Below are 288358 nucleotides of genomic sequence, written 5' to 3' on the forward strand. Positions count from 1 at the left end.
TGCAGTCTCCATTCCTCCAAAACTGCCTTTCTTGCCAGGGCTGTGTTTTCCAAAGTAGGTTCTGTGGAACCCTGTTTCTGGGGTTACAAATAAACATCAGACCTTCAAGAAGGAGGTTCAGTGATAGTAAATGACACATATGTAGCCCCTGTTGCATTCCAGGCATGTTCTAATCACGCAATGATATAAACTCACAGGACCCCTCCAACTAGCATGATCCTTATTTTTCTCAGGGGGATGCCAAGGCATAGAGGGTTAAGTTGCTGTCAAAGCTCACAAGTCTAGTCAGTGATGGAGCTGATAATCACACCCAGGGATCAGGATCAAGAGTCTGAGCTTTCATACTACACATCACTAGCATTATGATGGTCAAACAAGCCAGGAAAATCCTGGGTTTAAAAAACATAAAGTCACACATACCCCTGATAAATATGTTTTCATGAGCTTTTTGGCCATTCAATAATCTTTTGTGAAATACCTGTTTAAATATTTTGCACATTTTACTGGTTGTTTGTCTTTTTATTATTGATTTGTGGAGGATCTTTATATATGATGGAAATCAGTCCTTTGCAGATATTATATGTATTGCAAATATTTTCTCCCAGTTGGTGGCTTGCCTATTCATTTTCTTGATGATCAGAAGTATTTCATTTTGATGAAGCCCAATTTATCAAAGTTTTCTTTTATAGTTAATGCTTGCTGTGTCCTGTTTAAAAATGTTTCCCTGACCCAAGGCCATAAAAATACTTTTCTATGTTTGTGTATTGTTCTACCTTTGACATTTAGTCTTATGATCCATGTTGAGTTACTTTTCCCATATGGTATAGGGTGAGGGTTGAGAGATTTTATTTTCCATGTGTATATCCAGCTGTTTTGGCACCATTTTTTGTAAGGACTTTCTCTGTTGAATTGCTTTGTTGTCTGTGGCAGATCAGTTGATCACATAAGTGTGCATCTATTTCTGGGCTCCCTATTCTCTTCCATCAATGTATGTGTCTATCTTTATACCAATGCTGCTTTGATTACAGTAACTTTTATTATGTATCAAGGAAATGAAAATTAAAATCTTAATGAGGTCCAAACACACCCCCATCAGAATGGCTAAAATTAAAGGACAGACAGCGCCAAATGCTAGCAAGGATGTTGGGTAATCAAAGCTCATATTCGTTGCTGGTAGGAATGTAAAATGGCCCAACCACTCTGAAAAGCTGTTTGCCAGTTTCCTGTGAAACTGAAGTTACACTCACCCCATGACCCTGAAATTCTACTCTGAGATGTAGAAATTAAAATGTAGGTTCACATATAAGCACTCACATGTGAGTGGTCATAGCTGCTTTAGTTGTAATAGCCAAATCTGGAAACACCCTAAATGTCCTTCAACAGGTGAATGAATAAACAAACTCTGGGATGTCCACACAATGGAATTCTACCAAGCAATAAAAAGGAGCAAACTGGGTAAATACAACAACAAGATGAATCACAAAGACATTACACTGAGTGAAAGTAATGGACTCAAAAGTCCACCTACTAAGTAATTCAAATTAGAAGAAGTTCTGGAATGGGCAAGTTAACCTACGATAAAAGAAACTTTATCATCAGTGTTTGTTTCCTGCAAGGAATGACTGGGAAGCGGCACAAAGACCTCTCTGAGATGATGAAATTTCTCTATCGTCATGAAATATGGGTTACATAGGTATAGGCACACCTGTAAAAAATTACCGAGCTCTGCATTTTATCTCAATAAAAAATTAAAATTGAATGAAGGTTACATTTAAATGTAAGGGAAAAAAGTATAAAAGAGGTTTCTTCTTAAATGGCATTTAGGTAAGCTAAAACAACCTGGAAATCTCTAGAAGAGGGCTAGAGGGTTTCATTTTGGTTGTTGAGATGGGTTGAATTGTGTCTCCAGAAACTCACATGTTGAAGTACTAACCCACAGCACCTCAAAATGTGACCTTATCTGGAAATAGGGTCTTTGAAAATGTAATTTGTTAAGATGAGGTCGTCCTGGAGTACAGCAGACCCCAATCCAAGGTGAGCAGTGTTCTTATAAACGGGGGAATTTGGACACAGACTCGCGCACGGGGAGAACACCATGCAAAGAGAGAAGTTATGTCACTACAAGACAAGAAACTACCAGAAGTTTGGAGAGAGGCCTGGATCAGGTCCTTCCCTAGAGCCTTCAGAGGGAGCACAGCCCTGCCAACACTTTGATCTCAGACTTCTGGCCTCCAGGACTGTGAGGCGATAAATTTCTGTTGTTTAAACCACTGTTTGTGGTACTTTGTTACTGCAGCCTGAGCACAGTGTACAGCCGTAGATCCCTCTTTTCCCCCTTGGTGTGTCTTTGGTAACAGACCCTAGATAACGTTCCTTGTTCTAAGAAATAACTCATTCACTTATGTTTTTTTTTTTTCCCCAAAGAGATAAAAGCATCTATTGTGACCAAGGCTGCTGCATTCACATAAATGAAGAATTATAAAAAATGATAAATGACCCCTGACCCACCATACACAAATGATGTTCCAGTGAACTTTCTCCTTTCATCTCCAAAGTCTAGAAGGTGGAATCATTGCTCCCATTTTGCAGATGAGGCAAATAAGGTTCCCGTCAGGCAGCAGTTACCCTGAACCTTTCGCTCCATACCTGGATACCATCCATACCTGGATGTCAGATCATCTCACTTCTAGGTTTCCCCAAGGCCCCTGCCAGCCGCTGGGTTGGGCTTCCTCTGGGTGAGAAGAAGGAAGGATGAAGAACAAGGACCCTGAGCACCTGGCTGGTCTCCCTGTATGTTCCCGGAGCAGGACATGAGTCAGGCACAACCACGTGAGAATTCTACCCTGCTGGTCACTCACTTTCACTGGTAACCCCAGACACACCTCCCTGAGCCCCCATTTCTTTCCCTGCAAATCATCATACCCCCTAAGCCACAGGCTCCAGTGATACCCAGGAGACAAGAGCTCCCCTCAGGGGTTGGGGCAAACTATGGAAGCTGCTCTTTGGTTCTGTCTCCAGAAGTCTCCCCTCCCCTCCGTTGTCCAGTCTCTTCACTGCTTGTCCGGCTGAAGGCACAGAGGTGGCCTGGAGCTGGGTTTGGAAAATGAAAGCCCATTTCATAGTCTTTTCCAAAATGGGTTAAACAGCGTGATCTCTCCTTACCCACTGACGGGAATGGGAAATGCAGAATAATGGGCAATAACTAGTTTCAGCCGATTCTGACGTGCAATATCTCTCCTTTTTAACTGAGATAATAACAGAGAAGTATGCCTTCGTGAGGTTTAGTAAAGAAGGCCCAGATTAATACCCCAGTCAGATGGCTTTTGAAGCAAAGCTTCTATTCAAGTCGCTGCCAAAAAGTCACTTTATCTTCCCTCCGTTGCATCTCAGGCTTTGTCTACCCTTTTATTCTTTTTGTCCTTAATTTTAAATCCTTTTTATTATTATTTTTTCCCATGTAAGCAGCAAGGGGGTTATTTGGTACTCATTCTTTTGGAAGCAATTATCCACAGGAGAGAGGCTCACTTCATTTGGGTTGCATTTTATATCCAGACCGGATAAAAATGCACAAAATTGAATTTGCTTGTGCAGCTCAGACACCAAAAAGTTCTTCCTTGTGAATTTCAACTCAGCTGCCTGTTGACTAAGCCCTCTTTGGAAGACTAGGTGAGTGGTGATCCCTTCTACAACATTCTCTCTGGTAGCCCTAAGATTATCTCCTTGCTGCCTAATCAGGAAAATAAAAAACTTCATTTAATTGCCCATTAATTCAGACCTTTTAGACCCCAAGCTGTCTGTGAATTTGAACAGAGAGTATTCTTGCTTGGTCTAAAAAAGAATGTCTCTTCCCTAAACGGTGGCAAAATCCTCTTAATTCAAAGTCTTTATGTGTTTTTTTTTCTTTTAACAAATGAGTTCCTCATGTCTAGAGAAGGGGTGGGAAAGGGGACATTTGGTACCCAAGCCCTACCAAATCCATTACAAGCATAAAATTGCTGTGTGACATCTCACAGATCTTAAACTGTTACGTGAATATTGCATTCTACTCTGTACACGTCTGCATTTCATTTTAATATACTAATGATGTTTTAAATTAATTACCATAGGTAACCAAAAATATAATAATAATAACTTTCCTATCTGTCTTGTAGTTGTTAAGCAAGGGACAACTGACTTGATATTTATCGATTTTACAAAATATGGCTGACCTACAGAGAATTTACATCAAATGGTGCATCACTGCTGGCATGGAGGCAACTCTTCTTTTCTCTGCTTCTGTCTCAAAATGTTTAGAAACCACAACCATGAGCATATGTGAATAGAGCATCATTGCCTCTTTTTCTGCTTTATGGGCTCTCTCCAGGCACTGGCTAAGGGGTGAATATGCCCTAAAAGTGGCAGGACCCATCCTGCAGGTGACATGGCGATGATGATACTAGCTTCTTGCTGACTGGTTAAGGTGCCTATGTCTGATCCCCCGATCCACCAGCCAAAATAACTACTGCCTCTGGAAGATATTTGTCAATGAACATTTTCACTAAGAAAGCCCCTGATCGTGGGCTTTATTTTCCCATTCCTGCTCTAATTTCATCCCATGTAAATGAGCTCATCTGGGCAGCCTCATCTGCACCCCTTCCCCTCTCTCCCCTGGCCCTGGAATGTCAGCTGCGAGGAAGACCCTTATTCTGCATGTTTTAACATGAAAGGAGATGGATCTTTACTCTATGCTGGTGGCTAAGAACATTCAGACTTAAGATAAAAAAGCTTCTAAATAAATGAACTCCATGAGCTTTATTTACCGTTAGTGGGGACAATTCTTAACTCATTTTACTTGGGTTTTACCTTTTGCGCTGGAGCCTTTGCTTTTTCCCTCCAGGAAGAAAAATAGCCATGCACCCTCAACTTCACGAACCCTTCCCTCACCTTCTGCACTGAAGGTGGCCCACATTGGGGCAGGGAGCAAGCTTTGGGGAGCGCTTTCCATTTTATCTTAAGCCAAAAAGTGGGTACCCGGGTCCTCATGGTTCAATGGAGAGGGTACAGTGCCCACTGCAGGGGCCACCTCTTGGAGTGGTGACTGTGAAGGGGTCTTGGCTGCTGGAGGTGAATGGACCGACTCCCACCCTCTGGACCTCATCATCAGTCTGGGATCTGGCCCCTCTGTCTTTCAAATTGATGGGTCCTGCCTGGGGACCTCCACTCAGTCTCTCCCCTCCTCCAGAAAACCCTCCATCCCCCCGCTGAGTCTAAACGTATCCATCCACTAGGCCAAAAAATGGGGAGGGTCATCCTGACCCTCTCCCACCTTAAATCATCTTAAATTACCTTCCACCAATAGAAGGTGACCCCTGTGAGCCCGGGTTTGTGTCCATCTGCTCTGTGCATGTGCATGCGTGTGTGTGTGTGTGTGTGTGTGTGTGTGTGTGTGTGCATGCACACTCACCCTTGGCCCAAGTCTGGCTCATACCCATCGAATGGACAGAGTGGACAGAGGCACAGGTGTTCAACCACTAAAGAACTTCAACGGCAGTCCTGAACTCATCACTGGGCACTAGTGTTTCCACTTTTACACAAGATGTGCCTTTCTTCTCTGTAAAGCATGTGGCTGAATTTCTAAGCCTTTTCTAAATAAACTCTACTCCTGACCTAAACCCAGGGCCTCCTCTACACATCACTGGGGGGACAACAGGGAATTCCCACTGTGTCCCAATGTTGGTCAGTTGTGCCTATGTATCTCCCCACATCACTCTGCTCCATCTGGGGATGCAGGGTTGGGATGCTGTGCTAGGTCCTGCCTGCTCCTCAGCTAAGGAAGAGGGTGCATTTAATTGTTGGACCCTCTGATAATACACACAGCAGTGTCCTTCCCCCCCCACCCCCGGCAGTCAGCATGCTGACACCAAAGAAGCTAGAAATTAATGACGAATATCCTGGACAAGAAGGCAAGGCAGACCCTCAAAATCTTGTCTGTCGTCACGGGCATTTGAGCTGTGTTTATAATTCCAACCCTCCCCCACTGTTGAAAGAAAATTGCCTTCTCCTCTATCACTACAACCTTCTCATCAAAAACAAGATCATCCCTCGCTGTAAAATATTGCAGGTGAGCAGCTGCTGTCTCCTTAAATCAAGACATTTGTCAGAGAGCTTTGACAGGTCCTTGTCAATAAAGACAAAAAATTCAAAATATGTGTCCATCCTGTGTTAGGGGGGAAAAAGTGACAACATGTGTTTTTCAGTCCACTCAACATTTTGCCCTTGCAGTGAGTTATTTTTTCCTTATTACCTGGAACGTATGTGGTGCCCCAATGTTTAATCTTCTGCTTAAACTTTGATCTAGAACCAAGGTTCCTTTAAGCGATATACCCAAGTCAGAAAGGATCCAGACCGAAAGCATGAAACATTAGATTCTTGGTGTGGTGGGAAAGCTTTGCTATCGGACAGAACTGCTTTCTAAATCCAGCTCCATCATTTACTGGATGGACCACATTGGGTAATTAATCTAAGCCTCAATTTCCTTATCTGTAAAGTGGGAGTAAAAAGAGCACCTACATTATCTGGGTTATTGTGATAATGCCTAACCATCATTATTCATCGTGCCTCCCCTCCACGGTACTTAATAAACTGCTGTTACTTGAGCGAATGCTACGTATTATGAGCTTGGTATATAATATTTCTGTTTTATAATGACTTTACAAGGTTGTTTAATCCCCATTTTACAGATGAGCAAACCGAGGTTCGAGAAATGATGTCACCTCCTGAAGTTTCTGAAGCTAACATGTTCTTTCAGGACTGCTGGCCACCTGCACAACCAGAAATTATATCAGCTACCATGAGCTTCCCAAGGATGCGCCACCAATGGGCCCCAAGGGTCAGAGGTACGGTTTCTTGCAGCCAAGTAGGGACTGGAGGGCTGGGGCCCCCGGCTGATCACCTGATGTGCCGTGAAATTGTTAGCACAACCTTTTTTCTGTGTGTCAAGACATTTTAATGGTTGGAAAGCACGGAGTGTAAGAGCTGAGAAAATCCCAGAAGGTGAAATGGGGCTAAATTATTTAGAGGTTCCAGCTCATTGAGTCATCAGAAGCCTTCCCCTCTTCCCCCCCGCTCACCAGTGGCTTCTCAGAGACTGTCCCCGCATCCCACGTGGGCAGCCGGACTCCCCTCTGCTTTTCAAAGAAGCAAAGGTCCGGGCAGCTGACGCCTGTTTGCCCAGCTATCTGTCCCCTCAGAGATTAGATTACTCATATCTCAACTTGGGAAATGAAAGAGACCAGGCGAAGGAAGAAGGTTATCCAGGTGGAGAAGGTGAAAAAATTTCAATATCACCATCTCGTTCCTTATTCAGGCAAAATGAAAAGTCCTCATTATTAAATCACAAAGCAATTAAAAAATTAAAAATTTCATAAGACCCTACATAAAAGAAATACAAGTATTTAGTGATGGATTAGAAAGTGGAAGTAGGGGGAGAGAAAAAGTAAAAGCCCGCTGGCCTCAGGGGTTTCCCTCTCCGGCGGCGACGAGAGTGGTTTCTGCCCGCACCCTCGTGCCAGCTGCAAGAACTAATAAATTCCGGGCTCCCCTGCCTAGAAGCCGAGGCCGATTAATATCTGCCTACCTTGTTACCTAATTCATTATGGAATAGCAGTTAATTTGATTTGATATTATTTTAATAAAATTCTGTAATATATTAGATTGTTTCAGGCTATCAAAATAATTTTCCAATTATTACAGTTACTCAAGCAAGTCTTTTTTTTCCCCCTTCATGAGCGGCAGTTGGTCTGACTCAGAATATATTAGCTCCTACAGCTTCATCCTGGCCAAGGAGAGCAGGGGAGCCATGCATGGTTACCCAGAAGAGCTCCTGCCAGAAGCAGGTGCCCGCAATTCACAGCAAAATGGCCACAGCCACAGACTGATGGGGAGCTCTGGCCTCATGACTCTCTGACCATGAGGGTGGCCCCTCTTCAACCACTGCTAAGTTTTAAGGAAACACTGAGATAAATTTCTATTCAAAAATAACCCTGGAGATCGGTTGACTGGAGGATTGGCAATAGCTTGGAAGCTGGGTGACCAATAACGCCTGGTAGAGACAGCGTGTGTTGTAAAAGTCCAAATTCAAGTGCTCTTTCTGTTAGCATCTGACCTCCCCGAACCTCCAGCTCACGGTGCAGAGAACAAAGAAGGCTCACCTGACTGGAAGCACGGCGTGAGATTTCAAAGGCGATCACTTTTGCAGAAGTGGTGAATGCCAACATATAACTGGCATCAAGAAATCAGTTCTGCTCTGGGCAATGATGGATGTTAACTAGACTCGTTGTGTTGATCACTTCGAAATATATACAAATATGGAATCAGTGTTTCGTACACCAAAACCAATATAACACATGTCAATTATAGCTCAAAACAATAAATAAAAAGAGATCAATTCCCTCTCTTCCTTGCCAATCCCCTAGGGAGGTGAGGATGGGGGAAGATCAAAACTTAGGAGGCAATTTGGGGGAAAGATGCCGACCTTGGAGCAAGAAAGCTGGTTTGGGTTCTTGAAGGGTGTAGATCCCTGTATGATGGTAGGTGACACCAAGCCGTGGTGTCTGGATCAGAACTGGAGACACCGCACAGAGCAAGCATGGGCCTCTGGTAGGGCGTCCCCAGCATGCTGAGACAGTTGATGAGCTCAGTCTTTCATTTATTCACTTAGCAAACGTTTACAGAGCTCCAAAGGAGTGATGGTACTGCGGGTGGTGAGCACGGCTGGCAGCTCGCAGGGCCCCTGATGCAGACTCTGCAGCCAGCAGCATCGCTGGCACTGAGTAGGCATCCAATAAACATGGTTGGGTGACTTACTCAGTTGGTCAGGGGACACCAGATATTAACCAAATAATCACATAAGCAAAATTACAAGTGAAATAATCCAATGTAATTACAATCTACAAAGGCCAAGCACAGCCGACTGTGAGACCTGAATACGAGGGGACTTGGTTCAGAGAGTATGCAGGGACCCAGAGGATGGGTGGGGATTCGCCAGGAGAAGAGGGAGGGAAGCATGCTCCTGGCAGAGCAGCGGCATAAACAAAGGCCCTGAGGCAGGACTGGCAGAGAGTTTCCAGGGACTGAAAGAGGGCCACCCTAAGGGAATGGAGGGAGGCTGGTGAGTAGAGGCCAGGTCCCCGAGGTACCAGGCCCGTGGACACAGTAAGGTCTGTGGTTTTGCCCCGTGGATGGGAAGCAGTGAGATCACAAGCCTGGGAGCCGCATGCTCAGGTCTGTGTTTTTAAAGCTTGCTCCGTGCGGTGCGGGGAATGGATTGGCCCAGGCAAGAGCAGGTGTGAATGCCCGTGAAGAGGCCGTGACAGGTGCCCCGGGAAGAAGTGACGTCAGCCTGGAGGGGGGCAGATGTCAGGGTCAGACTCTGCAAGTCCCAGAGGTTGCTTGGCAAGGGGTGCTCTGAACAGGCTCCCTCGATCTGAAGCCTAGCTACCTGGTGTTGTGGCCACGCCCGGCCATCCTCCGTTTCACCCTGGAACCCTGGGCGTCCGCAGCCTCAGCCTCTGACCCCGTGGATAACTCTGCATACCAGGCCACCCGCCACCCTGGCCAGGGTTCTCCTACTCAGCTCGCAGCTGGCCAGCCCTGGTCTGAGTCGATGCTGCCCCATCAAGACCCAGACACCACCTTGTCGCTGCTGACTCTGTCCTGCCAGGCCAGGCACGGGAGAAATTCCAACTTCCCTCCCAAGGAGGAGGCCTGACCCCACTGTGTGTGCGCTCAGGGGGTAGAGAGGGGAGAAGTCAGCAAGGGGGCAGGGTTGGGGGCTGAGGAAGACCCAGGCTCAGAGGGAACAACAGAGGTGAGTGGGCTCTGTGCCCCTCGGGATCGTGCCTCTCAGTCCAGATCCGGAAGGGACACGGCCCAGAGTGGAATCACCCATGTAGCACTGTTCACTGGACGGGGGTGAATGGGGAGCCAGAAACATACAGACCGTCCGGAGGGCTGCAAGGGGCAGGGTCCCTGAGACCCCGTGCATATTTCCAGCCACTATCCCCCAGCCTCCGTAAATCTAGCTGGAAACCAAGAAGCCTGGCCTCAGCTGTGCTGCAGATCAGACGGGCGTCATTTGGCCACACCTGGGCCTGATCAGTGACCTGGGGAGGAATGGGGGACTGCAGGGTCAGGGCTGCTCCAGTGCCCAGAGGCCAGGGAGGGGGCGTCTTCCGTTCTCCGAGCAAACACTCTCTGAGCACCTGCTCTGTGAAGTCCCAGTCACCTGTGGGGGACCTGGAATAAACAACACTGGACCTTGGGTCACAGAGGGCTCCCTCGTGGCTTCATGGGAGGCAGTCTGTTGTCCAAAAGGGGGTGGGGCAGCGGGCGGGAGAACGAGCTGCGTTGGGGGATGGCAGCACCCTCAGGAAAACTGCCCGGGGGAGAGGTCTGAGCGGTGGCCACAGTTAGAGGGACTGGCAACACGGCGGCTCCGAGACGCCGCTCCAAATTCAGCTGGGGGATGACGGGGGAGGGGACGGAATGGAGCCACGGGCTGCAGAGGCGGGGACCCCGCAAGGGACAGGAAGTGGAGCGCTCACAGGTGCCTTCTAGAGAGACGAGATGACTGTGAGGGGAATTACAGGGCAGGTGTCAGAGACTGAGACGGAGGCTGATAGCCTTGGGGGCTCACAGGGAAAGCCCGACCCAGGGCCTTAACACGTGGCCAAGCAGAAGCAGTCAGAGGCCAAGTGAGGAGCTCGGGGGACAAGGGGTGAGCGTTGCGGGTGAGCCAGAAGGCTCTGGGATTCTGGATGAAGCAGGGGGTACGGCCCATCCCCACTCGATGGAGACCTAGGGAGGACCGAGGTGGGGATGCCGTGAGGGGGCCTGGAGCCTTCTGTGGCACCTGCGCAGAGGTAACAAGTTAGCTTTCAAATGTGTGTCAGTCTCAAAAAGCAGCTGTGCGATGTCCTGTAACCACTAGGTTTGGAGAACCTCACGTGTGCCTGACACGGTGACCATGCCAAGCAGACTTCCTCCCTTGTGGGCCTGCGGGAACTGGAGGACAGCAGTCTCCAGGTTTCCAATGCACCTCCCATCTTGCAGCCTAGGATCCTGAGGTCCCCAAGCCCCAGGAGGCTTGCCCCATGGTCTTCAGCTGCCCAGCTTCTTCGAGAAACCCTGACAGAGATCATAACAGCTCAGAATGCATGCCCTCACCCTCAGAGACACACACTGGGCTTGATTTCCACGCTGGCGAATCACTTTGTTCTCTTCTCTACTTGGCTGGGATCAGGCGAAGGGGAGAGGACCACGGAGAGCTTCGCTGTTCCTGTTCCAAGTGGATGAGAATAAAGAAAGGCAGTATTTTCAAAGCACCACGATGCTATCAATTCCCTGGAGAAGGAGGCATTTTTGTCTGGGCATTAATATTATTTTCTTTAAATTCCCACTCTGGTGGGCTTCCTGCCTAACAGAAAACTCTGTAGTGAGATAAACAAAGAAGAAAAGTGAGTGCTTCGTGCCAGCTTGTGTCCACTTGAAGTAACATAAAAGGTTGGCTCCGAAGGCCACATCCTCCAGAGGAGAGCCACCTACGGTCAAAGTAAGGTCTTAATCTTCCATAGGCACCTACTGTAGTGGTTGAATGCTGGCCCCTCGGGAGATGTGTCCACAGGAAACTGGGAGTGTGAACTGATTTGGATAAAGGGTCTTTGCCGATGATGTGAAATTGAGGATCTTGAATTCTATGAGACATCCTTGATTATGTGGTGGGACCAATTCAATGACAAGTGTCCTTATGAGAGGAAGGCAGAGGGATCTTCAAGACATTATGAAAAGGGGACAGAGATTGGAATTGTGCTGTCACAAGCCAAGGAACACCTGGAGCCACCAAAGCTGGGAGAAGCCGAGAATGGATGCTCCCCGAGAGCCTTCAGAGGGTCCACAGCCCTGCACCTTGACATTGGACTTCTGGCCTCCAGAACTGCGAGAATAAAGTTCCGTCGTTTTAAGCTTCCCAGTTTGTCGTCATCTGGGTGGCAGTCCTAGGAACGAACCCACCTAGGTTGTAAGAATATATGATTTTAGATCAGAGAGCAGAACAAAGTGAGGGTTTTATTTTATTTTTTTAACATCTTTATTGGAGCATAATTGCTTTACAATGGTGTGTTAGTTTCTGTTGTACAACAAAGTGAATCAGCTCTATGTATACATATATCCCCATATCCCCTCCCTCTTGAGCCTCCCTCCCACCCTCCCTATCCCACCCCTCTAGGTGGTCGCAAAGCACCGAGCTGATCTCCCTGTGCTATGCGGCTGCTTCCCACTAGCTATATATGTTTGGTAGTTTATATATATCAATGCTACTCTTTCACTTCATCCCAGCTTATCCTTCCCCCTTCCCATGTCCTCAAGTCCATTCTCTATGTCTGCATCTTTATTCCTGTCCTGCCCCTAGGTTCTTCAGAACCATTTATTATTTTAGATTCCTATATATATGTGTTAGCATACAGTATTTGTTTTTCTCTTTCTGACTTACTTCACTCTATGACAGACTCTAGGTCCATCCACCTTACTGCAAATAACTCAATTTCATTTCTTTTTAAGGCTGAGTAATATTCCATTGTGTATATGTGCCACATCTTCTTTATCCATTCATCTGTCGATGGACACTTAGGTTGCTTCCACGTCGTGGCTATTGTAAATAGAGGTGCAATGAACATTGAGGCACATGTCTCTTTTTAAATTATGGTTTTCTCAGGGTATATGCCCAGTAGTGGGATTGCTGGATCATATGGTAGTTCTATTTTTATTTAAATCTACGAATGAACAATAAATGCTGCAGAGGGTGTGGAGAAAAGGGAACCCTCTTGCACTGTTGGTGGGAATGTAAATTGATGCAGCCACTATGGAGAACAGTATGGAGGTTTCTTTAAAAAGTTAGGGTTTTAAATAAAACAGTTACTACCTTAAATAGACTCATCCCCAGGAGAAAAGCTCGAGCATTATGTACGATTTATACGTGCAATGCTTTTACTGAACAATATTAAATGAAGCTTATGTTAACAAAAGTCTGAGTCAACCTATGTAACAGGAGAAGCTAGGCCCGGCTTGTAACATCTGGCCTCTACTTAGAACAATACTGTGACAATACCTTTGTCCACTTTTCACCTGTGGAAACTGAGGCTCAGGAAGCTGCAGTGATGCTTCTAAACCCCATCACTCAGGAGCAGCAAATTTGTGGTGGAATCCCAGGCCTTCCGATTCAACAGCTTCTTACCATGTTACAGGAGCTGCACCCCACCAGCATGACTTTTACAGTGGTAGTAAATAGTTTATATTTCTATCCTGAATTTCTAAATGATAGTATGTCTGAGAGAAAGAGGGTCTGATCCAAAGAAATCAATGTATTCAACTAACGTAAACATGCCGCACTCTTGAGAAAATCCAGTTTCCAAGCCCCAACCTTGAAACCCAGAAGCTCTGTTGTCGCCTTTCTGTCTTGTCCATACAAGACCAAAGGTTAGCGCCTCTTTTAAAGATTTCTTTCATGAAGAATCAGCTAAAATGATGGCAGAGCTTCAAAATTGCTCCAAGATGGTTCTGAAGTCTTTGTGTGGACAACTTTTCCATTTGGTGGTAAAACTGGAAAGCTTTATCACTCTTTTATAACTTTCCATATAATTTTTATGAAACCAAACAGCCGGCATCAAAGACTGTGGGCTGAAATCGTGCCTGTGATCATAACCAAGGAGCAGAATCCAGTCCTGAGGATGGGAAGGCTCACATCTGGCACATGGCCTCCCCAGATGACTTGGCCAGAGAACACAGCCCAGGAGCAGGCAGATGCAGGAGGAGCCTCGAATTTAATAACCATGCTCGGGTACCAAACCCAGCCATGAAGATGGAGGTGCTGAAACATGCACCCTGCATCCCCACTCCCCACGTATCCGTGGACCAGGAGGTATCATGAAAGAGAAACAGAACTTGGAGGCAGGTCGACAGTAGGGGTCAGCCAGGAGGTCTACCACCTCGTTGAGCAGCTACAGATGCTGAGGCCCCTGATGGCCCCCAGTGCTCTGTGCAATACTACGTAAAGGATGCAGAAAAGAGTACAGAGTCCGGAGGTGGTCCATGCAAGGTCCAAACTCACCCTTGCCCTCTTATCAGCTGAATGACAGTGGGTAAGACATTTCACCTTTTCAGCTTCAGTGATGACAAACTGCACAAGGCAACTGTACTACCAACGGTATCACCACCAGGCAGGGTTGACTCTAGGGTTAGAGAAAAAGTATGTCAATTACTAGATACCATAAATGGTGGCTGTTATTGTTAGGAACATGGAATAAGGGGAAATATCCATCTGATAGTTGAGATTGTTGGCTTTTGAAGTCAGAGGCACCTGGATTGAGTTCTGGCTCTATCAGTAATTGTTAAGTTGAGAACAATTTATTTTGCTTTTCTGGGACTCTGGTGTCTCAGCTGTGAAGTGGGAGGGTATAGCAGTACCTACCTGTAGTGGGTTGAATGGTGCCTCATCACCGGAAGATAGCCCAACCAGAACCTGTGAATTGATCTTATTTGGAGAAAAGTTCTTTACAGATGCTACCAAGTGAAGGATCTTGAGATACCCTCCTGGCTTATCCAGGGTGACCCCAAATCCAATGACAAGTGTCCTTGTCAGAGAAAAGGTAGAGGGGGTTACACACCACCACAGAGGGGAAGCCCACGTGAAGATGGAGGCATACACCAGAGTGGTGTGTCTACCATTCAAGGAACAAGGATGACCAGCGGCCACCAGAAGTTGGGAGACAGGCATGGACCAGATTCACCCTCAGAGCCTCCAGAAGGAGCCAACACTGCTGCCACATTGATTTTGGACTTCTCTTTCCTGAACTGAGTGAGAATCAATTTCTGTGACTTCAAGCCCCTCAGTGTGTGGTCATTTGCTACAACAGCCTTAGCACAGAGCCTGGCCCACGAGAAGCCCTCCTGGACATCAGCCTGCAGAGTCGACAGAAGGGCAGTATCTTAGCCTTCATGGCGCAAACCAGGAAAATACACACCCACGGGCCTCCCCAGCCACACACAGGTGGTTCCCCAGGGCCTCGGAGGATCTTCCTTGTCTAATACCTCACCATATGTCAAGTGGAGTCAAGAGAACCATCCTGATTTTGTAGCTGTGAAGGCAGTGTGGTGAAGGGCACATAAACAGCAGAGCTGGGACGCAAGCTTATTTCAAATCCTGATCATCAATCAAGTAGGTTTTTTCTTCCTTTTGCTTTGATTTGCTTAGGTTGAAAGAGGTGTGTGTGTGTGTGTGTGTGTGCACGTGCATGTGCGTGTGTGTGTATTTTAAGTATTGTACAGAAATTCTTTGCCCTTTTGACAAGCCCCCTAAGATATCAGTCTCTACCTGGGACACCCTTGTTTTGCAACAAAGCTGGAATTGTCTCACGTTGGTCCCAAGCATCCTGAAACGGCATTCTCAGAATACTCTTGTAAAGTTAGCTGTAATTTACCTTAATGGGTGGAGAAGGGAAAGTTGGTACACATCCTTCTGCAGTTGTTGAAAGAGGAGTCAAGTTCTAAACACACGCCTGCAAACACATGCACGTGTGCACACGCACATACACACCTGGGCACACACAGTCACTCACTGCCCCTGTGAAGTTAGGGATGGGGTCTCTGACACCAATCTTTGAGATGCAAATTTAAAACTGCAAGTGGGCATTGCCAGATGTACTGTATCCTTCAACCAACCTGTCTGAACAACAATGGAAGCTCTTCTAATAGCTGTGAAGGTTCCCAAGGCTGTTCCAGGAAGGACGTAGAGTGTGTCTCAAGGCAGGGGAACATCCACCCACTCGGTATCCCCCTTGCACATGTCTGGCCCATGGCGCTGACCTCTCTGCACCCCTGCCTTTACCTGGGAGGGTACAGGCAGCCTCTTCTGCATCCCCCACCTCTGTAATGACACGGCAGGAGGTGTGAGCACCACGCAGCACCTCCCGGAATGAAAGCAAGACTCAGGAAGCCAGGGGTGCCCATGGGTGAGCACGTGCCTGACCAGGTGGAGCGGGGCTGTCATTACTGTCCCAGTCATCGTGTTTGAGAGGCCAACACTCCGAGAGCCATGTCCCTCCAGGACATCCGGTGCACTCTGCTGTGCACCATGGGGAGTTTTGCCAGCATCTCTGGACACCAGGTTGTTGCTGATCTCCAGGCCCCATGTGCCATTCCTCTTTCTCATGAAAGATGAAGATAAAGACCCTGGACAAGCTTCCTCTGTCCTTCCCACCCCATCCCCACCTGCCTTTCCCACCTCCAGGGAATCTGGGTAGCATCCAGAGATGCCCGCTGCGTGATTTTAGCCCAGACCTCAGGGCCCCCTGCAGACCCCCCTGCCCCGGTGGGGCGTCGTGATCCATCGAGCTCTCCGTCTCCGCACAGGAAAATTTCACTTCCCTCACCCTCTTCCAGAAAGTTCCTTCCTCCTCCACCTTCTCCTCCCAAACATGCCCTAGAAGGCATGTGGGACCAGTTCACTCTTGCACAATAAACCCCTGCAAAGAAAGCCAGAGCCCTGTCCCCCATGCCTGCCGCCATGAGATCTGGACACCTCTCACCCAGGCCCAGCTGTGCTGCCTCTCCAGCCGGTCAGGGGTGACCCAGCCACCAGCCCCGAGCTCCGAGGGTGGACATCACAGCAACATCCTTGTACGGTGGGTCACACCAGGGGGGTGAGCATGGCAGACACAGGCACTCCCCTGCTCCCTGTGTCCATACCCATCCTCCCCCAACTAGAGCTTCATCCTTTTGGTCTGATTTTTCTTCTCTTGGGAATTTCACTCCCTCCTCCTCTTGGTTGGAGCCCCTTGTTCTGAAGGGTCTTGGGTAGGTTTGGATTTGACACCCAGCTGTGCTATTTTCCAACTGTGTGATCTTCAGAAAGTCAATCTCTCTGTGCCTCAGCTTCGCCCTCAATGAAGTGGGTAGAACACTGTCACCTTGAAGAAGTGCTGAGAAGATGCATAATAGGACAAACGGCGTGGAACGTCTGCCTACAGAAGCACTGATGCTGGCATGCCTGTTGGCTTCTTATCTGGTTGAACTTCACACCAACAGGCTTCTGCCATCTCTGTTTGAGAGACAGACAGCGACTCTGCAAGGGGAAATGAATGGCCCATGATGTGGAGCTGTGCACACATTGGAAAGGGCTTTGGGAATTATTAAGAGTTTACAGCTGTCGGGAGTTTACTGAAGCTCTAAGAGCACGAGCAATGGAAACCCTCTAAGAGCATCTTCAGCACCTGGGTGCTGAGAACGATGGAGAGTAACCCTGGGCACCCACACCCACCTTGGAAGTCCAGCTTGAGAAGGGAGGACACGTGGAGGGGCCTCTGCATTGGGGATCAAGGCCACTGTCACCCTCTGACCCACCGTGGGCCCCTGAACAAGCCATCACCCTCTCAGAGCCTCAGTGTCCCCTTGGGGGGGCCCTCCAGTGGTCCTTCCTGCTGTATCTGTGAGTGAGTGACACATGTGCTCATGGACACGTGTCCTTGAACATTCAACCAGGCATCACGGACATAATGAAGGATGGAGAAAGCCCAGGGTCTGTGGGAGCTCAGAGTGGGGCACTCCCAACCAGAAGGGCTGGGAGGACCTCTCAGAGGAGGCTAAGCCAGGGGCTGAAGAACAGCAAGTTCTCCAGGGAAACATGGAAGCCCAGGGGAGCCCAGGCAGAGCGACAAGGATGGCAAATCATGGCATATTCACTGACCACACCTGTTTCTGTGACTGCTGGCACCTGAAGCTCCCACCTGGATGGCGTCATCTCAGCTGTGTGACCTTGGGTGGCTTATTCAACTTTTCTGTGACTCAGGTTCCCCACCTACAACATGGGGACGATAGTAGTACGTACCTCAGATGGTTGTGTATGACATTCAAACGCAGTAATCCACGCAGAGCACTTAGATCACGACTGGGCAGGCTCGCCAAGTAGTGAGTCAGGTACGCAGCGTCACAAGCTACCAGATGCACCCCCAACCCTGCTCCTCCGGCCTCTCCCAGAATCTCCACAGGATGTCCCCGCTGGAGCAGGCTGGCCCACACGGCACTCGGGGAGGGTGAAAGGATGTCCACCGTCGTCTTTAAAAGCATCCAAGAGTCCCCCACCTGCATTTTGCTCTGGCTATTTTATAAGCTTCTGGTGTCATACCCCTGGCTCTTTCACTCCTGCACTGCCTTAGTCAACTCGGGAGCTGAAACATCAGTCGAGTTACATCAACTCTGATGGATGTAACAAAACACAATCAACTGGGAGCTTAAACGACAGACATTTATTTCTCACAGTTCTGGAGACTGGAAGTCCAAGATCAAGGGGCCAGCAGATCTGGAGTCTGGGGAGATCTCTTCCTGGTTTGTAGACAGCTGCCTGGGTGGTGAGAAAGGGAAAGCTCTCACATCTCTCCTTATTAGGCACTAATCCCATCACCAGGACTCCACCCCATGGCCTCACCTAATCCTAATTACCTCCCAAAGGCCCCACCTCCAAACATCACCACGTTGGGGACTAGGGTTCAACCTAGGACCTCTGCAAGGATGCGAACACCGGCCTCCATAGAGCGTACACGCCTTGTCCGCGTCCTGTCTCCGCCTGGACTCCCTTTGCTTTTTGCTCCTTTACTTTTGCTTGCCTGTTGCTGCCCTCTAAGAGCTTCTTGTTGGGAGAAATTCCAGACACCACCATGTCATCCAGGGGTGGAGGGAACCAGTGAAAGCAGACAGAGGAATCACAGTGAGACTTCACTGGGTTTATGTCTCAGAGATGTTTTTCTCATCCCCAAACAGTGACTGAGGGCTGAGCATGTTCATAGTCCTGTGTGGGTCCCCAGGACACAGAAGTGAGCAAGGTGAATGAGACCCAGGCCTGGCCCTCAGGGAGCTCAGACGTCGTGTGGACACACCCAGGAACCAAGCACGACAGAGCAGGTGAGAGATGGTGGGATGGAAGCTTGGCTGGACCTCCCCCAGATCCAGGCAGCAGGCCCTGCTTTAGGAGCTCACCTGAGCCAGTCCTTGCTGGCAGAGGAAGCTTACCGAGGAGAAGCAGCGTTTCAGTCAACGGCCAGACCCAGCCCACAGATATACTACCTTTGGCTTAGAGTGTTCAAAAATTTTCAGTTCACTTATGGTTACCAAAGGGGAAAGGGGAGGGATAAATTAGAACTTAGGGATTAACAAATACACACTACTATGTATAAAATAGATCAATAACAAGGACCTACCATATAGCACAATATCTTGTAATAGCCTAGAATGGAAAAGAATCTGAAAAAGAATATATATATACACACACACATATATGTATAACTGAATCACTTTGCTATACACCTGAAACTATCCCAACGTTGTAAATCAACTATAGTTAAAAAAAAAAAATGTCAGATGTCATTTGACAAAAATCAGATTTCACATAAGATCTGACAGCACAGGCCCTTCCCAGCTACATGTCCTCAGTCAACTGGAGCTAAACAGTAGCCATCCCGCTTAGACAAGACATGCCTCCTCCAGTCTGGCAGACTCCCCGCCCCACCCACTCCAGTTAGCTTATTCCTCCTAACCGGCTCCTGTAGACATTTGAGTGGTCAGCCTCTGATATCACAGATTTCAGCAGTGTCATTAACCAATTTCTGTTGATTTTATTAACCATGTCACCATGTGACTGTTCTTCAGGGAAATACCCCCAGAAGTCCCAGGATCCACTTTCCTTTGTACAGAAGAAACACGCTGGCCAGAAGGGCATAGGGACTGAGCCTGCTTCCCGTGTTCGCTTTACGTTAAATTGAACTGCACAGCAATTCATCAAAGTAGGTGCTGGTCTCGTGTCACAATAGTCAAAGCACAGTTCGGAGGAGTTGGAAGACTTGCCCAAGGTCATCGCCAGTAGGAGTCAGAGCCTGGATGGGACCCAGGAGTTCTGTCTCCACGTCCGGCAATTTTCCACCACATCACAAGGGCTGCCACCCATGTAGGAAGGAGAGCCTGCAATCCAAGGACATTCCAAACCACAGAGGGTCCAGTGTCACCCAACTGTCCCCAGCAGAGCAGTCAGCTGATGTTCAAATGATTTTCATCTGTTCCACAAATACTTCTCTGAAACTCCAAAAGTTTAAAGTAGTGTATATAGGAAAAACTACTCTTTCACGCACACACACACACTGACTTGTTTGTTAAAATACACTCAAGCATCACCAGCCCCTCCAGCGTGGAGACAGCCCGGCAAGCATCAGCCCGGGGCTGCCAAAGGGACTTTTGTTTCATATTAAGCCAATCTGGTCTAGATCAGAGACAAGGCTGGGATAATGTCTCCAAATGAAAAAGCACAATCTTCGAACAGAATCTCCCAATCAACAGTCATCAAGGGGCCGGGGACTGGGGGTCTGAGGTCATGACATGTGCGGCATCCGATCACAGCAGGGAGAAGAGAAGATATCGGAGGGGAAATGATGATCCTTGGTGATGACCTCAGATTTGGAGAGCATCTCTCCTCTCAGGGACAACCGCAGAATGAGTGAGTCACTCATTCAGCCCTCGGCCTGGTTCAGGGTGTGCGAGATGACAAAGGCCCAGCCCCTTCCTGCAGGAAGTCCTGGTGTGCAGGGAAAAGAAAGGCACAGAAATGAGGGACGGCAAAAAACTCCTCCTCCCAAACGTGTCCTCCCCTTCGTGCCTTTAAACAGCCACCATCAGGAATGCAAATTGGTGCAGCCACTGCAGAAAACAGTATGGAGATTCCTCAAAACCTAAAAATAGAGCTACCGTATGATCCAGCAATCCCACTACCGAGCATTTATCCAGAGAAAAAACCGTAATTTGAAAAGATACATGCACCCCAATATTCACTGCAGCCCTATTCACAATAGCCAGGACATGGAAGCAACCTAAATGTCCATCGACAGAGGAACGGATAAAGAAGATGTGGTCCATATATACAATGGAATATTAGCCATAAAAAGGAATGAAATAATGCCATTTGCAGCAACATGGATGGACCTAGAGATTATCATCCTAAGTGAAGTAAGTCAGACAGAGAAAGACAAATATCGTATAATATCTCTGATATGTGGAATCTAAAAAATTGATACAAATGAACTTATTGACAAAACAGAAATAGACTCACAGACAGAAAACAAACTTATGGTTACCAAAGGGGAAAGGAAGTGGGGAGGGATAAATTCAGAGTTTGGAATTAGCAGATGTTATATATAAAATAGATAAACAACAAGGTCCTACTGTATAGCACAGGAAACTATATTCAATATCTTGTAATAACCTATAATGGAAAAGAATCTGAAAAAATTCATATATATATATATATATATATATATATATATATATATATATGAATCACTTTGCTATACACCAGAAACTAACATCACATTGTAAATCAACTATACTTCAATTTAAAAAATAACTAGGGCTTCCCTGGTGGTGCAGTGGTTGAGAGTCCGCCTGCCGATGCAGGGGACACAGGTTCGTGCCCCGGTCCGGGAGGATCCCGCATGCCGCGGAGCGGCTGGGCCCGTGAGCCATGGCCGCTGAGCCTGCGCATCCGGAGCCTGTGCTCCGCAACAGGAGAGGTCACAACAGTGAGACGCCCGCGTACCACACAAAAATAAATAAATAAATAAATAAATAAATAAATAAATAAATAAATAAATAAATAAAAATAAATAAAATAAAAAAAAATAAATTAACTGCCACCATCCACCCAGCTGGGAAGGTCCAGCCCTGGTGTCACACCTGAATCTTCTGTCTCCAGCACCGTCCACTTCCAAGCCAGAGGGACCCAGCCAACCTCCAGAACAGATTTCTATTCCTGCTGCCCTGCACCTTCTCTACCTCCCAGCCCGCACCTTCGTCAGGGCCACCAGCATCTCTCACCTGGGCTCCCTGCTCCCATCCCCCAAACCAGCCTCCAAGAAACCTATCAGGGTCTGCAGTCAGATTCCCTCCAGCCTCTGACCCTTCAGTGACTTCCCAACACTCATGCAACAACATGGAAACCCCCCTGCACACATGCTCAGCCCCTACCCGCCGCACCCAACTCATGGCTCCCTGCACTCACAAGGCTCAGTCGCCCATACCCCTCGACTGTGCCGGTTCCGGCTCTTCTCACCCATGGCCTCCACCCTTCCCAGTCCCCCAGCCTGGGTGCCTTTCCTGGACTCTCCAATCTGCTTGATGCTTCTGACCTCTCAGACCCTCCATCAGTGGGCTTCTTCTCCTTGAAGAAGCCTCCCTTGCCCACCCTATGTGAAGGAAATATTTATCCTAGCATCTTTTTCATGTCATAATGATCCTTATCACACTTTGGGAGGGGAGTTTATTTATGTGTGTGTGTGTGTGTGTGTTTCTTCCTCACTAGACTAGAAGCTCCTTGAGGGCAGGAACATGGTTTGATTTTACAGTCCAGGGGTGTTTAGAACAGTCATAGTAATAGAATATTGGAACTGAGAGGGAACTCACCCAGTTATTTTGTTCCTTTTTATGGCATGAGCTACACGAATCCCCTTTGCAGCTCCTTAAAAGCAGCTAAACATCATCTGCTTGGTTGCTTCCCATGACAAGGGACTCATGCTCTCTCAAGACAGCTGACCCCATCCTTGAATGACTTTGATTATTAAGAAGGTCTTCCTCATTTGGAGCCAAAATTTATATTCTGCAGTTTCTGCTCCCTGGTACTCAACCTGTCCTTTAGGGCCTTTCAGAATAAGCTGCTTCTCTACCCCCTTCAGTGGCACTCCAGGTGTTTGAAGACAGTGGGCTAGTTCCTCTTGAGTTTTCTCAAAGGGAGTATCTCAGGTCCTCTAACTCCTCCTCATATAACTTCTTTTGGAAATCTTGAACACCCTTGGCCTCATTCCCCTGTACCTGCTTATGTTTCCTTACAACATCTTAACTGGCTAAAGCCAACAGTCCAGTCATGGTCTGAGTAGCATAAAGTAGAATTTTTACCTCCCTCATCCTAAGTACTATATACTGTTATTGCAACCAAACCATAAACTGCTTTGGTGCATGTCTGTAGTTAGGTTTCCAAGAAGTGACCCTGAGGTGAAGATTCATGGGCTAGGGATTTACTACAGGAATCTCCCAGGAGAAACTAGCAAGAGAGTAAGGGAAGGAACCCAGGATGGCTGGGAAGCCCCATGAAGGGTAGCTCCAGACTGACCCTGAAGGGGGTTCCCAACTCTGACACCAGTCTGTCATTGGCTAAGGAAACCCCAGCGTGTTGTAACCTCCCAGGCTGTTCCTATTCTCTTCCTGGGATGTCAAGGTAGCTCTCATAGCCTGAGGGCAGTCCCTAAAGAGAGGCACAGGTGTAGCAGGTCAGAAGCCAAAGCATATGGAAGCAAAGGGAAGGGTGGGTCTGAAGGATGCAAGCAGGGCATCAACAAGGTCCATGCTGGAGCGCCGCCCAGCTTATATCTCCCAATTGTCCATCCACCCCCCTCAGTCTTTTTCTCACTAATTCCCCCTAAGCTCCCCCTTTTCAGTTTGTTCTTGCGCTGTTTTCATTTTAGACACAAGTACATGACCACATGTTTGTCCTTGCATCTTTTAAATTTCAGTGCCTGCTTTAGCAAGTCAATATAATATTGAAACTTGTCTCTGTCATCTGGTATATTCATTATCCTCCCAGCTTTGTCCCATCTGCAAATCTGATTCAGATTCAACTACCTTGTATTGAATGTCTACTATTTGCACAACACTACATGTAGCCTTTCTTTCATATATGTATATCTTTATTTGAGATGTGACCCTCCTGTTCTCTCTCTGAGTCCATGAAGGAACATTGCCCTTTGTGACTCAGAACCTACCTTTGACCACAGCTGATCCAAGGTAAGAGGACTCCACCCAGGACGAGAACACACCACAAAGAAATCATGAGGAATTGTTAAAGGATTTAAAGGTCCATCCCGGGGACTCCCCTGGCAGCCCAGTGGTTAAGGATCTGCACTCTCAATGCATGGGGCACAACCTCAATCCCTGGCTGGGGAACTAAGATCCCACATGCTGCACGGTGCAGCCAAAATTATAATAATAATAATAAAAAACATCTAACATGATCTGTAAGATAAAGATGCTACTCAATCCAATAGGAAGCATAGCATAGGTACTAGAGACCATAAGAAGTGGTGGGACCTTTCTCCAACACAGAATGGCCTTCTGGAAAGCCTGTGATGATGGAATTTCAACAGTGATGCATGGGAGATAGGCAGCCTCTTTGCCATCTCTACAACGTGATTTTTCCATCCATAAAATGAGGATAATACTAATTGTGCCTACTTTATAAGGTCGTCCTGAGGACTAGATGAGACAATTGCTTTGTGAAAGATGCTGTAAAGACCCCGAAATGCTCTGTGCGCAGCAGGCAGTGATAACAATGTAACTGACATTTCCTACTTCTACCTGAGTCACGGGCTCTCTTACTCTATTTTAAATTTCCTTTTCTGAGGCCAGTTTTTTTAAATGTCCCCTTAATAACTGGTTTTGAATTCAAATAAGAGAAAGGAAACAAGTGGATAAATTTAGAACAAAAGAAAAAAAAAAGGATTGTTTAACCCTGGATTACAATCATGAAGTTGTCAAACAAATCCCATGTCATAGACTCTGACAGACCCCACGTTACTTTCTAAGGTCAGTGTCGAAAACAACAACTTTCTAATGAGGTTAAAAACATGTAATAATTCTCCAGGCAATTAAATGAATATCATCTGCTTTATCTCACCCTGAATTTGTCATTTTCAACATTTCTTCTAAAGGTAGAATAACTCTGTTGGATCCGATGATATTTCCCCCAATTGGATGGTATCCCAAAAGTCACAGGGCCCTAGAATCTCAGCGAGGACATAAGATGTCATCTAGTCTGAATCTCATTTCAGGATGGAGCATTTTGGATGCAGAGAGGGGAAGGGGACTGCCCACAGTGGTAGAACCAGGGCTAGAACTTACACATGCGTTGTAGACCTTTTATGAATTGAAAAGGCAGTGACCTGGATAAGCACAGGGTTTAAAGCTACTTCAAGACAATTCAAAAGCTCACTGGGCAAGGTGCTCAGCCCTCTAACAGCCTGTGGCCTTCACTTGTGAATCAGAAGGAAGTTAATGCCAAAGCAACCTTGAAAAAGAAGAACAAAGTTAAAGGGCTCACGCTTCCTGATTTCAAAACTTACTACAGCATTACAGTAATCAAGACAGTGTGGTACTGGCACAGGGATAAACATATATATATGTATATATATCAATGGACTAGAAATGAGAACCCTGAAATAAAGCCTTTCATTTACGGACAATTGGTTCTTTACAATCAAATTGAGAAAAAATAGTCTTTTCCCCGAATAATGCTGGGACAACTGTAAACCACATGCAAAAGAATGAAGTTGGACCCCTTTCCGCACATATATACAAAAATCAACTCCAAAATGGATCAAAAGCTAAATGTAAGGGCTAAAATTATAAAACTTTTAGAAGGAAATGTCAGAATAGATCTTTGTGAGCTTAGGTTAAGCAATGTTTTCTTAGATATGACAACAAAGGCACAAAAACAAAGGCACAAAAGCACAAGCAACAATAGGGAAAAAATAGATAAACTGGACTTCATCTAAATTTAAAACTTTTATGCTTCATAGGATATCATCAAAAATTGGAAAGGCAGCCCACAGAATGAGAAACATTATTTACAAATCACATATTTGATAAGGGATTTTAATCCAGAACATACAACTCACTCTTACAACTCCGTAATAAAAACATACATAACCTAACTTAAAAATGAGCAAAGGATCTAAACAGACATTTCTCCACAGAAAATATGCAAATGACCAATAAGAACATGAAAAAATGCTCAATATTGTTAGTCATCAGTGAATGCAAATCAATACTACAATGCAACACCACTTCACACACACTAGGATGGCTGGAATCAAATGGATGGACAACAACAATTGTTGATGAGGATACAGAGAACTCCCATCATGGGTGGAAACGTAAAACAGAGCAGCCCCTTTGGAAAAGAGTTTGACGCTCTCTCAGAATATTAAACACAGAGTTACTGTAGGACTCAACAATTCTACTCCTAGGTATACACCCAAGAGAAATGAAAACGTACGTTCTCACAAAGCTTGTACATGAATGTTCATAGAAGCATTATTCATTGCCCATATTTCAAAGGTGGAAACACTCAAATGTCCATCACCTGATGAATGGATGAATAAAATGTGGTGTAGCCACAAAAAGAATATTATTTAGCAAAAAAAAAGGATGAAGTTCTGATACATGCTACAACATGGATGAGCCTTGACAACATTATGCTAAATGAAAGAAGCCAGTCACATAAGGCCTCATATTGTATGATTCCACTTTTTTTGCAATGGCAAAAACAGGCAAATCCATACAGACAGAAATAGATTAATAGTTGCCAACAGTTGGCAACAGGAGATGAGGGCTGTTGATAGGGTAGAGTTTCTTTTCGGAGCAGTAAAAATGTTCTAAATTGAGATTGTGACGATGATTGTACAACTTTGTAAATACACTAAAAATCATTGAACTCTACATGTCAGATGAGTGAATTTTATGTATGTGAATTATACCTCAAAAAGTTTTTTAAAAGGAAAGGGATACATTTAAACATTCATTTATTCATGATTCAACATTCATTGAATGACTGCTATGTTCTAGGTTCTGGGATACAATAATGAATCCACCCTATATTCTATTGGACGATAGAGATAAGAAGCAGTAAACAAACGATGTGGGCCAAATCCCAATTATTATCTGTTTCTGTAAATAAAGTTTTATTGAAACACAGCCATGTTCATCCATCTATGTATTGTCTGTGGAGATTTTCCTACCACAGTGGAAAGAAGACCACAACTACCGTCTGTGGGCCAAATCCTGCCCATTGTCTGTTTCTGTAAATAAAGTTTTATTTAAACACATCCATGTTCATCCATCTATGTATTGTCTGTGGAGGTTTTCCTACCACAACGGCAGAGACCATATAGCCCACAAAGCTGAAAATATTTGCAGGCAGGCTTTGTTTTATTGCACTTCACAGATACTGCATTTATTGTAAATTAAAGTTTTGTGGCAACCCTGCATCTAGCAAGTCTGTTGCTGCCATTTTTCCACCAGCATTTGCTCACTTCATGTCTCTGTGTTTTGGTAATTCTTGCCATATTTCAAACTTTTTCATTATTATTATATTTGTTATGGTGATCTGCAATTAGTGATCTTTGATGTTACTATCGTAACTGCAGATGTGGTGGAAATAGCAAGAGAACTAGAATTAGAAGTGGAGCCTGTAGATGTGACTGAATTGCTGCAATCTCTTGATAAAACTTTAATGGATGGATGAGCAAAGAGAGTGGTTTCTTGAGATGGAAACTACTCCTGGTGAAGATGCTGTGAAGATTGTTGAAATGACAACAAAGGATTTAGAATAGTCCATAAACTTAGTTGATAAATCAGAGGCAGAGTTTGAGAGTATTGACTCCAATTTTGAAAGAAGTTCTACTGTGGGTAAAATGCTATCACACAGCATTGCGTGCGGCAGAGAAATTGTTCATGAAAGAAAGAGTCACTCGATGCAGCAAACTTCATCATTGTCTTACTTTAAGAAATTGTCACGGCCACCCCAGTCTTCAGCAAATACCACTCTGATCAGCCAGCGACCATCAACGTGGAGGCCAGACTCGCCGCCAGCAAAAAGATTATGACTCACTGAAGGCTCAGGTGATGGTCACCATTTTTTAGCAATAAAGTATTTTTAATGAAGGTATATACATTGTTTTCTTAGACATAATGCTATTTCCCATGTAACAGACTACAGTATTATGTAAACGTAACTTTTAATGCACTGGGAAACCAAACTACTCTTGTGACTTACTTTATTGCACTATTCACTTTGCTGCGGCCGCCTGGTACCAAACCTGCAGTAACTCCAAGATCTGCCTGAACTATCTGTCCCTCTATAAAAAGTTTGCCAGCCCTTGTAGTAGAGTATCAGGTAAAGATACATGTTACAAGTTCATATAAAACAGGGTAAATGATAAGAAGTGGCTGGAACTGCTATTTTAGGTAGGGGAAGAGAGAGGACTTTCTAAGAAGGTGGCATTGGAGACCCTAAATGAGGGTCTCCTCAAATCATGTGACCCTCTAGGTGAAAAGTGTTCCAGGAAGAGGGAACAGAAAGTGAAACCGTTGGGGGCCAGTATAGCAAGACTGCGTCCGGGGAGCCAAATGAGCTACAGAAGCCAAATGGGGTTGAGTCACAGCTGGGAGCAACCTCCCCCAGACGGACGAGACCATGACACCACCCAAGCCAGGAGATGGTAATGGCTGGGATAATTTCAGAAACTCTTAGGAAAGTAGACACATTTTACTTTGAGATGGGAGAGACTCTGAACCAAAAGAATCCCCAACAGCCATTGATGAGAAGTCTGTTGGATAAAGCTATGCTTTAAAAAAAAAACCCATCGCTATATATGTGTTAGCATACGGTATTTGTTTTCCTCTTTCTGACTTACTTCACACTGTATGACAGACTCTAGGTCCATCCACCTCATTACAAATAAGTCAATTTCGTTTCTTTTTATGGCTGAGTAATAGTCCATTGTATCTAAGGGAAAAAAAAAAGGTCATGAAGAACCTAGGGGTAAGACGGGAATAAAGACACAGACCTACTAGAGAATGGACTTGAGGATATGGGGAGGGGGAAGGGTAAGCTGTAACAAAGTGAGAGAGTGGCATGGACATATATACACTACCAAACGTAAAATAGATAGCTAGTGGGAAGCAGCCACATAGCACAGGGAGATTAGCTCGGTGCTTTGTGAACACCTAGAGCGGTGGGATAGGGAGGGTGGGAGGGAGATGCAAGAGGGAGGAAATATGGGGATATGTATATGTATAGCTGATTCACTTTGTTATAAAGCAGAAACTAACACACCATTGTAAAGCAATTATACTCCAATAAAGATGTTAAAAAAAAAGACAAAATGAAAAAAAAAACCCATCGAGATCAACCCCAGTAGTCAGTCAGGACCATGGAGACTACCAAGGACCATGTAAGGAGTGCTGCAGGGTGAGGCACAGCAATGGCCATAGAGAACCTAAGTTAGAAAAGTAACTTTGTCATTTACTGGCTGTGTGATACAGGAATGGATTTATTTATATATGTTCTTATAATGGGGACTTGTTATCTTATCTCAGGTAAGGCACCTGCCCTTTCTGAGTCCCAACTTCCTCAGATATGAATGATAATATCCACTTCCCAATCTACACAATTGCCCATCTTGAGACCCAACATGAATGACTCCTCCGTCTGTGCTGTGGAAGCTGAAAAGGACTGATCGGCAGGGTAGCTGACAGTTTACACTCTTGAAGGCAACTCCTCTTGAGTCCCACAAGTCTCTGAGGTCAGTTGACAAATAAACGCCCCAAGTAGAGTCATGGGCGCGCTCTCCTGCCTAATCTAGGGTAAGAAAAACACAAATATCACCATTTCACATCTGCATGCCTCGAAAAATAAAATAAATTAATGCTCTGTAGGACACACTGAAAACTCCAATTGCATTTGTTTGCAAGGTCACTTTGGAGACAATGTCCAGAACGTTTCAGAAAAATGTCTGGATCCTTGTGTCATTTCAAGGTATGGCCGTGCACTCTTTTCTATTGATCTAATACAGATTTGGGAGAATGAGAATGTCACCCTGCAGGCATTGCACCCACCTAAACGGACCTGGTGACATTACAGCGCAGGAGATCTGCAGGGTGACGCTTGCATTGGTGAGTGAGCAAAGGGTTTGCCTCTCGCTGGGCAATTGGCATTTTAGAGATGCGCACCCTGCAGTTATTTTAATAGCAATGAAGTTCACTGCTGCTGAGATGAAGAGGTCCAGAAGAAATTGCTCTGTCCTCTCTGCCTTGAAGAACTCTTTGGCGCCAAAGTCTCCAGAGATTAACCCAACCCCCTTCAGCAAATGGCCTCACCACAAAATCCAATCTGACTCCGAGGGCCTCCTTCCTGCTCCAACAGAGAACAGCTGCATTCATCACTGGAAATTCTCCCCAACCTAAAAGATCGTGTCTCCTCCTTCTAACTTGCCTTCCACAAATCCACGATCCACTGGGAATCATGAGATCCAGGACGTAGCCAGCTCATTCTTGTCCCCAGGCCGAAAACATTTTCTAAAGTGAAGGAATTCTTTGCCCAAAGGAAACCTTGAGTAGAATGTATCTGACCTGGGGATATAAGACAGATACAAATAGAGATGCTCTGGATAAATTGGTGGGTGTGGGGTTTCACCCCTGCCCCACAAGTCTATGTTTCTCCCACTTCACTCCAGGGTCTATTGAGCACACACCACCCCCCGCCCCGCCCCTCCCCAGGGATCCAGAAAGCACAATTTGAAAACTACAGTCAAACCTAATTCTTTCATTTTACAGGTGGGAAAACTGAGACCCAGGGAAGGAAAATGTCTTGCTCAAAGGCCATGGCAATATCTGGTCCAGGTCCTAGTTCCATTCGTTGAGGAGTTGGCATATATTTTCTGTAAAGGGACAGATGGTGAATATTTTCAGCTTTGAGGGCACATGGTCTCCACCACCACTGTAGAGCAAAAGAAGTCATCAACAATATATAAACTAGTGGGCATGATTGGGTTCCAATCCAACTCTACAGAGACAAGTGATAATTCCTACACCCATGTTTATAGTGACATTATTCACAGTAGCCAAAGGTGGAAGCAACCCAAGTGTCCCTGGAAGGATGAATGGATAAACAATATGTGGCCTATCCATAAAACTGAATATTATTCCGTCTTAAAAAGAAAGGAAATTCTGATGATAATGGATGAACTTTGAGGACATTATGCTAAGTGAAATAAACCAGACACAAAAGGACAAATACTATAGGATTCCACTTAAAAAGGTACCTAGAGCAGCAAATTCGTAGAGACTGAAAGTAGAATGGTGGTTGCCAGGGGCTGGGGGAGGGGGAATGAGGATTTAGAGTTTAATAGGTACAGAGTTTCAGTCTGGAAAGATGAAAAGTTCTGGAGGTGGATGTGGGGATGGTAGCACAATATAATGTAACTACACCACTGAACAGTACACTTGCAAATGGTTAAGACGGTAAATCTTATGTGTATTTTATCACAATAAAAAAATAACAATTAGAAGAAGTGATGGGCCAGATTTGGCCCATGGACTGTAGTGTACCAATCCCTGTGACAGTTCAGGCTACTTGTCTCTGGACAGAAAGGTGATCAGACAGCAGATAACACAGAGGATCATGGCTGTGCCAGGGGAGTGGGATGGGTAGCCATTGACCTTTAAAGTAGCTACCATCCATTGAATCAAGAGGTCAATTGTGGGTTGAATAAAGTTAGACAGTGTCTAGAACCATCCACTTGCACCCACTCTGGCCACAGTCAGACTAAAGCCAGCAGTTTTCATGGCCTGGCAGAGTAATCAGAAATTAAGCTTCTCATCAGGCTAAGTGAGATTTGCATTTTCCATCCCCAAACCACCACTCAATGGCAGTATGCTTTTGGGCAAGGATCTAGCACTCTGAGCCTCAGTTTCTCCACCTATAAAATGAATTTATTGTACCATATGATCTCTTAGGTTAGATAATAAACCTACTGTGCCAAGTTATGCTAATATTTATGTTATAAAAAAATACATGCAGGGACATCCCTGGTGGTCCCGTGGTAAAGAATCCTCCTTCCAATGCAGGGGACACAGGTTCGATCCCTGGTCAGGGAACTAGGATCCCACATGCCATGGAGCCCACAACTACAGAGCCCACACGTCTTGGAGCCTGTGCACCACAACTAAAGAGAGAAAACCCGCATGCCACAACTAAAGAGAAGCCCGCGCGATGCAGCAAAGAGCCCACGTGACACAACAAAAGATCCCACATGCTGCAACTAAGACCAGATGCAGCCAAAAAAAAAAAGAAAAGAAATAAATAAAATAAATTAATATTTTTAAAAAAAAATGTGCAAAGAAACTACTATATGATAAAAGCTCAATAAGGGTTATCTAATTTCTTTCTGTTTGGGGGCCTTAAATTATCAATAACTAAAGAGTAGAGGACTCCCTGAAGAGAAAAGAAAAACGATAAAAAAAAAAAAAAAGGGCAGGAGAATCTCCAAAGAACTGCCATGGCTGCTGAGATGGAGCCATTTCTAGGAGTATAGAGAAAGATGGTGAACCTTGAATGTCGTGCAAAGATACTGGTTGTTATTATCAGCAAAACACATGAAAATTTCTCCCTGAGAACAAAAAAAAATTTTTCAGCTCAGAAAATGTGGTCAGTCAAAAGAGAGAGAAGTTTAAGTATCTGCCTGCTTCCTTTCTATTATGGACTAAATATTTGTGTTTCCCTAAATTCATATGTTGAAGCCCTAATCCCCAATGTGCTGGTAGTTGGAGGGGGGGTTTTGGGGAGGTAATTAGGATTAGATGAGGTCATGAGGGTAGGGCCTTCATGATAGGATTAGTGGCTTTATAGGAAGAAGAAGAAAGAGATAACTCTCTGTCTTCCATGTGAGGACACAGTAAGAAGGCAACTGTCTATAATACAGGAAGAGTGCCCTCACCAGCACCCAACCATGCTGGCACCCTGATCTAGAATGCTCTGCCTCCAGAAATGGAAGAAAATAAATTTCTGTTGTTTAAGCTACCTGGCCTATGATATTTTCTGTCAGTCTGAGCAGACTAAGGTGCGCTCCCTGCCCAGAGTTTTAAAAAATATATATTTCAATAGCCAATTCCAGGGCCCCTGAAGTTTATTTCAATTCCCCTTCAGCTATAGAGACTTAGAGATAATGGTCAAGCAAACATGGAATTAGGGAGGTTTTAGCATCTCTTCCATGAGCCAGGCTGTCAGAGAGAGGGCAGCTCCTAGGACAGGAGTATCTCAGATTGGGTTGCCCCAGGAGCAGACCCAATAGGAGAGAGAGGTAAGTGAGGCAGGGAAGAAAAGACATTCATGAAAAGGTTGTTATTAAGTCAGTTACCACTGTGGGCAACTAGCACTTAATCCTACTGGGAAACTGTGGGATCCAATGTAGAACATGTACCTCAGAGTTACCCCAGATGCAGTGAGAGAGCTGGGGTATTTATACCCCCATGATGTCAGTCGTTGTGGAAGTGGGTGGGTACCAAGAGCAACACTACAATGAAACAGTGGTGTTGCCTCCTGTTCGTTTTATTTTTATACTTATTTCTTTTGAACACATTGCAATAGGGGAAGATCCTCTCTTCAAACTTACAAAGCCAAAGACTCCAAAGGATAAGACCAAAAAGCAGAGAAATGATAAATAATCAATTAACTAATTATTAATTCATTTCAATGATTACTTTCAGAACCCAACCATTAATCTAAGACTGAGGACTCACCCTGGACTTGTGCTCATCTCCCTGACCCTCCATGTCCAACCCACTCCAGAACTTGGGCATTCAATCTTCTTCTTTTCTTTCCCATTCACTGCCACCTCTCCACCCTCATGGCCCTTAGTCATGTCCTAACCAGTCTCCCTGCCTCTCTTCTTCCCTTTCCCTACCCTGCAACCACCAGAGAGACCTTTAAAAACCAGGCATGTTATCAATTGTTCCCTGGCTTCACACTCTGATGGGGATGCAGGGTGATATCCTATAGCCCTCCCGACTGACCCCAGCCCAGCACTCAGCTCCTCCCCCACCGACCTGCACATGGCCCCCATTCCCAACTCTCACCCCTCCACACCACTGGCTCACTGTATCCCTCTGTCTGGATTTTCTTCCCTCTTCTTCCCTCCTCTCTTCACCCTGGAGGGTACAGCTCAGACATTGTCTCCTCCAGGAAGCCCCTCTGGGTTCCTACAATATCCATGCCATGTCCAGCACTGCTCTTAGGAAATCATATTTTGACAGTTCTGGAGGATTCTGTGCTCCTCCGGATGATCACAGGAATCCAACCTTCTCACGCCTGAATCCCAGCCTCTGGTCCAAGTCTTAACCTCCAGCAGTGGTCCTGTCTCTGTGTCTGCAGAATACTCTCTGTCCCTGTATTCTAGCTTTGTTTTTCCCCTTTCCTTGCTGAGGATGGGGGAAGACCCGTCTCTGACTGCCAGGACAAAAAGTAGAGACGCGTATTTGCTGGTCAGCTCTTTGAGTGCTCTTGTGGTACTTGGAAAGGAAATGATTCTGTCCCTAGCTAAATGTGACACTCAGTTAGCTAAACTTTGCTGCCTCCCAGGGACTTCCAGAGCTGGCCTGAGCAAACCAGACCCAGCTCTGAGCACTTCCTGCCGAGGGCCAGTCTTGCGGGCATGGGGACTGGCTGTGGGAAGGCTCAAGCAGGCTGGTCCACCATACCTGCACACCACAGAGGTGACCACAGGCTGCAGGGCCAATTGTAAACATGCAGGTGGCAGGACGACGGCCACAGCAGAAGCCGTGGGGCCTGCTCTGCGGCTCTGCCTCCCAAACCAGTAAAGTTACATGCACATCCCTGTGTAGACTCAGCCAGAGGGCAGGCCCCCTCTCCCGGCAGCTTGGGGGAAGGGAGTTATAGAGGTACCAAGAACAGGGCCCCATCCTTTCTGCTTTCCTTCCTCCTTCCCTCCCTTTTCCTTCCTTTCTTCCTTCAATAAATATAAATGTTTAGTCAGCCCAGCCCTGGCAGGCCCTGGGGCACACACAGCAAAATATTTTGATCCCATAAATAATTTCTTTTCACTCTACCTTGATAACATGAAGACAGCCACACCCTGTTTTTGGCTCAGGGGATGTACTGGTGAGAAGGACAGATACACTCTTTGCTCTCATGGAGCTTAGAATGTGAGTGACAGGCAGGGTCAGACAGTACTCAAATAATCCCACAAATAGACATGGAGCTACAACTGTGGTATGTGCTGAGAAGGGGAAGGGGATGGGGTTAAGGGACAGAAGGAAAACAATAGCAATAATAACAGCCATAGGTATACATCCCTTACCCTGTGCTGGGTGCTGCGCCAAGAGCTATTAGAATTTCTTCACAACAACCCTAAGAACTAGGCACTCCTATCACCCCCCTTTTAAAACAGAAGCACAGAAAGGATAAGAAAATTTCCTAAGTTCACCCAGCCACGAAGGGGTGGGGCAGGGGTTCATCAAACACAGAAAGTCTCACTGAGGATGGACGTTAGATTAGAGCATGGAAGGGTGAGTGGGAGTTCACTGGTGGAAATCTGGGCCATTCCAGGCAGAGGAGATCCAGGGCATAGGTCCTGGGGCAGGCACCAATGCAGGAGGGAAGTACTCTGAGGATCTAAAAATTGAGTAATGAGCCAATTAAACCAAGTGATTGGGCTCTTTCTCTTGATTCTACACCCCTAGTAACTGTAGGTCTCCACTGGCTCTTCCATCATTGCACTGAGATACCATGGGTCTGTCCCTCTGCCTCTCCTCCAGTGGCCAAGCTCCTTATGTGTTTGTGGGGGAGGGAACAGAAAAGACCCTCTTGTTTCACTTTGGATTTCCAGAGCCTAGCACATGCCTGACAAATAGTAAGTGCGCGAGAAATGTTTGTTGGAGTCGTGCATAGCTGCATGGCTGTCCTCCACGATATGGCGAGCTCTGGTGGATGGAGCAGGTGCAAAGACAGGGTGCATGATATGGCTCCTTCAGCTCCCTGACATCCCCCTCACAGAGCTCACAGTTGAGGAAGGAGAGAGATTTATGAGACTAAATGCTATGTGGTGCCGTGGACTGGGTCCTAGAACACAAAATGTCCTGGAAAAACTAGAACATCCAAATAAAGTCTGTAGTTTAGTTCATGGGAATGCAGTTTTCTTAGTTATGACAAATGCACCACAGAGATGTGAGGTGATAACATTATAGGGAACTGAAACTGGATGAGGCGTTTATAGGATTTTCTGTAAATTCAAAAGTATTCCAAAATAAAAAGTGTATTTCACAAAATTGGGAGACAGCTAGGAAAATTTGAACATTGCGTAGTTGCTACTATTAAGGAATCACTGTTTCTTTTTAGGCCTGTTATTTGTATTAAGGCTTTGCTTCTCATTAAGTTCTTATCTGTTAAAAAGATACACTGAAGAATTTACTGATGCAATTATTTTGCTTCAAAAATCCTGGGTGGGTTAGAGTGGGGTGTAGCAGGAGAGGGCTTATACAAATAACTTAAGATGGGCCATAAGCTAATAATAATTGAAGCAAAAATAGGTACAGGGAGATTTATCTGTATGGGTTTGAAATTGTCTACAATAAAAAAATATTTTTTATGTTAACTCTATTAGATAAGTACCCACCTGGCGATGGGATTGCTGGATCATATGGTAGTAATTCATGAAATCAGAATCTCAAAGAGATACGCACACTCCTATGTTCATGGCAGCATTATTCACAGTAACCAAGATGTGGAAACAACTTTAATGTTCATCGACAGATGTTAATAAAGAAAATGAATAAAGAAGATATGATATATACTCAGCCTTAAAAAAGAAGGAAATCCTGCCACATGTAACAACATGGATGAAACTTGAGGAAATGATGTTAAATGAAATAAGCCAGACACAGGGGGCAAATACTGCAAGATCACACTTATATGAGGTTTCTAAAATGGTCACACTCGTAAAAGCAAAGAATAGAATGGTGGAAGACGGGGTTGGCAGGGGGAGGGAGGGGAAGGGGGAGGAGCTATCAATGGGTATAAAACTGTAGTTATACAAGATGGCTAACTTCTAGAAATCTGCTGTATGACATTGTGCCTGTAGAAAATAATACTTTACTACAGTATTATTACTACACTTAGACATCTGTGAAGAGGGTAGAGGTAATATTAAATATTCTTAATATAATATAATACAATATTAGTATAAAGTAAGCACTAGACCCAGGTTGTATGGGTTCAAAGTCTAACTCATGGCTATGATGTTTAACCTTTCTGAGGCTCAGTTTTTTCATCTGCAGAATGGCCTCATTAAAACACTACCCCATAGAAGAGGGAGGAGCACTCCCAAACTCATTCTGCTAGGCCACCATCACCCTGATAGCAAAACCAGAAAAAGATGTCACAAAGAAAGAAAACTACAGACCAATATCACTGATGAACATAGCTGTAAAAATCCTCAACAAACCACTAGCAAACAGAATCCAACAGCACATTAAAGGATCATACACCATGATCAAGTGGGGTTTATCCCAGGAATGCAAGGATTCTTCAATATACGGAAATCAATCAATGAGATACACCATATTAACAAATTGAAGGATAAAAACCATATGATCATCTCAGTAGATGCAGAAAAATCTTCTGACAAAATCCAACACCAATTTATGAAAAAAACCCTCCAGAAAGTAGGCATAGAGGGAACTTACCTCAACATAATAAAGACGATATATAACAAATCCACAGCCAACATCGTTCTCAATGGTGAAAAACTGAAACTATTTCCACTAAGATCAGGAATAAGACAAGATTACCCCACTCTCGCCACTATTATTCGACATAGTTTTGGAAGTTTTAGCCACAGCAATCAGAGAAAAAACAGAAATAAAAGGAATCCAAATCAGAAAAGAAGAAGTAAAACAGTCACTGTTTGCAGATGACATGATACTATACATAGAGAATCCTAAAGATGCTACTAGGAAACTACTAGAGCTAATCAATGAATTTGGTAAAGTAGCAGGATACAAAATTAATGCACAGAAATCTTTTGCATTCCTATACACTAATGATAAAAACCTGAAAGAAAAATTAAGGAAACACTCCCATTTACCACTGCACCACAAAGAATAAAATACCTAGGAATAAACTTGCCTAAGGAGACAAAAAAACTGTATGCAGAAAACTATAAGACACTGATGAAAGATGATACAAATGGATGGAGAGATATATCATGTTCTTGGATTGGAAGAATCAACATTGTGAAAATGACTATACGGCCCAAAGCAATCTACAGATTCAATGCAACCCTTATCAAAATACCAATGTCATTTTTCACAAAACTAGAACAAAAAATTTCACAATTTGTATGGAAACACAAAAGACCCTGAATAGCCAAAGCAATCTTGAGAAAGAAAAACGGAGCTGGAGGAATCAGGCTCCCTGACTCCAGACTATACTACAAAGCTACAGTAATCAAGACAGTATGGTACTGGCACAAAAACAGAAATACATATCAGTGGAACAGGATAGAAAGGCCAGAGATAAACCCACACACATATGGTCACCTTATCTTTGAAAAAGGAAACAAGAATATACAATGGAGAAAAGACAGCCTCTTCAATAAGTGGTGCTGGGAAAACTGGTCAGCTATATGTAAAAGAATGAAATTAGAACACTCCCTAACACCATACACAAAAATAAACTCAAAATGGATTAAAGACCTAAACGTAAGGCCAGACACTATAAAACTCTTAGAGGAAAACATAGGCAGAACGCTCTATGACATAAATCACAGCAAGATCCTTTTTGACCCACCTCCTAGAGAAATAGAAATAAAAGCAAAAATAAACAAATGGGACCTAAGGAAACTTAATTTTTTTTTTTTTTTTTTTTGCGATACACAGGCTTCTCACTGCCGTGGCCTCTCCCGTTGCAAAGCACAGGCTCCAGACGCGCAGGCTCAGTGGCCATGGCTCACGGGCCTAGCTTCTCTGTGGCATGTGGGATCCTCCCCGACCAGGGCACGAACCTGCATCCCCTGCATTGGCAGGTGGACTCTCAACCACTGTGCCACCAGGGAAGCCCAACTTAAAAGATTTTGCACAGCAAAGGAAACCATAAACAAGATGAAAAGACAACTCTCAGGATGGGAGAAAATGTTTGCAAATGAAGCAACTGACAAAGGATTAATCTTCAAAATTTACAAGCCGCTCATGCAGCTCAATATCACAAAAACAAACAACCCAATCCAAAAATGGGCAGAAGACCTAAATAGACATTTCTCCACAGAAGATATACAGATTGCCAACAAACACATGAAAGAATGCTCAACATCACTAATCATTAGAAAAATGCAAATCAAAACTACAATGAGGTATCACCTCACACCAGTCAGAATGGCCATCATCAAAAAATCTACAAACAATAAATGCTGGAGAGGGTATGGAGGAAAGGGAACCCTCTTGCACTGTTGGTGAGAATGTAATTTGATACAGCCACTATGGAGAACAGTATGGAGGTTCCTTAAAAAACTAAAAATAGAACTACCATATGACCCAGCAATCCCACTACTGGGCATATACCCTGAGAAAACCATAATTCAAAAAAAGACATGTATCACAATGTTCATTGCAGATTGAGCTGCAGTCCATTGCAGCTCTATCTACAATAGCCAGGACATGGAAGCAACCTAAGTGTCCATCGACAGATGAACGGATAAAGAAGATGTGGCACATATATACAATGGAATATTACTCAGCCATAAAAAGAAATGAAATTGAGTTATTTATAGTGAGGTGGATGGACCTAGAGTTTGTCATACAGAGTGAAGTAAGTCAGAAAGAGAAAAACAAATACTGTATGCTAACACATATATGGAATACCAAAAAAAAAAATGGTTATGAAGAACCTAGGGGCAGGGCAGGAATAAAGACACAGACATAGAGAATGGACTTGAGGATATGGGGAGGGGGAAGGATAAGCTGGACAAAGTGAGAGAGAGGCATGGACATATATACACTACCAAATGTAAAATTGATAGCTAGTGGGAAGCCGCCGCATAGCACAGGGAGATCAGCTCTGTGCTTTGTGACCACCTAGAGGGGTGGGGTAGGGAGGGTGGGAGGGATACGCAAGAGGGAGGAGATATGGGAACATATGTATATGTATAGCTGATTCATTTTGTTATAAAGCCGAAACTAACACACGATTGTAAAGCAAATATACTCCAATAAAGATGTTACCAAAAAAATAGCACTTTAAAAAAAAAACACGACCCCATCGGGGCACCATGGGAATTAAGTCAGTGACTACAAGCCGAGCCCTGAGAACATGGTCTGGCAGGTGCCCAGAGCTCCACAAACATCAGCTTTTGTTCCTAAAGTGAGTGTAGGGGTCGTGTTACTGTTATGCCATCGTACTTGTTCAAGAAACTACCTATTCCAAGTCAGTGGAGCGTCCCGGGGAAGGGCTGGCTGAGGGCAGGGAAGAAGCTCTGTAAACCCAGGTCAATTTCCGAGCCGTGAAGACAGGCCTGTGGTGGGAAGTTCTGAGGGAGCTGGCAGGCGAGCAAGTGGGGACTAGACTCCGGGGCCCTCCCAGAACAGAAGAGGAAAGAACAGGACGGAGCAGGTCTGTGTAGGAAAGAAGGGGGCAGAGGACAAACACGGGTGGGCCTTTGTCCCCTGAGAGAACTGAGGGACGGTGAGAGGAAGGCAGAACTGAGGATGCTCTGAGAGGACAAGTCAGCCAGCGGTGGACACAGGGAGGGACAGGGAGATCCAGGCTGAGGAAAGCTCCAGAAGGGCAGAGAGGCCAGCAGGAGGGAGCAGCAGGCTGACCTCTGAAAGGGCCCTTTCAGGGAGAGACACAGGCAGGCAGCTGGCCTCCTTGTCCAGGTGTGCTGAGCAGGGGAGACAGGTGGCAGGGGTGAGACAGGAGCTGGAGGGTGGGCAGGTCCACGGCTGCGGGGGCCTCGGGAAGCCATGTTCACTGCTGCACGAGGTTCATTGCCTGGAGAGCCCACCAGCTCGCAGGAGAGCATTAGGAGAAAGGAAGGAGAGGGCAGGTTCCAGGTCACTTCCTGCATGTACAGCAACTCCCCAGCACCACCTTCCATCCTTCCTGGGCTGGGCCCACCCACTTCCCCCTCCCCCTCTCCTGACTCCATCCCAGGCTCCCTCTAAATCTACTCCCACCACACTTGGACCAGACCCCACAGCTTTAATTACCATCCACAAGCTGATGACCTTGCCATCCCTCTTTCCAGCCGCTCGGCCCAGAAACCCAGGCTCATCCATGCAGCTGCCTTCTCCGCTGGTCCCCGGTTGGCACAGCCAGACACCTTGGTCCCAGCAACTTTCAGCTGCTTCTGTGCAGGCAGGAGTGGGTGTGGCTCTGGGTTCTCCAAAGTTGCAGCTTCATCAGGCAGGTGATGGCCCCAGGGAGGGGACACCAGAGAGAGTGAACTGGGAAGAGTGGAGGTGGGGTCAGAGAGGATTTTTGAAGCTAGATTTTGCCAGTGATGAAGGTGTGGGAAGGCAGTGACCCCCTTTAGAGGAGGTGTGCTGAAGTAGGGAAAGCAAAGAAACTTTGGAGGCAGAGCCATCAACCCTGTGTCCAAAGTATGTCCTGAATCAAGGCGTCATCCTCCCATCTTAACTACCGTGGTCCATGCTGACACAACATCCGACCTCCTACCTTGTCCCCTGCTTTCTCTCCTGCCCCACCTCCCATCATATTCTTTGCACATCAGACAGAGTTACCTTTTCAACTATAAACTAGATCCTATCACTGCCCTGTTAAAAATCCTCCCGGGGCTCCATCATGCATAAAACAAGATCTTAACCTCTTACCCTGGTGACCACACTCCGTATTCTCAAGCCTGCCTTTCTCTTTCCACTCTTATCTCTGGAATGTTGCCTAAACACGCCAAATTCCTCCCACCCCAGAAAGCCCATCCCTATGCATGTGATCTTGCTGCTCTCCCACACAGCAGTGGAGACTGAAATCTGACAGGATTCTGTGACATTTAAGCTAAACAGGAGTGACAGGGGACCTGGGAAAGAGCATGCCAGAGGCAGGGGCTGCAGAGCTACTGGACCTAAGGTGGGAGTGGGAAGGCCCGTGTGAGTACAGGGAACAAGAGGAGAGGATGCTCTGGGTTGATGCTTCAGTCAGCTTTGCTGCGTAACAAATCGGCCTCAAGCTTTGTGGCTTAAAACCACAAAGATCTAGTTTTTCTCCTGCTCCCGTGGGTTGCTTGGGCCATTCCTCTGCTGGTGTCACCTGCTAATGCACCCACAGTCACCTTCTGCTGGAGAATTGGCTTGGCTGGGACTCCACATTGGATCACTCCCATGTCTGGCAGTGGGTTCTGTGTCAGCTGGGGCCTTGTTTCCTTTCATAGGGCTCAACCTCAGCACCAACAAACCTCACCTTCTTTTCACTTTCTTCTGGACCTGAAGTTGGTTCCAGTGGAGGCCTGAAGGAAACATATCATCATGGGGGAATTTCAGGAACATGGGGACAGCTCTCCAAATGCAACCCCTCTGACTATTTGGTCCCTTTTGCTCACATCTATGCCCCCTAGAACACAGAGTTCCACAGATGTGACACCATAGCTAAGCCATGACTGAGTTTTGGCCCCAGAAGTCAGGAGAGCTGAGACCTTCTTCTCCTGGAGCAGGACTGGTGATAGGAGGAGAAGGATCCTGAGGGTACCATAGCTGGCAACCCTCAGGCATCCTGGCCCTGAGTTTCATCCTACTCATGGCAGTTTAGGTGTCCATGAGACTGGCCTGCAGTAAGCTATGTAGAGTAGGGTGGAAGTAGAGAAGGGGTATGGAGTGAAATGCAGAACAGTGCAAAACACTTGGATTTGGCCTGAGTCATGGGACCTGTCTGACCCTCAGGCTTCTCTTCCATAAAATGAGAGAACAAAGCGGGTGGACATGTTTGTACACCTTAAGGTAAGGGTTAAGCAACCTTCATGCTGAGCCTGGGAAGAGAGGATTATCCACGATACTTTGCTAATTGGGAAATCTTAGGTCTACTGATACAGACACTACAGTCAGACCCGTGTAACTCTGCGACATGAAAACTTAAGTCTGAGCCACACAAGTAAGAAAAATCACAACTCTGAGAAACAAGAGTCTGTAGCATCCCATCCTGGGCACTCTGGTGTTTGTGTTTTCAAAGAAAGGGGTGGAAATCTCTCCTTCTGCACCTACTTAGAAAAGCCAGCATGGAAATCTCCTAACAACACCACCCTCTGGAATTTCATTGAGGCATTCAATGGAACACTTCAGTTGCAAGGTAACAATTTCGAGTGCTCTGAGTTGCCACGATTCCTCTTTTATTGATGTCATAAAGTAGGTATTTATGAGATGAGGCTATTAAGATCAATAGAATAAATGGAACACCTAATTCTATCTTTTTCAGAACTGCACAAAGCATTCTCCTGGCACCATCCCAATGAATAAGGCGACCAGGGAGCTGTCACTTAGGCCTAATCCCAAAGCAAAGAGCTCAACCCTATTAATGGTGACTCACTTTTTACATGCTTCTTCGAGTCAAAAATCCTCTTGGCCCTAAGTAGACTTTATTGAAAAAGAAAAAACAAAAAAAATTGAAGAGTACAGATTGGAATCATTGTGTAACTGGATTTACCACATTTATGGCCAGGTCAGCCACACTGGTTTTCATTTCAACAGGAGCAGAAAAAAATAACAGAGAGAGGAAAGAGCCCTCTGCTTTTAAAGTTGTTTAGAGGCATGTAACTGGCTTACCTAATACCCAGTTCAAGGGAAAAAAGGTCCAAAGCAGGGGGAAAAGTTTGATCCTGTAATCCCAGTAGGGGCTAAAAGAAGCCATAATCTCTGCTGAGACCCTAGGCTCCTAGAAGCTAAGGCCAAGACACACCTGGCTAAGGCCCTCTCCTTTTCCCCAGGGAAGGAACAGACGAGTGTATTGCTGATCTGTTTTTGTACCAGAATGAATGCTTCCGGGGGTAATCATCAAATGTCTATATATGGACAAACTCAGCCCATTCTGAGATAACAGCACAGATTCGTATTTACCAAGAATGTTTTCCAGGGAAGAAAGAAATGCAGCAACCTGTGCTTGGCATATTTGTTCAAATTCAAGCCATCAGGTAAATAGGAAACAGAGTGACCAGGCTTCTTGTAGAGGCTTCTGGAACCCAATCTGGTTCTGGTCCATGATCCCACAGAGTGGTGGCACCGGTCAGATGGATCTGGGAAGATCCAGGAACAGGGTCCCCAGCCACCACCAGCATATGCGTTCCACAGCTTTGTCGGGGGCCCCCATGGGGGACTGGTCCCTGTCTCGGTAGCTCTCATGGTCTTTGAGACCATCCTTGGTCAGGCTTACTTTTCCAGCCTGCTCTCCTGCTCTTGTTCTCCACACATCCTACGAGTGGGTCAAACTAATCAGCCCAGGATTTCCTTTCCATTCCTGATATTTCCAGCCTTTGGCCTTGACCATGGGGTCCCCTTCCCCCTTTATGCACGCGCCGGTATCTTGTCCCTGGATTCATCGCACCAATGAAGGGATCAGCACAGAATACAACACCAAGCTCCTGCATGGGTGCTTCCCAGAGCACTGGGGTCATAGTAGGGAGAGGAAATCTCCCCGTGAGCCTCAGGGGTGGGAAAGACCACTCGGATCCCAGTCCCTCCCTGCAAACAAGATGAGGACAGACGCAGATGTAGACAGTGAGGACAGACAGCAGGAAATCATGGGGCACACAGGGATTCAGGACAAGAAGAGGACGTATCCAGCTACCCAACCCTGCTGGTTAAGAGGTATTTCCACATCCGTAACTTCAGCAGCTTTCTCTACCAGCCAGGGAGGCAGAGGATGCCTATTCCCATCCTGCCTTGGAATGTGGAAACCAAGGCTCAATGACCTGTCAACAACCGAGAAGGTGGAAGAGGAAGAATTTTACCCAATTCTTTTGATCCTTGGTCCAGTGCTCTTTTCACCACACTCCAGGGAACACTTAGCTGGACCAGTTCAGGAATCCATCTGCCAGGGTTCAAATCTCAGCTCCACTGTATATGAGTCATGAGACCTGGGGCAAGTGTCTCATTATCTCTCTGTGCCTTGGTTTGCTCACCTGGGGGACAGAAATGGCAATGGCAAAATGCAGATGATAATAATGATCAAAAGGTTTGTCTGAAGGCTCATATGAGATAATGCATCTATTGAACACCCAGTAAATGATAACTTACATTGTTATACTTCATTCTTCAGGTTAAAACCTTTATTGGTAAGAAAATGAGGCTCAGTAGGGTTTGGTGACTTGTCAAGATCACCCAGCAAGAGGCAGAGCCAGGGCAGTGGCCACAGACCTTGGAGAGCGACTGCTCCTATCACATTAGTGATGTAGAAAATGATGTCCTCAGCCCTGCACAGGCAGCCCATGGATGGTGGTCCAGGGTGAGTCCCTGGTCTCTCAATTGCTAACACTTTGCTCTTTCTCACCTCGTCAATGAGCCCTAATTGGGTGGAGAGGGGAGGCCCTCCTGAGTCACCAAATGCCATGGACCAGGCAGAGGACCCCAAGGTGGTAAAGTGCAAGCGTCAGCCTCCCTGACAGCCCCTCTGGTTGGCCCAGCTATGGTGCCTGCTCATTTCCATCAAAGGGGCTTCTTAGCAGCACACCCAGGCCTTCACAATCCTTCTTTCTGCGGAGGTATTAATTTATGATGGCAGAGACCCCTTGTGTCCTAACAGTAGCAGATCTGTCCTGTGCACAAGGCAGAAATGCCATCAGGTCAGATGTCCCGGAAGTGAGGCCTCCTCAGGTGTCAGTAACACATGCTTTATAGAGACGTCAGTGATGTGAGCCCGGCAAGGGCATTTCAAGTGTAAGGAGTCTAAGTGCCCGGAGTGATGGGTCAGTTCTTAATGACACAGGGGGCTCCCATGGTGGGTGCGCTGAGCTCCTGTAGAAGCAGAGGCTACCTCAGAGGACGTGGACATCCAGAGCTGGGAGAGACATGGCTGATCACACCTTTGTGCCTGTTTCTTTTACAGATGGAGACACAGAGTCCAGAAGTGAAGCAACTCACCCCAATCTCAGGGCAAACTAGCACCGAGTTCAGTTGTTCACCCAACTTTTATGGAGCACCTCCTCTGCCAGGTCCCCTTCCTAGACACTGAGGGTGCACAAGTGAATAATAAGACTCAAGCCCTGCCCCAAGGAACTCACCATCCAGTGGAGCAAGGAATGGTCCCCAGGGGATGGGAATCGCTGACCATCAAATACAGAAGGAGGTGGAAGAAGTGAGGGAAGCAGACAATTTGCACCCTCTCAACACTGTATCAGTCAAGACAAGATAGGTTGTGCCACATAACAAACAGCCCCATGGTCCTGCCCTCTCGCTGTGTGCCTCCTATATTAGCAGGGGAGGCTCAGCTTTACACAGTTTCCCAGGCTGACCCAGGTGCCCCCACCTGGTGGCTGCACCTGCTGGGACAAACAACATTTTCACTGTGCAGGGGAAGTGTGCTGGGGGATCCAGAGGAGCATGTAGAACATACTTCACCTGCACTAATTATCCTCACCAATTCACTAACTGCCCAGCAACCAGCTCCTATTGTGACGTTGACCCCACCTAACTACAGAGGGAGCAGGATACTGTAATCCTCCAGTGAGCCCAAAGGAAAGGCAGAAGGATGTGGGTGAGCCCTAGAGCCCCACAGACACGGGTCTATTTCACCCAGTAAACACTCAGGGATACATTCCCTCAGAAAAACTTGCTCCTTCGTCTTTTTTAAAGCATGGCTCTGTTAGCCTTTCATTTTCCCACTTCTGATGGAGATACGAGCACCAGAAATCTTTTTCCCCCTCTTAACTCTTCCGTAAGTGACAGCCAGCATTCAGCCTCAGAGGGGGAATAGAATAGGGATGAGTGAAGATTGGGGTCTAAAGGACACAACTGCTTCTTCTCAGCCTTATCAAAGCCATGATGGAATGAATGCAGCCCCAGTGGTGCCAAACATTTGTGTGTTTTTTTTTTCAAAGTAGACCCCAAAATCTGTTTTTCAGTAAAACCTTCTAATGTTTAAATAGCAATCATTCAACTTTCCTTTATAAGCAGTGCTGGCTACACAGGCATACCTTGGAGATATTACAGGTTCCATTCCAAACCTCCACAATAAAGGAAATACTGCAATAAAGTGAGTCACACAAATTTTTGCGTTCCCCAGTGCATATAAAAATTATGCTTATACTGTACTGTAGTCTATTAAGTGTGCAATAGCATTAAGTCTTAAAAAATGTACATACTTTAGAAATACTTTATCACTAAAAAATGCTGACCATCATCTCAGCCTTCAGTGAGTCATAATCTTATGGCTGGTGGAGGGTTTGAAATATTGGGAGAATTACCAAAATATGACACAGAGATACAAAATGAGCAAACGCTTGTGGGGGAAATGGTGGCGATGATTTGCTCAATGCAGGGTTGCCACAAAACTTCCTCTTGTAAAAACACAATCTCTGCGAAGCACAATAAAGCATGATAAAAGGAGGTTTGCTATACTGTGGACAAAAGAAAAAAAGCTAGGCCACAAGTTCAAGACCTCTGATCCCATCAACGCCTTCCCCTCTTCTCAGAAAAAAAGAGCCAAGCTCCAGGAGAAGCAGGAATGTGCCTGAGGTCAGCAGTAGCTCGGGGGACAGGGATGCATGCGATGGAGGGGCACTGCCTCCATCCTAAGTCCCTGTGCATGTGACCTTTTTCAAGATCCTCCCATGGAAACCAGCCAAAGCAGCTCGGCCTGTGCCAGACCTCTTTCTGCACTCAGTCTCGGTCAGCTTTGGGGATTCAGGGCTCAGCCAACCTTGGGAAAACACCAAGCTGTCAGACTCACAAGTTGACAGAGCTTCCAATAGAGCACAGCTTTTTCACAGCACTGCATCCTGGAGGAAGCTGGCCAGGGTTGCCTTCCCGAGGAGCCTCGCCTTCCCATCCACGGCAGACCCACGGCAAAGACCAGCCCGCAGGTCCCTTGGCTAGCACGTGGTCCCAGCTCTGGGAGCCCCTAGGTGTGCAGTGAGTGTCCCACACGCACTTGAACCCTCCCTTCGTGGGACCCCAATCCCTTTCATGGAAGCATCTTGTGCTGCCTTGGGATTGAGAATAGTGACCCCTTAACAATACAGGTGCTTCGGAGTTAGTCTCCCATTGGGCCCTTGCAGAGTCCCAACAGGTGGGATTATTACCCAAGAGCCCTCGTTTGTCAGAAAGACCCAGATGGAAAAGATCACACAACTGGTTAGCAGCAGAGCTGAGGGTTCAGTTCCGATCTCTGACCTTTAACTCCAATAATCGTTCTGTTGTCCGAACTTCCAAAACAAAGTCATGAACGGAAAACAGAGGTTTGTGTCAGTTGGAAAAGTAAAAGTGTACTGTATCATGACCCGTGTATTCATCCATTCCCTTGAGAAAGAAAACTCCCATGCTGAACACCTGCTTGTAAACCAGTCTACAGAAGAGGAAACAGGCTAAAGGTAAGAGCAGCACTGGCTGGGTGTGGAAGCTGAGATCCGCCTGGACGTCATGCACTTGAAACTTCCAGACCCAGATCAACACTTCAAGTTTGCCGACATCTCGAGCCCAGCCAGGGGAAAGAAGGAATCACCACCAATGACAGCCACTGTGCCTTACTCTGAACCACGTACAAGACCAAGCGTTGATTTTTTTTTTAACAATTTCATTTACATACCATAAAATCCACTCAGTTATCATGTACAACCCAACAATATTTAGTAAATGTTCAGAGTTGCGCAACTGTCACCACCATCCAATTTTAGAACATTTGCATCACCCCGAAAAGATCCCTCAAGCCCATTTGCAATTACTGCTCCCTCCCCCCAGTGCCTGGCAACCACTAATCTACTTTCTCTCTGGATTTGTCGCTTCTAGATGCTTCATGAAAATAGAACCTACCATATGTGGTCTTTTGTGGTTGGTTTTCTTCGTTTAGCTTCATGTTTTTGAAGTCAATGCTTTGTGTAGCATGTATCAGTACTTCATTCCTTTTTATTGCCAAATAGTATTCCATTGGTGGACATAACATGTCTTGCTTATTAGTTTAAGCAGTTGTTTAATCAGCTGATGGACATTTAGGCTGTTCTCACTTTGGAGATATTATAAATAAGGTTGCTATGAATATTCGTGTTCGAGTCTTTGTGTAGACATATGTTTTATTTCTCCTGGATAGATAGCTAGCAGTGCAACTGCTGGATCGTATAATAAATTTATGTTTTCTAAAAAAACCACTAAAGGATTTTCCAAAACGGCTGTACCATTTTATATCTCTACCAGCAATGGACGACGGTCCAAATTTCTCCACCCCTTTCTGGATACTTACTGTTGTCCGTCTTTTTTACTCTAGCCATGTGATTTGCTTTTATGAATTAACTTGGGAAATCTTGATAGATACCCTAGAGACAGGGGCTGGCATTATTATTCCTTGACAGGTGGGAAGAAAAAGTGAAGCAACTTGCCCCGGGTCCCAAGGCTGGGCGTGAGGGAGCAGTGTTAGGGTTTGACAGAGGTCTGCCTCTCACCAGGGCTGATCTGCGCCCACCACTCTCCTATCCTGCCTCCTACGGCACAAGGTGTTACACTGGCTTTTCCATACCATCCATCCATTAACGAGCACGTACTGTAAACCAGCACAGCACAGACGGGGCATCCACGAGCTCACATCACTTCCATAACCTCATGCTTTCACTCGCATAAGCGCCACAACTCATTTTTTTACTGAGAGAACTGAGATTCAGGAGAAGCGACCATCTATCTATCCAGGGGCCAGCAAACATTTTCTGGAAAGGGTCAGAGAGTAAATATTTTAGGCTTTGCAGGCCAGAGAGCCCCTGTCCCAAATACTCAACCCTGCCGTTGTAGTGTGGTATTTTCCACACTACAGAATAATCCAGGTGATAATCCCACCTGTCGGGGTTTGGGGAAGGTCCAATGGGAGACTAGCTCCGAAGCACCTGTGTGTCAGGTAAATTTTATGCACTTACACCAGTAGCTGGCCAGGCATGGCCCACAGGCCGTTGATGGCCAACCCCTGGTCTCATCCACTGTCACGCAGCTAGTAAGGGACCGAGTACAGATCGGAGGCCGGCCAGCCTGTCATTTTGGAGTGTGCGTTCTCTCCCACCTCCTCGCTGCCTGAGGCACGCTTACCCCCATATTGACTTCAGGATACGCTTTCCGCTGGGGCGTGTGACTCCCCGACTCCTTCCTCTCCTTCACTGCTCCGGATTGACTGGGACCATTAAGTCCTATATTTAGCGCATTCCACCACGAGTTAATTCCTCGTGTCCCAGGCTCACACATTACAACAGGAACACAAGCCCTGAGAGTAATTACGAGGCTCCAGTCCCAGCTCCACCTTCCCTAGTGGTGGAACTTCTCACCTCACTGTTCTCATCGGCAGAGGGGGGCGGTAGTGGTCCTGCATCCTAGGTGGGTTGTGAGAACTAAATGAGTTGATACAGGAGCACGACTTTCCAACAGGGCTTAGCACAAAGTAGGCGCTCAATAAATGATAGCTATTTCTAGGTAGCCCCCACCAGCAAGGAAGTGGAATCAGTTTCATATCTGCCCATGATTTAAGGTCTCACTGGAAAGAGCAAAGAATGCACCGCAGTTAAAATTCCTATATAATTATTGCTGGCTGCACAGGGTGGTGCTACCTAGTTTTGCAGAAAGTAGAACAGCCCTGAGGACAAAATTGTAATGTGGTAGCAGTAATAATAGTGATAGTAATAATAAGAGTTCACACTTATTAGGCACTTAGTAAAGCGACATGCTAAGTGCTTTGCAAACATACTGCCATACCAGCTAGCATCTGGATGGCACTTTTGAGCTGGTGTAGCATTTTACCGAGCTGTATCCTGCATGTGTCTGCCATCGACCTGTGAGGGCGACCTCCACGTCTTCTCTAGTTTACAGATGTGGAAACCGAGTGGTCTTCCCCATGTTCCCTCTAGAAAGTGGCCAAGTTGGACTCACTGGGGACGTCGAGGTCCAGAGCCAGCTCCCTTCCCCCACCACCACCTCTCTCTCCACCCTGCCCAGGCCAGGGCTCCATCCCAGTGTTTTCTTTAAGCCTCTGTCCTAGGCTGCAGAGGCAACGTCTACTAGCATCATTCCCATTAACCCTCGGAGCATTTATCTCTCCCAGGAATAGGTCTGCTCTAAAAAACCACGGAGAGCATCAAGGCTTAACCCCAAAGCGTGCTCCCTGACATAGTCCCTCCTGTGTCTGGACCACAGGCAGGATGCCCCCCTGGGTGCTAGAGGACCTTCCCCGAGGCTCCAGCGTCCATCCAGCCTGTGGCTATCAGCTCTGTAGACCTCCACGCAGGGGAAGTGGAATCCAAGTGTGGAACTTTAAAAGGGGGCAAGCTGACCAGCCCCTCCAGGCAACCTCCCCACAGTGCTAGAATGTTCTCACCTGGGTGCACTCTGGGGAAATCCCTCTAAGGATAGGAGACAATTCCTGCCTCTCCGAGGAGCTCCTGCTTCAGTCCGGGAAGACTGTCCTTGTAATGTCCCCTCAACTTGCCGGAACAAGCCTGCTTTCCTCTGTCCCAGGACAGCCTCAGAGCAGTAGTGGCCATCTCCACTGTTTCCACTCTCCAGGCATCTCTGCAGCCTCAGGTCCCCCAGCTGTCTGTACCTGGTGTGTTTCCAGCATCCTTCCAGAGCTGCCTCAGTCTTCACCACACACGACTGTTGCTCTCTGGTTTTGAAGGACACAGACCATCCTTGGCCACTTGCCGTCTCTGAGGGCTGACTTCCTCGCTTGTAAAATGGGATTATGATACTTACACAGTGGTTGTGACACTCAGAGGCCATACATGCAAAGTGGTGTCTAGACCTTGATGTACAGCTTTTCTAGGAGTGGTAGGTAAGGTTGGTTCGACCGCAGAGCCAGGAGCCCTTAGACCGGGCACTGTGGCCAGTGCACTTCTTCCTCATCCTGCACCTCGGAGGCGCATCTCACACACTGGATGATACGGATGTTGATTCAATGAAATTATTACAATTTTTGATTTAAACGTGCAGAAGCAATCTTCATGGCGACTACCATGACCCTCAGAACCGTGTTCAATCCCCAGCTCCACCCTGGTCCCAGCTGTCAGGACTGGGCGGAATTGGGTCCTTTCCCATGGGACAGATGTTGCAAGAGATGGGCAAGGAGGGCAGTGCCTGATGCTCGCAGAGCCTCCTGGGCCTCCACCCAAGCCAAGCGTCACCAGGCACAACCCTCCTTTAGCCCCTGCCACTCGCTCTATCTGGAGGACTATCTCTATCTCTTCCAGCTTCGTGTCCCAGAGCAGCAATTATCACTTTTCTCTGAAGCTCTCCTGGGCTCTCCCAGGCAGCAGGAATGTTGCCGTATTCTGAGATCCCTCCTTAGGGTTTTCCTACCCCTCCCATAGTGTTTGCTGTACTGCATGTGTGTTGGTTCACACGCCTTGCTCTCCACTGGATTATTATAATAATGATTAGCAGCCACCATTAGGTGAGCATTTAAATGTACACCAGGCGCTGTGCTGGGTGATTTATACACACCCTAGCTTGTCCCCCCTAAATCCTTGGAAGCTGGCCCTTCGGTCTGGTCTGCAAAGAAGGAAACACTGGTTGGGAAGTAGGCATAGAGGGGAGAAAATCTGGGCCCCCCAGGGTCAGAAGGACTCCCGGAAGGCTTCTCAGAGGAGGTGTCCCTGCTCTTTGTCTTACTGGCCTGTAACTTTCTCAAAGTTACACACTTAAGTTAGGGCAGAGCTGGGCTTACCTCTGAAGTCCTCAGCTCTACCCATGATCTCAGTCCCCACTCTATCCCCAGCTCCTGGTGTGTCACCTGATACCCAGCGCAAGCTCCGCTGCCTTTGTGAGTGAATGAGGAAAAGGAAGCAAATAAATGAATGAATGAAGCTCTCCACACCTGAATTTATCCCAGCCTGGTGGAGCACAGGTGTGTGCTTCTAGCCCGGAGAGCTGCAGCCCTCTCAGGAGAACCAAGATTATCAGCTGTTGTTTTACGATAACAGGGCCTCCCAGATCCTCATTTATTAGCAGGCCAGATGGCAGCCAGAGCCAGCCATCCCTGGTCCACGGCACCAGAGAAAGTGCCCTGCACCGCCCCCCGGGCAAATGGTCTTACCTCCAATTGCATCATCTCCCCGTCCACTGGGGGCGTCCTTGATCTCATGACCTTGGCAAACAGAGAGACTTGGGCCAACACCAGCCTTTGGACCTTCTCTCCCTCCTTCCCAACGTCCTTCCCTGCATCCTTTCCTTCTGTCCTTCCGTCCTTTGTTTCTTTCTTCCCCTTTCATTCTTGCCTCCCCTCTCCCTTCCTTGGACCCTATCTTCCTCCTTCATTCATTCACTCTCACTTACCCACCAGGCAGTAGCTGTCCTGCTGTGGGCTAGGTCCGGGGGTCCACAGTCAGAACTGGGAACCCACCCCCACCCTCAGGGTACCCAGAACCGGGTGAGCAGGTGACAGCTACCGTGTCACATCGGCCAAGACGGGCTGCAGGAGTTGAAAGCAGGTGTGTGCACTGGGCATAGAATAGGCTTGAAGGGGAGAAAAGCTGGGTGGCCAGGAGACAGAGGGACTTCAGGAAGGCTTCTCAGAGGATGGGTCCCTGCACTTTGTCCTAACAACTTGCATTATGAAGGATTAACCAGGCGAACAAGGCAGAAGCTTGTTTTCACAGCTCCCTGCTCAGAGGTCGTCAGCCTCCTCCCCACGCCCGAATCCCTGTTGGTGCCACCAGAGTTCAGCCTGGCCTCTTTGACTCAGATAGTCAAGGTCAGCACGGACCCACCCCCTGCTATGCCCTCAGTGACCTGTCAGACAGCGTGTCCTGTTGCATCTCGCTTGCTGAAGTCTGTCACGAGGGCCCTTGCTCGTCTTCTTAAGGCCAGACCCCCATGGTGCCCTGCCCAGCACTGTCAAAGTCCCCCACTCCCGCCTCCCTGCTTCCCATCCCCTCACCATCACACTCTTCTCCATGACATACTGAGGCTGCCTGAGTCATCTCCCCAATACACCAGGGGACTCCCAGCATCCCTCCCCCCATGATTTAATGTCTCACTGGAAAGAGCAAAGAATGCCCAACAGTTAAAATTCCTATATAATTATTGCTGGCTGTACAGGGTGGACTCCCCCCCCTTGGCCGATCAGAGCCGCGTCCCCCCGGAGCCTGATGTGAGTTCCTCCCACACATGCCATTTCTGCACCGAGCCTCCAGCCCCCTGCCTCTCCTGAGTGGTCCTGTGGGGCATCACCTCTGCATCTTTCCTGACACCGTCCTCGCTCCCCGAAGGGCACAGTAGCCATGGCAGTAATAGCAGCAGCAGAGAAGCAGCCAGGTGCCAGACACTTCACATGGGTCTACCCATTCCACCCCTAAAATCACCCATCTGGGAAGCCATCACTCGACCTTTGCTACAGGGAAGGAAACTGAGGCTCAGAGAGGTGAAATGGCTCACTCAGAGTCTCCGGTTAGTCAAAGGAAGGTTCAGGGCACAAGTCCAAGGCACAGTCTCCAGAGCCCAAGCTCACCACCATCCTAACACCCCTTCTCAGCCCCTTGGCCCTCTGCCTGACTCTTTCCAAGTTTTGAAGAATTAGTCACCTCCTCCTGGAAACCTTCCCTGACCTCCTAGGCTGGAAGAGATGCTTCTGCTTTGCACAGACAGAAGAATTGACATTCCCAGTAGTCAACTCTCACGAAGACATTTCCTCATCCCTCCGCTGCCCCCCAAAACTGTGCAACCCCTGCACGCACCACGTGCAGCATGTCGTACCTGCAGGAAGTCTCAAGGACTGAGTACAAAGACAGAAGTGCTGAGGGGCCACTTGTGATGAGCAGGAGGCAAGGTGTGAGGCAAGGGACTCATGAGGGTTTCATGGAAGAGCCCTTTGGGCAGGGCTTCCGAGATCTAAAAGGACTTAAACAGGACTCAAAATAAGGGCACTCAGCAGGCAGAGCCGCATGAACAGTGGGAAGACAGGCAGCATGTCCCCAGGGCGTTCGGGGGTGCCGAACGACAGGAGACTGAGTCAGGCAGAGGGGGTTGCGAAGGACCTTGACCATCAAACAACATTCCTTCTTCTCAGCCTGTCTTGGTTCCCTCAATCCTAAACCCAGAGGTCAGAGAACAAAAGCCCAGTTTTATCGGGCTGGCCAAAAAGTTCCCTCGGATTTTCCATAAGCTGTTACAGAAAAACCCAAACAAACTTTTGGGGCAATGCAACATTTGACTGGCACAGTGCTTTAAAAAAATTTTTTTTAATCATTGCCAACATTTAGTCATAGAGAAGTTTTTCTCAAAAAATTAAACTATTTGGCCACATTGGATTCCCTGACTGGTCATAGTCAGCTGGCACTCTGACTGCTCAGCCCCTGTCCCCCTGGGGCCTGGTTTCTTCACTTTGCCACAGTCCCCAGCATTCACAATGGTCACCCCCGCCAAGGGGACCCTCCATCACCAGGCATCGTTGCATTGGCCAGCGTCATTGAGGGTGCCCACCTGGCCCTGAAGGCATTTGGATGAACCCAGTCCCAAACTCCATCTGTGACAGGAAGCCTCTGTCGGCCTCGACTGGGCTTCCTGCAGGCCTTGGAGGGCTTGACCTTGAGTATGGTACATCTCTGTACGTTCATACCTCCTTTCCCCCGAAACATGGCCACACTCACCTTCCCTTGGAGCCAGACAGATCCACACTTGAATCCTAACAGGTGTGGGATCCTAGTAACACCCCAACTCTGACATGATTTTGCTGTGGGCCGAGCTTATAACTCTCTTATCAGATCCGCCTAACAGGGCCACAGTCCTCAGAGATGCTTTGCATTTCAACCCTCGGCCTCTTCTCCTTTTCCCCACCCTACTTTATTTCTTCGTCTCTCCCTCTCTCTCTCCCACCCTCTCTCTCTCTCTCTCTCATATGACTCCCAAACTCAGAAAGGTTTGATTGCATTGAAATTTGGCTCTGGAGCCCTAAGCCTTAAGGCAAACATTTGTCCTAGAATTCGCTGGAAATCACTTGGCTTCTCTTAGCTAGATGATGGCAAAAAGCAAACAGCAGCTCCCTTCCCTGCACCACGCCACCCTCACTCCCACATTGCAGTCTGGCTAACTGGAGGTTCCTGGAATTCCCCGGGGCTACACACCAGAGCGTCTCCACGCAGGAAACTCAGCAAACTCCTGGAAAGCTCCAGAGTCATTGGCCAGGGCTATAGCCAGGCCAGCCTGCTGACAAGGGTGCCCATCTTGTTATTCATCACCTTGGCTGGGCCAGTGCTTGTCTGCAAAGCTTCCTTGAGTTTTGGGTGGATTCTGCCCGCTTTCCCATGACCAGTGTGCATTGGCCAAGCTTGGTTCTAGAGGACCCTGACATGTGACCGAGAAGCTAATTAAAGAGAGAAGTTATCTATTCAGTCACTCACTCGTCGATCCATTCATTTACTTCTTCATTTATTGCAGCTTAAATTACCTCACTCGTTTTCTCCTTTACTCATTCATTCACTTAGACATGCACTAGCTTACAGAGAGATCTACATACAGATGTGGATCTAGATTCCCTTGTTTACTTTTTTATTAATTCATCTGCCATCCACTCATCTGCTCATCTATTTTTCCACTCATTTATCCCTCAATTTCCCCATTTGGTTATATGTTGGCTCACGTTATTAATGTATTTATTAACACATTATTCCATCCACTCATCCATTTATACATTCACTCAATCACTCCATTTATTCATTAACTCACATACATACTCACTCATAATCAGCTCCCTTCCTATTGTACAAGGCTTTATAGGGTAGGTTAAAACTTGGAGTCTGAATAAAATAAGACAATAAAAATAGTAGTCTCAGGAAGACATGGGCCCACACTCTCACTCTCACATCTCTGTCTCAAACAGGCAATGATCCATGAACTGGGGTTCATGGGAGAAGGGGACCTCAGCACAAGAGAGAAAGGAGGGGTGAGGTTCTCTGGGGTACCAGGGCCAGAAGTCCATTCGTGCAGGGCAACCAGATTGCTCCCCCTTGATGGCAGTGTCGGGGAAGGGGCGGGTGATGACCTCCCAAGGCAGAGACGGCTGGGGGAGACAGTCACTCAGAGAGTGAGCGGGCACCGGGGCCAGCAAGGAGAGCGCCCCCCTTAGTCGGCAGCAGCTCAGTTCACACATAAAGAGGCAGGAAGCTGGGTGTCCTGACTTAGGTCGTGGGCTCTGGAGCCACAAGATGCCAGACTCGGTTCTAGAACTGCCTCTCAGGAGCAGTGGGACCTTGGGCGGCTTACCTGACCTGGGTGAGCCTCCCATACACGTGGGGACAGGACCCCTGCAGGGTTATTCCGAGGACTCTGCGGGGTCTGCGAAGGACGGCGTGCAGAGCTGGTGTGTGGAGCCGTGGTACACGTTCCGGCCCCATGGGTCAGGAAAGCCCCTCGAGGGACAGGATGCAGGATGGGGCCGGCCTGCTTCCAGAGCTGAGAACAGGGCTGGTGCATCATGGGTGCTCAGTAAGAACTGATTGAATGAATGAATGAGCTGGAAAGGGCTCTTAGAAGTCAGCCAGTCCAGCCACTTTCAAACTCTGCTACTTTGAAGGTGATACTGGGGCCACCAGAGAAGGTTTGGGGCCACATCTCACTTGATCCAAGCACCTCTACTTTTAACTCTTTACATATTGGGCTTTTCTTTTAAATTTTCATTTGACAAGTGGGTTTCCCTCCCCACCACCAAAAAAAAAAAAAAATCTTGAAAAAGGATGCTTGAACTCTCTTAAAGATTAAAAAACTAAAGCCCAGAGAGAAGAAACAAGTGCCCAAGACAGTCCAGCAAGTTGATGATGGGGCCGGAGGAGACCCCAGAACTCCGTACTCCCCATCCGGGGAACCTGCCCAACATCACACCACCGTGTTTTATCACAGTACTGACCCTCCAGGCTTTCAGGGGCCACCTGCCACCATCCCCACCTCTTCCAGGACTCTAAGATTCCAGATGGAAGTGGCGAGAATGATGAGACAAAGGGTAACTGGGTCAAGCCACGGAGAGTGGGGAGGGCTCCCCAGGTATGCTGTGTCTCCTCAGGTGGAGAATCCAGCTGGAAATTCTGCAGGAGAACAGCCAACACCGTATGGCCAGGGTGTTGGGTTTTGAAACCCTATCCACTTTTTTTAACCTATAATTATGTGGCACACACCTAATTAAAATGGACTATAATTGTTGAAATATTTTATTGAAGTCATTTTTTTTTTCCAAACAACAGGTTTAACAGATGATAAAACTTGTCTTGTGGTTAACTTGGGCTGCCAAGAGCCCCGGGCAGAGGACGGGCTGGGGCTGGCGGACTATGGACAGTCAACCCCGACTGGATGCCAGCATTCTTCGCTAAGCACTCCTTCTGGAGACTTCTCTCGGGCCCCATGCCAAGCGCTCAGAACAGAGACAAATAGCCTGGGTGGGAGTTTTGTGCACAAAGATGACTAGGTTTGCTTAGCTCAGTGGAGAAATCCTTTGAAATTGGGCTCCCAGGGGAGTGAGGGCAGCTACGAGCAGAGCAAACTGTTGATTCCAGAGCACAAGGAAAGGAGTGTGATCCTCACCCCACTCACAAGCAGCAAAACCCTCCTCTAAAACCCCAAATGACCACAACAGAACAGACCTGGGCAGCGCAGGGGCTGCCGGGTCTTCACATTTTTTAGGGAATATGGTGGATGCAGCTCTAACAATGCCTGTGACAGCGGCCACCGTTTACTGTCTTCTAGGTGCTCGGTGTTTTCTATGCTTTATTTCTAATCTTTACTGAGGAAACTGAGTCATAAGGTGGCCAAGATCTTTACCCCAGCTCTAACTCAGAAGCCAATGTTTCTCCACTATTGTTCTGACTCAGACCCTGACTCAAAGTGAGCATCTTCATCATTAAAAAGTCTGAATCAGTCTGGGGGAGGGAAGGGCAAGAAAATACGCTGCAGGATTTGAGGGTTCCTTTCCTTTTGGTGTGTCTGTCTGCCCAGCCCGCCTCACCCTGCTGGCGGCCTGTGGGCCGGATATGCTCTGAGGTAGACCAGAATAAGGGCCGGACTGGGAAACAGGGAGAAATTTATTTTATCTCCTGGCCAAACAACCGGGATGGTCATCGGACCCCGGTTCTGATCTCAGTGAACCAGTGAGCGGAGGTGCTGCTCTTGTCTGGAGATGATCTGTTTTACCTTGTGTTATTGTCCCAAGCCAGCAGTGACGTGGCTGTTGTCACCCCCAGGTTACACGTGATAAAGAAGAGCCAAGAGACGAGCCAGGTCTGATGTGACGCAGTTCAAACAAAGCTCCGAAGTCACGGGAGAAAAGTATATCCTCGGGGTCTCTCTATCGTGTGCGTGTGTGTGAGTGCGGTTTTTAATGTATTCCTTCTTATTACTCTTGTTACCGTTGTCTACTTCCCCTCAATGTCATGCTTCATCTTCATGCAACTCGTTTTTATTGAGCATCTACTATGTAGGAGGCCCTAAGCCAGGTGTGTGGCCTTTCATCCAAGAATTGAGGCCGTGGAAGGAATCGGTGTCACAGATTCAAAGGCCAGCTCAGCCCCAGGCAGCTGCGGGATTTGAGACCATCTCTGCTCCCTGCGTTCAGTTTCCGCCTCCGCAGGCAGGGTTGAAAGCCCAGACCTCAGGGTTGCAGCCTGGAAGCAGGGCCCCTCTGTGTGGGGCCTGGCTCGGGGCCTGGGAGCCCTCCCCCACAAGCCACCCACCCGCCCCTTCCCTCTCTGGGCGGTTCGTGCAGGACTCACGCTGACAGCTGTCCGGGAAGGGGGGTTATTTGTACAAAGCAGCCTGACTGTGTCTAAATCCCTCCCTGGAGCACTGGTTCCAAATTAAAATGTGGCAGATTTGATCCCTGCCAGCCCCCCCCACCCTCCACCCCCAGAGGACTCCCTCCTCTGCCCTCCGCCTGGTCCTGCCCCGGTGTCCTCACCACCCAGAGGAGCATCGCCACCTTACCCTCCCCCATCTCCAACCCCGCCCCCTCCCACGCCTCCTCCTTCTCCCCCCTCGCTCCCACCCCACCTGTTGGATCCATCCTTTTGGTGTAGGGAGGAGTGGGCGGTGCCCTCCAGCCCTCCAGCCCAGGAGGGCAGCAAGGGGACAATCACATAGGGAACTAATTAACTCACCGAGCAAGCCCTCCGCCATCTTGTCTCGTCAACCCTGAGAGATAGATGTATCACGATGCTCATTTAAAGATGAGGAAATTGCAGGTCGAGGAGGTCACTGCTCAAGGTGACACATGGCCCAGCTAGGGATGGGGTGGAATTCACACATGGAGCCTCTTACCTTATTCGCGCTGAGAACGGCTGCCTTTTGAAATGTGTTTCCTTGTCTGTGGACACGCTGCGTACAGGAGCATCGTACCCAAAGGAGCTGCATGGTAGGCACCATTGACCACATTACACGTGGGGGGCCTGATGTCGGGGGTTGGGATAACGGGCCTGAGCCCGTGGCGAGTCACTGGGCTGTGAGATAAGGCTGGACGGCTTTGCAACCGCCCCTCTGTCCTTCCCCATCCCATGTTTGGAGACCAGCTGAGGAGGAAAACCACGTGGCTTTTTCTTTGTCACGATGGGCACTGTAGGGTGTTTAGCAGTGTCCGTGGCCTGCACTCACTAGATGCCGATAGCGAACCCCAATCTCCTGACCGAAGCTGTCTGTAAACATGCCCTGTGGGGGACAAAATCACCACTCCCAGTTGAGAATCACGGCCTTACAGTTTTCTGTTTTCCTTAAAGAAAGGCTGTGCTATTTGTCTCAAAGGCATTTAGAAAATCAGAATAGTGGATGTCCCCAAAGTAAGTAACACAGAGCATGGACAAGAAGCACAGGCCAGATGTGATAGTATTATTATTGTTACTGTTGTTGTTGTAGCTGTCAGTGCCTTTCCTATTGTAGGTGGGGATAAATCACCATGAGCTGGTGATGGAGCCCTGGAGGGCGGACAGTGAAAGCTCATAGATGAGTCCTGTGGCTGACTCACAGGACACTTTGAACACGGCTGTTTGCCTTTGGGAACTCAGTGTTCCCATCTCTATAATGGGAAATCGGAAAGATGTAACCCTCAAGGACCATTTTAAGTCTAGTATTTCCAGATTTCCCAGATTGTATCTCTGATTCTGGGACCAGTGTTATCACACAGCACCAAAGTGCATGGGCTCTGGGCTCTGCCCATCTGGATTCAGACCACAGCCCGAGCACTTACCAGCTGGGTGACCTTAAGCAGGTCCCTGAATCTTACCATGTGTCTGTCCCTTCATCTGTAGAACTCTGAGACCAGATCTGCCTCTTATGGTTGTCACAAGCATGAAATGAGATGATCTATATACTAGAACAGTGCAGGCACTGATAACAGACCCGTAAGAATTCATTATTATCATCAGAAATACTCCAGTTGTATTTAAAAACATATGATTCTTGGGCTTCCCTGGTGGCGCAGTGGTTGAGAGTCCGCCTGCCGATGCAGGGGACACGGGTTCGTGCCCTGGTCCGGGAAGATCCCACATGCCGCGGAGCGGCTGGGCCCGTGAGCCATGGCCGCTGAGCCTGTGCGTCCGGAGCCTGTGCTCCACAACGGGAGAGGCCACAACAGTGAGAGGCCCGCGTACCGCAAAAAAAAAAAAAAAAAATATGATTCTCACTTATGATCTCAAGCCCACTGAATCAGATCTTCCAAGGTGAAACTATGTGATGGTATTTTTTCAAATCGTTCCCAAATGATTCTGAAGTAGTGGGTCCTTGGCCTGGCATAAGTTGTGTAGAATTCTCTGATGTTAGAAAGATTTCGTTAATGTTTCAAGTGTTGCTGTATGAGGGGGCCCTGAGTGGTATGAAGTTAAGAAAGGTACTCTGGCCTCAAGAAACCACCATCTAACCAGGCAAGGCCAACTTATAAGTGAAATACATAGCCCAAGTGGGCCTCTGTGGCCAGGACCACAAAGAAATTTGGAACATGTGCTCAGACATAACAGAGGAGAGAAGGTGATCTTCAGGGTTGCCAAGTAAGGTTGTGCAGGTTGTTGACTGCACTTAAGTGCCCAAGAAAGGTGACTTTTTCTATTCACACAAAAGCACCATGGGGCAAGTGGAAGGCCTGGAGGTCGTTGATCACCCAGGATGCCCTGGAAGCTCTGACTCATCCATCACTACCAGCCCAGCTGCCCCCTTCTCTGGGTAGTTTTCTCTAAAACCCCACAAAAGGAATGGACCACTGTGCCGGGCTCTATTATAGTCTTGTCTTTCCCAGATTTGAATTGCACATTTGGGTCAATACCTCCCCCAAGAGATTATGAGCCCTTTGAGGGCAGGAACCGTGTATTTATTGTATTTTTTTTTAATTTGGTGTCTCTAACATCGAATATGAGGTCTGGTGTAGAGTAGGTGTTGAGCAGATGCTTGTTGGATGAATGAATGATCAGATAAATAAACAAATGAATTCCAACTAAGTAAAAGGGTCTTAGGGACCATCAGTGGAAAGGAACTACGTCACTCATCAAGAGAATGGGGTGCCAGCTGAAGGGAGTTCTTGGAGGAGGTGGAGGAGGAAATGAGCCTTGAAGGATGGACGTGATTTTGCTGGGCAGAGACGTGGTGCAGAGGAAGTGAAGGGAGCGCGCTCCAGCAATCTCACGCACAGAAAATGAGATAAAAAAAAGTGGAAGACACAAGGCATCGTTAATAAAGGGTTCAAAGAAAGCATGGTTTGATGGTTCCCGTAGCAACGCGTTCTTCATTTGGTTTGGAATCACAAAATAAATATTTTCATAGAATCAACAGGAAAATAAGAAGACACATGGTGCTGCACCTGGGGGAAGTCTTTGCACTCTGGGGGACCCTCGTCATTTTGTCCTTGGACCCTCATCATTTTGTCCACAGCTTCTCAGAGTTGAGCAAATGCCAGATTCTTAGGTTCCATGTGCCCAAGAGACAGGGAAGCCCTGGGTGCCAAAGGGACCCGAAAATGCACTGTCAGGTGTGTGACACCGATGATGTTCCTCCCCAACCTGACAGCCCTGGGCTCTGACCACACCTGGCTGTACGACTCTGGACAAGTTGGATTTGTCTCTGAGCCTCAGTTTTCTCATCCATGTATAGTGATATACACATGCCCACCTCTCAGGACTGACAGTCAAATTAAATGAAACACAATGCTGGCTTTGTGGGCACTTAATCCATGTTGGTTCTCTTTTCTCAGAAAGTTCCATTAATGTCCACTTGGCTGAATTAGGGAATCTGTCTCCAAACTTAAGAGATAACCCTGTATCTTTAAACCTGATGGAATTTCCTTTCAACCAGTAATGCCAGCAAGGGGCTCTGTCTTTTGATGATTCCAAAGGCAAAGATTTATGCCCTACAATTTCCATTGCAGTGTTGTTCTATTAGGAAAATATAAACTGTGTCAGCCATGGTGGGATACTGATGTCCACAGAGAAACCCCCATAATGTAGAATATTCTGCATAATGGAAATGTATGAGGAGAGGCAAAGGGTTTTTACTAATACAGGGAAATCATGTTGTAGATTTAACTGGGAAGCTTCAAACACAATTCATAATCAATTTCACCTTTGGGTTATTTTCTTTACTACAAAGATTTTTGCTTTGTTTTGTTTGTTTTGTTTTGTTTTGTTTTGTTGAGAGTATCAAAATAGAACACCTTGGGACAAATTCCTCCATCAAGCCCAAGGTAGACTCAGCTTCCTAGTGCCCTGTGACCACATTGCCAAGATCACGCTGCTGGTAGGAGCCCCAAGGATGACACGTGTTGCCCCTCACTTCATCAGGCTGTGATAGTACACAAGACCCAGGGCTAGTTCCGTGCATCTGGCACCCTGAACAACTTCACACCCAGCCTCATGCTAGGAGCTACAGAGAAGGGCGCCTGACAGGTTTGCAGGAACTCCCACTGCAGTGAGAGAAGAGGGCGTAAAATGGAGAAGCTGCCGTTTCTCACGTGGACCCCATCTCTGTGTCCTGCACCTCCTGTGCCTGTTTCTTAGTCTCGTCCCATGTGCTCACAATAAAGGCAGCTAAAGGGTTAAAAGCACAGATGCTGCAGCCAGGCCGCCTACAGTGAAGCCTCCCTCTGCGGGGGGCGGCTGTGTGAGGCTGGGCAAGTGACACAACCTCTCTGTGCCTTGGTTTCCTCATCGGGAAAAGTCATATGATGACTGTACCCTCCTCATAAGCAGTGTGAGGTTCCTGGGTCGGTAAAGCTCTTAGATCAGGGCATGACCCTCGGCACGTGCTCAGTGAGGGCTTTCTATTAACATTAGTTCAGACGCTACTGAAATAAAGACTATCGGACTTCAAATCACACAATCTTTCCACTCACCCCACTGCCAGATACCCACAAATAACTCGGAAACGAGACCCTTGGAGGGGCTGAAACAGAGGGTCAAAGGGGACAGGAGTTGCCTGGTCCCTGGTTGCAGAGGGGACGGGGAGGAACAGGGGTGCTGGAATTTGGCTGCTGGGGGTTTGAATTATACTTTTACCGCCCACTGATGGTCTACGCCCCCTGCCCAGTGCCTCTGCAGCTCTGCACCTCGGTCGCTCTGCCTGAAGGATGGGGCTAGCTGCCACCCACTCCTGGAGAAGTTCCCATCAGCAACAAGCATACATCCAATAAAGCTCGAGAACCGGGTTATTAACCTAGCACCGAGCTGCCAGGAAGGGTGATGGGGAAGATTATGTAAGACGATATATGTGTGACATCTGCATTGCCCGGTGGGTGCAGGCTGAGTCTCTCACCCTTGAAGGACTCCAGGAGAAACAAGATAAGACAGGTCCCCTGGGGGGCAGGGGGTTTAGAAGGCATTGAGAGAAGACAGGGCTTTGGACAGCCAGAGATGGGGGGCAGGGTCCTTCCAAACAGAAGAAGCAGCTTGGGCAATGAGCCAGTGCCTCAGAGCATCCTCAGATGGGCACAGTACTATCAGAGCTTCCTGGACAGGTCTGGGGTGTAGGAGGTGGTGGGAGAAAAGAAGAGAGAGGGACAGGGAGAGAAAGGAAAGAGGGAAGAAGGGAGGAGAGAGAGGAGGGAGGGAGGACGGGGTATGGGAAGCACTTGAGTCCAGCTCTTTCCCTGAAGCCCCATCTGTGGCCAGCCAGCACAGTGCTGACACCACACACACCCCACACACCCGCAGCGCCTGACCCCACGCAGAAGGCCCTTGTTCCGCAGCCACCCTGCACGACCTCTGGGGAGCGTGATTACAAACTTCGACACTCCCATTTCACCCTTTCAAAGGGCACTCTTCCCACTCGGGCATCTGCTTCCCTCCCCTTGGAGATGTAATGCACCTGCTTGCCACTGAGAGATTTAGTGTCTGCCCCCCCCCACCCCTGAAAAGAAAAATGTAGCTTGAGATTTTAATTCTTATTCATGTCATTTTACAATAGCTTCATTCATTCCTACTGGCTGTATGACTTTTCTTCTTTTTTTAATTTATGGAGTACCTGTGTGACGTATGAACTAGAGAAAGGAAATGTTACTAGAAAGGTCCCAGGGAGCGAGCTGTTTCATGTCTGAGGACTGAAAAGTAAGGGAAAAGGAAAGAGTGATACGTGGGGCAAAGAGAGCTGTGTTCTAGCCAGAACTGGCCTCCGAAGTGCTGTGTGACTTTGGACAAGGAAGTTAACCTCTCTGGGCCATGTGACTCTTTGCCTAAGGGACGGCCACCCACTCTCATCAAATAGCATCTCCATTACAGCAGCCCTCTTGGTTAGGTATGGTCATTGTCATGATTTCTATGGAGAAGCCCCCTTTAGGGGGCCTGAGCCCAGACCCCAGCCCATCTCATGGGGCTCCAGCTGCAAACAGAGTAAGGCTGAGCCCCCCTGCCGCCCCCACCATCCCGTTGTCCAGCTTCAGCTGCCAGGGTCTCTCACGGGCAGAAGCAGAAACGAAGAAATCCAGTAAGCCTGGGGAGACCAACGCCTTGGCCCCATAAAGCCCGTTTCCTAAACAGCTGGCCACAGCTGCCCAGAGCTAAGTCTTGCGGTAAATTGGCCGAGAGCCCTGAAAACTGAGGGGCTAGGGCATGGGGACCCGAGGAGGGGAGAAACAAAAGATGCTCCTGGGAGGCTGAAAAGAGCCTGCTCATTCCACCGCCCACTGGCCGTGACGCCTCGCCCCTCACGCCTCAGTGTCCCCGGCTGTGAAGCCCACAAAGCCCCCTCCCCTGGCATTGTACAGTGACGGGACTGTGGTTGTCAGACAGCCAAGGTCAAGGTCTGGCTTGGGTGGGTCCCCCTCAAAAGTCCCGCGCAGAAAGCCCTTCCCAGCCTCTCCTACTGCATCACCCGCCCCTCCCCACCCACAGCTCACCCCCCACCCCTGGCCCCAGGAACATGCACACCTGTCTGCCTCCTCGTCTCCATCCTCCCGGGACAAAGTACCAAGTGCCTGTGCCTTCACGGGGGCTGTGTCTGACCGAGAGCCAGGCTATTGGCAGCTCAGTCAATGTCCCCTGAGATGGCCGCTCAGGCAGGGGGACGCTTTTCCAGGTTTGCTGCAGGTAGGTTTTATTTTTACGTCACTTACCGAAATTCTCCCAACAGGTTACGGCAGAAGGGCAAGAACGATGTGGCAGGTTTCCATGTGCTCGTAGGCCAAGCCCTGGATGCAGAGAGAACTAACAGCTCTCAAGCATCTTTCCTGCTGATGGCAGAAAACCATCAGTTTCTGATGACTCAGGGTCACCTGAGTTAAACTGTCACCTTTGGAAAAGTCCCCAGTCCGATCAGAGACTTTCCCCTTTCCTTCTCTCCAGGAAAGGTGTGAGGAATCTAGAGGAAGAAGAGCAGATCATTCTGGCTTCAGGGAAGGGTGGGTCTAGCCCACAACCATCCTCAGCACCTACTGGCCTCGGTCAGCTTCTGGCTTTGTTTTTGTTGCCGGGTATCTGAGGGCAGTGGCTGCCTTGGTCCCGGGCTCCCCATTCACAAGGTCCTCCTGTCCTAGGTTCAGGAGGTTCTCCTGAGTCCCGAAGCCCTCTGTCAGCAGCCCCCCGCCCCTCAGGATTGCAGGTCCTACCAGAAGCTTCCTAGACAGATGCCACTGTGCAGGCGTGTGGGATAGTGAAGCAGGGAGACCCCTCGCTCAGCCGCTCTTGGTGCAATCAGCGGGGCCTCGCTCTCACCCCTCACATTCCCCCAGGGCTGCTCTAGCTGCTCCCACCCAAAGCTGATCAGGGAGGGCTGGGGAGATCCTCTGGGTGGGCAACTGCCCAGCTAAAACCCAGGTTTTACAATAGTAAGTGAGAAGGAAGAAAAGTCTGTCTGCCACAGTGGCACCATAAGGGTGACATATTTGCTCCATTATCTAGAAGACAAATGAGACACTGCGTGGGGGACAGTGTATCTAGGCTCACGGTCAGAAATTCCGGGGGAGCCAGGAATCCCCTCAAATCCTGTACTTCTTGCTATGTCACAGGCCATTGCACCCCCTCCCGGTGTCACCAGCGTACCCCAAATCTTCCCTGTGCATCGCGTGGTCCCCCCCTCTACTGACACAATACCCCTATTAACGTCAGTTAGGACAAAGTGACCCCAGATGGAACCACAAATACCCAATGGGCAGAAAATGAGATGGAAAATCCTACCGGTCCTTCTGACAGTTAAAGTAAAATTTTATGTGAGCAATATACTCTTGCTCTGATTACCATGCAGTATAATTTTATTCTGGTTTTTCTGGGCCCACTGAACCCCCTGCTCTTTTAAGTGTTCAAATGCTCTGCTTGCCAAGATAAGTGATTATAATTGACAGGGCATTGTCAATCTATAGCAAAGCTGATTTCATTAAGCATGCCAAGGGCCAGCTCTGGGGGCAGGTAGCTGAGTGGAGAGGGGTTTTGATCTCACTCTCTCCCTCTGGTACAGTCCACACTGGCACCAAAGGCTGGAGGGCAAGAGAACAAAGGGAATGTTGTGTCTCTGAATTCAAATCTTTCCCTTTGAAATGAGGCAGCCAGAATGGCCAATAAAACTGTGGAAATGGATTTCTGGCTGCATTTGATGTTAAGCCTTTAGTGTCAAGCGCCTGGTCTATCGGTTCTGTGTTCATGCCCCATCCTTTCTTTATTCCCTTTGCTCCCCTTGTATCCCCCCTTCTCTGGATGGCCTTGTGGGGAATTTGTCCTTTCATAAATAATTTCTTAAAGTTGCCGGATAGGCAGTTGCATCCCCTTGCTGCTTTGACGCGAAAAGAACAAATTAAGTCTTAAAAGAATGGTGATTTGCTCTGTGTCAGTAATAGAACTGGTCTCATATAGATTGACTAAGACCAGAATTCTCCTGCTTCAGTCTTAAATTCTCTGTTTATTACCGCATCTGTGTACAGAGTTGCCATCCTTTTACACTGAGTCATCATAATCCCATACCATCACTTTCCACCTAGAGAAGACAGTTGGAGAGAGAGTCCAAGGTTTAGAGGCTCCTCCCTAGTCATCTGTAACAGGATATCTGTGACAGGGAGCTGAGCTTTCATCTTGAGTGGTTAGCCTAGTCCTTAATTCAGAGGGAAGGATGCAGCCCATCCGTGGCGCTGTCCCCGCCGTCACCCTGAGCTGTTTTCAGGCTGGGGGAGGTGATGAAAACAGAGCTTTGAGTACCCAGATCATAATCAGTTTCTGGGATCCCAGTGAACCAGAGTGTAGCCTCACCCACCCTACTTACATCCTTCAGTGGGATCAAACTAATCGACCCCTTTTACACAGTGGTTTGTTGTTCCCGGTTAAGAGGAAGGACCCGGTAAAAGGGAAGAGAAGAGCAAATGGGATATGGAATTTGAAAAACTAGTTTCCAATCCTGATGCTGCCTCTTACTGGGTAATCTTGGGTTACTTCTTCTCCTGAGGCTCAGACATCTGGCTGTAAAAATGAGAGCCGTAATTCTTCCCCTGTCCTGAATTCTAAATGAGGCTGGATATAAAAGCATTGTTTAAACTCCAAACAGTCATACAGATGAGAGCTAGCACCATTGCAAGAATATATCCATTAGCATCATTTGATCTTCATGACAGGTTAGAAAGGACCAGAACACCTTGCAGCAGCCATAGAGCCAGCCAGAGTTCCATCCCAGTAATAGAACCAGTCAGGTATGCTGGAAATCATGAAGAACTCTAGCTAAAATGTACACAACATCTTCTTAAATGCTCTAAACAGCTGGTAAGGTAATAGGAAGTTAGGTCAAAATCTAAGTGGGAGTTAGAGAAAGAAGACCTGTAAAGTCACTGTTGTCCTGAGGACATCTGGTATACCTTGATAACGGGATCTTAGTTTTTCAGAGCCTTGGAGGATACAAGGGACATAAAATAAAAACCAGAGCCTATTCAAGGTGGGGAATCCAAGAGAAGACCTTCCTTATGGAAAGTCAGAGTCTCAAAGGGTACAAGGGTGAACTAGACGGAAACACACATACACACGGGACATAGTCCTGCTGCTGAGGAGAGAAGCCTTTAGGTGGTCAACTGGGGACCTTTAACACAGCCACAGCCTCCCTCTCTAGCTTCATCTTCCTTTACTAGCTGCTTAATCATCACCCCTGAGCTGCTGTGACACACTTCCCCATCTCTTCTGGCCATTTCCTACCCCTCCCCTGCTGTACCTCCCACTGGCTGAACATTCTGTGGCTAGAATTTTCACCAGATACCCTTCTCCACACGCATGTCCCTTCTTAGCCATACACCCCAGCTTCACTCCACATCAGTTAAGTCCCTTCTAATAATAATCCTGAAAAAAGTCAACTTTTGCCTGCTTAGGTGTTGGAATTTCTTTCCAAAATAATAATAATAGAAGTTTGATGATAATTGTAAGCACATCTTCTAGAAATAGCTTCTCCTACACTTTTAAGGACCCTAACCATGTCTGGGAGAAGGGAGTGGTCATGGAGAGGGGGTATCATCTGGGGGCACCAACCCCTGGCCCAGCTTCTTTCCCTGCTCTCCTTGGTATGGTGATTATTTTGACCCATTTCACAGGTGTGACCAGCATCAGACCCTCTATGGCCCTTCTTCTTTCATAGAGACCCTCAGATACCAAAAAAAAAAAAAAAAAAAAAGAAAGATGACCTGGTCCAATCCTTGAGTGTTGCCTTGGCCTCACCCAGACCCAGAGGATCAGGACCAGGTCTGAGGCCACACAGCACACCAGCAGATGACCTGTGAGGTCCCAGTCTTCCAACTCGCAGCCAGGCCCCCTGGCCACATCACACCATAGCCAGCGGGAAGGGCTCGCCCCAGCCTTTGTGCTTGTTCCCAGGCAGTAGCTTCTTTGCTGTCGTGGCAACCCTAGAAGGTGGGCAGGGCAGCCTTTATTCTGTCCTTTTACAGAGGAGAACAAAAGACTGGCAGCGAAGTTACCCAGCCAAGGCAGGAGAGGATTGATGAGAGAAGAAACGTGGATATGAGAAAGTGAGCTCAGAGTCTAACGATGGTCTCCCTCAAGTGAACTTAGAGAAATGCAAGTTACAGTAAATTGGACCTTAAATTCACTTTTGACAGTGGAGCTCTGCTTCCCAGACTCAAGTCCACTCAGTGTCTGGGCAAGATGGGTCACAGATTCAATAAAGCATATTGAGTTAGGCTTATAGGAAAGGACCTCCCCTCCCTCAATGGGGAAGCAAAAAGGATGGAGGGGAGGAGGATAGAAGTACTTTATGCTTCAGCCCAGACTAAAAATTGGTCCTGAGATTTTGAAAACATCATTTAGGATTAGAGGGGTCTGTAATTTCAAAGCTTTCAACTGATCTGATTTTTGTTTTTAAGATGTGAGGATTTAAATTCACCCTCAGAGAAAGAGATGTTTTTATTTTGTGAAAAGCAACACCCAATGAATTCCTTCAGATCTGAAACAGAGGCCCACAGCTGATATAACAATATCTGTGAACCACACTATTCTATATTCAATTCAACATGTATTTATTGAGCACCTACTGTGTGCCAGACACCATTCTAGGCTTGGGACTGCAGTAATGAATAAAACAGACAAAAATTCTTGCCCTCATGGAGAAGACAGATGATAAGTACCAGCAAATAGGTTTTATAATATATATTAGGTGTTAAATGCTGTGGAGAAAAACAATGAAGGAGGTCAGGGAGTCCTAGGAGGGGTGTCAATTCAAGTATAGTCATCAGAGAAGGTCTCCTGAGAAGCTATCATTTGAACAAAGACTTAAATAAGATGAGGCAGAAAACCTTCAGGTAAAGAGTAATTCAGGCATGGAGAACGCAAGTGCAAAGCCCTGAGGCAAGTGAGGGAAAGAGGGAACTCGGAGATGAGGTTAAATGGTAGGATCTTGGGAGGATGAAGACGGAGAATAAATGTCACATGTGTCACACTTGATGTTAGTCAAGTCTGAATGACGAAGATACCCAAGACAAGTGGGGATTGACGGGATTGCCCTCAACAAGCAGAGAGTGAGGCCATTCCTGAGAAGGGTGGGGTCTTCCTGGAGAGAGTGAACATTTCCTCTCTCCTTCACTTTGGGAAAAGATCAGTCATAAGAAGAGGAAAGAAGGGCAAGAGATCCAGGCCTACGCTGGAGGGGAGCTGGGCCTTGAGGAGGTAGACAGAGGGCATAGGCTGATTCCTCAGAGGGGCAGAGGAACACCCACCCAGTGGGGTATCTGAGCTGACCCCAGGACAGGGCAGCAAGAGGAAAGGGTCTTGTAGGGAACCTGAGGATGATGCCAGCCTGCAGATGCCCATTCAAGGGTGCCTGCACATTTTTCCCCATGTTATTCTTCCCTTCCATTATCTCTGAACTTCAGGAAATTCAGAAATTTCTGCCTCTGCTTGCCTAGGGGGAATCTGTTTCAGAACTGGGCCACAGGGAGGCTTGCACAGAGCCAGCAGAGAGATGCAGAGCATAGGTCTGGGCCACACTGGCTACAGTGCCCAAAGGCCACTGGCACAGACTTGGGGAGTACGGAAGCCCTTTCCACAAACTTTAGCGGGACTCAGATAAAAGACAGGAGTCCTTTTGCCAGACTGGAGAAGGCAGGTATATTCAAAAAAAAAAAAAAGAAAAGAGCATAAACCTGCAAGGGTTAGGAAAAGAGCATCAGCGGAGAGTCAACGAACTTCTACAAGATGGAAGGAGAGAGACGAGGAGTGAAAAAAAGAATCAAAGTAGAAGAAACCACACTCCAGAACACTCATGGAGGGGCCTTTGGCAGAGGAGAGAGAAGATGGACTTAGGAGCTTCAGACAGGCTCAGGATCAGAAACATCATGTAAGAAAAAGCAGGAGTGAGAAGTGGGGTTGAAAACAGAAGATAAATTGAACTCTTTATTTGCCCATCCACACAGAGAAACAAACAGCCAATATCTACTCCCATTTTTTTTAATGGATAAATTTTCTTTAAAGCAATTAAATGGGAAGAACTAGGAGTGCTGGTATAAGCACCAGTGCCTGAGAGCAAAGACCTCTAGATTTGGGGAATGGGCACCCCCCATTAACATTCAGCCCTCTGACCTGTCACCCCAGACAGAAGCTTGACTGTCAATGAGTTTTGTCCAAATACACTGAGTCCCCGATTGGCTTTCTAGTATCTCATTTGTTTACTTATATGATTAACCAAGGATCACCAGACATTTTAGGAAAATTGAACATAAAAGAGAGAACAAAATTTTTTTTAAAAAATGAAAAACTGACTTTGGAGGAAACAAAGATAATTCAGAGAAAATAAACTTGTCTTCTCAGAGATATGCAAGAACGTATTGCATTCATAAGGAAAGAACAGAATGCTACATAAAAGGAACAATCATATAGCAAAAAAGAGTTCTGGGAAATTAAATATATGATGTCAAAAAAGGAAGAAAATTCAATAAAAATGTTGGAAGGTAACATTGAGGAAATCTTCTAGAGTGCAGAACAAAAAAATCTATGAAATGGAAATACGAGAGCAAAGTAAAGAGGAGAGGCATAGAAGAGCAATTTAAGAGATTTAGCATTGGACCAATAAAAGTTCTAGGAAGACAAGGTGGTTAAAACAAAGGTGAGAAGAAATTTTCCAAAAAATAATAATAATGCAAGAAATTTCCCAGAGGTAAAGGACAAAAAGCTTCAGAATAATCAAGTCCCTTGAGTGATCAGTACAATGAATACTCAAATATTCATAACTATATTATTATGAAATTTTAGGAGCTCCACAGATAAAGAGAAAATCTCCAAATTATCCAGGGGTCATCTTCAGAAGAAAGGGAATAAAACCAATATTATATTTTTCATTAGCACAACTAAATCTAAGAACACAGTGTTGAAATTCCTCCAAAGTTCTAAGAGAAGATAAGTGTCAACTGAGACTTTCATATCTTGCTAAACTATGACTAAAGGGTGAGAATAGAACAAAGTATAAGAGAAGAATAATGACATTATCAGACATATAAATATTTATAGGGAAGTTTATCAAAGTTATGCTCATGAAATGGAAGGGAGTAAAAAAAAAAAAAAGATGAATAGGACATAGTATTCAACCCAGGAAAGTGTCTTGTCAGCAGCTCTATGGAACCTAAAGTAACTGGCCTGGCTTAGAGCAGAAGAATAGAGGGGAGGAAGGAGGGGGTCATCTGTAAAAATGAGGTAGATTCCAGGAATATGAATAGATTCTTGAGAATTTGAAATACCTCAAGGAGGTAATAAATACAAACAAAGCAAGAAAATAAAGGAACCAAAGCTGATAAACACAGACCAAGCAAGAAAATAAAAGAACCTATTAGAAACTTTAAAAAAGAAAATGAACAGTAATCATAGTAATAATCCTAGTACTCTTGGCTATGAGGTGAGTGATATTTATGGTCACAGTAAAGTAAACATGATTTGCTTCATGGATGTTCCACTTCTGGAATCAACCTATAGAGAAAGCTTGGTAGACTGTAATTTACAAAACAAAAAATAAATTTTATCCATCTTAACATTATAAAAGTGAAAGTACATTTGTTAGAAATGAGAAGCAGAAGAAAGGGAAGTGGGAGAGGAGGTCCTAAGAGGGGTTGGAGCATCATACACTCATCTCATAAATTGTGAGTCAAATGTTACTGTAGGTCACTGAAGGAATAAAAACTATGTACGTGCGATTTAAACTAATAAAGAAGCTAAAAGATTGTGTGTGTGTGTGTGTGTGTATATAAAATGAGTAGGGGGACAGAGATGTGGGTGATGGTCCAAATGAACAAATTCTTTTGTTACAGGAGGGCCCTGATATATGATACCTAAACTTGACCAATCAAAAATAACATTACTTTCATGTATATTTTTAATATATATATTTTATATATTACATATATATATGTATGTATAGACACAAGGACAAACAAAAGCAAACAAGCAGAAATAGTTAACAGAATTACAAGTGATTTACTCAGGAGAAAAAGGAACCCCCAGCAACCGGGTAGGACGTGGGGCTTGGTGGGGAGTGAAGGGGGAGAAGAAGTAGAAGCGGGATGGGACTGGCGTCCCTGAGTGGTGGCTGGGGGAGGGGAAGGGAAGGAATCTCACGCCCAAAGGGGGAAATTGGGGGACCAATGAGAGGGCAGAAGATCAAAAGGGAGCGTGGCTGGGTTTCCCTTGAGCACTTGGGCCCCCAGGAGCCTGCTGAGATCCCAGGCCTGATCCTCTGCCCACCGAGGCTCCCTGCAGCTGGGAGGATCCTGAGAGAGTGTGAGGGAGGGAAGGGGGAGCAAAAGTAGCGAAAGTAAAGGCCAGACCTCTGGGACTGGCACCCCTGAGGGGTGGCTGGGGGAGAGGAAGAGTTCCTACACCCAGCAAGACCCACCCATGGTTAGGGGTCCAGCAGGAATGGGGGAGAACCTGGGGGAGACTTGGGAGGACACAGAGGAAGAGAAGGGAAAGCGGCCAGTGCATTCCCTGTCCACTTAGGCACCAGGGAGCCTGTTGGGCTCCTGGCCCTAATCCTCTGGCATCGGAGCCTCCCTCCTGCAATGCAGAGCCCAAGCCCCGCCCCTGCACCCCACCCAGGGCCCCACCTCTACACTCAGAGACCCCCTCTGAGACCCCCTCCAACACAATGGGCCTAAACCCCACCCACACACCCTCACCCAGGACCTTACCTCCAAACTCCAGAACTCCACACTCTGGAGGCAGCCCTTTGGATGTGCTGCCTCTCCACTTCTGCACAGGTCCTAAGCAGAGGCCCTGTCCATGCTTGAACGGCGCCCCGCCTATAACCTTCCCCAAGGCCATTTCTGGGTGCCTGGGTTCTGAGCCTAGGCCCTGCCCCACGTTCAAATGTTCCGCCAGCCCACCTAGGTCACGCCCCACCCGAAACCCTGCCTAAGTTTCACCTCCACCTAAACTCCGCCCATCCCATAGGCAAGGGTTTTGTTTTGTTTTTTCTTTTTTCCTTTTAGATTGGGGTTCTGTTTTACCTTGTTGTTGATTCATTTATACTTTTAATTTTTCTAATAAATCTTTTAATTCTTTATACTTTGTTATTGTTCTGCTCCTTTTGGCTTGTTCCCACCCCTCCCTTTTTTTTTTTCTTTTTTCTGGTGAGGTTTTGTTTTACCTTATTGAAGCTGTTTCAATTATATTTTTATTTTTCCTAATATATTTTTTACCTTTCTAAATTTATTTTGTTTTTTATTCTTTGTTATCGTACGGCTCCTTTTTTCTTTTTTCTTCTTTTTTTGTTTTTGTTTTTTTTTTTTTTTTTTGCCTTGCCACGTGGCTTGCAGGATCTTGGTTCCCAGGCCAGAGGTCAGGCCCAAGCTCCTGTGGTGGGAGCTCCAACTCCAAATAGCTGTACTAACAAAGAACCTCAGACCCAGGGAAAATTAATCAGAGTGAGGCCTCACAGAGGTCCTCATCTCGGCAGCAAGACCCGGCTCTATCCAACCACCTGCAAACTCCAGTGCTGCATGTCTCAGGCCAAACAACCAGTAAGACAGGAAGACAGTCCCATCCATCAAAAAAAAGAAAAAGAAATGAAGCAACAAAAAAATATGTTACAGATGAAGGAGCAAGGTAAAAACCTACAAGTCCAAATAAATGAAGACAAAATAGGCAACCTACATGAAAAAGAATTCAGAATAATGATAGTAGAGATGATACAAAATCTCAGAAACAGAATGGACAAAATACAAGAAACATTTAACAAGGATCTAGAAGAACTAAAGAGCAAACAGTGATGAACAACACAATAACTGAAATTAAAAATACTCTAGAAGGAACCAATAGCAGAATAACTGAGGCAGAAGAACGGATAAGTGACCTGGAAGATAAAATAGTGGAAATAACTACCGCAGAGCAGAATAAAGGAAAAAGAATGCAAAGAATTGAGGTCAGTCTCAGAGACCCCTGAGACAACATTAAACACACCAACATTCGAATTATAGGGGTCCCAGAAGAAGAAGAGAAAAAGAAAAGGTGTAAGAAAATATTTGAAGAGATTATAGTCAAAAACTTTGCTAATGTGGAAGAAGAAAGAGCCAGTCAAGTCCAGGAAGTGCAGAGAGTTCCATACAGGATAAACCCAAAGAGAAACACACCGAGACACATATTAATCCAACTATCAAAAATTAAATACAAAGAAAAAATATTACAAGCAGCAAGGGAAAAGCAACAAATAACATACAAGGGAATCCCCATAAGGTTAATGGCTGGTCTTTCAGCAGAAACTCTGAGAGCCAGAAGGGAGTGGCAGGACATATATAAAATGATAAAAGGGGAAAACCTACAACCAAGATTACTCTACCCAGCAAGGATCTACTTCAGATTCGATGGAGAAATCAAAAGCTTTACAGACAAGAAAAGCTACAAGAATTCAGCACCAGCAAACCATCTTTACAACAAATGCTAAAGGAACTTCCCTAAGCAGGAAACACAAGAGAAGAAAAAGCCACAGAAACAAACCCAAATCAATTAAGAAAATGGTAATAGGAACATACATATCAGTAATCACCTTGAATGTCAATGGATTAAACGCTCCAACCAAAAGACACAGACTGGCTGAATGGATACAAAAACAAGACCCTCATATGTGCTGTCTACAAGAAACCCACTTCAAACCTAGGGACACATACAGACTGAAAGTGAGGGGATGGAAAAAGATACTCCATGCAAATGGAAATCACAAGAAAGCTGGAGTAGTAACACTCATATCAGATAAAATAGACTTTAAAATAAAGACTATTACAAGAGATAAGGAAGGACACTACATAATGATCAAGGGATCAATCCAATAAGAAGATATAACAATTATAAATATTTATGCACCTAACATAGGAGCACCTCAATACATAAGGCAAGTGCTAACAGCCATAAAATGAGAAATCGACAGTAACAGAGTAAGAGTGGGGGACTTTAATACCTCACTTACACCAATAGACAGATCATCCAGACAGAAAATAAATAAGAACACCCAAGCTTTAAACATCACAATAGACCAGATAGACTTAATTGAGATTTTTAGGACATTCCACCCAAAAGTGGAAGAATACACTTTCTTCTCAAGTGCACACAGAACATTCTCCAGAATAGATCACATCTTGGGTCACAAATCAAGCCTTGGAAAATTTAAGAAAATTGAAATTGTATCAAGCAATTTTACAACCACAATGCTATGAGATTGCAAATCAATTACAGGGAAAAAAAGAACAGTAAAAAACACAAACACATGGAGGCTAAACAGTGCATGGCTAAATAATCAAGAGATCACTGAAGAAATCAAAGAGAAAATGAAAAATACCTAGAAACAAAGACAACAAAAACATAGCAATCCAAAACCAATGGGATGCAGCAAAAGCAGTCCTAAGAGGGAATTCCATAGCAATTCACACTCACCTCAAGAAACAATAAAAATCTCACATAAACAATCTAACCTTACACCTAAAGCACCTAGAAAAAGAAGAACAAAGAAAACCCAAAGTTAGTAGAAGGAAAAAAATCATAAAATCAGAGCAGAAATATGAAATAGAAACAAAGAAAACAATAGCAAAGATCAATAAAACTAAAAGCTGGTTCTTTGGGAAGATAAACAAAACTGATAAACCTTTAGCCAAACTCATCAAGAAAAAAAGGGAGAGGACTCAAATCAATAAAATTAGAAATGAAAAAGGACAGATTACAAATGACAACAAAGAAATACAAAATATCATAAGAGACAACTACAAGCAACTATATGCCAATAAAATGGACAACCTGGAAAAAATGGACAAATTCTTGGAAAAGTACAACCTTCCAAGATTGAACCAGGATGAATTAGAAAATATAAACAGACCTGTCACAGGTAATGAAATTGAAACTGTAATTTAAAATCTTCCAACAAACAAAAGTCCAGGACTAGATGGCTTCACATTTACAGAAGAGTTTACAGAAGAGTTTACATCATACATTTACAGAAGAGTTTACACCTATCTTTCTCAAACTCTTCCAAAGAATTGTAGAGGGAGGGACACTCCCATAAACATTCCATGAGTCCACCATCACCCTGATACCAAAACCAGACAAAGATATCACAAAAGAAGAAAATTATAGACCAGTATCACTGATGAACATAGATGCAAAAATCCTCAATAAACTACTAGCAAACAGAATCCAACAACACATTAAAAGGATCATACACCATGATCAAGTGGGATTTATCCCAGGGATGCAAGGATTCTTCAATATACACAAAACAATCAATGTGATACACCATATTAACAAATTGAAGAATAAAAACCAATTGAAAAATAAAAACCAAAAAATCATCTCAATAGATGCAGAAAAAGCTTTTGACAAAATTCAACACCCATTTATGATAAAAACTTTCCAGAAAGTGGGCATAGAGAGAACCTACCTCAAAATAATGAACCTACCTCAAAACATATGACAAAACCACTCTCAATGGTGAAAAACTGAAAGCATTTCCTCTAAGATCAGGAACAAGACAAGGGTGTCCTCTCTCTAGCCACTGTTATTCAACATAGTATTGGAAGTCCTAGCCACAGCAATCAGAGAAGGAAAAGAAATAAAAGGAATACAAATTGGAAAAGAAGAAGTAAAACTGTCACTGTTTGCAGATGACATGATACTATACATAGAAAATCTTAAAGATGCCACCTGAAAACTACAAGAGCTAATCAAAGAATTTGGTAAGGTTGCAGGATACAAAATAACTGCACAGAAATCTCTGGCATTCCTATACACTAACAATGAAAGATCAGAAAGAGAAATTAAGGAAACAATGCCATTTACCATTGCAACAAAAAGAATAACATACCTAGGAATAAACCTACCTAAGGAGGCAAAAGACCTGTGCTCGGAAAACTATAAAACACGGATGAAAGAAATCAGATAACATAAACAGATGGAGAGATATACCATGCTCCTGGATTGGAAGAATCAGTATTCTAAAAATGACTATACTACCCAAAGCAATCTACAGGTTCAATTCAATCCCTATCAAATTACCAATGGCATTTTTCACAGAACTAGAACAAGAAATTTTACAATTTGTATGGAAACACAAAGGACCCTGAGTAACAAAAGTAATCTTAAGAAAGAAAATGGAGCTGGAGGAACCAGGCTCCCTGACTTCAGACTATACTACAAAGCTACAGTAATCCAGATAGTATGGTACTGGCACAAAAACAGAAATATAGATCAATGGCACAGGATAGAAAGCCCAGAGATAAACTCACACACATATGGTCACCTTATCTTTGAAAAAGGAGGCAAGAATATACAATGGAGAAAAGACAGCCTCTTCAATAAGTGGTGCTGGGAAAACTGGACAGTTACATATAAAAGAATGAAATTAGAACACACCCTAACACCATACACAAAAATAAACTCAAAATAGATTAAAGACCTAAATGTAAGGCCAGACACTATAAAACTCTTAGAGGAAAACATAGGCAGAACACTCTATGACATAAATCACAGCAAGATCCTTTTTGACCCACCTCCTAGAGAAATGGAAATAAAAACAAAAATAAACAAATGGGACCTAATGAAACTTAAAAGCTTTTGCACAGCAAATGAAACCATAAACAGGACGAAAAGACAACCCTCAGAATGAGGGTAAATATTTGCAAATGAAGCAACTGACAAAGGATTAATCTCCAAAATATACAAGCAGCTCATACAGCTCAATATCAGAAAAACAAACAACCCAATCCAAAAATGGGCAGAAGACCTAAATAGACATTTCTCCAAAGAAGACATACAGTTGGCCAACAAACACATGAAAAAATGTTCAACATCACTAATCATTAGAGAAATGCAAATCAAAACCACAATGAGGTTATCACCTCACACCAGTCAGAATGGCCATCAGCAAAAAATCTACAAACAATAAATGCTGGAGAGGGTGTGGGGAAAAGGGAACCCTTTTGCACTGTTGGTGAGAATGTAAATTGATACAGCCACTATGGAGAACAGTATGGAGGTTCCTTAAAATCTAAAAATAGAACTATCATATGACCCAGAAATCTCACTACTGGGCATATACCCTGAGAAAACCATAATTCAAAAAGAGTCATGTACCACAATGTTCACTGAAGCACTATTTACAATAGCCAGGACATGGAAGCAACCTAAATGTCCATCAACAGATAAATGGATAAAGAAGATGTGACACATATATACAATGGAATATTACTCAGCCATAAAATGGAACAAAATTCAGTTATTTGTAGTGAGGTGGATGGGCCTAGAATCTGTCATACAGAGTGAAGTAAGTCAGAAAGAGTAAAACAAATACCGTATGCTAACGCATATATATGGAATTTTAAAAGGCGGTACTGATGAACACAGTGGCAGGGCAAGAATAAAGATGCAGACATAGAGAACAGACTTGAAGTCACGGTGCGGGGGGGGGCAGCTGGGATGAAGTGAGAGAGTAGCATTAACATATATACACTACCAAATGTAAAATGAATGGCTAGTGGGAAGCTGCTGCATAACACAGGGAGATCAGCTCGATGCTCTGTGATGACCTAGAGGGGTGGGATAGGGAGTGTGGGAGGGAGGCTCAAGAAGGAGGGGATATGGGGATATATGTATACATATAGCTGATTCACTTTGTTGTACAGTAGAAACTAACACAACATTGTAAAGCATTTATACTCCAAAAAAGATGTGACAAAAAATATATATATCTCTACTGTGTGATTTTTTAAAATACGTATTTAATAAATATTTTCAGATATTTTTTAACTTATTTTGACTTCATGTTTTAATGTGAGATTGGGATGTACCAATTTCATATATGATTCTTGAGATGTTCTGAGTTTGTCGTTGCTGCTGCGGTCAAACACTTTCATCTAGAAATGATTTTAAACTAAAATCTATATGCCTCTGTTTCACTTCATTCACAAATCAAACCCAGAAAGCAAGTTTTAAGCAAGTAAAATCACTAAGGATTCATTCACCTATCATTTATTGGTTTATTGAGCGCCTATAAGAAAAAGGCTGTTTTTAATTCTGCTAAGGCTGCCTAACTCCATTTCTATCCTTAAGGTAACATATGGGATTTTTCCCCAACAGAAGCCCACAAAGGAAAGATGCAGAGTCCAGGTGGCTTTCCACACACCCTCACCCACTCCTGGGTTTTAATCCACTATTTATGGAAAGGACTGAAGTCAGGATGTTGGGAATTTTAGACCCAGATGTTTCATTTTCTCTACTTGTATCACCTAGGCAAGTCATCTCTCTGATCAGGACCTCTTTCAAATATAAAATAACAGGGTTTGGAACAGTTGTAATCTGAAACATCAGACATTGTTACCCTGAGCTAACTGGTTAACCCCAGCAGCACTGCAGTAGGCAGCGGGAGGCAGTCTGACCCTGGAGGCAGAAGAGGCCAATTGGTGTTATTAAAGAGGACTGTTTAGGCACCAAAGCACAGCCTGCAGAATGCACCTGAGGAATCACGTGGCAGCCTGTGAAGCAATCCCATTTGGGGGAAAGATCGAAGGCCTGGGGGTCTAGAGACCCAGGGTTTTGTTCCAGCTCTGCCAAAACGTGGCTAGATGATCTTGAACAAGTCACTACAGCTCTGTGGCCCTAAGTGTCCTCACCTGGAAGATTAAAGCATTCAAGTAGACAATCCCTAAAGTCCCTTCCAGCTCTGACATGCTCATTCCATGATTGCGTGACCACCAAATTAAATTAAAATCAGACCTTTTGCTTCACACCGTGTGTTGGCGAAGACAAGTAACACGCCCATGTGTACATGAAAAAGCCTCTGACGGGCCGCTCAGCTTCTTGTTTTTGTTGGGATTTTTTTTTTATCCTTTCTTGAGCTTATCAGCCCATGATCAAGGGCTCCTTCTCCAATGCAGGTGCTTATCTTCCCGCTGAGGCCAAGGGCGCATCTTAGTAACTTGCAGCGTGTGAGGCAATGCGGGCGTTTCTGCCACTGTTAAGCCACGACCTCTGGCTACAATAAGGCGTTGCCTGATAAACAGACTTGCTACATACCCATCTGCCTGGGAAGGAGAGAAATTTCCTGCCAGCCCCCTCCTGCCAAGGTCTGCACCCAGCCGTGTGCAGGAAGGGTCTGATGTTGGGGCCGTCTAAGATGCTGCCCAATTTGGGGAAAAGATGGATGAGAGAGATGGCTCCGGTATGGTGGGCTTCCTAGGCACCTGGACCCAGGGCCTGAAGGGTCCTTGGAGGAACGCCAGAGGTCAGAATAGAGACCCGTTAGCTGGGAGAGTGGGGGTCTCCTGGAAAACCAAGGCTGGGCTGGGCTTGGTATCGATGTGTCAGGGAGAAATGGCCTCGAGATCTGGCTATTTCTAAAGCCCTGGATGACTCATTCTTTCAAGGAAAATTTCCAAAGATCTGATATTCACTTAGCATGGAGGAAACAGATGAATTAATATATAGGTCCTTCCCATCAAAGAGTTCCCAGTCTGGTTGTGAGAGGAAATGGGTAAATAAAGCAAGTAATTGCAGTACCTTTAACACCTACTGTGCGTAGGCACCATTCTCAGTACCAGAGAAATTTAAGTGAAAGATGTCTGATCTCTCAAAGTTTAAATCACCAACGTCCTTCTGATCAGCTTCCTGGGGTAAGGACCATAGTTTGCAGAGTGCTTCCCACAGACTGGGCTCCATGCTGGGTGCTCTGCACGTTTCATCTGGAGCCATCCGACTGGCCCAATGAGGTAGTGATTACAACTCATACTTCACATATGAGGAAACAAAGGTCAGAGAGGCTGGGAGACTTTACCTGCACCTCTCAAACCGCACGTGCCTGGGGTGAGGTTGGACCCAGGTCTGTGGGTCTCCAAAGCCTGACTTCCTTTTACAATAATGTTCTGCCACAGCTCAGCCTTTCCCAAGTCCAGAAATGTCATCTTTCCCACACTTGCTCTCAGCGCTCCTTCTTTACTCCCTTGCTCAGGGAAGGGCATCACCTTTTCAGTCAGTATAGGGTAGGTTGTGCTGCAGTAACAAACAACTAAATATCCATGACTTAAAGCAAGGATTTATTCCCCACTTACGCTCCATGGCAACATAGGTAGGTGGGTGGTTCGGCCCGTCATCATCACTCGGGTCTCCAGGTTGGTGGAGTTTGCATCTCAAGGTGTGTTTCCCTGATCACCAGTGCAGGAGAAGTGAAGAGCTGGAGGGCATCCCATGAGCTATTAAATACTCTAACCCAGAAGTGACATATGTCAGTTTCACTCACAACTCATTGACCAGAACTAGTCACATGGCCACAATTAACCACAGGAAAGGAGGCTGGATATTGATTAGCAGTAGGGATGTCTGCCAATATCATTGTTCACCCAGGTCCCCAAGGGTGAAACCCTAGTCTTCCTGGATTGCTGAATTTTTTTCTCCCTTAGGCACGAAGTAGGGGAAACAGAGCCGACTGTGTAATCTCACAGACTTACAGAAGCTGTGGGACCTTGTTACTTAACTTCTGTGGATCTCTGATGTCTTATTTGTAAAACAGGGGCAATACTGTAATGCCTTTATCACAGAGTTATGGTGCAAATTTACAAGCTAAAGTATGTAAGATATGCTTGATAACCATTAGGTTTCCCTTCCCACCCACCCCTACCATCATGCTCCCATATAAACCTTCCATCCTCTACTCTCAAGTCTCCATGACTGGCATCTCTCACCAGCGCTACTGCAACATTCACTGGTCCCTCTGCCTTGAACTGCATTCCATCCTCCACCCTGGCTGCCTGGTGATCTTCCTGAGCCCCAAATCTCACTTTGTTGTTTCCCTGCTCTTGATTCTTTTATGGTTCCTTGCAGCATTCATGACATAGTCATACCCCAATCTATCTTTCTAGCCTCTTGATGTCTCCACATACTCTTTATCCTCCATACACATTGGACCATTTCCCATCCCCTGAATCTTCCCTCATCCTTTTTTTTTTTTATTTATTTATTTTTTTTGGCAGTACGTGGACCTCTCACTGTTGTGGCCTCTCCCATTGCAGAGCACAGGCTCCAGACGCGCAGGTTCAGTGGCCATGGCTCACGGGCGCAGCCGCTCCACGGCATGTGGGCTCTTCCCAGACCACGGCACGAACCCGTGTCCCCTGCATCGGCAGGCGGACTCTCAACCACTGCGCCACCAGGGAAGCTCTTCCCTCATCTTTTATACCTGCACATCTTTAACCATGGATGCCTTCTGCTTGGAGTAGCTTTTTACCTACCTCATCTGACAAACTCCTATTCATACTTCAAAACTCAGCTCACATGTCACCACCTAGATGAAGGCTTTCACAGATACACCAACAGAGTTAATTTTCTTTCACCTGCTGTTAGCCTGAAATTGCACCAGCAGCATTCCATTGAGTCAAGCCAAAGTTTCTTCATTCATTTCTCTTTCATAATGGCACAGACAGCAGACCAAGCCCTGACTTTGATTTCAGGGCTTTTTTCAAGCTTGCTTTGTAATCTTAGAAACGTCATCTCCCATTTGCAGCTCTCCCCTCTTGGAGGGATTTGCCATTGTGGGAGCTGCTATAGAAATATCTTAACCTCTTCATGATCACCATCTGCCCTGGGCTTTTTCCATCTGAGGATCCATCTGTTCCCAAGGTAACAGAGACTGGGAATGACCTCACCCTTCAGGAGGGACCCCTCCTTCTCCACTCCTTGGGTGACTTTCCCATTGCAGACCCACTATATCCTGAGATGTTACAGAAAGCACAGCATTCCCATGACAAAAGTTACACACATAAAGAGAGCGACGTAAGAGGGGACAGAGGGGAGTTATTCTGCCCCAAACAAGCCCCATAATGGACACAAGAGTTTTCATCCTTATACCCTTAAGTGTGGGGACAGCCGAGGTTGTGGTAGAACTTCACATTTATCCACACAATTCTCTGGCAAGTTGTCTTCAACAGATAAGACATGTGAGGCACAGAATGGTAACATGACTCACACAGGGTCCTCCTGTAATTTCAAGTCCTGGGCAGAAACAAGCCACAAAGAGTCCTTCTGGTTTCTAGTTCATTGCTCAGAAATTCATGGAAAGGCAAGCCATGCAGCTTGATCGTAATCCATGAGTGTGTGGGCAACTTAAGAAGTGACAGGAGAGTGCAAAGGAGTCTGCTTAGCCACGAGGAAAATGCTCAGTCTCCATCAACAAGAAGAGATCCCCCAAAACCCATCACGACGGGAAATAAAAATGGATCCCTGATGGTCCTGTATAATATGATACAAGGTACTATTTATGTAAATATGTAAAGAAAGGCTTAGTCACAAAAACAATACTACATATTATGTGTGTGTGTGTGTGTGTGTGTGTGTGTGTGTGTAATTTTTGTGGCTTGGAAGGAAGGACATCAAACTTATAATAATGGCTACTTTTGTGGAAAAGGGAATGGACCAGGATGGGAGTAGTGGTCATGGGAGACAGCTGGAGATTTATCTAAACAGTTCTAATAGTTTTTAAAGTGTCCGCTGGCAGACTCTTTCAACTATACTCATAGAAAAGTAACTGAAACAAATATGAAAAAAAGGCAAATGGTTAATTTTGGGTTTTAGGAATGTAAAGTGACTGTAATATTTTTTCAAAAAAAACACTCTCAGAGAATTCTGAGTTCAGATCCCGTCTATGCTGCTAACAAGCTATGAGACTGTCAGCGATCCCCTTACCCGCTGTATGCCTCTGTTTCGTCACTGCCACCTGCGGGGATGGGGTGGCTCCCAGGTCTTAACCCTCTGAGCTCTGCACACAAGTGGGCCAGACCCCTGCCTAATCAGTTGTCTTTTTCCAGCTAGATTGAAATTAAACCATGTTTTAGTTTAATTTTTTGTGACGTTTCATGTGGAGGAGGTATCAATTGTGCACAGGCTAAAGGCAAGAGAAAAAGGAAGGAAAGAGATGGGAGAAGAAACAATCAACTCCAGATCCATGGTGAGAGGCAGCCATGGGGTCCTGCAGACTCCGCCTCTCTTTTACTTTTGTGTGCGTGTCTGCACGTGCACACGCGCGCGCACACACATCACATGGCAGGGCTGTAGAAGTGACAACCACCAGCCTGTTTCTGCGGAATGACCCCCAGAGAGTTCTGAGATGTCTCCACCCAGGAACCAGTTCAGCCCATTGTCAAGGACCTCCCTCTAGAGCCATACATCCCAGGACCTCCAGCTCCTCTCACCCAGGGTGATATGCAGAGAGGATCACATGTCCCATCCACTGGAGTCCACACAGTGTAGGCCGCTCCAATCTACCTATTTCCATGCCACCTCCCAGTGAGGTTGGACTGAAATCCTTCACTTGCATGAAATACTCTGAGACAGCTGTAGTCTGATTGGATCCCAGGGGCCACCAGCCAGGGAGGAAGGAGTGAGGCTGGACTCCTACTCCTGGTAATAATGAAAAGCAGAAATCTGCCCTGTGCGGCTGGTGTTGGGCTTGAGCACACCACGTGCTTTTTCTCACTAGTCCCCCATCAGCCCAATGTCATAGGCAGAAAAACCACAGTTTGGAGTGGTCTGCCCAATATACACCCTGCCAGGCCAGCAACCCGGCCCAAGTTCAAAGCTCTTTGCCCTGGAAGATGTCCCCACACCTCTGCAGTGCAGTAAGTTTGGAAGCCATGTGGGGATGGGCTCCAAGCCCTCTTTGTCGCATTCACACCATTTCCATTTAGAATGTTCTCAACTCTCCGAGGCAATAAGCAGCAACAATTCAGCCGTCAAGATGCTTGTAGGAGGAAGAAAGGCCACGTTGGGGTCATCAGGAGAGCTGTGCAACTTTCTTTGTCTGTAAATTGGCACAAGGAGGCCCACCTGGTGGTGCTCCAGGGAGGATCAGGTGAGACAGCAAGCGAGAAGATGCTCAGTAACTTCCTCCCCCTTTGGGTCAGCCTGGTAACAGTTACAGTGGCCCTGACCCGTTCTCTCCTGGTGGCTGAGCCAGACTGTGTGTTCCAATGAGAAGCAAACTTGATGACCTGCCCCTGGCTGCCTCAGGTCTAGCTGTGCCTGCGGAGTTGCAGGATGTGGTCAGCTCAACAGCGAGGCATGTAGAAAAGAGCTTCCCAGAGGCCTTTGCAGCAAAGCCGCAAGTTGGGGAGATAATTTGTTGCCTTTGCTGTCTTTTCATAAGGCTGCCTCTTAAGGCTACCAAAAGGAAGAAAAAAAAAAAAAGTCATGTTCTTCCAAAATGCAATTCCTTCTCATGAAAGGGTAAGCATGGAAATTATTAGGTCTAAGAGACAATCTCCTTTGCCAACTATGAAATCTCACCAGGACATTGGACGGTCTGCCCAGAGAGAAGAATCTTAACTCCTTTATGAGAGCACCAGGCGATCCTTTCGGTATTAGTAAAACATACCTCACCCAGTCAAGGAGCAAAACTAAAACAGCTTAGAAGAGCTGCTTGGACATCAAACCCATCTTGCAAAATAGGACTTTGATGAGTTCCATGTAAACGAATCCAAAACATGTGATTTAAAGGTCCTCAAAGCAGAGGAGGCTTGGAAATGGGTCGAACTGTCCTTTAAAAAACCACACTTGGGGCCGTACCAAACACAAACGTTTGAAAGATTTGTAACTACGGTCTGGAGGCCCAGCCATTAACTCTGCAGCTCAGAGTGGACTCTGGGTGTCTATAGGAAAAGCTAATGAAATCCACAGATGAAGCCCTCCTGGCGTGACCTACCCACCTGCTCAGGTGTCTGCAAAGGGAAGTGGCACCAACACCACCTCTCACACCACACCTTACTTCCTCTTTCTTGTCATTCCCAAAGCAGTGTGGCTTTGGAGCAAAGGATTCCTAAGTGACAGGGAGGGTAGGCTGCATGCTGTCTTCACTGAGCCTCTGCCGTGTGTCACCAAGGTCATACCTCCTCTCGTCTCCGGTTCTTCCTTCAAGACCAGGACTCATATCATAGCTGGGTAGCCAGAAAGGAGAGGCTGGAGACCAGAGCTTTTGAAAAGTAGCCAAGGTAGGTGGTGGGAATGGGACCAGAGAGGGAGGTGACAGGAGACAGGTACAGAGTCACAGTATCATTCTTGGGGAGGCTCAGGACAGCAAGCAGTACTCCTCTTGGGGAGCATCCTTATATCTGAAGCCTAAGCAGAGAGAGAGATGGAGAAGACAAGAGCCCAGATCTTAATGTATACACAGTCCAGTTCGCTGGGAAATAGACTTCGAGATTCTGAGAGTTGTATTCAGGAGTGCCCTTGGGAGCAACATGTCGGGAGGGGTAGAAAAAGAGTTGAGGAAAGCAAGACTGGACAGAGGGAAAAGTTGAACTGTGGTTCAGTTACAAGGGGAGCAGATGCTGATCCCATAGGAAATTCTAGATCTAAGGTGGACCTCAGAGATGGTCCACTTGCAGGCACAGGTGCTGGGCTTTTGTACCCTGGCATTATCCAGTCATCCATCAGGATGAGGTTGTGTAATCTTGGCCAAGGAAGCTTCTTGAGACTGAGGGCAATGTCCAGAGTGGAATGATATAGCCAACACTCCAAGCATCTGAGAAGGGTATTGCTCCTGCCCTGAACTGGGATCTCGGTCACTCACCACAGCATCTACTGCAGTCCATCCCGTTTGCCACCTGGACCCACTAGTTTCATGCACCAAGTTCACTCTATCTGGGAACAGCTGTTCCAGGATTCTGGTTGGTCTCTTTTTCCTGGGAAAAATGATAAGAGGAAGGTTATGGGACAAACTACAGCTGCTGCTGCTGCCCAGGTATCGTACCCACATCTAATACCCCTCACTCCGTCCTCTGCTATGTGTCCCGTATGCTGTGATTGTTGGCCAGCATCTATCTGGGTCCAGGTGGCTTACCTGAGATGAACCATCTCATTTCACCAGCAGTAAAATCTAACTTAAGGAAGCAAGGAAAGTAGGACTGGACAGAGGGAGATGCTGAATTCTGATGAGTCCCACTCCATCCTAATTAGGGATCTGACCCTGGCATAGCATATCTGCAGGCTTTGAGGATTCAACTTCTTCTAACACTCTGCTGCTCTTGTAATTAAGACCTGGGCACAGCAAAGGAAACCATAAACAAAGTGAAAAGACAGTGCTCTGAATGGGAGAAAATATTTGCAAAAGAAGCAACTGACAAGGGATTAATCTCCAAAATATACAAACAGCTCATGCAGCTCAATATCCAAAAAACAAACCACTCAATCCAAAAATGGGCAGAAGACCTAAATAGACATTTTACCAAAGAAGACAATCAGATGGCCATCAAACACATGAAAAAATGCTCAACATCACTAATTATTAGAGAAATGCAAATCAAAACCACAATGAGGTATCACCTCACACCGGTCAGAATGGGTCTCATCAAAAAAATCTACAAACAATAAATGCTAGAGAAGGTGTGGAGAAAAGGGAACCCTCCTATACTGTTGGTGGGAATGTAAATTGGTACAGCCACTATAGAGAACAGTATGGAGGTTCCTTAAAAAACTAAAAATAGAACTACCATATGACCCAGCAATCCCACTACTGGGCATATATCCAGAGAAAACCATAATCGAAAAAATGCATGCACCCCGATGTTCATTGCAGCACTATTTACAATATCAAGGACACGGAAGCAACCTAAATGTCCAACGACAGATGAATGGATAAAGAAGATGGGGTACATATATACAGTAGAATATTACTCAGCCATAAAATGGGATGAAATACTGCCATCTGCAGAGATGTGGATGGACCTAGAGATTGTCATACAGAATGAAGTCAGTCAGAAAGAGAAAAACAAATATCATATAATATCGCTTGTATGTAGAATCTAGAAAAATGGTACAGATGAACTTATTACCAAAGCAGAAATAGAATCACAGATGTAGAGAACAAACTTATGGTTACCAAGGGGGAAGGGAGGTGGGACGAACTGGGAGATTGGGACTGACATATATACACTACTGTGTATAAAATGGATAACTAATGAGAACCCACGGTATAGCACAGGGAACTCTACTCAATGATCTCTGGTGACCTAAATGGGAAGGAAATCCAAAAAAGAGGGGACATATATGTACGTATAACTGATTGAGTTTGCCGTACAGCAGAAATTAACGCAACAAGTAAAGTACCTATATTCCAGTTTAAATTTAAAAAAAAAAAGACCTGGGCCTGATCCTCAACTTGTCTGCCCTCCAGGACGATGAGTCTCTTTATAGGTTTCCCTCTGGCCATAACACCTAGCCTTTAATTGATGCTCAGTCACCGGACTATAGCCAGTGCCTTGTCTCTCTGTAATGCAGTGGTTGCCCCCAGCAACAAGCATCCAATTCCACAATACTTCTAATTACTATCCCCTCCCTCCTCACCTGAGAAATTGCACCTGCCAGTGCCTCCTCTTCCTTAATATCCCATCCCATTTCACCACCAGCAAAAGGATTGACAATTGCCATGCTGCAGCATGCCAGCGGCAATCCACATAGTACCTACTACCAGGTACTATGAAGATGGGGTCTTCACTGCCAGTCAGCAAGCAGGGGATCCAGCTCCAGAATCCTATTCTAGAGTCCGTGTCCCAGGACCACTTCATTAACACCGGTGAATGGGCTCCCAGGTAACGGACCCTGGAATGAGAGGCACATGCTGCCAGTTTATTGAGAAGGGCTGAGCAGAGGGAGACGTTGAACTGTGATGCAGTCACAGTTAAGTTCTCAGCCAACCCCGTGGGTTATCCCACTCTGAACCCGGGATAACCCATCAGAGATGTCCTGAATTGAGATGAGGGGGCCAGGCCTTTACATCTCCAATCACAGTCACTATATGGGACCTATTGGAGGAGAAAGTCACTCTGGGCTAGGCAGCTTCCTTCAGGCAAGAGCAATTCCCGGAAAGGGATACAGCTCTGAGCCAGCCCAGGACAATAACCCCAGTAACTGGGAAATGAGTTCCTTGGTCCTAAAAGGGTCCACATGACATGAACCACAGTACCCACTACAGTGTCTGTCTTCCCCGGGAGGCAAGAGGAGATTCATCACCACACAGTCAAGTATGAAATTTCAAGCCATGTGAGGTGCTACGATGGGTGTGTGCATCAAGGTACATGGAGCTCCATGCACTCACCAGAACCTCTGAGCTCACCTGGAGGGTTAGGGAGGACTTCCCCATGGAAGAGGATTTGAGCGGATAGAGTCCCCAGGAATGAGTAGGCAAGGGGTCAGTGAACACAGGAGGGGGCAAAGCCATCCAGCAGAAGATGGCCAGGCGTGAGCAAGAGGTGATGTGCGGGCGGAAGGGAGGTACTGATGAATCACAATAAGGCCAGGGTAGCTGGGCCGAGAGCAAGGGGGACCCTAGCCTGAGATAAGCCAAGTCCAGCAATGCCTGGGGAGCCACAGTAGGGACTTTGTTCTTTATCTAAAGAGCTACTGAGGATGCATTGAAGGCTTGGAGAGGAGCGTCAGCCTGAGGACACAGCACACAGGTCCCTCGGGTGGGATTTCCTGCTTGAGTACCAGCCCCTACAGACCCCAATGCTTGGAAATGTGGATCCAGGTGTGGTCAGTGCTGTCTGCTCTAGACATAATATGACCCGGCCTGAAATGGCTCAGGACATGGTTAGGGGAGGGGTCAGTAGGGAAAACTGGTCAGGAAAACAGCCGGGAGTAAGACCCGGCCGGTGTTAAAGGAGCACGTGAAAGATTGGGGAGCGATAACCACGGAGGTCAGGCCTGAGTCCTGGCTACGGTGGGGGCAGCGCCATGGAGGGTGGGCTGCTTTGGGGAAGAAAAGGCCCAGGTGGCTTCCGGGCAAAAGTGGCTGCGGAGAAAGGCACTGGCGGGAAGAGGGTGCTGCATGGAGTGCTCAGTTCCAGGAAGTGGATTCTGTAGAGGAAGGAGATGAAGGCTGGTGGGACCAGGTCCCAACATGCTGTGCACCAGTCTGAGGAACCTGCCCATCGCCAGGGAGAGGTGAGAGCTAGTAGCCTCTGGAGGCCCCATGTGGGATCAAAGATGGCAACTCTGGGCTTCCCTGGTGGCGCAGTGGTTGAGAGTCCACCTGCCGATGCAGGGGACACGGGTTCGTGCCCCGGTCCGGGAAGATCCCACATGCCGCGGAGCGGCTGGGCCCGTGAGCCATGGCCACTGAGCCTGCGCGTCCGGAGCCTGTGCTCCGCAACGGGAGAGGCCACAGCAGTGAGAGGCCCGCGTACCGCAAAAAAAAAAAAAAAAAAAAAGGCAACTCTGCAGGCAGTGTAGCAGAGGCTTGTGGTCGGCAGAATAATAGCCCCCAAAGATGCCCATGTCCTGATCCTCAGAGCCTGAGAATCTGTCACTTTGGATGGCAAAAGGGACTTTGCTGATGTGATTAAGTTAAGGATACTGAGATGGGGAAGTGATCCTGGGTGATTTCAGTCCAATGTCATCACAGAGATCCTCATGATACAGGCAGGAAGGTCAGAATCAGAGATTTGACGACGCAGTGCTGCTGGCTTTGAAGATGGGGAAGATGCCACGCACCAAGAACTGGCAACTTCCAGAAAATGGAAAAGTCAAGGAGGTGGAATGTCCCCTAGAGCCTCCAAAAGGAACCAAGTCCTGCAACACCCTCTTTTGGTCCGATGGGACCCATTTCAGGCCTGTGACTGCTGGCGAGAGATGAGGGGTTGGAGGACATTGGGATGTGGGCAGTGGGGAAGGAGAGGAAGCCAGAGATGTGAGAAGCAGCCATGGGAGCGGGGGGCACCACTGGCCATAGATAGTGAGAGAGGGAACCAGCGTGGCCCACAGGTTTCTGGTGCAATGCTCATGCAGAGGGGAAAGGGAAGAGAGAAAGAAACAGGAACTGGAGGAGAGGGTGATGTCTAAGGTTGGTGACAATTCCTTTGGAATGGGATCCAACTAAGTTCTCCCCCAGATCGCCTTTGAGATGCTCTGAAGGTTGGGTGAGGGAGGAAGAGGAGGACAGTGCCACGTGCTGTGATTCAGTCTCGTGAAGGTACCAGCTATGGAAAGGCTGGGAAGCAAGGAGACCGGGTTTAGGCCTGTGACACCAACCCTCTGCCCAGCGTCCCCTCGGATGGGACACTCCTGCTTGAGCATCTTCAAAGTCAGGGTAACGTGTCCCTCAAACAAGGGTGGGTGGGTTCGGCTCAGCTACTTTCAAAGCTCTTCCTTAGTCTCTGCCAAAGTCAGCTTCCTATTGATGTGTGTCTCGTTTTCCTCTCCCAAGCCCCTCTGATGCCTGTGCCCTCTTTTCTCAGGCAGCCCCACCCCTGGAAAATTGTGGGCAGGATCATGTACTACTCCCGGTGAAACAAGCCCACTGCCCTTCAGGCACTCACTCAATCCTTCCCCTCTTGTACAGGTGACAAGACCTCCCTGACCTCCGACTGATGGCTTTACTGTACCTATCCTCCAGTTTGCTTTTTTTTTTTAACTGCGCCCACTCCCAACTCTGAACTGATCTAACACCTGAGGCATAAGGGAACAAAGCCGAAAAGCCCAGAGCTCCCATCTCCCTCGTTCGAAACTCTGACCCCCTTGTAATGCAGCCTCAAATCCCGTTAGCTTTTTATGAACTGTCATGTCATCCAATGGACCTATATTGAAAAAGATCCCCAAGGCACTTCCCTCATGTGCTTCTACAAAGCTGAGTCGCCCCATCCTGACCTTGCACTTTGGTTATTTGAACCAATGCGTGAGACACAGCATTTATCTAGGTTCCACAGTGTAAAGGGTTTTGTGGTTGTGGTTCTGTCTTCCCCACTGGGTTCAGCCTCCTCCAGAGCAGTGGTTCTATCCTGTGCACATCAGAAACACTAGGACCTGCCATAAAAAGTTACAGCCAATGGGAAAGGGGAGAAAAGAGAGAGAATGAACGAAGAAGAAGGAATGATGGGAAGGGCAGCAAAAGCCAGAAGAGCAGGAGGGTGTTGGAAAGAGCAGAGGAGGGGACTGAGAGAACATGTCACACCTGGAGGAGCTCAGGTAGGCCTGAGGCATGATGGGAGGTAACCCAGGTGGCAGAAATGGCTGAGAGTGGCAGGTGGGCTCAGGATCGCGGGAGCCCAGGGCAGGTCAGGGGAGGCTGTCACTTGGAGGTTCTGGACGGCAGAGCTGAGGCATGGGAGGGGGACAGAGACCAGATATATGGACCGGGGAGGGGGGGCGGCTGGAGAGGCAGACACCATGCGGTTCAAGGCAGTGCCATCTGATCTGTTCAGTCTTGTGGGAAGATGCCCTGGCTGCTCTCTGATGTTGTGGACATTGGGTCGCTAGGCTACAACAATATAAGGCCGGCCCCGTCAGAAAGTGAGGTCATGACTGTAACCAGGATTGTCACAGGGCCTGGAGTGAGGCTGGGCTGGGTCCTCCTGTGGGACCCATACAAGAAACTGTAGGGAGCCCATGAGCTGGGGACACTGAGGCAGTGTGTGACAAAGAGGAGAAGAAGGAAGGGAATTAAATGAGATTATCTAGGAAAAACTCTCAACACAGTGTTCAGCACTTAGTAAATATTCATTTTATGTTGACAGTTATGGTGGTGGTAGTGGTTAAAATGAGGGAGATCAGGAAGAAAAAGAGTGAATTAAGGAAAAGAGAGCAGAAAGGCAATAATCTGGTATCTACTGAGTGTCTACTATATGCTCTCGGCACCTATACTAGCTGCCTTCACCTTTTATATTTCCATGAACCCTACTCAGCAATTTTATGAGATGGGTGGTCTTACCCCATTTTACTGATGGGGAAACCAAGGCTCAAAGGGTGAAGACAGCTACCCATCTGCAAATTGCCAAGGCAGGATTCAAGGTTTGTGTAATTCGAAAGCTCCTGCCTTCCAGTGAGGAGGAGATACAGAAGCGGGTGATGACCAGCTCCAGGGAACCACCTGGCTAGACACAGAAAACCCAGATGTGGGCTTTGAACCCAGGGAGCTCCGAGGGTGCGGTGGGGTGGGAGGAGGTGGTCTGAACAATGACCCCATCAAATGCAGACCATGCCACCCTAGAGGATACACAGCATCCCAGGAGCTCAGAGGAGGCAGGGAGGGAAGACTTCCTGGAGGAGGTGATGTCTGAACTGAGCTGTGTGATGAGCATCCACTTTCCAAGAAGATGGGGGCACATTTGGTTCAAGGCAGCATTTGGAAATGGGCAGCTCTCTGAGGATCTGTCTTTTCCTCTCCCCTGTCCCTAACTCACCCACCTTCCACAGCAGTCCAAATCAATAGTAGTTGCTCCAAATGTACCACTAACATCCTCCCCAGTCTTTGTTCCTCCTTCTCTCCAAGAAATTTTCAGACTCCATCATCCCTACCACAGGACATCCAGTCTCCAGCTAGGAAAAGAGCTCTTTTGGCCAAGCCAGCTACTGGCAATGGGTCTCCAGCAGAGGAGAAAGAAGATTTCTAGGTTTGGGGCAAGGGTATAAATCAATTGGCAGAGTACAATAGGAATAGAATAAATAGTATCTCATCCAAATCAGTTACGTAATATTTAAAAAGCAGCTCTCAGATAGGAAGAGCATTTATCTATTATGAACATTTTCCATTTTTAGTGTAATTGAAGTTTTTCATCCACAGCTCGTGCTAAAAGCACCAACACATTGTGATTGTCCCCACCCGTTCGAATGCAATTAGAGAATTTAATCAAACTCCACTGCAAGTGCAGTGCCAGCCAGGCTATTTTTGAATTTTTCAATCTAGCATCATTTGGGGACTTTTTAATTGTTAGTTGGGTTTATTTATTGAACTCGGGCTTAAAAGAAAAATAAACAGCAAGGAGGCAAGAAGTGGCTGGAAAGGCAAGAAGAATCCAATCTGTGCAATTTAATAAAGTCTGTCCTTGTTAGCTCCAGCGGTGGCGAAATTCCATTGAATTCAAATTTCAACCAGGTCTCTAAACATCACATTATTTACATCTTTCATCTATTATGATATTTCAAATAAGATTGTTATAAAATTGCCCCAACTTTGGGCAACCATAGATCATAAAATAGGAATATTATTGCATTAAAAGAGAGGAGCTGTATCTCATTTAAAACACATAAGCACATAATTTCATAGATTTCATATCTGTAGCTGGATATCTATCTATGAACAATGAAATTGTCCCAAAATTAAAAGCCTTCTGGCTATATATTTGTAAACACAATCAGATCACAATCCAATAATGGGCCCCTTTTGAATTAATGCGCATCACGTGGCCTTCCTATCATTACATTTATAACTTTCCTTTTGAACAGCTCACTGCCTTCTCTTTGTCTCCATAAAAATGCAAGGGTTTGTGTGTAGTTTCTTGTTTCCTTAAGCTAATGGTATATAAAACCATGTTTTTTTAAGGCAAGAAAATTGGATCATGATTGTGAAAAATACGGACAGAAAGAAACTCACCCTTTTATACCTGCATAGATGGAGAGTCGCCATCTAATTTCTCATCACTTCTGACATAAAACACTTTGCATTTTAAAAAGAAACTGTCACCTTGCTCATTTTTATGATTCTGATAATGAGAATGGGACTTATATTGTTAACCAGGAAAGTGCAGTGATTTTATATGCACATTAAAAGGAAAAGACTGTTCCTCTAATTTAGATCATTTAAAACAAAACTTTCCAAGTGGCAACACTTTCGTTGCGATTCATTCATCTATTCAGTGTTCATGGGAAAGCCTTTCCTGAGATACAGCGTTCAAAGTAAGTGAGTAAGGCATCCTCTTCCACAAACAAAGTCACATCCTGAGGGGACTGAAATGTTGTGTAATCTACTGCAGGGTATCTTAGAGAGTCCGGTGGAAGGAGTCCACACTGGGAGTCGGGAGAGCTAGATACCATGGCTACTCTGCTTTGTGTGAGGCTTCCAAATACATAAGGGCCACTCAGCCTCAAGTGACCAAAAGCCAACTCAATAAAGCAAAAAGTGGACTCGTCTTGTGTATCTCCAAAGTCCATGGTGGATTGATTCAGGAACTGCTAGATCCAGGAGCTTCCACAATGCAATGGAAATCTAGTCCAGCCCCACCTCTTGGCTCTCTTTTCCTCTGTGCTGGCTTTATTCTTGGGATCCATGTAGTGGTCCTTAGTAGGTACAGGCTTGCATCATCCTTGCTGCTATTATGCTCACAGAAAATAGAATTCCTTTTTACTGGTCACACCAGTGAAAGCCCCAGTGTTCACTCCCATGGACCACCTGGAGTACCTATCCCTGAACTAATCATGGTGCCCAGAGCAATGGAATGCACTGTGAGCCCTTGTCCAGGTCACCTGCACAATCTTGGATTAGTAGAATGAAATAAGTCCCACCCAAGTGACATGGATGGACAGAGGGGCTATCACATGTCCTTAGGTATATTGGGGTTTCATAAAGTGATAAACCACTGGCTTAGGAAATAAATTCTAAAGTTCAGGTACTAACCTGCTTCTTCCCACACATTCATCTACAAATTAAGATTTTAGTTCAGATTTCTGACTTGAAAGTTAGACTTCTGTCGGAGTCATTTGAACCTCTGTTTCCTAGTCTGTAAAATGGTTATGATACTGCCTCTCCCACAGATTGTTAATGAGATTACATATGTGAAAGTATTTAGCAGAGTGCAAATAAAGAGCATTATATATACTAAACCTTAACTACACATTATTATTATGAGATATTACGGGAAGTGAATCAACAGATGACACCAGTCAGTATCCAAATGAGTCATAACAGATTACCTTAGTCATACCTGCCTCTGTGTCTGACAATTCTCAAGGAAAGAAACATTGGGGTCTATAATATCATCTAATCATAGTTAAATAAATATGTCCTTTATAACCAACTTCAATGCGTATGACCTTGTCCTCGATCCCATTGTATGGCTCCATTTCTTTTAGACTTAACCTGAGTTCTAAAGCAATTCAGATATTCTTGGGGAAAGAATAGGAACAGGAAAGGTCAGTTTACAGCCGTTATTAGAATTTGAGTCCAGAGAATGGGCAGCTCAGATGGGTACCTCTCATTTTAGACTGGGGATGAAAAAAAAAATTAGGTTTGCCTTTTGCCTCCATTGTGATTGCTTCACTTTGTTTAGAATATTGACTTCATTTGTTTAATAAATATAGTACATGATCATTGTGAAAATATGCCAGCAATACAAAAAAGTCCAAAAGAGCCAGTAAAACAATTATCTAAAATTCCACCACTCAGAAACAATGGTAATCGATATTTGGTAAACGTCATTCCAACCATTATTCTATGTTCAAAGATAGATAAAAGGACAGAGAGATGATAAAGTGAAAGAAAAATAAGGGGACAAATAGAGGAACGTGTTATGCACATTAGTTTGAATATTTAAAAGTACTAAACTCTCTTATATTTTAATTGACTGGAAGAAGAAAGAAGCCCAAGTAAAAGGCTTATTTCAGATCCATTTTCTCCACTACATGGGATATGATCTCCTTCCTAAAAGATCCCTCTAAATTAACAAAAGAGATTATAGCACACTTTGAATTGGAGTCATCTTTAAATTACATTTTAATTTTAGACTAGTAACTCCCTGATATGAAGAAGGAAGAAATTAACACCATATACTTCTCCCTCCCTACCTCTCAACATACTTCTGTTCTTACTACTGTCCAGCTTTACAACATTTATGTTTTGTTCAGTGAAAAAAATTTCAGTTGGTCAGTCTTAGTCTTATATTTATTGATACTAACTATGATATTTACCATCTAACCATGATGTCACCATTCCTGCATTATTTACTTTAGTTCATCTTTTTGTCAGAATTTGTTAAAATACAAAAGAAATTAGGATGTTTAATTGGGGAAATAAACTGTGTTTATTTTCCCTGAAAGACTCCTAAGATGGTACAATCTGTGAGTTTGTTCATGCTTGTCAGTATTTCTAAAACCTTTATATCTGAATTTTAAGACAATATAACTTGGCTTAAATCTTTTTTTCTGATTGAAATAAAGAGGTATTTGTTTGGGGTTTGTTAGGACTGGCTTAAATTTCTTGAAGACCACCTTTTATTCCTACCTTTACCACTTGGTAGACATTAGTCTTCTGGCATTCACTATAGTTGTGGAAAATTCTAAGATAATCCTTTTTTTCTCTTTATATCTTAAAATTTGCATTTTCTCCTAGAAGCCAATAGAATTCTATCCTTACTCTTTTTTTTTTTTTTTTTTTTTCATTTTTGGCTGTGCCACGCGGCTTGCAGGATCTTAGTTCACTCACCAGGGACTGAACCTGGGCCCACAGCAGTGAAGGTGCCGAGTCCTAACCACTGGACCACCAGGGAATTCCCTATCCTTACTCTTGAAATTCAGATTTTTCACAGGGGTGTACATTGGTGTTGCTCACTTACTCTATTTCATGTTTTCCTGGGATATCGTGTACCTTCAGATCAGCCCTTTATTTATCTAAGTAAAGTTTTCTTCAGTTATATCATTTAATATTTTTCTGTGCCATTTGTTCTGGTCTCTTCCTAAAGAGAGTCAAATCTGTGCATGTGTCATATTTCTCTTATCTACCTGTCTATTATAAAGATACATCATCTTTTTAATCATTTTCATATCCTTGTACTTTGAAAGTGGGAAGGTATTTTTGGTTGACACAATAACTAGGGCAGGGGTGGGTATAACTGGCATTTGGGGGATGAGGGTTCAGAATCCTAAATGTCCTTCAATGTACAGGAATCTAGCCCTATGGTGAATGTCCTATTCAAAATGCCAACAGGGCTGAACAGCCCAACAGCCATCACGTCTTTGATGATGCTTTCTGTCATGTTAATTCCAATTTTTTTAAGACTTTTTTTATGTGGACCATTTTTTTAAAGTCTTTATTGAATTTGTTACAATATTGCTTTTGTTTTATGTTTTGGTTTTTTGGTCATGAGGCATATGGGATCTTAGCTCCCCAACCAGGGATCGAAACCGCACCCCCTGCACTGGAAGGTGAAGTCCCAACCACTGGACTGCCAGGGACGTCCCTGTCATGTTAATTCTAATTTTTAAAGACTCTAATGGGGCTTTAATTTATGTAACATTTGTCTTTTTCACGTCAGTTTTTTTCTTGAGTTCTGCCAGCTCACTTTACATCCACTTATGTTGTTTTATAATTTCTTCTTGTGCTCTATCTTAAAAGGATTATCTTTTCAATAATATTTTCAATATTATAGAGAAGTATTTGTCTAAACTTTTTGACTATTTTCTTGGGCAATTTATGTTATATATTCCCTTGATGTACCTTTTGATGAACAACTTTTTCCCTCCATGTTTGCAGTTATTTCATTTTTAAGGTATAAGAGGTCACAGCCTAGTTCCTCTGTGTAACTAACCATGTGTTGACTTGGAGCAGAGGGGAAAGGTAATGAACTCTGGACACTGCCTGTTGTCTGGAGCCTCTCTGTTGCTACATGTGGGATGTCTCTATCCTGTTTGATTTTCAGAAGGGAACTTCCCTTTTGGTGCTTCCCTGGTGGCGCAGTGGTTGAGGGTCCACCTGCCGATGCAGGGGACACGGGTTCGTGCCCCGGTCGGGGAAGATCCCACATGCCGCGGAGCGGCTGGGTCTGTGAACCATGGCTTCTGAGCCTGCACGTCCGGAGTCTGTGCTCTGCAATGGGAGAGGCTACAACAGTGAGAGGCCCGCGTACCGCCAAAAAAAAAAAAAGGATTTCCAGTTTCAAAGGGTATCTGTGCATCTCAGATCCGTTTTCCTAGCTGCATAACCTCAATCCTCAGTTTCTCAGGATAAACCTCAGGATATTATTATTATCCTCACAAAAATTCCATGAGGGAGTTATCACTGTCTTCATGTCACAGGTGTGAAAACTGAGACAGCGGTTAAACGGCTTTCCCAAGCTTTCACAGTAAACCAGTGGCAAAACTAACTTTTCAAAACCCAAACCTATGCTCGACCATGTTCCCAAAGCTGGAAAGATAATCTGTAGAGCACTCTTCACCAAACACTTTCAGATTCACTAGAACTTTGAATCAAAATGTACCCATTTTAGAGATGAAAAAAAAAAGCTGAGTCCTGTAAGGCCACATGGCTAGTAAGTCACAGAGCCAGGACCGAAACATGAACCTATAGCAATCCAGTGCACCTGGAAAGATACAAATGGACCCGTTGATTTATGTCCCAATGCAGCTGAATATGGGGACAGAGAGAAAGGAGGCAGGGAGGTGACAGGAAGGCAAATGGATCCTACCCACCTGTGTAAGCACAGATGAGTCATTTCACATCCTTGAGCCCCCACAGAAAGTGGCCATCAGAACCGCATCATCAATGTTAAGTGAACAAAAAACCCTGCAAAACAGAATCTGCTCTCTTCTCTCAGCTCTGTTTTTAAAAATGTCTATCCATCAGTGCGTGCGTCTGTAAGGTCGTCTCTCTTTCTCAGATCTAACTGCTTATCTGTCTAAACATCAGGAGGGCATAAACAAAACATATTTATGTGGCAAGGATACAGGTGATTTTAATTTTCTTGGTGCATTTCTCCATTTTCAAACTTTCCTGTAAAGAAAAAAACGTGTTATTTATATTACCAAGGGAAAACACAAGTCTTACAAAAATATTGATCTTGTCGGGCTGTTGCAGGATGCCTGAGACAATGAGGGAGCGTGATGGAGCCAGGGTTCTGCAACCCCACAGATGTGAGCTCATTTCCCCGTCCCTGGCCTCTGATCGCCGGCACGCTTCCTGCTGTCTCTGGGCCTCCTCTTGCTCGTAAGTTGAATGGGGACAATATCGATTCTTGGGTCGGCAGGAGGGTTTAATGGGGTTACCTATTTAAATGTCTCCCATGGGGTCGGGTACACGGGAGTCACTCCCCCAATGTCAGTTCCTTTGCCTTCGCCGAAAATTCCAGCTGTATCGTCTGCAAGCCTTTGAGACGTACAGGCCAAAACTGCAGCCCAGGAGAACTCCTGAACAACACTGTTTATTTATACAGCGAGAAGATTGAAATCATTATGTTTGACTGGCAGCAGCTACTTATAGGCCTTGTTCCCAGCGAGCTGTTGGGATCAGGGCTCTCCCCAACAGATTTACCAACTCCTGGGCTTGGCCATAAGCTCCATGGATGTCTGTGTGGGCCTCTGCTTCCCAACCACGTGAAAGCGGAATCCCTTCCCTGTTCTATTAAGTGAAAATCATTGCCTACAGTAAACAAAGAAGGAGAGGGAAGGGGCCAGAGAAAACCCTCCCAAAATGATGGGGTGGAGCTTGGCGGCAGGAGCAAAGGCCAGCATCCCTCCACGCAGCTCAACGTGCTGAGTCTAAGAAGGACTAATTATGGATTTCATCACAGGTCCTGGATCTGCCAGAGGCTCATCTCTCTGTGAGTCCTTGGACATCACTCCAAATGCTGATGGAGCACACATTCTGGATAAAGCACCGGGATGTGTATTGTGGGTGTGAACGGACAAGATCTGGATAAAGCCTGGGAAAGGACATGCCAGGTAGGGAAATCAGCAGGGGCAAAGGCGGAGAGGCGGGAACAGTGAGTGGCTCCACTGGATGGAGCATGGGACAAGAAAGAACCAGCACGAGGAGGTTAAATACAATCCACCAGGAATGCTGGCACCTAGGAGATGCCCCATAGATGCTCACTGGCCAGACATGCATATACTTTGGGAAAAATTAGGATGAAAGGGGGTCTCCAGAAAGGAGAATGTTGAAGCTTTATTTTTTTCCTCGAAGCTTCGACCTTCCCCAGTGTGCAGAGCTACAGGAAACCAACCTGGGTCTTCTAGTCCTGGGGGAATGTGGGGTCCATACAAGTCCCTTCTGCCTCCAGGCCAACTGAAGCCATTTTATGAGGGCCCACGTACTCTGCAAATACCTTACGCCAAGTTTTCCAACAGGGCATTGAGTAAAACCCAGACTATTTCTCTGATATATTTTTTTTAAAACTTTCCTTTAAGTTCAACATGAATTTGAATTCAGGGGAAACATGGACCACATGTTTTTAATCTATCAACACTTAAATCATCAAAATGTTGGAGGCTATTGGTTTGGAAGCCAACAGGAACACCAGAGCCTTTTTAAGACTTTCTTCTCCTTTTCTAGCAATCAGGAAGCAGCCTTTTTCCAAGAGGAAACCAAATTTCGACTCCAAAGGGGCTGCTGCGTTCAGTGCCAAACCTGGCATGCTCCAAGGCCAAGCTGGCTCCAGACCTGTTGCAGTGGCCGAGGAGAAGGGGTGTGCAGGCTAAGAGGCCCCCCTCTCCTCGCCCACCCTGTGCCACCAAAGACTCGGAGGAGAAAGGGAGGAAAAGGGAAAGAAAGAACGGCCACGGGCTTGAAGGCCAAGGCCCAGCAAGCGGTGGAACCACAGGCCAACCTAGAGGAAAATGCAGATCCTGGTTCCAGACACGTGCCCTGTGTGGACCACGGGTCGCTTCATCTCTGCTTCCACTTGGGAGAGTGGAAATCGACCCCCACTGCACGGAGCCGTTCCATAAGAGGACAAGAAAATGAAGTAAGATGAAACAAGAGTAGATGCAAATATACATCAGGAAACACACATGCCAGGAACACACCTGACCGGACAGTATTCCATTCGCTTTTCCCACACTCGGGGCCAGACCCTGCCTCTGATCATCCTGGCACCTCCATCCCACCTGCCGCCCTGTCCCATCTCTGCCTCACTGGCTGGAACAACGTCGGCAGGGATACTGCAACTCAGGCCACCAAAGGGTGAATTGGTAAAGGTAGGAAGCCCCCCAGAGCCAGGACCACAGAGAGTCTATTGCGTAGTGAACAGAACTACCTTCTGATCTCAACGAGAGCTCCTCGATAAGAAATGGTCCAACCCTGTCCACCTAAGATTTATTCTGTGGCCCATTTCCTGTCATTTTCCCAGAGCAGGGGTCTGCTTGTGTGTCATGGTGACACAGCCACCCCCTACCATCCCTGGCTTGAGAGAGAGCATCCCAACTCGTGCTCTCACCCATGGAAGCATGTTTGGGAGAATTGTGTTTATATTGGTGTTAGAGCTGAGGTCTACACGAGCAGCCCTCCCAGGCCCCCACCCCCAGTCAACATCCCTGTCCCCAGCACCTACAAAAGTCTGGGAGAACCCATCCCTACTAAGTAATTTGCAGTCTGAAGAAATGGACAGTAGCACAGACCCTGGTGTCAGACAATTTAGGTTTGATTTCTGGCTCCATCACCTCTGAACTATGTGGCCCTGATCAAGTTACTGAACATCTCTGTGCTCCAAAGCCCTCTACTGCAAAATCGGATAATAATAGTCTCCACTTAATAAGACTGCTGTGAAAATTAAATTAGTATACGCAAAGCACCAAGAACAATGTCCAGCATATAGTGACCCTGTGTGTGCTTGCTGGCCTCATTGTTAGTATTATTGGCTCACAGTGACAAAATCTGTAGGCACAAAAAAAGCACACGGCACAGAGGAAGCTCTCAACAAACATTAGTTGTCTTCCTTCCTCTCTGTTGTGTTACTCCTGCCCACCAATAGCAAACTCCGGCCATCTGGGAAGCCTGAGATCATGGGGTTTGAATGCTGGGGGCAGGGGCCGGTGGTGAGGTCAGATGCTCTTGTCCAAGTAGTGCCTTTGGGATATTTTGCCTCTCTTTATTTTTCTTTGTAATTCACCATCAACAGTTGAGTCTCCAATGCTTTGAAATCTCCTAGGAAGACGTTCCCACTTATGTCAGCAGCCCATCTCCCGAGAATTGAAGATGCAGAGAGCAAATGCCCTCAACAGTCTGGACCACCCACGACAGCGCCCTTGACCAAGCATCCCCTCCCATCAGCTAATTGAGGCTTAGAGAGGAGGCCAAAGGATGCTGGGCAGGGTAGGGAAGGAAGACAGGGAAGGAGATGAGGAGATAAAAGGGGAGTTGGTCCAGGAGGAACTGCAAATCTTAATCTTTTCGTTCTGCCGTCCCATCGAGAAAGGAATCATCACTATTTGATTAAAAGTTGTTTTAAGATCGTCAGAGAAAGTTCCATTAAAAACAACAGGTCTGGCAGCTAGAGGAAAGGATGAGCGAGGCCCTGTCTTGGAGACAAGAATTAAGCATCAGAGTCAACCAAAGGTATCTCAAAGGAGCTGAACATTTCCCAGCATTCAAAATCTTAAAACAAAAAAGAAAAAGAAAAGTGTTGCAACGGCCATTGTGTCAGGGAGCCATATGTCACTCTGACAGTTGGGAACAGCTCTGACCAGAGAACAAGACGTGAAGACAGTCTTGGTGGATCCCGTCTTTCCTGTTGTCGTGGTGGGGATGGATGCAAGTGCGGACGGGCCAGCTCATTTGTATGGAGATGAACCATCACCATCGGCCCCCTCCTCTCACCCCCAGCTGCAGGTCTCAATCCCTGGCCCAAGAGCTGACGCCAAGGGAAGGATAACTGGATGTCAGCGGTCAGCCGGAAGTAGAAGATGCAACATCAGCCGAACTTGGGTCCAACCCAACACATTTAAAGAACCCGGGGTCACGGGAGGGAGGAGTGGAGAGGGGGCTGAACCCAAGGCACAGGCACAGACCTCCAGCCTTGGAAGCCACGGACGCCACTGCCGACCAGGAGCTTTGTGTGCTCCCTGCAGAAACGAGGACGGCGACGGAGCCTGTGCTGGTTGTCAGCAGGAATGGTGAGGCTTCCCCAGACCAGGCCCAAAGCAGGCACTGAAACGAATACCTGTTCAGGCTGAATCTGAGCAGTTTCCTCCTCAGCATCCCAAGACCCTGTTTCCCAAAGAGCCTATGGTCTCTGGTGATTTGTAAGAGAGAGAGGGACAGACAAAGAGATACAGAAGGAGATGGAGAAAGGAGAGAGAGCAGAAAGAAAAGGAAAGAAGGGAAAAGGAAGAGAAGAGAAAACAAAACAAAACAGAAAGATAGGAAAAGACTTCCTGTGGTTGGACAAGTTAGAGAACTGGAGAGTTAGACAAAGTTAATGCCACGATGACAGCAGATCTTTTTCAGGTCCTTAAAGTGCTGGCATGCCTTGTAAGTCTCCAAGGAGGTAACGTCTGTCTCACCCCTGCCTCATTGACCTCCTTCCCCACACACCGTCCTTCCAGGCACACACACGATGGATGAGACATGCCATAGAGGGGGCTGCAAGGAACCTGCTCTGGGAGGGGCTGCAGTCAGGCTGGACCACGTTGAGCTGGGTCATCCTGGGCATCTGGGCTGCCTCATTGTGAATGAGGTGCCTAACTTCTCTCTATGCCTCATTTTACTCATCTGAAAAGTTGGAATGATAAGACCCAGGCCCTCAGGTGCCTAGGAGGGAAGAAAATGGGCTCATGGATGCGAAGAGCATGGACTCACCACTAGGAGGGTAACTTACACTGATTACACTCTTGGGCCATCATATGCCCTGGCTGCCCATGGAAGGGTACTGGCTGGTGATTAATAGGACCCTCACCTCATCCTTTCCAGAAAGTCCAAGGCAGGTCTGGACCAACCAGAACCTGGTCTCTCATCTTGTCTGGAAAATGTCACTTTGGCTTTTTGAACCTGGGTTTTCTCATCTGTCAAATGGGTCTACGAGTCCCACCTCCAGGACTGGAGCTGAAAGAGGACAAGAAATGAGACCTGGCTTGTCAGCTTCAGAGAACCAAATGGTCAGGAGGGAAATGGATGCTTTCTGGGGGGGGGGGGGTCCGGGGAACTTTCCAGGCATCTCACATCACACACACCCTCGGGCCAGGCACCTAGAAACCTTCCAAGCAGTCATTCTGAGGTCAGGCCTGGGAGGCAACTCAAGAAAGGAGACAGTCACGGGTGAGAAGATAAATGAGATGGGAAGCTGTTTGTCTCGCAAACAGGAGTGGATGTTCAATCAATCCATCCAGAATCAAGGCCAGGATTTATGACCAAGTCCTCTCTCCCCACCCGGAAAGTCCTTCATATTTTGTAATCTGGCACGTCCTTAAAGGCCTTCAGATGGAACCAGAAACAAGTTCAGTCCTGAGTAGCATGGCCACGGCTTAGATGAAGCAAGACCCACCTTCCTGGGACTATTTCACTCCTGGGACGACACCCTGAGCCCTGCAGGTGACTTGAACAAGGTCCCCAAAGAGCAATGGAAAAAAACAGTGTAAGTTCAAAGTCAGAAAGTGCTGGCTTCAAATCCAAGCCTCACAGCTTCGAATCTAAATGTCGTTTGCTCACCTTTCCAAAAGGCGTCTTCAGGTTGCCGTGCAGTCAGTGTGGGAGCTTGGGTCACTTCCCCACCCTCCACCCCCAGCTGGGAAGCCAGGGGCTCAAAAATGGGTATGAGCCTCCCAGAGAAGCTGCACGGCCCGGTCAAAGGGCTTGGAAAACAACTTAGGCGTTTCCAGGAAAAAAGCGGAGCCCAGCTTGGGGCCATGGAAAGCACGGTCCCCAATGTTGAGTCAGCCTTGAGTCATGAGCTAAAAACATGCTTTTGCCAATTGCAGCTCTAGGCAGCCATAATTAATACAGGGCTGATGAAAACTGCATTTTTCACTCAACAGAGGAGGGTATTTCAGGTAATTAAACATAACCTCATGTATCGGTAACTCGCTTCCACACATGAGCTCTGGCCGCCATGTCCAGGCCCTACCTCCAAAAATAACTTACACCAGCCTTAACCAACAAGATGTGTCTGATTTCAAAACATTACCCTTCCTCCTTAAGTATATTGAGTGTAAAATGCTAAATACATTAAGGCCCTTAATGGGTTTGTCCTAATCCGCCGACACCTCTCTGAGAGCATCTTTGTACCTGGGCCAGGCAGCCGCCTTGTCTTTGAGGATGACTCTTCTCTGAGCTGACCCCAGTGCAAAGCATCCTGTGGGCTGGAATGAAGTGGGGGAGAAGTATTTTGATCCATCATCCGTTCATCATTCATTTACTCACATCACAGCTACTGGGGGCCCACCATGTGCCGGGCTCTGGGCCGAATAAGAAGCTAAGAGCCCGATGTAGAGGAATTTACACTCGATGCGGGTGTTAGAGGCCTAGGTGTGCTGCTTCCTTTACAGACGGGAACCCTAAAGCCCAGACTTGCCCAGATGCACCCAGAAAGTGGATGGCGGAGTGAGGGAGAGCAGCTAGGGGCCCGCCTCCCAGCAAGCTCGGAGGCCTCAGGAATCCCAGCTGTGCCCGCCCCCTCTCCTGTGAGGCAAGGGCCGCCCCTCCAGCCTCCACTGGGCACACAGAGGTCACCAGGTGTGGCTCAGTGGAGGCCAGGCACGCTCCTGCCAGGTGATTACTTGCAGAGAGAGGTCCTGCCCGCCAGGCTCCTGACTAACCACCCATCCCGCCGTCCAGGCCCTGCCCGTCTGCAGGACACTCCCGGGAGAGCTTCCCCTGGTTCCCATGACTAAGGTGGCCCTCCCAGGACAGCGTTATCCTTCATTCCTTGCCGATGTCGCAATGTCCATCCAGATGAGGCAAGAGGGACATTTGGTGTCTACCGACACTTCCAGAGAAGCCCAGGGAAATTGCCCAAAGCCAGAATCCCTAAAGGGCCGACTCCCAGCTCCCCTGGTCCCCACCCGTCTTTCTTCAGCATTGAAACCCCCTTTCCTGTTTTTTTTAAACTCTCACAACCTCTACAGAGAGATGGAAATAAAAATAGCAGTTCACACTGGCTAAGCAAGACACGAGGCCCTTAGCACCAGCATCTGGGGGACGGGGGACAGGGGGTGCTGTCAGCGCAGTTTTGCACATTTTACTCCAAGGATCAAAGACTTTAAGGAATTTCCAAGGTCACCCAAGGAGTGCAGGCAGATCTGGCTCTGAAAACAAAAGGTCTCTCTAATCATGGCAATAATAATACCAGCTAACAGTGGGAGCTGACTCTCTGCTCAGCCCTTGTGGGTGTTGCTCTTTAATCCTCACAGGCCACACAGGAGTGAGGAACTCTGTTCACACCCAGCCCTCCAAAGCTCCAGCACAATCGTCTGCCTGCTGGGCGGTACTACCCGCTGGGTCCCGAGTCCCTGTGTGCCTACGGGCAAGTCGCTTCCCCTCTCTGGGCTTCAAGTTTCCGTCAGTGAAATGGGACATGGATGCCTCCCTCACAGTAAAGGGAACAAGAGAACCTGGTCAGGACAATGTTCTCTTCTCTTTTTGTCTCTGCCTCCAAGCCCACATCTTGCTGAAAACCCACATACTCTCAAAGCTTGGATGAATCCCACCAGTTCTGGAGACCCCAGGAAGAGCAGCCCAGTCGTGACTCTCATGCTAAGGAAGTGATGCTCTCTTGTTAGCAAAGGGAGCCATGAGGGATTTTTGGCCAGTGTACTAACAAAAACTACCTTTAGAAAGATACACTTCACAGTGATTTGAGCAAAAGATTGGACCCAGGAGAGACCTGGAGAGACGAGGAGGAGAGTGCAGGATTCCAGGTAAGAGATGAAAACAGCGCAGAAGCCATGGATGGAAAAGTGACTGTGGACATAAATCCAATAGGACAGGGTATAGGGCCATTATTGGGGGACAAAATTGCCCCCAGCTGAAAACCAGTGTCATCTATAAAGGGACACTTTCAAATTCAAGCCCTCAAGTTTCTCACCTAACACTCATAAGATTTTTAAGAAGTAACAATAACAGTGAGGGCTTTGCACTCAGGCCCCAGGACAAAGCTGCCTCACGGCTCCCCGGCCACGAGGCCGTAGGTAAGTGGCTGCAAATGTTGCCTGCTACAGGGTGCTCGTGTCTGTAGAATGGAAGTGGGGGGGGGAATGGAAGACCCCCAGGGACAGGGCTCCCACCTGCACAGCCAGTCAGGAAGCTACACGGCCTTCCCAGGAGGGTCTGGGCCATTGGGCCGCTACCACTTTCTGGCCCGAGTCCCCGTGATAGAGCTGGCAGGGATGTTACTGCTTACAAAAGAGGGTGGATCCAGGTGAAGCAAGAGCTGGGACCTGCCTGAGGGGCTGAGAGCGGCCCTGAGCCCTGCCTGGCTGACGAGGAGCTCTCACTTTCTAGAAATCTCTGCCTCTCCCGAGACATTTGCATCGCGAGCGTTCACAGGACCCAGGGCCCTCGGTATTTCCTGGTTCTCCTTGTCTGGAGGCAGCCGGCGTGGAGTGACCTTCCAGGCTATTCCGTGAAACTCAGCCAGCTCTGTGAGGCCTCAGGAGGGCAGCCAGCCCAGGCCGCCGCAGCCCTTCTTGGGAAATTGCTTGTCCGAGTCCATCTCGTCCACCACGGGCAGGTATTTATCAGGTGGGTGTTGGCAGGGAGGATCCAGCTGGCTAAAGAGTCAGTCATAGGATTACAACACTGGGAGGTGCTTGAGAAATCATCGTCCACTTTGCTCCAGCCCAGAGAGGGCGAGAGATCAGGAAACACGCGGACAGCTCGTGTCCTGCCTGCTGACAGAGGCCAAGAGAAAGCAGAGCCCAGAGAGGCAGAGCTGGTCTCCTGAGAGCTCAGCCAGTAAGGGGTTGCACTCAGCTCTCCCCGACTTCAAAGCTGGTTCCAGAAGCCGGCACCCCCTTCCAGCTGGCTTTACCAAGGGGCTCGTTTTGGTGCCATCCCCCTGAGCTCACGTGGAACCCTCAGTGAAAGGCTTTTTAGCTAAAAGCCCAACCACGTAATCCCACCTGGCATTTGAACCAACTTCCACTGGGCGACGCACATGGGAAACCGGCCATCGGGTAGCATGGCCAATGGATCCAGTCAAGACGGGAGAACACATTATAGTCGTTAAAAATCATTAGGATGGTTGGGCTCTGAGGTCAGATCGGCAAGATAAACACACTTGGAGGAACTAGTTCTGCCTTTTCTTGCGGCCGCTCTCACTCATCCAGGCCGGGCACCCAGACAGACAGACTCCCTCCCCCAAGAACCTGCCGCAGGACTCTGGGCAGTGCCCCGCTCTGCTGCAGTGCTAAGCAACTTCTTGAAAAGCAATGTCAGGGACTCGGTTACTTTCCCGTGGTCTTTTGCAAATGGGCAGGATAAAAAGACACCCCACCCCCAAAGAAATGTCCTTTGATCAGTCTCCTCCGAGAAGTCCTCGAGCCCACCTGTGCCACCCTTTACACGCAGAGGCAGAAAGAGGGATGCAGTTCTGCACGGGACAAATCACTCTGGGTTGTATCTGCTCGTCCGCTATCCCCACAAGAGACCAGCAGGCACTAAAGGGCAGGGACCACCTCTTAGTACCAAGGCTGCTGCCATTGGCTCCATGCACCAGGCATTTTACATGCGTTAGCTTTAATCCTCACCGACAACCCTACAAGGGAAATATTATTATCCTGATTATCCAAATGAGGAAACTGAGGGCTACAGAGTTAAAATGACTCACTGGAGGTCACGGTTAGTAAATGGCAGGGACCTATCCGACCCGAGTTTGCCCTTTCCCGCAGCCCCAAGCTCCCTCCCTCCTCTTTTCGGCATCCCTGGGAGCAGCACAAGACCTCACACATAGTAGGTGTTGGTCACCTGTTTGCAGAATAAGTGAATGAGTGAGTAATGAATAAAATAAATTTGAAAACTTCAGTTACTTAATTTGCATCTTCCAAGATGAGTACATCAGTGCGGCTGTGAGGAAGAAAACAGACTGTTGATTAAATAGTCTCCTGGATTTTTGAACTCAGTGAAAACAATCTCTAAATAATTTTGTGACTTTTGGCCTCTTCTTAGCACAACAAAAACATTTTAATTAAAGCTTATTCCTAAGCCAACTTTTCTTTCTTAAGAGATGGGGAGCATTTAATGTTCACTGAGCATCTACTATGGATACGTACACCACTGTCAGCACACTCGCTCTTCCCAGCAAATGGGTATTGTTACCAGGTTCCAGAGGAGGAGACAGAGGTTCAGAGTGGTTACATAACTTGCCTGGGGACACACAGCTGGGTGAAGACAGGAAGGTCCAAGACCTGGACCGTGTGAGTCCACACACTGCCTCTAAACACCTTTCAGCCGCAACCAAGCTTCCTCTCTCTCTTAACACGGCGATCTGCAAGACAGCCTCTTTCCAGAGTCATCCTTCATCCAACAGGCCTTCTGATTATGTGCTCCTAGGGAATCAGAGAAGCAGAGACACCCAAAACAAATGAATAAAGAGAAAGAACCCAAAAGTCGAAAAAGAAGCTGCTTGTTTCCAGCACTCATTAACGTTTAGTGTCATTTAAAAAAACAAACAAACAAACAAAAAACAAGGGCTTCCTTGGTGGCGCAGTGGTTGAGAGTCCGCCTGCCGATGCAGGGGACACGGGTTCGTGCCCCGGTCCGGGAAGATCCCACAGGCCACGGAGCGGCTGGGCCCGTGAGCCATGGCCGCTGAGCCTGCGTGTCCGGAGCCTGTGCTCCACAACAGGAGAGGCCACAACAGTGAGAGACCCGCGTACCAAGATTGTCTCTTGTGGTTTGAGTGTTGACTGTGGAATGGCAGGTGTGGGATGGAGAGGAGACCTCAACCTTCTCAGTATTAGGGCCACAATGTCCAGCCTTGTCTCTCCCAGCAAATGAGTCTCCCCAAGGAAATGTTTCCAGTGCCGGGAGGGGCTCCAGTCAGTCAGTTCTGGCAGAAGGGGCTGTGCACAGGGGAGCAACCCTCCCACACGCCCCCATCCAGGGGATCCCTACCCCACTCCTGCCCCCAGCCCGGCAGCCAGCTCGGGGGCCCGTCAGGGGCATCCTTGGCAAGCAGCCATCCCAGCGGCAGCTGGAACCTGGCTACTCTCCACGCGGGCAGTAAGAGTCACGGAGCAGTGGATCCCTCACCCTGGAACCAGGCAGAAAATGCCCTGTGTCTCGTCACCTTCCCACCCTGGCTGCCAGGACCCGGCCCAGTCTTGGAGATGCTGAATAGGCCGTTTGTGGTGAGATCAAAGGGCCACCTGCGGGAAGCGCCCCACTGCCTGGAACAGGCCCAGGCTGCATCCTGCCCCAGCACCCGCCTCCCACCTGCCAGACCCAGGATCCTCCAAACAGCCCACCTTGGCCAGGCATCACTCTGCCCCCGCCTCCTCCTGACGGTTCCCTTTCTAAAGACACCTAATCACCCTCCCCAAGTGCCAGGCTCTCGCAGGCCTCCCTGCCTCACGTGTGCTGTTCTGTTTGCTCCCCTTCCTTGCTTTCTGCAGCCAGAGGGTTCAGGCACCAAGTTAGGCAGAGTTCCTCCTCCGGTTCCTCAGGGGGGTTCAGGGCTCGCAGAGGGCAGAGCAAGCTCCATCATTGCCGCCTGGTTCCCCGCCAGGCTGCCCTGGGTGAGGAGCTCCCCGGGGGTCTTCATTGGCCACAGGGTTGCATGGAGACCTGGAAGTCCCGGCACAGGCCTTGTGCGGTTGCATCAGACTCTAGCGGGCTGAACGGGAAGGCAGAGGACACCTCCACCTCGTTCTCAGAGAGAGAGACTCAGTAAAGAATGGATGAATGCGCGCCGCTCAGAGACGCGTCTGGAAACAAGCTTAGATGGACCATTTAACAGCGAACCCCACGTAGACCCAGCCCTGCTGCAACCCTGTCTTAACCACGTCGTATCTCACTAGGACCACGGCCCACTGGACAGCTTCTGCTCTTGTGCCCCCAGTAGGTCCATGCCAAAACCACTGTCATCTTTCGAAAAGGCCAATCTGATCACGTGACACATCCCTACCAGAAACAAGCGCTTGGCCCTCGCCAGTGCTTTGAAGGCACAGACAGACTCTCCACCCCAGCACACAAGCCTTGAAGCCGGGCTCCCAGGCTCCCACCTTTTGGACATGGAGGCATTTGTCTTTTCCTACCCTTTTACCATTTTCTTCTTCCTCAGTTTACCCCAGGGTCCCCCCAAGATGTCACTGAGCCTCTGGCACAGTGAGAAGGTCATTTTTTCCAGAGTCCCCAGCTCTTACTGGCAATACCCTCACTCGAATGTAAGCTCCGTGGGGCAGGACTTTGTCTTGTCCACTATGCTGGGCACACACACAGCTGTTTAAGGTGCACATGTGCGTGAACGGCCCTCCACCTTGTCGACCGTCTCTGTAGAGGCGACCCTGGGAGATGCGAGATGGCTTTAGCGCTCTTGATCAGCTCCTGGTCTGTCTGGTTCTTTCCCCTGTGATCTCCTGGGGGCAGAGAGCATGATCCCTTCACCTGCCCCGCCCCCAGCCCAGAGCTGTGCTCCCTGGGCTTGTATTTTGAACAAATGAAGGAGTAGCACCTACTGTGTCAGAGGAGCCCACAGGCCCAACATGCCATTCCTGTGCACTGCCCAGAACCCCCAACCGCGGGGGCCAGTCTGAGACCTGGGGACCTGCCGCTCTGCCCCATTTGATTTTCCATTGGTCCTGCCCCAGCCCTCCTGTCCCACCTTTTCTGAAAGCGAAAATCTCAACTGAGTTGAAAGTGAATTGTGGCCAGCTGGGTCGTGAAGGGATGGAGACCCACTCTCCTACTAGGAAGAATGTGTGTTTGCCTTTTGGCAGAGAGGATATTCCGACTGATCATTTTTTGCTCCGCCCCAGCTCTGGACGGAACTCCAGCCCCAGGCCCCACCCTGCAAGACAGAGAAGAATGGTTTTAGGGGTGAGACGTCACCTTTCAAATCCCTTCTCAAAGGCCACCTGCTCCTGGAGGTCCTTCTGGGTCCCCTGGGGAAAACCGCTGAGGGCTCTGGGCTCCCCCAGGGCATCACTTACTCCTGCCCCGTCATGTGTGACCCTGTGCTTGTACAGTCTGATGGCCCTGTACCCACGAGTGTTCCTTCAGGAGGGGATTATGAGCTCTTCCTTTTTATGTCCATCTGTTCCTTTAACCAGCCAGGCTTTTACTCTCTGCCCCGTCCTGGGCTAGGCACCGGGCGCACAGAGTTGAGTTAAACGGGTGCCCTCCAGCGGCTGACGATCTAGTGGGAGTCGGACGATCACCCCTCACCACGCGGCATGATCAGAGCTCTAAGGGTGCCAGCACCGGGCTGTGATGGCAGAGCAAGCCCCTGACCAGCCCAGAAGGACACGCAGGTTGGGAAATAATTCTTAGAGGAAGTTGACATCTGAGTGGGGTTTTCGAGGACGGATAAGAGTCTGTGGAGCCGTAAAGAAGGGAACGTGGTGTTCAGTCTGGCTGACTACAGCAGCCCTGGACAGCCCCATCACGTGAAGGGGCCCACAAAGCATGCTAAGACATTTCTTCTTTTTCTTGTTTACCTTTCCAAGGTACCAAAGAAGGGTTAGGCCAATGTGTGAGACACAGAAGGTGTTGAGAAAGCAGATGTGTGCCGTCCATTCAGTTGGATTTCTCCCTGCTGCCTCCTAACCCCCATGAGATTAGAAGCTGCTGGATGCCAAGGTCCAGACACTTGTGTGTATTTGTGTGCATCCCCAGAGCGATGAACACAGTCGTGACACTCCACAGACACTCACTCAATATTTGCCTTGACCAACAATTGCACGATGCATTGGGTTTGGCCAAGCACCCGTGACACTGGGTAATTTTACCTGCCCCACGCTTGCCAACGTGCTAGGCACTCTGTATGTGCTACTCACCTGATGTCATTTGTCACCAGTAACAACACCACAAGATTGACATGCCACCTCTATTTTGCAGGTGAAGAAACTAAGGGTCAGGGGGCAACTGGCAGGTCTATCTGACTGTGTGACTCTAAACTTCCACATCGGTTCCCATTTCACAGGTTAGACAAACTGAGCTCACCTCCCTTGCCCAGGTGGACAACAGTGAATTCAGAAAAACAGCCCCAAGCGTGACTTGTCTGACTTGGCAGAGCGCCCAGCTCAAGAGCGCTGGGCACTCACACATTTCATCACTTGCGACCCTTTCATGGCGAATCCTCCGGGGACCCAGCAGCTGACCAGCTCCAGCCGTTCGGGCTTGCTGAGGCCAAGCGGGCTCTGTCAGCCTCTGTCTGCCAAGGTCCCGGCCACCAGGGAGGGCCTGGCACCCTCTTGCCCACCCCCTGTGCAGCCCTGACTTGGGGAAGACAACCTCCCAGCAAACTGCCTGAAGCCCAAGAGGTGAGATTAAAGGCATCCAAGTCGGCCCCCACCCCACCTGGATCTACGAGGCCACAGGGCTGAGACTTGCCCTTGTCACAGTCCTGTCACCTATGCCTCAGTTTCCACACCAATGGAAGGGAAAAACCGCACGGACCTTCCTGGACGTTGGGAGGATGAAGGGAAATAGCAACATCGACCAGCCCAGCTGCATCAGAGACTCCTGAGGGCACCTTAAAATGCAGGTTCCAAGGCCGGTCCTGCCATCTGATCCTGGGGCCCAGGGAGCTGTATATCTAATGGACTCTGCAGGTGATTCTGGTGGGAAGCCAGGTGGGGGATGCAGTGAGATCATCTCATCAACAGTGAGACCATCTCACTGTAGGAGACCCCAACACCCCCAACACCCATAGGGCCCGGGAAATGTCGTTAGTCCCTCCAACTCCAGCCAGCCTTAAGCCTCTCTCTGATGGTATCACCCGTCTAGGGACCAGGGCATCACCCCTCCCTCCCCTCCCCTCCCCACTATCCCATCCGTTTTCTCTCCGACAAGAACCTCGGAACCTCTCACTCCATTCCCCTCTCCTCCATCCCTGTAGTGGCCACTGGGACCAAACCCTATTCACTCCTCACTCCTCCCGGCCTCCAGCCTCCCCCAGTCCATCCATCCTGCCATATTCCTCCACCCCATACATGGCCCTGCTCCCATCACCCCTTTCGGTGGACGCTAACATCCTGTAAAATCAAACTCTTTCACCAGCAAGGAATTGAGTCAGACTTCCCAACTCACCTGTCCCTCCTGGGCTACCACCACCCAGGGCTCCCATCAAACCCACACTCCTGTTCTTCTCCCCTGCACCCCCTACTTCCAACCTGCATGCTTTCTCCTCTCCAGCCTCACTCCTCCTCCTGGACCTCTACCCGCTGCCACCAGCTCCACCAGTCCCAGTTCTAGCCCCCCATCAAGGCCATCTCAAAGGTCACACCCTCTACAGAACTGCCCCTGGGTCGCTTACAAGCACTGGGCACCAGCGCCGCCCCGGCCCCCTCACCGGCCACACTCCGTCCCTGTGTTCCCCTTCCTCTCCCCATCCGCCTTCCAGCATCCTCCTCTGGGCCCGGGAAGCTGCTCTGCAAACTAATAGCCCTGGGTCCCCAGCTCCCTCCCTCACCCCCACCTCCCCGGGGCTCCCTCCTTCCCCCCCGCCGCCCACCTCCAGCCCAGGGCACTGGGTACTGCAGTATCTCTTAGAATCTCCCTTCTCCCTGCTCTCCCCTTTGCAGATAGGAGTTCTCCCCAGATGACCCAGTTAGAGGGTGCCATTTCCCGCCAGGGCCTGACCAGTACACATCCTGTACCAAAAACAGCCACGTTCAAATGGCCGCGTCAGTTGGGCCCTCCAAAATCACCTGCTTCCTCGGGTAGATCATGCCATTTCTCCATCCAGCTCCTGGGGCACTGCTATCTCCCTTTCTAAATCCCCAGGATGTCCAGGGGCGAGCTCAGCTTCTGGGGAGTAGGGAAGCTCCCTCGTCTGGAAACAGGAAGGCAGGACTGGCCCTGAGCTGTCGGAACATTGGAGCCCATGCCCTTGAGAGAACAGGGATGTATGAGTTTCCCAATTAATTCTGACTTCTAGAGGATGCTTCTGCAGACCCCTGAGTGGGAGAAAGGATGGGGGGAATGGAAGAGTGGGAAGGAGGAGGTAGAAAGTCCCTGATATTTCACCAGACCCCCATGGGCAAACAGACACCTGAGGGGCTGGATTGCGTGCACCCCACCCACTCAGCATCTCGGGGAGAGAATGGGTGAATAAATGACTTGAAATTCCTACCAACTCAATGCTCACAGGTATATGATCTAATAATAATCAGATTCTAGAAAGACTCCAAGTTCGATTCTACTCTGATCCTTGGAATGGCCCAGAAGAAATTTGACAGGAGCATGTCATAACCACCCAAATCTCCTTCTTGGTTTCCCAGCCACCGTGCACCCTGAAGACTCTTGCTCCAAACTCAAACCCCACGAAGATCAAAAGATCCCTGAATTCAGGCTCCAAAGAGACACAGACGTTATTGCAACATCCTGACCCATCTCGGACATGAATTCCATTAAAGTTCCATGAAAGAGTAAGTACATGTTTGAATTAATACCAATGTTTATTGGGGTTTAACAAACATCCACACCAGTATATATCTCCGAGCTTTATCTACATGTCCCTTATAGAGTTATTAAAACCCCAAAATATAATTTTAATCATCAGCAGGATTGTAATGAACACACAATCATGAGTCCCGTTCAATCGGACTCCTCAGATCCAGGAAGTAATTACTCATTCATGACACTTAATTTGAAGTGTTACCACAGATTTGTATCTCCTGAAGCCACAAGAAGTTAGATCATAGTATTTCTTGTTAGAACTTAGAGAGCAAGTTCGCTTCAGAGGGAGGATGGAGACCGGGTCCAAGAGAGGCGGGAAGAGATAGGAACAGCTGGGAACCAGTTGGGTGGCCTCCAAAGACGGAAGATGAGAGTGGTCCCCGGAGTGAGAACACCTCCCTGCTCCCGCCAGCACATCGGCTTTCTGCAGCGTGGCCTGGCACGGGCCTCCCGTGCCCGGGAGTCCCCAGGGTTGAACCCTTCCAAGGATGGAAAGCTCATTACCACAGAAAGAAAGGTGCCCCGTGTAACCTTGGAAAGTCACTTCTTCTCACCCCACCCCAGCAATCAGAGACTAGCCTCTTAATTTAAATATGCCATCTCCATCCACAGGAACAAGACTATTTTAAATAGGTGTCATTCCGCCAAATCTTTTCTACCTGCACAAAAATCACCCCCTTACTGAGTGCTTAGGGCCAAGGTCCAGTGGGGCACCTTGCCTGCTTCTGGGCAGTGGGTCTCACCTGGGGATGATTTTTAGCCCCCAGCACGTTTGGCTGAGCCAGGACATTTCGGGTTATTACAACTCAAGGTTACCACTGGTACCTACTGGGAAAAAGGCAGCAATACTGACATTCTACAAGCAACATTGTAGAATGTTGTTTGTAGACAGCAATACAACATTGGGACGGCAATACAATATTCTACAAGGCACAGGACAACCCCGTGTCCCCCAACAGACTCATCCAGAATATCAATCGTGTTGAGGTGGATAAAACTTGTTCTAGATCTAGATCTGGCCCCAACTCATTAAAGAATAAAACAGGAATGGCAGATAGTGTTCACGTGTGGTCTAATTTGATCTCTACCTCGTTAGTATCCCCATCCTACAGATGAGGAAACTGAGGCCCCTGATGGTTAAATAACTTGTCTGCAGTCGCACAGAAAGTGGCAGAGCTGAGTTGATCCATGATCCATCTGCCTCCCAAAATCTTCGTAAGACACAACACCTCATCCCAGGGAGCAAGTTGCTGAAGGTATGTCAGAGACCAAGGTCTTCTCTCAGAGGTAGAACTTCCAGACTTGTGTGTACTTCCAATTCATGCAAATCCAAGCATGTTTCACTATACACAGAAAACTCAGGTCACTGTGGGTCAAAAATTCCCTTGAAATTTGCCATGTTGAACCCTCTTGCAATGGAAACTGGTTTTCCCCCTAGTTTTGACCCCCAAACAGGACAAACCCTGTGTTCAGCCAGCTTTCACTGTTTAGAAATTTACACTGAACATCCATGGAAAGGCCATCTCCTGGAAGCTCTCAGGAAGTGGACAAACCTTGTGATTTCCAATAGGTGAATTCCGCTATGAGGCACAAAAAAATTCCATATTCTTTCTCTTTGAGTGTTGATCCAAAATCAGGTGCCTTGGGGAATACATTTGTCTTATATTCAACCCAGTTTTGAAGAGCACCTAGAAAAAAAAATGAACACACTCATTAAGAACTGATTACCATTTTCATTCATTGAAAGATATCCGCCAACAGACCCACAGGGTCACGCAGGAAGGGAAGGGGGCTTTGATGTGCTTAGTTGAGCTCATACGTATTGCAGGAGGGGACGCCGAGACACACGGAGGAAGGATTCACTCCAGGGGCTCTTTGGAGCGTGCCACAACAGACCCCCAACTCCCAGGACAGTGCTTTTTTGCATTCTGGAGCAAGGCTACTCTCATCTGAATACACCTCAATGTATGCTTATCGGAATCTGTTGTGGCCCAAAGCACTAAATATAATGGCCAGTTAGTGTCTCCAGTTGAAGGGAAAGAGGGGAGATGGAGGCAAGTGTTGAGCAGGCCCCTTTTCACAGTAAGTTCAAGGATATCTCATAGAAAAATGATGCTAAAAAGGGCCTCAGAGGGCATCCAGTCAGACTCCCACCCACTTACCCTGCAGGTGGAAAGACTGAGATCAAGAACCGTAAAGCTCCTTGAGCAGATACGTTGTCATGGTCAAATACCAGGTGCCCTCAAAACTAGAACTGACCCCCTTCTAACCACCCTCCTGATTAAGGAAATATTCGTGAAGATAGACACAAAGGAGGCAATAGAGAGAGAAAGGGAAGAACAGAATTGATACACAGAAAACCAGATCAGTGCAGTGGAGTATTGGCTGGAGAAATCCTGCCACCACCCAGGATAAAGGACCAATAGCCAGCATGATGAGCAAACTGATGATATAAGGCAAGAAAACTCTACCATAGTGACACAACATCTACAAAACAGGAAGTCCAGAGAGTCCAGGTCAGACAGGAAGTCAGCACTGACTTAAGGACTAACAGAAAAACAATTTCCTTGAGATGAAGAAAATCTCTCTTTGTGTTGAGGTTTCATGTTTTAAGTACTAGACAAAATTAAGGTGCCTAATGCCTTAGTGATTTTTTTTTCTTAATCTAAAGGATGAAAAGAAAAAATTCCACACTAGGGTAAAAAAATGATTCAGCATCAGACCTTTCCTCCACATTCCCAAATGACAGAACCCAGTGGAGCCTTCTCCATGGAACAGGAGAAACAGTGACCCAATAATCTATCCCTGCCAAGAAGCTGCTCATTGATGAAGCTAAGAAAAGGAATTTTCAAAAGGCAAGGACTTTGAAAGTATATCCTTCACTTGCCCTTGAGGAATTAAACAGTGACCTTCAAAGAAGTTCTCTAGACAAGTAAAAACTCTATCAAAATACACAAAAACCAAAAAGAGTATTGATGTTAAAGATATATAATATACATTTAACCTCGCTAATAAACAAGGAAATGTAAGTTAAAATAAATGAGGCATCATGTTTGCCTATTGATATGTTAATTATTTGTTTGATTTAAGTTCATAGTTGCTTATCTGACATTCCTGAAGTCAGATGTGTCTGTAAACTTAGAAATTTTCAGATTCTAGAAAGGAATGTTAGTGCACATGGGGAACATTGGCAACCATCCCACTAGGGTCTGAATGTTGGTGTCACACGGAGCACCCTAGTCCCCTCCTCCATGTGAGGACACAGTGAGAAGTCTGCATCTGGTAAGATGGCCTTCACCCAACCCTGCTGGCACCCTGATCTCAGACTTCCAGCCTCCAGAACTGTAAAAATAAACATTTGTTGTTTTTAGGTCACCCAGTCTGTGCTATTTGTTATAGCAGCCCAAATGGACTAAAACACCTCCCTCACCCTGAAATATGTGAAGTAGCACCCCCAAATCCAACACTGAGATAGTTCTAAGGCAAAACATGAATATTCACACTACATGAGATAAAATAGAGGCAATAAATATCTCCATGTCAACTGAGGTCAGATTCATCCACCAAATAAATGATGAAACAATTTTCATTTTCAGAAAATTTTGGATCTCAGAATTACAGATAAAGACTTGAAACCTGTAAATAATACCTAGGTTTGATAAGGTAGCTGGAAAAAGATGTTTCTTGCTTCATGAATAGAAGTTTATATTCACAAAACCTTTTCTGGATTTTAATTTGGAATGTTTCAAAGCCTAAAAAATTAAGTAAATGTTCTTTGTTCTAGAAATCTGCTGCTAGATATTGATCCTAAGGAAATCATCAGAAATGGGTAGAAAGTCTCCACTTCAGGAAGTTCAACCTAGAATTGTTCAAGGTGTCCAAAAACAGAGATGGTTAGATAAATCATGGCACATCTTAAAAAGGAAAACTTGATAGGCATTAAAAATGACATGATGCAAGAATGTTCAATTATGTAGAAAGCTGATGACAGAATAATAAGTGAAAAAGAATTACAATTCAATTTATTCTGTATAATGCCATTTTATTAAAAAAAAAGAAAAGAAAGATTGGACTTTCCTGGTGGCACAGTGGTTAAGAATCCTCCTGCCAATGCAGGGGACAGAGGTTCAACCCCTGGTCTGGGAAGATCCCACATGCTGTGGAGCAACTAAACCCGTGTGCCACAACTACTGAGCCCACACACCACAACTACTGAAGCCCGCATGCCTAGAGCCAGCGTTCCGCAGCAAGAGAAACCACCTCAATGAGAAGCCCACACACCGCATTGAAGAGTAGCCCCTGCTCACCGCAACTGGAGAAAACCCATGCAGCAACGAATACCCAAAGCAGCCAAAAAAAAAGAGAGAGAGAGAAATATATGCAGAATGTGAGTACATACACAGAAAAGAAAGACTGGAAAGGTATATAACCAAAGATTGAAGATAGTGATCATCTCTGGGTAGTGTGAGTTTTTTTTTAATGATTGTGTTCTTCTTTTTGCAAATCTCTACCTTCTAAAGTTTCTATAATTAACATGCTAATTTTGATAATATAAAAATAATTATGAAAAATAAATAAAATGCCTTTGTTTGGTACAAAAATGAAGTGATCTGATTAAGAAAATATAGGACTACATTGGCAACATGCCAGACACAGACAAGCTATACAATGTGTGCTCGTACAAGGGAGGGAATTAATATAGTCTGGATGGTAGATTTATTTAATATTAGCATTGGAGGGGAAACTACCAAAGCTCCATTTACAGCTGGGAAACTGAGGCCTAGAAAGGAGGAGGAAGGTGGGACTTGACCTGAGGCAGCCTGAGTCTAGAAACTCCTACAATGACCCATACCTGACTGTGTTTTTTGTGACTTCTCCCCCTAAGTTCTATCTTCGAGAAATTGGCTGAGCTCAAGTGTGAGTACCAGGACTGTTCAAACGGTAAAATTCACCATAAAGAGGAAAAATTGATAAGAAAACATGAGGGTTCATTGTCTAGTTTCCTTTTGCTGCCCAAATTACACATGCAAATATAGACTTTGGAATTTCATCTGAGCTGAGGATATGTTGTCGTCTTTCCCTAGAGGACAAGGAAAAGGTCGCCTTTGAGGAAACCAGACAGGGGCCCCAAAGTCAAGAGGACAGAAATCTCCATCACAGTTTCTGCAAATCTAGTCCCTTCCACATGACATAAAAGGTAGACTTGACTTCAGTGCAACATGGAAACCCAAAACTTTGTCACTGAGGCATAAAAGATATTAATTTTGGTAGCAAAAGATATTTATTCTTCATCACTGGTTCAACAAAGGGCTGTTTTCTCAGGTTAAAAATATATGTTCTCTCTTCCTCAATCATGTGATTCATGCTAGTAATAAATTACCATCCCTCATATACTGTCCTTTGATTACTCATGATCACCCCTGCTTCCAGAATGGAGAATCAACCCCATTAGCTCCTGCCTCAGTGAATGACTGGGCACAGGACAGATTCCTCTATGTTCTTATAAAATATTCCACACAAAAGAAATCATTCTAGGGACTTCCCTGGCAGTCCCGTGGTTAAGACTCCATGCCTCCAATGAAAAGGGTGCAAGTTTGATCCCTGGTTGGGGAACTAAGATCTTACATGCCACCCAGCCAAAAAAAATTTTTTTAATTAATTAATTAATTTAATTTAATTAATAATGATGAGATTCCTTGAAAAAAAGAAAAGAAATCATTCTAAATCTTGCCACTCCCACCACACATCCCCTTATAGCTCTGGGGAGAAGTGGAAGGGGAATTGTTGGCAGATTTGTGGAGACTTTGAGACTGTCCTTCAGTTTGCAGAGGCAAAAACAATGTCTTTCCAGACACACAAAAGTGGAAAGAATTCATCACCAGCAGACCTGCACTAGAAGAACTGTTAGAAGTTCTTTGCACAGAAGGAAAATGATACTAAGTGGAAACCTGGATTTACACAAAAGAATGAAGAGCACCAGAAGTGGTAACTCCATGCGTGACTATAAAGGTGCTTTTCTTGTTATTCAAAACTCTTTGAAAGATAACCAACTATTTGGTTGGCCAAAAAGTTCGTTCAGGTTTTTCCATAAGATGTTACAGAAAAACCCTAATGAACTTTTTGGCCAACCCAATACTTGAAGGAAAGGTAAAAGCAATGTACTGTGGGGTTGGTTTATAGCACATGTAGAAATAAAACATGTGACAATAGCACAAGGTCAAGAGAGAGGAAATAGAAGTGTACTGTTATAAGGTTCTTATACTATACATTAAATTAAAGATGCATATTAAAAACCCTAAAGAAACCACTAAAATAACTCAAGAAAAAAGTAGGCTAACAAACCAATCAATGAGATAAAATAGAATCATAATAAAAATATTCAACACAAAGGAAGGCAGAAGAGGGGGAGAGGTTCACAGAACAGATGAGACAAACAGGAAACCAATAGCAAGATGGTAGATTTAAACCATAGCAATAATAGCTTCAAAATTAATGATCTAAACATGACAATTAAAAGGCAGAGTTTGTCAGATTGGATTAAAAATAAACAAAACAAGACCCAACACTATGCTACCTACAAAAAAACTCACTTTAAATATAAAAACCCTAACACCAAACAAAAGAAAGTGGGTGTGGCTACATTAATATCAGACAAAGTAGATTTCAGAGCAAAGAATAACAAAAAGATAACAAAGGGCATTTCATAGTGAAAAGGGTTAATTCATCAAAAAGACATTCCATTCCTAAATGTTTATACAGTTAGTAACAAAACCTCAAATTATGTGGAGCAAAACTGTTAGAACTGCATGGAAAGAAAGACAGATTCACAAGTTTAGTTGAAGTTTTTAATATCCCCTTTTCCATCATTGACTGAACAAGCAGACAGAAAATCATTAATAGTACTTGAGCACTATCAACCAACTTGACCTAATTGACATTTGTAGAGCACTTCACCCAACAGCAGTGGAATACATATTCTTTTCAAGTGCTCATGAAATAGTCCCCAAAATAGAGCATATTCTGGACCACAAAACAAGTCTCAATAATTCAAGTCATGCAAAGTATGTTCACTGACCACTAAGGAATTAAATTGAACATCAATAACACAAAGATATCTAGAGAATCTACAAGAATTTTGGAACTAAATAACTCATGGGTCAAAGGAGAAATCAGAAGGAAAATTAGAAAGTAGTTTGAACTAAATGAAAACGAAAATAATCAAAATTTATAGAATGTTGCTAATGTATCATGGTAAAATGCATAGCTTTAAATGCTATATTAGAAAAGATGAAAGAAAGGTCTCAAATCAGTGATTGCTTCCATCTTAAAAAGCTAGCTAGGGCTTCCCTGGTGCCGCAGTGGTTGAGAGCCTGCCTGCCTATGCAGGGGACACGGGTTCGTGCCCCGGTCCGGGAAGATCCCACATGCTGCGGAGCGGCTGGGCCCGTGAGCCATGGCCGCTGAGCCTGTGCTCCACAACAGGAGAGGCCACAACAGTGAGAGGCCCACATATCGCAAAAACAAAAACAAAAAAAAGCTAGCTAAAGAAGAATAAGCCCCAAATTAAGCAGACAAAAAGGAAATAAAATAATCAGAAGGGAAATCAAAGAAATAGAAACCAATAAAAATCAATAGAAAAAAATCAATAAAACCAAAACTGGTTCTTTGGCAAGATCAATAAAATTGATGAAACTCTAGCCAGACTAATTAGGGAAAATAGAGAGAAGAACCAAATTGCCAATATCATAAATAAGAGAGGTGACATCACTATAAATTCTACAGATACTAAAAGGATAATCAGGGAACATTATTAAAAATTTTATGCCAAAAACTCAACAATTTAGATGAAATGGACAAACTACCAACACTCACAGCAGGAAAATAAATAACCCAAACAGCACTTTAATTATTAAAGACATTGAAATTTTAGTTAAAAACTTTCACAAAAGAAAAGATCAGGCCAGATGGCTTCACTGGTGAATCCTACTCAAACATTGCAGGAGATAATATCAAACTCTTCCAGAAAATAAAAGGAGGAACATTTCTAAGTGCATTCTATAAAGCCAGCACAACCCTGATATGAAAACAAGATTAAGATACTAAAGAAAACTATAGTGCAATAGCCCACATGAAAAATAAATACAAAAATTATTTTTTTTAATTTTTACAAATGTAAAAGTACACCATGACCAAGTGGGTTTTCTCCTGGCAATACAAGGTTGGTTTAATTTTTGAATATCAATCAATGTAATTCATCATATTAACAGACCAAAAAATGAAAAACCATATGATCATCAAGCAATATATAAAAGCATCTGGCCAAATCAAGCATCCAGTTTTTAGCAAACTAGCAATAAAAGGAAACTTCCTCAGTGTAATAAGGAGCGTCTTCCAAAAACATATGCTAGCATCAGATTTAATGGTGAAAGACTGACTTCTTTCATCCTAAGATCAGGAACAAGTCATAGAACTTCACTCTCACCACTTCTATTCACCACTGTGCTGGAAGTTCTAAGCAGTGCAGAAAGACAAGAAAAAGAAATGAAAGGAATCCAGATGAAAAAGAAGATGTAAAATTATTTTTATTCACAGGCATAATAGTCTACATAGGAAATTCTATGTAATATACAAAAAAAGTGACTAGAACAAATAAGTGAGTATAGCAAGGTTGCTAGATAAAAGAATGATATTTAAAAAAATTATATTTCTATATACTGGCAACAATCAGATTGAAATGAAAAAAATAATTACAGTAGCAATAAAAAATAAGAAACACTGGTGGATACGTCTAATGAAAGATGTACAAGGCCTGAGCACAGAAAACTACAAAATATTACTGAGAAAAATTAAGGTCTAAATGAATGAAGAGATTTATTGTAATCATGAACCAAAAGATTCACTCTTATTAAGATGTCAGTTCTCCTCTAATTGATCTATAGGTTCAATGCAATTCCCAACTAAAATCCCAGCAAGCTTTCTTACAGAAATTGACAAACTGACTCTAAAATTCTTAGGGAAGTGTAAAGGGCCTAGAATGGAAAAAAAAAAAAAACTTTTAAAAAGAAGAATATAATTGGAAGATTAACACTACCTGACTTCAAGATTTTTGAAGCTGCTGTAATAAAGACAGTGTGGTATTGGTGTCAAGATAGGCAAATAAATCATATTCTAGGAGTAAACCCACATAATTGAAATTTATTTTCAACAAAGATGTAAAGGTAATTCAGTGGAGGAAAGGTAGTCTTTTCAATAAGTGGTGCTAGAACAATCAAAGAATCATATGCAAAGAAAAAAGAACTTTAATGCATACACCATATACAAAAATTAACTAAAAACAAATGATAAACCCAAATGTAAAACATTAAACTATAAAACTCTTAGAAGAAAATTTTTGTAATCTTCAATGAGGCAATGATTTCTTAGCTACAACACCAAAAGCACAATTGTTAAAGGAAAAAAAAACATAATTGACCTCAGCAAAATTAAGAACCTGTGCTCTTCAAAAGACATTGATAAGAAACTGAAAAGGCAAGACACAGAATGTGAGAAAATATCTGCAAATGGTATATCTGATAAAGAACCATTACCAGAATATATAAAGAACTTTGAAATCTCAATAATAAAAAACTAATTTTAAAATTGTCAAAATATATAAAGATATATAAAGAACTCTAAAATCTCAATAATAAAAAAACTAATTTTAAAATAGGCAAAAATCTGCATAATTTACCAAAAAAAAAAAGGACGGCAAATAAGTATATGAAAAGATGCTCAACATAATTAGCCATTCGGGAAATGGAAGTTAAAAGCACAATGAACTACCGACATCTTAAGATGTCTAAAATTAAAAAGACTGACCACACCAAGTGTTGGTGAGCAACTGAAACCTGTACATTGCTGGTGGGAATGTAAAGTGGTACAATCACTTTGGAAAACAGTCTGGCAGTTTCTAAAAATCCAGCCATTCTTATGACCCAGCCATTCTACTCCCAGGTATTTACCCAAGAAAAATAGAGAGAGAGAGATATGTTGGTACAGGGTCTCGTACATGATTGTTCATAGCAACTTTATTTGTATTAACACAAAACTGGAAACAATCCAAATGTCCACTAACAGGTGAAGGGATAAATAAATCATGGTACAGCCACACAACAGAATACTACTTGGCAATAAAAAGGAAGGAACTATTTCTACTTGTAACTACATTGATGAATCTCAAAGTAATTACGCTGAGTGAAAGAATCCAGGTGTGGAAGAGTACAAACTGTACGCTTCCATTTAAATAAAACTCTAGAAAACGCAAGCTAATCTCTAGGGACGGAAAGCAGGTTGGTGGTTGCCCAAGGACGGGGCAGGGAGAGGTGCAGTGGGGAGGGGCAGGAGGGAGGGTTTACAGAGGAGCATGGAGAAACGTTTGGAGGTGATGGATATGTTCGCCACCCGGATTGTGGTGACATGGGTGTATATGTATGTCAAAACTTATCAAACTGTACACTCTAAACCTGTGTGGTTTATCATTTGTCAACTAAACCTCAATAAAGCTGTCAAACGTTATGATGGACTGTGCTTCCTGGACCCACAACCCTGGTCCTTTCACCTGAATTACTCACCTGGGTCTTACACTAGTGGGAAATTCCTGATAAATGAATGTCTCCGTGTTTCTGCCAGTTACTCTACATTACAGGTTGAAAAGAGATCTTCATCACAGTCAAGCATCCTGGCAGCCGGCTCTGACATTTCACCTTGAGGTCCTGGACTTATATTCCAACCATCTCCCCAAGCAGCTCTAGGAGTTGCTTCAGAACCTGGGACTCGGACACAGTTGTAGCTCCAGGCTCACATCCAGCATCTGCACTGCAGTGCTCTCTGCTCACAAAGAACAGTGCCCCTCCCTCCAACCAGGGTCAGACTTGCAGCCCTGTCAACAGTTAAGACAGCTGTGTGCAAAGTTCATACAAAAACATAGGCATGCACATTCACACATTTGTCCCAGGGAGAGGCCCTCCAATTCTCTCCCTTCAAGACTTCCTTTGGGCTTTGTTGCAATAACCATATGCTTATTTACTTTTTTTGTTCATGCATAAGACCTAAGGCAATATCTGGTGTATGTTTGGGGTTTTTTTCCAACCTGCAGCAGATTTCAGGTTGGGGTTTTTTTCCAACCTGCAGCAGATTTCAGGTTGGGGAAGGAGAGATAATGAAAGAAAAAAAAAAAATGTTGGCCATCTAGAAAGGTGACAGCATCACTGAGCTAGAAAGGACTTCAAGATGATGATCTGGACCAATTCATTCATTTTACAAGTGAGGAACCCAGAACCCAGGGACTAGACGGGATCTCCCTAAGGTCACCCAGTAAGTTAGTGACCAAGATGGAATATAAATCCCAAATCTTTCAACTCTCCCCTCAGGCTCTCGCCTTTATGCTGCAGTTTGAGAAAGAGACAGAATAACCAGGAAAAGCAAACGGAAAAACCTGAAAAAGGACAGAGAAGTCTGGGAGTATTTAGTGTCAGTGAAAAACAACAGTCCTACATGGAAGGCACCAGAGTGTTCCAGTGCGATATCAGCTGATGTCCCAACGGGAACCAGGAATTCCATAGACAAAGCTAAGTCAAATTGCATTGCCTCTGCCTGAGAGGAAATTACTTCCCATTTAAAGTGGTTAAAACAAAAGGTGGCCAGTGCCTAAATGGCCGAGGCTATCAGCTGAGCACCACTTCCAAAGTGCTTCATCAGAAAACGAGTGTTGGAGCACATACTTCCTACGTGTATGTTTATCTATAAATTAAACACAGGTATTTTTGATTGAGATGAATACAAATAACAGTCCTAGTATTTTCTCCTTGTCTTCAATGACAAGTGCCTCAATGTACACTTTCCCCTCTGAAAACCACCAACATAGAGCATTCCATCAAACTGAACAGAGTCCCCGCCTGGGGTCTGGAGACCTGGAGCCTATTGCAACCTTGTGACACCCCATCTCATCCAATTCTTACCTCCATCGTGCAGACCTGGAAGCTGAAATGCAGAGAGATGAAATCAGACTTGCCGAAGGTCCCACTGTTAAGAACTCTAGGAGGCAAAATTTGGACTTGGACCCAGATCTGACACCAGAGCTGTGTTTGTTTTGGGGGCCACAGGTTCATCCCAGGAGAGCCCTCGAGGCATGTAAGCAGGCAGCACTCAGTGAAAATGGAAGTTGATCTCCAAGGTTCCAAGGTAGAACAACCAGCTCCTAGAATGTCATGGCAAAAACATTAGCGTCTAAACAACAAGATCCTACTGTATAGCACAGGGAACTATGTTCAATATCCTGTGATAAACCGTAATGGAAAAGAATACGAAAAAGAATGTATACCTATGTATAACTGAGTCACTTTGTTCTACAGCAGTAATTAACACAACATTGTAATTCAACTATACTTTAATTAAAAAAAATTTTTTTTAAACATTAGTGTCTACAGCTTAGTTGGGGAGACAGACAGCACTCCAAATAAATAAGCATTTAAAATTTGCCGTATGCTATGGGAGGGAGATGCATGTAATGTGAGAGGAAGGATAGGAGGAACATTTGAATTGAGAAGCCAAGGAGGTAGCGGTGCCTTCTTTGCGTGCTTTGTGGATTTCACAAGGTGATGCCTCGGATGGATGTTGGGGGCAGGGAGGAAGGTTCACGGCACCCCTCCCCCATTGGCATTCTCTAACAGGGTTAAAATTCTCAACTTCCTCCAAATCAAGATGCCAGCTTCACGCAGCAGTCTGTAAAGGGGCTAACAGCCAATTTATGTTATTAGGAATTCTGCTGTGAACTTACCCAATTTGCCACCACTGTATGCATGTTTAATGTTTCCTGTTAGGAATCAGCTGTGTTACTGTTCTGTCCCCGTCATTTCAAGCTCCCCTCTTCCCTGCCTTCTTTTTATGAACGTGGCGCACCGATTAATATTCTGGCAGTTCGTATGATCGTTCTCAATCCATGTGAATAACCACCTCCTATATTATCACTTGTTAGTTTCTGAAGTTTTTAGCCTACATTGGAATGTTCTTTCCAGCAGGGCCCAGGGCTAGGCCTGGAGCTGCTGCTTAGTAAATTAGTAAAATGCATTCTCTCTACCCCTGGAGAGTGCCCATTCCCCAAGCCCAAGCTGTGGCTCCTTCCCCAAGGATGGAGAGAGAGACAGGAGGGAAACAGACACAGAGAGAGACAGAGACAGAGCAAACAGAGGGACCAGAGCCACCAGAGACAGAGACAGAAAGAGAGACAGGGGGAAATAGAGACAGAGAAACAGAAACAGAGAGGAAAGCTCCCCTGCCATTTGAGGCATTCAGAACCCTCTAGATAGCAAATTGTTTTCATAATGCACTTGGAAGAGGTGTGATATCAGAGTTCAGGTAAGGTGCCCCAGCAATGCTTACAAACTGCCTAACAGGGACATAAAGTTTTATTTATGAATCAGCATCGGAAGGAAGAAGGAAGGAAGGAAGGAAGGGAGGGAGGGAGGAAAGGAGAAAGGGAGGCATAGGAAAAAGCCCAGAGGATCCAGGGGGCAGGACTGGTTATAGCTGTATCCCCAGGGCCTGGTGCATTGCTACGGAGCTCCAGAAAGATCTGGAACAGACACCCAGAAGCCACAATCAGGCCAGGATAACAGATGATAAAAAGAGTACCCACCTTTTACTGAGCATCTATTCTATACCAAGTACTTGTGTAGGTACTTCAGATTCATTAACTGCTGACTCCTAGCAAGGGTGCTTTGAAGTAAAGATTGATTACTCCATTTTATATGCAGGAAAGGAAGCTCAGAGTGGTGAAGTGACTTTCCCACACCTCATAGCTAACTAATAACAGAGCCAGGGCTGAAACCCAGTTCCCTCCCCTGCCCTGACTGTCTCGAAGGATTCTTGTGTGGACCAGGTGACTGGAGACGCAGCGTTGGAGGAGGGAGCCAGAGGTGCAGCCTCAGCACTGCACTGACCGAATCAGCAGGATCCTCAGGGCCGGCCCAGCCACAGCTTCAGATCTGCCAGCCAATCAGCGCGGCAGGAAGCTCCTTCTGCAACTCCTCTGCCCTTATCTCCCAGAGGGGCTAATCTGCAAGGCCAAGACCACAGCACCTTATCAGAACATCTTCACCTCCTGGGGACGCAGCCCAGCCAACTCAGAACAGCAATTTCCTCTAGATCTTCCCCCAGAAGCCCCAATCTCAGGCATCACAAATTAAAACAAGAAACCCCAAAATGAAATTTGAGGGGGGCCCTCCCATATAGGGCCTAGCCTAGAGCAAAGGCCACAGGGAAATATATGTAGCAAAAGCCTTTTCCTCTTTCTCCATCTGGTGAGCTCCTGACTACCCCATGAAACCCCAGCTCAAATGCCCTTCCCCCTGGAAGATTTCTCAATGCCTCCCCTACATCCAGGTATAGTGGTCAGTGCTCTGACAATACTTTGTCCACTTGTCTCCCTGAATTGCAGTTGTTTGGTTTTGTATCTCCGCCACCAGACTATAACCTGGTGGGTATAAATATAGGCAATAAAACCAAGCCACTTAGAATGAATAAAAGATTTAATCACAGTTGATTAAGTTACTAGCTCTGTGACCTTGGGCAAGATGGCCTTTCTGAACCAGCTGGCTCATCTGCAAAATGGAGATAACATAGGTCTATCACTGTGGGAATTAAGCAGTTCAAGTGCTAGAAATATAGCAGCCACTTCAGGAACATTAGCGCCACCCCTCCCTCCCCCCACCTCTCACGCCAGCATTATACCTACCACTCTGAGATTCTCACCAATGCTTGTTTAAAGGAATCACTGAATGGGTGGAATTAAATGAAATGCTGAGGTTTTACTCAATACATGAGCCTTAGGAGAGCAAGGAGAGATCTGACTCAAGGAAGGGCCCCCAGCTCCCAGCCAAAGAAATGGGTCCACGCAGCCAGATCCTACCACTCCTGTTTCTTCTTCTTGGATTCACAGAAAGACTACATTTCCCAACATCCCTTACAATTATGTTAGGATCATGTGACTAGGTTCTGGCCAGTGGGATGGGGCTTGACATAATGGGCACCTTTAGAAAATGGAAAATGATCCTCCATTCTCTCTCCCTCTCTCTCTCTCTGGCTGGAGATGAGGGCCTCCAAAATAGTGGAGCTGCATGATAGAAGGAGCCCAGTTTCCTGAGTCAACACTTAAAGGAGAGCCACCAACCCTCAGTGGATGTTAACATGAGCAAAAAATGAACTTCTATTACGATAAGTCACTGAAATGCCAAGGTTTTTGTTATAACAGCTAGTGTTACCTATCTGACTGATACAGAAATAGGAGACAGAAAGGGACTGAAAATCTTTGGAAATTCTAAAGTAGGTGGCATCAGCTTATCAATCAAGAGGTGGAAAGTAAAGAAACAGATATATTCGGATGGAGGGATGGACATCTAGGTTATACAGGGGTAAGTGTTTTCTAAGACTGTTGCCTATGATAATCTGGAGGGTAGAATCTGTGCCTTCTGAATTTATGGCTCTAGGGAAAAAACTTGAAAACAGAGCAATAATCTGTGTATGTCAGATACAGCTGGACACATCTGAGAAGAGATTATAAAGAAAGAGATAAGCTCAGGAAATAACTGACCAGTTGGCAAGCCGAATAGAAAGGGAATAGAAAGCCCAGAAATTTGGGGCCTTCCAAGGTTGGAAAAGCCACTGCTTCTAGTCCCAAATAGAAATGGAATTTTAAAAGTTGGAGGGGCAAAAGCCCAGGAAATGCTCTGAGTTGGATAAAGTGACTTAAAGCAAAGATCAGATTAAGGGTGTGTCCTTTCTTTTCAAGCTAAGGTAAGACTTTGGGTGCGGTTTCCGGTACAGAGAATGGGGCAAGTCAAGCTGATCGGGAGCTTACTAAGTTCTTGAGGGACGTGCATTGCCAGAGAAATCAAAAGTAAATGTTAAAAGGCTTTCACGAGTCCAGACTACAGACAGGTTTTGTTCTAGAAGAAAACAGGAGAAAATCTTTGTGACCTTAAGTTAGGTAAAGTTTTCTTGGATATAGTACCAAAAGTACAATCTTAAAAGAAAAATTTGATAAATCAGACTTAATCGAAAGTAAGACTTAGGCTCTTCAAAAGACACTGGAGCTTCCCCGATGGCGCAGTGGTTGAGAGTCCGCCTGCCGATGCGGGGGACGCAGGTTCGTGCCCCGGTCCGGGAAGATCCCACATGCCGCGGAGCGGCTGGGCCCGTGAGCCATGGCCGCTGAGCTTGCGCGTCCGGAGCCTGTGCTCTGCAACGGGAGAGGTCACGGCAGTGAGAGGCCCGCGTGCCGCAAAGAGGAGAAAAGAAAAAAAAAAAGAGACACTGTTAATAACTCAAAAAACAAGCGAAGGACTGGGAGAAAATGTTTGCAAATCACATATCTAATAAAGAACTTGTATTCATAATATATAAATAACTCTCACAACTCAAAATAAGGAAACAATAACTAAATGGACAAAAGATCTGAAGACTATCCTCAAAGACACATGGATGGCAAACAAACACATGAAAAGATGCTGAATACCACGAGTTACGAGGGAAATGCAAACTATACACCTCTTGGAATGTCTAAAACAAAAAAGAAAACTTACCAAGGGTTGAGAGGAAGGAAAGCAACTGTGCTCCTACATGTTGCAGGCAGGGCTGCAAAATAGCACCTGCGCTTCGGAAAACAGTTCAGCAGTTTCTCATAAAATTAAACGTTGCCATGTGACCCAGTAATTCCATTCCTAGATATTTACCCAAGAGAAACTTAGTTTCACATAAAAACCTATATGTGGATATTTATAGCAGGTTTATTCAGGTTTCCTGCCCCAAACTAGAAACAACCTAAAATTTTTCAATGTGACATCCATTCAATGGAATACTACTTGGCAATCAAAAAAAGAATGAACTCTTGATAAACGAAACAATGTGGATGCGTCTCAAATGCTTTGTGCTAAGTGAGTAAAGTCTGACTCAAAAGCTACACTCTGTTTGATTCCAAACCAGATCAGGTGGGGTGGAAACCGCCAGACACTGGCGTGAGCATGGGACAGAGTAGAGAGGAGTGCAGTCAGACGGAGCTGCGTGCAGACACCACTTCGCTCCAGTAGTGACAGTGTGAATTGACCTCTGGACCCCAGAATGACCTATGCCATAGTACACCATGCCCCACTTCAGAGGATCAGGGATGTGGGGGTCCAGGAACAGGGTCCAGGGATAGATGGGCAACATCTGGATAGTCTGTCGTTCATTCATTGAGAAGAGCCACGATCTGAGGGAGTTTTCTATCACCACAAGCATGAAGGGACTGGAATGACCTCAGTCACCAAGAATCACCCCCAGCAGAGAAACCTGGTTCCCAAAACTGGGACCCAGTTAGAAAACCAGGACCTGGGACAAGGCCAAAACCTAGAGGCTACAAACAGTCCACCATGGCAGGAGTGGGTTAACCCCATTGAGAGGCGATGCTGAGCTAGAAGAGTGGAGAGTTCCTTTGTCCCAGCCCATACCAGCCAGGCAATGCTAGTCCTAGAGGGCAGCATTGGGGTTACACCTTCTGGTAGGAGTGAAGTGGTCCCAGGGAGGGGTGCTCAGGAGATGCAGGAGCCAGGCAGGACTCGCAACTGAAGTTAAGTTTCCTTATAAGAGCTTTATCCCACTTACCAAAGTTCCCTAATTAGTAACAAGGGGTATGTGTGCATTGGTAGGAGTTCTTTGGTAAGCAGGAAACCTAAAGGTTAAAACAAGCCAAAGGAAGTATTGCTTTCAAGAACACCTAGATTACAGACCAAGCTATCAGTGGTCACCTCTAACCGGATAGGAACTAGATTGTAAGCTCCATAAAAATGAGACCCCAGTCTCTCTCTGCAAGTGTTTTGCACACTGCTTGGTTCCCGAGGTGTATAGACAGGTAAGTGGGTAAGTGTTCACTGAAGGCAGAGGTTATGGAAAACACATTTTATCCTTTGAATAATTAAATGGTCCTTTGTGCTCCTGTAGAGTGGTGAGATTTATATGATGTGTCGGTACTGTCTGATACGATTTTCCCCAAACCTTTAAAGGCAGATGTCCATTCTCTGCATTTGGCAGACGTAGAAAGGGAGGCTCAGAGTGAGAAGCGAAAAGAAAGCTGGCATCTATGGGGCAGGGTTCTCACCCTTAGCACCCGCTGACATTCGTGGCCAGAGGATTCTTTGTCCTGAGGGCTGTCGTGTGCTTTGAGGATGTTTAGTAAGCATCCCTGGCGCCTCCCTACTAGATGCCAATGATAACACTCCCACACAAGTTGTTATCAAAAATGTCTTCAGACATTGGCTATGTCTCCTAGGGGGTAACCTCCCTCTCCAGCGAGGATCGCTGCTGTAGGTGGGTTAACTCACATCCCCAAGGCAGGCGTTGGCCCAGAGTCCTTTATCTCAAACCCTCGGGGCCAGATGTGGTTTTGAATCCAGAATATTCTGGATCTTAGAAAGGTAAATACATAATAGCCCAACCGAGTCTGGGGCTGCCCTCCATCATCCCAGACATTACTATTCTATAGCAAAATGAGTGAATATCCAAATTAAGGAGGATAAATAAAGATTACAAAGAGTCTCACATCAGTTCAGGTCAGGCATTACCGTCAAATGAGTCTGCTATAAACCTGCAAAAGAAGAGACTTTGGGGGCTTTTTGGATTTCAGAATTGCAGAATGATTCATGAACAAGGGGCACCACAGAGACGTTAAGTGACATGCCTGAAGTCACATGACTCTTACTATGGACAGGGATGGGTTAAATGACATGCCCAAGGTCACCTGACTGTTACAATGGACCAGGATCTTTGCCAAGAGCCAGTACTCTTTACCATTGTTCCACACCCAACTCCCCTAATGCCTCTTCACCTGCCAGGGCCCCATGCTGGTAGAGGACCTAGATGCAGGTCCTGGCCCTGGTCACATCCCACCTGTTCCCTTGCACTGTCTGCTTTCCTTGGGACCACCCCCTTGATTTCATTAATCATGGTCTTATTTTTTTTTTCTTGGCTTGTCTCAGTTTCTGACCAGGATTTCCACGTGGTCAACCCACGAGATGAAAATCAGTAAGGTTCGAGACCCAAGGATTTAGGAAACAGAGAGAAAAAAAGAGAGGAGGCAGACGCAAGAGGGAGGAGATATGGGGATATATGTTTGTGTATAGCTGACTCGCTTTGTCATACAGCAGAAACTAACACCCCACTGTAAAGCAGTTATACTCCAATAAAGATGTTAAAAAATGTTTAAAAGAGGCCAAGAGGAGGCACCTCCTGCAGCCAGAGTCTCCACTGGAAGACCAGCTTCACAAGCGTCCCACGCAGGTGTGAAGGCGCATCCCACAAGGGCATGTGACACGCCTGCCGTCCTGCCGGTGAGATCCCACTCTAAAGCAGACCTCTCGGGGTCAGGTCTGTTTATTCAAATATTTGTCCCCAAAAACCGAGCTGCAAAAACCATCCACCTCACCCACGGCTGGGGACACGGACCTGCCTCCAGCTCACCAGAATCGAGGCTTCTGCTTTTGCCATGGGGAACAATCAGAGGGTGAGACAGCCCGAGGGGTGCGGGAGTCCATGGTATCTGGCCATCTGGGGGCTCCCACTTTTCTCGGACAGTTGTGGCAAGGGAGATTTTTTTTCCAGAGCGTGGTAGAGCTCCATATGGGCGAGATCAAAGGTGTTGCTGGGTGCCTGGTCCTGCTTTATTTCCAAGCACTGCTGTTAATTAGAAAACAAGATCAGAGGCAGTATTAAAATCCAATTAAATTGATATGAACAGATTGCCAAGGGATGTTCACTAATGTATAATTGAGCACCATGTAAATTTCGGTGGCTGGCTTTTGTTTTTTTCCCCTACACTCTGGAACGAATGATGAAGCTATGAAGTTTCCCTTCATTGTAAAAAACAAACAAGTTAATGCATTGATCTAGGGAGTATTGCCCTGGTGATTGATGAAAATGAGAGAGGAATAGTAAAGTGTGACTTTTTGAAGGGAGGGAGCAAGGATCCTTTGATTCGTTCCCTTTTTCCTCTCTTTTTGGTTCCAGAGTCATTTCTTATGCCGGGTGTCAGGCCTAGCTTTCTGTTGACATTCCATCATTAACGATCCAGAGAAAGTTCCTCTGGGTTTCAAGGATGGATTGGAAACAAATTTGGGAATTTGAAAACAAACATCACAGATGAAAAAAGGATCTACATGCAGGTAGGTTTTGTTTACGTGTTAATTGCTTGTTTGGGCCTTTGTGCATTAAAAAGAGAGATTCTGTCCTGATTTGGGCTCCTGAGCAAAAGCCCCAGGATATGGAATCGGAGAGAGGAAGCCAGGAAGGTGAGGAAAGGCTAGTTTTACCAATAAATGTGAGAAACCTCCCGAAAAGAAGCCATCCGCGTAAACATGCGTCAGGAGTTGACTGTTACTGTTGCAAAATCAAATTGCTCACTGTGGATACGGCAGGTCTGCGAGCATGCTGTCAGCATAAATGTAAAAAAAAAAAAAAATTACCACCAAGGAATCCAAAAAAGACAACGGCGGATGGCAGTGTCTACATATTCATGATATGCTGGTAGCATTGGGGGTTTTGTTTTAACTCCCTATAAAGAAAGGAAAACCTAATCACCTCACTCCCAGAATTGCAAAGGATGAGCTAGGCGGTGAGGAAGACTCAGAGACACCCCAGAAACTGGCCTTGACCTGCGGGTACCCGGGAAGGGGGCAAGAAGTGTAATAAACAAGTAGCATGAGACGCAGGGAGAGATGAGGCAGCTTCTCAGCATCCGTAACCCTGCGGTTCCCTTTCCTTAAGAAGCCCTGGTTTTGCTCAGGGTAACACCTGCCTATCATGCAATGCAAGGCTGGGGACCCCCAGATCCAGGGGAGCTCTTGACAGGTCTAAGCCAGAGGGGCAATTCCACTGGATGTGACCCAGTTGGCTTCTCCCAGGGGCTGCTGGGAAAAATCTCCCTAGGTGATGAGAAGCATGGGTTACTGCTGCCGCCATCTTGCTACCAGCCCAAGGGTGACACCCACACATCCAGCAGGACCCGAGAGTCCCAAAGAGTCAGACCCAACTTGCCCCCCTGGTTTTCCAGCACCTGAAACCCACATACCTTTGGATTTGTTCTTAAGTATGACAGCAAAGCCTCTCATCACATAAGCCGCTATGGACCAAATTTTCTGTTAAATGTTGCCAAAGCCACCCAACTGATCCAGGATGGGACCCCAGAGAGGAGTGTAAATTTCATGCGCCTTGTGAGATGTGGGAAGCTTCCTGAAGGAAATGGCGCTACGCTTCCTTGTCAGTATCTGCCTTGGAAGATGGGGGTGGGTTCGGCCATTTGGTTGTTTCGCTGATTCATTTCAGAGAAAAGCTTCAGCAGAGGATCAGAGGACAGAATAAGGTCATTAGCAACCTCTGCTCCTTTTCACAGAAAGGAAAGGAAAGTGACATTTATTAAGCGGCCCAACTATGTACTTCCCAAATAACAACTCCCTAAAAAGAAAGGGTTAAAGTACACAGAGTCTCTCTTTTAATCCTCCCAAAAAATCTCTGAGATGTCTTTTACTACCCCCATTTTGCAGATGGGAAAACGGAGGCTTAAAAAAGTGAAGTACCTTGCTCTGCTACAATCTCTCCTAGCCCCCTCACATTTCCTTCATAACATTTACCACGTAGATAGACAGCAAATATTTTATACTTGTTCTGCTGATATCTTATCTCCCTAGACTCTGAACTCCAGAAGGAAAGGGGACATATCAGCCCGTTCACCACTGCACCCCTGACTTCATGCCTGGCAGGCATTCTATAAATGCTCTGTAAGCATAGCCAACATCATTTGGTTAATGAGGGGGAAGATGCCATCTGAACCCTATTCTGTCTGTCTCCAGAGACCAAGCCCATGACCACTAGCCCACACTCCTTGCTAATATTCCTGTAATCCCAGCACTAGGTATGCAATCCCACACAAGGTGGGATTCACTGTGTGCAGTGGCACAACCAAGGCGGGTGGTGCCCTCCTAAAGTGTGGAGCAGGGAAAATTGGATGAGGACTGTGGCCACCAGTAGGTAGGATACCTGGGTTCAGGACAGGGCTATGTAACTCATGAGCTGTGTGACCTTAGACAGGTCACTTCTCTTCTCTTCTCTGGGCCTTAGTCCTTTACAAGAAGAAGCATCCCGGAGACACGTACCTCCAAAGAAAATGCAACTTCCCAAAGGAAGACATCCTTCTCACCAGTTGGTGATGCCCAAGAAGTCTTCACAGAGCAGCTCAGCACCACCTCATTGTTTGACGTTCTATGGAGCCCTTATCCTGCAAGGATGTGGTTAAACATCTCTAGGTCTCAGTCCCAAGATATCTGTGGGGTCCAGTGCGAAATGTAAATGCAGAGACATTTATTCAAAAAGGAGGGTAAACGTGCCCTGAGAGGGACTGAAATACAAGCTCTTGCTTTGACGATCTTCTCTCTCCACTAGTCGTGGTGTTTTTGTTTAGTATTTCATGTTTTGTTAAGATAAATTTAAAATTATTAGCATTTGTTTTACCATTCATCTTTATATTGTGCAATTCCAGGTTCAAATGCAAATATAAGAGCATTTACTTCACATGTGAAATAACCAAAATTACGCAACTAGTATTTTACCGTTGGTACATGTGTGTACATTTCATTCTTACCAGAGCGGTGGAAACACTGCAGAAGCTAACTCAACTGTTTCATTTCTCTTCTCCATATGTGCGCGTTCTACCAAAGCACCTTGGGGGCCAGGAGCTTGCATTCCATGCGTGCCTTTGTACTCACTTTGACAACTTCCTGAACTTCCAAGCATGATGGGTCCACCCTCATTGTGTGCTCACGGGGCATCGTGAATGATGTGTATGAATATAGCAGGGAATGGGGACACGCATTTTATAGATACCTCCTCTGCTCATACACAAGCTCCACTGCCTCACTGGATGTCACTTGCAGAGCACAAGTTCAAAGATAAAACTATTTTGAATTTTAAGACAGCCAGACAAGGCCCTTTTGAGTGTAGAGCCTGTGCGACTGCCCAGGTCACATGCCCCTGAAGCTGGCCCTGGGCTTGGTGCTGCTGTCTCCACCATGTTTAATGGCCAAGCCATCCAACCTAAGGCCTAGAACCCCCTAGGGCACCCACAGAGGGTCCAGCGGCCCAGTGCCAAGAAAGCCCCGTGGCTCATGAAACTCTCTACTTCATGCCAAACAACTGGATTTTAAAAATCCATATTTCTCCCAGATGTTTAATCATTTCAAACACTAGGATGAAACTGTTTTGTACTCAGCCTTATTCCAAATGTGTTCTAAATCGATTCACCAAAATACATTTAGTAAGATAAAAATGAAGAATTGACTCAGGCGAAGGGACATTGCTGTTATCAATACGACGTCCTCTATCCCCTACCAGATGGTAAGAGAGTATCTTCAACCATTTTATTTTCAACAGAATACATAGCACTGCATTGAACATATTGGTGCCAAATAATTGCAGAATGACTAAATGAAATGTGCAGAGTCACCATTTTTTCTTAGCTAAACAACACACCTACCAATGGACAGTTCATTTATGAACTAATTAACTGAGCTCACTAGTTAATTAACCAGCCCACTAGAACTTGAGAAAATTTTTAGGTTTTTTTTTTTTTAATCTACAAAGCCTTTTTATCTGCTTATCTCATCAGATATTCCAAACAAGTTTCCAATGGAAGCTATTTTAGCCCCACTTGGCATCAGAAGGCCTGGGAAGGGAAATGACTTGCCCATCATAACATATAGGAGACAGAACAGGTTTCAAACCCAGTTTTTCTGATGCCAGGATTTTCTATGACTTAAGCCTTTGAGATTATGAAGTACTCATCTGGGCCAGAGGAATAAAAAAAGGGAGGAAAATGATCTGGAGAGAAAAAAAAAATGTGAGGCTCCTTATAAAATGCGAATCAAGGGTCCCTCTGGCCAGAGCCCCGCAGAGACCCGATAGATGATTTGAAACCCCCGAAGGGTGTGATGGGTCAGCCTCCATGAGCGTTGCTCCCCTGTCAGGACGGTGCATTTTCCACACACAGAGAGGAAAACACAACCGGAATCAGTCACAGAAGACAGATCATGAGGCTTCCATAGCATCTAATAAATGCAGGTTTCTCCTTTCCATCCATGCAGCCAATCGGGATGGAGAGAGGACATGACCTGGGTTGCTTTTCTGGAATCAGCCCACACCCAGGCCTCCAGACACCAGTTTGAGGTCCTTCACAGCCATCGTCCTATAAGTGGAGTGAAGCCCTGGGCAGCCCGGACAGCAGGGAGAGGCACAGCTGGGCTCCCCCAGACCCTTGCATGCAGGTCACAGGGGCTCAGACTCCATGAGGAGGCCTCTTCCCATTCGTGAGGCCACCGGGTCAGTTCTTGGGCCCAGGCTGGCTCCCTGGAGCCCCTTCTCGCCTTCTGCTGACGGTCACGGGGCAGGACAGGGAGAACCCAGGGGTGCCCTTATCCACGGAGAAATACTTTGAGTTTTAAGAAGTGTTCTCCATGAACTCTTCTGAAATAGAAACCTCACACCTTTACCCTCCCAGGTCTCACCGTGTCTCCCGATGGCAACGTCACAGGAGCAGCACACAGTCAAAACCATGAATGTGGCTGCCCCAGAGCCCCCATGGTGGCCCCCCCAGGCACTGTCCTGGCAGCCCCAGTATCTGCCCTCCTCTCTCACCCAGGGCGTCCATCACTCAGCAAGCACTCATTCATCACCTGCCAAACACTCGGCCACGTCCCAGGGCATGAAGCTGTCTGCAGGAGCTCGCAGCCCAGAGGGGGTAAAGTCGGGAGAGAGAGGCAGCATGGGAGCATGTGGACAGAGGGCCTCCCAGGCCCTGGAGAGCTCAGGGCCCACCCTGTGTCCCACACTCCTCCTCTCCCGGGGAGGCCCAGCTCTTGGTCCAGACTGGGAGGGACACCTGGTAAGAAGCAGAGGGGAACTGTGCTGGACACTGGCCTCAAGCCTGGACAGTTCCAAGGGCTTCCTTCTGAGGCATCTCCATGTCCTTCAGCTCAACCCAGAGAAGGTCAGATGGAGCCCAGACATCTTATATGCAGTGTGTGCTACCTCTCAGCTCCAGGGCGTGGCCAGCTGAGCTCTTCGGAGACAATGGTCTTAGCTCATGCCCGGTTCCGGGGGTTAGGAGAGCCCGCCCTCTGCTAGTCCCTCTACTAGTCCCTCTATGTGGGACTCTCCAGACATCATGCTTCTGGAAAGAGCGACAGACTTTGTCATGGAAGCCCCCCAGAGAGGCTTGAAGTGGGGGCTTGCAATGCTGGCAGGACCCCGTGTGTCAGACCTGGTGCTCACGGGGCCACTTGGGTAACTAACTATACCTGAGTTTCAGTTTTCACAACCGGAAAGTGGGGACACCAGCTAGGATTTTCAGGGCCTGTTTACCACAAAGAGAAGAACTCCCCCCAGTTTGTTCAAACACACAGGGGGTGAAGGGGTGAGGGCATGGGGTGCTGGGAGGAGTCGCAGTGAAGGTACAACTGGGCATTGCAGGGCAGGAAGAAAACAAAGCATGGCTGAAAAATCTTAGGGATTTTGTCCCTCTGTAGCTTGTAGCTTTATTTCTCTCTGCAGGCCCCCTCCACACACACACACGCACACGCACACGCACACGCACACGCACACGCACACATGCTCCTCTTTCTCTGGGGCCTCCTGGTCTCCCATCTCTGCTTTTCCACTCTGTCCTCTCTCTTCTCTTCAGGGACTGGCTGCATCAGCTGGTGCACCGGCCACCAGAGGCTCCTGCCGATGCCTGTCAACCCCTCACAGGCCAAGTCCACACAGCTAGCAATCTCAGCCTCTCTATGTCCCAATTCCAAGAGAAACTTCCAAGAGGAAAACCAAAATGAAACCTGCAATCAGATGAGGCCGTGGCCAGACAAGCAGGGTCATGGGTCCTGAGCAGGTCAGCGCAGGGCCCCAGGTGGGGCACCGGTGAAGTGGGCCTCGCAGGTACTGGACCAGCCCCTGGAAGGACTGACGTGGGCATCACACACGCACAAGTTCGCACGTGGCAGGTCCCCAATCTGCCACCGCAAAACCCCAATGGCACCCACGTTCTGTAACTCGGAGCCTTCAGGGCTGGTTCCAAGGATGTCAGTTCCTTCCACGCTATTCCATGCCTGCCCGTATGCAGGCTCCTCCCTCCCAATCAGTCACCACCTGCCTGGCGCTGTTCTCTGTTTCCAGGCTCGAGTCCTGGCCCCCTCTAGGGAGGGTCTCCTCCTCCTATCTCTCCCAGCTAAACCTCTCCTTTGCACCCCCCAGGGGAGATCTCTGCATAGCGACAGGTGAACCCAATCCAAGGATGCTGAGCGTGCTGGCCCATCACGCTTTACAGAGGTGCTCACCCATTTCTGTCCTTCGGCCCTCCCTCTCTTCCATTTGACACCAAAGGAGCCTGAAGCTGGGTCCCCAAGCCAGTAGGAGGAGGAATGGGAATTTGAACCAAGACCACCTTCCGCCAAACCTAGAGCGTCTCCCGGCACATCCCAATTTCCTCTGAGCCATGACACAGCACGTTTCTACAGCCCTTTACTATGGCCAGAGCTCCTTTCATACCAGCGACCTCACTGGAGCCCCGTGAACTTGTGAATTGCTACACAGGGTTCCCAGCGTACAGAGGAGCAAACGGTGCTCCAGAGAGGCAAACTGACCTGTCTCTTGCCCAAGGTCACACAGCCAGGAAGTGGTAGCACCAGAGCTCAAACCATGGTAGTCTGGCTCCAAAAGCCCTATTTTTTGTCAACACCACACCACCTCCATAGAGACAGAACTACTACATGGTAGCTCATTTTCATGGGCTGGGAAGTCGGTGCACTGTGTTTCCAAGGATCCATTTATTTTTTAATTTTAATTTTATATTGGACTGTAGTTGATTTACAACGTTGTGTTAGTTTCAGGTGTACAGCAGAGTGATTCAGTTATATATATACATGTATCTATTCTTTTCCAAATTCTTTTCCCATTTAGGTTGTTACAGAATATTGAGTAGAGTTCCCTGTGCTACACAGTAGGTCTCCTTGTTGGTTATCTATTTTAAATATAGTACTGTGTATATGTTATTCCCAAACTCCCAATTTATCCCCCCCCTCACCTTTCCCCTTTGGTAACCAGAGTTTGTTTTCCAAGTCTGTGAGTCTGTTTCTATTTTGTAAATAAGTTCATTTGTATCTTTCTTTTTAGATTCCACATATGAGATATCATCTGATTTGTCTTTGACTTCACTTAGTATGATAATCTCTAGGTCCATCCATGTTGCTGCAAATGGCATCATTTCATCATTTTTAATGGCTGAGTAATATTCCATTGTATGTATTTACCACATCTTCTGTATCCATTCGTCTGTCGATGGACACTTAGGTTGCTTCCATGTATTGGCTATTGTGAGCAGCACTGCAGTGAACATTGGGGTGCATGTATCCTTTCGAACCATGGTTTTCTCCAGATACATGCTCAGGAGTGGGATTGCTGGATCATAGGGTAGCTCTATTTTTAGTTTGTTAAGGAACCTCCATACTGTTCTCCATAGTGGCTGCACCAATTTACATTCCCACCAACAATGTAGGAGGGGTCCAAGGATTCATTTAATACCACATCATGCAGGGTTATGAAGCCCCTGGTGGCGTTTGGGATGAGATTATTTGCCATTCTGTGCACGATGCTTTAGAGTTTAAAAAGAACTTTCTCATAAATTCTCAGAACTCACAATTGTTCCCTGGATTTGATTTACAAATGCCCCACTGAAGTGTGGGTGGAAGGTACTCACAGGGTTAGGGGAAAAGGACAGAACATCTGTCTCCACCCCAACCCGGAGGTTCTCCACGCAGAACCACATCCCACTCTCCCAACAAGGCCACGAGGTCCGTGGCCATAGCTCCATCACGTGGATGAAGCGCTGAGCTGGAGAGAGCAGTTTATGCAAAAGACCGAGAGGAGTAAAAGGACACTTGGAGTACCTAGAAGCTTCTCAAGTGCTCTCTCCTGCCACCACCAAAATAGGTCCATCTGCTCCCTTTTTTGGCTTAAAAGAGAGACGTGCCAAGCTTAACGTGTCACTGCTGCTGGGACAAAAATGTCCCCAGCTCTCCAGAAAGACACACGTTACCACATTGAAAAGGCTGTGCTCGTCATCAGGATGGAGGTTGTGCCCCTTTACTCACTCCAGAACTTTTAAAAAAAGGAACAGGATGGGGCCAGGAAGTGCCGGGGAGTAAGACGAAGCAGGGCAGGTGCCCCTCAGCTGGGATAGAAGAAAACAGGTCATTGGCAGCTACACACGCCGAGGAGTTGAGACTTCAGGGAAAAATACAAACCAAAAAGAGGGAAGAGGGTCACAGGGCCCGGCTCAGCTTGAACAACCTGCGAGAATCGCAGACGATTGCTTTATCATCAGGCCCCTCACCACGCCTCCTCCTTTTCTCAGCCTGGCATCCAGCACTGACTGCTGAGCTCAGCTTTCAGAAGTTGCCAATTTGGTGGCATTCGGTTTCATCTTTAAAAATGCAGCATCTTTTGATCTTCAGACCTTTTCATCACTCACTGAAATGAGAGAGCAAAGCAGAAGACAAAGGGACCACCCAGGCAGGGCCAAGGGACAGGGTTTGGGGGTTGGCGATGGGGTGCTGGACATGAGGCTTAACCTTTGAGGACTGGGTCCCCCACAATAGTTCCAGCTAGTGGGAAATCAAAACGAGACAGTGTGGCCGGGCTCCAGCAGGGAAAGCGTGACTCCTCTGGAAAGATGGTGAGAAAGCCCCTGGCTCTTAGAAGAGGTCATTCACCCCAGACGGGCTTCGGGGAGCCAGGGAATCAGCCAAGTGGCAGTAAGCTTTGTCTGGAGGGGGAGGGGCAGCATGGGTGGAAACCACACCTACAATTCCAGAAAACATTGCACTGTCCACTCCAGGGTCTGGACCCCAGGACAAGGCTTCACCAAATGTGTTCCTCAGATGCTGCTGCGCTGATACTCCATGGACAGTCAAAGGAGGTGAACACTGGGTTGAACAAAGGGAAGCATGCTTTTCTGCTGCAGGACTTCTCAGGGCCTTTACTATGTGAATGTCCATCATGACTCTCCAAGGAAGGTGGGGAAGGGCATAGAACATACAGGGTTGCCCGGGCTTACCTTCTCTCCTGGTACCGGTGTTCCACTTTGGGAAACGCCATGGGTGAAGGGTGTGGAGGCCTGGGACCCTAGCGGGATGGCACAGGTGCCTGCATGGGGGTTCCACTTGAGAAAGGCAGCTGCTGCTTCTGTGCAGCTGTGACATCACTTCCCTTGACACCCCAAGGTGGGAGGGTCTGTTTACCTTCAGACCCTCCCACCTCTCCCCCAATGGTGGTAACGCAGACGGAGCGCACATAGTCAGGCCCATACCCCCAGTACCTGATGGGAGCATTCCACCCACCTCCCACCACAAGTACACACCATGGGGGCTTTGCTTCTCTGCCTCGGGGTCTGCCCTGGAGCCACAGAAGACAGTTTTGCCAGGGACAGGTGCAGCCCGGAGCACGGGGTGTAACACCCCCTCCCCTGACGGCGATAATCTTTCACGGGGTCAGGAGTCCAAACTCCCATTATCTGAGGGATGATTCTAAGGCAGGTCCACGTGCTTCCTGACAGAGCCCTCACAGGGGGACGAGCATGGTGACCAGCTCAGCAATGCCCCTTTATGGGCCTTTCCTCTCCCCACCCAACTCACCAGACTCCACTGCTTCCTGGGGTCACCTCCCAAAGAAACTATCTTCACCCGACTTCTTGTTTACTTTCAGGAAAACGCCAACAGTCAGGAAGTGCGTGTTATGTCACAACCTCAAAGCTCCCAGTAAATAGACTGGCCTGAAATGCAACAGCCAGCCCTGGAAGGGAGTGAGCTCTTGGCTGCTAGAAACACAAACAAAGATGCAGGTTTGAGCCCATCAACAGCCTGCTGTTGTTAACGGGAACCCAGCCATGGGTCAGGAGGCTAGAACAAGGACATCAAAATGCCAAGCTACACCTCTGAGTTATGACTGTGCCCTGCCTGAAGACCATGGCATCATGGCTTTTTCCTGCCGAGTATTCATGGTCTGTGTCCAGGGACTACAGCCTGACCATCAGGGCAGGCACAGAGCAAGGTAGAGTTCCCACAGCCAGACTGGACCCGGAGGTGAATGAGGAACTCCCCAAAACAGAAAAGATACACAAATTCCAAGATTATTGAAAACTGTCAGGCTTCCTCATCAATCAAAAAAATGCAAAGTGAGGGGCTTCCCTGGTGGTGCAGTGGCTGAGAGTCCGCCTGCCAGTGCAGGGGAGACGGGTTCGTGCCCCGGTCCAGGAAGATCCCACATGCCACGGAGCGGCTGGGCCCGTGAGCCATGGCCGCTGAGCCTGCGCGTCCAGAGCCTGGGCTCCGCAACAGGGGAGGCCACAACAGTGAGAAGCCCGTGTACCGCAAAAAAAAAAAAAAAAAAGCAAAGTGAAACAACAACGTTCTCTTTTTTCTTATCAACTGAGCAAAATATTTTTAAATTTAATTTTTTATATTTAAAAAAAATTATAGCATTGGCCAGTGAGCAGTGACAGGGAGGTCCCCAAAACTGTTAATGAAAGTATAATTTGGTCCTTCCCCTCCTGAGGTGCATTTAGCACTATCAAGAAGCTGAAAAGTTATGTTCCCACTCTCAAATACTGTATCTGAAGAAACTAATGAAATAGAAAAAGATTTATCTACAAGAATGTTTAATGGGGTGTTATTAATTATAGCAAAACGCTGAAATCACCCAAAGGTCAAACAGTTGTAAATCAGATATAAATACTACCTAGTATATTCAAGCAAAAGGATAGTTTGAAAAAAAGATATAGAAGACTCAGGATTTGGAAATATTTATGATATATAGTTCTTTGGAGGGGACAGAAAATAAACAGCTGTGATAGCATGATCCATTTAAAAACAAAAGGTAAAATATAGTAAGTGTCACTTCACTTAAAAAGCTGTGGTCCAGTCTCAGAACTGTGTCCCATTTAGAGGGACCCAAACTGGAATTTTCCTTTATTATTCACATCTCATCTCCCTCAACATTAAAGAGGGTTCAAGTCCATAGATGATGTTTAGAATCTGATATCTGTCTCTATTTCCCAGCCTCCCCAACCCCAGGATCCTCCCACCCTTCCATCTGACAAAATTCTCTTTCCTGTGCCATCTGGACCCACCTCCATCCTCTTGCATCTGCTCTACACTCAGCCCTGTATGATGTGCTCCCAGCTTGTCACTTCCTTCTCAGATCTCCCGCCTCTTTGAAGCCTGCCCAAGGGCACCAGCTCAGAAGCCTCCCTCCAAGATCTAAGGATGACCTTCCCCATTTGTGTCACCCACTAACCCTGAACATGCAGTGTCTGGTTTCACTGCCTATTCTAGTGTTAGCTTAAGGACAAGCCTCAGTTTGCTCATCTGTAAAGTGGGGACAGCACTATCTGAAAGCCGTGGCAAACATTGCATGTTACCTGGATCACGGTCATTGTTGAACGTGTGTTAGTTCCTTCCCTCATGTCCCTCTTGGTCAGTGTCCACACCTTGAGAGTCAAGAATCAAACTAAACCACTCCCAGAGCAAAAGCAATGAATGAAGTGTCCTCTGGACTGGATGTCCCCACATCACAGCAGAGGGTCCTGGACAATGAGTCACATTCGTAGATGGGCTCAGACCTGGGGCATGTGGTCCACCTTCCCCACACTTGACAGCCTGCCTTCAAATCATGGCCCCACCATCATGCAAGTGAGTTACCTCCTCCCTGAGCCGTCTCCTCATCCACAGCGTACGGATGGGAAGATTACATACCCACCTGAGAAGCCAATAAAACAATGCCTGTAAAAATTTTTAATTGCCTTAAGATGACAAAGACTAACAAAGCCAAATGTTGGCAAGACTGTGAAACCAATGAAACTTTCATACGCTGCTGGTGGGAAATGCAAAATCGCACAACTATTTTGGAAAATAGGTTGGCCCTTTCCTATTAAGATAACTACATATATAAATATATATATAAATAATAACTATATATATATGTAAATAATTTAAATATTCATCAATAAGAGAATGAATGAAGAAACCGGGGAATAACTCATACAAGGGCTGTAGTTCATATGATAGAATCCTGTTCAGCAATACAAACGAATGGATTCCTGAGACAGTGTGGGTGAGTCTCCCAGGCATGTGCTGAATGAAAGAAATGAGATGCAAAAGAGCAAACAGTATGAGTCCATCTATTTGAAACTCTAGGAGAACAACTAATCTATGGTGAAAGAGTACAGATCAGTGGTGACCTCTGGCTTGGGAGGAGTAGGAGGGAGGGGGTAAATCAATAAGGGACCACAGGGGACGTTATAGGGTGTGGCAATGCTCTATATCGTAATTGGAGTATTGTTTGCAGGAACATATACATTTGTCAAAATTCATCAACCTGTACCCTAAAGGCATTGAAGATCTTAAATGCACAGTTTTACCTCAATTTAAAACATAATAGGGGTTCCCTGGTGGCGCAGTGGTTGAGAGTCCGCCTGCCGATGCAGGGGACACGGGTTTGTGCCCCGGTCCGGGAAGATCCCATATGCCGCGGAGCGGCTGGGCCCGTGAGCCATGGCCGCTGAGCCTGCGCGTCCGGAGCCTGTGCTCCGCAATGGGAGAGGCCACAACCGTGAGAGGCCCGCGTACCGCAAAAAAATAAAAAAATAAAAAAAATAACAGACATGGCCCCCGGCTGCCATCTTGAATTGTCCTGTCATGTGAAGCCTCTCTGCACACAGCTCCCGGATGCCATCTTGGACTGCAGTGTCGTTTGGCACACTTCTGCACACGGCCTGCCTGGGCTGAGGTGTTGGTGGCAGCCATTCCACTCAGGAACTCTGGTCAGAAAAGCCGGGTGCGAGGCCCCTGCATGTGGTTCCCTGTGAGCAAGTGAAACCCAACTAAGCACAAAGGGAAAAAAACATCCATCTCAGAACTGTGACAATTTTCAAGGCTATTGCTTTTCTCTGTGGAACACTGCCTTTCAGGCAAAACAAGGAAGAAGCAGGTGATTCTAATGTGCAGTGCAGAAAGAGAGCCACTGCAGGCCAGCTTCTCCAACTCTGAAGGCACTCCAGCCATGTGGCTGACAGGGTCTTAGTGCTAGGGCCGGTATCAGGCCTGAGCCTCTGAGGTGGGAGAGCCAAGTTCAGGACACTGGACCACCAGACACCTCCTTGCCCCACGTAACATCAATCGGCGAGAGCTCTCACAGAGATCTCCATCTCAATGCTAAGACAAAGATGCACACCACTCAATGACCAGCAAGCTCCACTGCTGGACGCCTGATGCCAAACAACTAGCAAGACAGGAACACAACCCCACCCATTAGCAGAGAGGTGGCCTAAAATCATACTAACTTCACAGACACCCCAAAACACACCACTGGATAAGGCCCTGCCCACCTGAAGGACAAGATCCAGACCCACCCACCAGAACACAGGCACCACTCCCCTCCATCAGGAAGCCTACACAAGCCACTGAACCAACCTTACCCACTGGGGGAAGACACCAAAAACAACGGGAACTATGAAACTGCAGCCTGTGAAAAGGAGGCCCCAAACACAGTAAGTTAAGCAAATTGGGAAGACAGAGAAATACGCAGCAGATGAAGGAGCAAGGTGAAACCCACCAGACCAAACAAATGAAGGGGAATAAGCAGTCGACCTGAAAAAGAATTCAGAGTAATGATAGTAAACATGATACAAAATCCTGGAAACAGAATGGAGAAAATACAAGAAACGTTTAACAAGGACCTAGAAGAACTAAAGAGCAAACAAACAATGATGAACAACACAGTAAATGAAATTAAAAATTCTCTAGAAGGAACCAATAGCAGAATAACAGGGACAGAAGAATGGATAAGTGACCTGGAAGATAAAATAGTGGAAACAACTACTGCAGCACAGAATAAAGAAAACAGAATGACAAGAATTGAGGACACTCTCAGAGACCTCTGGGACAACAATAAATGCACCAATATTCAAATTATACATGGTCCCAGAAGAAGAAGGGGAAAAGAAAGGGACTAAGAAAATATTTGAAGAGATTATAGTTGAAAACTTCCCTAACATGGGAAAGGAAATAGTCAATCAAGTCCAGGAAGAACAGAGAGCCCCATACAAGATAAATCCAAGGAGATCCATGCCAAGACACATATTAATCAAACTATCAAGAATTAAATACAAAGAAAAAATTCTAAAAGCAGCAAGGGAAAAGCAACAAATACCATACAAGGGAATCCTCATAAGGTTAACAGCTGATCTTTCAGCAGAAACTCTGCAAGCCAGAAGGGAGTGGCAAGACATATTTAAAGTGATGAAAGGGAAAAACCTACAACCAAGATTACACGACCCAGCAAGGATCTCATTCAGATTTGACCGATAAGTTAAAACCTTTACAGAAAAGCAAAAGCTAAGAGAATTCAGCACCACCAAACCAGCTTTACAACAAATGCTAAAGGAACTTCTCTAGGCAGGAAACACAAGAGAAGGAAAAGATCTGCAAAAACAAACCCAAAACAATTAAGAAAATGGTAATAGGAACATACATATCGATAACTACCTTAAATGTAAATGGATCAAATGCTCCAACCAAAAGACATAAACTGGCTGAATGGATACAAAAACAAGACCCGTATATATATATATGCTGTCTACAAGAGACCCACTTCAGACCTAGGGACGCATACAGACTGAAAGTGAGGGGATGGAAACAGATATTCTATGCAAATGGATATCAGGAGAAAGCTAGAGTACCAATTCTCATATCAGGCAAAATAGACTTTAAAATAAAGACTATTACAAGACACAAAGAAGGACACTACATAATGATCAAGTGATCAATCCAAGAAGAAGATATAACAACTGTAAATATTTATGCACCCGACATAGCAGCACCCCAATACATAAGGCAAATGTTAACAGTCATGAAAGGGGAAATCGATAGTAACACAATAATAGTAGGGGACTTTAACACCCCATTTTCTCCAATGGTCAGATCAACCAAAATTAAAGAAAATAAGGAAACACAAGCTTTAAATGATACATTAAACAAGAGGGACTTGATATTTATAGGACATTTCATCCAAAAGCAACAGAATACACTTTCTTTTCAAGTGCACATGGAACATTCTCCAGGATAAATCATATCTTGGGTCACAAATCAAGCCTTGGTAAACTTAAGAAAATTGAAATTGTATCAGGATCTTTTCTGACCACAACACTATGAGACTAGATATCAATTACAGGAAAAAAACTCTAAAAAATACAAACACATGGAGGCTAAACAATACACTACTAAATAACCAAGAGATCACTGAAGAAATCAAAGAGGAAATCAAGAAATACCTAGAAACAAATGACAATGAAAACACGATGACCCTAAACCTATGGGATGCAGCAAAGGCAGTTCTAAGAGGGAAGTGTATAGCAATACAATCCTACCTCCAGAAACAAGAAAAATCTCAAATAAACAACCTAACCTTATACCTAAAGCAATTAGAGAAAGAAGAAGAACAACAACAAAAAAAACCCAAAGTCACCAGAAGGAAAGAAATCAAAAAAATCAGATCAGAAATGAATGAAAAAGAAATGAAGGAAAAAACAGCAAAGGTCAATAAAACTAAAAGCTGGTTCTTCCAGAAGATAAACAAAATTGATAAACCATGAGCCAGACTCATCAGGAAAAAAAGGGAGAAACTCAAATCCACAAAATTAGAAATGAAAAAGGAGAAGTTACAACTGACCCTGCAAAAATACAAAGAATCATGAGAGATTACTACAAGCAACTATATGCCAATAAAATGGACAACCTGGAAGATATGGACAAATTCTTAGAAAAGCACAACCTTCTGACACTGAACCGGGAAGAAAAAAAGTATAAACAGTCCAATCACAAGCACAGAAATTGAAACTGTGATGAAAATTCTTCCAACAAACAAATGCCCAGGACCAGATGGCTTCACAGGCGAATTTGGTCAAACATTTAGAGGAGAGCTAACACCTATCCTTCTCAAACTCTTCCAAAGTATAGCAGAGGGAGGAACACTCCCAAACTCATTCTACAAGGCCACCATCACCCTGATACCAAAACCAGACAAAGATGTTACCAAAAAAAGAAAACTACAGGAGAAAACTACAGGTCAATATCACTGATGAGCAGAGATGCAAAAATCCTCAACAAAATACCAGCAAACAGAATCCAGCAGCACATTAAAAGCATCATACACCATGATCAAGTTGGGTTTATTCCAGGAATGCAAGCATTCTTCAATATACTCAAATCAATCAACGCGATACACCATATTAACAAACCGAAGGATTAAAACCATATGATAATCACAATAGATGCAGAAAAAGCTTTTGACAAAATTCAACACCCATTTATGATAAAAACTCTACAGAAAGTAGACATAGAGGGAACTTTCCTCAACATAATAAAGGCCATATATGACAAACCCACAGCCAGCATCGTTCTCAATGGTGGAAAACTGAAACCATTTCCACTAAGATCAGGAACAAGGCAAGGTTGTCTACTCTCATCACTCTTTTTCAACATAGTTTTGGAAGTTTTAGGCACAGCAATCAGAGATGAAAAAGAAATAAAAGGAATCCAAATCGGGAAAGAAGAAGTAAAGCTGTCACTGTTTGCAGATGACATGATACTATACGTAGAGAATCCTAAAGATGCTACCAGAAAACTACTAGAGCTAATCAATGAATTTGGTAAAGTTGCAGGATACAAAATTAATGCACAGAAATTTCTTTCATTCTTATATACTAATGATGAAAAATCTGAAAGAGAAATTAAGGAAACACTCCCATTTACCACTGCAACAAAAATAATTAAATATCTAGGAATAAACCTACCTAAGGAGACAAAAGACCTATATGCAGAAAACTACAAGACACTGATGAAAGAAATTAAAGATGATACAAAGAGATGGAGAGATATACCATGTTCTTGGATTGGAAGAATCAACATTGTGAAAATAACTATACTACCCAGAGCAATCTACAGATTCAATGCAATCCCTATCAAACTACCAATGGCATTTTTCACAGAACTAGAGCAAAAAAGTTCACAATTTGTATGGAAACACAAAAGACCCCGAAGAGCAAAAGCAACCTTGAGAAAGAAAAATGGAGCTAGAGGAATCAGGCTCCCTGACTTCAGACTATACTACAAAGCTACAGTAATCAAGACAATATAGTACTGGCACAAAAACAGAAATATAGATCAATAGAACAGGATAGAAAGCCCAGAGATAAACCCACACACATATGGTCACCTTATCTTTGATAAGGAGGAAAGAATATACAATGGAGAAAAGACAGCCTCTTCAATAAGTGGTGCTGGGAAAACTGGACAGCTACATATAAAAGAATGCAATTCGAACACTCCCTAACACCATACACAAAAATAAACTCAAAATGGATTAAAGACCTAAATGTAAGGCCAGACACTATAAAACTCTTAGAGGAAAACATAGGCAGAACACTCTATGACATAAATCACAGCAAGATCCTCTTTGACCCACCTCCTAGAGAAATGGAAATAAAAACAAAAATAAACAAATGGGACCTAATGAAACTTAAAAGCTCTTGCACAGCAAAGGAAACCATAAACAAGACAACCCTCAGAATGGGAGAAAATATTTGCAAATGATTCAATGGACAAAGGATTAATCTCCAAAATATACCACAGCTCATGCAGCTCAATATCAAAAAAACAACCCAATCAAAAATGGGCAGAAGACCTTAATAGACATTTTTCCAAAGAAGATATACAGATTGCCAACAAACACATGAAAGGATGCTCAACATCACTAATCATTAGAGAAATGCAAATCAAAACTACAATGAGGTATCACCTCACACCGGTCAGAATGGCCATCATCAAAAAATCTACAAACAATAAATGCTGGAGAGGGTATGGAGAAAAGGGAACCCTCTTGCACTGTTGGTGGGAATGTAAATTGATACAGCCACTATGGAGAACAGTATGGAGGTTCCTTAAAAAAATAAAAGTAAAACTACCATATGACCCAGCAATCCCACTACTGGGTATATACCCTGAGAAAACCATAATTCAAAAAGAGTCATGTACCACAATGTTCATTGCAGTACTATTTACAATAGCCAGGACATGGAAGCAACCTAAGTGTCCATAGACAGATGAATGGATAAAGATGTGGCACTTATGTACAATGGAATATTACTCAGCCATAAAAAGAAACGAAATTGAGTTATTTGTAGTGAGGTGGATGGACCTAGAGTCTGTCATACAGAGTGAAGTAAGTCAGAGAGAGAAAAAGAAATACTACATGCTAACACATATATATGGAATCAAAAAAAAAATGGTTCTGATGAACCTAGGGGTAGGACGCAGATGTAGAGAATGGACTTGAGGACACGGGGAGGGGGGAGGGTAAGCTGGGACGAATTGAGAGAGTGGCATGGACATATATACACTACCAAATGTAAATTAACTGGTGGGAAGCAGCCGCATAGCACAGGGAGATCAGCTCGGTGCTTTGTGATCACCTAGAGGGGGGGCATAGGGAGGGTGAGAGGGAGACACAAGAGGGCGGAGATATGGGGATATATGTATATGTATAGCTGATTCACTTATTTATATACCAGAAACTAACACAACATTGTAAACAATTTTACTCCAATAAAGAGGTTAAAATAAATAAAATATATGTAACGTTAAAAAAAAAAAAAAAGCTCACGGAGTGATCCTATTGGGTTGAGAAACACTACCTTAGAGTGAAGAGCGATGCAGAGGATGGGGTTGTGGAGGGCTTTATTTCAAGGCACGGACTTCTAAAGCAACGCAGAGCCTGGTTGCCATGCAGGTGGAGAGGGTGCGGCTGGTGGAGGCTGAGGCTGAACGGAGGTGGCGCCAGATTGGGAAGGCTTCAGACAGCGGTCCAGGGAGTTCTGACTTTACCTCCAGGTTTTAGGGGAAAGAGGGCACTGAAGTTCTTGGCGGGGGAAGGCCAGCTGAGTTCTGGAGTTTGGAAGGTCCTCTGGGGGATTCAGGACACAAGACGGATGCCAGATGTCGGGAGTGGGGGTGGGTGGAACCGGGCAGGAATGGGAGGGGCTGACTGTTTGCTTGCCTGAGAGATGCTGGGCACTGGGTCCTGCGGGGCCAGGGAACCAGGAGAAAAGGGAGATGCCCAGGGTTCAGGCCTGAGCATCCAGGAGAGCCGGATGGAACCACCAGGATGCTCTGGGGACAGAATGAATAGGGCATGGATCCTGTTCTCAAGCCCCCAGCCATTGTGTGTATTTCTGGGCACACCCTGAGGCCAAGGTTACCCGGGATTTAACTCGTGGCTGTTTGTAAAATGAGCATAATTTAAGTGCGAGGGATGGGCTCCATCCCGCCCTCCCTCCGAGCTGCATCCAGATAAGGCGGCATTTGAAGCTGTGGCCACTTGATGTATCATTAAATACACCTTCTTGCACTTGGCACATAAACCCTGATAAAGTTTCACCTTTTAACAAAATAAATGACTCAATTAACAAGATGAAAAACAGCAGTGTGGTGGCAGGCGCACTTGGTGGCCGGAAAAAAAAGCCTGGAGAAGAATTATCCCAGCAGGAAGTTAATGCGGGTAGGGCCCGGTGCTCGGTGGGCAACGGCTGACTGCCAGCCTGCCAGCCTGGGGTGGACGGGGCCTGCTGACCGCTGATGCAGCGGGGGGGCGCCCACGTTCTGGGCCAGGGACTGGCGGGGCTGTGGGTTCCGGGGAGCTCCCTGAGCTGAGCCCTGAGCCATGGAATCAGGCAGGGCTTAGTGTGCGAGGGTGAGCCAGTGTGTTTGTGCACACGCATTGGAATCCCGGCTTTGGCCTGTCCCAGCACCAACAAATCATAGTCATCCTTTAATGATGAGACACCCCTAGGCCAGGCTTTGTGCTAAATTTTTATACATTTTATCTCTGAAGGACGGAGGGTGACCTGGGATGTAGGACACTGGGCTCTGGGTTCAAATTTTGTATAGCTTCGGAATAACAACTCGCCTCTCCACCTCCATGTCGTCCTGGGCAGATAGAGAGGGTTGGACAAAGGAAGGCGTCTCACTGGGGAGGCAAGGGCCTGGGGACAGGCCTACAGACCTGGTTGAGAAAATAAAATTGTATATTTATTATCACTAACCTCTAACTGAGCGGAGCCCCTCTGTCTGTCGGGACAGGGACAGTGTGATATCAGCACAGTGTTTGCAGTGCCTGTGACTTGGTTACCAACAGGAATCCCAGATACTTTCCTTTTCCACTGTCATTGTTGCAGAAAATTCAAAATACCATTAACACTCCTTGCTACCCTGAAATTATGGTGGTTATTAGACCCTCTGTTCGGGCTTGTTATTTAATGCATTAATGAGGAAGCATGTGCACTCCTACATCACAAATCTGTTTTTAATATTTGATAATTTTCAAAATAACGGGTTTCCTTTGTCATCACATGTATTTTATTTTATGCAGGCAGGAGAGGATTCTGAGAAAAGGTGCCAGGCGTCAGTCGCCTGTCGGAGGGTCCAAGACATGAAAATGGTTAAGGTCAACAGGGCTAGGGATTTCCAAGGTTCCCTCAAATTCTGATGTCCTGTTATTCCATGGAACTAGAGCAATCATCACGACAATGAAGTAGTTACAGAGTGTTGTGTGCCACGGCCAATGTTACTTTTTTTTAATTGAAGTATAGTTGATTTACAATATCGTGTTAGTTTTCAGGTGTACAGCACAGTGGTTCAGTTATACATACACACACACACACACACATATATATATATAATATATATATATATACTATATATTCTTTTTCAGATTCTTTCCCTTATAGGTTATTACAAAATATTGAGTATAGTTCCCTGTGCTATACAGTAGGTCCTTGTTGGTTATCTATTTTACATGTAGTAGTATGTATCTGTAAATCTGAAACTCCTAATTTATCCATCCACCCATTATGGGTTTTTTAAAATCTTTACTGGAATATAATTGCTTTACACTTTTGTGTTAGTTGCTGCTGTATAACAAACTGAATCAGCTATACGTATACGTATATGCCAATACCCCCTCCTTCTTGCATCTCCCTCCCACCCTCCCTATCTCAGCCCTCTAGGTGGTCACAAAGCACAAAGCTGCTTCCCACTAGCTATCTATTTTACATTTGGTAGTGTATATATGTCCATGCCACTCCCTCACTTCTTCCCAGCTTACCCTTCCCCATCCCCATGTCCTCATGTCCATTCTCTATCCCTGTGTCTTTATTCCTGTCCTGTCTCTAGGTTTATCAGAACGATTTTTTTTTTATTCCATATATATGTGTTAGCATACGGTATTTGTTTTCCTCTTTCTGACTTACTTCACTCTCTATGACAGACTCTAGGTCCATCCACCTCACTACAAATAACTCAGTTTTGTTTCTGGCTGAGTAATATTCCATTGCATATATGTGCCACATCTTTATCCATTCATCTGTCTATGGACACTTAGGTTGCTTCCATGTCCTGGCTATTGTAACTACTGCTGCAATGAACATTGTGGTACATGACTCTTTTTGAATTATGGTTTTCTCAGGGTATGTGCCAAGTAGCAGGATTGCTGGGTCATACGGTAGTTCTACTTTTAGTTTTTTAAGGAACATCCATACTGTTCTCCATAGTGGCTGTATCAATTTACATTCCCACCAACAGTGCAAGAGGGTTCCCTTTTCTCCACACCGTCTCCAGCATTTATTGTTTCTAGATTTTTTGATGATGGCCATTCTGACCGGTGTGAGGTGATACCTCATTGTAGTTTTGATTTGCATTTTTCTAATGATTAGTGATGATGAGCATTCTTTCATGTGTTTGTTGGCAATCTGTATATCTTCTTTGGAGAAATGTCTATTTAGGTCTTCTGCCCATTTTTGGATTGGGTTGTTTGTTTTTGTGATATTGAGCTGCCTGAGCTGTTGTATATTTTGGAGATTAATCCTTTATCTGTTGAATCATTTGCAAATATTTTCTCCCATTCTCAGGGTTGTCTTTTTGTCTTGTTTATGGTTTCATTTCTCTAGGAGGTGGGTCAAAAAGGATCTTGCTGTGATTTATGTCATAGAGTGTTCTGCCTATGTTTTCCTCTAAGAGTTTTATAGTGTCTGGCCTTACATTTAGGTCTTTAATGCATTTTGAGTTTATTTTTGTGTATGGTGTTAGGGAGTGTTCGAATTTCATTCTTTTATATGTAGCTGTCCAGTTTTCCCAGCACCACTTATTGAAGAGGCTGTCTTTTCTCCATTGTATATTCTTTCCTCCTTATCAAAGATAAGGTGACCATATGTGTGTGGGTTTATCTCTGGGCTTTCTATCCTGTTCTATTGATCTATATTTCTGTTTTTGTGCCAGTACCATATTGTCTTGATTACTGTAGCTTTGTAGTATAGTCTGAATTCAGGGAGCCTGATTCTTCCAGCTCCGTTTTTCTTTCTCAAGATTGTTTAGGCTCTTTGGGGTCTTTTGTGTTTGCATACAAACTGTGAAATATTTTTTTCTGATTTTGTGCAAATGCCATTGGTAATTTGATAGGGATTGAATTGAATCTGTAGATTGCTTTGGGTAGTAGAGTCATTTTCACAATATTGATTCTTCCAATCCAAGAACATGGTATATCTCTCCATCTGTTGGCATCATCTTTAATTTCTTTCATCTGTGTCTTCTAGTGTTCCTCAAACAGATCTTTTGTCTCCTTAGGTAGGTTTATTCCTAGGTTGCAATGCTAAATGGGAACATTTCCTTAATTTCTATTTCAGATTTTTCATCATTAGTGTATAGGAATGTAAGAGATTTCTGTGCATTAATTTTGTACCCTGCTACTTTACCAAATTCATTGATTAGCTCTAGTAATTTTCTGGTAGCATCTTTAGGATTCTCTATGTGTAGTATCATGTCAACTGCAAACAGTGACACCTTTACTTCTTCTTTTCTGATTTGGATTCCTTTTATTTCTTTTTCTTCTCTGATTGCTGTGGCTAAAACTTCCAAAACTATGTTGAATAATAGTGGTGAGAGTGGGCAACCTTGCCTTGTTCCTGATCTTAGTGGAAATGGCTTCAGTTTCTCACCATCGAGAATGTTGTTGGCTGTGGGTTTGTCATATATGGCCTTTATCCTGTTGAGTTAAGTGCCCTCTATGCCCAGTTTCTAGAGAGTTTTTATCATAAATGGGTGTTGAATTTTCTTAAAAGCTTTTTCTGCATCGATTGAGATTATCATATGCTTTTTTCCTTCAGTTTGTTAGTATGGTGTATCTCATTTATTGATTTGCATATATTGAAGAACTCTTGCATTTCTGGGATAAACACCACTTGATCATGATGTATGATCCTTTTAATGTGCTGCTAGATTCTGTTTGCTAGTATTCTGTTGAGGATGTTTTCATCTATGTTCATCAGGGATATTGGCCTGTAGTTTTCTTTTTTTGTAACACCTTTGTCTGGTTTTGGTACCAGGGTGATGGTGGCCTCGTAGAATGAGTTTGGGAGTGTTCCTCCCTCTGCTATAATTTGGAAGAGTTTGAGAAGGATAGATGTTAGTTCTTCTCTAAATGTTTGATAGAATTCACCTGTGAAACCATCTGGTCCAGGGCATTTGTTTCTTGGAAGAATTTTAATCACAGTTTCAATTTCACTGCTTGTACTCGTCTGTTTATACTTTCTTTCTTCCTGATTCAGTCTCAGAAGGTTGCACTTTTCTAAGAATTTGTCCATATCTTCCAGGTTGTCCATTTTATTGGCATATAGTTGCTTGTAGTAATCCCTCATGATTCTTTGTATTTCTGCAGGGTCAGTTGTTACTTCTCCTTTTTCATTTCTAGTTTTGTTGGTTTAAGTCTTCTCCCTTTTTTTCCTGATGAGTCTGGCTAGTGGTTTATCAATTTTGTTTATCTTCTCAAAGAACCAGCTTTTAGTTTTGTTGATCTTTGCTGTTGTTTCCTTAATTTCTTTTTCATTTATTTCTGATCTGATTTTTATGATTTCTTTCCTTCTGGTGACTTTGGGAGTTTTCTGTTCTTCTTTCTCTAATTGCTTTAGGTATAAGGTTAGGTTGTTTATTTGAGATTTTTCTTGTTTCTGGAGGTAGGATTGTATTGCTATAAACTTCCCTCTTAGAACTGCCTTTGCTGCATCCCATAGGTTTTGGGTCATTGTGTTTTCATTGTCATTTGTTTCCATGTATTTCTTGATTTCCTCTTTGATTTCTTCAGTGATCTCTTGGTTATTTAGTAGCGTATCATTTAGCCTCCATGTGTTTGTATTTTTTAGAGTATTTTTCCTGTAATTGATATCTAGCCTCATAGCATTGTGGTCAGAAAAGATCCTTGATACGATTTCAATTTTCTTAAATTTACCAAGGCTTGATTTGTGACCCAAGATATGATCTATCCTGGAGAATGTTCCATGCGCACTTGAAAAGAAGGTGTATTCTGTTGCTTTTGGATGGAATGTCCTATAAATATCAATTAAGTCCCTCTTGTTTAATGTATCATTTAAAGCTTGTGTTTTCTTATTTTTTTTCATTTTGGTTGATCTGTCCATTGGTGAAAGTGGGGTGTTACAGTCCCCTACTATTATTGTGTTACTGTTGATTTCCCCTTTCATGGCTGTTAGCATTTTCCTTATGTATTGGGGTTCTCCTATGTTGGATGCATAAATATTTACAGTTGTTATATCTTCTTCTTGGATTGATCCCTTAATCATTAGGTAGTGTCCTTCTGTATCTCTTGTAATAGTCTTTATTTTAAAGGCTATTTTGCCTGATATGAGAATTGGTACTCTAGCTTTCTCCTGATTTCCATTTGCATAGAATATCTTTTTCCATCCCCTCACTTTCAGTCTTATGTGTCCCTAGGTCTGAAGTGGGTCTCTTGTAGACAGCATATATATACGGGTCTTGTTTTTGTATCCATTCAGCCAGTTTATGTCTTTTGGTTGGAGCATTTAATCCATTTACATTTAAGGTAATTATCAATATGTATGTTCCTATTACGATTTTCTTAATTGTTTTGTGGGTTTTTTTTTTTTTTTTTTGGTTTTTTTTGCGGCCCTCTCACTGTTGTGGCCTCTCCCATTGCGGAGCACAGCCTCTGGATGTGCAGGTTCAGCGGCCATGGCTCACGGGCCCAGCCGATCCGCGGCATGTGGGATCTTCCTGGACCGGGGCACGAACCCGTGTCCCCTGCATCGGCAGGCGGAGTCTCAACCACTGTGCCACCAGGGAAGCCCTGGGTTTGTTTCTGCAGGTCTTTTCCTTCTCTTGTGTTTCCTGCCTAGAGAAGTTCCTTTAGCATTTGTTGTAAAGCTGGTTTGGCGGTGCTGAATTCTCTTAGCTTTTGCTTGCCTATAAAGGTCTTAATTTATCAGTTGAATCTGAATGAGATCCTTGCTGGGTAGGTTGGGTTGGTTGTAGGTTTTTCCCTTTCATCACTTTAAATATGTCTTGCCACTCCCTTCTGGCTTGCAGAGTTTCTGCTGAAAGATCAGCTGTTAACTTTATGGGGATTCCCTTGCATGGTACTTGTTGCTTTTTCCTTGTTGCTTTTAGTATTTTTTCTTTGTATTTAATTCTTGATAGTTTGATTAATATGTGTCTTGGCATGGTTCTCCTTGGATTTGTCCTGTATGGGACTCTCTGTTCTTCCTGGGCTTGATTGACTATTTCCTTTCCCATGTTAGGGAATTTTTCAACTATAATCTCTTCAAATATTTTCTCAGTCCCTTTCTTTTTCTCTTCTTTTTCTGGGGCCCCTATAATTCGAATATTGGTGCATTTAATATTGTCCCAGAGGTCTCTGAGACAGTCTTCAATTCTTTTCATTCTTTTTTCTTTATTCTGCTCTGAGATAGTTATTTCCACTATTTTATCTTCCAGTTCACTTATCTGTTCTTCTACCTCAGTATTCTGCTCTTGGTTCCTTCTAGAAAATTTTTAATTTCATTATTGTGTTGTTCATCATTGTTTGTTTGCTCTTTAGTTCTTCTAGGTCCTTGTTAAACGTTTCTTGTATTTTCTCCATTCTATTTCCAAGGTTTTGGATCATCTTTACTCTCATTACTCTGAATTCTTTTTCGGGTAGACTGCCTATTTCCTCTTCATTTGTTTGGTCTGGTGGGTTTTTACCTTGCTCTTTCATCTGCTGCGTATTTCTCTGCCTTCTCATTTTGCTTAACTTACTGTGTTTGGGGCCTCCTTTTCACAAGCTGCAGGTCCGTAGTTCCCATTGCTTTTGGTGTCTGCCCCCAGTGGGTGAGGTTGGTTCAGTGACTTGTGTAGGCTTCCTCATGGAGGGGACTATTGCCTGTGTTCTGTTGGGTGTGGCTGGATCTTGTGTGTCTGGTGGGCAGGACCACGTCCGGTGATGTGTTCTGGGGTGTCTGTGAATGTAGTATGACTTTAGGCAGCCTCTCTGCTAATGGGTGGGGTTGTGTTCCTGTTTGCTAGTTGTTTAGCATGGGGCATCCAGTACTGGAGCTTGCTGTTCATTGAGTAGAATGGAGCTGGGTCTTAACATTGAGATGGGGATCTCTGGAAGAGCTCTCGCTGATTGATATTACATGGGGCCAGGAGGTCTCTGGTGGTCCAGTGTCCTGAACTTGGCTCTCCCACCTCAAATCTCAGGCTGACAGGAAGCCAGAGCACCAAGACCCTGTCAGCCACATGGCTCCGATGAGTGGTTTATTATCAAGGGTATTAAAGCACAGGAACCAACAGCCAGATGAAGAGATTCATAGGGCAAGGTCGAGAACAAAAAAATTTCATTCCTCTTGGAGTTTGGCGCCCAGCACAGTGGCACGTGGAAGTTTTCTGCTTCACCAACCTGGAAGCTCTCTGAAACCCCTCCTTTTGGATTTTAGTGGTGGTTTCACTACACAGGCATGGTTGATTACTCAGTGAGCTTTTCAAAACACTGATGCTTCAATCCCATCCAAGACCAACTGAATCAGAATCTCAGGGCCCAGGGCACAGGTACCCAGCTAATTCCACGTGCAGCCAGACTTGAGAACCACCATTTCAACATCCTCCTCGCCCCTCAAGTACAGGCATGGTTTTCACCTCCTGCAGGAAGCTCTCCTGGCCTCTGCCCCCAAGGCCCTCACCATCCAAGGGTGAATGAGGCCCCTCCTCTGGGTCCCAGGTCTCCCTGTGCAAACTAAACACGAGTGCTAAGGTTAGCACAGGGCTCCCTGTGTGGGATGCTCTTGAGGGCAGCAGTGGCTGGAATCACACAGAGGGTCCTCAGCATGGGTCCACTGGGAGTCTGCATGGTGTGAATACACCTCACGCTCCCACAATGATGTGCTACCAAGGAGAGCTCCCATCAAAGTTGCCAGATTAGGGAGGTCAAGGCGCCTTAGCAAGCCTCCTGGACAGGGGGAGGGGTCAGCGTGAGAGATGGTATGGAGGCTGGAAACATCCAGCAGCAGGGCAATAGGGAAACTTCTTTTAGATTGACAGGAGGTAGTAAGGCATGGTTGAAAGAGCCAGAGTTCCATCCAACCCAGCCATGTCCCAGCTGCGTGACCTGGGGTGACTCACTCAACCTCTCTGAGCCTGTTTCCTCATCTATAAAGCAGGTAACCCTCCAACTCTTGGCGAGGACTTTGCAGCAGGACATATGTGAAGGGTGGGGCACTAGACCTGGTGGGTTGAAACTTTGGAGATGTCAGTGTCCCCTGATCACAGCCTTCTTCTCATCTGTCCTGGTTTTCCCTCTCCTGTGGATGTCTTTACGGTCCTCAGGCCACCAGTCAGCGGCAGGCTGGCAGGCAGGCGCCACACCATGGACTCTGGCCACTTTCCCTTTGCACATTGTGTGTCCAGATGATGGTCCAGGGGAGCGTGATTGGCCGGTTTCCCTTTCGTTCTGCCCTGACCGTTTTCTCTGAAAAACACAGTGGAGCTGCTGGGCCGTAGGTATTTCTGTCAGTCAGGCTGCTGTGTCTATCTGTCAGCAGGTTCTCCCTAATTGCATTCTGACACACATGTATTAAGCACCAGCTGTGGACCAGGGCCCGGGCTCAGAGGCGAGGGGGCCACTGGGGCGTGTGCCTTTTCGTGGTTGAGTGTTGGTGGTACCAGCGTGGGTTGGCATCACCGACCCACTGAGGGCCTGAATAGAACAGAAAGGTGGATGAAGGGAGGATTTGCTCTGTCTCAGCTGAGATGTCCATCTTCTCCTGCCCCCAGACATTGACGTTCCTGGTTCTCTGGCCTTTGGACTGAATCCCACCCCTGGCTGTCCCGGATCCCCGGGTTGCAGGAGGCAGATCAAGGGACTTCTCAGCGTCCACAGCTAAGTGAGCTAATTCTTGTAATAAATCTCCTCTTATGTATACTTATATGGAGAGATAGACAGACAGACATCCTATTGGTTCTGTTTCTCTGGAGGACCCTGACTAGTACACTGAGCATGTGACCCAGGGCAATTCTGTCTCTCTCTCTTTGCCTCCATTTCAACTAAACATGGGATTTTCACCTCACTGGGTTGTTCTGGGGTCCAAGCAGTAATAAGCCACAGTAATAGATATACAGCACTTGAAGTGGGGCCTGGCACACGGTGCAGGGTTACTGTGTCAGAGCGTGTTTACTTCTGACCCCTCCCATTTGCACGGTTCATCCACAGCGTCCAACTCCCAGCAGTTGGCAGCACACAAAATGGGCCTGTTCAGAGAGGGCCGCTGGGTTGTCAGACAAGTTGCTCCATATGCTTAAGATTTCTTTTCCTCCCCTCACAACCCCTGTGCAGTCTCTCTTTAGGGGTCTCCTCCTCCAAGAAGCCTTCCCAGGCTGCTCTGTTGCTGTTCCTGTGGTGTCTGCTGGCTCTTCCGTCCCCTAACCCAGATCGTGGGTTACTTGAGAGCAGAAACCAGCTCATTTCTCTCTCTCTCTCCCCCAAGCCTGGCCCAGAACTTGGGCAAGCAGACCCTCGATACGTATTTGCTAAAGAAAGAGGGAGTGGAGGGACGGACGGAGGGAGGGAGGAAGAGAAGAAGGAACCCATCGGCCTTTGGACCCACAACTTCAGTGCTCCTTAAACATCACACAGCTTAATGGGTGCAGATCCGTCCAAGCCTCCCTTGCAGTTGGCTTGTGTCTCTTGGACACAGGACAGTTTCTCTCTTCCCTCAATCATGGAAGACCCAGAGTCTTCCATTGCCCTTGAGCAGCCCATGAGTAGTCCTCTAGCTGTTCTTTTTCTGGAAACTGTGGAGACCAAAAAAATAAGGATAAAGTGTGGCTTTTTTTGAAAGGCATGATGTCTTTCAATAAGAAGAGAAACCTTGATAATAAAGTCTCCAGACCCCAAGGAGAAGGAGTGACTTAAGGAAAGACCCAAATGGGAAATACAAACTCAACACTCCATTACGGCCAGTGAATTCACCAGATTGTTCAATATTTTGAGTTCAGTATTTGGGTCAACGAGCAATGGGTTTTCCCCTTCCAGGAGTAGTCTATTTAATGCTTAGCTGAGTTCTAGGCATCCTTCCTGGTCATGCTCTAGGGTCATGCTCTGGGGTAAATGCCCTGGTCTAGAGATTTATATCAGCTCCCTCTCTACAGTCTCCATGGTTTTAATCAGAATAAAATGTCCTCATCAGGAGCCCACAAGGTGAATGGCTTCTCTGGGTTTAAAAGCATGAGAAACCTCGATATTATAAATCAACTATACTTCAATTTTAAAAAATTAAAATAAAAAAAAATTTTTTTAACCCTGAGAAACCACAAGGAACAGTCTTAACTCTCAGAAGATGCTGGACCCCCACCTCCACCACTTTGCGTAGCCAAGTTTCCCCAGGAACTGTGGAAGGTTGGATCTCCAAAGAGGAGAAAGGCTTCTGTCTCCTCTGGGGGCTGGGAAGCATGGCTTCATGTGAGTGAGCTGTTCGGATGAGGTCAACAGGCAAAGTCAGCATTGGAAGGAATGCCAAGGCCTGACATTTGTGTAAGGCTTGGCCATGGAGGAACCTCAGGTCCCTTTGGCCAGCACATTGTGAGCCCTGGTGGAAAGGCTGAGCACCGGATGTCCATGGTTGCAGAGCATGAGTTTAGGAGGGCTCCAAGGCTGGATCTGTCCCACAGCATCACAACACCTGAACACAAATGTCTCTGCTCTCAGGAGAGCACCTCTCCTCATCCCCACTTCGGCTTCTGAGTGCCCATAATGTGCAGGGAATCCTCATCCTCCCAACTCCTCACTGTGCAACACTTAACACCTCCACTTCACAGAGGAGGAAACTAAGGTTTCCAAAGAGAATGTGGTGAGTTATCAGTCGCCAGGTGTTAAGTGCTTCCTGCATAGCACAGGAGCAGTGACATACCAGACACGCGATGCTTTCTCTAATCCTCACACTCACTGCCAGGGAGGATTATTAATCCCATCCCATAGATGGGGAAACTGAAGCTCAGGGAAGGGAAAGAATGGTCCCTGTATCACACAGCTGGAAAGTGGCAGAGTCAAAATTCAAAGCCAGGGCACCTAACTCCCTAGAAAGTCCACAAGGCAGGCTATTGCACAGGGACACCCAGCTTGTGTGAAGAGAGGGTAGGGACAACAGGAAGGAGTGAGCATCTTTGCCTCACAGTCTCTGACCACCAGTCACCGCCCTGCTGCCTTCTCAGGCTGAGCGGTTCTCCTTTCCTAGGACTGAGCTTCAGGGTCCAAGCCAGGAGTGCTTGTAAACATCATCTACCACACCACGGTGTTCCCCTTGACCACGTGGAGGTGTGACACTAACCTCACGCTGTGGTGAAGACTGTATGAGTTTCCTGCAGCTGCTGTGACAAATGACCACCAGCCTGATGGCTTAAAACAACAGAAATTTCTTATCTCACAGTCCTGGGGGTCAGAAGTCCAAAATCAAGGTGCCAGCAGGGCCATGCTCCTTCTGAGGGCTCCAGGGGAAAGTTTTTCCTCACCTCTTCCAGCTTCTAGTGGCTCCTGGCATTCCTTGGCTTGTGGCTGCATCACTCCAATCTCTGCCTCTGGGACCATGTTGCCTCCTCCCCTCTGTTTCCCTGTCTTCTCTCTTCTGTCTCTTAGAATAATGCCCATCATTGGATACAGGACCCACCTTAATCCAGGATGACCTCACACTGAGATCCTTTCCTTAATTACATCTACAAAAACCTTTATTCCAAATACTTTCATGTTCTGAGGTTCCAAGTGGACATATCTTTTAAAGAGAGTCACCATTCAACCCATTACAAAGACCTTAATTCCTTTCTACCCATTCCCAGCACTTTTGATACCACCATACTACTCATCTCTACCCCTCCTCACCCTACCCCCCACACCTGGGAGGTGGCATGGTCAGTGGGAAGAGCATGGGTTCTTGGGCCACTCAGACTTGGCTTTGTATCTCAACTCTTCCATGGGCCAGCTATGTGGCCCATACAGGCTACCAGACTTCTCCACACTTTCCTAGCTTCATCTCTTAAATTGAGCAAACCCCACTTACTCCTTTTAGGGGACTTATATGATCTAATGAATGATACCTGGTGGGTTCTCAACAAACAGTGCGCACCCCTCCAGCCTCCCTACATGTGTAAAAATCCAGGAGATCAGAGTCATGTGGGATTCTTTGAGAGGGTCACACAGCTGACCAAGGTCAACAGGAACTGGGATTTCATGAACAGCTGTGGGATCCATCTTCCAAGGACTGTGTTGAATGTCACTAGCTGGTATGAGGACAAAGCTTTATTTACACCAACACGTGAACTTGAGCACATGTTAGAAATCTATGCACTCAGGAGGAAACTGAGATTATGTGACTTGCCCAGCATCACAGCAGGACCTAAAGCCCTGGCTTCAGTAAACACCTGTCCCATTGTTTATCAAGCCACCTGGAATCTGCATGGAAGAGCTCCTTGGCTTTTGACAGCAGTACAAAAAGTCTATCTGCCCACAGCATTCCATCTTCCTAGATCTAGAGGGGCTTCAGAGTGCCCTCCCTCACCTGACACTCCTATTTGTCCTTCAGTGTCAATGAAGTTCCCCTCCACTGGCCCCAATAAGCCCTATTGCTCCTGTTGAGTGTGACCATTTGTGTGCTTGTCTTTCCCAGAACATGGTGGACTCCCTGTGGCTGTGAACCCGTGCCTGATCCATCCCTGCATCCCTGTTGTCTGACTCAGGCATGACACCTAGTAGGACTTTATTGGACCATAAGGCCACACCGACCAAGACTCAAGTTTCTTTGTCATTTGCAACACAATTGATGCTCACAAGGGAAGGAAAACTATAAAAGGGGACATTTGTGGTCAAACTGGTGGGAATCACTGAGCTAGTTGAAGCTCTTCATTTTCCACAGAAGCAACCAGAGGCCCTGATGTGAAGTATCTTGCCCAAGATCTTCAAAGAGCAAGAAATGTGACCCAGAAATATGATTCATAGTCCCCACTCCACTTCCTTGTTTGAGATTTGAGGGAGAAGAGGGAAGGTGGGTACCAAGAAGAGGAGGTGCCTCTTTCTGGGAACATGGCTTCTGTAATTAACTGGGGACCCTGGGCCCAAAACTCTTTCTGGCTTCAAGCCCATCTTTAAAGCTCCCACTAGTGTTAATTAAAAGACCTTTCTCAGCACTCCCCTGACCAGCCTCTGCTGAGAACTGAGTTGCCTGTGCCTCCGTGGACAGAAACAGCACTTTTCACCATACCATCTTTCTGCTGGCTGCTCTCAGCAGAGTGGACTGTACCTTCGTAAGGGTTAGGAGAACTCAAGAGTCGTTGAAGAGGTACCTGGTCTGTGGAAGGGAGGTACCAGCCAGCCCAAGAGGACTGAAATTTGGAAACCGGGCAGGACCTTGTGGGATCCTCCTGGTTACAAAGGCCCTTCTGTGTCCCCTGTTTCTTATATGAAGGAAGAAGACTCCAGGCTCCTAGACCCTCCCTGAGTTCCAAAGGGTACATCTAAATAGTTTCTAATTAGAGAAGTGAGGGAATGCAGAAACAAAGTTGGAGCAGTCAAGAGACAACAGTGCAGCGATTAAAGCAGGGTCCTGGTTCCTCCTCAAGGGATATACCTAACAATACCTTTGAGTTCTTCTGCAGGAAATAAAACCCCAACCCAGGTGGAGGATGGTAACTTCAGGCTGAACACAAGATTCCTGGAGCACTGCCCTGTCACCTCACCACCAACCAGTCAGAAGAAAGTCTGCACATAGTAAAAGATAAGGAAGATTCTGATCTCCTCCTTAATTAACTGTGATTAATTTCCCCTTTCGCCCTTTAAAAACTTTCATGGTTAGCAGAATTTTCCGAGTTGGTTCTTGGACATGAGTCCACCTTCTCCCCAGGTTGCTGGCCTCCTGAATAAAGCAAACTTTTCTTTCCAATCAACACTTGTCTCTTGAACGTTGGCTTTCAAGCGGCAATGAGCTGAACCTGAGTTCGGTAAATTTAAAAGCCAGTAGAAAAAGAGGGAACGGGAAGAGAATGGAAGAAACAGAAAAAGAAAGCAGCAATGGGAAGAAGGGTAACAGAGAACAAGGTGGGCGAGGCAGGTTCTGGGTCATAGGCTTGCATGGGTCATGTTGAAGAGTGTGCTCTTCACTATATAACAGTAAGTCACCAAAGGGTTTAAACAAGAGAGGAGCATATCGGGCTTTTTTTGTCTTTTAAAAGATCAAGAAAATTGCATTAAAAAGAATTTCAGAGTTAGCGGGAAGCGAACTGCCATCACTTCAGATATCTTTTAAAAGTTTGGGCTCCCCAAGTTCGTCCATAGATAATACACTAAAGAGACAGAAGTCAATGAAGGCTATTAAATTCGTGGTTATTTTTTGTTACAGCTAAAGGACAGAGATTAAAATCAGCCAAAGGAAGAAGCGTGTAGCGTTGAGTCCAGAAAGTGAAACTGAACAGGACCCTGTGGGGCTCCGGAGCACAGAAGCCTTTCTGTGTCCCCCATTTCTTGTTTGTAGAAAATAAGCTTCAGCCTCCGTGACCTTCCCTGAGTTCCAAAGGGCAGGTTCAAACAGCTGTTGATCAGGGAAGGGAGGGGATGCAGAAACAAGGGAGGAACAGTCAAGAAACAATAGTGCAGGGTCCTGGCTCTCCCTCAAAGGATACCCGTAACAATATCTTTGAGCTGTTCTACAGAACTGAAACCCCCACCAAATAGAACATGTTAACTACTTGATGAAGCATTCTTAATTCCAGAGAAGGTCACAGTGTGATAACCTTGAGAACCTCAGAAGCTCATCAGGAGACCATGTGAGGACAGATTAAAGGAGCACAGGCCCTGCACACACCCTGATCCTTATCAGCAACTCCACCCTTGAACCTTCGCTATAAAACTCCTCACCAAATCCCCCTGGGTTGGGACACAGTACTTGAGGGCACAAGTTTGCTGTGTCCCCCTTTGCCTGGCAAAGCAATAAAGCTATTCTTTTCTACTTCACCCAAAACTCTGTCTCCAAGATCTGATCTGGCACTGGTGCACAGAGGGCGAGTTTTCAGCATCAGAAGGTTCCAGATGCAGAGCTTCCAGTTGTCCTCTGCCCATGGAGTCAGGGACAATAAACCTTTCCCAGCATCAGTGTGTGACAATATACATGGAGTATTGCCAACAAGTGAAGCTCACCCAAGCCTTGGTATTCATAGCCCTTACCTGGGCTCAATCTGCCCATGTGGCTGATCTGTCCTCAGCCCCACCAGAGGCTGGGCTTGTGACCCAAAGCCTTGGGTCACCTTGTGACCCAAAGCCCCCACGCTAAATCACAATGTTGGTGTAGCCCAAAGTCCCCAGGGAAACAAGGACACCCCTAACAGGGATAACATTACAAAGACCTAGGCAATACCTCCAAGGAGTGGAAGGCAAAGGCCAGACCTCTCTCTGAGCAACATCAAATGCATTCCTACACAAGAATGGACTGGAGAGGGGATGAGGTGGAGATGAGTAGAGCACATAGGAAGTGACTGCATAGTCCAAATGAAAGATGGAGGTGACCAAGTTAGGATGGTGGACGGGATGCTAATGGTGAAGAGGGAGGCATACCCAAGAGAGATCTGACTAGTTTCATTAGAGGTTAAAAAATAAATTCTGAGAGAATTTTTACTCCAACCAAGATGGAGTAACAGGGACTGGATCTTTTGTGCTGCCTAAGACAATCAAAATTTATTTACATATTTATCAAATATATGTATACATCAAAGGTTTCCAAGACCACGAAGGACATCAGGCAATAAAGAACAGGGATCCCAGTGAGAAGAGAAACAAATGAAGTGAGTGTCACAACTGTCCCAGTTTAATGCCTTGAGAGTTTACAGAAAGGGCTGAGGATGTGAAGCTGAGAACAAAAGAGAATAAAGTGGACAGAGTTTGCAGGACAGAATACTGGAGAGAAGAGAGCTGCAGTGAGAGAGAACTCCAGAAATGTGCAGATACCATATACGAAAATTAACTCAAAAAGGATCATGGACCTAAATGTGAAACATAAAATTACAAATATTCTAGAAGAAAACATAGTAATAAGTCTTCACGACCTCATTTTTCTGCCTCTGGGCATTTTCCCAGGCCATTCTGTCTACTTGGAGTACTCTTACCTTCAGCTCTGTGTATCAAGTTGTTACGGGAATAGCTGTTCTTTCAAACGTATAATTTTTCAGGATGCAAATCAAATATTATCTCCCCCACATTCTCTAAACCCTTCCAGGTAGAATTTGTCTATATCCTGTTTTGAAGTTTCCCAATCTTCTCTCGTTTTTCAGCATTTCTCACTGACTGTCTAGAATTAAATATATATTTAACATATATTAATATATACAAATATAAATATATATTACATATATTCATTTTAGAATATGTACATATCCTAAATTTCATATGAGACAAGGAGCTCCTTGAAGACAGAAATCAGGTATAATTTATGTTCTAAATTCTCCCAGGGTCTAGCAAGGTACTTGACATGGAGTAGCCACCACTGACATTTACCAAGACTTTATCATATGCCCAGGGAGTGATGACGGTGACAGTGCGAAGTCAGCCTGCGTGCTCTGCTGCTGGGATTTTAAGAGCTGGAAACACATCTGACAGACAAGCCTGTCCAATGCCTTGATGATCACTGCAAATATCCATCATTTCTTTTTCTTTTCCATTATGGTTTATTGCAGGATATTAAATATAGTTCCCTGTGCTACACAGTAGGATCTTGTTGCATATGTGTATTTGTTAATCCCAAATTCCTAATTTATCCCTCCCTCCCTTTCCCCTGTGGTAACAGTAAGTTTGTTTTCTATTCTATGAGTCTGTTTCTGTTTTGTAAATAAGTTCATTTGCATCATTTTCTGCATTCCACATATAAGTGATATCATATGGTATTTGTCTTTCTATATCTGGCTTACTTCACTGAGTATGATGATCTCTAGGTCCATCCATGTTGCTGCAAATGGCATTATTTCATTCTTTTTTATGGCTGAGTAATATTCCATTGTGTATATGTACCGCATCTTCTTTATCCATTCATCTGTTGATGGACATTTAGGTTGCTTCCATGTCTTGGCTATTGTAAATAGTGCTGCAATGAACACTGGGGTGCATGAACCTTTTCGACTTAGAATTTTCTTCAGCAAATATCCATCATTAAACTCACCATTAGACTGTGAATACTGAGCAGTGTAAATTTGGGCAGTTCAACATCTTTACCCCACATGTCCAGTTCAGGGGGCCAATTCACACATGTAATGGAATCACTTGATCACTCAAGAATTGCACAAGTCACTTTCATAATTGTTTATTCTTTTTTGAATGCCCCTTCTATTTGGTGCCATTAAATCACTGAAACCAGAGCTTGGCCTCAATTCTAGCATCACTGGGGTGGGTGGGGGCGGGGCGGGGTGGGGTTGGGGAGTGTAGGTTTTATTATAAATTACATGGGAGGAGGTAAGAACATGGGCTTGTAGGACCAGGGAGGATTTTTCTGGTATAAGGAGGCTCTCAAGGAAGCTGGATCTCTTCTCAACCAGATCCAGGAATTAGCTGGAAGGAACTGGCATCCGTGACTTTGCCCATTAAATGAATAGAAAAATATGCTGTTTCCTGTGCTAGGTGCCGGGAATGCCACCCTGAACACCACCCAACCGCTCCCTGGAGACGGTTTCAGTGCAACAAATGTGCCACGGTAAGCCCAGAGACTCTGACCACGCAGAGGAACGGCACCTAACTCAGACCTGGGGAAAGAGAGTGGGCTTCCTGGAAGCAAGCAAGGCAGACTCAAGGAAGCCACCAATCTAACCAGAAGCAGGTTGCACATGCAGAGCTTTCCAGGCTAAAGCTCAGATGCAGGAGAGCAGACGGCCACTCGGGGTCCCTGTGAGAAGGGTGGGGTGACTGAAACCAAGGGGTAAGGAGCTAGAGGTGGGGTAGGCTGGAGCAGGAGGCCAGAGCCAGATCCCAAAGGACTGAGGGCTCAGGGTGTGGAGCCCAGCATTTGGGCTTTATCTTAAAAGCAATGGGGGCTCATGAGAAGTTCAAATACACAACAGAGGACATGTGATTGGCTTCTCTAAGTGGGAGGAGCTTAAAGGACCCCAGAGAGACCTGTAGAGCTTGCTTTCACCAGGAGGGAAGGCCATTTTGAATGGGTGGTGTGGGCAGAAGTGCCCAGACAATAGTCAACTCCTCAGAGAAATAAACATTAAATTACAAACTGAGATTAAATGCTAGCAAGCCTAGGCTTCCCAAAGAAGTGACATTTGGGTGGGGACTAAAGAGAGAAGAAAGCCAGGTGACCATTGCTAAACCCTTCCAGGCACAGGGAACAGCATGTGCTAAGGCTCTGAGGCAGGAGGGGCAGCCCTGGCCTCTCCTCGCCTCTCCGCGCTCATCTTACAGGAATCCCACACTCCATCACCCTGAGAGCATCCTGTGCTTTCCCACCTTCCCATCTGTGCTGCTCCTCTTTTTCCTGGGCCCCCTGGGTCTGATCCCAGTGGCACCTCCTCTGTAAAGTCCTCAGCTCACCAGGCACTCCGCCCCTCCACGCTCTGTGTCCCCGTAACACTGTATTCTTCTCCCCTCCCACGTTTTTCATTTCTGAAAGGGTTCAAGCTTTTGGCGTTCCCGCTAAATTACAAGCTCCTTGAGTCTAGAGACGGTAGTTTTGTTTTCATCTGGCGCGTGGCAGGCCCTCAATGAGCACGGATGTTTACATGAAGAGATTAATCCAGGTTTCTCAGCCTTGGTGCTATTGGCAGTTGGAGCAGATACTTCTTTGCTGTGGGGAACGTCCTGTACGTAATAAGATGTTTAGCATCATGCCTTGTTCTACCTATCAGATGTCAATAACATCTCCCCCCAATGCCACGTTGTGACCATCTAAAATGTCTCCAGGCACTGCCCAATGTCCTCTGGGGGTAAAAATGGCTCCCAGTTGAGAACCACTGGATTGGACAAATCCACGCTCTTACTTTTCCAGGCAGGGAAACCAAGGAGCAGAGGCTGTCTGTCCGCCAGGCTTTTTCTCCTTGAAGGACTTCTAGTTGACAAGTAAACAATCAGACGTGAAAGTAAAGCAAGAAGGAAAGGAAATGGGCCTCCAAAATCACACAGACTTTCTTATCTTAAGTCTTCTGCCAACATCAACTATTTAACCACAGAGTTGATTCTCATCTTGTAAACAAGAAGGAAAGCGGTTTGCAAGATAACGCTCTCCCTCCCAGGCACTGAGAAAGGCCTGGCCCCTCTCCAGGCCCTGGGACAGGTGGCAACCCTGAGTGTCCCCATGGGACACGGGGGCAGCCGCGTTCCAGCCTCAGAAACCTCAGCTGGTGCTGCGAGTTACAGGCTGAGGAAGGAGCGAGTGAGGAAACCAGCCCAACGGAAACAAACTGAGGAATGAAGTGGTGGGGCTTCCTCAGCCGAGAATTTTCCCAACGAGAAGAGCCTAGTTTAATAGTTAAGGGTGTAGACACGGGGCCAACTTACATAGATTTGTTTCTGGCTCCCCCGCCTACTGGAAGCTTCACGCTGGCTGCATTATGCAGACTCTCTGAACCCCAGTTTCCTCACCTGTAAAATGGGTGTCATGAGAACACCTCTATGAGTCGGTTGTGTTGAGTCCTTAGCACGATGAGGACCAAGTACAGGGCAAGCACACGTATGTGTCACCCGCTATTACTGGGCACACACACCAGCTCAAGACCTGAAAGATTTTAAATATTTTAAGAATGAGAAGGAGGCAGCACGAGAGGCTGGACTTGGGTGACAGAAGAGGAGACGCCCAGATCTGCCTCGTTACCCACATCTAATTTTGGTTTCCTCGTTGAGGAAAAGGAGATCATGAAACCTCCCCTGCTTGCTTGTCAAAGCCATAATAACAATCAAATTAGAACAATGTAATAATACACTCAAATTGTCCCAAAGTTCTCATAACTAAATATATGGCAAAAATACTCACATGTATTATGTAAACACCCTTGTGAAATATGCAGTTTGTCTTTTGTCTCTGTATATTTTTACTTTATCCTGGAAACTTGCTCTGTGCCCCAGTAGGAACCAAATGGAAAAATAGAACCAATAAAAACAGTAATTCTAGAATTGGTAATTTTAGAACTGAAAAATATATTTTCTGAAATAAAGAGATTTTCATGGATGGACTTAATAAACATGACAGAGGAAACACTAAAGGACACCACAATAAATCAATGAAAATTATTGAAGGTAAAACATGGTGAGAAAAAAATCAATAAACAGGGAATTGTTTGATGATCTCAAAGAGTACAACACATGTAATTGGAATAGGACAAGGAGAGAGAATTGAGGATACAAATATTGAATAAATAATGCTTAATATTTCCCAAACTTGATGAAAAACATATAATTGCAAACATAGGTTGCTCTATGGATATCAGGTAGAAAAAAGGGAAAAAAGCCCAAAATAAGGTGCATCATATTCAAATGGTTGAGAGCCACAGATAAAGAGTAGATATTGAAAGTAACAAGAGAGAATTAATATATTACACAAAAAGAGACAAAATTCCAATTAATGGCTGAGTTCTCATCAGAATCCTTGTAGACAAGAAAAGATGGAAACATCTTTAAAGTGCTGAAAGAAAAAAAAACAAGAAACCTAGCAACACAGGATTCTATATCCATCAAAAACATTCTTCAATAACACAGGTAAAATATAAGAATATTTTCAGGTAAAAGAAAACCAGAGGAATTCATTGCCAACAGATCTGCTCTAAAAGAAATGTTAAAGGGAAATTCTTCAGGCTGAAAGAAAATGATAGCAGAGGAAAGACTATGCCCTCAGAAAAGAAGGAAAAATATCTGAAATATCTGGGTAGATAGAAAATCATTTTTTTTAATTTTTACCATTTTCTTCTTAATTTTTGATAAACATATATGTTTATACATCTATATCATAACTATACCTGTCTATCTGTGATTATATCTATATAAAACACAGTTTTGTAGGTTTATAAGTAGTTAATTTAGTGCAACAACTGTAATAAGATTTTAATGTTTTAGGCAAAGTAGTACATAATATACTATAAAGTATATTACGGTACATAAATAAACTATAGAGATTTCAAAAAAAATTAGAACAATGTTTTCCTAACATTTTGGACTGGGACCCACAATAAGAAATATATTCTACAACAAGATCTAGAACACACACACACAACTGAAACAAATATTTCACAATCCTTACCCTTCTGTGTGTCATGCACTCTGATAAATTCTATTCTATTTGATTTACTTTTTTGCAGCCCACGAGAATGACCTTACGATCCGCTCATGAGTCATGATCTTCCACTAGGAACAAAAAAACACTGGATTTTAGAATAAATGAAAGAGTGGTTGGTAACATTGTACAGTGATATTCAAGTATGAGTTTGCATATTAGCATTATGAATAGTGTTCCCCTTAAACACTGCTGCTCAACAAGGACCCCAAAACTTACTGGTTTGAATCAATACTTCATTATTAACTGTCACAGCTGGGAAGAGTCACTGAGCTCGGCTGGGTGATTCTCTCTTGGCTCAGCTGGAACAGTAGTCATCTGAAACCTCAGCTGGGCTGGGCATCCAAGATGGCGCACTCAGAGGGCTTCAAGTCCGTGCTGGAGGTCAACTGGAGCACCTACACATGCTCCTGCACATGACTTGGACTTCTCACAATACGGCACCTTGGTTCAAAGAGAAAGTACACCGAGAGTAGACATCCCCAAAAGCCAGAAGCAGAAGTGCCAGGCCATGCAGGGCTATGCCTAGAAGTGACCCAGTATCACTTCTGCCCTAGTCTATTGGTCAAAGCAGTCCCAGCATCATCCCAGATTGGGAAGAGTAGCAAGTTTGTGCTGCAGAAGAGCTTGTGGGTTGGGAGAGGCTGCATCCATCTTTGGAAATACAACCTGTTACAATTGCTGATAAGCTTTTCTCAAACCCAGCTCACTGTGTGACAGTGGGTGGATCACTTCACCTGCCCTGGCCTCAGTTTTCTCATCAATAGAATAAGAAAACTGATTTAATGTGTCTAAAAACCTTCCAACTCTAAAATTCTGCATTCAGGAGAAAGTTGGGGACACATCCACACCATCTAACATGGTATGCATTTGGCATAAGCTAAAATCACCCCCTCGGACTCACCTTGATTCTTGTGTTGTATTTGCTAAGCCCTGAAATTTTCCAATTAGTTTTAAAATCAGAAAAGACATCTCTTTTTCCTCCTACAAGCAGAGTCATACTGAGAAGATCCTAGTGGGCCGTCCTTGCTTTTCACTGCTCAGACCCATCGAGACGTGAACAAGATTCTCTGAAGTACCCATTAGGCCAAAATCAAACAGTCACACAATGAGTGTTTGCGGCAAGCAGGGTACTTTATTTTATTACCTGTCCTGCACAAGCCACACAGGAAAGAACCAAAAACTGCTAGGATTTTATGAAGCATCGTTTTGTCAGGCTGAGGGAATGTGGAAAAGAAATGCAGTGGCAACAACTACAAAAAGAACATATCTGCCAGACTTCAAGATCAATTCCAAATATAAACCGAAAGGACTGCTTCTCAGAGGGAATCGTATTTCTCGTCCACCGTTATCAAGAAGCTATAGACAACTAAAGTATTTGAATCTGTTCCCTTTCTGCCCGGATATAACCACTAATCTCTCTTCCTTGCCTTCTTTCTTTTCTGGGGATGCAGCCCACTCACCTGGCACATAAAACACTCGTATTATGACATCCGGGCTTTAGAGATTTACATGAGAATCAGCAAACTTTATTTTAGCCCAACATAGAGAACGTGTGAGGCATGGAGGGAACTTTGGGCTTATTCCTCAGATAAGTCATGTATTTCTTTCCTCAAAGAAAAATCCAATATCCTGAGATCAGATGCATATTGAAGCTTTGGTGGAAAAGAACCAGACGGGGCTGGATTAACATGTTCACGTCAGCCTCTCTCTGCAGAGTGATCCGGGAAGCAGAGGGAGCCTCCGTGGAGGAAGGTCCCAAGCCAGGCGGGGCAGTGCCTCCAACCTGGTCTTTTGCCACCCTCGGGAATGGGGGAGCATCCCTCCTCGTCTGAGCAATTCTAGAAGCACTTTCTGATTTTCCAGCTCATGAGAAATGCCTATGTTCTCTCTCTGTGCTTCAAGATACTATTTAAAAGCAAGCAAAAGACAGCAAGCCTGGACTTTACGCCTATTCTAGACCTTCCTCCCCACCTGCGTTGCCCTCATGCCCAGCTAGTCCATGTGAGCCAGGCAGGTGCTGGCTCTGTGCTCCACACACGGTGTGTCATCTGCCCGAGACACCCTCCCCTGCCCCGTTCCTAGGTAGAAGCACCTGAGCATCATTGGGTCTCCAGAACTTAACCGTTTGGAACCGGCCCCAGGGAGTGGCACCACCCTCCACCGTAGCTTCTTGCAACAGAAACCCAGGAGGCTTTCTTGGTAGCCCCCTCCCTCAACCATATGCTCCTCCCATCCCCAAGTCCTTATCCATTCCGCCTCTGAAGCAGGTCTTAAAACCCCACCACTCTTCTTCCCCAGGGTACCACCACCTCCCATCTGGACCACCTGCCCACCCCAACGTGCTCTTCTGCAGTCTGTTCTGTCTGGGGTGACCAGAGTCACATTCGTCAACGAAATCAGGTCATGTCACGTCCCTGCTTAAACCCTCCAACGGTGCCCACAGTGCTTCCAATGATATCCTACTTCCTGTAAGAGCCCCGCAGGATGGGGCTCACCTCTTCCTTCAAACCCACCCCACCACTCACCCCCTTACTCACTGCTCCAGATGCTGGCCATTCTCCAGATCCGAGAGCACACCAGGCTCTTTCCTGCTTCAGAACCCCACACACCCTCTCCCCCCCGCCGGGGCTCTCGTCCTGCCCCTCCCCACTCGCCAGGACCCCAGGCTCTGCTAGCTCTGCTTCAGCTTTCAGTACAGACGTCACCTCCTCAGCATGCCCACTCCACCTGTCCCCCAGATAAAACTGTGGCTTCCCACTATTCTCCACCCCAATACCTGAGTTCTCCTTGAAAACACTTATCACAGTTTATAACCGTATATTTATTCGTTCCTTTGCTCGCTCCGTGCGTCTGTCCCCACTAGAGGGGAAGTCCCAGGAGGGTGAGGACCCTGTCTGTTTTGTTCACTATGGTACATCCAGACCCGAAGCCAACACCTGGCACAGGGCAGGCCCTTGACCAGTACGGATGCATGACGAAACTCAGGGGCGCTTTCTCACGGAGTTCATCACTGGTAAGAAGTTGTTCTCAAGCTGGGGCCCTCGGTAAGGTAGGTGAACCCCATATCAGCGGAAAGTGCTGAGGTCCAGAGGTCGGCAGCAACACGAGAGATCCCCTCCAAGGTAAAATGAAAAGTATTGTGTCAGGTACTTCCTGCCACAGAGAGACAAGCACAGTGCCTGGCAGGCCTCTGATATTCCAGATCCAGGAATACTGCTCTGGTCCGTAAATCAGACGACGCCAAGCACTGCCAGCTTCATTGGGAACCAGACGGCAGCACAAGGAACACTGCCACTCGGACCCCACGACCCGGAAGATCCTACAGTATTAGAAGTATTGGTGGTGGGAGGGGGGGCTCTGAGGGGCCTCTGCCAAACCCCAGCAAGAGAATCACAATTCAGGAGGCCCCTGGGGGGTCTGCAGCAAGGCCACGCCATCTGCGACAGAGAAGTAGGTGCTTTTTGAAAAAGAAATCCTGCTGTGCCACTGGACCCTGATAGAGGTGGAACACCCGGCCATAGCTTAAGAAGTGACCAGGTGTCCAGGACTGCCCAAAACAAGCTGGGTCTGTCAGACCCACCAAGACATAAGGTTGGGGATGCCCTGGAGCTGTCCATCCTAAAACAGAAGGGGTGTCTCTGGGATGGATTATAAGCAGGACCAGAGGGTACAAGTAAGCTGCACGAGCGGGTGGCCCAGGACCCCCATCATGCAACAGAGCTGTACTTGCCCCCTTCCTCAATGCACACCTGTGGCTGTATGAGACACCCTTCACAAATCCTCCCAAAAGGCAGAGTTTCAAGTAGAGCGCCTGGCCATCGACTGTGTGGAAGGAGAAGTGGTATAGATTAGAATATATACAGACTCGTGGGCAGTGCTGAGTGGCCTGGCTGGGCGGACAAGGATTTGTAAAGAAAAAAACTTAAGATGGGGCACAAGTGGTTTGGGGTGGAGGCAGGTAGATGGATAGATGGGAGTGGTCCAGGTGTGAAGGTCTTTGTGCCACCGGACAGCACCCGTCACCAGCCACCCCCATGTGGAGAAACCCCATTGGGAGAGGTAGAGGCTGCCCACGGGCTCCTCTGGCGTTCCTGCCATGCTCTCTTTCTCAATTGTAATGGTAAATGGATAAGTGCAAGAACCTTAGCCTGAGAGAGTCATGGTGAGTGGGGTCCCAGGCCTTCATGCCACCAGGTGAGCCCTGAGACCAGCAGACGTTCCAGCCGAGGGGAGAGGAATCTGACTGAGGTCAGGGCCGGGGGACCCCCACCATGACCATGGGTTGCACCTGGAGACTGGCTTCAGTTCATCCACTAACCTTGCTCTTCTAAGCCCCCCAAAAAGATGGTGACAAGAATCCTGAAGGAGCTGCTCCCCAGGGGTATAGAAAGGAGGGGACTACAAGGGTAGGCTGGGCTGGACGTGGAGATGCGGCGACCAGATCCCCCTAAACAAAGGCTATGTGGCCTCCAGCTGTCACCCCGTCACGGGGCACCCGCACCCGGCTGCAGAGACCAGCCTCAGTCAAGAGCTCACCCTTCTCAGAGCAGCGCACACATGGGTACAGGAGTGCGAAGGCCCGGCCTGGGCCATATAGATGGCAGGGCCGGCGGGGTGCTGTGAAGCCTGCATCCTGGCTGGACTGCCTCCCCTGCCCTCCCACAGGTATTTATCCCTAATCAGTGCCCTGCCCGTCAACCTCCAGCTCAGTGTCTGCTTCCTGAGAGGACACCCTGCACAGGATGGGAGGTAGGACCCTACCTGAGCAGCTACACTTTGACCCGTTTTAGATATCGGGGTGCTGTCTTACTCCAATAGGGCTGCTATGACAAAACCCCCACAGACTGGGTGGCTTAAACACATTTATTTCTCACAGTTCTGGAGACGGGGACATCCTAGGTCAAGGGGTCAACAGATTCAGCATCTGCTGAGGGCCCACTTCCTGGTTCATAGACGGCTGTCTTCTTGCTGTGTCCTCCAGTGACGGAAGGGGCAGGAGAGTGCTCTGGGGTCTTTTCTATAAAGACACTAATCCCATTTACCTCCCAGAGACCCCACTTCCTAATACCATCACATTGGGCATGAGGGCTTCAATGCATGGATTTGGGGGGACACAAACATCAATCCTATTGCAGTGCTGCGTTAAGCTGCCTTTTTCAAAGGGATCCACGGCTGAAAATTAGAAAGTTATGAAAGCCGTTGCACTGCACAGCACTTCCTCCTAAATGCAGCATTCCCAAAGAGAGCTGAGAAGAAGCAAGAAGAGGATGAAAGACATGGCAAAAACAAGATGGAGAAGAAGAGGAAGACATCTGGGTCCCTCAGCCCAGCACGAGGTCCTGGGTGATGCTCGGATTCCTCTCTGCCCTTCCTCCCACCTTCTCTCTCTCTCTCTCTCTCTCTCTCTCACACACACACACACACACACACACACACACACACTTTCTTTTTCTTTTTTGGCTGCGCCGAGTGGCTTGCGGGTTCTTAGTTCCCCAGCCAGGGATTGAACCTGTGCCCCATGCAGTGGAAGCGTGGACCCCTCACCACTGGACCGCCGGGGAACTCTCACACACACACTTTCAGCATTCCACTCGACTGGAGCCCCTCGAGGGCAGGGACGGTGCCCGTTTCTCTGCGTAGCTCAGGTGGGGCTCAGGCAGGGCACGTGGCATCTGCTCAGTACATGTTTGTTGAGTGATGTGTAAGGGCTCTTAGGAGGTTTGTGCACAAGCATCGTTTAGCTCGTAGGTCCACCTTTATTTCTATCGCTCTAGCTATAGAATAAGTCTTAAAGTCAGGCAAAATGCTTTCTCCTACTTTATTCTTCATTTTCGAAATTACTGTTGACATTCTAGTTCTTTAGCTTTTTCATATACATTTTTGAATAATCTTGCCTATATCTACAAAATTCTTGCTGGAATTTCCATAGGAGTTGTGTTAAACCTCTTTATCAATTCAGGGAGAATTCACCTCTTTACTATGTTGTCTGCCAACATGAACACAGCCTGTCTCTCCATTTATTTAGATCATCTTTGATTGATTCCTTCAGTACTTTGTAGCTTTCAGCATACAATTCTGTACAAGTTTTGATAAATTTACCAAGTATTTTTCTGAGCATTTAGAAATGGTATTGTATTTTTGTGTTTCTATTTCTATGTGTTTATTACTAGTTTATAGAAATGCAGTTGATTTTTGTATGTTTATCTTGTTTCCTATGACTTTGCTGAGCTCACTTACTGGTTCTAGAAGTTTTACTGTAGATTTCCTGAAATTTTCTATGTAAACCATGATGTCATCTGCAGATATGCTTAGTTTGATTATTTCCTTCTCTTTATAGTACATGATCCTAACTTTCCATTTATAATGATAGTGCAATGTTTTTATGCTCACCTCTCTATATAAAGCAGATAGCCAACAAGGATCTGCTGTACAGCACAGGGAACTATGCTCAATATTTTGTAATAACCTGTAAGGGAAAAGAATCTGAAAAAAGAATATATATATATAAATATATTTATAAATATATTTATATATATATAAATTGAATATATATATATATAGCTGAATCACTTTGCTGTACACCTGAAACTAACACGACATTGTAACTCAACTATACTTCAATAAAAACATTTCTAAATAGTGTAATGTTTCCATTTTAAACAAATTTATATAGAACACAGTGAATTGGTTTAAATAAAAATATTAAATAGTCATAGAGGAAGCGCACAGATAGGGCAAAAATTGTGATGTGCGACATGGCTTGAGAAACCCTGTTTTATATCACATAATGCTCACACTAACTCTGCCAGGCAGGTTTACATGAGGAAATTGAGGCTCAGAGAGATGAAGCGAGTCGTCTAAGATCTCACAGAAAGCAAGAGTCAGTGATGGGCTGCACACCCAAGCCTGCCGGACCCCTCAACCCCTGCAGCCCCGTCTCCTCCCTGGCTGTGGAAGGAAAAAAGGGGCGGAGTATCAAGGGTGCACCAGGAGGGCTAGGAGGGAGCAGATAGGAAGGGAAGATGTTATTATTGCCGGTATTAGTTGGGTTTGGGCCTTATATTTATGGCACTAACTCCTAAAAAGCCCAGGAGTTGGCCAGTGAGGCCAGCTGTAGGTAAAGATGCTGAAAGAAGGCTTTCACACGCAGTTGCAGAATCCAGAGGGTCTTCACCAGTGTATCTGCTGCACCAAAGCCCTTCTAGACACTCAACCCCGCTCCTGTCTCCATTGGCCACCCCAGTTAACTCTGACGCCAACAGCCTTATCAGATCTAAGAAAAATCTCTCCCTCCAGCTAGATGATTCATGACATCACTCCCCTCCAGGGAAGCTGGTAAGATGACCTTCCATTTGATGGAGGAGGAGGATTCATTTTTATGGCCTCGCCCCTGCTAATGTGTGTTTAGACAGGGCAGGACAATCAATATTGAAGAGAGGATGCTGATTTGACTCACCGGAGTTGAGGTAAGGACGCTGCCTCCCCATCCATTGTTATAAATCACTTTAAGGGCCTATCGATCTTTCCCTGGACACCAAGGGGCACGAACCCCTGGGGCAGCAGCCTGTCAGGCCCCTTAACCCTTTCTGATGTCCCCGCTGCTGGCAGGAGCCATCAGCTAGTAACCTGCCCTGGGACAGCGGCTGGCTTGAGACTGGGGCTGAGATGCCCCCTTCTGGGCCCAAAGCCTAGCTGAACCAATGCACAAGTGTTGCTTTCAAAGCATGTGGGAAATAAGGAAGTGCCCTTCACCCCTACACACACACATGCACACACACATGCACACACACATGCACATTCACGAATGCACACACACCACACTTACACACACCCTTTCAGACACACATACAGAGACCCGTGTAAACCTGGATACCAAGCTAAAACAAAGGCATGAAGCTTCTAGGCAAGCACTAGGCCTGTAACCATTCCTTAACACCAAAAAAAGGACCATTCAGCGTCTCTCCAAATGTATTCATTTTGATCTGATTCCACCCCTTGGGAAGATGGGAGAAGGAAGTGTAATGGATTTTTCTCTGGGCCACCCCAAATTTCAGGGACAACTTTCACGTGGGTCACCCCTACCTCTGCCCAGAGATGTCACCCGTACACCTCACGGTTCTCAGCCAAAACGCTACCGAGCACAGGTGCACCATGGAGATAGCTCTGGAGGTGTCCCAAGTTGTTATTGAAAATAATAATTTACAAGAGGACTGGGGGATATTTTTATAACTTAGAGCAGAATTCGTCCCTGGAGTAGCATCACTACCAAGTATTTGAATCCCAACCTGCTTTCTTGATTTGGGAATTGCTCACCCCCGTGGCCTGACATATCTCTATCATGACCACCCCCAGTGGTCCTTCATCATTTCAGCGTGAATTGTAGCATCAGTGGGGTTGGGGGCTGCATAGGACCGTGGAGGGATGGGGTCCAACAAGCAAATGGGGTGCAGGTGTGCGTGCTGGAAAGTTTGTGCTGTAGCAAGGGGGCCCCTGTGGAGAGCCTCCATCGTCCTCAGTGAAGGCCGATCTTGGGTGGCCTCTGAGAGGTCTTCTGCTGGCCCTATCATGGCCCAGTGGACACCTCTCAGGGGTCAGGGTCAAGGGTGTTCCAGGGAAGAGGAAGCAGGAGGTGGGTGGTAGGGGGAGCGGTGACATGCTCTGCACTCTCACTAACCTCGAAGATGTCTCCATCTTCATCTTAATCATAACCAGCTCCACCACTTTTATGGAACTAAAACCAAAACTTCCAACACGAATAGAATCAGATGCTGCTACTTCCATAGGAAAGGGAAGGGGGGAGTGAAAGGAGGGAGGTTCTTGCCTGACACCCCCTCCGCTGCTCAGCCCCTTGCCCCTCACTGCTCTTCCTGCTTCATTCTCAGCCCCTCCAGGCCACCCTCTCCAATGTGACAAATGGGATGGCCTTCCCAAGGCACCAAGAGACCACGTCGCCTCCCACTTTAAAAGCTCCGTCTCCACCACTAAGAGGAAAAATTCAGCCCTCTTTCGCTAGCTTTCAAGATCCTTTAAAGTCTGGCCCCAGGGTGGTGGGGGGGGCTTCTCCACCACAGACCCCACGCTTCCCAGGACACCCTTCCCAAATACTGCATCCCACAGGGCCCCCACGGGTGCTCTCCCCACCTCCTCGCATTCCTTCACGTTCCTGCATCATCACCCCCCAATTTAGGTGGAGAAACGGAGGTCCAAAGAGACTGCGATGTTGTCCGAGATCATACACTTGTGAGCTGAAGACCACACCTTTTCTCCCGAGGGAAAGGGGCAGCTGTTTAGGCCGTGATGCATTTTCTCTGCCCTCTTGCAGCCAGGGTGGAGCAGAGACAGCATCGCCCAAGGGTCCCAGGCAGCTCCTGTTCTTCCCCAGCTTCCCCCTCTTCCCACGGGGTGTCCTTTGATGGGTCACCGAACCTCTCTGTGCTCTTAATCTGTAAAGTGGAGCTAAAAACACAGCCTGGGATGACTAGAAAGATTACTCTGGGGGACGAACATCAATTCCAGGACCCCTTGTTAAATGTGTAATGACCACCGAGAGCAGCATCCCGTCAGCCAGATGTCGCCCCTTGGGAGGTGGGAAGAAAGTGTGTAGGGGCTGGATCTGAGCCACCCCAGATTTCAGGGAGAGCTCTGATCTGGAAGCCCCTGGGACATCCTTGAGTCTCCACCCCATAAGATTAGAAAAAGTACGTGCATGCCTGCTGGAAACCAGAAGATCTGTGATCAACGCGTGGGCTGGGGAGATGAGAGTGAAGGACGAGGCTAGGAAAGAGCCGAGAAACACCACTGTGGGCCAGGTTCGCGCAGAGAAGTGCTGATTTGGAGAATCATTTGCTTATAGGAGAATCTACCCATACCTTGCTGTGTGACATGGGTGAGTTCCTGAACCTCTCTGAACCTCAGTTCCTACAGCTATAAAACCAATACATTGAGCTAGCCTCTTAGACCTTTCCAGGCATTAAAAGTCCATGAAATATCCCCTCCGCTTCCCAACACTGTGCCATGAGACACCCTGGGGCACGTCATTGCTCCCATTTGCAAAGCGGGCAAACATTTTCACGTGAGACTCGGTGACGCACATTGCTCCCAAGTTTGCAGAATGACGGAGGGGCTGGGCCAGGAGCAGAACCGGCTCCATCTGCCTCCAGGGCGGGGTCCGGCCACGACCCCAGGAAGCCTTGCCCTCCCTCTGTGCAGGCACTGGCCTGAACCGGCTGGCTGGGCCCCCAAGCCTCCCATGCTGGTGGGATGGCCGCCAGGCACAGCCCGTGTGTCCTCCACGGCAGCGGCCCTCGCCAAGCGGCCCTGCCCAGACCGCACGAGGAGCTGGCCGCAGCCTGCCAGCCTGTTTCTCATTTAGAGCGAACCCCGGCTGCAGCCCAGACATTCCAGAGGGGACATCCAGACGCCAATCCTGCCCAGGGCTTGGGAAACCGGGCTGCAGGCAGCCCCGTGGTCAGAACGCATCACAATGTTTTTCCCTTCCCTGTCGGCATTTTTTAAGTTGCTTAATCCCTCGAGGAGTCTGGTCCACTCTTTGGGGGCGCTGACCTTGGCATTCGAGGCCAATAATGAAAATGACGAGGCAGACCAGGCTAGACTCCTCTTGTGTCCCGTGCTCTCCTGGGTCAGCCCTCCTCTGCATCTGTGCTCAGGCTGGTCTCCACCCCCTGAGACAGGCTTACCTCCAGCTGGGAGTCCAGAATCTTCCTGGGAGAGGAGGCCCTGGAACAATAGAATTGCCATTAATTACATGTCAGCTGCAGGCTGAAGAGACGTCCCCTCACCCCTTCCCGGGATGGTGCAGGTGGAATGGCTCTAGCTGTCCGTGGAAGAGTCTTACCCTTCAAAAAGCCTTGAGTGAGTTAATTATAGATGGCCTCCTAATGACGGCAGTAGCGCTCCTGAATTCCACCAAAGTGACAATTTGCCATCACCGTAGAGACGGCTGCCTGTGCTGCTGGCCAGCCGGACATCTGGGCGAGAGGCCCCTCCTTCTCCTGCTGCGTCCTCCACTCCTGCCCAGCTCCTGGATTATCCCTGCTTGGCTTGTTAGTCAAAATAAATTCTTTCTCCTGTGAGGGCTGCCATGTCAGCCCCAAAGGTAAGGCTTTTTCCTTTTTCCTTTATCTTTTTTTAACTCTGATTTATAAACCCCCTGCTAATGGGACCGGGGGCTTTAAAAAAAAAAAAACAGTTCCCACAGTATAGTGGGTCCTCAAAAACTCATAGGATCCAGTGATTCCACTTCTGGGTATGCACCCAGAGGAACTGAAAGCAGGGACTCACATAGATATTTGTGCACCGTGTTCACAGCAGCGCTCTTCACACTAGCCAAGATGTGGAAGCAATCCAAGCGTCCATTGACAGATGAATGGTCTATTCATACAATGGAATATTATTCAGCCTTAAAAAGGAAGGAAATTCTGAACATGCTGCAGCATGGACGAAACTTGAAGACATCATGCTAAATGAAATAGTCCAGTCACAAGAAAACACATACTGTAGGATTCCACTTATATGAGGTACCCAGAGCAGTCAGATTTGTAGAAACAGAAAGCAGATGGTGGGTACCAGGGGTACCAGGGGGGAGGAGGGGAGGGGACTGACCCCACTTGGGTCCTACATCCCTGTAGCCTGTGGTTGAGGGTGGGTGGGTTCCAGTGCTCTGATTGGCCAGTACTGGGTCCCGTGCCCACCCTCGGAGCTGGGGGTGGGGTCAGCCTCGGTCAAACCCCCTGGCTCAGAGGCAGTTAAGGGGAAGGGCAGCTGGGCTGATGAGAGCACATCCACATCCCTGGGCCAGTTTCGGTGTACTCCCAGCATGCTCTGCAAGGGGGGAAGGGGGTGTGATGAGGGGGGGGCCATGACCCACAGCTCGGCCTCCTATACCGCCTGCCCCTGCATCTCTCCCAGCTGCCTCGCCCACGGGGCAGTCTCAGGGAGGGGGGTTACGTCCTCCTTTATGTACTGAGAGTGTCTCTCCATCCTGCAGAGAGGTACAGAAACGGGTGCTCAAAGGAATCCTTGCCAGCTTCCACTCACTGGTGTCCCCGTATCAGAGTGTGCTAGCTGCTGTAACAGATGACCTCGAACCTCAGTGGATTAACACAGTGAAGGTTTCTTTCTGATTCACATCCATTCCACTGACGGGAAGGGGGCCTGGCCTGGCTGCAAGCAGCTACCTGCATTCCATCCATCAAGTGGGCCCATCACCTCCTCCCCCTGCCCTGGGCCTCAGAGTGTACGCTGGGGTCTGTGGCCTGTGTCTGCCGCCAGTGAACAAAGAGAAGACACGAGACACACCTGCTCAACCCAGAAGAGGCAGTCACGTCTGCTCATCCACCACTAGTGAGAGCCTGGCCCAGAAAGGAGGACTGTCTGTCCTACCTACCCCTCCCCGCTCCTTCTACGCTTGCCCTGCCCCCAGGCCAAAGCCCTTTGTCCTCACAGCTGGACTTGGTCTTTGCCTCTTCCCCACTCGCCTTCCCACCCTCCCCCACTCACTTAGAGTTTCAACGTGGTGGCCTGGAGGGCTTTTGCTCTCCCTAAAGGCCTGGCATGCTTTGACCTCTAGCCCGCAGGACGGCAGGGCTGGTACCTGACCCCCCCACTTTTGGAAAAGTTTGAGGGTGGAAGGTGAGAGGGCTGGGTAAGGACCAGCAGAAGGATGGATGGATGCAAAATAACGCCCACAGCACCTGGGATGCCTGCTGTTACCCTGCTGGCCTCTGTCTCCCCTCCCCTCCCCCACCTCCTCCTTCAGCTTCTCTCTCCAACACCGCCCAGTCAGGACCCTCAAATGGGGACCCAGAAGATACTTACACAACGTGTGGATAAGCCAGCTCATTTTGCAGACAGACAGTAAGTGGGTTACAGGGGTGGGCCCAGACTTGGTGTCCCCTCGCTGCCCCGGGCTGGTCCCCTGGACCACTTCCCAAGCCCTGGTCCGGGAGAAGAGGCACCGACAGGAAAGAACCGGCATTCACGGATCACCTGCTAGGCACCCAAGCCTGTGAAAGTTGTGCTTTGCCTCATTTCACTTAGTTTCCGACTCGACGTGACAGGTAATACAGCAGGTCCCTCTGGAGAAGGGAGACATTGAGGTTCAGAGAGGTGAAGAGGGCAGTCGGCTAGCTGTGAGGAACAGGGGCAGAGCCAGAGGGAGCCCAGAGCTGCTGTCACTCACCCCCGTCCCTGCTGTGGATCCAGGAGCACCGACGCCCCTGGACACCAGCTCCAGAGAGCACGTGAGCGGGGCTCATGCAGAGCAAAACAGGGGAAGGGAGAATGAGAGCCCATCGCACAAAGGCTCAGCCTCCGAGAGAGGAAAAGGAGAGAGAAAAGAGAAGCAACGTGGCTAAAGCAAAGGCGCTGTGAAAGAAAAGCTAAGATCCCTAGTTAAAAACCCATTTCACCGTAAACGTGAATCCATCTACTAGAGGTCAAGCCCCTCAGCTGGAGCTGCCACCTCGTGATTTGCACACCTCCCCTCGTTACTTAAGACAGACTCAGTGGCCTCAGAGCCTCCGTAATAATACCTTTCCCAAAACATCCCAGATGAACATTTCTGTTTGAAACTTAAGGAGAATTCTACGACGGCTGCAACACATTATATAAAAGGCCAATGATCAGAGGCAAGGCCTTGGCTTCTGCTGCCCCCCACCCAGGGCTGAGGCTCTGGTGCCAGGACAAAGCCTGAGGAATGTGGCCACGTGTGGTCCGTGGCAGGAGGAACACACGACCAACGTGGCCTGGACTTGAACTGTGGGATTCTGCTCACCCCCCGAGGCCTCCAGTCCGCCTCCGGGAGCTCCAGCCTCCCCTCTGTGGCCACCCAGGTGGTGTCCAAGGACCCGTCCCCACCAACAGGTGGACACGTGCCCCACTCTGATTCCAGCCCCCAAACTACTTCAATAAGAGCAGAAAGGGCTCCTGCCTTAGGAAGACAGAGCCTGAAAAATAAAGGCTGCACTTTGGCTAAAACTGACCTCCTTTTCCCAGGACTGGGGTGTTCATCACCACAGTTTCTTTCATTTCTCTCAGCGGCTGTGAAGGCAGGTGATGTAACTGAATCCACCGCACCTCCGGGTTTGTTGAGGGCCCCATCATTGCTCACCATGGCCGTCATACTGACCCGCAGGGGGCTTGCTTACCGGCCGTCCCTCCCTCCCATCCAAGTGAGGTCGGGGTGACAGAGAGCCTTCTAAAATCCAGATCTGACCAGGTGACACCCCAGCTACAAACACCACCATACTTGCTCAGCCAGGTTCTTCAGCCAAGAACCTAACAGCCCACAAATGCTGGCCCATCCTGACCTTTACTGACTCTCAGCTCTCCTCCCTGCTCTGGCTGGACTGAGTGACTCATGGCTCCTTCCTTATACCTCAGGGCCTTTTCACATGCTACCTCATGGACAACCTCCCCACCCCACCCCATGCCCGGCCTTCCTCCTTCTCTGCCTAATTCCTGCTCCATCCTTCAGGCAGACTCTCCCCCAGGAAAGCTCTGCTGATCTCCCACCCCTCCCCAGGCTGGCTCTGTGCCCCATGCAACCTCCGTGGTGACCTCTGCATTAGCACTGCCTGGTTCTGAGCCTGTCTCTCCCACCAGCCTGGCAGGTTCTTAGGGCCGGGACTGGACCCAAGTCATCTCTGTGTCGCCAGCACCTGGCACAGGCCTGGCACATAGTAGGTGCCCAAGAAAAACGCATTGCATAAATGAACTGTGCTGAACGAGACACACCAGCCTCCTGAATGGCTGAAGGCTAATGGGGGAGGGATTCGTCAGCTTGGCCAGGCAGGGCTCCATTTCCCAGAATTCACTCCCTGAAGGCTTCCAGGAGGAGGGGCCACAAGACACATCTTCCTGTGACACGTGGAGGGCAGAGGTGACACAGCGGTCTGGGGCAGGGACAGGCACTCTGCAGCCCACGTATGTTGTCTGGCCTCCACGCGGGACAGCGGACGGGCCTGTGCCGGCTCCAGTCCCCGCACGATCCTTCAGCTCTCCACCTCATGGGCCGTGTCTGCTTCGTGATGAAGGGCACCTGTTTCTCCAGGCAGGACACCCTGGAGAACATCCCCAGGATTGGAGGCAGCAAAACGGGCACTGCTGCCCACGCATCCCAGTGCCTTCTGCACGGCTGGGATCCCGTCTTCCTCCCGACCACCCTGCTTCTCACCTCACTGCCCTCTTCCCTTCCCAGCTCCCTGCTGAGCAGCCCAGAAGCTCCAGCATGGGAAGTGAAGCCAACAGATGCACAGGGACTGCTTACGTAGCCCCCATGCTCGTGTGAGCTCAAGTCCCTGCGTCAGGGGCTTTCATACCTATACTCACATAAGTTCCAATCGTTCTGCCTCTCCGCACCAACCCCAACTGATACAGGAGACAGGCCCCCTACCGGCTCAACAATTAGACTCAAACAAACAAACGCTCAGATGCTGGGAAAGCGAAAGCAGCATGGACCAGGGATGCGAGGGAAGGTGACCAAGAGGAGTGGCTCTGAGCTCAGCCTTGAAGGGCCGGAGCATCTGATGGAGGAGGTGAAGGGTGCCCCCAAGCTGAGGAAGGGGACCCAAGTGAGGACCGGTGGCCCTGCCATGCCCCATTGGGAACCAGCCCTCCACCCAAGGGTCTCAGTCCCCATCTCCTGCTCCCAGGCCTGAGGGGTGATGCCATCCCAGACCTGGCGGTTTGGCCTTCACCCAAGCCCGTGGTCCCCATCATCTGAGAATGAAGGTCAATCACAGGATAAAAATGCTTTGAGCCAAACATTAAATTGGAGAGTTAAGGGCTGGCATTTTTGATTGAGAAGACAGCCAGGTCCAGGGTGGTACAGGAGGTGGGGTTTGGCCAAATCTGAGAGCAGAGTGGAGCTCTGCCTTACTTCTAGAAGAGCACAGGGAGATGGCCAGCCCATGGTGTTCCTTCTACTCAGCAGGGCTGTCCAGGGATAGTGATGTGGCCACAGCGGCATGAGGGTCTGTGATGCGACAGACGGTTCTTAGTGGCCTGGGAAGTGGCCCTGGGCCTCCCTGAGGGCCTAAAAGCAGCTGGGAGACCCTTGGAAAGGCAAGGAATTTTCCAAGGACCACAAGGAATCAGGAGGTCTCAGACCTGCCAGTGTAGACAGGTGGACCGTGCACATTCCCCTCCATGAACCCCTTAGGATATACACTCAACCCCAGGGTGAGGGGTCACCCTAAATTAACTGGGTTACATTTCTGTCATTTGGAATTAAGTCCGGTCATGAAACCTTCAAGGAGGTCCCTGGCACACCCCTAGGTAGAGGCCTGAGATTTGCACAGAGACAGACCTCCAAGTTCCTATTTCAAAACGACCCCCATGCATTCACCAGCATTAGAAATACAGCCACCTCCAGGAGGGCCAACAGCTGTGGGGGAAAGATTTTCAGTAGCAGTGGAAAAAGCCAGGGCAGGATTTAAAACTAACCAGCAAAACCAACTGGAAACAGCAGGGGAACTTGCTGTGAATGTTGGTTTCAAACGCACCCCATCCATAATTACTCGTTCAGAAAGTCACGATTCTCCTGCCAAAATCGGACCTCCCTTCACTGATGAAACCCCGTTCACACCACTCCCTCTTTGCTCTGCAAAAATGAATTTCACTCAAAAAAGAAATTAGAAAAATAATTGATGTAATAACCATAACCTTGAAACTACTTCTGCCAGAATTTAAGAGCAGAAGGGAAAGGAGGCCCCAAATAAAGGCATGGCGCTGAAAACTGAAAACGTAAATTACTTCTAAGCACTGACTGCACCCACTTCTCCGCCAACTCTCTGAAGGTGAACAGGAGTGATCCCTGCTCCACAACTCGGGCAGCAGGACCAAACGCTGCTTCAGAAAGCCCAGTCCTCAGACCTCAGCTGCCACAGCTGGAGAGAAAGGACCAGCTGGTCCTGCCTCCCATTTGTATATAGATGGGGAAACTGAGGTGGAAGCTCAAAGCGTCTCTGTACAATTCACCATACTCCCTTTTTGCTGTCTCAGTGATGATGAAGGCCTAAGCCAAAGTGATTCTGCATCAGCCTGAGTTTCTGAGCATCCATGAAAAACAGAGCCTTCCCACTGACCAGTATTAGACAAGTAGCAAGAGCCAACATTAAGTCTTTGTTGTATTTAAGCCACTGCATGGGGGGGCTGTTTGTTACTGCAGCGTAACCTATCTTACTCTGACTGATGCACACTTTTGTGGTGATGACACGGATTCATTGCTCTGGTTTTTCTTAGTAAGGTCCACAATGGCAGGATTCACATTTCATTTTGGCTATCATGACACCCAATGCCTAGCACATAGTTGGGCTCAGAAGACCTTTATTGAAGCAATGTATAAACAAAGACTCAATGGATAACCAACAAGGACGTACTGTATAGTACAGGGAACGATACTCAATATTTTGTAATAACCTATAAGGGAAAACAATCTTGAAAAGAATATATATATAACTGAATCACTTTGCTGTATACCTAAAACAAACACAACATTGTAAATCAACTATACTTCAATTAAAAAAAAAAAAAAAAGGGGCTTCCCTGGTGGCGCAGTGGTTGAGAGTCCGCCTGCCGATGCAGGGGACACGGGTTCGTGCCCCGGACCGGGAAGATCCCACATGCCGCGGAGCGGCTGGGCCCGTGAGCCATGGCCGCTGAGCCTGCGCGTCTGGAGCCTGTGCTCCACAACGGGAGAGGCCACAACAGTGAGAGGCCCGCGTACCGCAAAAAAAAAAAAAAAAAAAAGACTCAGTGGATAATGAGCCGAAAAAAACAAGACGATGTAAACTGACGTTTCCTGAATCAGCGAGAAAAATCCGACACGTGCAGAAAATGACAGCCCATGCTTCAGGGATAGATGAACGTGGCACACAGGCTCTTAATTCTAACCAAAACCCACCTAAGTAATGATTAGCTATTGCCTTCTAAAGGGAAGGCAAAGAGATCCAGACCACTTGGCGAAATCGCCCTAGGTCACAGCTGGCATCTGAGCAGCCAGCCCAACTCCAGAGCCAGGGCTGGTCCCCTGCCTGCCCAGCCACTCACCTTCCAAGGCAGGAATCCCAGGGTGAAGCTCTGGCCCTCGCTGTTCACCTGTCCCTCTCTGTCAGACCTGCACAGGTGAAAGCTCAGAGATGAAGTGAGCAAACACGTGTCAAATGTTAATCTCGTGTCAGCCTTCAGATGCCTTTTTTGAGAATATGGAGCCTGGAGAAGTCAGGGATTCTCTGGCCCAGAAAAAACGCTGAGCTGCCTCCCAGAGGTCCTGCATATTCTCTCGCCGGGGCCTCCATTTCTCCTATCGGTATAGCAGACACACTGGACAAAACAAAGTCAGCCCTAGGACCCATTCCAGCTCTAAAGTTCTCCAGTTCCTGTGCACATACCTCTGACTGATGCAGGAAAGTCAAACCCTTTTAAGAAAATCACTAAAGCCCTAAAATTACGTGGAAGCCTTTTGAGATCCCTGAAAGAAAGGCATTTGCTAAATCCCCTCTATTATTTCCAAAGGATATTTTCTATTATTATTATTTACCAAAGGAATTTCTGGACAGAGTTTAAGTGCCCCAGAGCCTACAAAATAATCATCTCTTCGCAACATAACAAAAGGATCTGAATATTCCTGGCTGATGACTTTTTCTTTGAAACATGTTCTCCACTGAACAAAGGATTTTCTTTCTTTTTTTTTCCAATTTGTCCAAGTTCAACTGAAACACACACACACGTACATAAAACCTCGTTATGATTACCAAGCTAGGAAATTTTTCACATCAGCAAGAACACGTTCCTAAGAGTGGTGATTCTCATTTCAAACATGGTCAGGGTCACCCACAATCCTGGGGACTGTTTATCAGGAACAAGACAAAAATGGTATCTGTTTACTTAGAACTGTGAGCCAGACTTTGTGCCAAGACCTTACACGCACTAGTTCATTTAACCCCCTGCATAACCCAGTGAAATGATGTTTAGTCTATGCTGGCCTGAGATCACGAAGCTGGTAGGAGCTGGAATTGGGATTTGACCTCGGGTCTACACAGACTCTCAAGTCCTCGCTTTTAAGCATCACACCATGTCCTCTCCCAGGCACTATTTCATTTAACCCTCATCCTCCAGCCCACAAGGCAAGTTTCGGAGCCCCGCTGTACAAACAGGAAAACTGAGGACGAGCTGGATCAAGTCATTGGCGGAAGGACACACAGAGCGAGCGTCGGCTGGTGAAGCCCGAGGTTCTAACTGGTCCACCAAACCGGAAAGCGTTTTCCCTCCTTCCACAGTACTTCCGAGCGATGCAGGCGTCAAGTCTCATGTTCCCCTGGTTTGGTCCTAGCTTGTGGTCCAATGCGCTGCTCGTGCCAGCTCCCCAAATTTCCAAGTCTTAAGTGAGTGAAAGAACAGAGGGTTCTTTTTGGTGCCAGTGAGCATGTGTGGCCAAAGGACAGATTCAATCCTGGAGTGAAGGCGGAAAGCTCTGCCTTTGGTGGGCATCTCAGCGATGCCTCCTCGTGTCCAGGGACCGGGGCCCAGGCAGTCGTTCCACTGCGGGCAGCTGTTTGCAAAGGTTAGTAACTCAGCCCATAAAAATGTGCGGCGAGTTGCAACTTGGCACCGTCTCCTTCAGACGGGGAGAGAAGCTGTCGTTTGCAAAATATGGTTCAAATAATCTCATCTCCTCCGCCCCCCCCCCGCCTTTTTTTTTTCCTTCCTTAGTTTTAAGAGTGTAAGAAACATAGAAGTTTTGTGGTTTCGCACTGGTCTTTTTATGGTTCGAAAGACTCCAAAATACAGTTGATTAAAAAAATGCTTCTGCATAATGCCGGCCATTGTGCGGGCATTTTCAAGCATGCCATCCCGCGCTGGGCCTTCGGGGACTTGGATGTTCTCCGTTGGCTTAAAGAAACGGTTTTGTTCTCAAACAAAAGAGACATCCTGACTCAACAACTGTTTGTGTCTTGACCTCTGCACTCAAATCCCAAATCTGCTCACAAAAAGGAACCTGATACAAGAGAATAAACACGGAACTTGGATCCAGCCAGGAAAACCTAAAGCCTGGCTCTGCCTCTCCTCCGCTCTAGGACTCTGGGAATCTTAGGAATCTCAGAGGAGCCCCACGTTCCTCATCCCTGTAACAGGCACAGTAAGTTCTACTTGTAGGGCTGTTGAGAGACTTGAGATAATATAGGTTAAACATAGAGTCAATCATTTCTTTTTCCTTTTTTTAAAACATCTTTATTGGAGTATCATTGCTTTACAATGGTGTGTTAGTTTCTGCTTTATAACAAAGTAAATCAGCTATACATATACATATATCCCCATATCTCCTCCCTCTTGCATCTCCCTCCCACCCTCCCTATCCCACCCCTCTAGGTGGTCACAAAGCACCGAGCTGATCTCCCTGTTCTATGTGGCTGCTTCCCACTTGCTATCTGTTTTACATTTAGTAGTGTATATAAGTCAATGCCACTCTCGCACTTCGTCCCAGCTTACCCTTCCCCCTCCCTATATCCACAAGTCCATTCTCTACATCTGTGTCTTTATTCCTGTCCCACACCTAGGTTTTTCAGAACCATTTTTATTTTTTAGATTCCATATATATGTGTTAGCATACAGTATTTGTTTTTCTCTTCCTGACTTCACTCTGTATGACAGACTCTAGGTCCATCCACCTCACTACAAATAACTCAATTTCGTTTCTTTTTATCGCTGAGTAATATTCCATTGTATATATGTGCCACATCTTCTTTATCCCTTCATACGATGATGGACACTTAGGTTGTTTCCATCTCTGGGCTATTGTAAATAGAGCTGCAATGAACATTTTGGTACATGACTCTTTTTGAGTTATGGTTTTCTCAAGGTATATGCCCAGTAGTGGGATTGCTGGGTGATATGGTAGTTCTATTTTTAGTTTTCTGAGGAGCCTCCATACTGTTCTCCATAGTGGCTATATCAGTTTACCTTCCCACCAACAGTGCAAGAGGGCTCCCTTTTCTCCATACCCTCTCCAGCATTCATTGTTTCTAGATTTTTTGATGATGGCAATTCTGACTGGTGTGAGGTGATACCTCATTGTAGTTTTGATTTGCATTTCTCTAATGATTAGTGATGTTGAGCATCCTTTCACGTGTTTGCTGGCAGTCTGTATATCTTCTTTGGAGAAATGTCTGTTTAGGTCTTCTGCCCATTTTTGGATTGTGTTGTTTGTTTTTTTGTTATTGAGCTGCATGAGCTGCTTGTATATTTTGGAGATTAATCCTTTGTCAGTTGCTTCAGTTGCAAATATTTTCTCCCATTCTGAGGGTTGTCTTTTCGTCTTGTTTGTGGCTTCCTTTGCTGTGCAAAAGCTTTAAGTTTCATTAGCTCCCATTTGTTTATTTTTGTTTTTATTTCCGTTTCTCTAGGAGGTGGGTCAAAAAGGATCTTGCTGTGATTTATGTCATAGAGTGTTCTGCCTATGTTTTCCTCTAAGAGTTTTATAGTGTCCGGTCTTACATTTAGGTCTGTAATCCATTTTGAGTTTATTTTTGTGTATGGTGTTAGGGAGTGTTCTAATTTCATTCTTTTACATGTAGCTGTCCAGTTTTCCCAGCACCACTTATTGAAGAGACTGTCTTTTCTACATTGTATATTCTTGCCTCGAGTCAATCATTTCTTCCAGAAATAATTGTTGAGTACCTACAAAATGCCAGGTTTTATTCTCAATAGTGGAAAATGAACAGTGAGCAAGCAGACCCCATCCCTGCCCTGGTAGAGCTCACATTCTTGTTGGGGAGAGACCCTAAATGGGTAAAGACATAAGTGAGATCATATTTGATGACAAAGTCTTTTTTATTTTATTTTATTTATTTATTTATTTGGCTGCACTGGGTCTTAGTTGAGACATGCTAGATCTTTAGTTGCAGCATGCATACTCTTAGTTGTGTCACGTGGGATCTAGTTCCCTGACCAAGGATCAAACCCAGACCCCCTGCATTGGGAGCAAGGAGTCTTAGCCGCTGGACCACCAGGGAAGTCCTGACAGTGTCCTGAAGAGTGGAGCAGAGTAATGGAAGAGAGAATGACTGATGGAGGTCCTGACAGTGTCCTGAAGAGTGGAGCAGAGTAATGGAAGAGAGGATGACTGATGGAGGTCCTGACAGTGTCCTGAAGAGTGGAGCAGAGTAATGGAAGAGAGGATGACTGTGGAGGGGGTGGGCTGCCTTAGCCAGAGTCATCAGTGTGGAGCAGATTAATGGAAGAGAGGATGACTGATGGAGGTCCTGACAGTATCTTGAAGAGTGGAGCAGAGTAATGGAAGAGAGGATAACTGATGGAGGGGGTGGGCTGCCTTAGCCAGAGTCATCAGTGTGGAGCTGGCACTTGAGCTGAGGCTGAATGATACGAAGGAGGTAGCCATGGAGAGATGGCTGGGGCAAAGGGTCTGCAAGTGCAAAGGCCCTGGGGCAGAGTGAGAAGGCCACGCTAGAGCATGTGAGCTATCAGGAGGAAGGAGGTGAGGCTGCAGGGGAATGCAGGGACCAGATCAGAGGATGCCTTGAAGGCCACGATAAGGGGTTGTATTGGGCTTTGTTCTATGGGCAACGGGAATCCTTTGGTGGGTTTTACGCAGTGGAACTACAGGGTGTCTGACCCTGCTAGATGGAGTCAGGATAATGGCAAGATAAGTTGGAAAACAAGGAGACCAGTTAAGAGAATTTCTCAGTCTAGCAAAAGATGATGGACTATCATGGCAGCAATGGGGCTGGAGAAAAGCATATGAATTTGGGGGATACAGCTGGGAGGTGGGGCCATGGACCAGATGGCACCCAGAGAAGAGAAGAGAGCCTGGGGGCACCCGATCTTTAGAAGCTGGGTAAAGGAGTGTGGGAACAGTGGCCAGGGAGGTGGGTAGAAATCAGGCGAGTGCAGTATTCTGGAAGCGCTGCAAAGAAAGAACTGGGGGAAGGAAAGAGTGGTTAGCTGAGCCAAGTGAGCAAGTTGAGAACAGAGAACTGCCCGCTGGATGTGGCCAGATGGAGGTCATATCAGTGACCTTGACGCATACCCTTTCTGGGAGGGAAATAAGAAAGTGGAGCCTTGGGGCCTCCCTGGTGGTGCAGTGGTTGAGAGTCCGCCTGCTGATGCAGGGGACACGGGTTCGTGCCCCGGTCCGAAAAGATCCCACATGCCGCGGAGCGGCTGGGCCCGTGAGCCATGGCCGCTGAGCCTGCACGTCCGGAGCCTGTGCTCCACAACAGGAGGGGCCGCAACAGTGAGAGGCCCGCGTACCGCAAAAAAAAAACAAAAAAAAAAAAAACAAGAAGGAAAGTGGAGCCTGCAAATGCAGGCAGCCATCTTCACAGGTTCAGTGCATACAAGGTAATTTAAGTCCCTCCTTTAGGAATGGAAATTGAGCATCTCACACCTACCATTGTTAGAGAACTTTAAAGTTTAGAAACAGATTGACATCCATTGTCTTATTCTGGTGACTTATGTAGCTCCTTTCATGATAATAAAAATATCCATAACGATAACTCTTGATCCTCAGATATCCAGTCGGTATGGTAGACTGAGCGGACCCTGCATGACTGTCCACCCCACTCAGTTCAAACTGTTAAAAATGTTGGATACGAGGTAACAACAACTGATTTCCATACAAAGCCAATTTCAAAAGCAAAGAAAGGAAAATCTCCAGGAGCTCAAAATGAAGTTAAAACTCGAACTAGAGGAGTTGATAAACGCTGAAGACAAACAACTCACAGGGTATTTGGACTGAATTATAGGAGCTGGAGTCTAGGGGAAGAAAGGAAACTTCAGGCTTAAGTAAGGCAGAGTATGTGTCTGACCCCCTTCCTAAAGCCAGGAACCATGAAGCATGGCCCATCCATGGAACTCCAAGCTAAAACATTATTATCAAATCCGTCCAGCGCTGATAAAACCCACAGGATCCTAGCAGTGAAGCATATGTGAAACTACCAGAAGGGGTACCTCTAAGACTCCAGAGAACAAGGCTCCTATGAAAAGCTGCCCCATTAAAGATGAGCTCACAATAAAAATTACAATCCACGGGAGCAAAAAATCCACCCTGAGGTCTAGTACAATCAAAAGACATAGCAAAATAGAGAAATTCACCCCAAGAACTAGAAATAAAAAGTTGAAACTTTAAGCATATGTAAAATCTTCAAAGAAAGATAGGAAGAAATACATACAAAAACAAGGTTGCATGGAAAAGTAAAGACACATCTGAAAAGAACTAAATGGAGATGCTAAAAATGACAACTACAATGAATAAGATAGAAAAGTTCAATAGACAGGTTAAATAGAAAAATAGATGCATTGAAGCAAAGATATTGAACTCCAAAATAGACATTTGGAAATCACACAGAATGTAGATAAAAAAAGAGATAAATAAATGGATAATATGAAAGCATAATTTGAGACCTGCATGGCAGAGAGAGAAGCTCCAATCTATTAAAATGAACTATTTTCGTGGGTCAAAAATGGTTGACTGTCAACAAATTCATACAGTTCTACTTACGATGCCTAATAAAAGTGATGGAGAGGAAAATAAGAACGAATGTGGAAGAGAGAGACAATGAAGGGCTGAGCGCCGGCAATTTTTCAGAATTGAAAACACACGAGGCTCCACATCGACTCAAAGCCATGTAAACAGAGCATGGTGGACCTGTGAAACAACCAAGACAAAGAGAAAAGCTGAAAGGTCACCAGAGAGAGAAGACAGGAAGGACCGAATAATAGCAGACCTCCTGTCATCACTCTTCAAGTGTAAAGACTTATGGGAGGTCCTAGCAGCCCCCTGCTCAAGAGTGAGAACTGTAAGGGACATTTTCAGATGTCCAAAGGCATATCACCCACAGACTCTTACTAAATAAAAGTACCAGGGGCTAGAACGAAAGGATCCCTGACTTGGTGTTTTAAGTTTCACACCAGCTCTTCACCTCAACAGACAGTAACAAGCACCAGTTATTCCAGGTCTTGAGCCAAATCCTAGGCATGGAAAGGGGAGATGCTCACGACTTAGTGAATAATCGGGTCCAGCTCCCTGATTAAGCAGATGTTGAGCACAAGACCCTGTACCAGTTGCTGGGACATAACCATGGAGAAATAACAGCTCACCTAAAATATATCCAGGTTAGGGCTGAATCACCTGGCATCCCTTGATCCATCCCTGCATCCGTTCATTCCACTTCTTGAGCACCTGCTCTGTGCTGTTCTAGGCTCTGAGGATATATCAGAGAACAAGAGAGACAAGAACCTGCCCTGAGACGTGTGCATTGTGGCGTGGGGAGGGCAGAGAGACAAAGCCATCCATGGGGGCAGCACGTCAGAATCACCAGAAGCCCTTTGGGGCCCAGCCTTCCATATTTGCATCTGTATCCACAGAAGTTTCTCCAGGAGTTGGTCCCAAAGCGGTGTTTGGAAACACTCAAGGACAGAAAAGGAGGCTGGCCTGGGAGTGAGGAGTTTGGGGCGCCCCTCCAAGAGGAGGAGACCAGCCTCTGAGTCAGTATCAAATGTGGTCAGTCCTGCAAGCCTTCCTCGAGTTCCGAGGGGGTGTGCACAGTCCTGTGAGGGAGAAAGACTCATGCAGAAAGAAATCCCCTATGTGATAGCACAGGGTACTATATTCAGTATCTTGTAAAAAAAACTATAATGGAAAAGAATCGGGGAAAACAGGAATATAGATATATACATATAGATGTATAACCGAATCATTTTGCTGTACACCTGAAACTACCACAATATTGTAAATCAACTATACTTCAATTAAAAAAAAGAAAAGAAAAAAAAATCCCTGGTGTGCTCCCAATCAAGAGGGAAGAAAGGAGAGACCTGGGATCCCAGCACACACCGGGCTCTACCCCTGAGCCCTCCTCGCAGAACACAGTGAGGAGTGTCTAATAGCAGGTTGTAGAGGATGCGCTCAACTCGCCACTCGGCCTGAAAAATAAATCAACAGCTTTTGTTGCCAGAAAAGCCATAGCGGCAAAACCCCCTGTGAGGTTTTAGGGCCGCACTTGCTTGAGGCTTCCAGTCCTTGGGAACCAGCGTGTTTGCATTTCCAGAGGGAGGGCCCTCCAGAAGCATTGGTTAAACCTGCTACAGTTGGCTGGTGTGTGGCTTTGGAGTCCCCAGCTGGCCCTCACCACCCCAGGGTGCCCTGAACCTGGGCTCAGGTGTGAATGGCAGGGAGATCACACTGGTGGATTTGGCGAAATCTCAGGGCATCGCTCGACTACGTCGCTCCCCTTCCTAAACCCAGTTTTCTTATCAACAAAATGAAGATGATACTCACTCTCCCAGTCCCCGGGTTATTGTGACTTTTCTAAATGAGATACATAGATAAAGCTCAGAATTCAGCATACGCCGCTGACTTATAATACTAATACCTGCTTACTGCAGCATCACTGGGTTCTTACCAGGAGCTGGGCACAGACACAGCTGTCTTCGAGCATCACACAGTTTAGTCGCTTAACTGGATGGGTGGGCATTTTTATTTTTCCCGTTTCATAAATACCGAGGCTCGGAGAGGTTAACTGTGGGCACGTGGTTAGAAACAGGGCTTAAACCCAAGCGCTGAGTGTGTGTGAGCCTCTGGCTGATGGAGGCTACAGGAAGCAGCACTGGGCACACCCGGGGGCCTGGCCTGACTCTTGCCCTTGACCTCACCTTCTGTCCTTTTGTTTCAGCAGCCCAGGCTGCTTGCCTGGGCTGTCCCCAAACACCTTCTGTTCCCAAGGACACCAGAAGCGTGGGCTCCGAGACAGCGGGACCCCGAATCTGATGCGCCCAGGCCTGTCAAGGAAGAAGCATGAAAATGTATTAAGCAGAGTGGGAATGGATTTTTATGATTCCACCAAATGTCTGATAGTGGGAACATCGCCCACGACAAGAATGCATCAGCTTGAGAGAGAAGCAGAGAGCGTTTCAGGACACCTTGTGCTCATGGCCTAGTGACGGCAGCTTCCAGGTGGATGACAAAGCGGCCCAGAGGCCTCCCTCCCTCTCCTCGCCCTTCACGCATCCCCATGCTACAGATGAGGAAACAGACTCAGAGAGGTGCCGTGACCTGGGGCCCATGGTTAATAAGCAGTGAAGCCAGGATTTGGTCCAGACACAGGCTCCAGGCTCAGGCCTCTCACCCTGCCCACCCTCACTGTCCCCACAAGGCCTAAGCTGGGAACCAGGCAACACGCAGTGGGGGAACTGATCCCACTTAGTGGAGTTGGGGCAGGCTTGCTTGAACTGGGCTCCCGGGAGCTACGGCCGCTCTGCCACCCCCAGGCTGTGTGACCCTGCAGCAGGCATTGGCCCCGGCAAACCTCAGTGCCCACATCTGCAAAGGGGGCCCATGAGCTCACGGGAGGGTCAAGTAGGGCCGTGGCATTTGTCTGCTCTGCGGCATGCAGACAAATTTGGACTTCAGTTTGTGTCTGCAGAGCATGCACCCTGGGCCAGGAGCTATGTTAAGCCCTCTGCAAGCATTAGCTCATGTTCTTTGCCTTTATGGTGATGATTCTTCTCACCCACACAACAGCAAACCAGTTCTGGAAGATCTCCAGGGGAGCAGAGCCACCTCCAAAGGACAAACTCTTTCCTTGAAATAGTATTTCACTTGTTTGTGAAATTCACCACGTTCAACCGCACCAACTTCCAGACTTCGAAGTGTCTTACGCCGGCACGTTCACACGCTAGCATGGCCAACAAAATTTGAAATGCCGAGCAGAATGCAGACTCGGCAGAAGAGATGCTACCTCTCCCTCGGCCTCTTTATCCCCAGGGTTTGAGTAGGCCTGACGCATAGTAGATACTCAATAAATATTTCTTGAATGAACGAATGAACATAATAATAATAATGGACATTTGTATAAAACATTACAGGGCACACGCCAAAGCACATTCCCCAGCCATTTTTCGATCTTAATGAGAGGTGGTTGTTATGATCCCACTTTGCAGATGAAGAAATGAAGGCTGAGAGAGGGAAGAATAGGAATCTCCTCACTTTAATGGCAAATCAAATCCTCTTGGCTTATTGGATTCCTTTTCATTCATCAAGGCTTAGGTCACATGTCACCTCCTCCAGGAAGCCTTCCCAGTCTTCCCCACAATTCATCTTTTCCTCTCCTATCTCCCAGAGCCCTTCACCAACTTCTGTTATTTTTCATTCATACCCTGGAGATATTGGGATTGGCTGTGTACATGCCTGCCTCCTCCTAATGACAGTGTCTTTTACTTCTCACAGCCTCAGAGCTAATGCAATTCCCAACACACAGTAGGTCCTCAACCAATGCGTACTGCCTGAAATATGTCCTCGGTAATTTACTTGTGGCAAACATGTCAGAGCTGGAAAAGACTTTAAAGATCCTCTATCATTTCCTCATTTAATAGTCCCGTGTTATCCAGACAACCAGCAGCAAACATGTCTCCTAAGTCCTAACTCAGAGCTCTCTCCAACCACCAGACCCCAACTAACACCTAGATTTACCCTCTTGTGCCAATTGCAATGCACTGGCGATGGTTGCCCCTGGCTGAAATGGAAAGAGTGCCATGATCAATTAGTAATGTCTGTCACTGATACAGGATGGAAGTGTGGCAGAGGGCTGTCAGCTGACCATGGCATCAATTCAGGCTATTCACATCAATTAGAACTATTGTTGATTGATAGCTTCTGCAACCAGGATGGAATTCAAAGGTGACCCATCCTGTCCTCAGAGTTCCCCTATCCAGCCCTTCTCTCCTGCTCTGCCTGTGTTTGTCTCTCCAATTAGTTTGGCATGTTCCTTGAGGGCAAAGACTGTGTCTGATTAATTTCTGCACTCCTACTGCCTGCATGTAATACAAGGTCCTCTGTGAGTGTGGGGAGAAAAATAATTAAATTAAACTTAGTTCAACAATGATGGGTCCATAAGGTAAGTGGGTGGACATGCAAATGGACAGTGGAATCTCAGATAACACTCCCCCAAATGTCCTGTCTGCATCAGCCTCGCCGAGATGGGAACAGGAGAGAACTTGTCTCCCCGGGGTTCCTGGATGCAGGATTCTCACCAGCATCCAGGAATGCCTGCATGAGCTCATACTTCAGGGGTGTGGAAAACGCACGCTCATCTTTCTAGCTGTGGGTCGGCACATTAGCAGAATATCCACAAAATATAGGTTTGGGGAAATCATCCTATAAAACGGAATGAACCATTTTCCAAAACAGAAAATTGCCCAATCATTAAACTGTTGTTTTTTTTTTAACCGTTCAAATATCCATGGCCTTTATTCCCAACAGCCCTGTTCCTGCTGTGTAATGTAGGGAGGAAAATGTGGATTTATTTGCATTTTATAATATCCCATTCTCTGTATGAGGCTCACATGCCAACTCTGTGTGAAGAGACATAAATATTCCAGTTCAGTTATAAAAGCATGGAGGTTTGGAATTCTGAACCTCCTGATTTCAATTGTTTACAAATTCTTTCTCTGTGCTGTGATTTGTTCAAGGTACTTAATAAGCAGACAGGTCTATAAAAAGACAGAAGGCACATTGTTTTTCATTAAAGATGACCCTAGGATCTCAATCCTTCAAAAACAGATTCTGCCTTTACCTTTCCCGGAAGAATGGAAACCTTAAGATTTTTGGAAGCAAGGAAGGGGAAAATGAGGCGCATAAATTATAAACAAACAGCCCCAAACAGAATTAAGTCTCAGTTACTGTTCCAGAAGGTGCCTCTTGCAGCTCCACTCCTGCACATATCTAAGAACCACAGAAAGGGTGGTATCTCACCCTGGGATCCCGACCTTGTGTGAGTTGAATGGGGTGCCTGTCAGGATGTAGCTGGACGCTGCTGGGTACCCATGCCCAGGTACTGGCTTCAGGTCTTCTCGTGATCAGCCTTATCTAGTTTGGGGAGATTCCTGTTTCTGTGTTCCCTGTGAGTGTCCTCGATCAAGCATTCATTCCTTATTCTAAATGGTGGACAAAGCATCTTTTTGGGACAAAGCACTGGGTGGAGCTCTGAGGACCCAGAAATGGAGGAGATCAATTCTTGCTCTCCCAACCCCTGTAGCCAAGAGCAGAGTCCCCAACTCCACTGAGTGTAGTGCAAGGGGCCCAGTACCAGGCTGCGGTTGCCTGTGAGAGCTAGTGTGGGGATGATTTTGTGATTTATAACAAGAAATATATATTTGGTCTTCCTCCCTGCTTCTGGCATAGATGTCCTAAAACCCTTTGCAACTCCTAAGTGATAAGAGAGATAAAGGTGTCTTGATATTCATAACAAACCCCTTTCAACTTCACCTGAGTTTATGGGAATGAAGTAATTTTTGGAAAGCACCTAAGGATGGTTGCCAGGGGAACCAATCATGTGATTGGAGGGCTGGAATTTTCAGTTCCGCCCCCCCTGACCTCCAGGTAGGGGGAAGGGACTGGAGGTCGGTGAACACTTGGAGATTCGAGGAGGGTTACAGGCTTGAAGAGGGTATAGACTCTCCACACCCCTTCCCCCATATCTTTCCCTAGGCATCTCTTCCATCTGACTGTTCCTGAGTTATATCCTTTTCTAATAAACTGGTAATCTAGTAAGTAAAATGTTTCTCTACCTCTGTGAGCTGTTCTAGCAAATTAATTGAACGGGGGTGGGGGTGGGGGAACGTGGTCATTGAAATCTCCAATGCACAGTCAGTCAGAAGCGCAGGCGACAACTTGAACTTGTGATTGGTGTCTGAAGTGGGGGCAGTCTTGTAGGACAGAGCCTTTAACCTGTAGGATCTGACGCTGTCTCCCAGTGGGTACCGTCAGAACTGAGTTGAATAGTAGGACACCCAGCTGGAGTCTGAGAACCACTTGATGTGGGGAAAAAATCCACACATGGTAATTGGTGATCAGAATCGTAGGGGGTCTAGAGGCCCACGTGACACACACACAAGGAGTCATTCTCTTTCTCAGAAGCCTTTAAAGCCTTCTTTGTACACCTGATTGCGATTTTTTTTTTTAATTCATAGATTCAGTGACTACCACAGGGCAGGCACCCACTGGATACTCCTTGGATGTTAGCTTTCTTAATCACTGAGACTCACGGGACTGAGGCTCAAAGATAAGAGTAAATTCTCAAGACCAGGTGGCTGACCAGGATCCAACCCAGAGCTTCTGGCTACAAACTCAGGGATGGTCTCTTCCCAGAACCACATTGTGCCTTCAGAGATGAATCCTGGGCATCTTTAAATGCCTGGCTGACTCCCAGACTTCAGATGAATGAACACGTCTGCAGAGTGTGTACTGGAGAGGATGCTGGCACCAGAGGAAATGTGGCCCAGAGAGGGAGCTGACCTGCCCAAAGTCACACAGCACTAGGCCAAACCTAGAGTCCAGGTCTCCCGACTCAGTACTCTATGTACACGGCTCTGCACCACCTGCATGTCTCCCTTCCTTCAGTGACACATGGATTCCAAGTCAAAAACCATCTCAAAGGAGTAGCTGTAAATATTTTCCACCTGGTTTGCAGGTTAGCAAGATTCCTTTTCTGCCTTGCAGTTTTAGGCAATTTACGCTTCCATTCTCAAAACAGATTTCTATCCTAATAAAGACTTTTATTACTATTATCCACCTGTCATTACAAGGCATTAACAATTACAGAGTGCAGACTGGCTCTCCCACCACAAACCTTCCCCTCCTCTCTTGGCAGGGGGAGGGGTGCACATAAACAGAACATTTCATTAAAACATAGAGATGAATCTTTCATTTTTTTAAGCACTGCCAAGACGGTTACCTATGCTTTTGAAAACTTTGCTGTGAAAAGTCACTGGCATGAGCGAGAGGGGGATAAAAAAGAAGTGTGGGCTAGAAACCGTCTCCAGCCCCATTTTGATTGCCAGACGATTGACAAAATAATTTGTACCCGTCGATGCTCATGAAGGGAATTTTTACAATGGATTTGCCGAGCAGATTTTTAATTTTAATCAGTAATGAAAAAATGACAACCCCGATCACAACAAGACATCAGTTGCCGAATGGGCTTTGCAGCCTCTGTCAGGCAGCCTCCATCAGGGACCCGCACCTCCGTGAACATCAATCACTGGTTTCAAACTCCTGTACATCTTTGGGATTTAATTAGACATTTAAGTTCTTTACCCGCAATTTGCAAAACTGTCACTTACCAAAAGTGCAAGACACTAAAAACTGTTCTGTGTGAGTCCCAGGAGCTTGTTTATCTGCCTCCCAGGGGAGGGCTGGAAATTAACCTTCGGACACCCCCGATGCACCCTCACTCAGCTCCGGCCTCTGACCCACAGCTACAGATATTTTCAAAAAGCAAAAACTTAAAGGTTGATGAGTGTGGTAAAAAACAGCCCTCAACTCTGTTGTGGAAAGACAGGGAGAGGAGGAATCGATGTGATGGAGTGTAGACTTATTTTGAGACCTTCTTGGGCATGATGACTGGCCATGATACAGAAGACAGAAGGGCGTTAGAAGCAGGTTCATGTCCTGGCTCCATACCGTACCTGCTGTGTGACCTTGAGCCAATTACTTGGCCTCTCTGAGCCTTTGTTGCCTATAAACCTAGAAATCGATAAGTAAAAAAAAAACAAAAACCCTCATTAATGAATTGCAACGATTTATATAGAATTGCTGTAGAGTACTTTCACAGAGGTTGATTCTGCCTTGCTTAGAGGGCACTTTAAGCTCATGCAGAGAACCAGGAAATGCCCCACCCATCTGAAGAGGGATATAGACAGACACTCATGGTTCACGAGAGCAAAAGACAGATCAGCATCGCAACCTATCCTGGCAGGAAGAAGGCTCCTGCCTGCCAGCCCGGCACAGTGACCGCCTGTCCCGGGATCGCTGGCCAGCAGCTGTGACACGCACAACATATAGTATACTACTGTCTGGGGTTTTCATGTTCACCGTCAAAAGCCCCTAAAGCTGTGTTTTCTTTGAAATCGTTGAGGCTTGGGCGTTTTCATTCTGTTTGGTCTAGATGTCGCAGAAGTACATATTCTCGATTTAATTTTTCGTTGATGAAAGGGTGGTTGGAGGAGTAGGCTCCCAAGGTTTACCCAGGCTCTGAGCTGGGCTGCATCACTCAGGAAATAATCAGGGCCTTCTCCTTTAAGAGAACTTTGGCTTAGCGTGGCGCATATGAAATGAACATAAAAGGTGGATTGTGAAAAACCTATTACTCACAGATAAGAAATGCACCCCAGGCAAAGCTTAGGAGCATAAACTTCTCTTCTCGCTGAAGTTTCTTTCAAGTGATGGTTCCTCCCCACCCCTGAGAGTGGTGGTACCAGGGAATTACGGAGCCTGGAAGGGATGTTCTCACCTTGCACTACTGTCTGCAGTACAATGGGCAGGCACTATTGTTAAACCAATTCACTAGTCAAAATGACAACATGCATTTTGCAATTTCACCCCTGCCAAAATTACCTGTCCTCACCTGGGTGAATCCCCACTGCTTTCCTGCAGGAGACAGACAAGCCGCTGTCTCATTACCCACTAACCGTCCTGTCTTCCAAGTGACCACAAGGCCCTTTCCCCGAAAAACGCAGCCTGTCCAGTCTGTGCTGCAGACTCACAGACCCAAATCTCAGGACGCAAGAGCTGACAGGCGCTAAGACTTGGCAAGTCCGGGCTGGAGCTCTGAGGCCAGGGCTCTCAACCCCTGGTTGAGGTGCCAACCTCTGCTGTGTGATGGTGGCAAGCCATGTACCCTCTCTGGGCCTCAGCTTCCAGACGAGGTCCTCTGATTTATGAAGCCATGACCATGGAGAGAAAAATGTGAATCCAGAAAAAAAAAACCCACAAACACAGGTTTTAGAATCAGCAGAACTAGGTTTCCATCTCAACCCTGCCACGAGTTTCCGCCTCTGTGTGTATCTATGTGTGTGTACCTGTTTTTGTGCATCCACAGTGCCTGGCCCGTCACGGGCTCTCAACAAATATTGATTGACTGGAAGAACAAACGTGGTCCTCCTCTCTGCTGCCAACAAGTGCAGCGTCCTCCAGTTAACACCTACTCCATTTTAAAGGAAACCCTGGGACCTGGCTTCCCACCCTGATGCTGAACAGAGCGTGGGCATCCCTCCTTCCAGAGTCCTCCCTCCCACCAGGGCCACAATCTGCGACCAGGACCACAGCAGAGATGCAGAACAGCTGGTCCCATCTCAGCAAGAGCAGGTTCAGGGTCCACACCCACAAAAGGCGCCCCTGGGCATCATCACCCTCGGTGACCTCCCTGGCGCTATAGGAACAATCGCTGGGCAGAGCGATGCCAGCTCTCCGTGGGCCAAGGCGGGCTGGGGCGGCAGGTTCACGCACTTGAGACACGTATGTGAGCACTCTTCATAATAGGGCTTTGTCCTGGCCCTGGTGGGCCAGTGTCGGCAGAGCCCTGGGAGGGCAAAGGCGTCAGCCCACGTACACAATGCCACCTTTCAGCTCTGGGAGGTCCAGTCCAGAGCCCAGAAACACAAGGGCATCCAGGGAGGAGCAAGCCGGTCCTAGGAGGCCACCTGCCAATGCCTCTCCCTGGGGCTGAAGAAGCACCAGGAAGTCAGCACTTATTCCCTGGCCGATTACAAAGAGGGATGTGATACGGAGAGCAAGGAAGGGGGAGGAAATCTCTATCCATTGAGCGCTTACTGTGTATCAGGCCCTGTGCCAGGCACTTTAGATTCCTTATCTCACCTCTGGAAGGGTGTGTAACCACACCCATTACACAGATGGACAGACTGAGGGTAGACTGAGGTTCTGAGTAGTAAAGTGACTTGCCCACTGTCCCGAGGACCCCAGATGTCTCTGCCTCCAAGGCCTATGCCCTTTCCCCTCTTCCTCATAGAATCTCCCTCCCAAAATATCCATCTACCTCTCACCTCTGCCAGTACAGACCCAGCTGGATGGAATGGCATTGGGATCCCTGAGCACCCCTACCCCATCCCCTGCAGCTTCAACCTCGCTCAGCCTCTTGCTCTACCTGGGTCATTCGGAGCACCGGGAACTTGCTACAAAATCTTCTTTCCCCGGCCACCTGCCAACTGCCCTGCAACACTTTCTCTTCTCCCAGGATGGGGCAGGAAAGGCACCAGAACCTGGCCTCTCCCCAAGGCTCCATCACTCACCCTTCCCCAGCTGGGCTGTGGCTCCCGGGGCCGACACTAGGTGCTTTCCCCAGACTAACTGAGGACCGGGCTGGACTGCCCTCCTGGGAGAGCTGTGGTTCACCACTCACTCTTCTGGGCTAAGCCTCAGCATCCGCAGATGGAAGAGTAGAGGCTGAGAAGACCTGCCCAAGCCCATCGAGGCTGTCATCAGAGACAGGAACGTGAACTCCGGAAAACCGGTCCAATGTGTAAGTTCACTGACCACTCCAGGCCTTTCTCCATGTCCACGTGCACTTGGCAAAGTGTCCAAAACAGGACTTATGTTTTATAAAAACCTGGGGACTAAAACTAGAGATTCTTTACCAACAAAAGGCAGCAGAAGACGTAATAGGAGAACAGCAGTATAAGAGTTGGGTGGTGACCTGAGTTTTAGAAGCAGAAAGACCTGGGCTCAAGTGACAGATCCACCACTTCCAAGCTGTGTGACCTAGGGTGAGTTCCTTAACCTCTCTGAGCTTCTGTTCCATCATCTGTAGTTTGGGCAAAGCATCAGGCCCACCTTGTAAGTGTGTTGTGAGCATTATAAGAATACTCTTAGCACATGACAAACGCCCAAAGAAGGTTTTCTGTAAATGTTACTATTGACCGTCTTCATTATCATCCTCGTGGTTCCAAGCCGAGTTGTGTCTCTTATTGTCTGGGGAACTTAGGCAAATTGGGTGTCCGTTTGTTCATCTCTATGGAAGGATCCAACGAGATAACCTACATTCATGTTTTGTGTGCCACCCAAAGGAAACAAGTAGCAGCAAGTCATACCATCTGCTCTCTGATACGTGTTTGCTTGTTTGCTTCACTTGGCAAATCCACTCGGTATGTCCAGTCCTCAAAGATACTGATAACCATGCCCATCGCGGACTGCGAGCTGTCTCCTCGCCCCCCGGGCATCCGTGGCATGGGGAGCAGACTCACACCAGCTCACAGGAGTTGACGGTGCTCCTGTCTTCCCAGCTCGGTGCCCAGTGGCACCCTTCGGGAGAATTGGCCAGAAGTATTTACACCATGGAAGCTGGCAACTGCTCCAGATAGGGAATGTTTGCCCCAGAAAGCCGGTTGTTACACATTCACAGCACACCGTGATCAGAGCCTTCATTTCATTTCCTTCTACAACCTCGAGACTGTGTGACGAGAGCCCAGGGACCACCCAGCCAGGTGCACGGGGGACTTAGACCACGGCTGAAATACCAGCCTTGGGTCGAGGGGCCCCATCTCACAGAGGAGTGAACGCAGAGCCGGACCCTGCCGCTCAACACACACTGGAGTCCTCCCGCCGAGTGACACCAGGTCATTAAAATGACAGGACCATCGGGAGGTGCCAAGCAAGGGGACACAGACCGCCACGGGCAGCGTCACAGCTCATAAACTGGCAGAGGCAGAGCCATGCCAGCATCCAGAGGACACTGCCTCCGAGAGCAGCCAAATCCCGATGCAACTGAGCGCAGCCGCAGGGACGGGTCAGTCTTCGAGCGACAGGTCATCTGCGGGAATGATCTGTGTGTCCGCCCCGGAAATGTGGACACTGAGCGCGGGAAACAGACCCTCCCTCCTTCCATCCGTGTGGCTGTCTGCCAGCCACGGGTCAGGGAGCTCCTACAAGGGGAGGAAGGTCCAGACGCTCAAGGCGTCACTTGGGCACCACAGGACTCTCAGTTCCTCCTGGCCTCGGCCCACCCCTGCCCGTCCCCCTGTCCCCACCGCAGGCTCCCCCAGGGCAGGGATGGGGTGGGTGCTCTGAGCCCACGACCCCCCTCGGTTTCCTCTCCATCCTTCCCCAGCGCCTGCCTCTCCCCTCCCCACCCCCCCTCCCCTTCTTCTTCTTTACATCTTTCTCTTCCTCCTACCCTTTCTCCTCCATCCTAGTAGCTAATATTTATGGACACTCGACTGTAGGACCGGCCCAAGGTAGTCAGTCCATGGTAATGTCTCCTTCTGCCAGCACCCCAGGAAGGAGGTGCTGGTGAGTCCTCACTCCACAGCTGGGAAACCAAGCCTCAGAGCAGTTAAATAACTTGGCCAAGGTCACTCTGTTGTGTGCCCTTGATAGACTCAATGACAGAATACCTGCAGCGTCCAAGGAAGAACCACCCAGCAATTATTTAAGTGAGTGAATGAGAGACTGAAGGTATAAGTGAAATTTTGAAAGCCCAAATCTGATTCTGTGCCTGCCCTGCATAAAACTCTTCTAGGCCTCCGTGACCTTCAGACACCAGCCCAAGTCCTTGCCCAGCATTCAAGGCCCAGGCGTCAGCCTCTGCCCACCCGCAGCATCCTCTCCCCGACAGCCCACTCGGCAAGAGGCCCTGTCCCTCATGATGGGCCGCCTCCTGAGTCCAGCACGTGGTCACCCAGAGAGCACCCTCCATCCACCCGCCTGGCGATCCAGCAAACCCCTGCTCCCCCCTTCGCTCTCACCTACGTGCAGCCTCCTGTGAAGGCCTCTGGGTCCTCCCAAGCACAGTCAGCGACTATTTCCCTGTTTCCAAGCTTCCTTGGTCCAACACCTGTGTAGTGATCCATGGATCCTGCCTTCCCACAGGTCCTCAGGGTCCTAATATCTGGGGTTGGATTGTGTCCTCCCCCAATTCACATGTTGGAGTCCTCACCTCCAGTGCCTCGGGATGTGGTCACGATTGGAGAGAAGGTCTTTACGAGGGTAATCAAGTTAAAATGGGGCCATGAGGGTGGACCCTGATCCAATATGACTGGTGTCCTTATAAGAAAGGGAAATTTGGACACAAGAGAGACAGACATGTGAACATGAAGACGGTCGTCAACAAGCCAAGGAGGGGGGCTGGGCCAGGTCCTCCCTCACAGCCCTCAGAAGGAGCTGACCCTCAGGGCACCTCGATCCTGGACTTCCAAGACCATGAGACAATACATTTCTGTTGTTTAACTCACCCAGTTGGTGGTACTTTGTCATGGCAGCCCCAGGAAACTAACCCACCTGGGAGCCAGAACTCACCTCTCATATTTGTACCCCATGCCCGCCTCCATGCCTGCGGTCCCTGAGGCGTAGACTCTGGTGAGTAAACCGAAGGGTGATGGACAGGTGAGAACTGTGTTTTAGCGTCAAAACCTTAACAGATTTTTGCACTGAGTTTATCTGATAATTGAGGCTTTTTTCCTCTGCTGGCTAGCAATTTTCAAGTAATACACCCTGGTGAAGAGAAGTGGGGTGTGAAGCAGGAAGCTTCATTCAGTCTAACTCAAGAGCATTTATTGAGCCCCTGCTGTGTACCTAGAATAGGCTTAGACAGGTTCCTAAAGCTCTGGAGAAGAACCACGGTGAGTCACTGCAATAGAAGACTTTTTCCAACACACATGCTCACATGTACACACACACACGCACGCACACATATGCACACATGCTCACACACGTGCGCACACACATGCTCACATGTACACACACACTCACGACATTCACGGGTAGAACTGTCTCCGTTTCAAGTTCTTCCTCTCCTAAATTTCTCTTAACCTTTTGACTTTTTGTGCTAGCATAAGATATCACCTAACATAGCTTCAAACTATATTTAGTGTATTTAGTCATTTTAGGCTTAAAATGCCAACAATGTTTCACGACATTCCACAGAGTGCATCACGACCCTTTCTTTTTTTAACTTGACAACCTCGGGAGTTTCCAAACTGCCGTCAAAAAAAAAAATTTTTTTTTGTTTGTTCTGAGGGGATAAGTAGGAGTTTACATAGCCATTCACCAATTCAAGTTCATTCACTAATTTAAGAGACACCGCCTGAGTCCTACTATGTGCAGGGCTCACGTGGGCAGTGGGCACATGGAGCAGACGAGGCAGCAAGAGCAGGAATCGTTTCTCCACAAAGGCCTCCCAGGCCAATGGCACGTGGGGCCTGCACGGGCACCGAGGGGAAGGCAGCTAGATGAGACAGTCCTTGTCCTACACCCGCCTGGGCCCTACGCATGGGGCCAGCACAGCCCCGGGTGCTGAGCGGTGGGGCAGCAGGTGATCGGCCGAGCCTTGGGACGAGGCTTAGCTGCCCTGTGCTGCCCAAACCACAGGAGCAAGCCTCGTATGAGGGCATTGGTCAGGAGGTGACCAGGGAACTCGGCCCAAAGCTTCCAAGCCCCGCCAGCTGTCGACCACAGCCCAGGAGATCGCAGAAGCTGCATCATGTATTTCCAAATCCCCTCTAACCTGCAATGCATTATGTGCACATCTGTCCACCCGCTGTGGGCTGTTTGAGAACTCAGCCTGCATCCCTGCCCTAGCCCACCGCCCGCCCCAGGGGAGTGCTCAAGAAACACTGCTTACAGCCCTTTCACAGCAGAACTTCAAGGTGGGGTCTGATCTGCCCGAGCCCTTGGGGCTCTGCCTTTCCCGGTTCAGAACCCCTGCTGGCCCAGCACAGCGCCGGCCCCACTGTTTGCAGACAGGCCCCTCCCCCCAGGGCCCAGACCCAAGCCTGAGTCATGAGAACTGATGGTTCCTGAGCAGCAGCTGTGTGCAGGCACGTTTTGGGCACCCACTGTCCGCTGGGAGGCCTGGGGTGATCCCACACACCCTGCGTGTGCCACTGTGAGCACATGCCCAGAGCAGCCACAGTCTCCACACCCACAGTTCTGTCCGGCTCCGGTCTGGACCCTGCACTGCACTAGCCTCCATCACTCACGGGATGTGAGGAGGACGATTATGACAGTGATGACACAAGGTCTGAGATGGCGCACTTCCCACAAGCCGGCACTGTGCCAGGCCTCCGGATGCTTACTCTCTCGTGTATTCCTCACCAGCCAGCCCTGGAAGGAAGCGCTCTTGTGCCCATTTGACAGATGAGGACACTGAGGCACAGCGAGAAGGTCACACAGCCCATAGGGGGCTGAGCCAGCTTCCCACAGACTCTGACCTGCTCTTGTAACCTCTGAGAGGACTTCCTCCCCACGCATGGGGGCTGTCAGGAGGTGGCCGGCTTTGCCCTGAGAGAGCCCTATGGGAGCTGCACACACACAGGCCCGTCATCCCCACCTCATGGGGGTGCTGGGCCTCCCGGGGCCTGGGAAGGTGGCCTAGGGCCAGGAGGTGGTGGAAGGAGGTTCCCACCATGGGCAGAGCCAGGTGAGGGCAGTTGGAGGTCAAGGGCCCCTTGTCAGGAAGTTGGATCCACGTTGGGGAAAAGCCACAGGGGTGCAGGGCCCGGAACCTGCTGGGAAGGGACAAGGGACAAAGACAGCTTTGTCTGACCTCCCGGCCAGCCAAGGGCCACAACTGTATGAGTCTGAGGATGAGAACTAAATGCCTTCCACTCGCACCCAAGGGTGAAGGGAGCCGCCTGCACCCTTTCCTCGCTGAGGGAGAGTGCACCTTTGAGCCTGGCCCAAACCCAACTCCGGCCATCTGTGAGCTGTGCGCCCCACAGAACATCAGGGAACCTCTTTGAGCCTCAAATACCTCCCTCAAAGAATGGAGACAGAAAATTCTCAAGACTTGTGTGTAATTTCAAAGCACGTTCTCCCACAGTGCCTGGCACTTAGTAGGAAAAGCAAATCCTCTTTTCTCCGGGAAGAAGCTAGAGTGTTCAACAAGTTCTCCTCCCAGCCCTGGCCCTTTGCCTCTTCACTGGGCCAGTCCCCTCAGCTAATCCGGCTGAACTGAGTCCATGGGGAAGAGGCTGCAACGGTAGCCTTCATCATGGTTTCCCAGGGCCCCCAGGAACCCCACCATCCCAGGCCCTGAGCTTCCCTTGGCCTCTGTGAGGGAAGGGAGGGAGCACAGGCCTCCATCCCACACCTCATCTGGAGCCCTTACCTGCCTTGCCACATAGACCTGCCTGCCACCCAACTCTCCAAAGATACTGTTGTTCCCATTCTACAGATGAGGAAACCGAGGCTCAGGTGTTGGACTCCCTCAGCCAAGTTCACAACTATGGGCGCACCAGGATCCAAACTCAAGTCAGCTGAACCCCGACATCCAGCCATGTGTCCCGGAACCACGTGGGCCCAACCTCACAGCAAGCTCATCGCACACACCCCAGCTCTGGAAATGCGAAACACTCCCCGGCTGGAAACAGGCAAGAGCGACCCGCACTGTGCCAATCAACCGGCGGAACATATGCATTTCAAGGATGGAACAGTTGTATGCTCTTTTCTACACAAACTTAATGTTTTGCATGTTTCTTTCTCAAACACCACAAGCTTTCCCGTCGCCATGTTGCGTAAGCCCCAGAGATATTTTCTCTCTTCTGTTGTACCCCACACAGCGGCTGTCTTCTGAGAAAAGAAATCGACCAAGGGACAAAATCTTGTAGATATTCCAGCCATTCACTTATCCAGCATAATTACCCTGCAAAGAGCAACATTTGGGCCTCAACTCACTAGCAGATAACTAACTGCATTATGCAATCAGTTGATGCGCAATTAGCAGAGTTTGCAACGTGCACGAGCTCATGGGGCCATCGCAGGCTTCCAGGAGTCCCCGTGGGCCAGGATGGACATGGCACAGAGGCACCCGCCCCAGGAAATGTGCCTGGAGGAGGGCATTTGGAAAAGTGAAGGTGAGCTCCTAAAATTGGGGAATTCATCCAATCTGCCTTCACACGGGCCCAGTGACTTAGTCTGCTCAGGCTGCTATAACAAAACAGACAGGGTGATCTGACTCAGTCATTTATTTCTCAACATTCTGGAAGCGGGGACGTCCAAGATCAAGGTCGATTTGGTTCTTACTGGGACTCTCTTCCTGTAGACAGCCACCTTCTCACCATAACATTATATGGCAGGAGAGAGAGAGGGTTTGGTATCTCTTCCTCTTCTTATAAGGGTACCAGCCCTATGGAATTAAGGCACCACCCTTAGGACCTCATTTAGTCCTTTTCACCTCCTCACAGACCCTGTGTCCAAATACAGTCACCCTGGGAGTTAGGGCTTCAACATATGAATTTGGGTGCAGGGGGTGAGGGGGTGGAGGGATACACAAACATTTAGTCTGTAACACCCAGGGTCAACATTCCTCCCCTAGGCCATTACAACAGCCTCTTACCTGGCCTCCCTGCCTCCATCCTCTACCCAGCAGCCAGTGAGATCTTCCTAAAATCCAAATTCAGCCATGTCCCTTCTCTGACTCAGTGTCACCCTATCACCTTCAGGGGATACTCCCCCATGGCACAGAAGGTTTTCATGATCTACAATCCCCACACATCCGACCAGCCTCTGGTTTTGACACAGCTGAGTACCCACCCACCCACTCACTCACCTCTCTGCATGCACACACACGCACATAGGCACACATACACGGGCACAATGCCATTTCCTCTGCTTGGGCTACTTGTGTCTCCCTATTTCTACTCTTCCATCTGTTGAATGAACAACTACTGATCCTTCAAGTCCAAGGTCAAGAATCGCTTCTTCCTAGAGGCTTCTCTTATCCCTCCCTCCACCTCCAGGCTGGATCCCAGCATCACACAGAAGCTGCTTCTTTACAAAGAAGATGACTCTGTGTTCCAAAGAGTAACCATTACTATTATTTTTAATTTTCCTAATCTAATGGGTAAAATACCAGGCATTGTTTTATTTTGCATGCTCTACCTTGTGAGGTTGGCCATTTTTCTACATGCTTGCCAATTGCATCCCATCCTGTTAGAATTATCTATTTAAATTGTTTACTACTAGAGTCTGTTAGTTTTCTTGTTAATTTTCAGGAGCTCATTACACAAACCAGGGACACAAAGATATTCACTTCCGTATTATTTATAATGGCCAAAATAAAGATGCTCAACGAGGGAGTCCTTTAAACATTGATAGTACAACACCTCAGTAGACTATTAGGCAGCCGTCAAAAATGATAACAATACAAACTTCGTAACCTGGACAAATGCTCATTGTATGATGAGAGGCCAAGGGGGCAGCCTACAAAATTGCTTTCATGTTCTGATTACAACATTGCAAAATGTGTTAAGTGTTGGTTCCTAGAGCTAAAAGGATGAGCAAGACAGCCCAGTGCACGAACACACAAACAGCCTGCTTTAATGAAGTGTGAGAATATTTCAGGACAGAGGAACATAGAAGGTACTGGAAGCTCAAAGTAGAGGCCTAAGGAAGGCTCCTTGAGGGCAGGAAGGAAGACTTCCTGTCTGAGTCCCAAAGGACTGAATTATCACTGATGTAGCCGGCGTCTGCCAGACCTGGAGCCCCAATCACTTGATGTTTGGGCATCACTAACCAGTCTTCCACCTGGAGGCTGAGTCTACTCCTTACAAGCTACAAACGCAAAACTGAACCAGCTTTATGCACGTGATCCCACATTCCTCCAGCAACTCTCCAAAGTGGACATTCTTATGGTTCGTTTTACAGCAGGGGGAAGTAAAGGTCAAAAGGAAGTAAAGGTTAGGTCTCTTGGGTTGGGTCACAGCAGCTTCAAACCCACAACAGAGAAGCACCAGGTCACGCACTCATCCTCCCGTGCACACATTTCTCAAACCTCCTGCACAAGAACCCCTTGGAATGACCGTTAAAAATCAAGATTCCAGGACCCACCCCATAGGACTGAGTCAGAATCTCTGGGGGTTTGGTCAGAGAATCTGGATTTCGTTAAACAGGCCTCCTAGATGACTTGGACATTGCAGTTTGGGAACCACTGAACGACATGCCACTGGCTGAGTTATTCTAAGAAATATCTGCACGTGCCTGGTTTGAAGGACTCCACTCCCCTGGCCTAACACTCCACGTCTATGGTCGTCATTGCTGGTGCTTTGCCTGCCATTCAGGACAAGATGCACTCCAGCATCTCTAAGAGCCAGCCCGTGCCCTCAGCTCACGCCTCTCCCGGGAATGCTTTCCCCTCCAGTTCCTGTTGGACTCATTGTTCTGTTTGGAGCTACTGTGCAAGCTGCTTTCCTTTCTCTCTCTCTTTTTTTTTTTTTTTGACGCCGGCAGCAATTAGGCATCTTCTATACCAAATGGTTCATGTCCGTCATCACTAAAAAAATCCCCTTAGCCCCGTTAAGCCTGGCACATTGATGGAGAAGCCCACATCTCACACCCACATCAGCTACAGAAGCCAAATGCTGGAGGCGGGCAGAGGAGGAGAGACCGACAGCATCAGATGTCATTGGCTGGACCCAGGACTTGACCTCATCAGCCAAGGTTGAGGAAACAACCCAGAGTCACGTAAACCTGGGTTCAAGTCCCATCTGCCCTCTGCAAGCCCTGTGACCTTGACCACCTCTTTCACCTCTATTGGTCTCAGTTTCCTCTTCCACTCCATGGGCGTAATAACACTGCCTCGTAGGGCTGCTGTGAGGGTTATTCGACCTGATGTACGGAGTGGAAAATGAGACACATACACTGCTTCTCAACATGCCAGTTAGACGCAAGGATGTGGATTTAGTTCACACTCCAGAGTAGATTTTCTCTGTTCTTAGAGGAAGAGGGGAAGCTGCAAAGAAGGTAGAAAAAAGAAAGAGGAGATATTTACAAATAATGTGCATTCTTTCCATGTGTACTAAAGGGTCGTCAAACACTAAGAGAAAGGCGCGGAGGACAGGAGAAGACAGGGCATTTCCCGTTCACCTCCCATCTCACTCTGATCTAAGACTGACTTATTTATGGTGACCATCAAAGTCATGTCCGTCTGACCCGTTCCTCCCCCTCCAGTCCAGCCCCAGCCTCCTATCTAGTCTCCCAGTGAAGAAAGGCCACGCTGTTCCCTCTGCCCTGATGCTCTCTTCCCACAAAGAGCCACGTGCTCACTCCCCACTCCCTCCAGGCTCTGCTCAAAGCCCACCTCATCAGCCCAGTCCTTCTAGACAAACCCTGCCCCCCGCACAGTCTCCACCCCCCACACACACATGCATGGGTCACCGTCTGACGGTAGCAGCCTGACTCGTTTACTTGGTTGTATCTGCTTCTGCTCCCTAATCACTGGGACGTTGTCTATTCACACCCCCAGCAACGTGAATACGGCCTGAACGCTCAACAAACACAGGATCGACACTGCTTAATTCATTAATCAATCACACTGGCTTTATCTCATTGAATCCACACATCCAGCCTGACAGGTAGGAGTCATTGTACCCGTTTTATAGATAACAAAAGCAAGGCTCAGCTGTCCAGGCTGGCGAGTGATGGTACAAGTGCTGGGAATTCAAAGCCAGGTTTGTGTGGAGGCCAGGCGTAAACCTAACCATTTCACCTGCTGGCCTTGAAGGGGAAGGACGGAATAGTTGAGCCAGGTCGCTGAGGAGGGACGTACTGGACCAAACACAAAACCAAAGCACCCCCCGCGCAGCCTTATGAAAGGCCCACGTGACCTTTCAATCTGAATGTGAACCACAGCGAGGGAGCCTTTGGCTTCGTGCCTCTCTCCTTAAAGCAAGTGCCCCTTTCCCAGGGCTGCGGGGTGCAAGTGACCAGGACGCTGCCTCTCCAGGAGGAGCTGGGTGGTGCTGTTTGAGTACAGCAGGACCCAGATAAGATGGAAACCTCACTGCTCCCACCGAGGGTCCAGGGGAGGGAGGGCAGGGAGAGCCAGCAGCCTTCGCTGAGTCTCCTGTGCCCAGGCTCACGCGAGCCCTTCCCTTCCATGCCCGCACACCTCCAGGGGGCACGGTCCACACAGACTAGGCTGTCAGAGGTGCCCCTTGTACTTACACAACATGTAACCCTGGGCATCGTCCCATCTTAGAGCTATGAAGACAGAGGCTCGGACACCGAACCTGCCTTCTCCAAGGTCCCCAGGTGATGAACCAGGATCCAAACCCAAGTGCTTCAGGTCCCAAAGTCCACACTTAGTCCACACGCCACTACCTCCTACACTCCCAGTTTCCTGCACATTATTCCATTTAGTCTTTGCTGTGATCCAGGAAGAGAGGTATTACCAATGATCTAACTCCTCCGTCTGCCCAAATCAAAGGGCCCGAAAGGGACAGCCTCCAATGTGACTTGCCATCTAATAAACCCACAACCTTTCCTTACAATCATAATGATCTGAAAGAACAAGGAAGGCCTTGAACACTGGACAAATCGGCCGCAGCCGATGAGACACACCAGCAAAGGGAAACAGGAGAAATGCCTGGAGGCAGTGAAGGACCGCCCACCCTGCCTCCCTTGTCAGCCCGGCCCCGAGGGGCCAGACACCCCGGAGTGTGGTTGGCTTGTCCCACGGCTGGTAAGTGGTAAAACCAGAATCAGAATCAGAAACCCAGACCTCACTGCCTATCAGTGTTGTTCCGTTTACACTCACAGTGACCCAGACACCAATTCTTACTGTACTTTCCAGAAGTGGCCACAGTACATCTCAGAGCCTTGCCTCTCCCCCAACAAGAGCTGCTCCTGGGGGCCTTGGTGAGTGTCCAACAGCAGAGGACAGCCGACGTGGAGCTGCATGACTTCTGAAGCTCGGTCACAGACGGCAAAGCAGCTTCCTCTTGCCTCACAGGACACTCGCTCCTGAAACCCAGCCGCCATGCCATGCGGGGGCCCAAGGGCCACGGGAAGGCCATGTGTGGATGTCCTGACCCACAGCCCCGCTGAGATCCCAGCCAACAGTCCACAGCACCCACCTGACACGTGCACGAGGATGCGTTCAAACGTCTCCAGTCCAGCCAACATCTGACCACAACCCCCTGAGTGATGCTGAGCAAGGACCGCCCAGCTGAGCCCAGTCACCCCCTGAAGGAGGAGAGATAATAATAATAGTGAGTGTTGGTTTATCCCACCATGTGGGCTGGTCTGCTACACAGCCGCAGACAACCAGAACCTCACCTTATGAATGTGTAACGAGCTCAGAGTCATGAAGTGACACATCCAGAGGGGAAGGTTGAATCTGCATGCTGCACATCTGACCCTCTGCCGCTTCCCGGGAGCAGCTGGAAGGAGGCAGAGGCCACTGCTTCACACCTTCCTCATCCCATTGCCTGGGTTCCTTTCAGCTTGTTAAACCTCCAAGTCTTCTTTGACTCGGGGAAATAAAGGAGGAATGTTTGCTAGCATCATTTCTGCACAGTTAGATACATACAATGTAATCATGTTCTGTAATGACTACTCCTATAAAAACTGTTCTTCCCAAAGAACCTCTCTCCCCCAAATCCACCCAAACCGCAAGAACTATGAAAAGTACAGCCTCCAAGCTGATATTCAATCTGTCAGATTTGCAGTTCTTCATTATAAGCATAATCACAATAAATAAAAGATAAGACTTAGTGTGGCAAAGTTCATTGTTGAAGGGGCAAACTCTCCAGCCCTTCTTCCCGTGATAATTGCCAGACCATGTGGCTGAGGTGGAGGAAAATAAAACCTGGGGGAAGGAGGTGGTTAAATGCCCCCATCAGCAGGGGATGCCGGGAGTCAGAGCCCACCAGAGCTCACCAGAGCCGCTGCGGCCGCCCAGGCTGAGGCTGAACGAGTTCCTTCCCACACACTTTCTGGTTTCTTCTCAAACTTCTCCAAGGCAACAGATTTTCACTTCCTTTTAAGATTTCTTTTTGCTCAGAGAAAGAAAGAAGATGGCATAGACCGAGTTCTGACATGCCCGGTACTGCGCTGGCCACGCACGTGGTCTCTCTAAGCTTTGTAACCACCCTGGGAGGTGGGTATTATTACCAGTGGCAGGAGCATGGGCTCAGAATCGAGACAGAATCAGGTCCAGATCCCCTTTCTGACTCTCAAGTCGTGCTCGATAAAGGAGTGCTGGTTTGTTTTGTTTTGTGGTTTGTTTGTTTGTTTTTGGCTGCACTGCACAGCATGCAGAACTTCCCTGACCAGGGATCGAACCCGGGCCGCCTGCATGGCAAGCACGGAGTCAACCACTGGACCGCCAGGGAAGTCCTGAAGGAGTGCTCATTGGATGAAAAGAACAAAAGGCCTGCCCTCGTTCTCCCCCCCCATCCTCATCCCTCTCACCATCACACGTCCCCATGTGTAAATGCACATAAAAAGTTTCATCCTGTTTACAGACTGAGCTGACAGTTCCCAAGGTGGAGCCAAGGCAGGTGGCTGCCTCTAAGCCCTGGACCTTCATGCACCACTGTCCATAAGCCTGATGCCTCAGTCTGTCTTCCCCAGACTGAGGGGACCTGCAAGAGAGGGTCTGAATCCCAGGCACAGGTCTCACCATCCCAACAGACTGTGGGACCCAGAATGTGAAGCAGGTGGGGGCGGTCTCATAGCAACCTGAAGGCCCCTGGAAGAGCTGGGTGTGGCGAGGAATCATAGAAGATTCCAGTAGGTGACCAGCAGTAACCAGAATGCTGCGCACTTCCTGTCGCCCCAGCCAGCTCTTGGAGAGAACCGGAGGGCCTGAGGCTCATAGCCCTGCTCTCACCGAGAGCACCTGATAGGAATGAGACAGGCTGCACACACTCAGGAGCCCATTCCCTTCTGATGATATTACTAATGCCTAAATACCAACAGCACATCGTAACTCGCGCACTCCAGCTGCCCCTTAACTCAAAGTTGCATCATAGTGCTTATGACTCAGGGCTCCCCAGCTCCAGCTAATTTATAGGAGCATGGTTATTCCTAGGGGCCATTGGCTTAGAGGGCCTGAGCCCACCTTGAAGAAGATTCTATCCAGAACCCTTCTAATGCAAACACTACAGAGGCACTCAGTAAGTATCTGTTGAAAGAATGAATGAATTAGGCACTATCATATATTTTATATCATTTAATAAGAATGCTGTTCATTATCATCTCTGATCTTCAGTTTCCTAGACTATAAAATAAGGAGAATATTACCTACCTAACAGCATTACAAGATTAAGGGAGGTAATATATGTACAGTGTCTATGCATCTTTAACAATCAATACATGTTCAATTAAGTTCAGCAAATATTTAATCACCATCATGATTGTTATTAGTGATCATTTATTTAGCATCTGCTAAATGTTGGAGGCTTTCTAGGCTTTCTAATCCTCATAATAATACTTCAAGGTAGATAGTAGGATTGCCTTTATTATGCAATATTTATGAGAGCTGAGGGAGTAAAAAGGTTAGTACAGTATAATAGAATAACTTCCACTCTGGGAGTATGGCAGACCAAGTCTTCCAAGGCACCCTCTCATGTCAAAAAAAAAAAAAAAGAAAAAAGACTATCCTGATAAACATTCATTTTTGACATATTACTAGGTTGGCAAAGGCATGTGGAAGTTTCCAAATGTCCCACCCTATTCCTCCCCAAAATATGAGCTAGACCTGGATCTGGGACAAGCTAGCAGTGCACAGAAAGCAGGAGTTTGCTTGTCTTGAGGGTGAGCACCAATAAATACATTGCCATTGGGATCGTGACCCTACAGTCAAGAGCAAGGTGGAGGAGCTGAGCCTGGGAATCTTGCAGATCTGGGATGCTCAAAGGTGGTACATGTGTCTCCAGGTCTTTGGTGGTCCTGACTCACAGCAGAACCAGATAGAAATCTCTGGAAGAAGGGCTTCCCTGGTGGCGCAGTGGTTGGGAGTCCGCCTGCCGATGCAGGGGACACGGGTTCGTGCCCCGGTCCGGGAAGATCCCACACGCCACAGAGTGGCTGGGCCCGTGAGCCATGGCCGCTGAGCCTGCACGTCCAGAGCCTGTGCTCCGCAACGGGAGAGGCCACAACAGTGAGAGGCCCACGTACCACAAAAAAAAAAAAAAAAAGAAAAAGAAATCTCTGGAAGAAAGCATCCCCAATTTAGGCTCACAAGTGTCCCAGGGATTAGGGCTAAGTAACGACCTCACAATGAAAGGTCACAGAAACAGAAGGAGGCAAGTACCCATGAGTGGCAGTGAGAACAAACTTTAAATGCCCAAAGATTGCAGACATTGAATAGTCTGACACACAATATATAACAACAATATATAACAATGTTTGAAGTGCATCAAGAAAGAAAGGTTGGAATCACAAAGATGAACGATCAACAAAAGATTATCAGCAATGACCAAACAGATTTGAAAACTAGTTGGAACTTCTAAAAATAAAAAATTTAATTAACTTTGAAAATAACTCAATGAGTGGTGGATTATACACAACTAAAATTAAAATTTGTGGTCCCAAGAGTCTGATTGAATTACCAAAATAATGTACTAAGAAACAAGGAACTAGAAAATATAAAGGGAAATGTAAGAGTTATGAAGAATAGAAAGAGAAGCTCTAACATAGACCTAATCAGAGTCCCAGAGGAGAGTGTAGAGATATTAGATGAGAGATTGTATTTGAAGAGATAATAGCTGAGAACTTTCTAGAACAAATGGGAGATGGAAATCCAAGATTCAGGAATCACAATATATTCCAAGTAAGATTAAATGTCTTAAATCCTCTCTGACATCCTATAGTGAATCTTTAAAATACCAAAAACAAAAATAATATTTTAAAAGTGGCCACAAAAAGAAGAGATAATATTCAAAGGAATTACAGTAAGGCTGAGAACAAACTTTTCAACTCCAACAATGGCAGCCAGAAGTCATAGAATAGAGCCTTCCACACGTGGAGATGCATTTACTGCAGATCCAGAATTGTGTACTTCACAAGACTGTGTGCCCAGAAACAGTAAACACGAAACAAAGTTATATTCAGATATACACAGTTGGTGGTAAACCAGCAGACCTTCCTTAAGGAAGGAAAGAAAATGATCCAAAAAAGGACAGCATGAGATGCAAGAAGCAATAGTGAGCTAAGAAGCTGGTAAACATGTATGAAAACTAGCAAAGCAATGTGTGTCTAAAATAACAATTGTCTTATTTATAAAGTTACAGAAAATAACAGAAGTAAGATATTAAACAACAGTACCATGTAAGTTGAGAGGGTGTTGATTTGATTCTGGGTATTCTAAGGTTCTTTTATTATCCAAAGGAGTTGAAGATATTAATTTAGTATGCTGTCAAGTTAAACATGCATGGTAAAATGTCCAGGACAATCAGAAAAACAATAGGAAAAAAAAAGAATAAATTTCAAAACAATAGAGGTAGAGTAAAAATGAAATAAGGAAAAAGAGCAAATGGATAATTTTTTAAGACAATCAAAAAGCAAGAAAGAAGACAAGAGAATCATAGAAAAAGTGGAAAAAGGGAAATCACAAACTAAGACAACAGAAACAGCCAAAATAAATCAATAATATAAATAAACATAAGTGTGCTAAACTAACCAATTCAAGACAAGATTGCCGAAAAGACTTCAAAACACAGGAAGCCCAGGTATTATCACCACCTAGTTTGAGAAGTAAACTATTATCAGCAAAATTTAATAATCTATGTACTCCTTTCTAATCTCAACTCCAACTCCCTCCTCTCAGAAGAAAAGAAAATGACTAACTCAATATCTATTATAACCATCCATTCCCATATATTTTACCACAAATGTATGTATCACTTCACATATACACACACTTTTTTTTCTGCACATCACATTTTTACTCAATATCATGTTCACATGGTTTTCAATTTTGATAGATGTAACTTTAGTTCATTAAGTTTCACTGCTGTATTTTTTTTTCATTTTAACATCTTTATTAGAGTATAATTGCTTTACAATGGTATGTTACTTTCAGCTTCACAACAAAATGAATCAGTTATATATATACATATATTCCCATATCTCTTCCCGCTTGCGTCTCCCTCCCTCCCACCCTCCCTATCCCACCCCTCCAGGCGGTCACAAAGCACCGAGCTGATCTCCCTGTGCTATGCGGCTGCTTCCCACTAGCTATCTACCTTACGTTTGGTAGTGTATATATGTCCATGCCTCTCTCTCGCTTTGTCACAGTTTACCCTTCCCCCTCCCCATAGCCTCAAGTCCATTCTCTAGTAAGTCTGTGTCTTTATTCCTGTTTCACCCGTAGGTTCTTCATGACATTTTTTTTCTTAAATTCCATATATATGTGTTAGCATACGGTATTTGTCTCTCTCTTTCTGACTTACTTCACTCTGTATGACAGACTCTAGGTCTATCCGCCTCATTACAAATAGCTCAATTTCGTTTCTTTTTATGGCTGAGGAATATTCCATTGTATATATGTGCCACATCTTCTTTATCCATTCATCCGATGATGGACACTCAGGTTGTTTCCATCTCCGGGCTATTGTAAATAGAGCTGCAATGAACATTTTGGTACATGACTCTTTTTGAGTTATGGTTTTCTCAGGGTATATGCCCAGTAATGGGATTGCTGGGTCATATGGTAGTTCTATTTGTAGTGTTTTAAGGAACCTCCATACTGTTCTCCACAGTGGCTGTATCAATTTACATTCCCACCAACAGTGTAAGAGGGTTCCCTTTTCTCCACACCCTCTCCAGCATTTATTGTTTCTAGATTTTTTGATGATGGCCACTCTGACTGGTGTGAGATGATATCTCATTGTAGTTTTGACTTGCATTTCTCTAATGATTAGTGATGTTGAGCATACTTTCATGTGTTTGTTGGCAGTCTGTATATCTTCTTTGGAGAAATGTCTATTTAGGTCTTCTGCCCATTTTTGGATTGGGTTGTTTGTTTTTTTGTTATTGAGCTGCATGAGCTGCTTGTAAATCTTGGAGATTAATCCTTTGTCAGTTGCTTCAGTTGCAAATATTTTCTCCCATTCTGAGGGTTGTCTTTTGGTCTTGTTTACGGTTTCCTTTGCTGTGCAAAAGCTTTTAAGTTTCATTAGGTCCCATTTGTTTATTTTTGTTTTTATTTCCATTTCTCTAGGAGGTGGGTCAAAAAGGATCTTGCTGTGATTTATGTCATAGAGTGTTCTGCCTATGTTTTCCTCTAAGAGTTTGATAGTTTCTGGCCTTACATTTAGGTCTTTAATCCACCTTGAGCTTATCTTTGTGCATGGTGTTAGAGAGTGATCCAATCTCATACTTTTACCTGTAGCTGTCCAGTTTTCCCAGCACCACTTATTGAAGAGGCTGTCCTTTCTCCACTGTACATTTCTGCCCTCTTTATCAAAGATAAGGTGACCATATGTGCGTGGGTTTATCTCTGGGCTTTCTATCCTGTTCCATTGATCTATATTTCTGTTTTTGTGCCAGTACCATACTGTCTTGATTACTGTAGCTTTGTAGTATAGTCTGAAGTCAGGAAGCCTGATTTCTCCAGCTCCAATTTTCATTCTCAAGATTGCTTTGGCTATTCGGGGTCTTTTGTGTTTCCATACAAATTGTGAAAATTTTTTGTTCTAGTTCTGTGAAAAATGCCAGTGGTAGTTTGATAGGGATTGCGTTGAATCTGTAGATTGCTTTGGGTAGTAGAGTCATTTTCACAATGTTGATTCTTCCAATCCAAGAACATGGTATATCTCTCCATCTATTTGTATCATCTTTAATTTCTTTCATCAGTGTCTTATAATTTTCTGCATACAGGTCTTTTGTCTCCTTATGTAGGTTTATTCCTAGATATTTTATTCTTTTTGTTGCAATGGTAAATGGGACTGTTTTCTTGATTTCACTTTCAGATTTTTCATCCTTAGTGTATAGGAATGCCAGAGATTTCTGTGCATTAATTTTGTATCCTGGTACTTTACCAAATTCATTGATTAGCTCTAGTAGTTTTCTGGTAGCATCTTTAGGATTCTCTATGTATAGTATCATGTCATCTGCAAATAGTGACAGCTTTACTTCTTCTTTTCCGATTTGGATTCCTTTTATTTCCTTTTCTTCTCTGATTGCTGTGGCTAAAACTTCCAAAACTATGTTGAATAAGAGTGGTGAGAGTGGGCAACCTTGTCTTGTTCCTGATCTTAGTGGAAATGCTTTCAGTTTTTCACCACTGAGGACGATGTTGGCTGTGGGTTTGTCATATATGGCCTTTATTATGTTGAGGAAAGTTCCCTCTATGCCTACTTTCTGCAGGGTTTTTATCATAAATGGGTGTTGAATTTTGTCAAAAGCTTTCTCTGCATCTATTGAGATGATCATATGGTTTTTCTCCTTCAATTTGTTAATATGGTGTATCACGTTGATTGATTTGCATATATTGAAGAATCCTTGCATTCCTGGAATAAACCCCACTTGATCATGGTGTATGATCCGTTTAATGTGCTGTTGGACTCTGTTTGCTAGTACTTTGTTGAGGATTTTTGCATCTATGTTCATCAGTGATATTGGCCTGTAGTTTTCTTTCTTTGTGACATCCTTGTCTGGTTTTGGTATCAGGGTGATGGTGGCCTCGTAGAATGAGTTGGGGAGTGTTCCTCCCTCTGCTATATTTTGGAAGAGTTTGAGAAGGATAGGTGAAAGCTCTTCTCTAAATGTTTGATAGAATTCGCCTGTGAAGCCATCTGGTCCTGGGCTTTTGTTTGTTGGAAGATTTTTAATCACAGTTTCAATTTCAGTGCTTGTGATTGGTCTGTTCATATTTTCTATTTCTTCCTGATTCAGTCTTGGCAGGTTGTGCCTTTCTAAGAATTTGTCCATTTCTTCCAGGTTGTCCATTTTATTGGCATAGAGTTGCTTGTAGTAATCTCTCATGATCTTTTGTATTTCTGCAGTGTCAGTTGTTACGTCTCCTTTTTCATTTCTAATTCTATTGATTTCAGTCTTCTCCCTTTTTTTCTTGATGAGTCTGGCTAATGGTTTATCAATTTTGTTTATCCTTTCAAAGAACCAGCTCTTAGTTTTATTGATCTTTGCTATCATTTCTTTCATTTCTTTTTCATTTATTTCTGATCTGATTTTTATGATTTCTTTCCTTCTGCTAACTTTGGGGGTTTTTTGTTCTTCTTTCTCTAATTGCTTTAGGTGCAAGGTTAGGTTGTTTATTCGAGATGTTTCCTGTTTCTTAAGATAGGATTGTATTGCTATAAACTTCCCTCTTATAACTGCTTTTGCTGCATCCCATAGATTTTGAGTTGTCATGTCTCCATTGTCATTTGTTTCTAGGTATTTTTTGATTTCCTCTTTGACTTCTTCAGTGATCACTTCGTTATTAAGTAGTGTATTGTTTAGCCTCCATGTGTTTGGATTTTTTACAGATCTTTTCCTGTAATTGATATCTAGTCTCATAGTGTTGTGATCAGAAAAGATACTTGATACAATTTCAATTTTCTTAAATTTACCAAGGCTTGATTTGTGACCCAAGATATAATCTATCCTGGAGAATGTTCCATGAGCACTTGAGAAAAATGTGTATTCTGTTGTTTTTGGATGGAATGTCCTATAAATATCAATTAAGTCCATCTCGTTTAATGTATCATTGAACGCTTGTGTTTCCTTATTTATTTTCATTTTGCATGATGTGTCCATTGGTGAAAGTGGGGTGTTAAAGTCCCCTACTATGAATGTGTTACTGTCGATATCCCCTTTTATGGCTGTTAGCATTTGCCTTATGTATTGAGGTGCTCTTATGTTGGGTGCATAAATATTTACAATTGTTATATCTTCCTCTTGGATCGATCCCTTGATCATTATGTAGTGTCCTTCTTTGTCTCTTCTAATAGTCTTTATTTTAAAGTCTATTTTGTCTGATACGAGAATTGCTACTCCAGCTTTCTTTTGGTTTCCATTTGCACGAAATACCTTTTTCCATCCCCTTACGTTCAGTCTGTATGTGTCTCTAGGTCTGAAGTGGGTCTCTTGTAGACAGCAAATATATGTGTCTTGTTTTTGTATCCATTCAGCCAATCTGTGTCTTTTGGTGGGAGCATTTAGTCCATTTACATTTAAGGTAATTATCGATATGTATGTTCCCATTCCCATTTTCTTAATTGTTTTGGGTTCGTTATTGTAGGTCTTTTCCTTCTCTTGTGTTTCCTGCCTAGAGAAGTTCCTTTAGCAGTTGTTGTAGAGCTGGTTTGGTGGTGCTGAACTCTCTCAGCTTTTGCTTGTCTGTAAAGGTTTTAATTTCTCCATCAAATCTGAATGAGATCCTTGCTGGGTAGAGTAATCTTGGTTGCAGGCTTTTCTCCTTCATCACTTTCAATATGTCCTGCCACTCCCTTCTGGCTTGCAGAGTTTCTGCTGAAAGATCAGCTGTTAGCCTTATGGGGATTCCCTTGTGTGTTATTTGTTGTTTTTCCCTTGCTGCTTTTAATATGTTTTCTTTGTATTTAATTTTTGACAGTTTGATTAATATGTGTCTTGGCGTATTTCTCCTTGGATTTATCCTGTATGGGACTCTCTGTGCTTCCTGGACTTGATTAACTATTTGCTTTCCCATATTAGGGAAGTTTTCAACTATAATCTCTTCAAATATTTTCTCAGTCCCTTTCTTTTTCTCTTCTTCTTCTGGAACCCCTATAATTCGAATGTTGGTGTGTTTAATGTAGTCTCAGAGGTCTCTGAGACTGTCCTCAGTTGTTTTCATTCTTTTTTCTTTATTCTGCTCTGCAGTAGTTATTTCCACTATTTTATCTTCCAGGTCACTTATCCGTTCTTCTGCCTCAGTTATTCTGCTATTGATCCCATCTAGAGTATTTTTCATTTCATTTATTGTATTGTTCATCATTGTTTGTTTCATCCATAGTTCTTCTAGGTCCTTGTTAAATGTTTCTTGCATTTTGTCTATTCTATTTCCAAGATTTTGGATCATCTTTACTATCATTATTCTGAATTCTTTTTCAGGTAGACTGCCTATTTCCTCTTCATTTGTTAGGTCTGGTGGGTTTTTATCTTGCTCCTTCATCTGCTGTGTGTTTTTCTGTCTTCTCATTTTGCTTATCTTACTGTGTTTGGGGTCTCCTTTTTTCAGGCTGCAGGTTCATAGTTCCCGCTGTTTTTGATGTCTGCCTCCAGTGGCTAAGGTTGGTTCAATGGGTTGTGTAGGCTTCCTGCTGGAGGGTACTAGTGCCTGTGTTCTGGTGGATGAGGCTGGATCTTGTCTTTCTGGTGGGCAGGTCCACGTCTGGTGGTGTGTTTTGGGGTGTCTGTAGACTTATTATGATTTGGGGCAGCCTCTCTGCTAATGGGTGGGGTTGTGTTCCTGCCTTCCTGGTTGTTTGGCATAGGATGTCCAGCACTGTAGCTTGCTGGTCGTTGAGTGAAGCTGGGTGCTGGCATTGAGATGGAGATCTCTGGGAGATTTTTGCCGTTTGATATTATGTGGAGCTGGGACGCCTCTTGTGGACTAGTGTCCTGAAGTTGGCTCTCCCACCTCAGAGGCACAGCACTAACTCCTGGCTGCAGCACCAAGAGCCTTTCATCCACACAGCTCCTTAATTTGGGATGATTCGTTGTCTATTCATGTATTCCACAGATGCAGGTACATCAAGTTGATTGTGGAGCTTTAACCGGCTGCTTCTGTGACTGCTGGGAGAGATTTCCCTTTCTCTTCTTTGTTCTCACAGCTCCCGGGGTCTCAGCTTTGGATTCGGACCCGCCTCTGCGTGTAAGTCGCCAGAGGGCGTCTGTTCTTTGCTCAGACAGGACGGGGTTAAAGGAGCCGCTGATTCAGGAGCTCTGGCTCACTTAGGCCGGGGGAGGGAGAGGCATGGAGTGCGGGGTGGGCCTGCGGCGGCAGAGGCCGGCGTGACATTGAGCCAGCCTGAGGCGTGCCGTGCGTTCTCCCGGGGGAGTTGTCCCTGGATCCCGGGACCCTGGCAGTGGCGGGCTGCACAGGCTCCCCGGAAGGGGGTGTGGATAGTGACCTGTGTTCGCACACAGGCTTCTTGGTGGCGGCAGCAGCGGCCTTAGCGTCTCATGTCTGTCTCTGGGGTCCGCACTTTTAGCCGCGGCTCGCGCCCGTCTCTGGAGCTCCTTTAAGCAGCACTCTTAATCCCCTCTCCTCGCGCACCAGGAAATAAAGAGGGAAGAAAAAGTCTCTTGCCTCTTCGGCAGGTCCAGACTTTTCCCCGGACTCTCTCCCGGCTAGCCGTGGTGCACTAACCCCCTGCAGGCTGTGTTCACGCCGCCAACCCCAGTCCTCCCCCGGTGCTCCGACTGAAGCCCGAGCCTCAGCTCCCAGCCCCGCCCGCCCCGGCGGGTGAGTAGACAAGCCTCTCGGCTGGTGAGTGCCGGTCGGCCCTGATCTTCTGTGCTGGAACCTCTCCGCTTTGCCCTCCGCACCCTTGTTGCTGCGCTCTGCTCTGCGGCTCCAAAGCATCCCCCTCTGACACCCGCAGTCTCCGCCCGCGAAGGGCCTTTTAGTGTGTGGACACTTTTCCTCCTTCACAGCTCCCTCCCGCTGATGCAGGACCCGTCCCTATCCTTCCGTCTCTGTTTATTCTTTTTTCTTTTGCCCTACCCAGTTACGTGGGGGGTTTCTTGCCTTTTGGGAGGTCTGAGGTCTTCTGCCAGCGTTCAGTAGGTGTTCTGTAGGAGTTGTTCCACGTGTAGATGTATTTCTGTTGTATCTGTGGGGAGGAAGGTGATCTCCGCGTCTTACTCTTCCGCCATCTTCCCGGAAGTCTGCTGTATTATTTTTTGTAAGACTATGCCACAATTGATTTATCCACTCCCCTCTTGGTTGGCATTGGTATTATAAAACCTTTATTTTGCAAAAGTTTGTCTCTAAGGTAAATATTCTTAGGTGTGGAATTTCTGGGTCATGGAATGCAAAAATCTTCAATTCCCTAGATAGTGACAAATTGAAAGTAGTTGTACAAGATTATCACATTTTTGGCAATGGCAGACTAGGTAATTAGGACCAAACTTCCCACTGCAAAACCTGGAAAATATAGATAAACTTTTAAGTGAAAAATTAAATGCCGGAAGGCATTGGAGAGTTTTCAAGACAATGAAGAATTGTAACCAAGATCCAGGAGAAGAAGGAAACTCAAGGAGACAAGCTTAGCATTTGGACAGTTTTTTCCCTAACGGTGCTCACTCGTTCTGGAGGAGGAAGCAGAAAGGCTGAAATTTTGACAAATTCATAGAAGTAGAGGGACAGAATTAAAGTTCAGAGATGATTAATAAGGGGGATTTATGGAACCACCAACACCAAGAGTGGTACCCATTTTTTCTATGATTCTCTTTTTTTTCTTTCTTACCTCCTGTGGAGGAATTGATTGTGTTTTGTTTTTTAACTGACTCTAAAAGGATATGCTCTAGGACTAAGGGCAAGCCAGAAATATGCTGTCCTTCAAAGGGACTGAAGCCCAGGTTAAAACTTCTCCATCACTAATTAGATTAAGGAGAGCTGGTACTGCTAGTTCTCCTAGCTAGCCTGTGTCAGAATCAAATATTAAACCTAGTCCCCAGTTTATCTCTACAATATTTCCAGTACTCAGTCAAAACCAGGAATACATGGAAACAAAATAATATGTCTGAAAACAAAGAGACACCAACATAATATGGAAACTTCCCATAGGACCCCCAGATAATGGAGTATCAGACCCAGACTTTAAAATCAACTAGCTTATTATGTTCAAGGAAATAAAAGAAAAATTAAGAATTACATCAGAGAACGAGAAACTATAACAATGAATCAAATATAAATTCTAGGAGAGAAAAATAGAATAATGGAAATTAAAAATTCAGTGGATAGGTTTAAAGCAAATAAGATACAGCTGATTAAATAATTTGTAAACTGAAAGATACCTCAGAAGAAAATATCTAGAATGATGTATGGAAAGAAATGAGGATAGGGGAAAAGTATTAGGGGCATATGAGATACTGCAAAAAGGTCTAACATATACGTAATTGGAGTCCCAGAAGAACAGGACAAAGAGTGAGACAGAAACAATCCCTAAAGACATAAAGATATGAACGTGATCAATTATATTTAGAAAGATTCAAGAAGCAATATGAACCACCAAGCAAAATAAATACAAAGGGAATCCCACCAGGCACATTATACTAATGCTATTGAGAACCAAGGAGGAAATCTTAAAATCAGAGAGAGAAAGGGAAAAAAGAGGCATTACCTACAAAAGAACAAGAAGAGCACTGACATCTGACTTCCCAATACAAGCAAGAACCAGAAGAGAATAGAATGTTATCTACAAGGTACGGGAAATGAAATTCTCCAGCCTAGAATTCCCCAGCAAAAATATCCTTCAACAATATAGATGAAACAAAGACATTTTCAGATTGGGAGAAATATATATTTAGGCTGAGAAAATTCACACCAGCAGTCCCACACAAAAGGAAATGCTGAAAGGTATTCTTCAGAGAGAAGCTTGGAAATGTAAGAAGGAATAAAAAGATGACAGAAAGGCAAATGTGTAGATAAATGTAAAATGAATATCAACTGTATACAAATAATAATAATGACTTGTGGGGTATGGAATAGATAGATAAATACAATACATGAAAACTGTAACATATAAGTAGGAGTAAATGAAGATGAAGCACTTTAAGGCTCTTGCATTATCCAAGAAATGGGGCAGGTACTGATTTATATTAGACTGTTAAAAAAAATTAAAGATGCTTGTTGTTTTGGGGTGAGGGAGGGATAAATTGGGAGATTGAGATTGACATATACACACTACTATATATAAAATAGATAACTAATAAGAACATACTGTATAGCACAGGGAACTCTACTCTGTATGACCCATATGGGAAGAGAACTTAAAAAAGAGTGGATATATGTATATGTATAACTAATTCACTTTGCTGTACAGCAGAAACTAACACAACATTGTGAATCAACTATACTCCAATAAGAATTAATTTTAAAAAAGCAAACAAAAGAAAGTAATAAATATAAAAGCACTCATTAATGAAATATAAAATAAACATATAATAAAGATGATCAATAATAAAAATTAAAAAAAAAAAAGATGCTTGTTGTGATCTCTGTGCAGCAGTTCTCAAAATGTGGTTCAGAGACCCCTAGGAGTCCAGAGGGGACAGCAAGTTCAAAACTACTTTCATAGCAACGTTAAGGCATTATTTGATTCTTTTTATTCTGTTGACATTTGCATTGATAGTGCACAATTACAGTGGGTAAAACTACAAATGCTGGTGCATTAACACAAATCATGGCCATGGCAAGAAAAGACACTCCTTCTATTCATTGCCATCTTCACTGCCATGCACCTGCAGGAGAAAACCAAAAGGAGCCCATTTCATTGGACTCTCCTTGATGGAACAGAAAAAAAAAAAAAGTATTAATTTTTATTAAATCATGACCCCTGACTACACATTTTTAATAATCTATGTGACAAAATGGGACATGGGCATAAAGCAGACATAAAAAGTTATGTCAAGGAAAAGCACTGAGCAATTAAGTCACAAGGTGAACTAACCACTTTTTAATCCAACACCATTTTTACTGGAAAGAGCAACTGTTAGACAAACTATGATTATTCCAACTTGGATACTGGGTCGGCATCCTCTCAAACAAAATTAACAAAGTTACCGTCACTTTAAGGAAAACGGCTTACGTTATATGTCACCAATGATACAATTTGAGCTTTCAAAGAAAAATTAGAATTTTGCAAAATCTGATTTGGCCATCATGAGCTTAATGGCTCCCCAATACTTAAAGACTTTTCTGATAAGATCAATGGTGATATAAACAAATGTAATTTTTTTGATCTTATATAATCAAATGTGTCAACATGTGGAAGACCTACGTAACCCAATGAAGTAATATTTTCCAAATGACCAATGCATAGTGCTATGTTTGGAAATTATGTATAAGTGAAAGATCTATTCAAATTCCAAGACAGACTAATGGATTTTAAATAAACAGAATATGAAAAGTTCATTGATATGGTTTCAGATTCCAAATTGTAAATAACATTTAAGAAACCTCCACTTATTAACTTTTGGTGTAGGATCAAAGAAGAATACCCACAGTACTCTGAAAAAGCTATTAAAATACTCCTCTTTTTGAACCACGTAACTGAAAGAGGCTAGATTTTCTTTACGTATTTTACCCAAAGCAACATATCACAACAAATTGAAGGCAGAAGCCGGTATGAGGTTATAGCTGTCTTCTATTAAGCTATACGTTAAAAAAAATACATGCCAAAATAGAAAACAATACCAGCTCCTCAATTTTTTGTTTCAGAAAAGATACCTATTTTTCATAAAAGTAAGTTATTTCTAATAGCTAGTAATAATTATTATAACTTCTAATAAATATTTTTAATTTTTATTAATTTTAAATTATTATACAATAAAATATCAGTATGTGTAACCCAGAGGCATAAAATCATTTTGGAGTTCTCAACAGTTTTGTTTGTTTGTTTGTTTTTTTAAGTTTTTTGTTTATTTTTTCAACATCTTTATTGGGGTATAATAGCTTTACAGTGGTGTGTTAGTTTCTGCTTTATAACAAAGTCAATCAGTTATGCATATACATATGTTCCCATATCTCTTCCCTCTTGCGTCTCCCTCCCTCCCACCCTCCCTATCCCACCCCTCCAGGTGGTCACAAAGCACCAAGCTGATCTCCCTGTGCTGTGTGGCTGCTTCCCACTAGCTATCTACCCTCAACAGTTTTTAAGAGTGTCAAGGAGTCCTGAGACAAAAGACTGAGGATCACTATTCTAGGGTAACTATTAAAAGAATAGCAAGCGAATGTATAAATACTACTAAGAGAAGTTGGGGGGAATAATAATAATAAAAGACTCAGTGAATCCAAAAGAAGGCAAGACAGTAGAAAAAAATGACATAGATCAGAAAATACCATATGATCCAAGAATTCCACTCCTGGGTACATATCCAGAAAAAACGATAACACTAGTTTGAAAAGATATGTGCACCTCAATGTTCATAGCAGCACTATTTACAATAGCTAAGATATGGAAGCAACTCAAATATTCATCAACAGATGAATGGATAAGGAAGATGTGATATGTTTATACAGACAATGAAATAGTAGTCAGCCATAAAAAAGAATGAAATTCTACCATTGCAGCAGCATGGATGGACCTAGAGAATATTATTCTCAGTGAAATAAGTCAGACAGAGAAAGACATCACTTAAGTGTACCATATCATTTATATATGGAATCTAAAAAATAAAACAAACAAATGCATATAGCAAAATAGAAACAAACTCACAGATATGGAAAACAAACTAGCGGTTATCAAGGGGAGAGGGAAAAGGGGAGGCGCAAGACAGGAGCATGAGATTAAGAGACACAAACTATTATGAATAAAATAGATAAGCAAAAAGGATATATTATACAGCACAGGGAATTATAGCCATTATTTTGTAATAACTTTTAATGAAGCATAATCTGTAAAAATACTGAATCACTATGCTGTACACCTGAAACTAATATAATATTATAAATAAACCATACTTCAATTTTTCTAAAAGACCCAAAAAGTGTTTTGAGTTCATTGCAGCACTGCTAGTAACTGCAAAATACTGGAAACAACCTGATCGTCCACAAGTAGGAAAACAGTTGAATCAACTATGGTACATCCACGCAATGGAGTACTAAAAAGAATGAGGAAAAATCTCTACAAACTGATATGGTAGAATTTCTAGGACGTATTGTTAAGTGAAAAAACAAAATATTATAGAGTACCTATAAAAAGATACCTTTTTATAGAAAGGAAGGAGAGATATGAAAATATACCCATGTGTGCTCATTCATTCAAAAAGAAACAGAGATGATAAGCCAGAGACTGTTGGGATTGATTAAGCACAAGAAGGAGAAGAGAACAGGAGAAAGTAATAGAAGAAATTGGTGGGGTGGAAATGTTACGACTCTGAGAATACCTTTTCATACAGTTTTGTCTTTTGGAACCACATAAATGTTTCATATGCTCCCAAGAAAAAAGAAAGAAAATGAATTAAAGTAACAAATATGGAAAAGGGAAGCTAAAAAAAAAAAAAAGGAAATCTATATCAGTCATTACATTAAGTATAAATTGACAAAGACTGTCAGACGTGATTTAAGAAAAACGTGATCCAATCATGTGCTGTTTAGAAGAAACACACTTAAAATATCAGGATACAGAAAGGTTGAATGTAAGAGAATAGAAATATATCTCAATGCAAACACTAACCAAGAGAGAGCTGGTATAACTATAACTATATTAGTATCAGAAAATGTACACTTCAGAGAAGAAATGTGACTAAATGTGAAGAGGGGAATTTATAAAATGCAAGGTCAAGTTTATCAGAAATATAATAATTCTAAATGTGCATGCACCTAATAATATAGCCTCAGAATATACAAAGCAAAAACTGACGAAACTAAAAGGAGAAATAGACAAACCCACTAGCACAGTGAACTCTCAGTAACTGATAAAACAAGTTGACCAAAAACATTAGCAAAGATTTAGAAGTTTTGAATAACAGTATTAACCAACTTGACTTAATTGACATTTATAGAACATGGCACCCAACAACTGCTGAGTATACCTTTTAAACATTTAACAGAATTGACCATATGCTGAGCCATAAAGCAAGTTCCAACACATTTGAAAGGATTAAAATCCCTCCGATCGTGACCTCTGACCAGAGTGGAATTCAGCAAAGCATCAATAGTAAGTTTAAGTAGAATATTTTGGGACCTTAAGAATTCTGGGGGGTTAAGAGAAACTGTTCTAAGGAATATACTGCATCAAACAAAAAAATCACGACAAAAATCGGAAAATATTTTAACTAAGTAATAACTACATTATATGATGACTCGGAAGCCATGCTGACAGGGAAATTGGTATAACCTTAAATGTGTCTATTGAAGAAGAAATGCTGAAAGACAGTGATCCAAACTTCCATCTCAAGAATTGGGAGAGGAAAATAGAAAGTAAAACCCAAAGAAAATGACAGAAGTCGTGGCTGTTGAAGGCTCTGGGGTCTACCCTCTCCTGGAGTCTGCAGAGCGAGGCTGCTCTGGGGAGGCTGTGATGGGCTGGAGGGGGCAGGTTGTCAGCCCCAGAGTCCAGCTCCCCCAAGATCAGCTCTAACCACTTCCTGTTTATTATCTTTCTCTGGCAGGTATTTCTGCTAATCTAGTACCTACGGTTTTAATTCACATTTCCCTGATGACTAAGAAAGTTGAGAATCTCTTCATACTCTTGGAGCCTCACGTAGTTTCTCTTCTGTGACTTGTCAGTTCAGATCTCTTGCCCAAATTTTCTATTCATTTTCTTACTTTTACTTGCAGAAGTTCTCCTATATTTTGGATACAGATCCTTTGTGTGTTAGATGTATTGCAAATAGCTTCTTCCAGTTTGTAGCCTGCCTTTGCACTAGGGTACCTTTCATTGAACAGGAGGTTTTAATTTTAAGGTGGTCAAATATAGCAATATTTCCTTCGGTTTTTATTTTGAGTTTGTTTCAAAAGTTCTCTTCTATACCCCCAAAGTCAGGAAGATATTCTATTCTATTTTCTTCTGAATGTGTTAAAATTTCTCTTTTCCCACATAGGTCATAATTCACCTGAAAGTTCTTTTGGGTGTCACGTGAGGCTGATTCCCTTTTTACAGCAGGTGAAATTGAGGTTCAGACTGGTGACCGGGCTTCTCAGGCTGTAAATGTCAGAGCCTGGAATCAAACCCAGATCTGCCTGGTCCAAACCGCATGGTCTTTTCCTGCAACCCATTGCATCCGTCCAGAGGCTTCTAATCTGATCCGTGCTAGGCTCCTAGCCCTGTGGACACATACATCAGTTGGACCCAGGCCTGCTATGGAGGGGCTCAGTCTGCTGGGGCCCAGATATGCACTCTGACAGGGAATTCTTGGATTATACATTCCTGAAATGCTAAGGCAAATGCAGGACCAATTCAAGGCCAAGAGGCGAGGCTGGGGAAACCCTGCCCCAAAGCCAAGACAGCACCAAAAAAGTGCTTATTTCCTAGTTACCAAACGACACTCAGAAAGTTGAAGTTAGCAGCCCAAAATTATTCCTAAAGGAAAGCAGCAGAAGTGAACCTAGAAGTCAGGCTGTGGAAATCTAGTCTCTCTTGCTCTTTCAGCACTGCTTTGCAGAGAGAAAGAGAACGGCAGGGAGATGGGGCAGCAGCTGCGGGCAGCCCCCTACCCCAGCTGCCTGACCCCTGTCCCCAGCCCTGGGACCTCTGCAGTGGGAGCTTCCGGGTTCCACGGTGCCCTGCAGCCATGTCGGGGTTCTCATGTTTCCCAGCAACAACCGGCCTCGCCAGCTGCAGCCAGGTGTTCCCAGCAGCCCACTCCCAACACACACACACACACACACACACACACACACACACACACACACACACACACACACACACACACTGCCCTGATACCGTGTGCCAGAGCCACACTCCTCCAGCCCTAAAGCCCGAGCTCAAATTTCTGACTCTTCACCCATCAGTTCCCCCTTCTGTCCAGCTGTCCAAGCTGCTCCGTGGTCAGTGTTGGGTGACACCAGAGGCAGACCAGACACATGCCTAGGGCCACAGAGACACACACACAGAGTTCAAGTTCAGGGGGCTTATCAGAAGTTTGCAATCAGAAAACCTAAGCGGAAGTCATTTTAAATCTCACCGTATGTGTAAGGTGTGTGTCAATACGAAAAATGCACTGTGAACTTGAATCACACGGGGCTCTAGGAAGGATTTTCTCTTCTCGGCTTGGATCTTCTAAAGCAGCGGTCCCCAAACTTTTTGACACCAGGGACCAGTTTGTGGAAGACAATTTTTCCACTGACCGGGGATGGGGGGTAGGTGTGGTTCAGGTGGGAATGCAAGTGATGGCAGGCGGCAGGTGAAGCTCCCCTCCTGCTGTGTGGCTTGGTTCCTAATAGGCTGCGGACCAGTACTGGTCCCCGGCCCAGGGACTGGGGACCCGTGTTCTGAAGGGCTGAATTTTGCCCTGATGGTGCCTCAAGCCACGAGGATATTTTCCCAACTTGATTCTGAATTGTTGCCTTTCTCTGTTTCTCTGACCCTCCTTTCTGTACCTTCCTTCCCCCTCTCCTCTCTCTCATCGCTTTCACTCTGAACTACACGTAATCATTTCCAACCTTAAAGCACTTCACCTTTGGCGAAAAGTACTTCAGTTTCAAAGTGATTAGAGGTTGAAGATCCGTCGTTTAAAATTTAAATTAAACCAATTTAAATTACAGGAGCACTTCATGGGTTTTAAGCAAATAATTATTTTTTACACAGATCAGAGAGGTTGGCCCAAACCAGGTACTAAACAGGAGTGAGAAAGTGGTGAGAGACCTCCGGGGAAGCCAGGCTCCTGGGCTGAACGGGCCAGGCAAGCCCTGCTCAAGTGGCCAGTGGCAGCTGCACTACGTTCTGGGAGAGGGCAGACCCCAGCCCACGGCAGTGTTCCTTCTGATCCCAGAAACCAGTCAGGACCCTGGGCATTCCCTCTAAGGTCCCTCAAAGAGTAAGACTTCAAGCACCTACTGGGGACTTCCAATGCAATGGGGGGCAGGCCTCAGTCACGGAAGAAAAAGGAGGTTTCCCTTAGTTCTCGTGGTCCCGGCTCAGGATTCCATGCCCTATGTTCCCATGCTATTCCCATGTGCCCCAGCAGAGGGGAGGTAGACCTCAGGGTCACCAGAATGCAAAGAGGACCTCATGTTTATTGAGCACGTTTTGTATCCTGGACTCAAGCATGAATCAGCAAAGTCCCCACCCTCTAAAAGCTTAGCCCAGCAGAGGTATAAAACTATCAATTTCAGAAGAAAGCTGTGAGTAATACAGAAAACTGTCTGAGTTTTAAAACAGAACAAAGATGGGACTGATTAACTTCTGGGATCCTCTGGGTTGGCCTCAAGGAGAAAAGGCTTTGTAAGCAGGGGTTTGCAGGGTGAATAGGAGTTTTCAGGTAGACAAAGAGATATCAAAAGACCATGACATCGTGTTCCTGCTACAGAAGGAAGGTAGGATGAGATGCTTGAGTTGTCTTCTCTTACCACGTTGGAAACTGAGTCTCGACGGTTTGATGTTCCTGTCTGAGATGACGCAGCTAGAAAGTTGAAAGCTCAAATTTAGGTCTGACTCCAACGTCCCAAGTACTTTTCTTTCCTCCTTTGTTGATATCTGAAGCCAGAAACTGGTGTTTCAAGTCTTTTCGTCTTTTTCTTCTTCTCCTTCTCCTTCTCCGTCGTCATCTTCTTCATTTTTGGCCAAACTGCAGCCTAGGATCAAGACCATGAAACTAACCTGCCCCACAGCTCTGCTTCCCACCACCCCACATCTGTGCCCATCTCTTGGGACAGGGAGCTTGTTGTTGGACCTGGAAGGCGGCTGGAACAGAGAGCAAAAAAAATAGTTCACGGTCTGCATGGCCTAGGGAGACAGGCAGCCCAGCCGCGTGCAGGAGAGCCAGGAGGCCAAGCCCAGTGCAGACATTTCAAAAACAAACCTTCGTCCAGGCTTCCATCTCCTCGGGCGAGCCCCACCCTCCAGGAGGAAGGTAACTAATTTCAAGCCGCCCAGGTTCCTTTCCTTTGGAATCTTTGTTTTGTTGTTTTCCCTTTTCCCTAATTAGGTTTCAGAGACCAGAATAATCTAGGCAGCTTCCTGTGCTCAGCGTGGTTGGATGTGTGCTGTGGTGTTTATTTACAAATCTATTCCCAAAGAGGGATAGTGGAGGAAGGGCCGGGAGGGAGGCACCTAAATCAGAATTAGCCCTGGGGCTGGGTGTGGGGCTGGAGGGTAGCTATTATTCATGGGTACTGAGTTTCTGTTGGGGATGATGAAGATTTGGGTAGAGATAGTGGTGAGAGTTACACAACAGCGTGAATGTATTTAAGGCTCCTGCACTGTGTACTTAGGAATGGTTAAAATGACACCTACTACATTGTGGGTATGTTACCATAATAATAAGTGGCCCCATGATGGCTTGTGAATTGGTGAGAAATTAAGAAGTCTTCAGTGATAATTATTACACCAGCAGTGACAGAGGCATGCTGGTGGAAGGTTATTGACTGATTGGCCCGTTGGGGAATGGAAGCCTCCAGCTGTCTGGACAGTCGGGTGTGGCTGTGAAGCACAGCATGCCTGAGACACCTTCACGCTCTGGGGACTCACACTTAACCTGGAGGTCAGTGAAGCCAGTTCTCTTCTTTCAAGGAGCAAACTGCTATCTCTGTCCACTGGGAAGGACCTCAGCTCCTGGGCCCTTCCCTTGAGCCGTGTTCCTGCCTGCAGAGTGAAGTGGGAGGTTGAGGAAGCCCTGCTTCATCACGGTGTGCAGGGCAGTGGGAAAGGGCTTGGCACACAACAGCCCTCCTTCCGGGCCCAGCACCGTGATGGTATGACCTTGAAGAGGTCACTTTGTGTCCCTGAACCACACTCAGCATCTTCGTCTTTTGAATGTGACAAGAGTCCTTGAACAGACTGAGTCCACACTTACGTGTGTGCCTGGCACATAGTAGGTGTTGGACAAGGGCTGCTCCTCCCCCTGTCGCTCGAAAGAGGAGCCTTGGGCCTGACGGAACCACAGCTCATTCTTGGGGACCAAGAGTGAGCCCTGTGGAAGCGTGGCTGGCAGGAGTCACAGGCAGGATTCAGAAGCCTTGTTCTCGCCATTCAGTGATCCGTGTGATTCTGAGTCCGGGGTGGGGTGACATGGGAGGAGAGGGAGACATGAAATCAGGAGCAGGACCACCGCTGTTGGGCTTGGGCTTCCCGTAGCGAAGGGCTGGCACAACTGCTTGGAGGGAGAGAGGCCTTGGGTAAAGCTTCAGCAGTGTGGAGGCCCCTGAAAGCTCAGCCCTGAAATCAGAGTGAGACAGGGAAGGTCGACCAGCAGGCCAGCCGACTCCCCTCCTGCAGCCCCTTCTCCCTGCAGAGGAGGTGCTACAGGCCCAGAAGGAGGGCCAGATCTGTCCTGCCCGGTTCAGGATGTGCTAGAGTGGGGGGTCACAGTGCCAGAAAGACCTCCCGCCTACCCCCACCCCAAAACAAGCCAGCTCTTTCTCGGCCGAGACCACTCCCCTCGCTTAAAGGACAGGGGACAGGGACCATGTTGGAAGTCCACCCAGAGGCCTTCGCAGACAGTGTCACCTGCTGCCTCTTTGCACAGCAGTGTCCATGGTGAGTCTTCAGGAGAGTCCCAGGAGAGCTACCCCTGCAAGGTGTTTCTCAAGCTCCTTTGGCCTAGGAGTCTTTTTACCTACAGGGTCTCAAGTTCTAAAGACCTATTTTGGGAAATGTGGCCTTTATAGTTCTTAACTATAGCTTAATCTGGCGGAAATTTTCCTAAATTCTTCCTGTAGATGTGAGCAGCCTTGACAACTGGAGTTCTTGCAGCCTTGGTTTTGACATCTGTAGAATGGGTATTGTACACATATGGTATCCACAGAGACGACTGTTGCAGGAATAAAGGAAAATATTTCACAGAATGCACAAGCTGGGGTTGCCTGCAACTGCCTGGGAAATAACTAAGCACCACATTTGTTACCCATTGCAGACTGCTCTTATTTATTTACACATTCAACATACATTTACTACCTGACGGAGCGAGAAAGGGGTAGTTGCCCCTTTTCTTGCCATTGCTATTTGGTTTGGGATGCAGACGCTGAGGTGGAGGATGGAGCTGAATTTGCATGGTGTCCCACGGCTATAAATTCCAGTGCCAGGATCAGAATCCTGGTTCGTCTGAGCCCAAATGTAGATGTTCTCCACCACGCCAGCCAGCCTGGGCTCCTGCAGCCCGCCATGCAGCTGCTGTGAGGAATACAGCAAGGGAGAAGTCAAAGACCCTTCTCCAAGGAGGCCACAGCTTCACAGAGACACAGAAGTCACCGTGGGAGCCTGGGAGGACCAAGCCAGGTGGCCAGACAGGTTTGGACAGCCCAGAAGCGGAGGGGAGGGCTCCTTCAGAGAGAAAAATGTGAGTAAAGGAGGGTGATCTAAGAGGAGGATTACTTAAGGAGGTAGAGGGAGACAGGGCTTGGGGGCTCTGGCCATACCCACACGATCTAGGAGCAAGGGATGGGACCTGATGCTGCAGGTGCTTTGGGGAGCTTTGGGGATTTCTGATTCGGGTCGTCAGATGTTGCAGGGGTGCAGAAAGACTTACCTGAAAACTCTGTGGAGAGTCATCCTGTGTAGCTGGTAGGAATATAAAATGGCAGAACCGCTTTGGAAAATAGCCTGGTAGTTCCTCAAATGCTTACACAAAGACTTACCATATGATCCAGCAATTCCATTCCTAAGTATATACCCAAGAGAAATAAAAACGTATATCCAAAAACACGTGTACACAGATTTTCAGAGAGGTATTATTCATAATTGCCAAAAAATGGAAACAACCCAAATGTCCATCAACTGATCAATGAATAAACAAAATGTGGTCTATCTCTGCCATAGAATATTATTCAGCCACACAAAGGTGTGGAGTACAGACACATGCTGCAACATGGATGAACTTTGAAAAACTTACACTGGTAAAAGAAACCAGTCACAAAAGACCGCATATATGATTCCATTCGTGTGAAAATGGTCAGAGTAGAGAAATCGATCAAGATAGAAAGTAGATTAGTGGTTGCCAAGGGCTAGGAGAATAGGATGATGGGAGAGAGTGATCGCTAACTGGTTTCTTTTAGAGGCGGTGAAAGTGCTCTGAAATTCACTGGGATGATGGTTGTACATACCTGTGAATATATCAAAAGCCATTAAACTGGAAACCTTAGATGGATGAATTGTAAGCTATGTGAATTATATCTCACTAAGGCTGTTTCAAACAATTTATGGAGGCATCAAATAGCTTACGTGTTAGCTTAGTTAAACCTGACCTCTGCATGGGCAGGTTTGTTGTTTTGTTTACCATTTTACAGACGAGAAAAAAGAAGATTCAGAGAGGTCAAGTGACTTGTCCAAAGTCAGAGCTAGTGAATGGTCACTCATTCTCCAAAGTCCAAACTCTTCCCAAGACAGTCATTTCAGTCCCTTGGGGTTGCTTCCCCATTTGCATAAGGCCAAGGTCAGCAGCACTTCACCACATCCCCCCAGATAAGCTCAGTCGCTCAATCTGCCAGGAGGCTCCCCTGTCTTGCTCTTCACCAACCCCCAGGAGATGGGCCGGGGTGGGCTTTGCTTCTAGCCCAATTCTTTATCTTCAAACGCGATTTCTGCTCCATGTATATTTATGGCAAAATACAGAGCAAGACTTCTTTCACTGGGGCCTACACTGGAAGCAGTTTTCCCAGCCTGCAGATGTTTGATGGTCAGATCTCTCTGAGGGCACATTAAGATCTCTTGGCTGCTGGTGCACTGCCCTGGCACCCCCACCCCCACCCGCAAGTCATTAAGTGCCCCAGCCATGTTCAAGTGGGGACACTTCCATGAGCTTCTAAGATGCCATGCCCGGTGTGTTCCACCTCTGACTCTGTCCATTGGGTTCAGTGGACCTAAGATCAGGTTCCAGCCAAGGTGTCCTCCCCATGGTGGGCACTCATCACCCGTGAGACACAGACTCTGGGGCAGCTGGTGGAAATCCAGCTCCGCCATTTACGAGGGGTGTGACCGTGAGCAAAGCACCTCACCCCACTAAGCTCATTCCTTTAACAGGAAAGTGGGGACAACAGTAGTAACTTCAGGATTTACAGGATCACTTCAGGATTTTACGGGATCATTTTGTAAAGGGCTTAGAGCTTAGGCTGGCCCATAGTAAGAACTCAAGAAATGATAGCTATGATCATTTTCTCCTCTTCCTCATCCCCCGCCTTCTCCTTCCTTCCTTCCTTCCTTTTCGTTATTAAGCACAGAATTCTGCAAATAAAAATAGCCACACATTTTTAATACATGCCCAGCCATTCACATAAAGGTCCCTACTTCTCAGAGGACTCTGCAGCATAGGTCTCTTTAGGGCCTATTATCATTAAAGAGAGGGAACAGGCTCAGAAAGGGGCAGTCTATTGCCCAAGGTGTAGTCTGAAGTCAGGGAGCCTGATTCCTCCAGCTCCGTTTTTCATTCTCAACATTGCTTTGCCTATTCGGGGTCTTTTGTGTTTCCATACAAATTGTGAACTTTTTTGTTCTAGTTCTGTGCAAAATGCCAGTGGTAGTTTGATAGGGATTGCACTGAATCTGTAGATTGCTTTGGGTAGTGGAGTCATTTTCACAATGTTGATTCTTCCAATCCAAGAATAGGGTATATCTCTTCATCTCTTTGTATCATCTTTAATTTCTTTCATAAGTGTCTTATAATTTTCTGCATACAGGTCTTTTGTCTCCTTAGGTAGGTTTATTCCTAGATATTTTATTCTTTTTGTTGCAATGGCAAATGGGACTGTTTTCTTGATTTCACTTTCAGATTTTTCATCCTTAGTGTATATGAATGCCAGAGATTTCTGTGCATTAATTTTGTATCCTGCCACTTTACCAAATTCAATGATTAGCTCTAGTAGTTCTCTGGTAGCATCTTTAGGATTCTCTACGTAGAGTATCATGTCATCTGCAAAAAGTGACATCTTTACTTCTTCTTTTCCGATTTGGATTCCTTTTATTTCCTTTTCTTCTCTGATTGCTGTGGCTAAAACTTCCAAAACTATGTTGAATAAGAGTGGTGAGAGTGGGCAACCTTGTCTTGTTCCTGATCTTAGTGGAAATGCTTTCAGTTTTCCACCACTGAGGACGATGTTGGCTGTGGGTTTGTCATATATGGCCTTTATTATGTTGAGGAAAGTTCCCTCTATGCCTACTTTCTGCAGGGTTTTTATCATAAATGGGTGTTGAATTTTGTCAAAAGCTTTCTCTGCATCTATTGAGATGATCATATGGTTTTTCTCCTTCAATTTGTTAATATGGTTTATCACGTTGATTGATTTGCGTATATTGAAGAATCTTTGCATCCCTGGGATAAACTCCACTTGATCGTGGTGTATGATCCTTTCAATGTGCTGTTGGATTCTGTTTGCTAGTACTTTGTTGAGGATTTTTGCATCTATGTTCATCAGTGATATTGGCCTGTAGTTTTCTTTCTTTGTGACATCTTTATCTGGTTTTGGAAAGCTACAGTAATCAAGACAGTATGGTACTGACACAAAAACAGAAATATAGATCAATGGAACAGGATAGAAAGCCCAGAGATAAACCCATGCACATATGGTCACCTTATCTTTGATAAAGGAAGCAAGAATATACAGTGGAGGAAAGACAGCCTCTTCAATAAGTGGTGCTGGGAAAACTGGACAGCTACATGTAAAAGAATGAAATTAGAACACACCTTAACACCATACACAAAAATAAACTCAAAATGGATTAAAGACCTAAATGTAAGGCCAGACACTATCAAACGCTTGGAGGAAAGCATAGGCAGAACACTCTATGACATAAATCACAGCAAGATCCTTTTTGACCCACCTCCTAGAGAAATGGGAATAAAAACAAAAATAAACAAATGGGACCTAATGAAACTTAAAAGCTTTTGCACAGCAAAAGAAACCATAAACAAGACCAAAAGACAACCCTCAGAATGGGAGAAAATATTTGCAAATGAAGTAACTGACAAAGGATTAATCTCCAAGATTTACAAGCAGCTCATGCAGCTCAATAACAAAAAAACAAACAACCCAATCCAAAAATGGGCAGAAGACCTAAATAGACATTTTTCCAAAGAAGATATATAGACTGCCAACAAACACATGAAAGAATGCTCAACATCATTAATCATTAGAGAAATGCAAATCAAAACTACAATGAGATATCTCACACCAGTCAGAATGGCCATCATCAAAAAATCTAGAAACAATAAATGCTGGAGACGGTGTGGAGAAAAGGGAACCCTCTTGCACTGTTGGTGGGAATGTAAATTGATACAGCCACTATGGAGAACAGTATGGAGGTTCCTTCAAAAACTAAAAGTAGAACTACCATACGACCCAGCAATCCCACTACTGGGCGTATACCGTGAGAAAACCATAATTCAAAAAGAGTCATGTACCACAATGTTCACTGCAGCAATATTTACAATAGCCAGGACATGGAAGCAACCTAAGTGTCCATCAACAGATGAATGGATAAAGAAGATGTGGCACATATATACAATGGAATATTCCTCAGCCATAAAAAGAAACGAAATTGAGTTATTTGTAGTGAGGTGTCATACAGAGTGAAGTAAGTCAGAAAGAGAAAAATAAATACCGTATGCTAACACATATATATGGAATCTAAGAAAAAAAAAAATGTCATGAAATACCTAGGGGTAAGACGGGAATAAAGACACAGACCTCCTAGAGCATGGACCTGAGGACACGGGGAGGGGGAAGGGTAAGCTGTGACAAAGTGAGAGAGTGGCATGGACATATATACGCTACCAAACATAAAATAGATAGCTAGTGGGAAGCAGCCGCATAGCACAGGGAGATCAGCTCGGTGCTCTGTGACCACCTAGAGGGGTGGGATAGGGAGGGTGGGAGGGAGACGCAAGGGGGAGGGGATATGGGGATTATGTATATGTATAGCTGATCCACTTTGTTATAAAGCAGAAACTCACACACCATTGTAAAGCAATTATACTCCAATAAAGATGTTAAAAAAAAATTTTTTTTTTAAATTGCCCAAGGTCACACAGCTGGTCGTGGGTCGGCTGATTCAGAAGCCCAAGCTCGTTCACTATGGCCCCCACTGTCCACTTCTTCCTCAAGGGTGACCATAGTAGGCCGGCTTAGAAATAGCCACGGTACACGAAGGATCGATTGTTCTTCTGAGTCTTGGAACATATTTAAATTGTGAATTGCCGATGAAGGTTTGGGGGATGAGAAAATCAGAGCAGTCAGCACATTCCTGCGATGGGAGAAGTCAGCCCCCGTGGATGACACAGCCGAGCACGGTCGCACCCTGGTCCCCACCCACCCCACCCCACCGCGGTGGCCAGGCCAGGCCAGGTGGACCAGGCCGGTGTCTCAGAGGTCCCTGGCGGGAGGAGCCAGACCCAAAAGATTCTTCAGAACAGGTGGCCCGTGTCCAAGGAATTGACCAAGGGCTCCACCCCAGCCTCCGCTCAGCCAACATTGCATTTCTGAGGACTGGTCAGGACAAGGCTGGGGAAGCAGTGCCAGTTCTCCCTGGGCTTTCGGAATGCAATGGAAAGAAAGCTCTCAGGCCCTGGAGGGCAGGGGTGGGACCTCTCATTTACGGAGAAGATTCCCAGCACCCAGCCGGGCGGTGAGCTCTACAGGTGTGCTGTTCAGGCAGGAAGCCAGCCCGTCCTTCCACCAGGGCCAAGCCCTGAGGACAAGGGCTCCAAAGGGGACAGCAGAACATCCCAGAAAAGAGAAGCAATCACACGATCTGGACCCACCTTGCTTTGGACTTGGCTCTCAGGAGCGCTGAGGCAACTTGACCTTGAGACTCAGTCCCCTCCTTGGTAGGAAGAGGTCAGTGACGATCGTCTACCACCCACCCATCTACCCCAGGCTTGTTGTGAAGACTGGGGAGCATCCCCAAGCCTCTACCCTACGCTCACTCAGTCATTGAAAACCTGGTCTAAGAACCACCTACTCTGCCCAGCTCACTTGCCTCTCCGTCTAAAATTCCCTCGTTCAGAAGGTTACTCATGCTTTCATTTTCGACATTTCCTGAAATGCCCAGGCCCAGTGTGACTCCCACTCCCCCCTCACGCCATTCACTCATTCACTTATTTGTTTATTCATTCACTCAACAGACATATTAATTATCCAAATGTTTAAGGCAATAGCATCTCTTAGCCTGGAATTTCCTTATGAATGAGCGAATTTCAAGCTAAGGGAAAACTAGAACTATGGTTTTTCCTACATTTATCTCGGCTATGAAACAGTAGCATGCCAAGGTGAGTGAATTTTGAACTCATAAATTCTGGCTTTAAGGGGCCTTCTGGTAAAATATTCTGCTACGATTATGCCTCTTGACCTGGATTGCTGCCTTGTCTTCCCAAGCAGGAATCCACGTAAGAAATTTGCTTGAACTGGAAACAGACTTCAGAATCTCCCTTTTACAGGTACAACATTTATGAAGACGTATACAGGGACGTTGCTCTTGAAGTGTTTCCCCAAAGCAACTTAATGGCTGCAAAAATGTGAGCAAACAAGATCCCCGTATCTTAAAAAAAAATCATCATAATAATCCCATTCAGCACCTGTATCTGAGTCAGCATGCCCAATTTTAAAGTCAGAATGCCGTGGCCTGAAGGCTCAAGCGTCCAATTCTATAAATACAGACAGAAGTTGCAAAGTCAAAAGGCCAGACCATGCCAATCTATCACCCTTTCCGCATTGATAAATTATGTACACTCCTTGGATGGATACGCCCTGAGGCCTGAGGTCCTGTCTGACAGAGTCAGATCTTCAATCCGGGCCCCAGTCCCCCCGTCATCCGCTCCCCCGACACGCTCAGCCTGCCACTCCCACCCTCCATGCTGTCTCCTCTGGGCAGACCAGGTGTGCTCCGTGATGGATTGCCCGACCGGCCCCTCCATCCTGGAGGCGGCCAAGCCCGGGTGGCAGGAAGCAACCTCCGGGTCTTTTTGATGGACGGTAGGCACGTCAAAACTGGAAAGGAGCCTGTCTCGGGGGGACATGCGTTTTATTTGAGTTGCAGGGGCCCCTTCCCAGCTTCTTCCTGACCACACCCTGTCCCCCTGCCTCTCATTCCCCCTCAGTCCTCTTTATCCCTCCTTAGGGCCCTGAATGCATTTGGTGTGTGTCTGAGAACCACATTTTAGCCAAAGAGCAAGGAAAAGGAGCCAAGTTTCCTCCCATTTTAGGAGACTTTTTTCTGTGATCTTAAGACGAAATCAGAAGGGTGCCGTGTCTCCAACGAGCTCCTTAGAATTCAGAAAGACGGTTGCAAGTCATTTAAAAAGAGACTCAGCATCTTTAATAAATTTAATCCACGTCTGATTACAGAGGAAGAAAGCTTTCTTTCTCTCTCTCTTTTTCATCTTCTAGGGATGGAATATCGCAATAACTGTTCCCTCTGATTTTTAAAAAAAATAAGATTTGCTAAAGGTCAATGTATCTCCTGGCCACATATGCAGCAACATTCAAATTTCCCTGGCCCAAGAATAAAAAGATTCTATCATTAAAAATAAAAGCATAAGGACATCTCTCGTGCCCATGGGGGATTTTTAGAAAGAGGAGACATTTCGTTATCTAGGCGCAATCATGAGATTTTTAAGCAGTATCTCTAATCTGCTTTCCCCCTCCTGCCCCCCGCAACCCATCCACCCCCTACTCCCCTCACATCCCCCCTCCTTCTTTTCACATCAAGGTCTTTTTATCTTCCAATTTTGCATCTAAAGATGAGGTGAATACCATTAGCTCAATTCAACCTCAAGTGTAGTCAGATGGGCCTGTGATTTCTGAAAAGCACTCGCTAAGGTCACATTAAAATGTATAAGAGCATTTCGATTCCTGAGAAGGGGGCTTATTATCCACCCGTGGTGTAAAAGAGGAATGTCAGTGGCCACAGACTTGGGTGAAAACAAAAGAGATACCAGGATTTCAGTCTTTTGTCAGCAAGCTTCTCTCCTTTCTTTGCACAGCTCTCCCGCCAGCCCTGCAGATAGCTCTGCAGACTGCAAACTTAGGCCTCTTGCAAAAAAAAAGAAAAAGAAAAACAAGTTTAACTGGCTCTCCTTGCCAGTTTTTGTTTTAACCCTTCCAGTTAGAATCAGCCATGCCACTTGCTTTCAAATTATAAACGTGTATTTCCTTGAGAGAGAAAGAGAATTTGGTGTTGCCTGTTCTTGTGGCTTTTTTTTTTTTTTTTTTCAGTCTGTCCTTTTCAGTAGACAGGAGTCAGCATGCAGTTAGAAAAGCATGGACTTTGAAGTGAGACAGACCTGGGTAAGAAGCCCAGTTTTGCCACTCACGAGCCATGTGACCCTGGGTACTCACTCGTTCACTTATTGAACAGATCATCTGCTATAGGCCAGACATGGTTCTGGGTTCCAGGAACACACAGGTGAACAAGACAGGCATGAGAGTTTGCATTCTTACCTGGGCAGGGCTTCTGTACAGAGGTAAAGCCACAAGGCAGGAGGAGATGAGCATTTTTGAGGAAATACACAGAATTCTTTAAAAGAGGGAGCTTGAAGAAGGCCAACTTTAGGTAGGGTAATTGAGGAAAGCTCTTCTGGGGAAATGGAATTCGAGGTAAGACCTGGGAGTTGAGCTTATGCCAGCAATTCAAAGGGCATCCCAGGCACTGGTTACGGGAAGAAAAAGAATTTGCATTGTGGGCTTCTGTTATTCTGCCCATCAAGCACTCACTCCTCCTCCTTCCCATCAGCTGTGCCCTGACCTCATCCAGCAAAGAAAAGGGTACATGACCCAAGACAGGCCGTCAGACCCTCACCTGGGGGTGTGCCTGTCAAGCAGAGGCACATAAGATGGAAACCAGTGGCAGCCGGTTCCTCCCCTTGGTGGTGCTCTAATGAGAAGGCTGTTTGGTTCTGCCTCTTACATCCCTAAAATTTGTCTAGTTCTTTATTGTTCCTGATGTTGATTCTTCGGCTTTCCTTTAGATTCTGTGAGCCCGTCAGCCTTCCAATAAATACTCGTTTTGCTCAAGTTAGTCAGAATCTGATATATGATTTGAAAGCAAAAACCCATAACCAACATAGAAATCAATAGCAGAGAGTGAATCTTCAGGTAAAAGAACCTCAGGTAAAGGTAGGGTATATTGACATGGCCATCTGGCCATGAGGATTCTGATTTATAGTGAGAGTGGGAACTTAATAGCCAATGGCACACAGAGGTGAAACAGCTAATTAAGTTATCAGCTTCAGGACTCTCAAAGAGAAGCCAGGAGAGTGAAGGTCTGAAACAGATTGGATTAGAATTGGAACTGTTGCTCTTAATTTATGGTTTTCAATATATAGAGAGATAGCTATAACTATAGACCTGAACATGGGTTTGTATGTGTCCACTAAGAGGACCTGAGAGCAGTGACACCCAGTAGCAATGAGCACACTTAGCACCCAGATCTTGGTTTCTAAATACCATTCTCTATTCACAGGAACAAGGGCTCCTTAGAGAAATGCATGATTCCAGGGATGGGGCAGGGAAAATACAGAAGGTACCTGGAACATCTTGTGCCAGAAAGTGAGGAAGTGTTCAAGGAGTAAGGGGAACAGGTAAGAACAAAGACTAACTTAAAGAGGCAAACACTGACAAAATTTAAGTATTAAAAAAAAATTTTACTCAAATTTATTCTGATATAATTTACATACAATAAAATGCACCTATTTTTAATTATAGTTCAATGATCTTTGTCAAATACATAACTATATACAAGTATGTGACCACCACTTTAATCAAGATACAAAACACACCCATCTCCCCAAAAATTCTCTCAGACCCTTTTTTAACTCATCCCTCCCCAGAGGCAACCACTGATCTGATTTTGGTCACTATAGGTTAATCTTGATTTTTTTAGAACTTCATACAAATGGAATCATACAGTATATTTTTTTGGTGTCTGCATTCTTTGACTAACATAATGTATTTGAAATGTATCCATATTGTTGTTCATATCAGGAGTATGTTCCTTTTTAGTGTTGATAGTTTTCTAATTTATGAAAAATACAACTGCTTTATTCAATCACTTTTTGATAGACATTTATGTTGTTTCTAGTTTCTGGACATTATGAATAAAGCTTGTTTGAATATTCATATATATGTTCTTGTAATACATGTATTCATTTTTCTAAGGTAATACCTATGAGTGAAATTCCTATGTTCTATGATAAGATTATATTTAACTTTATAATAAATTTTTGCACTGCTTTCCAAAATGATTGTACCATTTCACATTCCCACCAGCAATGTTTGAGAGTCCCAGTTGTTTCATATCCTCACCTATGTTGTTATATTTAGCTTTTTTTATTTTACCCATTCTAGTAAATATATAGTGGCATCTCATTGTGGTTTTAATTTGAATTTCCTAATGGCTGTTGGCCATTCGTACAGCTTTTTTTGTATAGTGCTTGTTCAAATTTTTGCATGTATTTATTGGGTTGTTCATGTTATTATTGAGTTGTAAGAATCTTTCTGGATACAAGTTCTTTGCCATATATATGTATTGCAAATCTTTTCTGCCAGTTGTAACATGCTTTCCATTTCCTTAATGGTGTCTTTGAAGAGCAGAAGTTTTTCATCTTATTGAAGTCCATTTTACAAATTTTATTTTATGATTTGCGCTGTTTGTGTCCTAAGTACTTATTGCATACTCCAAGGTCAGAAATACATGTCCTATGTTTTCTTCAGAAGTTTATCATTTAAGTCTTTGTGCTAAAGCATATAATCAAATTGGAGTTCAATATTATAAATGTTGTGAGACAGAGTCAAACTTTTTTTTTTCCATGTGGATATTCAGTTGTCCCAGAATCATTTGCTGGAAACATTATCATCTCTCCATGAAATTACCTTTGCCTCTTTGTTAAAAAACAATTAATCATATATGTATGATTGCTCTCCATTAATCTATATGTTTACTCATTCACTGACTTGAATATTGTAGTTTTGTATTATAAATGTTAAAATTAGGTTGTACAGGCCCTCCAAATTTTTTCTCCTTTTTGAAAATTATTTTGGTTACACTAGGTCTTTTGTATTTCCATATAAACTTTATAATGTCTATCAATTTCTCCCAGAAATATACTGATACATTGATTGAAATTACATTAAATCTATTAATTCTTTGTGTAGAAACTATATTGTGGTACATTAAGAAATATATTTGGTTTTTGTCACTGATTCCTGACACAGAGCTCCTAAAATTATTGGAATTTCTTGGGTGATAGGATTGCCTTTTGTTTGATCACTCCAAAGTTTATGCTAATGAGGTAATTTAGGGTGGACCAGGATGGGCTGGTCTAAGTGATTAGAAAGTTGGAAATTTCAGCCCCACTCACCACCTTCTAACCTTTGGAAATGAAAAGAGGGGGAGCTGGAAATTGAGCTTTATAAAACCTCTTCAACAAAACGATTTGGTGGGCTTCCAGGTTGATGAACACATCAGTGTGATAGGTGGGCTGTGCACATGGGACGGACATGGAAGGTCCACACCCCTCCCCCATATTTTGTCCTATGCATCTCTTCCATCTGACTGTTCTTGCAATATATCCTTTATAATAAACCAGTAAATATAAAAAAGTGTTTTCCTGAGTTATGTGAGCCATTCTTGCAAATTATCAAACCTGAGGAAGGGTTGTGGGAAGATCCAAATTTGTAGATGGCTGGGCAGAATGTGGGTAGCATGGGTAACAGTTTTGCCGCTGGCATCTGAAGTGCAGGCAGTCTTATGGGACTGAGCCTTTAACCTGTGGGTTCTCTACTAACTCCAGGAGTTGGGGTCAGAATTGAGTTGAAGTGTTGGACCCCAGCTGGTGTCAGAGAATTGGAAAATTGCTATGGAAAACCCACATACATTTAATGTCAGATGTGTTGAGGAAAAAAATCTTTCAGATATCTTAACAACATTGAGTCTTGCGATATATCTCTCCAACATTTAGTATATCTCTCCATGTATTGAGGCTTTCCTTAACTTCCTCCAAAAATGTTTTGTAGTTTTCAGTATCACTTTTGTTAACTTTATTCCTAAATATTTTGTTTCCAAGTATTCTTTTTTATTTTTAATTTTTTATTGAAGTATAGTTGATTTACAGTAGTACATTAGTTTCAGATGTATAGTATAGTGATTCAGTATTTTTACATATTAAGCACCATTGAAAGTTATTACAGATTAAGGGCTATAATTCCCTGTGCTATACAAAATATCCTTGTTGCTTATCTATTTTATACATAATAGTTTGTGTCTCTTGATCTGGCACCCCCAATTTGCCCTTTCCCCCTTGCCTCCTCCCTTTGATAACCACATCTTATTTTTTGTATTTTTGAGTTGGTTTCTGTTTTGCATATACACTCATTGGTGTTATTTTTTAGATTACACATGTAAGTAATATCAGAGTATTTGTCTTTCTCTGTCTGACTTTTTTCACTAAGCATAACATTCTCTAGGATCATCCATGTTGCTGCAAAAGGCATAATTTCATTCTTTTTTATAGCTGAGTAATATTCCATCATATATATATATACCACATCTTTATCCATTCATCTATTGATAGGCACTTGGGTTGCTTCCATATCTTGCTAGTATGTAGAAATACAGTAGACTTTTATGTATTGACCTTGTATCAAGAAACTTTGCAAAATTATTCACCTTGTAGCATTTTTGCAGATTCCTTATGATTTTCTATGCACATAATTATGTCATCTGTAAATAAAGATGGCTTTTTTTCTTCGTTTCCTATCTCTATACCTTTTATTTTTCTTCCTTTATTGCATTGGCTAGGACCTCTAGGCAGTAAAAAGTAGTGGTGAGAATCGTCATCCTTGTATTTTCTGGTGTTAGCTGTATGTTCTTCATAGATGTCTTTTATAATGTTGAGGAAGCTTCCTTCTATTCCTACTTTTCTGATAGTTTTTGTAATATGTATGTATGTATTTTTGTAATATGTTTATGTAATATGTATGTATGTATTTTTGTAATATGTATGTCAAATATTGTCAAATGATTTTTATGCATTTACTGAGATAGCCATATAATTTTCCAACTTTTTGGTGGTAAGATTGTGATTTACACTTAGTGTTTTTTGAATGTCAAACCAAACTTGCATACTAACAGTATCCTGTTAATAGTCCTGGATTTGATTTGATAATGTGTTGTTAAGGACTTTTCCCCTCAATATTCATGAGGTAAATTAGTCTGTACTTTTCTTCTATTGTTTTTGTGTCGTGGCATCACAACATCAGTTAAGATATGTTACCTTTTCCTTTATTTTCTGAAAAAGTTAACACAATATTGGTATTATTATTTCTTCATTAGATGTTTGATAGAATTCACCAGTTAAACCATCTGGGCATAAAGTTCCACTGTGGGAAGTTCTTCAACTATTAATTAAATTTTAGTAGATATAAGATTATTAATATTTTCTATTGTTTCTTGTATTTATTTTGATAAGTTTTGTCTTTCAAGGAATTTGTCCACTCTATCTATGTTACTGCAATTATTGGAATAAATATTTTCATGACAGTTCCTTAGTATCCCTTAATGTCTGCAGAATTTGTGGTAATATTCCCTATTTTATTCTTGATACTGCATTGATAAATACTCATAGATGACCTTTTTTTGGTCAGTCAATCCTGAAATTTATCAAACTATCTAAATGTTTGAAGAATAAACTTTGGGTTTCATTGATTTCTTCATTTTTTTCCATTTGCTGTTTCATTGATTGCTATTCTTATCTTTTCATTTTCCTCTTTCTACTCTTTTTGGATGTTAATTGCTCTTCTTTTTCTAATTTCTTAAGATGGAACCTTAGGTCATTTATTTTAAATCTCTCGTTTTTTCTTATATAAGCATTTTTAAAACGTTTCCCTCTAAAAAACATAAACACACAAATTTTGATATGTTTTTATTTTATTTCCATGCAAAAATATTTTCTAATATTTCCTTTGATTTTTCTTTGACCCATAGGTTATTTAAAAGTGTGTTGTTTCATTTCCAAATATTTGACGATGTTCCATATTTATTTGTATAATTGTGTTCTCATTTAGTGTCATTGTGGTCAGAGAATATACTCTATTGATTGCAATCTTTTTAGATTTACTGATACTTATTTTATGGTACATCATATGGGCTAGCATAATGAGTGAGTCACTTTAAAAAAGAGTGTATTTTCTTTTCTCCAATTGTGTGGAGTAGTCTATAGATGTCAACTAGGTCAAGTAGGTTGACGGTGTTGCTCAAGTCTTTTTTTGCTTACTGATTTATTTTCTGTTCTATTAATTACTGAGAGAAGAGTGTTCAAAATCATCAACTAAAGTTATAGATTTGTCTATTTCTCATTTGAATTCTGTCCATTTTTTTCTTCATATACTTGGAAGTTCTGTTATTAGGTGAGTACACATTTAGAACTGTCATGTCTACCTGATGAATTGGCCATTTATAATTTGCAAATGTCCTCCCTTGTCTTTGGCAATATCCCTTTTATTGAAGTCTACTTTGATATTGATATAGCTCCTTCAGTTTTCCCAGTACTAGTCTTTGCATTGTAACACGTTTTACATCCTTTGACTTTTGCCTATTTTTTTTTTTATATTTAAAGTGCATTTCTTGTACACAGCATATAGTTGGATGCTGTTTTTTAATCCACTGTAAAATATCTATCTATTACTTGGAGTGTTTAGTACATTTATGACTCCATAATTAATGACGTGGTTGGATTTAAATTGCTATTTCTTTCATGTTTGTCCCATCTGTTCTTTGTTCCTTTTCCCCATTTTCTTTGGGATTAATTGAGTATTTTCGGTATTCAATTTCATCGTCTCAATAGGCTTATTATCTAAACCTCTTTGATTATTTTTATTGGTTTCTCTAGACTTTTACAATATGCTTATTTACCCTATCACAGTCTACCTTCAGGTGTATCATATAACTTTACATGTAGTATAAGAACATTACAACTATATGTTTCCATTTTCCTCCCCATATCCTTTGTGCTATTGTTGCCATACATTTCACTTATGTACATGATACAAGTCGATGACATATTGTTATTTTTATTTAAACAGTCAATTATCTTTTCTTAAAAATGTAAATGAGAACAATTGTCTTTCTATATATTGGACGTTTCTGACACTCTTTATTCTTTTCTATAGATTTGCATTTTCGTATAGACTCATTTTTCTTCAGACTGAAAATTTTGGTTTAACATTTAGTGTAGTTAGTACAGGTCTGCTGGTGACAAATTTTCTCAGCTTATGTCTGCTTGAAAATGTCTTTTTTTCACCTTCACTTTTGAAGGATATTTGAGCTGGATATAAAATTCTAGATGGCCAGGGTTTTGTGGATTTTATTTTTTCCTTTCAACACTAAAGAAGTTATTACAGTGTCATCTGGCTTGTATTTTTTCTGAGAGAAGCCAGGGATCATGTTTAATTTCTGTTTTACTATTTGTAATATGTCTTTCTCCTCTGGAAGCTTTTAGGATTTTTCTCTTTGCCATTGGTTTTGAGAAATTTGATTATAAAGTGTCTTGATGCAGTTTTTAATTTATCTTGCTTGGGATTCATTGAGATTCATGAATATGTAGTTTCATATTTTTCACCAAATTTGGGGAAATTTTGAACATTATTTCCACAAATATTTTTTTCTGCCCCACTGGCTCCCTCCTCTCTTTTGGGGGCTTCAGTTTACACGTATATTAGACAGCATGTTACTGTGCATGGGTCACTGAGACTCTGTTCATTTTTTCAGCCCTTTACTTTCTGTTTTTCATTTTGGATAGTTTATATGACTATGTCTTCAATCATTTTTTCTGCGGTTTCTAATATATTTTCAAGCTGATCTGATGAATTTTTAAAAATTCACAGATTGTACTTTTCAGCTCTAGAAGATCCAATTGCTTCATTTTTATAGTTTCCATTTCTCTTCTCAGTATATTCACATTTCCTTTAAATTCTTGAACATATTTATAAGGGCTCTTATCTAGTCCTTGCCTGTTAACTCTACTGCTTCTGTCATTTTGAATGCGTCTCTATTGATTTTTTTCCTCCAGATTATGGACCACATTTTTCCTGCTTTCTCACATGTCTAGTAATTTTTTACCGGAGGCTGGACACTTTGGCTGTTACATTGTAGAGTGGCTGGATTTGTTTTTTGTTTGTTTGTTTTGTTTTGCTTTTGTTGGTTTGTTTTCTCATCAAAGTGTTGAGCTTTGTTCTGACAGGCAGTTAATTTATTTGTAGATCAGCATTACACTTTTGAAGCTTGTTAGAAAGACTTGTTAGAGTGAGTCTAGAGTTGATTTTATGCTATGGCCCACATAACACTACTCTTAAGGTATGACTTTTCTGGAATCTCTACTGAATTCCCCTTTATTGACCAAGGTCCCTCCACTCTGGTTGGTTGAAATGTGAACGATTCACAACTCTGTGTGTGTTCTGACAGCTTTTCGCTTCCCTCTCCACAGTAACTTTTTTTCTCCCAAGATTTTCTTTGCCCAGCCTCACGGAGTCTCACCTTGGGTATATGTAAGTCAATGTTCAGTCAAAGACTCTTAAGACACCTGAGGACTTCTCAAGATTGCTCTCTATGTAGCTACCTTTCTTCTGGTACTCTGTTCTACAAATTCTAATCATCTCAGTCATCCTTAAACTCTGATTTTTGTGGCCTCACCTCACCAACTTGGCTTTTCTCCACTTGAGCTCCCTTTTCCTGCATTAGGATTATAAAATTCCTCAAGGAAGAAAGCTGGGGTCGTTATAGAGCTTGTATTGTTTGTTCCACTTCTTCCAATCTGTCTAATGTTATAGTTGTTTAAGGTGGGAGAGTTAGTCCAGTACCAATTATTCCTTCATGGGAAGACCATATAAGGGACAGCTGAGAATCAATAAAATAATGATACTAACAGATTATGTCCATCAAATAAAATAGAATCCATGAGTCTCTTCTGATGTGAATTTTTTTTTTAATAAGGAGAAAAGAAAGCTTCTCTTTAAAGTAGGATGTCTACTAATAAATGTATAAATAATGATAAAATTAGAAAATCACCATTTGGCACCATGATATTAATACTTAATTCAGCCAAGAAACATCAGTAAATGATAAAACTTGTGATAAATATTTGATGAAGCATAGGATATTTACATAGTTTCCAAGTACTCCCTTCCCCCAAATACCTATTAATTACAAAAGAAGAGGAAGGAACTTTACAGTGGAGAAACTTGACAGTTAACAGCAGTGATAAGTTTACAAAGCCGGTAATGAGACACATCAAATCATATACTACCTGGTAATATGTGTTATGGACTGCTGGGTAAAGGACAGAGGCAGGGAAGTCAAGTAAGAACCTATTGCAATAGTCTAGGGGAAAAATGTTGAAGCTGGATGTTATGGATTGAATTTTTGTGTCCCTCCACCAAAATTCACATGTTGAAGCCCTAACTTTTGTATAGGGAGATAGGAAGTGATAAAAGTTAAATGAGGACATAAAGTTGAGGCCTTAATTCAATACGGCTGGTGTCCTCATAAGAAAAGGAAGAGACACCAGAGCTCTTTCTCTCCACCTTGTGAGGACACCGTGAGGAAGTAACCATTTGAAAGCCAGGAAGAGAGATCTCACCAGGAACCATATTGGCTAGAAGCATAATCCTGGACTTCTAAACTTTGAAACTGTGAGAAATAAATGTCTTTTAAGTCTATAGTATCTTGTCATAGCAACCCAAGTAAACTAATACAGTATGAAAACAGATGAACAGAGCATCACTTATATGACATTCCTGACAAAGATGCTTATCCTGAATCTGATCATCAGGAAATATCAGACAAATCCAAATTGGTAAACATTTTACAAAATAATTGGTCTATAATCTTCTAAAACATCAAGGTCATGAAAGTCAAGGAAACACTGAGAAACTGTTCCAGTCTTAAGAAAATTAAAGAGACATGACAACTAAGTAGAACACATGATCATGGATGCTTTTGCTATATAGGACATTATTGGGACAATTGGAAAATGGGAATGGGGTAATTTTCTGATTCTGATAGTTATATTGTTATTATATACAAACATATCTTTTTCTTTCTTTAGGAAATACACGTGAAAATATTCATCAGAGATGGGACATAGTGTCAGCAACCTATTTGCAAATGGTTCAGGAGGTAGTTCTTTGTACTATCTTGCAAAATTACAGAAGTAAGTTTGAAATTATTTCAAAATTAAAAGATAAAAATAAATACCACATCCCTGGGAGAATTTTAATCATCAAATACTTAATAGATGCTGATGAATTTGGAAAGCACTGCAGATTTAGGTAAGCTGAATTAGATAATGAATCCAATTGCATTGACTCTTGCTACATCTTTCAGAAGACTATTTGGGGGAGGGGTATTTTTTTTCCTTCTATTTCTTTTGTTAGATTGATCAAGTTTTCTATATTTCTTTCATTTTCCACTACTGATTCAGAAGTTATACATTCTATCATTCTGGTGTTTAGTCTTAAATCTTAATATTGTTTATTTTGCATCCCATTCCTTCCTTCTGGAATTATTTTTTTTCTTTTTTTCCCACAAAGCCTCAACCAAACCCAAAGGGAGCAATAAAAGGTGAGGCCCTGGCAGAAAGTGGTAAACATCTGGATACAGATCCTGGCCCCAGGCCTTGACACCCGCCAGTGTGTGGCCATGGGCATGGTTCTTGACCCTTCTCTGCCTTAGTTTCCTCATCTGGTTTAGCACAGTGCCTGGAGTCTAGGAGGTTCTCCGTGTGTCAGTTTATCTGGAATTGCATTTTTATATATGTAAAATTGATTTTGTATGTCAAAAACTACACTTTTAACAAAATGAACTACATACAACAGAACATAAAATGTGAGAGTACGTAGCAGCAACTAAGGGTGTTATTCTAAGGCAGCACTATACAATAGAACTGTAGTATGAGCCACATATCTAATTTTAAATTTCTTAGTAGCCTCCTTTAAAAATGTAAAGAGAAACAGGAGAAATTAATTTAATTTAATTTTTTAATAAGTTTAATGAACATCCATCATCTCATATAGACACAAGATTAAAGAAATAGAAAAGAAATATTTTTCCTTATGAGAACTTTTAGATTTTATTTTCTTAAATATAACATATATATATATAGAACAGCGTTAATTGTATTTATGTTGTACATTACATCACTAGTAGCTTCTTATCTTACACCTGGAAGTTTGTACCTTTTGACCACCTTCATTCAATTTCCCCTCCTCCCAACCCCCCGCCTCTGGTCACCACAAATCTGGTATCGTTTTCTGAGTTTGTTCATTTGTTTTTGAAGGATAATTGACCTACAGCACTATGTTAGTTCCTGATAAACAGCATAGTGATTTGATATTTCTATACATTTCAAAAAGATCACCACAATAAGTCTAGTTATTATATGTCGCCATACAAAGATATTACATAGTTCTTGACTACATTCCCTACATTGTCCATTTCATATCCATGACTCATTTATTTTGCAACTGAAAGTTTGTACCTCTTAATCTCCCTCAACTATTTCTTTCCTCCTCCCTAGCCTCCTCCCCTCTGGCAACCATCTGTTCATTCTCTGTATCTATAATTCTGTTTCTGTTTTGTTATATTTGTTCATTTGTTTTGTTTAGATTCCACATATAAGTGAAATCATACAGTATTTGTCTTTGTCTGACTTATTTCACTTAGCATAATACCCTCTAGGTCCATCCATGTTGTTGCAAATGGCAAGATTTCATTCCTTTTATGGATGAGTAATATTCCATTGTGTGTGTGTGTGTGTGTGTGTGTGTGTGTATATATATATATATATATATATGTATATATCACATCTTCTTTATCCATTCACCTATTGATGGGCATTTCTGTTGCTTCCATATCTTGGCAATTCTAAATAATGCTGCAATGAACATAGGGGCACATATATCTTTTCTAATTAGTGTTTTCATTTTCTTCAGATAAATACCCAGGAGTAGAATTGTTGGATCATATGGTAGTTCTTTTTTAATTTCTTTGAGGAATCTCCATACTGTTTTCCATAGTGGCTGCTCCAATTTACATTCCCACCCACAGTGCACTAGGGTTCCCTTTTCTCCACATCCTCACCAACACTTGTTATATGTTGTCTTTTTGATTAAAAACCATTCTGACAGGTGTGAGGTGATAGCTCACTGTGGTTTTGATTTGCATTTCCCTGATGATTAGTGACACTGAGCACCTTTTCATGTGCCTGTTGGCCATCTGCATGTCTTCTTTGGAAAAATGTCTATTCAGGTCCTCTGCCCATTTTTTAATTGTATGGATTTTTTTATGTTGAATTGTACGAGTTCTTTGTGTATTTTGGATATTAACACCTTATTGGATATATAGTTTGCATATAACCTCTCCCATTCAGTAGATGGCCTTTTTGCTTTTTGGATTTTGTTTTTAATTTTTATTGGAGTATAGTTGATTTACAATGTTGTGTTAGTTTCAGGTGTACAGCAAAGTGAATCAGTTATCCATATACATATATCCTCTCTTTTTTTAGATTCTTTTCCCATATAGTGGTTTTTTGTTTTTTTGTTTGTTTGTTTTTTTGTGGTCTGCGGGCCTCTCACTGTTGTGGCCTCTCCCGTTGCGGGGCACAGGCTCCAGACGCACAGGCTCAGCCACCATGGCTCACGGGCCTAGCCGCTCCGCGGCATGTGGGATCTTCCCGGACTGGGGCACGAACCCGTGTCCCCTGCATCGGCAGGCGGACTCTCAACCACTGCGCCACCAGGGAAGCCCACGTTTTTGTTTTGTTGATAGTTTCCTTCACTGTGCAAAAGCTTTTTAGTTTGATGTAGTCCCATTTGTTTATTTTTGCTTTTTTTTTCCCTTGCCTGAGGAGACATATCCACAAAAAGTATTACTAAGACCCATGTCAAAGAGCATACTGCCTATGTTTTCTTCTAGAAGTTTTATGGCTTCAGATCTCACATTTAAGTCTTTAATCCATTTTGAACTTATTTTTGTGCATGATGTGAGATAGTCCAGTTTGATTCTTTTGTAACTGTCCAGTTTTCCCAACCCCCTTTACTGAAGAGGCTGTATTTTCCCCATTGTACACTCTAGCCTTCTTATTTTTGTCTTGTTTAAGTAATTCAATTAATAATCATGTTAGAGAGTATCTGCATGTAGTTTCTATTCTATATTCTGGTTTATCTAAAAATATCTTTGTCATCCTTGCCCCTAAAGTATAGTTTGGTTAGGTATAAAATTATAGGTTCACAATTATTTTGTTTCAACTTCAAAGACATTATTTCATTTCTTTCTGGCCTATGTTGTTGTTTGTGACAATTTGGCTAATCTGATTGGTGTTCTGTTGAAACTAATTTATGTTTTATTCTCTGGTGGCCTTTAGGATTTTCTCTGTCTTTGCTATTATGAAGTTACACGGTAAAGGCTCCAAGCGTGAAGCTTAATGGGTCTTTCTGCAGTTCTGAAAAGTTTTCAGCTCTTATTTTTTAAAATCTCACCTTGCTGTCTCTCACCCAGTATCTCTATCTTGACATGTGATGGAGCTTCATTTTCTATCTTCCATAAGTCTTAAGTTTCCTTTTATATTTTCTATTTTCATGATTTTCATCCTATTAGATTTATGTGGAAGCTTCTCATTCTATATTCCTTACCTCTTTATTTCTCTCATAATTGCTATTTCTTTCATATTTTCCATCTCTTCAATATTTTCCATGCTATTAGTCATATGGTGAAGCGCTTCATTCTGTCTTCAAATTTTCTTAAGTTCTCATTTACATCTCCTGTGCCTTTAATAATTTTTAGCTCTAATCCCATGGGCTAGATTCTGAAAGACTTAATCAGTTCAGTCTTCTAATTCATTGGTTCTTTTCTCAGCAGTGTCTGGTTGATCATTTATCCATCTGCTGAGAAGCTTTGTTTTTAATTCCAATAAATATTTTTATTTTTCACCCAGATGCAGAGAGTTGTGTCAGCAGTGATCCTCATTTGAAAGCAGGTTGCTATCATATGATTTTTACAAGGCCCTTACTTTATTTTTTCCCTTCATTCCTGATCTCAAGTACTGTTCCATTCCCATGGACAATCATTGTGCAATATATAATACATAGAATATAATTTGGGTGCCTTATGATTATGGACAAATAGCCTGCAGCAGAGACTGGCTAGATGCTCTTTAATCTCATTTCCACATCTTGAGCACTTCATTCTCCAGCCCCCTTTGCAGTTAAGTCAAGGTCCTACAACTACTTCTGGTCAATGAAATTTGGGTGGAAGCGGTACAAGGTAAAATGGTAGGCATGTGGAAGGGGGTGTGTGGGGATGCTGGGCTGACAAGATATGGACTACCATGAACACCCATTGCCTTTGCCTACATGTCTGCCTGCCTGGCATTCAGCCCCCTTCATATGATGGAATCCCCCCAGTAATGCTTTAGAAGACTACCTGATCACCACTGTATGCAATCTTGATAAGTCCGTCAACCAAAGCATCTTGCATTCACTGGAACAAAGCATGGCTGGCTACATAATTTGTGAGACCTCTTGTTCAAAGCTTATTAAGAATTTCTATATGGCAACAACAGAGAGTCGAACCAAATGCAGGGCTCTTCTAAGGGCAGGGCTGTATGAGACTTCCCAGGCTGTCCACTCAGGAAAGTCACCCCCAAACGATCAGACTCTCCCTTCCAAAAATGTAAATCTTGACCACCATGACATAGGTTCCGGAAAAACCTGTAACTAATTTCCCCTAGAGGATTCCATTGGTTTCTGCTACTTACATCCCCAGGGAATTCCTGATTCCTATCTTTTCCAAATCAGATTCATTTGCTTCTCTTCAATGCTATCAGCGCTATGCCATTTCCTTCCCTTTGGCTTAATTTAACTCTGGTCAATTTCTGACGATTAAAGGAAACAGTGAGTAATTCCACTTGAGTCCTCTGATCCTTGGTTCTCCACCTGAAAAATAGGAGTAATGGCATACACCTCCAAGGACTCTAGTTATAATTAGAAAACGACAAACGACTGTGACGTGTACAGTACAATCCCTTGCATATACCAGGAGTTTACTAAATACAAGTGTTCTTTCTTCATCTTCACTCCCTACCAGAAGTAACTAAATGCCTGTCTCTCTGCTATTCAGACGAAAGAATTATCCATCTCAGACCTAGGTCGAGAAGTCAACTGTTTCGTATCCATCAGTTATTATGAGAACGTCTCTTGGGTAGACCAAGAGGGGAGTTGGCTGGGGCCCCTGCCAAGTAGCAGAAAGGAAAAAGATCCAAGGGTGAGTGTGGTGGATTTACAAGAAATTCGGTTGCCCCGTAACTAAGCCCGCTCCCTAAGAGCACATCAGATTTCTTTGGGGAAACCAGCTCTTCCTCCATGTGTGTTCTCTGAGAGGGATTCCAGAACAAGCCTCCCACTCTGGAAGCCTAAGGACCAGATTCTAGCTCTCCCTGCCCTGCTCAGCCAATCAGAGCCTGTCTTCCAGGATCTGAATCTTAAATCATCACATCAGAGTGATGTGAGTAGAGAAGGGGGGGCTTCATTGTAGCTCCAGCACCTTCAGGGGGTGACGGTGGCCTCTTGGCCAGGCTGCCTCAATTGTAAAAATGCATCTGTTCTTCCTGCTTCCTCTGCTTCACCCTGAGTTGTCTTGGTTTCCACCCATTCCCAAGGCTGGTTGTAGGGCTTCCCATCCATTTCAGGAGCTCCTCCACCCCCCAACAAACACCCCATGATATCAAAGCTCCCTTTGCTTAGGACGACCAAGTAAGTTTCTATTTCTTGCAAGAAAGACCCCAGATTACTACAGAGAACCAACTCTCTGTCCTCCAGAAGACCCAATCTTGCATAGCCAAGATTATGCGAAGATCCAAAAGGATAAAGTCCAGGAATAGGGAATGGAGCCCAGGATCAGCTGCTGAGCAGAATCAGACCCCAAGTAGGAGGAATCCACAGCCCCACCTGGCCCTTTGCAGAGGTGAGCTCACAGCCTCCCACTGGAGTAGATATTAAGATCCCTATTCTTCAGAAAAGGAAACTAGACTTCATGGACTTAGGTGATATCCCAAGAGGTAGGAAAGCTAGAACTTGAACCAAAATCCCTATAAGATGTTCTTATGCCCATTTTGACAGCTGAAGGGCCCATATGTCCACATGAAAGGCAACTCAGACTTATTCAGCGACAGCCCAGTGCCAGGTGCTGCCCTTGGGCAAGTGTTTCTCACGTGTTACGTCATTTAATCCAAATAACTCAAGTTCTGTTTTTCTGTCTTTCCAAGCATTATGATGTTGTTTTTATATTTCCAATCTACCGTTTAAATATGGGAATATATGGTACCAGAGGGTGCCCAGAGTAAGCTCAAATGGTTCTATGCTGTTAGGAAACCATCCTCCAAAGGAAGGCATGTTGTTGAGTCCATGCATCACATCTTAGGGGCCAACAGTGTAACCTCCATATGGAATACAATATATATCGAAGGACAAGTCATAAAAACATGTGAACTTGAAGCTGAAAGAGATCGTATTCAGACTCACCACAAAATGCAGCAATTGTTTAAAAACTTAGACCCAAAAAAGAACATTTCAGGGAGGAGTATTCTATCACTGACGTTGTTTGGAATTGTCAATGCATAGTGATAATTAAAAGCAAATTCCAGGGCTTCCCTGGTGGCGCAGTGGTTGAGAGTCCGCCTGCCGATGCAGGGGACGCGGGTTCGTGCCCCAGTCCCGGAAGAGCCCACATGCTGCGGAGCGGCTGCGCCCGTGAGCCATGGCCGCTGAGCCTGCGCGTCTGGAGCCTGTGCTCCGCAACGGGAGAGGCCACAACAGTGAGAGGCCCGCGTACCGCAAAAAAAAAAAAAAAAAAAAGCCAACTCCAGTTTGAGTTGGTTTTATTTGTTTGCTGAAATTCCCTGAAGGCAATGCATCCCCTTCTTGCCTGCTCCCTCAAGCCCTGCCCCTAGTACATCGTTTCCATTTTACAGATGAAGAAAGTAGGCCTAGGAGAGGCTCAGCATGTGAAGTCACTAGTCCAGAGGGAAGGCAGAATCCAAAGGCCAGTGTGTACGGATGCCAAGCTGGCCTTCTTTCCACTCTGCCCGGCAGCGGGCAGGCCTGAAGGTGCAAAAGCAGAAATTTCTTCCTTCCGACGTGAGATGAACACCCTGCCTCTCCCCACCTCCCACCCTCTCCTTGCTGCCTTTGAGAGGGGTGCTCAGCGGAATCCTCCCAAGAATGCACACTCTTCCCGGAAGGGGGACGTGCTTCAGGAACACAGCCGCCCAAGAGCTGCGTTCGAGTCCCAGGCCCACCTTGGCGTCATTTCGAGGGTCCCCCTGCAGGGGACCTATCTCCCAGGTTGTGCCATGAGGCCACGGATGGGAGAGCAAGTAGTCAGTGGTGGCCCCGCGAGGGTCCGAAGGACCGACCCGTCTCTAACATGAGCGTCCGCATCTGCAACCCGCATCTGCATCCCGCGTCTTGAAGGATTCTCGCGCCTGCCATCTGGAGGGAGAGAGCCGGACCCGGGGCGCCAGGCCAAGAAAAGCGTCGACGCCGGAGCCTCCCGGGAGCCAAGCGGCACCATGTGTCTGAGCACGATCATTTACACTGAGGAAGCGGGTATTTAGAAAACAGGGCTGGTCCCAAGCACGCCATCTGTGGCCAAGCTTTCCCGGCCCACCGCACCATATTGTGGAAGGCACAGGCGGAAGGAAACAGCGGCCGTGGTGCGCAGTGTTTGTTTGGTTTGGGGCTTTTGTTGTTTTTTGTTTTTTGTTTTTCTAACAAATTCAAATGTGGCTTCCTCACTTCGCAAAGCAGGCTGAATGGCCCCGCAAGTCAGAGTCGCTGGAGGGAGAGAAGGATTGAGGCGGCGTGGGATTGTACACTGGCTCGGGAAGGTAAAGAAGCATCCTGCTCGGCGTACGCTGAGGGCTGGTCCCTGTCGGGCTCTTGGCTAAGGGCGCTATGTACATGTGTAGATGTATTTTATGTGTACATCTAATTTCTTTAATCTGCACAACAGCCTTAAGTGCTAGATACTGTTACTTACTCCATTATGTAGACATGGAAAGGAGAGCCCAGAGAGGTTGAGTAACTCGCCCGTGGCCACACAGCTAGAGAAGGTGGAGCCCAAGCCAGGAGTCAGGTTTAACCCGCATCCACCCTGGCCATCCTCTGGGGCCCTTCTATCCTTAAGATACACAGAGCTCTTTTCCAGCGCTTTCTGGCAACTTGCACACCTCACTGGGTCACTCTCTTTCATGTGGTCCTGCTGTATTTTGCTTAGGACACTGATCGAACGTGAAATCATCTTCCTTATGAATTTGTTGTCTTCTGTTGCCCTCACCAGACCATCCGTTCTTTGCAGCCCAGGCTGTGTTCCTCATCGCTGTATTCCCTGTAATGGGGGCGCAGGGCAGGCCACCCCATTACTCCAAGCATCGCTTTCTAGCCCTCATTCCCTCTTCCTTCCCTCAGCCTCAGTTTCCCCATATGTAACATGGCCCACTGGTCCCTACAGCTCTGTCCGGCTCTGACCCCCTCTCAACTCCTCCAGCCCTGAAAGAGCCGTGGGCAAAGGGGTGATGAGAAAGCTGTTCGCTGTTCACTAATACAGGCCCCAAGGTGCCGCCTTCCCCTGCCCCCGCCCCCGCCCTGCCCCACACTTGCCAGGCAGCCACCCTTGGGAGGACCCGGCCCATTAAGGCACAATTATCTCACCACTGTTAAGTGGCTGCAGAAGCCACTGGTTTTGGGGAGTGGCAGGCAGGCTCTGCTTCTGGAGCACATGGTAAAAGTTGGTGCAATTAGCAGCGAGGGAACACACATTACTACTATTATTATGTTTTTCTGGCACTCTGGCCCTGTTGCGGGCTGTCTCCTTTCTTTAATTTCTTTTTTAAGGAAGGAAAAAAAATGCTCTTTGGGAACTGAAGCAAAATAAAATGCCAAGAATTAAAAATGCAAATTCATCCAAGATGTTTTCTGCCCAAGACAGCAATGGCCACATGGCTCGATAACATTTTAAATGTTAAAAAATGGGTAATTTTCAGTAAAAATCAAATTTGCCAGAGCCCGAGTTTAAACGAATCCCATATAGCACTCGGGCACCCGGCCAATATTCATGAACAACGAGTCCCTTCAGAAGGTTACATACTATTAAAATGAGGAGAAAACACAAACTTCACATATGCACCGCTGGTCCTTGGGCATCTGCAGAGCACGGGTGGCTGCATCCAGCTCAGGCTTGGTGATTTCTCTCCCTGCTCTTGGTTGCCCCATCTGTAAAATGGACATAAATAAAATGCAACTTTGGGCTGTGAGTAAGAATAGTAAGACTGTTGTAAAACCCCAATGTTTTCTTAATAAGTGTTGAACGAATACCTCTCTTAGCAGAAGCTTCTAAGGACGAGGATGGGAAATCTGAGTTGTACTCCTGCCCACCCCCCTGTGACTGCACTGCCCAGCCAGGGGTCTGGCTCCTAATTAATGGTCCACAAGTGCATTGAGAAAGGTAGAGGCCCTCGTGTGCTCAGTGCCCAGCCCCATGGTTCAGAGAGCACCCGTCTAGCCAGAGGGGTCAGGGCTCAAGACAAAAACGAATGCCTCCCCCACTGTCATCCTCCCGTATTTTGTGGCTCAGTTAGTTTCACCCACCGGGCAGGACGTGACTGGGAGAACTGGTCTTGCCGCTGGGCACTCCTGGGCTCAAATCCCCCTCTGTCTTTTACTGCCCATGGGACCTTGGGTAAGGCAGTAAAGCTCCACAGACCTCAGGGTCCCCAACTGTAAAATGGGGACCACAGCGGACCCCACCTGCCAGCGCTGCTGTAAGAATGACTCACAAATCTTTGAGCCTCTGCATGGCCCGTGGTAAGTGCGCAGGGCAGGAGGCTGTTCTAGTCTCTGTATTAATGTCAAAGAAGCTGCCACCCTGGGGTCCCTTGATCTAAGACAATTCCTGCATCTGACCAAGATGCTCTCCCTTAGACAGCAAGGTAGGAGGGGGACCAGCCCCCGTTCGCTGGGTCCTGGTCAGGACCCAGCTGGAGACACGACAGGAGCCTCTCCACCTGCCTCGGTTCTTCTTTCCCCCAAAGTCAGATTTGCTCCCTCTTCTGTCTGGAACCCGCCACCTAGCAGGTCGACTCGTCCAGAGCCAAAACCGGCTCTAACCTTGGCCTTCAAGGTCATACATGTTGTACCCACCATCCCCCTCCCCCTCCCATGACACCCTGACCTCATCTCCGCCCACCTCTCCACACAGGCCCTCTGCCCCGTTTCCAGCACACCAGTCACCACCCAGGCCTTTGCTCTGCGTCCTTTTCCAGAACCCTCTGCCCCAGGTATCTGCAGGACTCACCTGTCACTGCCTCCAGGTCGCCTCCTCCAAGAGGTTTCCCCCACCCACCTGGTTGAGACCACAGCCGTACCTGCTCACAGCGCTTGTCAACAGTCGCCCTGGAACAACACCTATTTGGGGTCCAGTTCCTTCCTCTCCCGCTGCAGTGTGCACTGCATGCGGGCAGGGTCTTGGTCACCTAAGTTTCTTTGAAGACCAGGGTTCTCAGGGGAAAACGGAAGTGATCTGCCCCAAGATGGGGGCTGGAGCCCTCGGGGCGAAGGGACCCACCTCATCTCACAGATGGGGAAATGCAGGCACAGAGAGGGGAAGGGACCTGCAAGGCCACGCGACGAGTCAGAGTCCGCCTCCGTCTTCAGTTTGTTGATGAGCTAGTGCATCAGACAGACAAGGATGCAGGGTTCACGGGGTGCAACCACGGGGGAGCTTGATTTTGCCTCCAGTCGCCCCTTTAAAATGCATTCAGCGGGTAAAGCTCTTCTCCTGTTCCTGGATGGTGCTCAGAAGGCTCATGACTTTGCAGGTCACTCAGGCAATAAACGTGCTGTCGTTGCTTTAAGTCACAAAACACTGTGTCACTTAGGCAATTCAAAGTGTCTTGTCGTCATCAAAACTTCAGACGTGATTGAAAGTTAAATCTGGTCTCCTCCCTGGGCCTGCTGCGCCCTTGCTTCTCTCTCCCCTCTCACCCACGCCCCCCCGCCTTGCGGGCTCCTTCTTCCAACCCCTCCCTGCAGGATCCGGCGCATGAGAGGCGTGTAGGAGGAAAAGAAATGGAGTGGAAAAGTCTAACCTGCTCGGCACTGTCCTTCGTAAGCTGGCTTGTCACTCTCTCCGCCTGGGACACGTGCAAAGCCAGCTCTTGCCACTTCTTCCTGCAGAGGTCACCCCCCCACCCCCGGCAGTCCCCTCGACCAGCCGGCTGCATCCCTCTGTTGCTGGTCACTTCTCTTCCCGGGCCCCGGGAATCCTGGGTGCACCAGCTTCTCCCTGCTGAGTCTGCTTTAGCTGCCCTGGATGTTCTCTGGGGCAGCCCCTGGCCACTCAAGGCTGACCCCCCTGCTGTGTGTGCACACCCCGCCCCACTGGGTCCGTGGGACACACCAGTGTGTCCTTGGCTCTGGTCTCTGGGAGTGCAGGCCGATGTCACTACAGCAGCTCATCCCGGCTCCTCCCAGAGCTATAGCTAACCAGCTTTCCTTGCCTCAGACAGGAGTCAGACCTTCTCAGTGAAGGTCTCTCCCCAACAAGGTGGTAGGCTATCTGGCCGGTTGGTTGGTTGGTTGGTAGATTGGTTGGTTTTCTTTGAATCACCATCATTTAGCAGAGTACCACGTACATAGTAAGCCTACAATAAGCATCTGTTGAGTTCTCTCACCTCCCTATTGTCTCATTTGATTCTCACAATATCTCAGCGCTCTCCGCACCAGAGGAAGTGATAACTTCCAAGTTACAGATGTGCGGGCGGTGGATCCAGCCAGACCAACCTGGGGTCAAAACCAGAAAGTCCAAGGCAGAGCCAGGCCCTGTGGAGGTCTGCCTGTCAAAGGACTCTTACGGCTGATGAATGAGAGGAAAGCCTTCATGGCACAGTCAAGGAAAAAAATGAGGGAAAATAGCATGTTTGTTCCTTATTACTAATCGTGCGGCCGTTGGGTTTTCTTAGTCTGTATTTTTGGCCCACTGGTTTTACATAAGCGCATTACCCTCACACCACTTTGCAAACTCAGTCAGCTGGCCCTCTGTCCTGTGTCCTCACCACACACCACTACCCTCGCAGCCCGAGTGTCAGTGAGTGAATCCACCTATCCGTTGATTACCTCCTGCTGCCGGGAGCTCCCTACCGCCGCTGCCAGCTGGAAGCATGCCCCTCGGTACCTGCCTTCCACTCACATGAAGGCTGAGAGCCTCACAGCCCCTGAGCCCCGTGTCCCCTTGGGCTGCAAGGTAGTGAACACATTGCAGGGAGGTAGTGAACACTCCCACAGACCCTGCAGGAAGGGACACCAGCTCCCCTCCCCCAGGGGACCCCACTGGCTTCAGTGAACTCCAGTGTCTGCAACTCCGCCAACTAGTTGGATGTCCTTGAGCAAAGCACCAACTCGCATCGTCTTCATGGGAGTAATAAGAGCGCCTCCACAGCATCTCGTGGAGAGAATGCCGGGGAATGGTTTCGCACAGAACCGCGCATGTGGTGGTGATAACAGCCATCACTTTCTAGGCCTGATCGAGCACCAGATGCTTCTCTAAGGACTGTCCATCCTTCTCTTGCATGGTCCTTGCCATCAGCTCTAATGCCACCATCCCTACCTTTCAGAGGAGGAAGCTGTGATGCCCGGTAACTTGCCCAGGATTTTGCAGCTCGCGAGTGAAGGATCAGGGCTGGTACTGAGGTCCAGGTTCACAGCCACTGCGCTGCAGGCCCAGAAGAGAGAGACCCTGTGTCCAGCCACTGTCGTCACCCCTAAGCGTGGTCCAGTGCAGACGTGGTAGCTGCCGCTATCACTCTGACATCCTGAGCGGGATTTGTTGATGGTGTTCGGCTCTCTCCCCGTGAGTCTTTCCCTGGCACGCTGCCTTGTAAGCTGAGCTTACAAAATCAACCTTAAGAACACTGTTTCCCAAAGTGGAAATGATCAACAAAGACCTCCAGTGATGCGCTGCCTCGGCCCGGTCCCTGCCAAGCGCAGCCACCCAGCTTGCGAGCACACATGCTCACTGTTGCAACTTGCCCTCCAGTTTCCCTCCCGTCTACCCCATTAGAGTATCGGAGACTAATCCTGTGCTCTTTCTTCTAGCACGCGGGTTCCCAGTGCCAGGGCCGCTCAAGGAGGGGAGAATTCGCTAACGTGAGCTGCTTCCAGGACAAACAGAAAGCTCCCGCCTGTCCATCTCCCACGGCCTGTGAGAATGAGACACGCTTTCTCCTTTGCATCGTGTGTGTGTAAGTGTGTGCGTGTGGGTGTGTGTGCGAATGCAAGTGTGTCTGTGTATGTTGGTATAGGTACATTTGTGAGAGTGGGAGTGTGGCTCAGTGTGCATTATTGTGTGTGTGTGTGTGTGTGTGTGTGCGTGAGAACGTGAGTGGCAGGGTGGGGTGTGGTGAAAGATCAGGAAACCAGGTGTGAACCCGGACACCCTGAAGAAATGCTTGTCTGCGTACATTCCCTGGGAAATTCCCTCTCCTCTCTCGCTTCTTTCCATCCATTCCCAAATCCCTTGGTGCCAAAAATCCTGAGTCCCTCCCAGCTTATTTGTGCTAAAGTAGAATTTTTATTTTTTTTGCAGTACGTGGGCCTCTCACTGCTGTGGCCTCTCCCGTTGCGGAGCACAGGCTCCGGACGCGCAGGCTCAGCGGCCATGGCTCACGGGCCCAGTCGCTCCGCAGCATGTGGGATCTTCCTAGACCGGGGCACGAACCTGTGTCCCCTGCATCGGCAGGCGGACTCTCAACCACTGCACCACCAGAGAAGCCCGTAAAGTAGAATTTTGAAGGGCAGAGATACAGGAAAGTAAATCTCTGCATGAGGTTGAAGACAATGCCCTAGGCCCACCGGCTGAATTGGCCCAGCAAACCCTTTGGGGTCAATCACATCACTCAGAGCCAGAAGGAGCCCATGCAGTCAAGCTGCCCCATGTTACAGACGAGGACACTGAGGGGGAAGGAAAAGGAAAGCCCGGCCAGACTGGGGACCCGCCAAGTGCCTTGGCACCTTGCTGTCTTCCTGAATCCTGTGACAGTCTTTAAGACAAAAGTCTACTGTGCAAAGGAGGAAACCTAGGCTGCAGGAGCGACTTTACTTGCCTTTAAGGTCACAGAGCCGAGAAGTGGCAGATGCGAAGCCTGGTCCTCTGAATGCAGGCCTGTCTGTCCACTGTTCCTCATGGCCTGGGAGGCCTGGGCTGGGGGAAGGAGAGCCTGCTGACACCCAGGCCACTGCTGTTCTCACTCAGCTTCTAGCAGCTCAAGACTTGGCTTCTCCTTCCATTGGTGGCACAGTGGGGTGTTTTGACTGGGGCTGGGTGCGGTGGGGAGAGGGAATGTCTTTGGTTTGGAGGTTTTTACTGCTGGCTAGCTGTCTGTTCAGATTCACCCTGGGCACTGAAGACCGCCCAAAAGTCTGTCGTCGTCCCGTCTCCCTCCGAAGGGCCCTTTGGCTGGACGTCCTGGCCAGTGGAAGCCGAGTGGCTATAGCATGTGGGGAGGCATGTTCCCGTGTGCAGCCCCAGGCCCGGCTTCCCGGGACCCAGCCTCCCTGGCTGCCCCTCCAGCTCCCATTCCTGGAAAAATCCCCTCCAGGAGGTCCCTGTGCATGGAGCTTGGGGTCCTTTGAAGGACCAAGGACCACTGCAGAGGAGTGGGCCAGGGCTGACCAAAGGGTGCAGGCCCTTCTCTGGGATGGTCCCTGGTCTGCATTCTCCCTTCTCAGGCTCTGTGCTGCTCAGGCCTCCCCGCCTCTCTCTCTCCTAACTTATCCCTTTTCCTCTATCTTAGCATCTCTCTCTCTCTCTCTCTCTCTCTCTCTGTGTGTGTGTGTGTGTGTGTGTGTGTGTGTGTGTGTGTGTCTCCATTCTCGCTGTCTGCCTTCTCTCTTCCCTCAGTTTCTCTCTGCCTCAGTCTCTGGCTTCATCTCCATCTGACTCCATCTTTACCTCTCTAGGCCTCTCTTTCCCGTGGTAATCTCTCATTCGCTCCTTTCAGCGTTTCTACCACCACGGGACAGGCTTGAGTTCAAATCCAGGCTCCACCCCTTCCTAGCTATTTGACTGAAGGTGAATCATTTTACCCCTGAGGCCCTCAGTGTCCTAATCTGTAAGATGGAGATAGTAACATCAGTCTCCCTGGATTCTTTTTTTTTTTTTTTTTACATCTTTATTGGAGTATAATTGCTTTACAATGGTGTGTTAGTTTCTGCTTTATAACAAAGTGAATCAGTTATATATATACATATGTTCCCATATCTCTTCCCGCTTGCGTCTCCCTCCCTCCCATCCTCCCTATCCCACCCCTCCAGGCGGTCACAAAGCACCGAGCTGATCTCCCTGTGCTATGCGGCTGCTTCCCACTAGCTATCTACCTTACGTTTGGTAGTGTATATATGTCCATGCCTCTCTCTCGCTTTGTCACAGTTTACCCTTCCCCATCCCCATATCCTCAAGTCCATTCTCTAGTAAGTCTGTGTCTTTATTCCTGTTTCACCCCTAGGTTCTTCATGACCTTTTTTTTTCTTAAATTCCATATATATGTGTTAGCATACGGTATTTGTCTCTCTCTTTCTGACTTACTTCACTCTGTATGACAGACTCTAGGTTCATCCACGTTACTACAAATGACCCAATTTCGTTCCTTTTTATGGCTGAGTAATATTCCATTGTATATATGTGCCACATCTTCTTTATCCATTCATCCAATGATGGACACTTAGGTTGCTTCCATGTCCTGGCTATTGTAAACAGAGCTGCAATGAACATCTTGGTACATGACTCTTTTTGAATTATGGCTTTCTCAGGGTATATGCCCAGTAGTGGGATTGCTGGGTCATATGGTAGTTCTATTTGTAGTTTTTTAAGGAACCTCCATAATGTTTTCCACAGTGGCTGTACCAATTCACATTCCCACCAGCAGTGCAAGAGGGTTCCCTTTTCTCCACACCGTCTCCAGCATTTATTGTTTGTAGATTTTTTGATGATGGCCATTCTGACCGGTGTGAGATGATATCTCATTGTAGTTTTGATTTGCATTTCTCTAATGATTAGTGATGTTGAGCATTCTTTCATGTGTTTGAGGAGGGTTTGAGAGGTAACAGAGGTAAAATACCAAGGAAACAGGTTGCAGTTATGCCAGGGTGAGGGGAGGACAACTGCTGAGGGAGGCCCGGAGCTGAAATGAGACAGGTCCTTCCCTTGGCTTGGAGCCCCACACGCTGCCCTCTCGTCGCTGGCTCTGCCTCTGGTCTCCTCTGGCTTCTCTCTCACCGTCTGTGTCTTCACTCCAGGAGGAGCTCCGTAAATGCCAGGCTGTCGTCCCTTTGCTCATCGCCCTCGTCCCCAAAGTAGAGCCATGCCTGGAGCCCATTCAGCATAAAGCTAAGCCAGTGGGGATTTCTAGAAATAACTCCTTTGCCCCGTGGAAGGAGATGGTCCTTTATACCTATAAAGTTGGCAAAATTAAAGAAGACATTGTTAGCACCCAGCCTAAGGAAGGGAGCAGGGAGCGTGCAGGCTCCCGTGTTGCTGGCGGGACAAAAGGGCAGACAGGATGTTTCATATCCTACTGTATGCTTTGTGCTGCACTTGTTAGTAAGTGAATGGGATAATAGCAGCGAATGAATATCACAATAATATTTTGATAAGGGAGTATCAAAACAAGACTTTTTCCAATTCTTATCAAAATAAATATTATAAAAAGATTTTTTCAATTTTATTAAAAATCTTGTGTTATACGTACTGTGTCAGTAACTGCCCTAAGCACAGAAAGGTTAAGTAATTCTCCCAGACACACACAGCTCGTAAGGAGCAGAGCGGGGATTCAAGTATATAAAACTATAATAGTACCGTATATAAAATATATAAAGCATATACCTAATTTTACATATTAACATACCGAATAAACATACATAAAAACACTTAGAGCATATATCTAATAATTGATATTTTATATACAATATATAATTTGCATATAATTTATAAACATATATACATTTTTATATGAACATATATAGTTTTATATGTATAATTTATAGCTATTTATGTATAAGATATATAAAACATACAAAAATTTGCAAGTGAGAACATTATAACAGTATAAACTGGCTGGAAATACCACCTTGGAAAGTAGTGAGTTCCCCATCATGGGAAGTGTGCAGGCAGAGGCTAAAGTGCTGCCCACGAGAGCTGCTTGAAACGGAAGTCTTGTGTGGGGAGGGAGGTGCAGAGACTGTGTGCTCAGTGACCCTTGATCCTCAGTCTTGGCAGTTAGCCTGCTGGGGTGGGCTGGGGAGGTGCCTGTCTCCAGCGTCCCCTTGAACGATGAGCGGGCCTGAGCCCAGGGCAGACAGAAGAGCATCAAGAGCTGCCAGCCTGGACTTCTACGTCGGGGGTTTCAGGCTACCTGGGAACCCGGACAGTGTGGGGATGGTCAGCCTTGCTGCAGCATCCTCCCTGCAGGGGAGGAAACCGCTGACCATGACACCAGATAGGAACCCTCTGCCTCAAGGGCAACCCCACGCCAAGCTCCCTGCTCAACACACCAGCACCAAGGAACGAGTTCATCCCCACCGGATCTGCTTCTGCACAGATCCTGTGGGGATGAACACACAGTGGGGGAACTGGAGTTACGGAAATGAAACTGACACCAGCGTAGGGCAGGCTCTGCTTGGTACCAGGGCTTGTGGGAAAAGATGCTGGGAACTGCTGCTTCCTGGTTCTCTATGCCGCCCAGGGAGTCAGAGTCAGAAAGACCTGGTTCTAAATCCCAGCCCTGCACTCGTTGGTCTACATAAGCCACTTGCTCTATCTGAGCCTTACTTTTCTCCTTTATAAAATGGGATGACACTAAGCCCTACCTCGCAGGGTCGTTGAGAATGTTCAAGGAAACGCCGATTAGAAAATGGCCCCCTCAGAGCCCGACACTGCGGGTGCCCAGCAGATGTGAGCTTCCTTCCCCAGCTCCTGTGCGAAGAGGTGTGAGATGTCTGAATAGGGTGGTCCCCGTACGGACTAGAATCAGTTGTGTTTCTGATCCTAGGCCCGCCTCTGTCTGCCTCGTGGAGTCGAGTCACCTCTATCGAGGCCCTTCACCTCTCTGGGCTTCGCTTCCCCTCTGAGACTTAGACCTCAGAGCTTTCCATGGACCGCCCCGTCAGAAGGAGCCTACGGTGAAAGAAGAAATCTTTGGAATCAGTGCTTAAAAAGCAGTACAGGGGAGCTGACTCCCAGCGATAGCTGAGACCCACTGCATGAGATGACACCCTGCGTAATGATCTTTTTCTTTTATCCTGACCTGATAGCAATTCTGAGAGGCAAGGGGGCATGGGTCCTATCCCATTAAAGATGGGGAAGCAGAGGCCCAGCGAGGCTGCATCACTCCAGGTGGTTGGGAACTCCCTTCTCTTGGCCCCCAGCTCAGTGCATTCCCCAACCCCCTTCTTCTTTTCCCCAGAGAGATAAAATAAAATCATCATCGTAAAGCCGTGATTCAGACACCTCTCTCGTCCCCAGCCACAGGTCCCACCGCCTCTCGAATCTGTCAGCCCAGCTCTGTAGCCTCATCCCAGCAGTCCTATGGCCACAGCCCTCACTCCACTCTGGGTGTTTCTGAGAGTGACAGAGGAAGACAGAGCTCCTGTAACACTGGAGTCCTCCCTCCCTTGCCCGCAGTCAGAAATAAAAGTCCTTACTCATTTTTGTAAGACAAGCCAAGGCCGGGAGTCACAGCTGGATGGGGGTTGGGGAGCAGCCTGTTTTTTCGGGTGGGGGAGGGCGTCAAAGATGTGAGCGCTGTGAAACCACCTTCTGTCTCCTCCCAAAGCAGTTCCTTATTTGGGAAGCTTTTGACTATGATCATGGCTCCATTTGCATAAGTTCTTGGGAGAGAGAAAGGACTCGTCGTGGTTCTCCCACAAGAGTGTGTTCACACCAAGAACAAGGGAGATGCCAACAGTGGCCTTCGCCGTCACCAGAAGTGGCAGCTGAGTTGAAGAATTTCTTCCTCTGGGCATGTTTTCCCCTGTCTCCTTGTGAACTGACTTTTCTCTAGGGAAAGTGGATCTCACTGTCACCAGCGCAGCCTCCCTGCCCACCCTCCATGCTCAGCACTCCAGTTAAAATCATGTCCTGTCTCTGCTACAGGTTTATGAGGCCCTGTTTCAAGGATGACAGTCTCCTCTCCGGGTGAGAACAGGAGAGCCGGGGCCAACTGTTACAAAACAGGCTTCTTGGAAGGAAGCCGGCGGGGGTGGGGAGGGAGACCCACAGTCAAACTAGGACAGCGTTTCCCAAGAGGAGCCAAGCAAGACTCCACATGATTTCAATCAGGGAAGGATACCCGGCTGTTAGCCACTCCACCTCCCAACCAGAACCAGACACATCCAGATGTCTGCATTACATCCTGTCTCCCCCAGGTGTCTGCCTCTTTCCACTGCTGGCCTTGCCTTGCCCCTGCGGGGCACACCTGAAATGCACTCCAGCCCTCACGGCTCTCCAAGGCCGGTCGTAATTGCTCAAATCACTCACACAGGGTCGTAGTTTGCGGGGTATTTTATAGCTTTCACAGCATTGCCCATGAAGTGATGAAACAGCATAGGCCCTGAGCTGCTCCTGGGCTGCCACTCCTGGGGGGACATTTCAGGGTGTTACACAGGAAGTGGCATGGTGGCCCTGTTTGTACTCAGTGGGGGATGTGTTTCCAGATGGAACTCCCAGCAGGAAATGAAATAAATGCCCCTCCCAGTCAAAGGAAGGGTTTAGAAGCCACAGCCACCAGCACAGCGGGAGGCAAGCCCAAGGGTTTAGGGGCCAGGGCCCTCAGCTCTGAGAGCTAGGGAGCTACAGCAGCACCCAGCCCCTCCAGACTCCGTGCTGAGATACTGCTGTGTGCAAGGGGGCAGGTGATGCAAAGCTGAGGTCCAAGGGCAGACCCAGGCCACTGGCTCAAGGCCAAAGCCACAGAGCTGATCCTGATGGGCCCAGAGCCGTCTCCCCAGCCCCAGGTTAGCAGGTCTCAGTGAGGACAGACAGGAGCCCCCAGTGGAGTGCCCTCAACCCCTTTAGAGCCTGTCAGAACTGCAGGAAGTTCTCATTCTGGACTATGGGTTTGGTCATGGTCCACCCACCCTTGAGACATTCTTGCTAAACCCCCAGATTGAGAGCCCACCCAATATTATTGTCCAGATGGGCAGGCCCCTCAGAGAATTCCAGCCCAATGGCCTCCATGATACATCTTGGCATCCACCATTCTATTAGACCACTCAGACACTGCTGCTAAGAGAATGTTCTCCTGCTGCAGGGAGCACGGGCTGTGTCCTTTCTCTGCCTCACTGTCTGTCCTTGGTGGGCCCCATCCCATCCATAGACCACACTGTCTATGCCTGGTCCAGAGCACCTGGGCCAAATGATATCTGAGGCTCCTTTCTAATGGAATACCTCCAGGACTCTGCCCTCTGAATTCAGCTTCAAGAGGAGATGGTTTTAAACCTCAGGCTCAGAGTGAAACCCGGGGACAAGGCAATTCAGGGAAAGATGGATTCAGTCCTTTATCTCCAAGCAAAGGCACAGCCCAAATCTCCCAGGAAGCCTCCCTTATTTTCCACCTCAAGTCTTACACGCTCGAAGGAGCATCCGTCTTCTGCTTTCTCATGATCTCCTGTCCCCTCCCCTGTCTCCTCCTCCCTCTGCCTGCCCCTCCTCCGTTACAGCAACCTCCTGCATGGCTCTGATAGTGTT

This window comes from Globicephala melas, chromosome 2 (assembly GCF_963455315.2).
Source record: "Globicephala melas chromosome 2, mGloMel1.2, whole genome shotgun sequence".
Taxonomy (NCBI): Eukaryota; Metazoa; Chordata; class Mammalia; order Artiodactyla; family Delphinidae; genus Globicephala; species Globicephala melas.